This window comes from Gnatocerus cornutus, unplaced genomic scaffold (assembly GCF_029298725.1).
Source record: "Gnatocerus cornutus isolate USDA-ARS CGAHR unplaced genomic scaffold, icGnaCorn1.1 ctg00000023.1, whole genome shotgun sequence".
NCBI classification, from domain to species: domain Eukaryota; kingdom Metazoa; phylum Arthropoda; class Insecta; order Coleoptera; family Tenebrionidae; genus Gnatocerus; species Gnatocerus cornutus.
In genome coordinates this window covers 1,559,535-1,777,042 of record NW_028275375.1, presented here as the reverse complement: position 1 = coordinate 1,777,042, position 217,508 = coordinate 1,559,535, and the positions used below count along the sequence as shown (strand labels likewise).

Here is a 217,508-nt window from a genome sequence, read left to right as displayed (position 1 = left end):
AATTTGTGATGTTAGTTGAACGACCTTTTGACACCAAAATATGTGAATTAGACGAGTTTGTTTATTCTCATAGTTTCAAACAAACATTTCGTGGCGTTTATTAGTATTACCAACGCAATTTCGTAATGGTAATTACAATTATTTACTTAAAAATGTCGAGATAATTTCGACATTATTACGTGCAATCAATTTGTTAATTGCTACATTATTGTCGACTATTTTTAGCCACAAAAGAGCCTCGTTTTTGCCATTTTATCGAATTGCAAGTATGCGAATAGTTTACATTCTTCTCTCATTCATGTACGTCGGACAAGGAGCGACAACCAGGTAAGTCCAGTGGTGGGGGCCACATTCACCTGACTTAGCTCAGCCACTTCTGTGGGAACAAGTTTAGTTTGTGTTGTGAATCTTGTGAAGTTTATGTGGATTTTACCGGTTTTACTGTGTGGAGCTAGCAATCGATAGGATTTTCAGAAAACGAGGCCTTATTACTTGTGATTCTCTTATCAGCAGAGGTGCGTTGGGTGTTCATGATTGTTACTATTTTATACAGGTGTTTTAGGATTTGTACCCTTTTTTTATTGTTTTTTTTCGTGTGAAAATATCGTTTTTGAGTGACCGCCACGTGCGCTTTTTGCCCGAAATAACAGTGCTAATTGGTGGTACCATGAGAAAGTACTTTCAAGTTCCTTCTAATTGTAGTTATTAAGATTTTCTTTCCGTGGAAACTCGTCATATTTCACATTACACCCATTATAATAATATAATTAGTTTCTATTCAATTCTTAATAGCTCCTCTTAAAATGGACCTCTACCATTGTTTCGTTAATTCCGATAGCTATAATTGCGCACCCACACCGTGAAGTTAGCTTCCAAACGTTACATAACGTGCAGATTTTTTGGATCTCAGGAAGACGAAACTAATAATGTTTACCTCGCACGACTTGGTTCGCGGGTTGAAGAACTTCAAGAACTTGAAATTTGGGCACTTTTGATAACATTTTCGCTTTCTAGTTATTGTTTTGCATGCCTGCTCACAAATTGTACCGCTATTCATTTTTAATGCCTTGATAACTATTGGAGAGGTCCGGGATTAGCGGCGACTGAGCCAACAAAAAGTTATTGAAAGTATAAACACTAACAATGTGAGAGATAAGGAACGAGGGGGCCGTCAAGGTTGCTGATAAGATGATTTGCGCCGCGGCGAATTTATGTTGGTGCCGGCATGTCTGAGGCGTTTAATTTACAATTTTACAACGAAATTTTAGCTTGGATTAGCAGATTGTTACATATTTCGAATTTGAGGTTTCTCAACGGAATTCTGTCGATTTCTCGCTTATTTATGGAGCAATCGTGAACTATTGGTGCTCATTTTACGCAGAATTTCACGCGGATTCCAAAAACGTGCGAATTTTTAATGTTCGTCAACAAATAACCGAATTATAAGCCATTAAAGTTTTGGATTTTTTAGAGCCCAATATTTCCGAAACTACGACATATCGAAAGATGAGGATTTTACCATCGTTTTCATTGCTCTTTTTTGTTAAGAATCCGCTCTCAAAAATCCAAAATTTGCTAGTCGATTTTTGGGGACAAAAATTTTGCTACTCAATAAAAAAAAATTCGTTTTTTTATCGTATCTCGTAAACTATTTGACCCAACAATCTCAAATGTGCCCAGTTAATAGATCTCGAACTGCTTTTTCGATCGATCTATGACTCAAATCAATTTTGATCGTTATCTAGTTTGTTAAGAAAATTTGCTCATTTTAAGCAAAATTTTACGAGGAATCTAAAACTGTCTTCATTGTTTCTCTACGTCAACAAATAGTTGAATTAGAGACGTTTGATCATTTTCAAAATTGTAAAGCTTTAAAAATAACAGTTTTCTAAGTCTAATTTAATCGATATCTCGCTTATTTACGGAGTAATTTTAATTTATTGGCGCTCATTTTACGCAGAATTTTATGCACAATTCAAAACTGGGCGAGTTTTTCCCGTACGTTAATAATTAAGCGAATAAGAAGCGATTAAAGTTGCGGATAGCGAATTTTTAGTTTCCAACTATTTTTACCTTAATTTCACTAAATTATATAATTTAAAAAATGGAGAGAACATTTTAAGAATGTATTTTTGCTGGGACATCCTTGAAATAGTCAATATCTAATATGAAACTAGAAACGTATCAATGATTATTATCAGAGAAAGTTCAATCATTCATTGCTTTTAATTTAGCATTTTTCCAATGAATCTAACGTCCTTAATCTCATGAAATTGTTTTAACTACGAACAATAGAACGATAAAGCGATCAATCTCGATCAATTTCTATTTCCACGTCCCTCCTCATCCGTTATGCCAAACAATGCGACCTCCATACATGACGTCCGCGAAAAATTATTATCCAGATCATGGACACTGCCATTATCTTATGGTACCCAAATCATCATCATGGTCGGCGAAGAATGTGGTCAGTCGTGACTATTGTACCAATGGTTGCTTTTCAGTTGAATAATTGTCCTTCGGTTTGGTAAAGAGATAGTTAGAAAGGACAAGTGGTCAACGCTAACATTCTCTGGTTACCTTTCTTCGTTGTACATATGTTGAGGATGTTATGATGAAGCTGGGGGTTTTTACATCCGCAAGTTGGTATGCATACTGATCCACCTGTATTGACCGTGAAGCCAATGAACTGTGTGATTGCTGGGGTACCATCTGACAATCACACGTTGAGCACCGTTTTATGGAGTTGGACTTAGGTATATCCGGATAATTATTACAGGTATGCTATGAATAACTATTGAGGTTGTTGTTCGTGGAAATCAGGTGTGAAGGAGCAGATGGTGCAACAGGAAGAAGACAAAGAGTTGGAAGGGAACAGAAGCGGATTAAGAGCCGTTGAGGGCTTCTAAAGAATGGACTCTGATGTCTTCCTCGGCTCTTTTGATTTATCTTACATTATCTTCAAAGTCTCTTGTGGTTATTTTCTCCAGTTTTTCAAGATTTTTATTTTACTTTTAGATTTTTCGTATTTTGTTATCCTCGGAATTTTCTAGTTTTTTTGCGACTGCATGATTTTTCTTCGCATTCTTTAGATTCTGGTTTTCGAGATTATTTGAATTCTTTTTAGATTTACTTTAAATTCTGCCTATTTCTCCTTAGATTCGCCAGATTTCCTTTAATTTATTTGATTTTTTTTATAGTCTAGACACATTTTGAAAAATCTCTAAATTTGTTACTTCTGTCGAAAAACTTTGACATTTGGCGTAATTAGTAAGTAAATTCAGACCATTAACCTCTTTTAATTTCATTTCTATAGAGTTAAAACTCTCAGAGTTATTTTTTTTTACAAAAATTTTGAAAATCTTTGTGATGTCCGACTAACAAAAGTCTCTAAATTTTGTTACTTCTGTCGTAGAACTTTGACATTTGGCTTAATTAATAAGTAAATTCAGACAACTAACCTCCTAAAATTTTATTTCTATAGAGTTAAAAATCCTAGAGTTATCTTTTTTTTTTCTTTTGGAAATTCTTGTATTGTCCGACCAACCAAAATCTCTAAAATGTGTTTCTTCTATAGCAGAATTTTGACATTTGGGATAATGAAAAAGTAAATTTAGACCATAAACCTCTTCAAATTTCATTTTTATAGTCGAAATTCTCAGAATTTTTTTTTTTTCAAAGAAAATGAAAATGTTTGTGGGGTCCGACTAACAAAAATCTCTAAAATTTGTTACTTTTGTCGTAGAATTGTGACATTTGGCGTAATTAGTGAGTAAATTCAAACCATTAACCTCTTTAAATTTCATTTCTATAGAGTTAAAACTCTCAGAGTTATTTTTTTTTACAAAAATTTTGAAAATCTTTGTGATGTCCGACTAACAAAAGTCTCTAAATTTTGTTACTTCTGTCGTAGAACTTTGACATTTGGCTTAATTAATAAGTAAATTCAGACAACTAACCTCCTAAAATTTTATTTCTATAGAGTTAAAAATCCTAGAGTTATCTTTTTTTTTTCTTTTGGAAATTCTTGTATTGTCCGACCAACCAAAATCTCTAAAATGTGTTTCTTCTATAGCAGAATTTTGACATTTGGGATAATGAAAAAGTAAATTTAGACCATAAACCTCTTCAAATTTCATTTTTATAGTCGAAATTCTCAGAATTTTTTTTTTTCAAAGAAAATGAAAATGTTTGTGGGGTCCGACTAACAAAAATCTCTAAAATTTGTTACTTTTGTCGTAGAATTGTGACATTTGGCGTAATTAGTGAGTAAATTCAAACCATTAACCTCTTTAAATTTCATTTCTATAGAGTTAAAACTCTCAGAGTTATTTTTTTTTACAAAAATTTTGAAAATCTTTGTGATGTCCGACTAACAAAAGTCTCTAAATTTTGTTACTTCTGTCGTAGAACTTTGACATTTGGCTTAATTAATAAGTAAATTCAGACAACTAACCTCCTAAAATTTTATTTCTATAGAGTTAAAAATCCTAGAGTTATCTTTTTTTTTTCTTTTGGAAATTCTTGTATTGTCCGACCAACCAAAATCTCTAAAATGTGTTTCTTCTATAGCAGAATTTTGACATTTGGGATAATGAAAAAGTAAATTTAGACCATAAACCTCTTCAAATTTCATTTTTATAGTCGAAATTCTCAGAATTTTTTTTTTTCAAAGAAAATGAAAATGTTTGTGGGGTCCGACTAACAAAAATCTCTAAAATTTGTTACTTTTGTCGTAGAATTGTGACATTTGGCGTAATTAGTGAGTAAATTCAAACCATTAACCTCTTTAAATTTCATTTCTATAGAGTTAAAACTCTCAGAGTTATTTTTTTTTACAAAAATTTTGAAAATCTTTGTGATGTCCGACTAACAAAAGTCTCTAAATTTTGTTACTTCTGTCGTAGAACTTTGACATTTGGCTTAATTAATAAGTAAATTCAGACAACTAACCTCCTAAAATTTTATTTCTATAGAGTTAAAAATCCTAGAGTTATCTTTTTTTTTTCTTTTGGAAATTCTTGTATTGTCCGACCAACCAAAATCTCTAAAATGTGTTTCTTCTATAGCAGAATTTTGACATTTGGGATAATGAAAAAGTAAATTTAGACCATAAACCTCTTCAAATTTCATTTTTATAGTCGAAATTCTCAGAATTTTTTTTTTTTCAAAGAAAATGAAAATGTTTGTGGGGTCCGACTAACAAAAATCTCTAAAATTTGTTACTTTTGTCGTAGAATTGTGACATTTGGCGTAATTAGTGAGTAAATTCAAACCATTAACCTCTTTAAATTTCATTTCTATAGAGTTAAAACTCTCAGAGTTATTTTTTTTTACAAAAATTTTGAAAATCTTTGTGATGTCCGACTAACAAAAGTCTCTAAATTTTGTTACTTCTGTCGTAGAACTTTGACATTTGGCTTAATTAATAAGTAAATTCAGACAACTAACCTCCTAAAATTTTATTTCTATAGAGTTAAAAATCCTAGAGTTATCTTTTTTTTTTCTTTTGGAAATTCTTGTATTGTCCGACCAACCAAAATCTCTAAAATGTGTTTCTTCTATAGCAGAATTTTGACATTTGGGATAATGAAAAAGTAAATTTAGACCATAAACCTCTTCAAATTTCATTTTTATAGTCGAAATTCTCAGAATTTTTTTTTTTCAAAGAAAATGAAAATGTTTGTGGGGTCCGACTAACAAAAATCTCTAAAATTTGTTACTTTTGTCGTAGAATTGTGACATTTGGCGTAATTAGTGAGTAAATTCAAACCATTAACCTCTTTAAATTTCATTTCTATAGAGTTAAAACTCTCAGAGTTATTTTTTTTTACAAAAATTTTGAAAATCTTTGTGATGTCCGACTAACAAAAGTCTCTAAATTTTGTTACTTCTGTCGTAGAACTTTGACATTTGGCTTAATTAATAAGTAAATTCAGACAACTAACCTCCTAAAATTTTATTTCTATAGAGTTAAAAATCCTAGAGTTATCTTTTTTTTTTCTTTTGGAAATTCTTGTATTGTCCGACCAACCAAAATCTCTAAAATGTGTTTCTTCTATAGCAGAATTTTGACATTTGGGATAATGAAAAAGTAAATTTAGACCATAAACCTCTTCAAATTTCATTTTTATAGTCGAAATTCTCAGAATTTTTTTTTTTCAAAGAAAATGAAAATGTTTGTGGGGTCCGACTAACAAAAATCTCTAAAATTTGTTACTTTTGTCGTAGAATTGTGACATTTGGCGTAATTAGTGAGTAAATTCAAACCATTAACCTCTTTAAATTTCATTTCTATAGAGTTAAAACTCTCAGAGTTATTTTTTTTTACAAAAATTTTGAAAATCTTTGTGATGTCCGACTAACAAAAGTCTCTAAATTTTGTTACTTCTGTCGTAGAACTTTGACATTTGGCTTAATTAATAAGTAAATTCAGACAACTAACCTCCTAAAATTTTATTTCTATAGAGTTAAAAATCCTAGAGTTATCTTTTTTTTTTTCTTTTGGAAATTCTTGTATTGTCCGACCATCCAAAATCTCTAAAATGTGTTTCTTCTATAGCAGAATTTTGACATTTGGGATAATGAAAAAGTAAATTTAGACCATAAACCTCTTCAAATTTCATTTTTATAGTCGAAATTCTCAGAATTTTTTTTTTTTTTCAAAGAAAATGAAAATGTTTGTGGGGTCCGACTAACAAAAATCTCTAAAATTTGTTACTTTTGTCGTAGAATTGTGACATTTGGCGTAATTAGTGAGTAAATTCAAACCATTAACCTCTTTAAATTTCATTTCTATAGAGTTAAAACTCTCAGAGTTATTTTTTTTTACAAAAATTTTGAAAATCTTTGTGATGTCCGACTAACAAAAGTCTCTAAATTTTGTTACTTCTGTCGTAGAACTTTGACATTTGGCGTAATTAATAAATAAATTCAGACAACTAACCTCCTAAAATTTTATTTATATAAAGTTAAAATTCCAGAAGTTATTTTTTTTTACAAAAATGTTGAAAAGTCGTTTTGTTCGCCTAACCAAAATCTCTAAAATTTGTTTCTTCTATAGTACAATTTTGACATTTGGTATAATGAAAAAGTAAATTTAGACCATAAACCTCTTCAAATTTCATTTCTATAGAGTTAAAACTCTCAGAGTTATTTTTTCCAAAAAAAATGAAAATGTTTGTGGGGTCCGACTAACAAAAATCTCTAAAATTTGTTTCTTTTATAGTACAATTTTGACATTTGGGATAATGAAAAAGTAAATTTAGACCATAAACTTCTTCAAATTTGATTTTTATAGAGTCAAAATTCTCAGAATTATCTTTTTTACAAAAATATTTAAATTTTTGTTATGTCCGGCCAACAAAAATTTCTAAAATTTGTTACTTCGGTCGTAGAACTTTGAGTTTTGACATAATTAATAAGTAAATTTAGACCATGAACTTCCTAAAATTTCATTTCTATAGAGTTAAAATTCTCGGAGTTTTTTTTTTAATTTTGAAAATTTTTGTAGTGTTCGACTAACAAAAATCTCTAAAATTTGTTACTTCTGTCGTAGAACTTTGACATTTGGCGTAAATAATAAGTAAATTTAGACAATTAACCTCCTAAAATTTTATTTATATAGAGTTAAAATTCCAGGAGTAATTTTTTTTTTACAAAAATGTTGAAAAGTCGTTTTGTTCGGCTAACAAAAATCTCTAAAATTTGTTTCTTCTATAGTACAATTTTGATATTTGGGATAATGAATAAGAAGTAAATTCAGACCATAAACCTCTTTAAATTTTATTTCTATAGAGTCAAAACTCAGAATTATCTTTTTACAAAAAAAATTTAAAATTTTTGTGGTGTCCGACTAACAAAAATCTCTAAAATTTGTTACTTCTGTCGTACAACTTTGAGTTTTGGCACAATTAATAAGTAAATTTAGACCATTAAACTCCTAAAATTTCATTTCTATAGAGTTGAAATTTCTAGAGTTATCTTGTTTTTTCAAAAATTTTAAAAATTTGATAACAGCTCCTTGGATGTTCTAGATTTTACCTTGAGTTTCTCTGGATTGTTATAAATTCTCCCATTTTTTTGTTAAAATTACCATCTATTCATTGCACATTTTGCATATAATCGCCTCTAAAAACAAACAAATTTTCTTGCACACATGCAAGCAACACTTCATTCCAAAGAAACGGTCATCAATATTCATGAAAATGTAAAAGTACAAAAATCGCCACTCTCAGTAAACAAGTTAAACGCTCGGAACAAGATAGCAAAATTTGAAATGAGGAAACGAAGAACTATGTGTAAAAAATCGTGTATCTTGAAAGACAATTTGATCAAGCGGTCTTCAGTTATGCAAAAACCAGTGATTTATTAACAACTTCCGTGTTTCTCTGTTGAATTTCTTCATTTTTTCAGCACGTTCACCACTGTATTAATTATTCTCGGTGTAAATAAAGCGCAAAAAATCGATAATGGTTAGATGGCAATCAATTTCATCGGCGTAGGTGCGGTTATCTCTCAATTCCAATTTATTTACTTCTTCACTTCTCGGAGCCAACAATAGTAAAAACAGTAACGCTTGCCTGCTCTCATACTTGAAAACAAGAGTGAACACCAATTAAACCGTTGATTAGATCAAATTTCCTATAAATCGCTCGACAAACTCACCATGCGTTGGCAACACGTTGGCAAAGCCACCACCTGTCTTCCGGTGGTGGAAAAACCGTTGGAAGGGTGGCAGCGGCTGAATTTAGCTGTGCAAGGCGAATAAAATTATTCATATTTGGGTCAAGCATTTGTCCTTTCGCTGACTTAAAAGGTATTGCCGAGTTGGATGACTCATCCAGATCGGCAATAGCAGGCCATTGTCTTCTGGTTTCGCGAGCTGAGACCACATCTATTACTTCTGCTGGAGTTCCAAGGAAAAAGACGAATTGGCCGATCAAGCGTTGGTCTTTCTAGCGGATGTGACGTTCTTTTGTTTGCTTTATGGGAAGATGACCATAGAGGAAGTGGCCGTATCTGCCACTTTCCCATTATTTCGTAAAACAATGAAGACAGGTTTAGTAAGTCGTGAGATCGCACTGGAGAACAGGAAGTCAAGGTTACTTTTTTCAAAGCAAATTAAGCGTTTAAACATTTTTTTTTGCTAATAAATGATTACTAAACCGTTACGATGAGCAGCTTCAGGTGTTAACTACAGTGGTCCAGCGGTGATAACATATTTTCCTAGTTTTGTAGTAAAAGAACTGTTTTTATGGAGACGATTTAAACTTTCTACGCCGCGACAACAAAGTGGTGATTTTCTTTTAAAGAGCTAAATTATTGTCATTGACAATGATGGCTTTTGGTGGAACATAACTTTTACATTTAGCAATGCACGTTTCATTTCGGAAAATAGTTCGAGAGCGGTGGTATTTACCTTTTACTTTTTGTAATTTAGAATAGACAAAAAAGGAAACTTGGAGTTATCAAAGTTAATGAATTTGTGCAATTATCCCAGAAAATGATTAGCAAAGGTCAGAGTCGTAACAGTTAGCCACCTCCTCGTTGGATTTTTAGATCCGGATCTAATTAGAGAATTCTCTTGAAGATTGGATATCTAAAAAATCTCGATTTAGGAGAGACGCATTCCAAGTGCGATTTTTCTATTTGTGTCAAGTATTTGAGGTGCGAATCTGTATTATAAAAATCTAGAAACTCTGAAGATACTGTTGGGTCCTGCGGTCGATTTCTCGCTTATTTTTAATTATATTATTTGGGCTCATTTTGTGCAGAATTTCTCGTAGATTCTAAATCTGGGCTCGAAATTCACATCCGACAACAAAAAACTGAGTTATGGTTGATCAAAGTGTCATTTTTCAATGTCTCAGAAACTACGACAGATTTTTAAAAATGCTTTGCGCCATCGTTTTTCTCGCGATTTTTTACCTTTCTCGCGAAAATTCATGACTAAAACTATGCCAAACTTCTGATACCGATATCTCGCTTATTTTTGGAGTTAACTTGAGTTATTATACATCGGTGTACGCAGAATTTTCCGCAGATTCCAAATATGGGATTGAAATCAGATTCGACTACAAATAACCGAGTTATGGCCGATCAAAGTTTCGGAAAGTTGATTTTCATTTTTCGTAATTTTTAAATTTAAATATCTCGGAAACTATTTGAGATATTGAGATGCGGTTTGCGCCATTGTTTTTCTCGGCTCATTTTACGTTAGAAAATGTTCTCAAAAGCCCAAAATTCAATAGTCGATTTTTCGCGAAAAAAAATTTTGACTCAAACGATGGAAATTTTTATTTTTTTTTATTTTTGGCCATAGCTTGTAAACTATTTGTCCGATCGATCTCAAATTTGGCCACTAGATAGATTATGAGCTCACCTTTTCAAAACAGTTTTTGGCCAATGCCTCGTTTATTTATTAAGCAGATTCAACAAATTTTGGTCTCATTTTACGCAGAATGTCGCGCTGAATCCAAAAACAGGAGAATTTTTGAATTTTCGTCAACAAATAACTGAGTTATGGCCGTTTGAATTCTTGAGTTGTCGCCAGAGGACCAAATTTTTGAAGGTTCAAAACAATTCGTGCTCGATATCTCAAAAACTATTTCAGATATTGAGATGCGGTTTGCGCCATCGTTTTTCTCGCATTTTTTTACATAAGAAATAGTTCTTTGATTTTTCTACAGTCGAAATTTGCAGATTTTCGCAAAAATTCATGACTAAAATTATAGCAACGTTCTGAAATCGATATCTCGGTTATTTTTTGGAAAAAATACGTTATTATACGCCGAATTTTGCGCAGATTCCCAATCTAGGATTGAAATTCAGATCCAACAAATAGCGATCAAAGTTTCGGCTAGTGAGGCTTCGCTTTTGAAAATTTTGATTTGACTTTATAATCTAAATTTATAATAAAAATGCAATTACCGATACAAATTACGACGTTCAAGAAGCTGCCTATTTATGGATATTTAAGAAAATATATCATGAGATAAAGAATGCGATTAGAATTTTTTATCGGCGAGATACCATTGTACTTGATCTTGAATTTTCTCCAAAAATACTAGTAATTTTAATTCCTCTAATTCCCAAGCATTTCTTTTCCAGAAAATGCTCATTTCTTAAGCCACGCTGTCTTCGCACCCTCCAACGATGCATCTCAACGGCGACTCCATGGACTCTTCAGTGGAAAATAGTAAGTTTTACTTTCTTAACCATTAAAAGTCAACAACCTCTCCCACTATAAGACAATTAACCCAATTACTCACTTTATTACCCATAGATAGAAGAAATTCAATCAAGTGAAAAACCAATTAATTAGATAGCAACGTACTAGAAATTTATGCGCAGATTCCACGTAGGTATCCGCATCATTTTTGGCGAATCCATGCAAATTTATTCGCATCTACCTGTAAATTTTTTATAGAAGATGCTTCACCAAGGTTAGCATGTTGCATGAAAATCCTGTTTACGTGGGTCGCAGCTCGTTTTGTTTGGACGCTAATTGAGTTATGACATAACTGCATTTGGAAAGTTAGAAAAAAAACCGAAATTCGTTGACATTTCTTAGGAGAATGGGCTTTTTTTTATTGGAGTTATCGATTTGTGGGCACTTTTTTGCGACGCAGGTGTACATAATAGATTTCGACGTGCATTGTTGCTAATTCAAACAGTTGTCGAGTAAAGGTCACATTAAGAAATGTTTGCTCATTAATTTTCTAGACAAATACGGGTTTGACGAAGGTGATGTAAGAAATGCGAGTTTGAAGAATAAAAAGCGTCGACAATAGATGTTTACTGTAGAAGCGTCTAAAGAAATAAGTAATTTTTTGTTCATTGCCAGAATTTTTTTTATAATTTGTCCCTTTTGCTCTATAATTTTGTAATTTGGCATAGTTGGTAACGAAGCCTAAAGTGGTAACGTTCCCAAATTTCATTGCTGTGGCTTTAAAACTAGTGGAGTTAGAGCATTTAACATATTTTTTTGGAAGTTTTTGGTTCAGCATCAAAATAAAAATGTTAAAATTTTGACTCTTCTGGGCTAGAATGTTGCGATTTAGCACAGTTAATTAACAAATGTTGATTTGTAGTTTCCTCAAGTTTCGTTGGTTTGGCGTTAAAATTACCTGAATTAAAACCCTTTGTATAAAAAATGGGATTTTTGGTTTATCAAAATCAAGTCGCTTTTGCTCTAAAATTTTGAAATTTGGCACAAATAGTAAGCAAGTCTTAGTTAGTAACCTCCCCAAATTTGATTACTGTAGCGTTAAAATTACCAAAGTTACAAGCCTTAAGAAACATTTTTAGAAAATTTCGGCTTATTTTCAGAATAAAAATTACAAAATTTCTCTTGTTTGACCTAAAATTTTGTAATTTAACAGTTAATAATGAGCTCCAAATAATTATTTTCCTAAATTTTGATTGCAGTGGCGTTAAAATTACCAGATTTATAACCTTTAATACAAATTTTACGTAGTTTTTGACTCATCTAAAGAAAAAAATAATAATAAAATCTGTCGCTTTTGCTCTATAATTTTAAAATTTGGCACAATTAGTAAGCAAGTTTAGGTTATTAATCTTCCCAATTTTGATTACGGCAGCATTAAAATTCCCAAAGTTACAAGCCTTCATAAAAATCTTTCGGAAATTTCGGCTTATCTGCAGAATAAAAAATTCCAAAATTTATCTCGTTTGACCGAAAATTTTGCAATTTATCTCAGTTAATATGGAGCCCCAAATAATTAATTTTCCGAATGTTGATTCCTGTGGCGCTAAAATTACCAGAATTACAACCCTTGATAAAAAATTCACAGTTTTTGGCTCATTTAACGAATACAAATTCTAAAATCTGTTCTTTTTGCTCCATAATTTTGAGATTTGGCCCTACTAGTAAACAAGTCAGTCCAAGTTAGTAACCTGCTCAAATTTGATTAATGTAGCTCAAAAATTAACAGAGTTACAAGCCTTAAGAAAAATTTTTGGAAAATTTTGGCTGATCTTTCGAATAAAAATTTCAAAATAACAGCTACAAATAACTAATCTTCCCAATTTTGATTGCTGTGGGGTTAAAATTACCAGAATTACAACCCTTAATAAAAAAATTTGGGAAATTTTGGTTTATCTTCAGAATAAGAAATTCTCATTTGACCTAAAATTTTCTAAATTGAACACCGAGAATAAGAAGTTCCAAATAAGTAATCTTCCCAATTTTGATTGCAATTTCGTTAAAATTTCCAGAATTACAATCAAATTACAAGAAAAAATTTACAGTTTTTGGCTAATCTAAAGATGAAATTTTTTTAAAATCTGTCCCTTCAGCTCTATAATTTTGAAATTTGGCCCAACTAGTAAGCAAATCTAAGTTAGTAACCTGCCCAAATTTGATTAATGTAGCCTTAAAATTACTAGAGATACAAACCTTAAGAAAAATTTTTGGAAAATTTCGGCTGATCTTTAGAATAAAAATTCCAAAATTTGTCCTGTTTGACCGAAAATTTTGCAATTTAACTCAGGTTATAAGGAGCTCCAAATGACAAATCTTCCCAATTTTGATTGCTGTGGGGTTACAACTCTTAAGAAAAAAATTTGGGAAATTTGGGCTTATCTTTAGAATAAAAATTCCAAAATTTATTTCGTTTGATCTAAAATTTTGCAATTTAACCCAGTTAGTAAAGAGCCCCAAATAATTAACCCCTCAAATTTTGATTGCAGTGGCGTTAAAATTACCAGAATTACAACCCTTGATAAAAAATTTACGCAGTTTTTGGCTCATCTAAAGAATAACAATTTCTAAAATCTGTTCCTTCTGCATTATAATTTTGCAATTTGGCTCAACCAGGAAGCAAGTCTAAATTAGTAATCTGCCCAAATTTTATTAATGTAGCCTTAAAATTACCAGAGTTACAAGCCTTTAGAATAATTTTTGGAAAATTTCGGCTGATCTTTTGAATAAAAATTATAAAATTTGTCCTGTTTGTCCGAAAATTTTGCAATTTGACTCAGTTAAAGAGGAACTTAAAGTAACTTATTTTCCCAATTTTGATAACTGTGGGGTTAAAATTACCAGAATTACAACCCTTGATAAAAAATTTACGCAGTTTTTGGCTCATCTAACGAATAAAAATTTCTAAAATCTGTTCCTTCTGCACTATAATTTTGCAATTTGGCTCAACCAGGAAGCAAGTCTAAATTAGTAATCTGCCTAAATTTTATTAATATAGCCTTAAAATTACCAGAGTAAAGAGCCTTAAGAATAATTTTTGGAAAATTTCGGCTGATCTTTAGAATAAAAATTATAAAATTTGTCCTGTTTGACCAAAAATTTTGCAATTTAACTCAGGTAATAAGGAGCTCCAAATGACAAATCTTCCCAATTTTGATTGCTGTGGGGTTAAAATTACAAGAATTACAACCCTTAAGAAAAAAAATTGGGAAATTTGGGCTTATCTTCAGAATAAAAATTCCAAAACTTATCTCGTTTGATCTAAAATTTTGCAATTTAATCCAGTTAGTAAAGAGCCCCAAAAAATTAACCCCTCAAATTTTAATTACAGTGGCGTTAAAATTACCAGAATTACAACCCTTGATAAAAAATTTACGCAGTTTTTGGCTCATCTAAAGAATAAAAATTTCTAAAATTTGTCCCTTCTGCACTATAATTTTGCAATTTGGCTCAAGCAGGAAGCAAGTCTAAATTAGTAATGTGCCCAAATTTTATTAATGTAGCCTTAAAATTACCAGAGTTACAAGCCTTAAGAATAATTTTTGGAAAATTTCGGCTGATCTTTAGAATAAAAATTATAAAATTTGTTCTGTTTGTCCGAAAATTTTGCAATTTGACTCAGTTAATGAGGAACTTAAAGTAACTAATTTTTCCAATTTTGATAACTGTGGGGTTAAAGTTACCAGAATTACAACCCTCAATAAAAATTTTTGAGAAATTTTGGCTCTTCTACAACACCTATAGGTATAAAAAATCTAAAATTAGTTGCTTCTGGTTTATAATCTTGAAATTTGGCACAATTAGTAATCAGGTATAAATTACTAACCTCCCCAGAATTCATTTCTGTGGCGTTAAAATTACCAGAGTTATAACCCCTAACTAATTTTTTCAGAACAAAAAATTTAAATATTTATTCTGGCAGATGGCAGTATAATAACTAATAACATAACATGATCTTGCTAAAACACACTTTCTTGTCGTCTAATCTCTCCGACACAGCTCTAAATTGACCTTTCATGTTATCAAACCTCAAATCTAATTCCACACTTTACTTAACCCAATTTCGCCACAATCCTCGGATTTTTTCGACTGTGAAGCCAAAACGAAAGAAATTGTGAAAGGGCTTTCGCGATATACCCACCACTTTACGATTTCAATCGGTGAAATTTCGACGGATTTTGTCCTTTTATGGCTGAAATGGTCATGACCCAGTACTCAACTCGACCTTTTTAAAGTTGTCAGCATTGTTTGGCTAGAGTGAAAATGATTTAATTATTGAATTGTGGTTTATTGATACCATGTTGTTCTAAGAATAATAAAATTAATAGAATAACTATTTTTATGCTAATTTTACTACGACTAGCTGCAGCGTCATTCGTCATTCTACATAAAATTTGCGGCCTTCGCTGATTGAAATGTGTTGGTAGCCCTGGCACTAATGTCACAGATAACAGACGTACGAATCATGCGTGGCCTACTGGGCGCCGTTTTATCGATATTATCTGAGATAGTGTCGACAGATTTTGTACTTAATCAGTGGTAAAAAGAAAGATAAAGAAAACGGATAAGCAAATCTACATAATCCGACCTTGGCTCAAGTTCGTGCTGAGTACTGAGGCCCCTCATGGAGTAAACGATTACTGACAGATTTATTAATACATTTATCTATTGACAGAGATATGAGAATCTAAATCTGGCGGATTCACGTCGAGTGCGCGTTTCTTACAGAGCTTAAAAGTCGCAGATCAAAATTTATAATCTTTTCATTTTTTTTTTAATTGCTTTTCAAGTTTTTCTAATTTCTTCTGGATTCTCTTTAGATTCGATTTAACTATTCTTAGATCCTTAATTCTTGTTGCTTTTTAGACGTTTTCTTAGATTGTCTATATTTGCAAATTTTTCTCAAATTTTCTTTCGCGAGAATGAAGGCCGCAGCTAATCTAATCCAATTATTTTCTCCAAGCCTGCAAAAACGGAATAATGTAAAGCAGCGACTTTCAATTCCATCTAAGCACTTTTATTCCTGCACACCTACAATTTATCGATCCTATCAACCTTTTTACTTTCATCGATTTAATTTTCACATTGGCATCGCCACTTATTTCTCCCTGCGATATTAAAATTAATTACTCTCGCTCTTGCGGATGTCCTTCATTAGCACACCACACTGTATTTTCTTGAACCAGATCGGGTCAATCGACTTTTCCAGCGGCCTTGCACTGCACACTAGACTACATTTTTGATCGATGCAAGCGTTGAACAATTGGTTTTTTCAGTTACCGGATTCACGGCTGATAGCTCGGCCTTCCGCAGACCCAAAACGTGAACGCTGCATTGCAGGCTCCGCCAACACCGGAGGCTCTGATAAAGTTTATTTTTTATGTGATGGCGTGAAATTTAACAGAAATGCAATTTTTTTCCCAAACTAAGAAAAAAATTGTTCTCGCAACTTTCTATTTAGTCCTGTAAATTGGACAATTTTTGGGTAAAAACGTTGAAATTTTCGGGATTTACTAGTTGCGATCTCTGCATTAGACACACTAAATTTCAAATTTCTAGGTGCACAGGCAAAAATTAATAAAAACAATTTTTCAGAATCGGGAAGAGAAAAACATTTTTTTACAAAACTTTCTATTTAGTCCTGTAAATTGGACATTTTTCGGACAAGAAAGTCGAAATTTGGAGAATTTACTGCTTTAGGTCTTTGCATTAGCCACACCAAATTTCAAATTTCTAGCTGCATAGGGAGAAAATTAAAAAATAAAAAATTCTAGCATTAAGGAGAAAAGAAGAATTTTTCTCAAGAGTTTCGATTTAGTTCTGACATTTTTCGGGTGAAAAAGATGATATTTTCAGGATTTACTTGTTTCGATGTTAGCATTAATAACACGAAATTTCAAATTTTAGCTGCACAGGGAGAGAAATAAAAAAAAATTATTCCAGCATCAGGGAGAGAATGCCAATTTTTCCAAAAACTTTTTATTTAGTCCGGTAAATTCGACGTTTTTTGAGTAGCTAAACTTTCAAGATTTACTTGTGATCGTTGCATTAAACACACTAAATTTCAAATATCAAGCTGCACGAAAAAAAAAATAAAAAAATTAACAATTTCAGCATTATGGAGAAAATAGTAATTTTTCTCAAAACTTTCGATTTAATTCTGTAAAAAAGACAAAATTTTCAGGATTTACCAGTTTCGATGTTTGCATTAATCACACTAAATTTCAAATTTCTAGCTGCAAATTGAAAAAAATATATCCTAGCTTCAAGGAGAAAATACAATTTTTTTCAAAATTTTTTATTTAGGCCGGTAAATTCGACGTTTTTTGGGTAAAAAAGTCTAAATTTTCAAGATTTACTAGTTGTAATCTCTGCATTGAGCACACTAAATTTCAAATTTCTAGCTGCACAGTGAGAAAAATAAAAAAAATATTTCAGCATCAGGGAGAGAATCGCAATGTTTTCCAAAACTTTTTATTTAGTTCTGTAATTTGGACATTTTTTGGATAAAAAAGTCGAAATTTTCAGGATTGACTAGTTGTAATCTCTGCATTAAACACACCAAATTTCAAATTTCTAGCTGCACATATAAAGAAATAAAAAAAATATATTTTAGCATCAAGGAGAAAATACCAATTTCTCCAAAAACTTTTTATTTAGTCCGGTAAATTCGATATTTTTTGGGTAAAAAAGTCTAAATTTTCAAGATTTACTAGTTGTAATCTCTGCATTGAACACACTAAATTTCAAATTTCTAGCTGCACAGTGAGAAAAATAAAAAAAATATTTCAGCATCAGGGAGAAAATAGCAATTTTTTCCAAAACTTTTTATTTAGTTCTGTAATTTGGACATTTTTTGGATAAAAAAGTCGAAATTTTCAAGATTTACTAGTTGTGATCTCTGCATTAGACACACTAAATTTCAAATATCTAGCTACAAAGGAAAAAAATTAAAAATATAAAAAGTTTCAGCATTTGGGAGAAAATAGCAATTTTTCTCAAATCTTTCGATTTAGTCCTATAAATTGGACATTTTTTGGGTAAAAAAGGCGAAATTTTCAGGATTTACTATTTTCGATGTTTACATTAAACACACTAAATTTCAAATTTGTAGCTGCACAGGGAAAGAAATAAAAAAAATATATTCCAGCAACAGGGAGAAAATACCAATTTTTCCCATAACTTTTAATTTAGCCCTGTAATTTGGACATTTTTTGGGTAAAAACGTTGAAATTTTCGGGATTTACTAGTTGCGATCTCTGCATTAGACACACTAAATTTCAAATTTCTAGCTGCACAGGCAAAAAATTAAGAAAAACAATTTTTCAGAATCGGGGAGAGAATATCATTTTTTTCCAAAACTTTCTATTTAATCCTGTAAATTGGACATTTTTCGGACAAAAAAGTCGAAATTTGGAGAATTTACTGCTTTAGATCTTTGCATTAGCTACACCAAATTTCAAATTTCAAATTTCTAGCTGCACAGGGAGAAAAATAAAAAAAATATTTCAGCATCAGGGAGAAAATAGCAATTTTTTCCAAAACTTTTTATTTAGTTCTGTAATTTGGAAATTTTTTGGATAAAAAAGTCGAAATTTTCAAGATTTACTAGTTGTGATCTCTGCATTAGACACACTAAATTTCAAATATCGCTACAAAGGAAAAAAATTAAAAATATAAAAAGTTTCAGCATTTGGGAGAAAATAGCAATTTTTCTCAAAACTTTCGATTTAGTCCTATAAATTGGACATTTTTTGGGTAAAAAAGGCGAAATTTTCAGGATTTACTATTTTCGATGTTTACATTAAACACACTAAATTTCAAATTTGTAGCTGCACAGGGAAAGAAATAAAAAAAATATATTCCAGCAATAGGGAGAAAATACCAATTTTTCCCAAAACTTTTAATTTAGTCCTGTAATTTGGACATTTTTTGGGTAAAATTTTCAGGATTGACTAGTTGTGACATTAGACACACTAAATTTCAAATTTCTAGCTGCACAGGCAGGGAAAAAATAAAAAGAAATATTCCAGTATTTTGGGAGAGAATAGGAATTTTTCTCAAAACTGTCCATTTAGTCCTGTAAATTAGACATTTTTTGGGTAAAGAGGTCTAAATTTTCGGGATTTACTAATTGTGATCTCTCCATTAGACACACTAAATTTCAAATTTCTAGCTGCACAGGGAGAAAGTTAAAAAAGAAAAAATTCCAGCTTTAGAGAGAAAATAGCAATTTTTCTCAAAACTTTCGATTTAGTCCTGTAAATTGGACATTTTTTTGGTAAAAAAGACGAAATTTTCAGGATTTACTCGTTTTGATGTTTGCATTAATCACACTAAATTTCAAATTTCTAGCTGCACAGATAAAGAAATAAAAAATTATTTTAGCATCAGGGAATAAATACCAATTTTTCCAAAAACTTTTTATTTAGTCCGGTAAATTCGACGTTTTGTGAGTAAAAAAAGTCTTAATTTTTAAGATTTACTAGTTGTGATCTCTGCATTAGACACACTAAATTTCAAATATCTGGGTGCACAGGGACAAAAAGTAAAAAAAAATATTCCAGCTTCAGGGAGAGAATAGCAATTTTTTCCTAAACTTTCTATTTAGTCCTGTAATTTGGACATTTTTTAGGTAAAAAAGTCGAAATTTTCAGGATATACTGGTTGTAATCTCTGTATTAGACACACTAAATTTCAAATTTCTAGTTGGACAGGGAGAAAATAAAAAAAATATTCCAGTATTAGGAAGAGAATAGGAATTTTTCTCAAAACTATCCATTTAGTCTTGTAAATTAGACATTTTTTGGGTGAAAAAGTTAAAATGTTCAGGATTAACTAGTTTCGATCTCTCCATTAGACACACTAAATTTCAAATATCTAGCTGCTCAGGGAAAAAAATTAAAAATTTCAGCATTAGGGAGAAAATAGCAATTTTTCTCAAAACTTTCGATTTAGTCCTGTAAATTGGGCATTTTTTGGGTAAAAAAAGACGAAATTTTTAGGATTTACTAGTTTCAATGCTTGCATTAATTACCCCAAATTTCAAATTTCTAGATGCACAGATAAAGAAATAAAAAAAAATCCAGCATCAGGGAGAAAATACCAATTTTTCCAAAAAATTTTTATTTAGTCCGGTAAATCCAACGTTTTTTAAGAAAAAAGTCTAAATTTTTAGGAATTACTAGTTGCAATCTTTGCATTTGACACATCAAATTACAAAATTGTAGCTTTACAGGGAAGAATTTGAAAAAAAAAATTATTAAGGAGAAAATCGCAATTTTTCTCAAAACTGTCAATTTAGTCCGGTAAATTGGACATTTTTCGAGGAAAAAAGTCGAATTTTTCAGGATTTACTAGTTGCGATCTCTCCATTAGACACACTAAATTTCAAATATCTAGCTGCTCAGGGAAAAAAATTAAAAATTTCAGCATTAGGGAGAAAATAGCAATTTTTCTCAAAACTTTCGATTTAGTCCTGCAAATTGGGCATTTTTTGGGTAAAAAAAGACGAAATTTTTAGGATTTACTAGTTTCAATGCTTGCATTAATTACCCCAAATTTCAAATTTCTAGCTGCACAGATAAAGAAATAAAAAAAAATACAGCTTCAGGGAGAAAATACCAATTTTTCCAAAAATTTTTATTTAGTCCGGTAAATCCAACGTTTTTTAAGTAAAAAAGTCTTAATTTTTAGGAATTACTAGTTGCAATCTTTGCATTTGATACATCAAATTACAAAATTGTAGCTTTACAGGGAAGAATTTGAAAAAAAAAATTATTAAGGAGAAAATTGCAATTTTTCTCAAAACTGTCTATTTAGTCCGGTAAATTGGACATTTTTCGAGGAAAAAAGTCGAAATTTTCAGGATTTACTAGTTGCGATCTCTCCATTAGACACACTAAATTTCAAATATCTAGCTGCTCAGGGAAAAAAATTAAAAATTTCAGCATTAGGGAGAAAATAGCAATTTTTCTCAAAACTTTCGATTTAGTCCTGTAAATTGGGCATTTTTTGGGTAAAAAAAGACGAAATTTTTAGGATTTACTAGTTTCAATGCTTGCATTAATTACCCCAAATTTCAAATTTCTAGCTGCACATATAAAGAAATAAAAAAAATTACAGCATCAGGGAGAAAATACCAATTTTTCCAAAAAATTTTTATTTAGTCCGGTAAATCCAACGTTTTTTAAGTAAAAAAAGTCTTAATTTTTAGGAATTACTAGTTGCAATCTTTGCATTTGATACATCAAATTACAAAATTGTAGCTTTACAGGGAAGAATTTGAAAAAAAGAATTATTAAGGAGAAAATTGCAATTTTTCTCAAAACTGTCTATTTAGTCCGGTAAATTGGACATTTTTCGAGGAAAAAAGTCGAAATTTTCAGGATTTACTAGTTGCGATCTCTCCATTAGACACACTAAATTTCAAATATCTAGCTGCTCAGGGAAAAAAATTAAAAATTTCAGCATTAGGGAGAAAATAGCAATTTTTCTCAAAACTTTCGATTTAGTCCTGTAAATTGGGCATTTTTTGGGTAAAAAAAGACGAAATTTTTAGGATTTACTAGTTTCAATGCTTGCATTAATTACCCCAAATTTCAAATTTCTAGCTGCATAGATAAAGAAATAAAAAAAATACAGCTTCAGGGAGAAAATACCAATTTTTCCAAAAATTTTTATTTAGTCCGGTAAATCCAACGTTTTTTAAGAAAAAAGTCTAAATTTTTAGGAATTACTAGTTGCAATCTTTGCATTTGACACATCAAATTACAAAATTGTAGCTTTACAGGGAAGAATTTGAAAAAAAAAATTTATTAAGGAGAAAATCGCAATTTTTCTCGAAACTGTCAATTTAGTCCGGTAAATTGAACACTTTTCGAGAAAAAAAGTCGAAATTTTCAGGATTTACTAGTTGCGATCTCTCCATTAGACACACTAAATTTCAAATATCTAGCTGCTCAGGGAAAAAAATTAAAAATTTCAGCATTAGGGAGAAAATAGCAATTTTTCTCAAAACTTTCGATTTAGTCCTGTAAATTGGGCATTTTTTGGGTAAAAAAAGACGAAATTTTTAGGATTTACTAGTTTCAATGCTTGCATTAATTACCCCAAATTTCAAATTTCTAGCTGCACAGATAAAGAAATAAAAAAAATACAGCTTCAGGGAGAAAATACCAATTTTTCCAAAAATTTTTATTTAGTCCGGTAAATCCAACGTTTTTTAAGTAAAAAAGTCTAAATTTTTAGGAATTACTAGTTGCAATCTTTGCTTTTGACACATCAAATGACAAAATTGTAGCTTTACAGGGAAGAATTTGAAAAAAAAAATTTATTAAGGAGAAAATCGCAATTTTTCTCAAAACTGTCAATTTAGTCCGGTAAATTGAACACTTTTCGAGAAAAAAAGTCGAAATTTTCAGGATTTACTAGTTGCGATCTCTCCATTAGACACACTAAATTTCAAATATCTAGCTGCTCAGGGAAAAAAATTAAAAATTTCAGCATTAGGGAGAAAATAGCAATTTTTCTCAAAACTTTCGATTTAGTCCTGTAAATTGGGCATTTTTTGGGTAAAAAAAGACGAAATTTTTAGGATTTACTAGTTTCAATGCTTGCATTAATTACCCCAAATTTCAAATTTCTAGCTGCACAGATAAAGAAATAAAAAAAAATACAGCTTCAGGGAGAAAACACCAATTTTTCCAAAAAATTTTTATTTAGTCCGGTAAATCCAACGTTTTTTAAGAAAAAAGTCTAAATTTTTAGGAATTACTAGTTGCAATCTTTGCATTTGACACATCAAATTACAAAATTGTAGCTTTACAGGGAAGAATTTGAAAAAAAAAATTTATTAAGGAGAAAATCGCAATTTTTCTCAAAACTGTCAATTTAGTCCGGTAAATTGAACACTTTTCGAGAAAAAAAGTCGAAATTTTCAGGATTTACTAGTTGCGATCTCTCCATTAGACACACTAAATTTCAAATATCTAGCTGCTAAGGGAAAAAAATTAAAAATTTCAGCATTAGGGAGAAAATAGCAATTTTTCTCAAAACTTTCGATTTAGTCCTGTAAATTGGGCATTTTTTGGGTAAAAAAAGACGAAATTTTTAGGATTTACTAGTTTCAATGCTTGCATTAATTACCCCAAATTTCAAATTTCTAGCTGCACAGATAAAGAAATAAAAAAAAATACAGCTTCAGGGAGAAAACACCAATTTTTCCAAAAAATTTTTATTTAGTCCGGTAAATCCAACGTTTTTTAAGAAAAAAGTCTAAATTTTTAGGAATTACTAGTTGCAATCTTTGCATTTGACACATCAAATTACAAAATTGTAGCTTTACAGGGAAGAATTTGAAAAAAAAAATTTATTAAGGAGAAAATCGCAATTTTTCTCAAAACTGTCAATTTAGTCCGGTAAATTGAACACTTTTCGAGAAAAAAAGTCGAAATTTTCAGGATTTACTAGTTGCGATCTCTCCATTAGACACACTAAATTTCAAATATCTAGCTGCTCAGGGAAAAAAATTAAAAATTTCAGCATTAGGGAGAAAATAGCAATTTTTCTCAAAACTTTCGATTTAGTCCTGCAAATTGGGCATTTTTTGGGTAAAAAAAGACGAAATTTTTAGGATTTACTAGTTTCAATGCTTGCATTAATTACCCCAAATTTCAAATTTCTAGCTGCACAGATAAAGAAATAAAAAAAAATACAGCTTCAGGGAGAAAATACCAATTTTTCCAAAAAATTTTATTTAGTCCGGTAAATCCAACGTTTTTTAAGTAAAAAAGTCTTAATTTTTAGGAATTACTAGTTGCAATCTTTGCATTTGATACATCAAATTACAAAATTGTAGCTTTACAGGGAAGAATTTGAAAAAAAAAATTATTAAGGAGAAAATTGCAATTTTTCTCAAAACTGTCTATTTAGTCCGGTAAATTGGACATTTTTCGAGGAAAAAAGTCGAAATTTTCAGGATTTACTAGTTGCGATCTCTCCATTAGACACACTAAATTTCAAATATCTAGCTGCTCAGGGAAAAAAATTAAAAATTTCAGCATTAGGGAGAAAATAGCAATTTTTCTCAAAACTTTCGATTTAGTCCTGTAAATTGGGCATTTTTTGGGTAAAAAAAGACGAAATTTTTAGGATTTACTAGTTTCAATGCTTGCATTAATTACCCCAAATTTCAAATTTCTAGCTGCACAGATAAAGAAATAAAAAAAAATACAGCTTCAGGGAGAAAACACCAATTTTTCCAAAAAATTTTTATTTAGTCCGGTAAATCCAACGTTTTTTAAGAAAAAAGTCTAAATTTTTAGGAATTACTAGTTGCAATCTTTGCATTTGACACATCAAATTACAAAATTGTAGCTTTACAGGGAAGAATTTGAAAAAAAAAATTTATTAAGGAGAAAATCGCAATTTTTCTCAAAACTGTCAATTTAGTCCGGTAAATTGAACACTTTTCGAGAAAAAAAGTCGAAATTTTCAGGATTTACTAGTTGCGATCTCTCCATTAGACACACTAAATTTCAAATATCTAGCTGCTAAGGGAAAAAAATTAAAAATTTCAGCATTAGGGAGAAAATAGCAATTTTTCTCAAAACTTTCGATTTAGTCCTGTAAATTGGGCATTTTTTGGGTAAAAAAAGACGAAATTTTTAGGATTTACTAGTTTCAATGCTTGCATTAATTACCCCAAATTTCAAATTTCTAGCTGCACAGATAAAGAAATAAAAAAAATCAGCTTCAGGGAGAAAACACCAATTTTTCCAAAAAATTTTTATTTAGTCCGGTAAATCCAACGTTTTTTAAGAAAAAAGTCTAAATTTTTAGGAATTACTAGTTGCAATCTTTGCATTTGACACATCAAATTACAAAATTGTAGCTTTACAGGGAAGAATTTGAAAAAAAAAATTTATTAAGGAGAAAATCGCAATTTTTCTCAAAACTGTCAATTTAGTCCGGTAAATTGAACACTTTTCGAGAAAAAAAGTCGAAATTTTCAGGATTTACTAGTTGCGATCTCTCCATTAGACACACTAAATTTCAAATATCTAGCTGCTCAGGGAAAAAAATTAAAAATTTCAGCATTAGGGAGAAAATAGCAATTTTTCTCAAAACTTTCGATTTAGTCCTGTAAATTGGGCATTTTTTGGGTAAAAAAAGACGAAATTTTTAGGATTTACTAGTTTCAATGCTTGCATTAATTACCCCAAATTTCAAATTTCTAGCTGCACAGATAAAGAAATAAAAAAAATACAGCTTCAGGGAGAAAATACCAATTTTTCCAAAAATTTTTATTTAGTCCGGTAAATCCAACGTTTTTTAAGTAAAAAAGTCTAAATTTTTAGGAATTACTAGTTGCAATCTTTGCTTTTGACACATCAAATGACAAAATTGTAGCTTTACAGGGAAGAATTTGAAAAAAAAAATTATTAAGGAGAAAATCGCAATTTTTCTCAAAACTGTCTATTTAGTCCGGTAAATTGAACATTTTTCGAGAAAAAAAGTTGAAATTTTCAGGATTTACTAGTTGCGATCTCTGCACTTGACACACTAAATTACAAAATTGTAGCTGCACGGGGAAAAAATCTAAAAAAAAATATCTCTAGGATTAGGACGATGGCAATTTTTCCACAAAACTTTATATTTAGACTAGTAAATTGACTAGTTTTGGGGTTCCAACTGTATCTTTCAAATTATGAATTACATCGACGTGAAGGACGCTCCAAATCCAAAAAGAAAAGCGCTCGCTCATCAGAAAACCCAACTATATGCTCTTATTGATTTTCATCTCATTAAACCGGCGCCGAAACCGGCAGAGCTTCGGATCAATTCGTCGTGTTTACATGTGCGGACGCCGTTCCCAACGTCGTGTTTAATTGTTGTAGAATTGAACGTGAAAGGTGCAGAAACCGGTAAAACGTTTAATTAATTACACCAATTGTGCAAATCTGCAAGTACAAATCTCTCGGTGCAACAATTAATTAATAAAAAACCCGCGCGGTCGAGCGGTGCAACAAAATGAACACAAAAACCGGACAATGACTGATGGAGACTGGAGCATCGACGATTTGTCCAAATCTGAGGACATTTCCGGGCACCGGAGCATCCCGGATATCGTGGAAAGTCCCAATTTTAACGATGCTTACACTGCCTGGCGTAAGTGCAGAGTTTCTCTTCAAACGGCAATAAATGCCTCGATATGCAGATTAACATCTAACTGTTAACCGGCAATATCAAATCTTAACTGTCACGATTTTTTCTCTTATTACAGTACTAGTTTACATAAAATAGCATTTGCAGTCGCACGGTTTCCAGCTGAACTGGTATTTCCGTTGATTTCTCGCGAATTCAAGCCGCAGAAAAACTTCTATTGTGTGTTTATCGAAATCGGGGCATCACACAATTAAGATTTCATTCGAAATTTTGACGTTTGTAGGTTATGTTGTGGACAAACGACCAATCACACGCTCGCATTGGCGTCGGATTTTTTTGCGCGCGACTGTAATGTCGCACTTTTAATTACATAATGAAATTTTTATAGAGTGATGTCATTAGCATGATTGTCATTCACGCCCCGCTTCTACATTATATTAGCTGCTATTTACGGCCGTATGATTGCCCTAATAGGATAAACATTAAACAATAAAGAGAACTGCCTGGAAGTGATGATGAGCGTAAACTTTGTAACTAAATATTTTGCTTGCAGCTGTTAACTTGCTGTTTACTGCACTAACAACACGTTTGTTATGACTGAAAAAGATAAAATTGTTATTGGGAGGCTTTGAAGTTCGAAGTGGGTTGGTAGCACTGAAAAGTTGTAGACAACGTGTATTTACAACATGAAATTGTAAAGTTGTAATTACATACGAGGAAATACGCCGCATGTCATTCTATGCACTGTAATTTACTTTCAGTTTTCTATTGAGTTTAATTAGACGTTTGCCAGGTCTGCAAACTTGACGTGGTATTGATCTTTCTTTGAATAATTGAAAAAGGGGGCCCCCAGTGTGGCATGTCGGGACTCGGCCCTGTAAAGGGGTGAATACAGCGACGAGTGTCAGAAAGGATTAAGGTCGTTTGAGGCCCTAAAAGATGGTTGATTTTCCTTCAACAAATTTTTATAAAAATTTGTGAAATTCTAGTTTTATCCTAATAATAAAAATTTGTAAATTCGTATCTTTTGTCGTGGAATTGTGACATTTGGCGTAATTAAGAAGCACATCAAGACAATTAATGTCCCAAAGTTTTTTGAGATAACAATTTCTAAAATTTGTACCTTTTGTGGTAGAATTTTGACATTTGGCACAATTAACGACCACATTAAGACAATTAACTTCTGAAAGTTTTATTTCGATAGATTTGAAATTACCCAAGTTACGAATTTTTACAAAAACTTTAAAATTGAAGTTTCGTATTAGAGATAAAAAATTTCTAAAATTTGTGTCTTTTGTCGTAAAATTTCGAAATTTGGCGTAATTAACAAGCACAGTAAGACAATTTATATCCGAAAGTGTCATTTATAGAATTGAAATTACCAGAGTTACAAATTTTTACAAAAATTTTGAAAATTTAAGTTTTGTGTCAAATATAAAAATTTACTTAAATTTGTTTCTTTTGTCGAAGAATTTTGACATTTGGTATAATTAACGAGCACAGTAAGGCAAGGAATGTCCTAAAGTTGCATTTCCATAGAGTTGAAATTACTGAAGTTGCAAATTTTTATAAAAATTTTGAAAATTTTCGTTTCGTCTTAAAAATAAAAATTTCTAAAATTTTTATCTTTTATAGTAGAATTTTGGCATTTGGCTAGTCAGTAAGCAATTCAAGACCGTTGACCATCTCAAATTTCATTTCTATCGAGTTAAGATTACCAGAGTTACGAATTTTTCCAAAAATTTTGGAAATTTAAGTTTTTTCTCGAGGATAAAAATTTCTAAAATTGGTGTCTTTTGTCGTCGAGTTTTGACATTTGGCCCAAGTAACAAACACATTAAGAAAATTAAAGCCTTAAAGTTTCATTTCCAGAGTTACAAACTTTTACAAAGACGACAATTTTTTTTTAATGATAAAAATTTCTAAAATTTGTACCTTTTGTGGTAGAATTTCGACATTTGGCGTAGTTAATGAGCACATTAAGACAAATGTCCGAAAGTTTCATTTCGATAGAGTTGAAATGACCAGAGTTTCGAATTTTTACAAAAATTTTGAAAATTTTAGTTTCGTCTTAAAAAATAAAAATTTGTAAGTATTTCATTTTTTGTCGTAAAATTTTGACATTTGGCATATTTAACAAGCACATCTAGGCAATTCATGCCCTGAGGCTTCATTTATATAGAGTTAAAATTACCAGGGTTACGATTTTTTATAAAAAAATTGAAAATTCAAGTTGCGTCTTCAAGATAAAAATTTCTAAAATGTATATCTTTTGTCGTAAAATTTTGACATTTGGCATATTGAAGGAGCACATTAAGGCAATTAATGTCCGAGAGTTTCATTTCTATAGAGGTAAAATTACCAAAGTTACAAATTTTTACAAAAATTTTGAAAATTCTAGTTTTGTCTTCAAGATAAAAATTTGTATCTTTTGTCGTGAAATTTTGACATTTGTCATAATTAACGAGCACATCAAAACAATAAATATCCTAAAAATTCATTTCTGTAGAGTTAAAATTACTAGAGTTACAAAGTTTTACAAAAATTTGGAAAATTCTAGTTTCGTCTTCAAGATGAAAATTTCTAAAATGTGTATCTTTTGTCGTAAAATTTTGACATTTGGCATAATTAACAAGCACATTAAAACAATGAATATCCTAGAATTTCATTTCAGTAGAGTTAAAATTATTAGTCACAAATTTTTACAAAAATTTTTAAAATTCTAGTTTCGTCTTCAAGATAAAAATTTCTAAAATTTGGATCTTTTCTCGTAGAATTTTGACATTTGGCATATTAAACGCACATTAGGGCAGTTAATGTCCGAAAATTTCATTTCGATAGAGGTAAAATTACCCAAGTTACAAATTTTTACAAAAATTTTGAAAATTCTAGTTTCGTCTTCAAGATAAAAATTTCTAAAATGTGTATCTTTTGTCGTAAAATTTTGACATTTGGCATAATTAGCTAGCACATCTAGGCAATTAATATCCTGAAATTTCATTTATAGAGTTAAAATTATTAGAGTTACGAATTTTTATAAAAAAATTGAATATTCAAGTTTAGTCTTCAAGATAAAAATTTCTAATATTTGTATCTTTTGTCGTAAAATTTTGATATTTGGCATAATTAACAAGCACTTCAAAACAATAAATATCCTAAAAATTCATTTCTGTAGAGTTAAAATTACTAGAGTTACAAAGTTTTACAAAAATTTGGAAAATTCTAGTTTCGTCTTAAAGATAAAAATTTCTAAATTTTGTATCTTTAGTCGTAAAATTTTAAAATTTGGCATAATTAACAAGCCCATCTAGGCAATTAATGTCCTGCAATTTCATTTCTAAAGAGTTAAATTTATCAGAATTACGAATTTTTATAAAAAATTTGAATATTCAAGTTTCGTATTCAAGATAAAAATTTCTAATATTTGTATCGTTTGTCATAGAGCTTTGACATTTCACATAATTAACAAGCACATTAAGACAATGAATGTAGGAAAGTTTCATTTCTATAGAGTTAAAATTACCAGAGTTACAAATTTTTACAAAAATTTTGAAAATTCTAGTTTCGTCTTCAAGATGAAAATTTCTAAAATTTGTATCTTTTGTCGTAAAATTTTGACATTTGGCATAATTAACAAGCACATTAAAACAATGAATATCCTAGAATTTCATTTCAGTAGAGTAAAAATTACCAGAGTTACAAAGTTTTACAAAAATTTTAAAAATTGTAGTTTCGTCTTCAAGATGAAAATTTCTAATATTTGTAGCGTTTGTTGTAAAATTTTGACATTTGATAATTAACAAGCACATTAAAACAATGAAAATCCCAGAATTTCATTTCAGTAGAGTTAAAATTACCAGAGTTACAAAGTTTTACAAAAATTTTAAAAATTCTAGTTTCGTCTTCAAGATAAAAATTTCTAATATTTGTATCGTTTGTCATAGAGCTTTGACATTTCGCATAATTAACGAGCACATTAGGACAATTATTGTCCGGAAGTTTCATTTCTATAGAGGTAAAATTACCAGAGTTACAAATTTTTACAAAAATTTTGAAAATTCTAGTTTCGTCTTCAAGATAAAAATTTGTATCTTTTGTCGTAAAATTTTGACATTTGGCATAATTAGCTAGCACATCTAGGCAATTAATGTCCAGAAATTTCATTTCTATAGAGTTAAAATTATTAGAGTTACGAATTTTTATAAAAAAATTGAATATTCAAGTTTCGTCTTCAAGATAAAAATTTCTAATATTTGTATCTTTTGTCCTAAAATTTTGATATTTGGCATAATAAACGAGCACATTAAGACAATGAATGTCCGAAAGTTTCATTTCTATAGAGTTCAAATTATCAGAGTTACAAATTTTAACAAAAATTTTGATTGTTTGATTGTCATAAAGTGTAAAGCATCCTTTCGGAATTTCATTATTATTGTCACTTTTGACAGTATTCATAAACATTTGCAGGTAAAATTGACAGTAAAGCATGGACTACACTCAATTTTTCAAAATGTCAATAAAATGATGTTCAAAATTTACACCACTTTTTTAAAATCCACTTATTACTGTCAAAAGTTCACTTTGACAAGTATTTTTTTATTCAAGGTCACCATCTTAATAGATTTGGTAATTTGAAGTTGACAAGGTTGGCATCATTGTCCCCCAAAATATGACATTTGTCAATTTTGTCGCTTTGTCGTAGAATTTTGACATTTAGCATAGTCAATAAGCAAGAGCATTGGCTACCGCAAACTTCAGTTCTAGAGTTAAAATTACCAGAGTTGCGAATTTTTCCAAAAATTTTGAAAATTTAAGTTTTATTTTAATGATAAAAACTTATAAAATTTGTTGCTTTTGTCGTAGAATTTTGACATTTGGCATAATTAATGAGTACATTAAGACAATTAACGTCCTAATGTGTCATTTATAGAGTCAAAATTACGGCAGGTACAAATTTTTACAAAAATTTTGAAAATTTAAGTTTTATTTTAAGTTTTTATTTAAGTTTCATTTCTATAGAGTTGAAATTACCAAAGTTACAAATTTTTCCAAAAATTTTGAAAATTTAAGTTTTGTATCAAGGAAAAAAATTTCCAAAATTTCTGTCTTTTGTCGTGGAATTTTGACATTTGGCATAATTAACAAGCACATCCAGACCATTTCATTTTTATAGAGTTGAAATTACCAGTTACAATTTTTTTTTCGTCTTAATAACAAATTTCCCTTGAACTTTGGTTTTATAAATTCATTTTTATGCTGTTAGTTTTTTATTATTTATTTTATTGTTGATTTTCTGGGCATTTGGTTATTTTTCGCGGGCTCAGTCTGAACTGTATGCAGCCAACTATACACCCCGCGAGCGCATTGCGAAAACCATTTCCCCAGTAAACAATTTTTATTGTATTCATATTCGAACCAAATATCTGGTTCACGACCTTTATAATATCAAGCGTTTTGATGATTACTTCGTATCAGTCAAAATGCCTGTTTTCAAGCAGTTAACACGCTCCCACCTCATTTCTCATTTTCCCCAATGAGCCTCTATAAATCGGCCCTAGAAAACGTGCACCTTGTCAAAGTGTACAGTAAGTCCCTTTACCCCCACCGCACCAATCTAACCCCCTCGTTTCTTTCCAGATGAAATGCTGGAGGCAGAAAGCCGTGGGGTCGCTGGCCGCCTCGCGGACCTCGAACGCAAAGTCCTCGAGCAATCCGACGAACTCATGTGTCTGAAAGCCACCCTCGCCGAAGCCCTCCGCCGAGTCAGCCAACTTGAAGGTACAAAACTCAACCACCAGGTGGTGTCCTCCCCTATTCGCAACGGAATCAAAGACAACGTCCGTTTGCGGTCGCCACAGTACACCAAAGCTTCTTTGGACGTGAACCGGAGGAGTTACGGTGGCTCGAATTTACCACAAAGAAGAGCCGTCCATTATCAGTCAACGGGAAGTCTTCACAGCGACAGTCATAGTTCGAGTAGCGTGTCTCCGGTGCCGTCGCCGTCGCCGAGAGCGACGCCCTTGCCGAAGAAGAGCACGCCGAGTCCGGTGGCTAATGGGGGTGGTGGCAGTAGTTTACACAAGAGGTGGAGTTCCACGGGGGATTTCCACCAAAATGCGAGTTCTCCGAGTGGGATGCACTCTAAGTGAGTTGGGGGTGAGGGGTTGGTTTTTTTTATGTTTGTTTTGGTTTGTTTTTTAGGTTTTCGGCAAAGTCTTTTTTAAATTTGTATAACACAAGGAATAGTTTTCCTGCAGCAAATTATAAGCATGGGTACGTTTTTTTTTATTTTTTTTTTTTTGTTTTTTAACAGTTGCATGATGGGCAGTGGGTGGTTGAATGATCCATTGAGTTTATTTAAATGAGTGGAGTGCGAGGATGAGGTGTTTTATTATAATGTGGGAGGATTTTCAATGGTTTGCTAACAGGTCTCGCGTAACAAAAGCAAATATTATATCATCGTTCTTTTTCTGGTATTATCGCGTGAAACTGTTGCGTAAATCGTAATGAGTTTTATTTCAAAACAACAAAAAAAACGGCAAAGAAAATTAAAGACGATCAGAAGAATACAATAAAAATGTTTGTCATTTTAATTACAGATAGTCTAGGGACTAAACAATTAAAAGATTGAACACAAAAAGAGAATCAAAAGGTTCATAGAAACTTGCGAAACTCTAAATAAAATTTTCGGAAAATTCAGAGATCAAATAAAATCCAAGACGAATCTAGAAAGAAGTTTAAGGAAAAATCTAAAGGATCTGGGGAGAATTTAAGGAATCTAGGGCAAATTTAGAGATTCTAGACTCTTTTATTTAAAAATTTATTATTACAACGAAACAAACATTTTCAGGGGCAATTTTAGATTTTTTATAAAAATTCGTAACTTTGGAAATTTCAACTCTACAAAAACGAAATTTGAGGCAGTTAAAGGTCTTGATTTACTTATTAATTGATCCAAATTACACAATTCTACGACCACAGAGACGATTTTTGGAAATTTTTATTTTTTGGACAACCCTTGAATTTTCAAAATTTTTATAAAAATTTGTAACTTTGCTAATTTCAACTCTACAGAAGTGAAATTTTCCACCATTAATTGTCTTGATGTGCCTGTCAATTAATTCAAATGTCAAAATTCTACGACAAAAGATACAAATTTTAGAAATTTTTATCTTTAAGGCGAAACTAGAATTTTCAGTTTTTATAAAAATTTGTAACTTCACTAATTTATACTCTATAAAAATGAAACTTTTGGACATTAATTGTCGTGATTTGTTTATTAATTATGTCAAATGTCAAAATTTTACGACAAAAGAGACAAATTTTAGAAATGTTTATCTTTAAGACAAAACTGAAATTTTCAAAATTTTTGTAAAAATTTGTAACTTTGGTAATTTTAATTCGATCGAATTGAAACTTTCGGACATCAATTGTCTTAATGTGCTCCTTAATTATGCCAAATGTTACAAAGTTTCAAAGATTCGAAATTTTTATCCTTGAGACAAAACTTGAATTTTCAAAATTTTTGGGAGAATTCGTAACTCTGGTAATTTTAACTCTATAGAAATGAAATTAGAGGTGGCTAATACTCTTGAATTGTTTATTGACTATGCCAAATGTCCAAATTTTACGACAAAAGACACAAATTTTAGAAATTTTTATCTTGAAGACGAAACTTAAATTTTTAAAATATTTGGAAAATTTGTAACTCTGGTAGTTTTAACTCTATAGAAATGGCATTTGGGATGGTCAATGGTCTTAAATTGCTTATTGAGTATGCCAAGTGTCAAAATTCTTCGACAACAGATACCAATTTCAGAAATTTTTGTCTTTAAGACGAAACTGGAATTTTCAAAATTTTTATAAAAATTCGTAATTCAAGTATTTTTAACTCTATAAAAATGAAATTTTATTACATTAATTATCTTGTTGTGCTCGTTAATTATGCCAAGTGCCAAATTTTAGAAATTTTTATCTTGAAGGCGAAACTAGAATTTTCAAAGTTTTTATAAAAATTTGTAACTTTACTAATTTATACTCTATAGAAATGAAACTTTTGGACATTAATTGTCGTGATTTGTTTGTTAATTATGTCAAATGTCAAAATTTTACGACAAAAGAGACAAATTTTAGAAATGTTTATCTTTAAGACAAAATTGAAATTTTCAAAATTTTTGTAAAAATTTGTAACTTTGGTAATTTTAATTCGATCGAATTGAAACTTTCGGACATCAATTGTCTTAATGTGCTCCTTAATTATGCCAAATGTTACAAAGTTTCAAAGATTCGAAATTTTTATCCTTGAGACAAAACTTGAATTTTCAAAATTTTTGGGAGAATTCGTAACTCTGGTAATTTTAACTCTATAGAAATGAAATTAGAGGTGGCTAATACTCTTGAATTGTTTATTGACTATGCCAAATGTCCAAATTTTACGACAAAAGACACAAATTTTAGAAATTTTTATCTTGAAGACGAAACTTAAATTTTTAAAATATTTGGAAAATTTGTAACTCTGGTAGTTTTAACTCGATAGAAATGGCATTTGGGATGGTCAATGGTCTTAAATTGCTTATTGACTATGCCAAGTGTCAAAATTCTACGACAACAGATACCAATTTCAGAAATTTTTGACTTTAAGACGAAACTGGAATTTTCAAAATTTTTGTAAAAATTCGTAATTCAAGTATTTTTAACTCTATAAAAATGAAATTTTATTACATTAATTATCTTGTGCTCGTTAATTATGCCAAGTGCCAAATTTTAGAAATTTTTATCTTGAAGGCGAAACTAGAATTTTCAAAGTTTTTATAAAAATTTGTAACTTTACTAATTTATACTCTATAGAAATGAAACTTTTGGACATTAATTGTCGTGATTTGTTTGTTAATTATGTCAAATGTCAAAATTTTACGACAAAAGAGACAAATTTTAGAAATGTTTATCTTTAAGACAAAATTGAAATTTTCAAAATTTTTGTAAAAATTTGTAACTTTGGTAATTTTAATTCGATCGAATTGAAACTTTCGGACATCAATTGTCTTAATGTGCTCCTTAATTATGCCAAATGTTACAAAGTTTCAAAGATTCGAAATTTTTATCCTTGAGACAAAACTTGAATTTTCAAAATTTTTGGGAGAATTCGTAACTCTGGTAATTTTAACTCTATAGAAATGAAATTAGAGGTAGCTAATACTCTTGAATTGTTTATTGACTATGCCAAATGTCAAAATTTTACGACAAAAGACACAAATTTTAGAAATTTTTATCTTGAAGACGAAACTTAAATTTTTAAAATTTTTGGAAAATTTGTAACTCTGGTAGTTTTAACTCTATAGAAATGGCATTTGGGATGGTTAATGGTCTTAAATTGCTTATTGACTATGCCAAATGTCAAAATTCTACGACAACAGATATCAATTTCAGAAATTTTTGACTTTAAGACGAAACTGGAATTTTCAAAATTTTTGTAAAAATTCGTAATTCAAGTATTTTTAACTCTATAAAAATGAAATTTTATTACATTAATTATCTTGTTGTGCTCGTTAATTATGCCAAGTGCCAAATTTTAGAAATTTTTATCTTGAAGGCGAAACTAGAATTTTCAAAGTTTTTATAAAAATTTGTAACTTTACTAATTTATACTCTATAAAAATGAAACTTTTGGACATTAACTGTCGTGATTTGTTTATTAATTATGTCAAATGTCAAAATTTTACGACAAAAGAGACAAATTTTAGAAATGTTTATCTTTAAGACAAAACTGAAATTTTCAAAATTTTTGTAAAAATTTGTAACCTTGGTAATTTTAATTCGATCGAATTGAAATTTTCGGACATCAATTGTCTTAATGCGCTCCTTAATTATGCCAAATGTTACAAAGTTTCAAAGATTCGAAATTTTTATCCTTGAGACACAACTTGAATTTTCAAAATTTTTGGGAGAATTCGTAACTCTGGTAATTTTAACTCTATAGAAATGAAATTAGAGGTGGCTAATACTCTTGAATTGTTTATTGACTATGCCAAATGTCAAAATTTTACGACAAAAGACACAAATTTTAGAAATTTTTATCTTGAAGACTTAACTTAAATTTTTAAAATTTTTGGAAAATTTGTAACTCTGGTAGTTTTAACTCTATAGAAATGGCATTTGGGATGGTTAATGGTCTTAAATTGCTTATTGACTATGCCAAATGTCAAAATTCTACGACAACAGATACCAATTTCAGAAATTTTTGACTTTAAGACGAAACTGGAATTTTCAAAAATTTTGTAAAAATTCGTAATTCAAGTATTTTTAACTCTATAAAAATGAAATTTTATTACATGAATTATCTTGTTGTGCTCGTTAATTATGCCAAGTGCCAAATTTTAGAAATTTTTATCTTGAAGACGAAACTAGAATTTTCAAAGTTTTTATAAAAATTTGTAACTTTACTAATTTATACTCTATAGAAATGAAACTTTTGGACATTAATTGCCGTGATTTGTTTATTAATTATGTCAAATGTCAAAATTTTACGACAAAAGAGACAAATTTTAGAAATGTTTATCTTTAAGACAAAACTGAAATTTCCAAAATTTTTGTAAAAATTTGTAACCTTGGTAATTTTAATTCGATCGAATTGAAACTTTCGGACATCAATTGTCTTAATGTGCTCCTTAATTATGCCAAATGTTACAAAGTTTCAAAGATTCGAAATTTTTATCCTTGAGACACAACTTGAATTTTCAAAATTTTTGGGAGAATTCGTAACTCTGGTAATTTAAACTCTATAGAAATGAAATTAGAGGTGGCTAATACTCTTGAATTGTTTATTGACTATGCCAAATATCAAAATTTTACGACAAAAGACACAAATTTTAGAAATTTTTATCTTGAAGACGAAACTTAAATTTTTAAAATATTTGGAAAATTTGTAACTCTGGTAGTTTTAACGCTATAGAAATGGCATTTGGGATGGTCAATGATCTTAAATTGCTTATTGACTATGCCAAATGTCAAAATTCTACGACAACAGATACCAATTTCAGAAATTTTTGTCTTTAAGACGAAACTGGAATTTTCAAAATTTTTATAAAAATTCGTAATTCAAGTATTTTTAACTCTATAAAAATGAAATTTTAGGACATTAATTATCTTGTTGTGCTCGTTAATTATGCCAAGTGCCAAATTTTAGAAATTTTTATCTTGAAGGCGAAACTATAATTTTCAAAGTTTTTAAAAAAATTTGTAACTTTACTAATTTATACTCTATAGAAATGAAACTTTTGGACATTAATTGTCGTGATTTGTTTGTTAATTATGTCAAATGTCAAAATTTTACGACAAAAGAGACAAATTTTAGAAATGTTTATCTTTAAGACAAAACAGAAATTTTCAAAATTTTTGTAAAAATTTGTAACCTTGGTAATTTTAATTCGATCGAATTGAAATTTTCGGACATCAATTGTCTTAATGTGCTCCTTAATTATGCCAAATGTTACAAAGTTTCAAAGATTCGAAATTTTTATCCTTGAGACACAACTTGAATTTTCAAAATTTTTGGGAGAATTCGTAACTCTGGTAATTTTAACTCTATAGAAATGAAATTAGAGGTGGCTAATACTCTTGAATTGTTTATTGACTATGCCAAATGTCAAAATTTTACGACAAAAGACACAAATTTTAGAAATTTTTATCTTGAAGACGAAACTTAAATTTTTAAAATATTTGGAAAATTTGTAACTCTGGTAGTTTTAACGCTATAGAAATGGCATTTGGGATGGTCAATGGTCTTAAATTGCTTATTGACTATGCCAAGTGTCAAAATTCTACGACAACAGATACCAATTTCAGAAATTTTTGTCTTTAAGACGAAACTGGAATTTTCAAAATTTTTGTAAAAATTCGTAATTCAAGTATTTTTAACTCTATAAAAATGAAATTTTATTACATTAATTATCTTGTTGTGCTCGTTAATTATGCCAAGTGCCAAATTTTAGAAATTTTTATCTTGAAGGCGAAACTAGAATTTTCAGTTTTTATAAAAATTTGTAACTTTACTAATTTATTCTCTATAGAAATGAAACTTTTGGACATTAATTGTCGTGATTTGTTTGTTAATTATGTCAAATGTCAAAATTTTACGACAAAAGAGAAAATTTTTAGAAATGTTTATCTTTAAGACAAAACTGAAATTTCCAAAATTTTTGTAAAAATTTGTAACCTTGGTAATTTTAATTCGATCGAATTGAAACTTTCGGACATCAATTGTCTTAATGTGCTCCTTAATTATGCCAAATGTTACAAAGTTTCAAAGATTCGAAATTTTTATCCTTGAGACACAACTTGAATTTTCAAAATTTTTGGGAGAATTCGTAACTCTGGTAATTTTAACTCTATAGAAATGAAATTAGAGGTGGCTAATACTCTTGAATTGTTTATTGACTATGCCAAATGTCAAAATTTTACGACAAAAGACACAAATTTTAGAAATTTTTATCTCGAAGACGAAACTTAAATTTTTAAAATATTTGGAAAATTTGTAACTCTGGTAGTTTTAACGCTATAGAAATGGCATTTGGGATGGTCAATGGTCTTAAATTGCTTATTGACTATGCCAAGTGTCAAAATTCTACGACAACAGATACCAATTTCAGAAATTTTTGTCTTTAAGACGAAACTGGAATTTTCAAAATTTTTGTAAAAATTCGTAATTCAAGTATTTTTAACTCTATAAAAATGAAATTTTATTACATTAATTATCTTGTTGTGCTCGTTAATTATGCCAAGTGCCAAATTTTAGAAATTTTTATCTTGAAGGCGAAACTAGAATTTTCAGTTTTTATAAAAATTTGTAACTTTACTAATTTATACTCTATAGAAATGAAACTTTTGGACATTAATTGTCGTGACTTGTTTGTTAATTATGTCAAATGTCAAAATTTTACGACAAAAGAGACAAATTTTAGAAATGTTTATCTTTAAGACAAAATTGAAATTTTCAAAATTTTTGTAAAAATTTGTAACTTTGGTAATTTTAATTCGATCGAATTGAAACTTTCGGACATCAATTGTCTTAATGTGCTCCTTAATTATGCCAAATGTTACAAAGTTTCAAAGATTCGAAATTTTTATCCTTGAGACAAAACTTGAATTTTCAAAATTTTTGGGAGAATTCGTAACTCTGGTAATTTTAACTCTATAGAAATGAAATTAGAGGTGGCTAATACTCTTGAATTGTTTATTGACTATACCAAATTTCAAAATTTTACGACAACAGATACCAATTTCAGAAATTTTCGTCTTTAAGACGAAACTGGAATTTTCAAAATTTTTGTAAAAATTCGTAATTCAAGTATTTTTATTTCTATAGAAATGAAATTTTAGGACATTAATTATCTTGTTGTGCTGCTTAATTATGCCAAATGCCAAATTTTAGAAATTTTTGTCTGTAAGACGAAACTAGAATTTTCAGTTTTTATAAAAATTTGTAACTTTACTAATTTATACTCTATAAAAATGAAACTTTTGGACATTAATTGTCGTGATTTGTTTGTTAATTATGTCAAATGTCAAAATTTTTCGACAAAAGAGACAAATTTTAGAAATGTTTATCTTTAAGACAAAACTGAAATTTTCAAAATTTTTGTAAAAATTTGTAACTTTGGTAATTTTAATTCGATCGAATTGAAACTTTCGGACATCAATTGTCTTAATGTGCTCCTTAATTACGCCAAATGTTACAAAGTATCAAAGATGCAATTTTTTTTCCTTGAGACACAACTTGATTTTTCAAAATTCGTAACTCTGGTAATTTTAACTCTATAGAAATGATATTAGAGGTGGCTAATACTCTTGAATTGCTTATTGACTATGCCAAATGTCAAAAGTCTACGACAAAAAATGCAAATTTTAGAAATTTTTGTCTTTAAGACGCAACTTAAATTTTTAAACTTTTTGTAAAAATTTGTAAATTCAGTAATTGTCATTCTATAAAAATTAAATTTGAAGTGGTTAATGATTTAATGATCTTGAAGTGTCATCAACAATCTCAAATGTTAAAAGTCTGCGATATTTTACAAATTTAAGACGAAGCTGGAATTTTCACAATTTTTATAAAAATTGGTAAACTAGGTAATTTTATCTCTATAGAATTGAAACTTAGGACAGTAATTGCCTAAATGTGTTTGTTAATTTTCCTAAATTTCAAAATTCAGTGATAAAAGACACAAATTTTAGAAATTTTTATCTTTAAGACTTCAATTTTCAAAAGTAAAAAATCGTAACTCTGGAACTTTTAACTCTATAGAAATAAAACTTTAGGACACAAATTGTCTTAGTGTGTTCGTTAATTATCCCAAAAGTCAAAATTCTACGACAAAAGATACAATTTTTAGAAATTTTTATGTTTACGACGTAACTTAAATTTTTAAAATTTTGGTAAAAACTTGTAACTCTGGTAATTTCAACTCTATCTAAATGAAATTTTAAGGGGTTAGTGCCCTTGGTTTGCTTATTAACTATGTCAAATGACCAAAAAGAATCAAATTTTTAAGCGGCCTAATATGCGCCCAGGGCCACAACCGACCTGAATCCGCCTCTGTTTATTCTAACAAGTCATGCCATACCAGTTTTTAATAACAATTATCCACATCATCACATCAATGTCCACCACACATGGCAATTTCACTCGACCTTTCCGTCGTCAAAAAAGCGATCCGAATTTAGCCGTTTTTGCGATAATTCCTTATCTCAAAACCCGAGCCGCAATCAGTCTATAATAAACCAACCGACCGTTTGTTTATTTATGAATTCGCTGCTAAAAATAACATTGTAAAACTTATTGACACATTGCAACTCAGTGGTGGTGGTAATTCTCACTCCTCGCAATCCAATTAGAAAAATTGCTGTCGAATTGCTGCTTCATCATAGCGTTTTGCGGTATAATGCGGTAATACATGGTCGCCCATTCGTATCGACGACATTTCGTCAGTGAACGTGTGACGGTGGCGGCGACATGTCAGGGTACTTTTTCCACCAACTCCCAGTGGTTTCATCCCTTAAATTCTCGTTTTTTTCCAGAACTAAAGAAGCCACTTTCAACGAGGAAGAGAAGACGGTCAAGATTTTCCTCCGCGGCCGCCCCTTGATCCTCTACGCCCCCACTGAACTGGGGGATGGCTATGACCTCACCAAAGTCACAACAGCACCACCTCAGAAACTCAAGTTGGATTGGGTGTACGGCTACCGGGGGCGAGATTGCCGCTCCAACTTATTTTATCTCCCAACTGGAGAAATGGTGTACTTCGTGGCGGCCGTCGTCGTGTTGTACAACGTGGAGGAGCAGAGTCAAAGACATTATTTGGGGCACACGGACGATGTGAAGAGTTTGGCCGTGCATCCGAACAAGATGCTGGTGGCCACGGGGCAGTGCGCTGGACATGAGCGAAGGGTAATTCTTGAGCAATTGATTTCACAATTATCGGGAGTATTGATGTTTTATTACGCCACGGAAACAACAATTTTGTGGTTTTATCTAAGGAAATTCGTTGTTTCGAAACGGCGAACTTCTCAATTATTTACGCTTAGTCGCAAGGTCAGCGTGAAGACTTCACTTCACTTGTTTAATTCATTAGTGTGCAGGTGCATACTGAAATGGTGAAGTCCACATTCCTGGAGGATTCGAAGTTTCGAGTTATGTTGGCAGCCCTGCTCGTTTTTTACGTTTTTTGATTTTTTTTTCGAATTTCGAGATATTCTGACATTTTGAAATTTTGTGCCACTTCACCCGAGCGCGGATTGCGGAATTTTCCCAACAAGGACGCTCAGTAGGCCTCCATTGCTTTCAGAAATTTTTATCTTAAAGACGAAACTTGAAATTACAAAATTTTTGGAAAAATTCATAACTCTGGTAATTTTAACTCTATAAATGAAATTTTAGGACATTAATTGTCTTGATGTGCTTGTTAATTACGTCAAATGTCAAAATTCTACGACAAAAGAAACAAATTTTAGAAATTTTTATCTTGAAGACGAAACTTGGGTATTCAAAATTTTTGGAAAAATTCGTAATTCTGGTAATTTCAACTCTATAGAAATGAAATTTGAGGTGGCTAATGCTCTTGAATTGCTTGTTGACTATGCTAAATGTCAAAATTCTACGACAAAAGCGACAAAATTGACAAATGTCATATTCTGGGGGACAATGATGCCAACCTTGTCAACTTCAAGTTACCAAATCTATTAAGATTGTAACCTTGAAAAAAAAAAATCTCTCAAAGTAAACTTTTGACAGTAATAAGTGGATTTTAAAAAAGTGGTGAAAGAGCGAGCGTTTTACAGTCGCGACCAAAACATTTTGGACATCATTTTATTGACATTTTGAAAATTTGAGTGTAGTTCATGCTTTACTGTCAATTTTACGTGCAAATGTTTATGAATACTGTCAAAAGCGACAGTAATAATGAAATTCCTAAAATGAAATTACACTTTATGACAATCAAACAATCAAAATTTTTGTTAAAATTTGTAACTCTAATAATTTTAACTCTATAGAACTGAAACTTTCGGACATTCATTGTTTTAATGTGCTCGTTTATTATGGCAAATGTCAAAATTTTACGACAAAAGATACAAATATTAGACATTTTTATCTTGAAGACGAAACTTTAATATTCAAATTTTTATAAAAATTCGTAATTCTGGTAAATTTAACTGTTTAGAAATAAAATTTCAGGACATTAATTGCCTAGATGCGTTTGTTAATTATCCAAATGTGAAAATTTTACGACCAAAGATATAAAAATTAGAAATTTTTATCTTTAAGAGAAAACTAGGATTTTCCAAATTTTTGTAAAACTTTGTAACTCTAGTAATTTTAACTCTACAGAAATGAATTTTTAGGATATTTATTGTTTTGATGTGCTTGTTAATTATGACAAATGTCAAAATTTCACGACAAAAGATACAAATTTTTATCTTGAAGACAAAACTAGAATTTTCAAAATTTTTGTAAAATATTGTAACTCTGGTAATTTTACCTCTATCGAACTAAAATTTTCGGACATTAATCTCCTTAATGTGCTCGTTAATTATGCCAAATATCAAAATTTTACGACAAAAGATACAAATATTAAAAATTTTTATCTTGAAGACAAAACTTGAATATTCAATTTTTTTATAAAAATTCGTAACTCTAATAATTTTAACTCTATAGAAATGAAATTTCAGGACATTAATTGCCTAGATGTGCTAGTTAATTTTGCCAAATGTCAAAATTTTACGACAAAAGATACAAATTTTAGAAATTTTTATCTTGAAGACGAAACTAGAATTTTTAAAATTTTTGTAAAAATTTGTAACTCTGGTAATTTTACCTCTATAGGAATGAAACTTTCGGACAATAATTGTCTTAATGTGCTCGTTAATTTTGCGAAATGTCAAAGCTTTATGACAAACGCTACAAATATTAGAAATTTTTATCTTGAAGACGAAACTAGAATTTTTAAAATTTTTGTAAAAATTTGTAACTGGTAATTTTAACTCTACAGAAATGAAATTCTAGGATATTCATTGCTTTAATGTGCTTGTTAATTATGCCAAATGTCAAAATTTTACGACAAAAGATACAAATTTTAGAAATTTTCATCTTGAGGACGAAACTAGAATTTTTAAAATTTTTGTAAAAATTTGTAACTGGTAATTTTACCTCTACAGAAATAAAATTCTAGGATATTCATTGTTTTAATGTGCTTGTTAATTATGCCAAATGTCAAAATTTTACGACAAAAGATACAAATTTTAGAAATTTTCATCTTGAAGACGAAATTAGAATTTTTAAAATTTTTGTAAAAATTTGTAACTCTGGTAATTTTAACTCTATAGAAATGAAACTTTCCTACATTCATTGTCTTAATGTGCTCGTTTATTATGCCAAATGTCAAAGCTCTATGACAAACGATACAAATATTAGAAATTTTTATCTTGAAGACGAAACTTGAATATTCAATTTTTTTATAAAAATTCGTAATTCTGATAAATTTAACTCTTTAGAAATGAAATTGCAGGACGTTAATTGCCTAGATGTGCTTGTTAATTGTGCCAAATGTTAAAATTTTACGACTAAAGATACAAAATTTAGAAATTTTTATCTTTAAGACGAAACTAGAATTTTCCAAATGTTTGTAAAACTTTGTAACTCTAAATTTTAACTCTACAGAAATGAATTTTTAGGATATTTATTGTTTTGATGTGCTTGTTAATTATGCCAAATATCAAAAATTTACGACAAAAGATACAAATATTAGAAATTTTTATCTTGAAGACTAAACTAGAATTTTTAAAATGTTTGTAAAAATTTGTAACTGGTAATTTTAACTCTACAGAAATGAAATTCTAGGATATTCATTGTTTTAATGTGCTTGTTAATTATGCCAAATGTCAAAATTTTACGACAAAAGATACACATTGTAGAAATTTTCATCTTGAAGACGAAACTAGAATTTTCAAAATTTTTGTAAAAATTTGTAACTCTGGTAATTTTAACTCTATAGAAATGAAACTTTCCTACAATAATTGTCTTAATGTGCTTGTTAATTATGCGAAATGTCAAAGCTCTATGACAAACGATACAAATATTAGAAATTTTTATCTTGAAGACGAAACTTGAATATTCAAATTTTTTATAAAAATTCGTAATTCTGATAAATTTAACTCTTTAGAAATGAAATTGCAGGACATTAATTGCCTAGATGTGCTTGTTAATTATGCCAAATGTTAAAATTTTACGACTAAACATACAAAATTTAGAAATTTTTATCTTTAAGACGAAACTAGAATTTTCCAAATGTTTGTAAAACTTTGTAACTCTAGTAATTTTAACTCTACAGAAATGAATTTTTAGAATATTTATTGTTTTGATGTGCTCGTTAATTATGCCAAATATCAAAATTTTACGACAAAAGATACAAATATTAGAAATTTTTATCTTGAAGACTAAACTTGAATATTCAATTTTTTTATAAAAATTCGTAACTCTAATAATTTTAACTCTATAGAAATGAAATTTCAGGATATTAATTGCCTAGATGTGCTAGCTAATTATGAAAAATGTCAAAATTTTACGACAAAAGATACAAATATTAGAAATTTTTATCTTGAAGACGAAACTAGAATTTTTAAAATTTTTGTAAAAATTTGTAACTCTAGTAATTTTACCTCTATCGAAATGAAATTTTCGGACATTAATTGCCCTAATGTGCTCGTTCAATATGCCAAATGTCAAAATTCTACGAGAAAAGATCCAAATTTTAGAAATTTTTATCTTGAAGACGAAACTAGAATTTTAAAAATTTGTAAAAATTTGTGACTAATAATTTTAACTCTACAGAATTGAAATTTTAGGACATTAATAAAAGCTCCCAGTGCTGCCCTGAAAAAACCGCCATTTCACTCTATTAAAGAGATACAAATTTTTGTCGCTACGCTTTTCCGCAAGCCGCAGCTCCGTGAAGTTAACTTTCGTGTTCTTCCAGGCCCACATCCGCGTCTGGAACTCCGTGTCGCTCCACACGCAAGCCGTCATCGGCTTGAACGAGTTCGACGTCTCCGTCTGCTGCCTCTCCTTCAGCAAAGCCGACGGCGGTTCTCTCCTCCTGGCGGTTGACGAGGCCCCCGACCACAACATTTCCGTTTGGGACTGGCAAAAGGGCGACAGCGGCTACAAAATCACCGAAACAAAGGTGTAGCTTCCTCGCCACCACAAAGCAACAATTAACTCTGAAATTTCAGTGTTCAGTTGACACCATTGTGGCTGCAGAGTTCCACCCGTTGGACCGGAACATCATCGTCACGTGTGGGAAGAGTCACATTGCGTTTTGGTCGTTGGATGCCGGGGGGATGTTGTACAAGAGGATGGGGATCTTCGAATCGCGCGATAAACCGAAGTATGTGCTTTCGGTGGCGTTCCTGCAGACGGGGGAGACGATCACTGGCGACTCCAACGGGAACTTGGAGGTGTGGGGGAGGGGCACCAACACCATTTGGAGGTTCATGAAGGGCGCCCACGAAGGAGGAGTGTTCTCAATTTGCGTCTTGAAAGACGGGAGCGTGGTGACTGGAGGCGGCAAAGACGGGAGGATCGTCCTCTTCGACTCCGCTCTCCAAAAACCAAGAGAACAAACTCAAGTAATTGAAATTTAAATAAAATGTTTTTTAGCTTATTTGGACGTCTTTTGTTAGATTGAAGGCCACTTCGGCGGCATCCGCGTCATCTCCGAAGGCTGCGGCTCCCAACTCATCGTCGGCACCACGAGGAACTGCATCCTCACCGGCACCGTCGAACTCGGTTTCCAACCGATCATCCTCGGCCACACCGACGAACTCTGCGGATTAGCCGCGCATCCCAGCGTCCAACAGTTCGCTACTTCTGGGTACGATAAGGTCCTCCAGGTGTGGGACGCCATGTCCCACAGCATCCTGTGGAGTAAAGACATCGGCGAACAGGCGCAGAGCTTGGCGTTCACCAAAGACGGCACGACTGTTCTGGTAGGCTGTACGACCGGGCGTTGGATGGTCTTCGATGTCCAAACTCGAGCGCTCTTGGAGAGTCATTCCGATGGGGCCGAAGCCATCCAGGTGATCCAGTGTTCGCCTGATGGGTCCATGGTGGCGTTGGGCTCCCGCGACAACAACGTTTATATCTACCAGTTGTCTGAAGACGGGCAGAAGTACAACCGCGTGGGGCGATGCATGGTAAGTCGATGGGACAAAGAGTTCTTAACTGTTGCGGTTTTGCAGGGACACTCGAGCTTCATCACCCATATTGACTGGTCTAGTGACAGCCAGACCCTGAGGACGAACTCCGGCGACTACGAACTCCTCTACTGTAAGCAGCGGAAGAACTAAAAATAGAACTCCCAATGTAATTTCAGGGAACGCCTCCACGTGCCGCCAGATCCCCCAGAGCGGAGTGATGCGCGACGTGGAGTGGGCCACCAACAACTGCACCATCAGCTTCAACACCATCGGCATCTGGCCGGAGAACGCCGACGGCACCGATGTCAATTTCTGTGATCGTAGCCATGACGCGAGACTCATGGTCACTGGTGATGACTTCGGGAAGGTGAAACTGTACAGTTACCCCACGTCGCAGCCTAAGGTTAGTACAGCACCAGGAGACCTGGAGGAGCGTCTTCTAATAAATTTTTCTAGTCACTCTGCCACATTTACGGAGGACACAGCAGCCACGTGATGGCCGTCAACTTCTTGCACGACGACACCAGGCTGGTGTCGGTGGGAGGGAAAGACACCGCGGTCCTCCAGTGGACAGTTTCTTAAAGTATTAAAGATGCCTTAGCACTTGTAACGGGGGCTCATTTAACAGTCAAGTTGGCCGTATGTCTTGTATTAACGTAAATTAGCACACTTCAAAAATTGTCTATTAAATGTCAGTGTGGGTTAATCATAGACGTGCGATTATCATTACGTTTCCTTCTGTCACAAAGCAACGCCAACTTGATGACTGAGTTGAACACCCGATTTTATTGTGTAAAACTGAAGAGGCCTTATGTAACAATTCATTCCAAGCTTGAAGGTGCAAAACCAAATATGTTAAATTAAAGACTCACTAGTAGTAATGGTTGTACCGATTTTTTAAATTCGATAAGTGCCACAACTGTTTTAAGTGTTGCAAATTGTTCTTAAAATTATTATTTATAGTATACAGTTATACGTGTGATAAAAAAACTATAAAAGTAAATCTGTCTTTTTATTTCTGTACCGTTGAAATTACTGTCAGAATTTTCAGTTGGGCTAAACCCGGACCTGCAGAAATTAAAAGTATTCTTTTTAGAAAAAAAACAGTACGGCCCTGTCGATCGCGTTGCAAATGTTGCAATGTCAGTGTTGCGTGAGTTGAGTTTTGGGGTACAAAAGACGATCGTCCAAGTTCTGCCAATGTAAATTTGTTTCTTACTATTTTTAAACAGCAGTTTCATCTGAAGCAAATTTAACTTCACTCGGAATTAATTACGTAATCTTGATAAACGGCAATTTTTATGTCAAAATTCACAAATTTTAGGGGACAATGATGCCAACCTTGTCATCTTCAAATTACCAAATCTATTAAGATTGTAACCTTGGATAAAAAAATACCTGTCAAAGTCGACTTTTGACAGTAATACTCCTTGTTAAGAACCTATACCTCCATATACACTCAATTTTGTCAATTTGAAATTGACGAAATTCGCGCTTTTGTCACATTGTTTCAATCTAAAAAGTGTCGCAATTTGTCTATCGCGAGCCGCAGAATCAAATAATTGAAAAATTTTCCCAAACAGTCCATAAATTAACTCTAATTTATGTATTTTGTTTCAGTGTCTCAAAAACTTGTTTTTTGCTTTGAGAACTGGGACCTGGAGTGTGCCGCTCTGTAGAGGAGTTCGTCGTTCGCAGCAGTTGGTGTTCTTCTTCAAAACCGCGGCGAGAAACTATTGAAAATTGTTAAAATTTAATTTAATTTTTGTACCTGGTTAATTAATAAAGTCGATAATAGATGGCGCTAATTGTTACCTCTTCCGAACACTTGACTCCTCCAAAACTATAAAAGAGTGCTTGGAAAAACGAGGAAGGGAGGAGGGGACATGAAAGTGTCTATTATATTATTGGCGTTTTACAGTTTTCTTTTTGAGCTTTTGCTACCCTTTGATAGATGGCGCCACAATCGAAACTAGAATTTTCAAAATTTTGGTAAAAATTTGCAACTCTATCGAAATGAAACTTTCGGACAGTAATTGTCTTAATGTACTCGTTAATTAGGCCAGATGTCAAAATTCTACGACAAAAGATACAAATTTTAGAAATTTTGGTTTTTAAGACGAAATTTATATTTTCAAAATGTGCAAATTGACGTGCAAATTTTTACGAATACTGTCAAAAGTGACAGTAATAATGAAATTCCTAAAAAATCTTTTACATTTTATGACAATCAAACTTTGAAGTCCCAAATGATTTGGCCGCGGCTGTAGATATTCACATAACAAAGTGCCAAATTTCCCACGAGAGGAAAGTTACCTACACAATTTTTTCCACGACCCTCTATCCAAAACAAAGACAGAGTTTAAATAACTTTAAAGCAGTGGCGGTTGTTGTTGCGGTTTGTACCAACAAGCAATTTTTTGCTCGCGATTGTATTTCGCGCTCTGTTGAGACTGACGTGGGTAGAAAGTAGCGCTCGCGCCTCAGTGTACATGTGAACGTTCCGCGTTTAAAATTAGCCGAAATTCTTATAATGCTTTATATCGCGGCACTGAAACACTGAAAATTAAACAGCTGTGCGTGTTCAACAGAATTTTAATAACTCTGAAGTGCTGTGACTAGTCTAAATGATGCCTTCATTATCCTCCCCGACACAATGTAAGTTATATTTATCCCATTCCTAGTCCCTGCAATTATTCGGAATATTAATTATGACAGGAGAAGTAGGACAAAACAGAATCCATGTTGACCAATTTAAAAATAAATGGAATAAGAACATGTAAACATTTGTTTGAGAATTTCGGATGAGCAACTTGCTGCGTTCAATATGTCGTAGATTTTTCCTTTATTACTCGCGAATTGACATGTTTGCGCGCACCAATTTAATTAAATCGAAAGTAAACAAAGACGCCAAAAACTTGTTTTTGTCTCGACGCTTCCAATAAATCATTTTTGAACGCTTGATTGCAGTTCTTCGAATTAGCGCGTACGCAGCCAAAAAATATTTTCATTACAACTTCGCGGGAAACCTCTTTGTTTCAAACCCAATTTCCGTTTTAATTTTAGCCATGGACACGGTTTACCCCGAACCCATGTCGCGCCTCCACCGAAGAGTCGTGCCGAAGAAGAGAAGAGGTGGTTCCTCCAGGTACCGCACACAGCCAGTCACCTTCTCGGAGATACAGGTAAGGGTAGCACCCCCTCACCTCCCCTCACTGTCTTCGTTTCAGGAAGTCGATGAAGACAATATTGACGATGCGGCTCCCGATGGCGCGACTTCCAAGTCCGAACTGAATCTTCTTAATAAGAAGTTCGAGGAGTTTAAAAGATCCAGGGATGTTATTCTTAGTAAAAGTGATACGGATAATGTCGATATTAATAAGAACTCAGTACCTCTGTCAGTGTCTAGGTCTGTGGGGCGGCTGCCGTCGAGGCCGTCGTTTTGAGGGAGTGAAGGGGGCGTCGGGGTGGATGAGGAGTTCCTATTCGCGGGTTTCCGGGCTTTCACTAATTTCGCTGTTCTGGAATTGATTGCCATGACGTTGTCAACAATCGCCAGGCAAATAAAAAATTCATTTTGTTGTTCTAAACAAATTGTCAAAAGTCCCCAAAAAAGTTAAAAACACAAGAAATTGTCTCTTTTTACAACATCTTCAAAATAGAGTACTTTGGGCGCTTTTTTTATAACAGAATACATAGAAAAATTCTAATCTACCAGATTTTCTAACATGTATGAAATTAATCTTCTTCAGATTGAATTACTTTGTGTATATTTTCTTCAAGAACTTGATATAGTTTCTAAAGTTTCTAATCATGTCCAAAATGTTACATTTTAGTCTCCTTCACCCTCTTTAGAGGCAAGTTTGACACTTAACAATATTAAGATCTGCCGTCTATAGTGTAATAACATAGTGATTTATTTATCTAGAACGATAGTTCGAATTATTTGAGCAATTCTTTGTACACAAAATGACAGAAGTGTCTTTCACGTCTACACTATTTTTTGTTCTAAAATTTTGGAATTTAGTAGATGAACAAGTCTAAAGTAGTAAAACTTCCAAATGTCAGAGTTTTAGAATAAAATTTGACAAAGTTATGGAATTTAATTGAAAATCATGAAAATTTTTTGTTCGTCTTCGAAATAAAAATTTCTAAAAAGTTAATATTTTGCTCTAAAATTTTGGAATTTAGAGCAGTAAATTAGTAAGTCTAAAGTAGTAAAACTTCCAAATTTCACAGTTTTAAAATGAAATCTGACTAAGTTACGGAATTTAAGTGAAAATCTAGTTCGTCATCAAAATAAAAATTTCTAAAAACTCTATTTCTTGCTCTAAAATTTTGAAATTTGGAGCAGAAGATTAACAAGTTTATAGTAATAAAATATCCAAATTTCACAGTTTTTGAATGAAATCTGACAAAGTTACGGAATTTAAGTGAAAGTAATGAAAATTTTTAGTTCGTCTTCGAAATAAAAATTTCTAAAAACTCTATTTCTTGCTCTAAACTTTTTAAATGTAGAGCAGTTGATTAACAAGTTTAAAGTGATAAAACCTCCAAATTTCACAGTTTTAAAATAAAATCTGACAAAGTTACGGAATTTAAATGAGTCATGAAAATTTTTAGTTCGTCTTCGAAATAAAAATTTCTAAAAACTCTGTTTCTTGCTCTAAAATTTTGAAATTTGGAGCAGAAGATTAACAAGTTTATAGTAATAAAATATCCAAATTTCACAGTTTTTGAATAAAATCTGACAAAGTTACGGAATTTAAGTGAAAGTAATGAAAATTTTTAGTTCGTCTTCGAAATAAAAATTTCTAAAAACTCTATTTCTTGCTCTAAAATTTTGAAGTTTAGAGCAGTAGATTAACAAGTCTAAAGCGATAAAGCCTCCAAATTTCACAGTTTTAAAATGAAATCTGACAAACTTATGGAATTTAAATAAAAGCCATGGAAATTTTTAATTCGTCTTCAAAATAAAAATTTCTAAAAACTCTATTTCTTGCTCTAAACTTTTTAAATGTAGAGCAGTAGATTAACAAGTTTAAAGTGATAAAACTTCCAAATTGCACAGTTTTAAAATGAAATCTGACAAAGTTACGGAATTTAAATGAAAGTCATGAACATTTTTAGTTCGTCTTCGAAATAAAAATTTCTAAAAACTCTATTTCTTCCTCTAAAATTTTGAAGTTTAGAGCAGTAGATTAACAAGTCTAAAGTGATAAAACGTCCAAATTTCACAGTTGTAAAATGAAATCTGATAAAGTTACGGAATTTAAGTGGAAGTCATGAAAGTTTTTAGTTCGTCGTCGAAATAAAATTTTCTAAAAACTCTATTTCTTGCTCTAAAATTTTGAAATTTGGAGCAGAAGATTAACAAGTTTATAGTAATAAAATATCCAAATTTCACAGTTTTTGAATGAAATCTGACAAAGTTACGGAATTTAAGTGAAAGTAATGAAAATTTTTAGTTCGTCTTCGAAATAAAAATTTCTAAAAACTCTATTTCTTGCTCTAAAATTTTGAAGTTTAGAGCAGTAGATTAACAAGTCTAAAGCGATAAAGCCTCCAAATTTCACAGTTTTAAAATGAAATCTGACAAAGTTATGGAATTTAAATAAAAGCCATGGAAATTTTTAATTCGTCTTCAAAATAAAAATTTCTAAAAACTCTATTTCTTGCTCTAAACTTTTTAAATGTAGAGCAGTTGATTAACAAGTTTAAAGTGATAAAACCTCCAAATTGCACAGTTTTAAAATGAAATCTGACAAAGTTACGGAATTTAAATGAAAGTCATGAACATTTTTAGTTCGTCTTCGAAATAAAAATTTCTAAAAACTCTATTTCTTCCTCTAAAATTTTGAAGTTTAGAGCAGTAGATTAACAAGTCTAAAGTGATAAAACGTCCAAATTTCACAGTTGTAAAATGAAATCTGATAAAGTTACGGAATTTAAGTGGAAGTCATGAAAGTTTTTAGTTCGTCGTCGAAATAAAAATTTCTAAAAACTCTATTTCTTGCTCTAAAATTTTGAAATTTAGAGCAGTAGATTAACAAGTCTAAAGTGATAAAACCTCCAAATTTCACAGTTTTAAAATAAAATCTGACAAAGTTACGGAATTTAAGTAAAAGCCATGGAAATTTTTAGTTCGTCTTCAAAATAAAAATTTCTAAAAACTCTATTTCTTGCTCTAAACTTTTTAAATGTAGAGCAGTTGATTAACAAGTTTAAAGTGATAAAACCTCCAAATTGCACAGTTTTAAAATGAAATCTGACAAAGTTACGGAATTTAAATGAAAGTCATGAACATTTTTAGTTCGTCTTCGAAATAAAAATTTCTAAAAACTCTATTTCTTCCTCTAAAATTTTGAAGTTTAGAGCAGTAGATTAACAAGTCTAAAGTGATAAAACGTCCAAATTTCACAGTTGTAAAATGAAATCTGATAAAGTTACGGAATTTAAGTGGAAGTCATGAAAGTTTTTAGTTCGTCGTCGAAATAAAAATTTCTAAAAACTCTATTTCTTGCTCTAAAATTTTGAAATTTAGAGCAGTAGATTAACAAGTCTAAAGTGATAAAACCTCCAAATTTCACAGTTTTAAAATAAAATCTGACAAAGTTACGGAATTTAAGTAAAAGCCATGGAAATTTTTAGTTCGTCTTCAAAATAAAAATTTCTAAAAACTCTATTTCTTGCTCTAAACTTTTTAAATGTAGAGCAGTTGATTAACAAGTTTAAAGTGATAAAACCTCCAAATTTCACAGTTTTAAAATAAAATCTGACAAAGTTACGGAATTTAAATGAGTCATGAAAATTTTTAGTTCGTCTTCGAAATAAAAATTTCTAAAAACTCTGTTTCTTGCTCTAAAATTTTGAAATTTGGAGCAGAAGATTAACAAGTTTATAGTAATAAAATATCCAAATTTCACAGTTTTTGAATGAAATCTGACAAAGTTACGGAATTTAAGTGAAAGTAATGAAAATTTTTAGTTCGTCTTCGAAATAAAAATTTCTAAAAACTCTATTTCTTGCTCTAAAATTTTGAAGTTTAGAGCAGTAGATTAGCAAGTCTAAAGCGATAAAGCCTCCAAATTTCACAGTTTTAAAATGAAATCTGACAAACTTATGGAATTTAAATAAAAGCCATGGAAATTTTTAATTCGTCTTCAAAATAAAAATTTCTAAAAACTCTATTTCTTGCTCTAAACTTTTTAAATGTAGAGCAGTAGATTAACAAGTTTAAAGTGATAAAACCTCCAAATTGCACAGTTTTAAAATGAAATCTGACAAAGTTACGGAATTTAAATGAAAGTCATGAACATTTTTAGTTCGTCTTCGAAATAAAAATTTCTAAAAACTCTATTTCTTGCTCTAAAATTTTGAAGTTTAGAGCAGTAGATTAACAAGTCTAAAGTGATAAAACGTCCAAATTTCACAGTTGTAAAATGAAATCTGATAAAGTTACGGAATTTAAGTGGAAGTCATGAAAGTTTTTAGTTCGTCGTCGAAATAAAATTTTCTAAAAACTCTATTTCTTGCTCTAAAATTTTGAAATTTGGAGCAGAAGATTAACAAGTTTATAGTAATAAAATATCCAAATTTCACAGTTTTTGAATGAAATCTGACAAAGTTACGGAATTTAAGTGAAAGTAATGAAAATTTTTAGTTCGTCTTCGAAATAAAAATTTCTAAAAACTCTATTTCTTGCTCTAAAATTTTGAAGTTTAGAGCAGTAGATTAACAAGTCTAAAGCGATAAAGCCTCCAAATTTCACAGTTTTAAAATGAAATCTGACAAAGTTACGGAATTTAAATAAAAGCCATGGAAATTTTTAATTCGTCTTCAAAATAAAAATTTCTAAAAACTCTATTTCTTGCTCTAAACTTTTTAAATGTAGAGCAGTTGATTAACAGGTTTAAAGTGATAAAACTTCCAAATTGCACAGTTTTAAAATGAAATCTGACAAAGTTACGGAATTTAAATAAAAGCCATGGAAATTTTTAATTCGTCTTCAAAATAAAAATTTCTAAAAACTCTATTTCTTGCTCTAAACTTTTTAAATGTAGAGCAGTTGATTAACAAGTTTAAAGTGATAAAACCTCCAAATTGCACAGTTTTAAAATGAAATCTGACAAAGTTACGGAATTTAAATGAGTCATGAAAATTTTTAGTTCGTCTTCGAAATGAAAATTTCTAAAAACTCTGTTTCTTGTTCTAAAATTTTGAAATTTAGAGCAGTAGATTAACAAGTCTAAAGTGATAAAACCTCCAAATTTCACAGTTTTAAAATAAAATCTGACAAAGTTACGGAATTTAAATGAGTCATGAAAATTTTTAGTTCGTCTTCGAAATAAAAATTTCTAAAAACTCTATTTCTTGCTATAAAATTTTGAAATTTAGAGCAGTAGATTAACAAGTCTAAAGTGATAAAACTTCCAAATTGCACAATTTTAAAATGAAATCTGACAAAGTTACGGAATTTAAATGAAAGTCATGAAAATTTTTACGAAATTTCTAAAAACTCTATTTCTTGCTCTAAAATTTGGAAATTTAGGGCAGTAGATTAACAAGTCTAAAGTAATAAAACCACCAAATTTCACAGTTTTACAATAAAATTTGACAAAAGTACGGAATTTAATTGAGTGATGACAATTTTTAGTTCGTCCTCAAAATGAAAATTTCTAAAAATTTCTAAATTTTCACGTGTACGAAAACGTTGACCGATGATAAAATTCTAAAGGTATAACAGGGTATTTTAAAGACCTTAGAATTCACAGACCCATGAGAATTTAACATTTTATTCCGCAACGCAAAAGAATGATTTGAAAAGTGTGACTTCTAGGAGTCAAACGCGCCGCAGATTTCCACAAAGTAAAACCATTTTTGCTTTTAAGAACTCTAAAGGATTTTACAGTTACAAAATGGTCAAAAATGTTGTGCATTACCAATTTTAAATATTGGTAATGACCAACTTTATTATTGCTGATTGTTGCTGAAGACAGACATAAAGACTAAAATAAAGGGTAGAAAACTGTTAAAATTGTATCTTCATTTATTTCAAATAAACTAGTGAAAAGTAATTGTTTTAATGGTGGTAAAAGTTATAGTTTTAACTTTGCGTGAAAAAGTTAAGTTTTATTTTTCAACAGTATGTGGAAATTGTCGAGGCTCATCTTACCTGAATCTTAGATAAATGAGTCTAAATTGGCCGATTTTAACAAAGATATACATAAAATACATCCTGTTCTTTTGTGGACTCAAAAACTAGAAAAAGTTCTTCAAGAAAATAAGTACCATGAAAAAGAATTAGCAGAAGACTAATTTCATAAGTTGCTAGAAAAATCCGTGGGTTAAGTTAAAAAAGGCACTAAGTTCTGTTTCGACTGTGGTTTTCTTTGACATTTACCACCGCGTAACTTTTTTAGCAGCACACCTATAAATGGGGACTTTTGCCATTTTGTTTGAAACAATAAACGTCCACACAAAAAATCAGCCTGATGGGAATTTGAAATTTGTCTGTTTTGCCTGGACTATTTGGCAAGGACGCAAAGACATGAGTCAGATTTCTAAAAGCTCTAACCATTTATTAAATTGATTGTGGCAATGTGTTTGTAAATTGGAGTTAAAAATAGGCGCAATAAACATTTTCTCCGTTTGTTTTGCTTATTAGAAAAGTGCTTCTTCGCGTTGTTCCGGGACCACAAAACCTATAATTTGTCCAGGCGAGCTTCGATGTCCTAGATGGAAAACGCAGTTAGTAGATACTAGTTAAGTGTATATTTTATTAAGTCTTTGTATGAAACTAGGAGGTAGATTTGTATACAACAATGTAGTAATAATAATAACAGTATGGAATAGTTTAATTTCATACTTCCTATATTTAACATGGAACGTCTTTGTGTAAATAACATTTTATATTTATATATATTTGCGTTATAAATTATCACTTATTGTTATTAATTTCCGCCTTATCCTAAACATATCACGCATTCTGTCTTATTCAAGTAATAATAAATACAAAACATTTATAGCTAAAATAGGTAGTATTTTGGTAGCGACACGCCCTCAAAACTCAGAGCGCCCTCTTTTGGTAAACCTAGGTACTAAATGCAGTTATTATTATCTGGAAGGCCCTGCTTCACTGGGCTGACTAGAAGAAATGGTCTCTGGCGGATGCAGCGTGACGATCGACTGCCTCCTCGCCGGAGTGACCGGCTGCGAATGCAAAATGGCGTACAGCGGCCCTTCCCGCTCCTTCGAGGGGCTCACAAGAATCGCCGGCTGCTCGTCCTCCATCTGCATGCTCGTCTCCGCAGCCGACGGGATCGTCGTCAGGAACCTCACCGTCAACCTCCCGGGACTCCCCGGGAGATCGGCCTCGTCCTGAATGGCGCTCTGCCTGGTCAACCGGGGCTTCGCGCGGATCCTGTTCGGCTCGCTGGAGGCGCTCGAGCGCGAAATCCTCCACGTGCTCGTGCTGGCCGTCGTGGCGGAGCCGGAGGAGTCGTTCCGCGAGCTCGACAAGTTCGAGTCCTGGGAGGTCTTGCGGGTGACCAGCCAAGAGGACGCGCGGCGTTTGGGGTCTAAGAGGCGCAGAGGGATGCCGCAGTGGTGGTTGTGGCGCCACGAGTCCGAACGCGAGGAGCTGAAATTCTCCGAAGACGACACCGAGGAGGCTCGCTTGTGCTGCTTCTGTTGGATCTCGGCGATCTGGTAGGTGTACTGGTCGGAACGGGGCCTATGGCGGGGTTGTCGCCGCACGCAGAGCAGCCACCTCGCTTTGCTGAGGAGCCACTCGCGAGTGCCTTTCTTCCGGTCGGTGCGCTGCGGCGGCGCGCTTCTTTCTCCCAGAAGCTTAACATTGCACGTGCAGGTCGGGACGTGGTGGTTTTGGTTCTCGCGCGACGACCGGTCGGCTAAACTGTTAGTATTCGCCGGTGTCTGTCGGTTGCTAAAGTTCGAACTGTGTCTGCAGCGGCCAATTCCCCGCGTCACGCGACTCTCTTCGATGGCCTTGCAGATCATCACGCAGTCCTTCTTGAACTGCTTCGTCAAGATCGCGTATAAAAACGGGTTGCAGCACGAATTCAGAGGTAGAACGAACACAGTGAACACTTTGGCTTGCTCCAGCGAAATTAACTGAAGACCGAAAGCTGCGGTTAAGGAGAAGAACGCGATCGGCGACCAACACAAAAAGTCCGTGAAAACCAACAAAGCCATTCTCTTCGCGATGCGGGAGTCGTTGGAATTCCACGCTTGCGACCCGCGGATCGCGCAGTACATCTTCAAGTAGCAGCCCATGAGGATGAGGAACGCCACGCCGTTGATGAACATCAAGAAGACCACGTAGGTTAAACTCGCGGCATCTTTGGTTTCGAAAGGAAGGCAAACGGCGAACTTGCGGTAGTCCGACACGCTGAAGAGAGGAAGGAGACCCATGACGATGGCGAAGCTCCAGCCGCAGATCATGATGTAGCCGGCGTGCTTCAAAGACAGGCGCTTGTTCAAGTGCATGGCGTGGGTGATGGCGTAGTTGCGCTCCAGAGTGATCACCGCGAGGGTGTAGACGGACAGTTCGGAGCTCAACACGCCTAAGAAGCCGGAGAGTTGGCAACCGGCGGACATCTGCCAGGGGATGGCGTACATGCGGAACTCGCCGAGGGTGGAGGCGTCCACCACGGCCAAGAAACCTGGAGGTTGAACATGGAATTTTTTATTAAGATTTTACAAACAAACTTTGAAAGGTTGTAACTCTAATAATTTTAATGGTACAGTAACCAAATTTTGGGAGGGTACTGATTTAGCCTTGGTTACTAATCGTGCCAAATTTCAAAATTATAGGACACAAGCGACGGTTTAAAAATTTTTTTTTTTTGAATGAGCCTAAAAGTGCCAATATTTTTTTTATAAATTAATTATTAATTAATTTGTTGTAACTCGGGTAATTTTAATGCCACAGTAACCAAATTTGGGGAGGCTATTAACTTGGACCTGGTAACCAACTGTGCCAAATTCGAAAACAATAGAGAAACAGCGACCAATTTAACAAAATTTTATTTTTTAGGTAAAACAAAAACAGCAAAATTTTTTATTAAGGGTTGTAACTCGGGTAACTTTAATGCCACAGCTACCAAATCTTAAGAGGTTATTAACTTGGACTTGGTTACTATCTGTGCCAAATTTCAAAACAATAGAGCAACAGCGACAAATTTAACAAAATTTTATTTTTTGGGTGAAACAAAAACAGCAATTTTTTTTATTAAGGGTTGTAACTCGGGTAATTTTAACGCCACAATTACCAAATATTGGGAGGTTATAACCTTGGACTTAGTTACTAACTGCGACAAATGTCAAAACAATAGAGAAACACCAACCGATTTTACAAAAAGTTATTTTTGGGCGAAACAAAAAAATGCAAAATTTTTTATTAAAGGTTGTAACTCGGGTAATTTTAATGCCACAGTTACCAAATTTTGAGAGGTTATTAACTTGGACTTGGTTACTAACTGTGCCAAATTTCAAAACAATAGAGCAAAATCTCATTTTTTGGGTGAAACAAAAACAGCAAAAATTTTTTATAAGGGTTGTAACTCGAGTAATTTGAATGCCACAGTAACCAAATTTGGTGAGGTTATTAACTGTAATTTAGTTATTAACTGTGCCAAATTTCAAAACAATAGAGCAATAGTGACCAATTTTACAAAAATCAATTTTTTGGGAGAAACAAAAATTGCGAATTTTTTTACTAAGGGTTGCAACCCGTGTAATTTTAACGCCACAGGGAGGTTATTAACTTAGACTTGGTTATCAACTGTGCCAAATTTCAAAACAATAGAGCAACAGCGACCGTTTTTACAAAAACATATTTTGGATGAACAGAAAACTATCACAAATTTTGTTTATTAAGGGTTGTAACTCTGGGAATTTTAATGCCATTGTAACAAAATTTGAGGACATTATTACCTATAACTTGATTATTAACTGTGGTAAATTTCAAAACAATAGAACAAGAGCGACCGATTTTACAAAAATTTATTTTTTGAGTAAAACAAAAACTGCAATTTTTTTTTATTAAGGGTTGTAATTCAGATAATTTTAATGCCACAGTAACCAAATTTGGGGAGGTTATTAACTTGGACTTGGTTACTAACTGTGCTAAATTTCAAAACAATAGAAAAACAGTGACCGATTTCAGAAAAAAATTTTTTTTGGCTGAAACAAAAACAGCAAAGTTTTTTATTAAGGGTTGTAACTCGCGTAATTTAAATGCCATAGTAACCAAATTTAGGGAGGTTATAAACTTTGACTTAGATATTAATTGTGCCAAATTTCAAAACAATAGAACAACAGCGACCGATTTTACAAAAATTTATTTTTTGAGTAAAACAAAAACTGCGAATTTTTTTATTAAGGGTTGTAATTCGGGTAATTTTAATGCCACAGTAACCAAATTTGGGGAGGTTATTAACTTGGACTTGGTTACTAACTGTGCCGAATTTCAAAACAATAGAGCAACAGGGACCGATTTTACAAAATTTATTTTTTGGGTGAAACAAAAACTGCATTTTTTTTATTAAGGGTTGTAATTTGGGTAATTTTAATGCTACAGTAACCAAATTTGTAGAGGTTATTAACTCCAACTTGGTTATTAACTGTGCCAAGTGTTAAAACAATTGAGCAACAGTGACCAATTTGTCATTGTCTCATCAATTGGATCAATAATTTCCTTAGTAGGAGTTTTATTTAAAAAAAAAATATTATAGATAAACGGAAAAATGCGAAAAATTGGTGTTAATGTACCTAAATAGATGCCCATGAAGAAGTCGGCGGCGGCCAGGTTGCACACCAAGAACCTGGGCACGTCCATTTTCCCCCGGGAAAAGATCAACACGAAGACGACGGTGCCGTTCCCCAACATGGCGCATAAAAAGACGATCCAGACGCCGCACCGCAACGTCCACCAGTCAAACAAGTCCTGACAGGGTAAGAAGGGTCCTGGTAACGGTAAACACTGGATCTTCCCGGGATTCCCGTCACCTGCCGCCACCCTGAGGGCCTCTTCCTCCGCGTACTCTTCCATGTACGAAGGAAAGTTCCCGGGGTAGGTAAAATCCGAGCGTATGTTCTCCCAAATTGTCTCGAATTTCTTCCCGAATTTATGACTCATATTTTCTGGAACATGGGAATATAGCACACTGTAATCCTAATAAATCCAGAAATGCTTACGCTGCGATGGCCAGTAGTCGCTCAGACTCGAGTTCCACATGTTCATGTCGATATCTTCAATATCAGGAAACACAATGAAATCTTTGGCTTTCGGCGGAGGATTCGACGGGATCAGCGGTAAAAACGCGCAACAATGATAAGCGTACGCTAAAACCAGCGTCTGGATCCTCGGGAACTCCTCAGGCGGAGGGAATTCACGTAAGTTGGGATTATTGAAAGTTTTTAAGTGTAACAGCCGCTCCAGACCAGCTGACGGCAGATGGGGGAATACATTTTGCCCCAAATTCCTGTAAATTAAAAACTGGAGATGCTCTCCCCGACGCGACGCCCGATAAACTTACAAATCTTCGATCTTGGAAATCGGGAGAAAAGCGTCCGGATGGATGAAGGAAATCTGATTATCCTCGAGGTTTCTGCAACGACACGTATTAAGAGAATGTTAAATGAATTATTGGGCGCGTTACAAAACTTGGAGCCTGGACAGATTGTGGAAGGCGTCCTGAGGGATGTACTGGATTTCGTTGTGTGCCAGGAGCAAGTCGTGCATCTGGTACATGCCGCGGAACGGGCGGTTTTCCAAGGAGCGGATGTGGTTGCTCGCCAGGTCTCTGCAGGAGAAAATTTTTTAATAAAATGCCGAAGTGAGAGAAATCAAAAATTTTCGGAAAAATCTGCGAAAATTCTACCACAAACGAGACAAATTTAAGAAATTTTCATTGTTAGAACGAAGCAAGATTTTTAAAAATTTTATAAAAATTTATATCTTTGGTAGTTTTAACTCCATGGAAATGAAATTTTGGGAAGTTAATTGTCTACATTTATTTATTTATTGTGCAAAATTACACAGCTCTACGACAAAAGAAACAAATGTTAAAAGCATTTATTTTTAGAGCCATGCTAAAATTTTCAAAATTTGTGAAAAAATTTGTTAATCTTGTAATTTTACCTCTATGGATATCAAATTTGAGAAGGTTAAAGGTCTGTATTTGCTTATTAATTATTTTATATGTCAAAATTCTACCACAAAAGAGACAAATTTAAGAAATTTTCATTGTTAGATCGAAGTAAGAATTTTCAAAAAAAATTTAAAAAATTATATCTGACAGTTTTAACGCTACAGACATGAAATTATTGGAGACTTATGGCCTAAATTTGTTTATTAATTGTGTCAAATTACACAGTTCTTCGTCAAAAGAGACAAATGTTAAAAACGTTAATTATTAGAGCCAAGCTAAAATTAAAAAAAAATTGTAATTCTTGTAATTTTACCTCTATGGATATGAAAATTGAGAAAGTTAAAGGTCTGCATTTGCTTATTAATTATTCCAAATGTCAAAATTCTACTGTAAAAGAGACAAATTTAACAAAAATATATTTTTAGAACGAAGAGTAAGAATTTTCAAAATTTCCTAAAAATTTATATCTCTGGTAGTTTTAACTCTATAGAAACGAAACTTTAGGGCATTAATTGCCTTAATGTGCTCGTTCATTATGCCAAATGTCAATAATTTAAAGTGTCAAAATTCTACCACAAAAGAGACAAGTTTCACAAATTTTTATTTTTAATAGGTACGAAGCCAGAATTTTCAAAATTTTCTAAAAATGTATATCTCTGGTAGTTTTAACTTTATAAAAATGAAACTTTGGGACATTAATTGTCTTAAGACGCTCGTTTAATATGCCAAATGTCAAAAAATCTACGACAAAAGACACAAATTTTAGAGATTATTATATTATTATTTTGGAGACAAAACATAAATTTTCAAAATTTTTGTAAAAATTCGTAACTCTTGTAATTTTAGCTATATAGATATAAAATTTAAGAAGGTTAAAGGTCTGCATTTGCTTATTAATTATTCCAAATGTCAAAATTCTATCATAAAAAAAAACAAATTTAAAAAAATATATATTTTTAGAACGAAGCCAAGAATTTTCAAATTTTTTTAAAAATTTATATCTCTAGTAGTTTTAACTGTATAGAAATGAAACTTTAAGACAATAATTCCCTAAATGTGCTGGTTTAATATGCCAAATGTCCAAAATCTATGACACAAGACACAAATTTTAGAAATTTTTATCCTTGAGATAAAACTTGAATTTTCGAAATTTTTTTAAAAATTCGTAACTCTTGTAATTTTACCTCTATGGATATAAAATTTGAGAAAGTTAAAGGTCTGCATTTACCTATTAATTATTCTAAGTGTCAAAATTCTACCACAAAAGAGACAAGTTTCACAAATTTTTATTTTTAATAGGTACGAAGCCAGAATTTTCAAAATTTTCTAAAAATGTATATCTCTGGTAGTTTTAACTTTATAAAAATGAAACTTTGGGACATTAATTGTCTTAAGACGCTCGTTTAATATGCCAAATGTCAAAAAATCTACCACAAAAGACACAAATTTTAGAGATTATTATATTATTATTTTGGAGACAAAACATAAATTTTCAAAATTTTTGTAAAAATTCGTAACTCTTGTAATTTTAGCTATATAGATATAAAATTTAAGAAGGATAAAGGTCTGCATTTGGTTATTAATTATTCCAAATGTCAAAATTCTGCCATAAAAAAACAAATTTAAAAAAATATATATTTTTAGAATGAAGCCAGAATTTTCAAATTTTTAAAAAAATTTATATCTCTAGTAGTTTTAACTGTATAGAAATGAAACTTTAAGACAATAATTCTCTAAATGTGCTGGTTTATTATGCCAAATGTCCAAAATCTATGACACAAGACACCAATTTTAGAAATTTTTATCCTTGAGATAAAACTTGAATTTTCAAAATTTTGGTAAAAATTTGTAACTCTTGTAATTGTACCTCTATGACTGTTAAATTTGAGAAAGTTAAAAGTCTGTATTTGCTTATTAATTATTTGAAATGTCAAAATTCTACCACAAAAGAGTCAAATTTCAGAAATTTTTATTTTTAGTACAAAGCCAGAATTTTCAAAATTTTCTAAAAATGTATATCTCTGGTAGTGTTAACTCTATGGAAATAAAAGTGAGTTAATGGTCTACATTTGCTTATTAATTGCACAATTCTGCGACAAAAAAAAAATGTTAGAAGCGTTCATATTATTAGTGGCAAGCAAAAATTTTCAAAATTTTCAAAAAAATTGTACCTCTTGTCATTTTACTTCAATGGAAATTAAATTTGAGGCGATTTATTGGTCTTGATTTGCTTATTAATTGTAACCACATTTACACACCACAAATGTTTGGAACTTTGATTATTAGGACGAACCAAAAATTTAAATTTTTGAAAAAAATATATCTTTGGTGATTTTAACGCCATCAACATGAAATTTTAAAGACCAGTAGATTGCTTATTAATTTTTTAAAATTTTAAGTCTCCAATTTCAAGTCAAAAGAATGAGTGAAATCTTAAAATAAAATTAAAAATGATTGAAGCCTACTCACAACACTCTCATTTCCCTGCAGTTGTTGAGGTCGGGAATCGTCTTCATCTTGTTCGATTTGAGGTCCCTGCCAACAAACGATCATTAATAAATGGTCTGAAACGAGGCTGATAAACTGACAAGCTTTTAAGTCTGGGACAAGTCGTACACAAAGACGAAGGAACGGAGGAAATCCCTGCCCTATCCAACCTCAGGATTTCTAAGGCCGTTGTGCCGTTCAAGTTGGGGAACGTCGACAACTCCCGGGCTTCGGACAGAATCCTGCCAACAAAGGACGAAATAAATCAAATCGCTGCGTACAGCAAAGAAACATCTTCAAGTGAAAATAGTAAAAGCGTCGCCCGCCAATTACCACTTGCGATATGATATGATTTTACGACACTCTAATGCCTGAAGACTTTACAACTTCCTTAAAGTAGCAAAGTCCATAAAATCCGGAGGACACTTTTTGAAATTGAATTTCGAGTCGTAAAAGCAGACAAGCTTGTGGATTTTAATCCGAAGCGAAATGTATGCACATGAGGTAACATATAATACTTGCAGCTTTCGGAGTCGCGGCAGGAAAGAGAAAGCGTGGGCGTCCACTCCCGTCAGAGGATTTCCTTTTAGCTCCAGGAGAGCTAGAGCTGGCGTCTTCTGAAGTAATCCCCCATGGATATACTTGATACGATTACCAGATATCGATCTGCAACAATTACAAGTTCAACTAGAGGCGGCCCTTTGAATTCGGCGGATCTCGCACTCCCGTGGCCCTTGCAGCGAGTTAATTAATCTGATTGCTTTTCACTCGATTCCAATCAGATTCAACGCCACACGGCGACGAGATTAGAAAAAGAAACTTACAATTCTTGCAGTTTGGCGAGCTTCGTGACTGCTGTAGGTATCTGGGTTAGGAAATTGTCGTCGAGCTCCCTGGAAGCAAATTTTCTAATTAAGTTAACCTGCACGTGCCATATGGACAACTTCACCGTAATTAAAATGGCAACGTGGAAATATAAATCCTTATTACAAGTACAATAAAAAGGTGGTGTCTGTAAACGAGTTACACTTCCCTTTGAGTGGCCTTTATTAAATGGGATGATAAAGCGTTCTTGTGCCGGTGGGAAGCTTTATAACGAGATTACGCCGCTATTGATTTGCCTACACGCTGATACTTACAAGACTTTCAAAGATGTCAAGTTGGCAAAAGCCTCTTCTGCCACCTCACTGATCTGGTTGCGTTTCATCAGCCTGGAAAACGACTCAATTTTAATTACAACTCAAGTCAACAGATTTATCGCCGGAAAGTAAATATAGTAGATTTGAAAAAATCTCTTGCGATGGCCATTTTTTTAAATCCGATATTTATTTTCGCTATTCCGTTCCTTTGAACTCCAATTATAAATACGGAATTTATAGTGGCGGCTTCTATAAATTATGCTCTTTGCTAATTTATATTTAGCCAATCTGTCGGCTTGGTGTTAATAAAAACATTCCTCAATTTTATCTGTATTACGAATTGCGTTCCGAACGGAGGATAACAGATTTATAGGCAATACGGAGCTCGTCGGCAATTGTAATTTAGAAGGAAATTAAATTCGAGATTGGTTAAAATAAAAAAGCGAGTGTCGTGTTCGCTGCGAATTATACAGAGCGCTGACAAAGTTCCGCCCAAAATTACATTTTTCTTTCAGGACTGTGCCCTCATTGGACGATTTAATCACGTTCTACCAACATAATTTAGTTCTGGTCAAATATACCTAAACAGAAACCACAATGCTGTCAATTTCAAAAATTTTGTAAAAATCTCTTGTAATTTTACCTCTATGGATATTAAATTTGAGAAGGTTAAATGACTGCATTTGCTTATTAATTATTCCAAATGTCAAAATTCTATCACAAATTTAAGAAATTTTCATTGTTAGAACGAAGCAAGAATTTTCAATATTTTCTAAAAATCTATATTTTTGGTAGTTTTAACTTTATAGAAATGAAACTTTAGGACATTAATTGTCTGAAGGTGCTCGTTTATTATGCCAAATTTCAAAATTCTACGACAAAAGACACAAATTTTAGAAATGTTTATCCTTGAGACAAAACCTAAATTTTTAAAATTTTTATAAAAATTTGTAACTCTTGTAATTTTACCTCTATGGATATCAAACTTGAGAAGGTTATAAGTCAGAATTTGTTTATTAATTATACTAAATATCAAAATTCTCAAACAAGACAAATTTAAAAAAAATATATTTTTAGAACGAAGCCAAAATTTTCTAAATTTTCTAAAAATGTATATCTCTGGTAGTTTTAACTTTATAGAAATAAAACTTTTGGACATTAATTGTCTTTATGTGCTCGTTTATTATGCCAAATGTCAAAAATCTACGACTAAAGACACAAATTTTAGAAATTTTTATCCTTGAGACAAAACTTCAATTTTCAAAATTTTTGTAAAAATTTGTAACTCTTGTAATTTTACCTCTATGAATGTCAAATTTGAGAAAGTTAAAGGTCTGAACTTGCTTATTAATTATTCCAAATGGCAAAATTCTACCATAAAAAAGACAAATTTAAAAAAATATATATGTATTTTTAGAACGAAGCCAGAATTTTCAAATTTTTTTAAAAATTTATATCTCTAGTAGTTTTAACTGTATAGAAAAATTACATTTTTCTTTCAGGACTGTGCCCTCATTGGACGATTTAATCACGTTCTACCAACATAATTGGTCAAATATACCTAAATATAAACCACAATACTGTCAATTTCAAAAATTGGTTGGTGTAAATCCGGCTGCATAAAATCAACCTGCACAGAAAAAACAAATTTTTGTCAAGAAATGGCTATATTACTAAGGTTTGTTTGTTCAGTTTTAAATTTCCCGGGAGAAAGCACGCTCGTGATTGGTCAACCCCCGCGCGTTTAGTTTGCAGTCGGTTTAGGTTGCAAATATTTGCTCAAGGTCACAAATCTCATCGTGTAATTCGTTCCTGTTGCAATGGTGGTGTGTAAATTGGGTTTTGGGGTACAAAAGACGATCGTGAAAGTTTTGTCATTGTAATGTGTCAAAATTCGATTTCTTTTTGAGCAACAGTCGCACCTGAGGGAAATTTCACCCCATTTGGAGCTTTTTTTAAGGGGTGCCTAATTAATTTTCAAGTCAAAGTCGGCAAATGTCAAATTATCGGGGAACAATAGTGCCAACCTTTTACCTCTAAGGATATTAAACTTGAGAAGGCTAAAGGTCTGCATTTACTTGTTAATTATCCTAAAAGTCAAAATTCTACCACAAAAGAGATAAATTTGAAAATTTTTCATTGCTAGGACGAAGCTAGAATTTTCAAAATTTTGTAAAAATTTATATCTCAGGTAGTTTTAACTCTATGGAAATGAAATTTTGGGAAGTTAATAGTCTACATTTGCTTATTAATTGTGTCAAATTACACAGTTATACGACAAAAGAGACTAATGTTAGAGCCGTTCATTATTAGAACAAACTAAAATTTTCAAAATTTTTGAAAAAAAATTGTAACTTGTAATTTTACCTCTAGAAATTTCAAACTAAGAAGGTTAAAGGTCTGCATTTGCTTATTAATTATTATTTGTCAAAATTCTTCCACAAAAGAGAAATTTAAAAAAAAATTCATTGTTAGGACAAAGCTAGAATTTTCAAAATTTTGTAAAAAATTATATCTCAGGTAGTTTTTACTCTATGGAAATAAAATTTTGGGATGTTAATGGTCCACATTCGCTTATTAATTGTGCCAAATTACACAGTTTTACGACAAAAGAGACAAATGTTAGAACCGTTCATTATTAGAGCAAACTAAAATTTTCAAAATTTTTGAAAAAAAATGTAACTCTTGTAATTTTAGCTCGATGGATTTCAAACTAAGAAGGTTAAAGGTCTGCATTTGCTTATTAATTATTCTAAATGTCAAAAGTCTACCACAAAAGAGACAAATTTAAAAAAATATAATTTTAGGACGAAGTCAGAATTTTCAAAATTTTCTAAAAATTTATATCTCAGGTACTTTTAACTCTATAGAAATAAAACTTTAGGACATTAATTGTCTTAATGTGTTCGTTTATTTTGCCAAATGTTAAATTTCTACGAAAAAAGACACGTTTTAGAAATTTTTATCCTTGAAACAACTTGAATTTTCAAAATGTTTGGAAAAATGTGTATCTCTTGTAATTTTACCTCTATGGATATCAAAATTGAGAGTATTAAAGGTCTTGAATTGCTTATTAATTATTCTAAATGACAAAATTTTACCATAAAAGAGAAAAATTTTAAAAAATATATTTTTAAGACGAAGACAGAATTTTCAAAATTTTCTAAAAATGTATATCTCTGGTACTTTTAACTCTAAAGAAATGAAACTTTAGGACATCAATTGTCTTAATGTGCTTGTTTACTGTGCCAAATGTTAAAATTCTACGACAAAAGACACCCGTTTTAGAAATTGTTGTCCTTGAGACAACATGAATTTTCAAAATGTTTGGAAAAATGTGTACTCTTGTAATTTTACCTCTAGGATATCAAAAAGATATGAGAATGTTAAAAGTCTTGAATTGCTTATTAATTATTTCAAATGTCAAAATTTTACCACAAAAGAGACAAATTTAAGAAATTGTCATTGTTAGAACGAAGCGAGAATTTTCAAATTTTTTTTAGAAATTTATATTTTTGGAAGTTTTAACTCTATGAAAATGAAATTTTGGGAAGTTAATGGTCCACATTTGCTTATTAATTGTGTAAAATTACACAGTACTACGACACAAAAGACAAATATTAAAACCGTTTATTATTAGTGCCAAACTAAAATTTTCAAAATTTTTGAAAAAAAAAATGTAACTCTTGTAATTTTACCTGTATAGATATCAAATTTAAAAAGAATAAAACTCAGGATTTGCATATTAATTATTTCAAATGTCAAAATTCTACCAAAAAAGAGACAAAATTAAGAAACTTTAAATTGCACTAATTAATTTTCATGTCAGAGTTGGCAAATGTCAAATTATGGGGGACAATAGTGCCAACTTTGTCATCTCAAAATTTCAAAAGTTTGTCAAGATTCCAACATTAAATAGGAAATAACTGTCAAAGTAAACATTTGTAATCTAAGCCGACTGGATGTGGATGTCATTAGCGCTGCCTACTTGATTTTACAGAATTACGTGAATCTAATCGGTTTAGATTGTAGTTTCGGTCATTTTGGAACCGTCAAATAATAAATGACCTTTATATTCCCAAGAAAAGTCAACTTTGAAGTTGTTGAATATTCGCAAACGTCAAAAGTTTTTGGACATCAAATTTTTGTCAGTCTTTGTAGTTCAACCTTTATTGTCATTGTGAGTGACGTTTTGCGACCAAGGGTGGGTTTAGACTTCGTGACAACAGACGACAAAATTGGCATCATTGCCGCCTAAGAAATTGACATTTGCCCATTTTGACATAAAAGGTACCGAGTATTGAGGCCAGTAAGCCGATTTACACAGCACAAGCACAAATTTTCGTGCGCGACTGTATCGCGATCACCGCTGCGTAATTAAAAGTATATTTGGTTGCATAACTCTCCGAATAAAATTTGATTTTCACTGAAAATAATCGTCCAATTTTCATCGTTAAACCTCACGACCTCTTATCCTAATGTTGAAGTTTACAGCTCAATAAAAAATAAAGCGCGAATAACTGTGAAAGTCATAATACTTAAAGCTCTCTCCGCAATTCAGCCAAGTTCGATTTTGAATTCGGATGGAAATAAACCGAGCAAATAGAGGAAATACTCACAAAACAACGAGTTTATCCAGAGGCGGGAAGGCGGCGTTCGGGAGAGTGTTGATCAAATTATTTCCAATATTCCTGCAAAACAAAGCGTTTAAAACGTGTATCGATAAAACAGTTTTTCGCTAAAATGTAATTTTCGAATGCCAATTATCTCCAATTGTGTCAAATAATCGTTTTAATGGTAATCCGAACGTTTATTTATACTACAAAACAGTTAATGACGTGTTAATGAGAGTGTTTATTAGTTTTATTAGCGCATAAATAAGTGTAAAGTGTCGTAAAGTATATTGTAAATAGCGTTACAGGTGAGTGGTATTAGTGGTCGTCGATTCAGCTCTTTATGCTCCAGCAGCCACCGAATCAATTTCTTCTTCTTGACAACAAAAAATTCGCGTGGCTTCTGGAGCACCGGCGTGTCCTTTAGAGTGTTGGTCCTGGTACTCACAGGACCTCAAGGTGTGGGAGAGCGGTCAGTGCCTCCGAAGGAACACCGCGCAGACGGTTGCCGTCCAGACGCAAGCTGCGCAGTGAAGGAACCTGCTGGAAAGTGCTTCCATCCAGTTTCCAGATTTCGTTATTGCCCAGATGCCTAACCCAACAATATCCAACTACATCATCAATGATTTTCACAGGAAAACAAGCGGAATTTCCAATTTCCGAGCAATTTATCCATCAGTCATTTTCAGTGATATGTCATGGGTGATCAGGAACGAAATGAATGATGATAAATTGAAGATACAGCGCATTAAAAGCCGCACCAAGAAAACGGGACCGGCTTGTAATTGGCTGTAACTGTTTATTATGAAAATTATGCGGCAGTTTTATCACTTTGTACAGGCAATGATAGCAGGAGACTATTGTTCCTAATGTCGTATATTGCGAATTCCGACGCAGAGTTAAATAACGTTACAACGTAGGAGAGATGTTCGAGCGGTTTGTATTTCAGGCGCTTAATGAGGATGAGGTGATACGAGAGAGCGGACGCTTTTCACTCCTGAATGAAATATCTTCAATATATACAGTAATTAATTATTAAAATGACCAGGGAAAATGTTAGAGAGAATTTGCTTCGAAAAATATGAACTTTATAGGGCTCAAAACACGAAAATTTCGTTGAAATTGCGTAAAAAAAATTTTCACATAAGGTGCCCTCGGTTCGATCCGCACGGTTCTATCATGAAAAACCCCCGAAAACTGATTTTTAAGAAACGCAATTTGTGCGCCGGAACTTCCTTAAACTCCCCATAAACAAAATACCCGCGTGTGTCCCATAACAATTAAATCCGACGCTTCTTGCCGCCTTGATAGCGCCATTACTCCAAAACAATGCCGCCTCTGTACGGAAATTGAATAAATTTGATTTTGACGAGTCACGTCTGACTAAAGTTTCAATATCTCGAAGGTGATAAAGAAAGGGAGAATTTTCCAAAGAAACTTTTCTAATAACTTCCCTTTCATTGATACGGCATTGTAGTGTCGCGAGATCAATATCTCGAGTTTTTCTGCAAGTTTTGACCACATAACAAATGAGAGTATTCAGTTTTCCATCGAATTTATCTGCATCCTGGTGTTATCACCTCCATGCAAATTAAACGACTTGGTAGTATCCAGTTAATCTCAATTATCAGACATTAAACACAAATTGGAGATACATAAATGTTGCAGCGAACATAAAATCGCGCTCGTTTATAACTGAAAAAACTTGCTGATGATCGAATCATGGGTTAATTTTAATCAAGCATAAATTGAAGGCTGTTTTTTTATTGCTGTTCACTTACATGATTTAAATCGAAACTATCTTAATTATGTTTTTATTTAATGTTATCTTGATCTTCGTAAAGTATGTGGAAATGGTTGTGTGGTTAATAAGCCGAGAAAGGTATTTCATTACGGAGAAGCCGAGTTGACCATGTTTGGTAGTTGGGCGTTCTGTGAAATGAAATTCGTTTTTGAAAGAGCGAGAAAATTGGTAACAAGTTGAAATGTGGGTCTGTTAGTTGTTTCAGGGTAAAAATGAAAATCTAATTGTTAGAGAGTAAAAATTTAACAAAATTTAATTGTTGAAAATGAGAGATTTTGAGTTTTTCTCTCAAGTTAAAATTTCCAAAAATTGCTTCTTTTGTTTTAGGAGGTTAAAATTTGGTGAAATTAATAACCATAGTTCTAGTAATAAACTCCCGAAATTTCATTGCCATACAATTAAAACTGTCGGAATTACAAATTTTTATTTACGAAAATTAGAGATTTTTTTAGTTTCCATCAAGTTAAAATTTCTAAAAATTGTTTCCTTTGTTTTAGAATGTTCTAGTTTAGTGAAGTTGATAATCATAGTTCAAATAATTAACTCCCCAAATTTCATTGCCATACAACTAAAATTGTCGGAATTACAAATTTTTATTTGTCAAAATTTGAAACTTATAGTTTCTCTATAAGTTAAAAATTTCTAAAAATTGTTTCTTTTGTTTTAGATAGTTCTAACTTTGTGGAGTTGATAATCATAGTTCAAATTATAAACTCCCCAAATTTTATTGCGGTAGAGTTAAAATTGTCGGAATTACAAATTTTTGTTTATGACAATTAGAAATGTTTAGAAAACCTCTATCAAGTCAAAATTTCTAAAAATTGCTTTTTTTTGTTTTAGAACGTTCTAATTTGGTGGAATTGATAAACATAGTTCAAATAATAAACTTCCCAAATTTTATTGCCATACAATTGAAATTGTTGGAATTACAAATTTTTATTTACGAAAATTAGAGATTTTTAGTTTCTCTATCAAGTTAAAATTTCTAAAAATTGCTTCTTTTGTTTTAAAACGGTCTAATTTGATGGAGTTAATAATCACAATTGTAGTAATAAACTCCACAAATTTTATTGCTGTAAAGTTAAAATTGCCGGAATTACAAATTTTTATTTGTGAAAATTTGAAACTTTTAGTTTCTTTATAAGTAAAAAATTTCTAAAAATTGCTTTTTTTGTTTTAGAACGTTCTAATTTGGTGAAATTGATAAACATAGTTCAAATAATAAACTCCCCAAATTTTAATTGCCATACAATTAAAATTGTTGGAATTACAAATTTTTATTTACGAAAATTAGAGACTTTCAATTTCTCTATCAAGTCAAAATTTCTAAAAATTGCTTCTTTTGTTTTAGAATGTTAAAATTTGGTGTAGTTAATAAATATAGTTCTCGTAATAAACTCCCGAAATTTCATTGCCATACAATTAAAACTGTCGGAATTACTGATTTTTATTTACGAAAATGAGAGATTTTTAGTTTCTCTCTCAAGTCAAAATTTATAAAAATTCCTTCTTTTGTTTTAGAACGTTCACATTTGGTGGAGTTGATAATCATAGTTCTAATAATAAACTCCCCAAATTTTATTGCGGTAGAGTTAAAATTGTCGGAATTACAAATTTTTGTTTATGAAAATTAGAAATCTTTAGTTTCTTTTTCAAGTCAAAATTTTTACAAATTGCTTTTTTTGTTTTAGAACGTTCTAATTTGAAGGAATTAATAAACATAGTTTGTATAATAAACTCCCCAATTTTTATTGCCATACAATTAAAATTGTCGGAATTACAAATTTTTATTTGTCAAAATTTGAACCTTTTAGTTTCTCTATAAGTTAAAAATTTCTAAAAATTGTTTCTTTTGTTTTAGATAGTTCTAACTTTGTGGAGTTGATAATCATAGTTCAAATTATAAACTCCCTAAATTTTATTGCGGTAGAGTTAAAATTGTCGGAATTACAAATTTTTGTTTATGAAAATTAGAAATCTTTAGTTTCTTTTTCAAGTCAAAATTTTTACAAATTGCTTTTTTTGTTTTAGAACGTTCTAATTTGGTGGAATTGATAAAAATAGTTCAAATAATGAAGTCCCAAAATTTCACTGCCATGCAATTAAAATTATCGGAATTACAAATTTTTATTTACGAAAATTAGAGACTTTTAGTTTCTCTCTCAAGTCAAAATTTCTAAAAATTGCTTCTTTTGTTTTAGATCGTTCTAATATGGTGGAGTTGATAATCATAGTTTTAGTAAAAAACTCCCCAAATTTTATTGTTGTAAAGTTAAAATTGCCGGAATTACAAATTTTTATTTGCGAAAATGAGAGATTTTTAGTTTCTCTATCAAGTCAAAATTTTTAAAAATTGCATCTTTTGTTTTAGATCTTTCTTATTTGGTGGGGTTGATAATCATAGCTTTAGTAAAAAACTCCCCAAATTTTATTGTTGTAAAGTTAAAATTGCCGGAATTACAAATTTTTATTTGTCAAAATTTGAAACTTTTAGTTTCTCTATAAGTAAAAAATTTCTAAAAATTGCTTTTTTTGTTTTAGAACGTTCTAATTTGGTGGAATTGATAAACATAGTTCAAATAATAAAGTTCCTAAATTTTATTGCCATACAATTAAAATTGTTGGAATTACAAATTTTTATTTACGAAAATTAGAGATTTTTAGTTTCTCCATCAAGTTAAAATTTCTAAAAATTGCTTCTTTTGTTTTAAAATGGTCTCATTTGGTGGAGTTAATAATCATAGTTCTAGTAATAAACTCCCCAAATTTTATTGTCGTATAGCTGAAATTGCCGGAACTACAAATTTTTATTTAAGAAAATTTGAAATTTTTAGTTTCTCTATCAAGTCAAAATTTTCTAAAAATTGTTTCTTTTGTTTTAGATCTTTCCAATTTAGTGTAGTTGATAATCATAGTTCTAATAATAAACTCCCGAAATTTCACTGCCATGCAATTAAAATTGTCGGAATTACAAATTTTTATTTACAAAAATTAGAGACTTTTAGTTTCTCTATCAAGTCAAAATTTCTAAAAATTGCATCTTTTGTTTTAGATCGTTCTAATTTGGTGGAGTTAATAATCATAGTTTTAGTAAAAAACTCCCCAAATTTTATTGCTGTAAAGTTAAAATTGCCGGAATTACAAATTTCTATTTGTGAAAATTTGAAACTTTTAGTTTCTCTATAAGTAAAAAATGTCTAAAAATTGCTTTTTTGTTTTAGAACGTTCTAATTTGGTGGAATTGATAAACATAGTTCAAATAATAAACTTCCTAAATTTTATTGCCATACAATTAAAATTGTTGGAATTACAAATTTTTATTTGTGAAAATTAGAGATTTTTAGTTTCTCTATCAAGTTAAAATTTCTAAAAATTGCTTCTTTTGTTTTAAAACGGTCTCATTTTTTGGAGTTGATAATCATAGTTCTAGTAATAAACTCCCCAAATTTTATTGTCGTATAGCTGAAATTGCCGGAACTACAAATTTTTATTTAAGAAAATTTGAAATTTTTAGTTTCTCTATCAAGTCAAAATTTTCTAAAAATTGTTTCTTTTGTTTTAGATCTTTCCAATTTAGTGTAGTTGATAATCATAGTTCTAATAATAAACTCCCGAAATTTCACTGCAATGCAATTAAAATTGTCGGAATTACAAATTTTTATTTACGAAAATTAGAGACTTTTAGTTTCTCTATCAAGTCAAAATTTCTAAAAATTGTATCTTTTGTTTTAAATCTCTCTAATTTGGTGGGGTTGATAATCATAGTTTTAGTAAAAAACTCCCCAAATTTTATTGTTGTAAAGTTAAAATTGCCGGAATTACAAATTTTTATTTGCGAAAATGAGAGATTTTTAGTTTCTCTATGAAGTCAAAATTTTTAAAAATTGCATCTTTTGTTTTAGATCGTTCTAATTTGGTGGAGTTGATTATAATAGTTTTAGTGAAAAACTCCCCAAATTTTAATGTTGTAAAGTTAAAATTGCCGGAATTACAAATTTTTATTTGAGAAAATTTGGAACTTTTAGTTTCTCTATAAGTTAAAAATTTCTAAAAATTGCTTTTTTTGTTTTAGAACGTTCTAATTTGGTGGAATTGATTAACATAGTTCAAATAATAAACTCCCCAAATCTTATTGCCATACAATTAAAAATGTTGGAATTACAAATTTTTATTTGTGAAAATTTGAAACTTTTAGTTTCTCTGTTAGTAAACAATTTCTAAAAATTGCTTCTTTTGTTTTAAAACGGTCTCATTTGGTGGAGTTGATAATCATAGTTCTGGTAATAAACTCCCCAAATTTTATTATCGTATAGCTGAAATTGCCGGAACTACAAATTTTTATTTAAGAAAATTTGAAATTTTTAGTTTCTCTATCAAGTCAAAATTTTCTAAAAATTGCTTCTTTTGTTTTAAATCGTTCTAACTTAGTGAAGTTGTTAACTATAGTTCTAATAATAGATTTTATTGCCGTAGAGTTTAAATTGTGGGACTTACAAATTTTTATTTTTAGAAATAATTTTAATCTACAAAGTCAAAATTTGTAAAAAAAACTCTTCCCTCATTTAAGATCAGTTTTCGAACGTAAGTACTCCACTGCTTCGCCAGGAATTAATTTTGCCTAAATTCCAAGTAGCGATATCAATCTTTGATAAATGTCGCCATCAAGTCGGAAAAGCGATCAGAAAACGGTCTTTTTTTCCATAAAACTTAATCTGACTATGTTTTCAACTTCGAAATATTAAATCTGCGTATTCAGTAAGTTTTCGTACGAGTGTGAGGTAAATCCGTAATAAATCAGGATCGGGCCGATGGGCCAAAGGAATACGAAAGACAAACGGTACTAAAACCAACAAACACTTCCTACAGGAAAGAATATTTTATCTGTCCTCGGAAGAGGGGTGTCTGCTTATTGATTCAGATTAGGAATTACATTATTTATTCTTATTGTGTGGCTGACTCAACGGATTTCACCACAAATCGATTATAGAGGAAGTAAACATTTCACCTTTCATTTGACTTTTGACCCACTAAAAGTCAATTGACACCCTCTTTAAATCATTTTTATAACGATCCAACATTTAATTTCTTATCTGAACAACTTAGTTTAGCTTTGACATGGAAGATAAACTGTTTCCAATTTAGTTAAGAGCTTTTATACAGTCGCAGCTGCGGAAACATGCACTTGGTTTTAAACAAAAAAGTATAATTCTGCAGAATTATTACGAAATTTCCAGAAACGTCAAATTTATCAGGTTTTAGAGGCGAAATTAGCATAGAAAAAGCGATGCATATTCATACAGTAAATCGGCTCCGAGTGACAGAAAGAATTAATGTTATACTGTTATAGTGTGTACTAATAGCGGATTAGTTCTGAATTAGACCCACAGTTTGCTTTAAAATTAGCATTAATGGAGTTGTTTAAGTAAACGATCGTTCCGGCCCTGTAAGGGTTTTGGAATAACGCGTTTTACTTAAAACTCCTCAAATTCGTTCTTTGCGTACTTTTCTTGATTAACAATTCCACTTTGCTAGAGTCGATTTAAATTACAGGATGATTAACTTTGAAAATAACACCTCAATCTCATTACTTTCGTTTTTCAGAAGAATTAAAGAAATGAGACTCGGCGAGATGATGAAGCGTCTAGACGGGAGCTTAAAAACACCCTGTACAGGGTGCGACAACTCGCCGCTAAACCACTTTTAATTATGAGGCTATACAGAGTGTAATTTTGTAAGTTTGGCAGTTTTTACGTTAAATTAATGAAAATTTGGGGATTTTTTTGGGGACGTCAGAATTTTGAAATTTTTATTTTTAGGACAAATTTGAGTTCAAACTTTTTTATTCAATTCTGTAAGTTTGACAGTTTTGCGCTAAATTAATGAAATTTTGGAAATTTATTATTATAGAAGAAGTATTTATTGAGTGTACTAAATTACATAAGTTTAGGTAGAACAAGACGTAAGTATTTTGGAATTTTTTATTTTGAGGGCAAATTTGAGTTCAAACTTTTTTTAAGTTTGACAATTTTGACGTTAAATCAATGCAGTTTTACTGATTTATTACTTTGGAAGCGCTTATTGAGTTAATTAATTTTAGAAGTTTAGAACAAAAGTTAGGAATTTTGGAAATTTTTATTTTTCGAACTAATTTAAGATCAAATTTTGTTATTAAATTCTGTAAGTTAACAGTTTTGACGTTAAATTAATGAAATTTTGGGAATTTATTATTATAGCAGCATTTATTTGAGTGTACTAAATTACGTAAGTTTAGGTAGAACAAGACGTAAGTATTTTGGAAATTTTTATTTTAAGGGCAAATTTGAGTTCAAACTTTTTTTAAGTTTGACAATTTTGACGTTAAATCAATGCAGTTTTACTGATTTATTACTTTGAAAGCGCTTATTGAGTATAATTAATTTTAGAAGTTTAGAACAAAAGTTAGAAATTTTGTAAATTTTTATTTTTAGAACATATTTGAGTTCAAACTTTTTTATTAAATTCTGTTAGTTCCACAGTTTTGACGTTAAATCAATGAAATTTTGGGGGTTTATTAATTTGGAAGTGCATATTGAGTGTACTAAATTACAGAAGTTTAGATCAAAAAACACAAATTTTGAAAAAAATTATTTTTAGAACATATTTGAGTTCAATTTTTATTTAACTTCTATAAGTATGACAGTTTTGACGTTAAATTAATAAAATTTTGAGGATTTATTACTTTGGGAGCGCTTATTAAGTGTACCAAATTATAGAGGTTTAGAACAAAAGGTAGGAATTTGTGAAATTTTTATTTTTAGGACAAATTAGAGTTCAAACTTTTTTATTAAATTCTGTAAGTTAACAGTTTTGACGTTAAATTAATGAAATTTTGGGAATTTATTACTTTAGAAGCGTTTATTGAGTTTACTAAATTATAGAAGTTTAGAACACGACGTAAGAATTTTGGAAATTTTGATTTTTAGATCAAATTTGAGTTTAAACTTTATTACTAAATTCTGTAAGTTTGGAAGTTTTGACGTTAAATCAATTAAAATTTGGGGGTTTATTAATTTGGATGCGTTTCTTGAGTGCACTAAATTACAGAAATTTAGATCAAAAGATAAAGATTTTGAAAAATTTTATTTTTAGAATAAATTTGAGTTCAATTTTTTTTTAAATTCTCTAAGTATGACAGTTTTGAAGTTAAATTAATAAAATTTTGGGGATTTATTACTTTGGGAGCGCTTATTAAGTGTACCAAATTATAGAGGTTTAGAACAAAAGGTAGGAATTTGAGAAATTTTTATTTTTAGGACAAATTAGAGTTCAAACTTTTTTATTAAATTCTGTAAGTTAACAGTTTTGACGTTAAATTAATGAAATTTTGGGAATTTATTACTTTAGAAGCGTTTATTGAGTTTACTAAATTATAGAAGTTTAGAACACGACGTAAGAATTTTGGAAATTTTGATTTTAAGATCAAATTTGAGTTTAAACTTTATTACTAAATTCTGTAAGTTTGGAAGTTTTGACGTTAAATCAATTAAAATTTGGGGGTTTATTAATTTGGATGCGTTTCTTGAGTGTACTAAATTACAGAAGTTTAGATCAAAAGATAAAGATTTTGAAAAATTTTATTTTTAGAATAAATTTGAGTTCAATTTTTTTTTTTAATTCTCTAAGTATGACAGTTTTGACGTTAAATTAATAAAATTTTGGGGATTTATTACTTTGGGAGCGCTTATTAAGTGTACTAAATTATAGAGGTTTAGAACAAAAAATAGGAATTTGAGAAATTTTTATTTTTAGGACAAATTAGAGTTCAAACTTTTTTATTAAATTCTGTAAGTTAACAGTTTTGACGTTAAATTAATGAAATTTTGGGAATTTATTACTTTAGAAGCGTTTATTGAGTTTACTAAATTATAGAAGTTTAGAACACGACGTAAGAATTTTGGAAATTTTGATTTTTAGATCAAATTTGAGTTTAAACTTTATTACTAAATTCTGTAAGTTTGGAAGTTTTGACGTTAAATCAATTAAAATTTGGGGGTTTATTAATTTGGATGCGTTTCTTGAGTGTACTAAATTACAGAAGTTTAGATCAAAAGATAAAGATTTTGAAAAATTTTATTTTTAGAATAAATTTGAGTTCAATTTTTTTTTTTAAATTCTCTAAGTATGACAGTTTTGACGTTAAATTAATAAAATTTTGGGGATTTATTACTTTGGGAGCGCTTATTAAGTGTACTAAATTATAGAGGTTTAGAACAAAAGATAGGAATTTGAGAAATTTTTATTTTTAGGACAAATTAGAGTTCAAACTTTTTTATTAAATTCTGTAAGTTAACAGTTTTGACGTTAAATTAATGAAATTTTGGGAATTTATTACTTTAGAAGCGTTTATTGAGTTTACTAAATTATAGAAGTTTAGAACACGACGTAAAAATTTTGGAAATTTGATTTTAAGATGAAATTTGAGTTTAAACTTTATTACTAAATTCTGTAAGTTTGGAAGTTTTGACGTTAAATCAATTAAAATTTGGGGGTTTATTAATTTGGATGCGTTTCTTGAGTGTACTAAATTACAGAAGTTTAGATCAAAAGATAAAGATTTTGAAAAATTTTATTTTTAGAATAAATTTGAGTTCAATTTTTTTTTTTAATTCTCTAAGTATGACAGTTTTGACGTTAAATTAATAAAATTTTGGGGATTTATTACTTTGGGAGCGCTTATTAAGTGTACCAAATTATAGAGGTTTAGAACAAAAGGTAGGAATTTGAGAAATTTTTATTTTTAGAATAAATTTGAGTTCAATTTTTTTTTTAAATTCTCTAAGTATGACAGTTTTGACGTTAAATTAATGAAATTTTGGGAATTTATTACTTTAGAAGCGTTTATTGAGTTTACTAAATTATAGAAGTTTAGAACACGACGTAAGAATTTTGGAAATTTTGATTTTAAGATCAAATTTGAGTTTAAACTTTATTACTAAATTCTGTAAGTTTGGAAGTTTTGACGTTAAATCAATTAAAATTTGGGGGTTTATTAATTTGGATGCGTTTCTTGAGTGTACTAAATTACAGAAGTTTAGATCAAAAGATAAAGATTTTGAAAAATTTTATTTTTAGAATAAATTTGAGTTCAATTTTTTTTTTTAAATTCTCTAAGTATGACAGTTTTGACGTTAAATTAATAAAATTTTGGGGATTTATTACTTTGGGAGCGCTTATTAAGTGTACTAAATTATAGAGGTTTAGAACAAAAGATAGGAATTTGAGAAATTTTTATTTTTAGGACAAATTAGAGTTCAAACTTTTTTATTAAATTCTGTAAGTTAACAGTTTTGACGTTAAATTAATGAAATTTTGGGAATTTATTACTTTATAAGCGTTTATTGAGTTTACTAAATTATAGAAGTTTAGAACACGACGTAAAAATTTTGGAAATTATGATTTTAAGATCAAATTTGAGTTTAAACTTTATTACTAAATTCTGTAAGTTTGGAAGTTTTGACGTTAAATCAATTAAAATTTGGGGGTTTATTAATTTGGATGCGTTTCTTGAGTGTACTAAATTACAGAAGTTTAGATCAAAAGATAAAGATTTTGAAAAATTTTATTTTTAGAATAAATTTGAGTTCAATTTTTTTTTTTAATTCTCTAAGTATGACAGTTTTGACGTTAAATTAATAAAATTTTGGGGATTTATTACTTTGGGAGCGCTTATTAAGTGTACTAAATTATAGAGGTTTAGAACAAAAGATAGGAATTTGAGAAATTTTTATTTTTAGGACAAATTAGAGTTCAAACTTTTTTATTAAATTCTGTAAGTTAACAGTTTTGACGTTAAATTAATGAAATTTTGGGAATTTATTACTTTAGAAGCGTTTATTGAGTTTACTAAATTATAGAAGTTTAGAACACGACGTAAAAATTTTGGAAATTTTGATTTTAAGATGAAATTTGAGTTTAAACTTTATTACTAAATTCTGTAAGTTTGGAAGTTTTGACGTTAAATCAATTAAAATTTGGGGGTTTATTAATTTGGATGCGTTTCTTGAGTGTACTAAATTACAGAAGTTTAGATCAAAAGATAAAGATTTTGAAAAATTTTATTTTTAGAATAAATTTGAGTTCAATTTTTTTTTTTAATTCTCTAAGTATGACAGTTTTGACGTTAAATTAATAAAATTTTGGGGATTTATTACTTTGGGAGCGCTTATTAAGTGTACCAAATTATAGAGGTTTAGAACAAAAGGTAGGAATTTGAGAAATTTTTATTTTTAGAATAAATTTGAGTTCAATTTTTTTTTTAAATTCTCTAAGTATGACAGTTTTGACGTTAAATTAATGAAATTTTGGGAATTTATTACTTTAGAAGCGTTTATTGAGTTTACTAAATTATAGAAGTTTAGAACACGACGTAAGAATTTTGGAAATTTTGATTTTAAGATCAAATTTGAGTTTAAACTTTATTACTAAATTCTGTAAGTTTGGAAGTTTTGACGTTAAATCAATTAAAATTTGGGGGTTTATTAATTTGGATGCGTTTCTTGAGTGCACTAAATTACAGAAATTTAGATCAAAAGATAAAGATTTTGAAAAATTTTTTTTTGGAATAAATTTGAGTTCAATTTTTTTTTAAATTCTCTAAGTATGACAGTTTTGACGTTAAATTAATGAAATTTTGAGGATTTATTACTATAGAAGCGCTTATTGAGTGTACTAAATTACAGAAGTTTAGAACAAAACGTAAGAATTTTAAAAAATTTTATCTTTGAGGCAAATTTGAGTTTAAACTTTATTACTAAATTCTGTAAGTTTGACAGTTTTGACGTTGAATCTATGAAATTTTGGGATACAGTATATTACTTTGAAAGCGTTTATGGAGTGTCCTAAACTTCAGAAGTTTAGAACAAAAGTTGAGAATTTTTGAAATATTTTTAGGAAAAATTGGAGTTCAATTTGTTAAATTCTGTAAGTTTGACTGTGTTTGACGTCAAATTAATCAAATTTTGGGGATTTATCACTTTGGAAGCGTTTATTGAGTATACTAAATTTCAGAACTTTTAACCAAAGTGTAAGAATTTTGGAAATTTTTATTTGTAAGACAAATTTGAGTTCTAATTTTGTTTTCTTAATTCTGTAAGTTTGACAGTTTTAACGTTAAATCAATGAAATTTAGCTGATTTATTACTTTGGAAGCGTTTATTGAGTGTACTAAATTTCAAAAGTTTTGAACAAGACGTAAGAATTTTGGATTTTTTTTTATTGGGGGAGAAATCAAATTCAAAATTTTCGACAAAAAACTGTAAGATTGATAGTTTTAACAGTAGCGCAATGAAATTTGAGAGATTTATTACTTTCGCGGTGTTAATTCAGTGCACTACATGACACAGGTTAAAAGTTAAAAAATATCCCTAAATAGAACTTCGAAAAGTCAAAAAAATAAATAAATTAGAGCCTCAAAGAAAAAATATGAACTGAATTGATAGATTTTTGGGGGATTCGCCGGCGCGTCCGAAAAAATCCGACAAATATGTATTTTTACGACCCCCAGGGGTGTTTATGGGTTAGGTGACCTGTCAACTACGTCATAAAATGTTTTCTCAGCTAAAAAGATCCGTTGATATTCCCGCTTCTACTAACCGACATTCCCAGCTTTACGTCGGCGCCACTTTTTATACGTTCCGGCTGTTGTTCCAACTCATCTCTATTCACCCTTTGTTTATCCTCTTTATGTATTTTCACAAATTCAATATTTCGACAAGATACGAATTCGTGTACCGGACTTAAAAAGAAGACGAATAAAAATAGAAATTCCCACTTACAAAGTTTGGAGCTTGCTGAGGGGGCGCAGGGCTTCCACGGGGATCTCCACCAAGCCGCAGCCCTGCAGAAGCCTGGAAAGGAAAAATATGACTTATTTACTAATTTATTTATTTATTTATTTATTTAACAAGATAAAAGTTAGTGCTTTTGATGCCTCTCGTTGGTATTAGCAAAGATTTTGCCGTAACTCTTGATTACGTTGTAGATCACGTCCACAACGCGGAAATCGTAATAAACTGTAAATAAAGCAGCAAAATTCGAAATCATAAATTCATAGAGAGGTCGTGCAAGGACAATGCACGTCGTCATGTTCACGGCATGCCCGCCCGACATGTATTACAAGTTGAACACGTTGAGGACGCGCCACCAATAAATATCATCCTCCTGTAATATGTTGACAATAAAACCGCTCGGGAATAAACACTAAATCATGCCCAATGTGCCACAGAGTAAAAAGCGCGCACAACACTCATAAATATTAATCTGGAGTGGCGGAATCGGCTGCTTTCCACACAAGAAATCCATGTCAGATCCGAAAAACAAAATCTAACGAAGGAGATTGTTTTTTATTTCATTGGCCAAACGAGCACCGGGATTCTATGGAAGAATGTTAACATCGTGGTTGGCGTTGGACACTAAACTAGAGGCAGTTCTATCAGTTGGGTGTAAATCAGACTTACAATTCTACAGGGTGAATAAAATACAATTTACACTTTTTTTAACTTCAAGTTAAACCGCTGGCAAAGAATTAAAAAAGTTTAACTCGAAATAGGCAGACAAAAGATCGTTCTTAGATTTTGCAAAAGTCGAGTTTTTCGCGAAAATTCATGACTAAAACTATGCCAAACTTCTGATAACGATATCTCTCTTATTTTTTGAAGTAAACTTGAGCTATTTACATCAGTGTACGCAAAATTTTCCGCAGATTCCAAATCTGGGATTTAAATTCAGATCCGACAACAAATAACTGAGTTATGGCCGATCAAAGTTTCGGATAGTTGATTTTCATTTTTTCTCATTTTTCCCAATTTTCAAAGTTAAATATCTCGGAAACTATTAGAGATATTGAGATGCGGTTTGCGCCATCGTTTTTCTCGGCTCATTTTACGTTAGAAAATGTGCTTAAAAGCCTAAAATTCGATAGTCGATTTTTCGCGAAAAAAAATTGCGACTCAAACAATGAAAATTTTTCATTTTTTTTATTTTTGACCATAACTCGCAAACTATTTGTCCTATAGATCTCAAATTTGGCCAGTAGATAGATTTTAAGCTCTTCTTTCGACTGATATATAATTCAATGCTATTAAACGTCATTTTCATTTTGAAAACATTGGTTGAAAATCACCCTAAAATGACGTTTTCAAAACAGTTTTTGGCCAATGCCTCATTTATTTATTACGCAAACTCAACAAATTTGGGTCTCATTTTACGCAAAATTTCACGCTGAATCCAAAGCCGCAAGAATTTTTGAGTTTCGTCAACGAATAACTGAGATATGGCCGTTTGATTTTTAGGGTTGTCGCCAGAGGGCCAAATTTTTAAAGGTTCAAAACAATTCGTGCTCGATATCTCGGAAACTATTTCAGATATTGAGATGCGGTTTGCGCCATCGTTTTTCTCGCGATTTTTTACATGAGAAATAGTTTTTAAATTTTTCAAAAGTCAAAAGTTGCAGTTTTTCGCGAAAATTCATGACTTCATGGCAAAGTTCTGATCAAAGTTTAGTGAAAACACGTAACCCTAAAATTTAACACTAAAATATGTGAAAAATCAAGACTATCCACGCCAATATTTTGTTTTTCAGAACGCACTGGATAGTTTTTTATAGAAACCGAGAATTTAATGCGATCAAAGCGACGTATGTTTTGTCTTCGATTTTATACTAAACATTCGACTTGTTGCTTCTTATCGGAAGTTGTAAAATTGTCGCGTAATACGTCTCAATAAAGAAGTTGTCTCCTTTTCTAAAAGCTTTTTCGAAATAACACGGCGGGGGCGCGATGATGGAAGCTCTTATTGTCCCAATCCTATTAAATTAAAATGAAAATATTTGAATATTCTAGAGTTAAAGATATTTGAGAGCTCCTTCTCTATTTAGTCAGATTCCCAAATTTTCTCGATTTCCTCCACGATTTAGCCAACACCCGGTATGTATTGGAAACCCTCCCAATTTGCATGTTTTTCCCCACTTTTCGGCCGCCAATTCATTATCTCCCCCTTTAACTCGCATTCACTTGCAAATGAAACCAGACCCGGAATCAAGGAGTATGAAGGACGGCAATTAAATAAATCCACCAACAAGCTCCATCACCATTAACAGTTTCGAAATTGGCGAGTTTTAAATGCGCAACTCTGACTTTCGTTACACAGGTCAGTTCAAGATCAATAATCCGAAAAAAGCGGCGCTTAAATCCGGGAAATAAACTCCGGTCACCTGTGGGAAAACGAAGGTGATAAAAATGTAGTCCGGGAATCAACAGGTGGGATTTAGGGACTTTGGGGGAATCAAGATTGATCAGGTAATTATTGCTCGGACTTTCTTCAGGTTAGTTTTTGCAAATACGGGAATGGAGATTTGGATAATCCGATAGCAAAGTTGTTAGATGACACAAGTCAGTGCTACTATTTAATACTGACAAATTTCACTGTTTTATTTAATTTAAATATTTTAAATATTTAATTTTTTGAGTGGCACAAAAACGAAAAATTTTAAAATGAGGAAATTTTGTTCAAAAATTTTGGAATTTAGCACAGAGGATTCTTTAAAAGTAGTAAAGCAGCCAAATCTCATTGATTTATCTTTAAAATTGGCAAAGTTACTGAATTTTATACGAAAAAGTGCAATTTTTTGAATGGCCCAACAACTAAAAATTCTAAAATTAACACATTTTGTTCAAAAATTTTGGAATTTAGCAGAGTTCAAAAACTCTTTAATAATAGTAAAACTGCCAAATTTCACTGATTTATCTCTAAAAAACGAAAAATTCTAAAATGAGTAAATTTTCTATAAAAATTTTGGAATTTAGCACAGTTCAAGAACTCTTTAAACGTAGTAAAACTGTCAAATTTTACTGATTTATCTTTGAAATTACCAAAGTTACTGAATTTTATATGAAAAAGTGCAATTTTTTCTAGTCGGCCAAAAACGAAAAATTCTAAAATGAGCAAAATTTGTTAAAAAATTTTGGAATTCAGCACAGTTGAAGAGCTCTTTAAAAATAGTAAAACTGCCAAATTTTACTGATTTATCTTTAAAGTTACGAAAGCTACTAAATTTTATGTAAAAAAGTGCAATTTTTTGAGTCGGCTAAAAACGAAAAATTCTAAAATAAGTAAATTTTGTTCAAAAATTTTGGAATTTAGCGCAGATTAAGAACTTTCAAAAAGTAGTAAAACAGCCAAATTTGACTAATTTATCTTTAAAATTACCAAAGTTACTGAATTTTATATGAAAAAGTGCAATTTTTTCTAGTCGGCCAAAAACGAAAAATTCTAAAATGAGCAAATTTTGTTCAAAAATTTTGGAATTCAGCACAGTTTAAGGGCTCTTTAAAAGTAGTAAAACTGCCAAATTTTACTGATTTATCTTTAAAATTACGAAAGTTACTAAATTTTATATAAAAAAGTTAAATTTTTTGAGTCGGCCAAAAACGAAAAACTCTAAAATAAGTAAATTTTGTTCAAAAATTTTGGAATTTAGCACAGATAAAGAACTTTCAAAAAGTAGTAAAACAGCCAAATTTGACTAATTTATCTTTAAAATTACAAAAGTTACCCAATTTTATATAAAAAAGTGCAATTTTTTGAGTCGGCTAAAAACGAAAAATTCTAAAATAAGTAAATTTTGTTCAAAAATTTTGAAATTTAGCGCAGATTAAGAACTTTCAAAAAGTAGTAAAACAGCCAAATTTGACTAATTTATCTTTAAAATTACCAAAGTTACTGAATTTTATATGAAAAAGTGCAATTTTTTCTAGTCGGCCAAAAACGAAAAATTCTAAAATGAGCAAATTTTGTTCAAAAATTTTGGAATTCAGCACAGTTTAAGGGCTCTTTAAAAGTAGTAAAACTGCCAAATTTTACTGATTTATCTTTAAAATTACGAAAGTTACTAAATTTTATATAAAAAAGTGCAATTTTTTGAGTCGGCCAAAAACGAAAAACTCTAAAATAAGTAAATTTTGTTCAAAAATTTTGGAATTTAGCACAGATAAAGAACTTTCAAAAAGTAGTAAAACAGCCAAATTTGACTAATTTATCTTTAAAATTACAAAAGTTACCCAATTTTATATAAAAAAGTGCAATTTTTTTTTGTAAAAACGAAAAATTCTAAAATGAGTAAATTCTGTTCAAAAATTTTGAAATTTAGCACAGTTTAAGAACTTTAAAAAAATAGTAAAACTGCCAAATTTTACAAGTTTATCTTTAAAATTACCAAAGTTACTCAATTTTATATAAAAAAGTGCAATTTTTTTTTGTAAAAACGAAAAATTCTAAAATGAGAAAATTCTGTTCAAAAATTTTGAAATTTAGCACAGTTTAAGAACTTTAAAAAAATAGTAAAACTGCCAAATTTTACAAGTTTATCTTTAAAATTACCAAAGTTACTGAATTTTATTTGAAAAAGTGCAATTTTTGAGTCGGCCAAAAACGAAAAATTCTAAAATGAGTAAATATTGATCACAAATTTTGAAATTTAGCACAATTGAAGACCTTTTAAAAAAAGTAGCAAAACTGTCTAATTTTACTGATTTAACTTTAAAATTACCAAAGTTATTAAATTTTATATGAAAAATTGCAATTTTTTGAGTGGCCCAAAAACGAAAAATTCTAATATTAGTAAATTTTGTTCAAAAAATTTGGAATTTAGCACAGTTTATGAATTCTTAAAAGGAAAATCGCCAAATTGTACTGCTTTATCTTTAAAATTAGTAAAGATACTGAATTTTATATGAAAAAGTGCAATTTTTTGAGTGGCCAAAAACAAAAATTTCTAAAATGAGTAAATTTCATTCAAAAATTTTGGAATTTGATACACTTAAAAGGCTTCTAAAAATTAAGAATACTAATAAATTTCACTGTCTTATTATTAAAATTACCCAAATTACTGGGTGTTATAGTAAAATGTGCAATTTTGTCTCCTCTTCTGTTCGGATTACAGAAGTTTTTGGGATTATAAAAGGCCCGGATTAGCCATACATTAGCATATTTCTTTATCTTATAAACAGAGAATTGCAGAAATCGCCATGATCGGACAATGGCATTCGCCCCTGAAATTTAATTTTTACTAACTGCCCCCGGAAAGCCCCGTCCATTTTCCAGCAGCCACGAATGGATATCAAATCGCCATGAGCATAAAACGAAATGGGAAATGGGTACACGGCTGCAACGGCAGTAATCAGAATCTACTGCTATGGCCCTTCCACAAAAAGACTTGGTAAAACACGTGTCGGATGCACATAACGCCAAAGTTCCACCACGCCCTCAGATTCCCGCGGACAAACAGTTCTTGTGCAGATTGTGCATAAATCAAAGGTTCATACAGAAGCCACTTTGCGCGGCTTATCACAATAAATAAGGAGTTCATTGGATCATATAAACGAAATGGCTTCCAGCCAAGCGCATCTAGATGGTCTAGCTCACGTTGAAGGGGTTAAAAACGAACCCTTATCGTGTAGCGCACACGTAAATGGGACAGAGGACGTCCCAGATTTACGCCGGGACTTTGCCCTGGAAATCATGCATACTTACAGTCTTTTAAGCTGGAGGTTCTTCGAGAATGATTTGGGGTGGACGAAGTCCAGCTTGTTCTCCGAGAGGGTCCTGCAACAAACACCTTTAATTACCCACGTGTGATGTACACTGTTTTTTCCACGACCGAATCATCAAAATGAAGTGTGGTAATGGAACTTATTACACAACTAAAGTGAAATTACCTGTGGATTTAGGGAAACTCCTGGAGTGAACTTTGCGCTTTAATCACATAACAGCCGGTGCCGTAAAATGGGGGAATTATGAGGACGTTGTTACGCTTTATTAGTCGTCAATAACTTAATATCGCACCCCAAGACATTTCACTTAAAAATTCACAGGAATTTTTCCAACGGTGAAACTATAAAAGTCGACGCTTTTTCGTTATTTATGCGGCATTTGCGACGCTAATTAGCGGCGACCTTACACGCAAAGAGCACACGCGGCGGTTAAACTTCATGGAGTCGATCAGAGACGTGAGTTCAAAAACCTGGGGAAAAGAATTTTTTCCGATCCTTTGGATTTGTTCTTTAAATTTTGACATTCTAGTTTTTCTAACTTTTGACTTCAGAATAAAAATAATAATAAAAATGTGAGATTGTAGAGAATCTAAAGCGAAATCTAAAGAAAACAAAGAAAATCTAAATAGCAATTTATGTTATAAGTACATAATTTAGGTCCTTGTGTTTATATTATAAATAAGGCGAGTCTAAAAAACCTAATTATCTACGAGTTACATACAAGGCTTTATATACGATTGTAGTAAAAACGAATTTCTCTCAAAATTAGACAAAAAATAATTGTAAGCCAGTACGATGTTTGCCGTTCAATATCTGAAAGTAAACAGGACCTTAAAATTTCTTGTTTTTAATCAACGCGTTGTTTCGTTAATAGACCATTAAAAAATTGGACTTTTTCATCTAAAATTCAGTAATTTTGGTAATTTTAAACATAAATAAGTAGAATTTGGCAGTTTTATTACTTTTTAAGACTTTTTAAACTGTGCTAAATTCCAAACTTTTTGATCAATATTTACTCATTCTAGAATTTTTTGTTTTTGGACCACTTAAAAAATTGCACTTTTTTATATAAAATTTAGTATCTTTAGTAAATTAAAAAATAAATCAGTAAAATTTGGCAGTTTTACTACTTTTTAAGAGTTCTTGAACTGTGCTAAATTTAAAAATTTTTAAACTAAACTTACTCATTTTAGAATTTTTTGTTTATGAGTCCCTCAAAAAATTGCACTTTTTATACAAAATTTAGTAACTTTGATAATTTTTAAAATAAATCAGTAAAATTTGGCGGATTTTCTTCTTTTTAAGACTTCTTAAACTGTGCTAAATTCCAAACTTTTTGATCAATATTTACTCATTCTAGAATTTTTTGTTTTTGGACCACTTAAAAAATTGCACTTTTTTATATAAAATTTAGTATCTTTAGTAATTTAAAAAATAAATCAGTAAAATTTGGCAGTTTTACTACTTTTTAAGAGTTCTTGAACTGTGCTAAATTTAAAAATTTTTGAACTAAACTTACTCATTTTAGAATTTTTTGTTTATGAGTCCCTCAAAAAATTGCACTTTTTATACAAAATTTAGTAACTTTGGTAATTTTTAAAATAAATCAGTAAAATTTGGCGGATTTTCTTCTTTTTAAGACTTCTTAAACTGTGCTAAATTCCAAACTTTTTGATCAATATTTACTCATTCTAGAATTTTTTGTTTTTGGACCACTTAAAAAATTGCACTTTTTTATATAAAATTTAGTATCTTTAGTAATTTAAAAAATAAATCAGTAAAATTTGGCAGTTTTACTACTTTTTAAGAGTTCTTGAACTGTGCTAAATTTAAAAATTTTTAAACCAAACTTACTCATTTTAGAATTTTTTGTTTATGAGTCCCTCAAAAAATTGCACTTTTTATACAAAATTTAGTAACTTTGGTAATTTTTAAAATAAATCAGTAAAATTTGGCGGATTTTCTTCTTTTCAAGACTTCTTAAACTGTGCTAAATTCCAAACTTTTTGATCAATATTTACTCATTCTAGAATTTTTTGTTTTTGGACCACTTAAAAAATTGCACTTTTTTATATAAAATTTAGTATCTTTAGTAATTTAAAAAATAAATCAGTAAAATTTGGCAGTTTTACTACTTTTTAAGAGTTCTTGAACTGTCCTTAATTTAAAAATTTTTGAACTAAACTTACTCATTTTAGAATTTTTTGTTTATGAGTCCCTCAAAAAATTGCACTTTTTATACAAAATTTAGTAACTTTGGTAATTTTTAAAATAAATCAGTAAAATTTGGCGGATTTTCTTCTTTTTAAGACTTCTTAAACTGTGCTAAATTCCAAACTTTTTGATCAATATTTACTCATTCTAGAATTTTTTGTTTTTGGACCACTTAAAAAATTGCACTTTTTTATATAAAATTTAGTATCTTTAGTAATTTAAAAAATAAATCAGTAAAATTTGGCAGTTTTACTACTTTTTAAGAGTTCTTGAACTGTCCTTAATTTAAAAATTTTTGAACTAAACTTACTCATTTTAGAATTTTTTGTTTATGAGTCCCTCAAAAAATTGCACTTTTTATACAAAATTTAGTAACTTTGGTAATTTTTAAAATAAATCAGTAAAATTTGGCGGATTTTCTTCTTTTTAAGACTTCTTAAACTGTGCTAAATTCCAAACTTTTTGATCAATATTTACTCATTCTAGAATTTTTTGTTTTTGGACCACTTAAAAAATTGCACTTTTTTATATAAAATTTAGTATCTTTAGTAATTTAAAAAATAAATCAGTAAAATTTGGCAGTTTTACTACTTTTTAAGAGTTCTTGAACTGTGCTAAATTTAAAAATTTTTAAACTAAACTTACTCATTTTAGAACTTTTTGTTTATGAGTCCCTCAAAAAATTGCACTTTTTATACAAAATTTAGTAACTTTGGTAATTTTTAAAATAAATCAGTAAAATTTGGCGGATTTTCTTCTTTTCAAGACTTCTTAAACTGTGCTAAATTCCAAACTTTTTGATCAATATTTACTCATTCTAGAATTTTTTGTTTTTGGACCACTTAAAAAATTGCACTTTTTTATATAAAATTTAGTATCTTTAGTAATTTAAAAAATAAATCAGTAAAATTTGGCAGTTCTACTACTTTTTAAGAGTTCTTGAACTGTGCTAAATTTAAAAATTTTTAAACCAAACTTACTCATTTTAGAATTTTTTGTTTATGAGTCCCTCAAAAAATTGCACTTTTTATACAAAATTTAGTAACTTTGGTAATTTTTAAAATAAATCAGTAAAATTTGGCGGATTTTCTTCTTTTTAAGACTTCTTAAACTGTGCTAAATTCCAAACTTTTTGATCAATATTTACTCATTCTAGAATTTTTTGTTTTTGGACCACTTAAAAAATTGCACTTTTTTATATAAAATTTAGTATCTTTAGTAATTTAAAAAATAAATCAGTAAAATTTGGCAGTTTTACTACTTTTTAAGAGTTCTTGAACTGTGCTAAATTTAAAAATTTTTGAACTAAACTTACTCATTTTAGAATTTTTTGTTTATGGGTCCCGCAAAAAATTGCACTTTTTTATACAAAATTCAGTAACTTTGGTAATTTTTGGTAAATCAGTAAAGTTTTTCCTACTTTTTAAGAGTTTTTTATGGCTGTTATATACGATTGTAGAAAGACGATTTTCTCTCAAAACTGGACAAAAAAAATTGGTAAACTAGTGCGACGTTCGCCGTTCATTTATCTGGAAGTAAACATGGCTCTCAAATTTCATGTTTTTAATCAACGCGTTGATTTTCGATTAAAAATTGTTTACTTCTCTCGAGACAATTAGATTTTCCGAGTCAAAACAACGCCGCTTTTTCCTTATTTCTGTCAAGTTAATTAAGTCTGACACGAAGTCTTATAGTGAAATTTGAATAAATGCAGCAAATGAGTGTTTTTTAGCTCCCAACACAATGGCTCTCCATCAATCATCTTTTTCGCTGAAATAGTAATTACTTAAGTTCGAAGGAGCGAGTTTGTCTAGAATAAAAGAAAAACTGATGATTCCGTAAACGAGGTTTGATTTTTTGCTGGAAAAACTTGGAGATTATTTCATTAATTATTTGGGATAAAGACAAACTCACGCCAGTTATTAAATTCGAGAGCAAAGTTCGGGATGAGATAATATTTCCGCTTTGGCAAACGATTCTAACAGGAAAGCAACAAAGAAATAAATGTACTGGTAACATACAAGTTCCCGAAACTATTTATTTTAATGGTTATTCGTCCTGACAAACTGCCATCGACAACAATATTATATCGCCGGTGCTCCACTCCCGGCGCCTCCACCAAAAATTTCGCCATTTTACAGACGAAACTATAATAAAACAACTTTACAAAGTTCTGCAACCAGTCAGATTTAGATTAGCTGGAGCGTGACTAGCTAAATCAATGCTCGACGACCTTCTTACGGATTTTATTCGCCAAGTTTCTAATTGATTCTTCCGCTGGATGAGACGTCGCACGAAAAGGGAGGATTTTTTATTACGCAAATCGTCTTAATTTCAAAAAGGGTGAGTTATGTCCTTTGGCGGCCACATCTCCCCGCTTCTTTATTTACCGTCGACGAGACTCTGCATACAAACCACTCGATAAAGTACACTTTACAATACTGCATCCGCAAATAAAATTCGCTCGGAGGATGTTGGTACACTCAAGAAAGTTATCAACGGACTTTCCACATGTTTGTGCGGTCTCAACAACGTGATGGAGTATTATTGCTTCGTTCTGATTGAAGTAAATTCGGTTTGCAGGGGGTACGGGGGTGGACTGCGAACGAAAATATCGCATCGGGGTAGTTATACTAGAATTTCAAAATTTATGAGGAAAACTAGACATCTTTATATCTGTCATAGTTTCGGAGATATTTTCTATAAAATTCGGTAACTTTGGTAATTTTAAAGGTAAATCCGTAAAATTTAGCTGTATGACTGCTTTTTAAGAGTTGTTGAATTGTGCCGAATTCCACAATTTTTGAAGCAAATTTACTTAATCTAGAATTTTTCGTTTTTGGTCGACTTCAAAAATTTCACTTTTTCATATACAGTATGTCCCCGGATTGAGTCACAAGAGGGAAAAAAAGTTTATTTTTCATTTTACAAAAAAATGACAAAGGAATAACATTTTTTGCTTATTTCAAAACAGATAAATCTGCAATTAAAATTTCAAAATTATTAGTTTGTACTCTTAAAATTAATTTTTTCATTATTTTTATTTACTAAATTTTGTAATCGTATTCAAATAATAGCAGGCTTGATTCACAAAATCAAATAGTGCGTTAAAGATTAAAGAAAAATTTTCCTAATAATGTGTAAATATTTAAAAATTGGAAAAAAATGTAATTGCATCCTTAAAAATAATTGAGAAAATTCGAAACAGTCGAAAAAATTGCGAGTTAGAATTGAACTATGTGCTAAAACAGGTAATGGGTCAATCAAATAGTAGAAATTGGTTTGAGTTAAGGAACAAATTTCATTCCTTTGACATTTTTTGCTAAATTAAAACTAAAAAGTTCTTCGTTATTTTTTGTTTTTTTCGATTTCCAGAACACAGCTTGATAATAAAGTTTTAATTAAAGATTTATTTATTTTAAATTAAGCAAAAAATATTATTCCTTTGTCATTTTTCTGTAAAATAAAAAATAACGTTTTTTTTCCTCTTGTGAACTCAATCCGGGGACATACTGTATAATTCAGTAACTTTCTTAATTTTAAAGGTAAATCAGTAAAATCTGGTAGTTTGACTAATTTTTAAGAGTCATAAAACTGTGCTAAATTCTAAAATTTTTGGACAAAATTTACTCATTTTATAATTTTTCGTTTTAAGCCGACTCAAAAAATTGCACTTTTTCATATAAAATTCAGTAACTTTGGTAATATTGAAGAAAAACCAGTAAAATTTGGTAGTTTTATTGCTTTTTAAAAGTTCTTAAATTGTGCTAAATTACAAAATTTTTGAACACAATTTATTCATTTTAGAATTTTTCGGTTTTGGTCGACTCAAAAAATTGCACTTTTTCATATAAAATTCAGTAACTTTCTTAATTTTAAAGGTAAATCAGTAAAATTTGGTGGTTTGACTACTTTTTAAAAGTCATAATACTGTGCTAAATTTCAAAATTTTTTAACAAAATTTACTCATTTTATAATTTTTCGTTTTAAGCCGACTCAAAAAATTGCACTTTTTTATATAAAATTCAGTAACTTTGGGAATTGTGAAGATAAATCAGTAAAATGTGGGGGTTTTATTGCTTTTTAAAAGTTCTTAAACTGTGCTAAATTACAAAATTTTTGGACACAATTTATTCATTTTAGAATTTTTCGTTTTTGGTCGACTCAAAAAATTGCACTTTTTCATATAAAATTCAGGAACTTTAGTAATTTTAAAAGCAAATCAGTAAAATTTAGCTGTATGACTGCTTTTTAAGAGTTGTTGAATTGTGTTGAATTCCACAATTTTTGAAGCAAATTTACTTATTCTAGAATTTTTCGTTTTTGGTCGACTTCAAAAATTCCACTTTTTCATATATAATTCAGTAACTTTCTTAATTTTAAAGGTAAATCAGTAAAATTTGGTGGTTTGACTACTTTTTAAAAGTCATAAAACTGTGCTAAATTTCAAAATTTTTGGACAAAATTTACTCATTTTAGAATTTTTCGTTTTTGGCCGACTCAGAAATTGCATTTTTTCATATAAAATTCTGGAACTTTAGTAATTTTACAGGTAAATCAGTAAAATTTAGCTGTATGATTACTTTTTAAGAGTTGTTGAACTGTGCTCAATTCCAAAATTTTTGGACAAAATTTACTCATTTTAGAATTTTTCGTTTTTGGCCGACTCAGAAATTGCATTTTTTTCTTATAAAATTCTGGAACTTTAGTAATTTTAAAGATAAATCAGTAAAATTTTGCTGTATGACTACTTTTAAGAGTCGTTGAACTGTGCTAAATTCCAAAATTTTTGGACAAAATTTACTCATTTTAGAATTTTTCGTTTTTGGCCGACTCAAAAATTGCACTTTTTCATATAAAATTCTGTAACTTTGGTAATTTTAAAGAAAATTCAGTAAAATTTGGCAGTTTTATTGTTTTTTAAGAGTTCTTGAACTGTCCTAAATTCCAAAATTTTTAGATAAAATTTACTCATTTTAGAATTTTTCGTTTTTGGTCAACTCAAAAAATTGCACTTTTTCATATTAAATTCTGTAAAATTTGGCAGTTTTACTACATTTTAAGAGTTCTTAAACTGCAAAATTCCAAAAATTTTAAAGAAAATTTACTCATTTTAGAATTTTTCGTTTTTGGCCGACTAAATGAGCTAAAAATTTTTTCGAATTTGAGTTAGGAACTCATTTTTATGTAAAAAAGCACGAGAAAATTGATGGTTAAAAAATTTTCCGCTCTGTTTCTGAACTCATTGCAACTGCATGTGAGCGAGTTTTGCTGTAAGGTTTCGGCACGAGTGCTGTACATAATTTTACCGCTATATTCTTTTATAAAAACCCTGTAAAGCTCAGATCACAAATACATTTTCGCACTTGCAGTAGTTTTCCATTAATCACGTAATAAAAACTATCATCACTTCGTTTAATTTTCACTTTCTGGGTCAACGAACGTGTTTGCCGTCGACAATAAAATGAACTCCCATCGTCAGAGCAATAGAAAAGTGATGGACTAATCCGCAATTAATTTTTACAACGTCACGGAATATAAAAAACAGCCATTTCGCATCTGTTCTGATATAAATACTCGAGTTATTTACAGCCGCCTGGTGAATATTGTTAACTTTAAAAACGTATCGTAAATTGAGTTTTTGTTCTAGTTTTACCATTTTGAGCGCAGAAATCTCAAACTTTTGCCCCAAAAAGATCTGATAGACAGGCTACCCATCTTCCTGGCACAAAACCGCTGTAAACTAGTCCTAGTTATGCAAATCGCGGCCATTTAGATTCGTCCAACAAATGTCTCGCCTTATCAGGAGTGCATTCTTGCAACGTATCGAAAGCCCATAAATCAGAAAGAAGAATGTAAGTCAAAATTGGCGTGCAACAGGACTAAAACCGATGGCGGTCATTAATCGGAACTGTTTATCTCGGAACTGCAATAAGTGAATTGGTCTAGACAGCGGATGCGTTTTTTGCAGGAAGAGAGAAAAATCCGAAAGTGAAGTTAATTAAATCCAAGGTAGCAGAATGAAGTTATGTAAGGTGTGTGAGATTAGGAACAGCCGTAAGTTTTGCATAAAGGAAGGCTTTGTGCAGTTTTATCTACCTAGTGTACAAATCGGCTCATTTGCATCTTCTGGTCTCGCACGACATTATGACAAAAATCCGAGAAGAGAATAATTAGAAATATTTTCGGAGTTGAGAGCTTTCGCTTTTAATTAAAAACAGAGCAGTGGCTTTTTTCGGCCGGATTCAATGACTGGTTTTTTACGATTGTGTTTTTACGGATATTCGCGGGCCATTTAACGATTTCTTATCGGGACTAATGAAGTTGTACGAGAAGTATTCTGTTTTTACACCGTTTTGCTATTTTTGGACAAAACTACTGGAAAAAGTTGGCGAAATATTGGTCTTCCGTTGACCGTTTTAATTCAAAAAAAATAAATAAATAAAAATTTGTAACTCTGGTAATTTTCACGCTGTGAGTTTCAAATTTGGGGACTTTACTTGTTTAAACATGTTTATAATCTCTTTCAAATTTTAAAGTTGTAGATCAGAGGATACAGTTATTAAAATTTTTTATTTTCTAAAGGAACCAAAAATTCCCATTTTTTTGAATAAAAATCTGTAATTCTAGTAATGTTCGCGCTGTAACAATGAAATTCGGGGATTTCACTAGTTTTTGAACACGATTATAATTTCCACCAAATTAGAAAATTGTAGATCAAAAAAGACAGTTTTAGAATTTTTTTTTTGCAAACGCACTAAAAATTACAATTTTCTTTAAATAAAAATTTGTAATTCTGGTAATTTTTACCCTGCGGCAATAAAATTTGGAGAATTTACTAGTTTGGATACGTTTATCACCTCCTCAAAATTAGAAAGTTGTAGACCAAAGGAGACAAGTTTTAGAAATTTTTATTTTGCAAACGCACTAAAAATTCCCATTTTCTATAAATGAAAATTTGTAATTCTAGTAATTTTCACGCTGTGACAATGACATTTGGGGATTTTACTAGCTTAAACACGTTTATCGCTTCCCCCAAAATAGAAAGTTGTAGACCAAAGGAGACAGATTTTAGAAATTTTTGTTTTCTGGAGGAACCAAAAATTTCCATTTTTTTTAAGTAAAAATTTGTAATTCTGGTAATTTTAACGCTGTGGCAATGAAATTTGGGAAATTTACTAGTTTGGATACGTTTATCACCTCCTCAAAATTAGAAAGTTGTAGACCAAAGGAGACAAGTTTTAGAAATTTTTATTTTGCAAACGCACTAAAAATTCCAATTTTCTTTAAATAAAAATATGTAATTCTGGTAATTTTCACGCTGTGAGAATGAAATTTAGGGATTTTACTAGTTTTAACACGTTTACTATCTCCATTAAAATAAAAAGTCGTAGACCAAAGGAAACAGTTTTTAGGAATTTTTATTTTCTAAAAGAACCAAAAATTCCCAATTTTTTAAGTAAAAATTTGTAATTCTGGCAATTTTTACGCTGTGACAATGACATTTGGGGATTTTACTAGCTTAAACACGTTTATCGCTTCCCCCAAAATAGAAAGTTGTAGACCAAAGGAGACAGATTTTAGAAATTTTTGTTTTCTGGAGGAACCAAAAATTTCCATTTTTTTTAGTAAAAATTTGTAATTCTGGTAATTTTAACGCTGTGGCAATGAAATTTGGGAAATTTACTAGTTTGGATACGTTTATCACCTCCTCAAAATTAGAAAGTTGTAGACCAAAGGAGACAAGTTTTAGAAATTTTTATTTTGCAAACGCACTAAAAATTCCCATTTTCTTTAAATAAAAATTTGTAATTCTGGTAATTTTCACGCTGTGACTATGAAATTTGGGGATTTTGCTAGTTTGAACACGTTTATCGCCTCCCCCAAAATGAAAAGTTGTAGACCAAAGGAGACAGATTTTAGAAATTTTTGTTTTCAAAAAGAACCAAAAATTCCCATTTTTTCAAGTAAAAATTTGTAATTCTCGTAATTTTTACCCTGCGGCAATGAAATTTGGAGAATTTACTAGTTTATTTACGTTTATCATCTCCTCTAAATTAGAAAGTTGTAGAGCAAAGCAGACAAGTTTTAGAAATTTTTATTTTGCAAACGCACTAAAAATTCCAATTTTCTTTAAATAAAAATTTGTAATTCTGGTAATTTTCACGCTGTGAGAATGAAATTTGGGGATTTTACTAGTTTGAACACGTTTATCAGCTCCCCCAAAATAGAAAGTTGTAGACCAAAGAAGACAGTTTTTAGAAATTTTTATTTAGCAAGCGCATAAAAATTTCCAATTTTCTTTAAATAAAAATTTGTAATTCTGGTAATTTTTACGCTGTGACAATAAAATTTGAGGATTTTACTAGTTTAGACACGTTTATCGTCTCCCCCAAAATAAAAAGTTGTTGACCAAAGGAGACAGATTTTAGAAATTTTTGTTTTCTAGAAGAACCAAAAATTCCCATTTTTTTCAAGTAAAAATTTGTAATTCTGGTAATTTTAACCCTGCGGCAATAAAATTTAGAGAATTTACTAGTTTGGATACGTTTATCGCCTCCCCTAAAATAGAAAGTTGTAGACCAAAGGAGACAAATTTTAGAAATTTTTGTTTTCTGAAGGCACAAAAATTCCCATTTTTTTAAAGTAAAAATTTGTAATTCTGGTAATTTTAACGCTGTGGCAATAAATTTTGGAGAATTTGCTAGTTTAGATACGTTTATCATCTCCTCAAAATTAGAACGTTGTAGACCAAAGAAGACAGTTTTTAGAAATTTTTATTTTGCAAACGCATAAAAATTTCCAATTTTCTTTAAATAAAAATTTGTAATTCTGGTAATTTTTACGCTGTGACAATAAAATTTGGGGATTTTACTAGTTTGGACACGTTTATCGCCTCCCCCAAAATAAAAAGTTGTTGACCAAAGGAGACAGATTTTAGAAATTTTTGTTTTCTAAAAGAACCAAAAATTCCCATTTTTTTCAAGTAAAAATTTGTAATTTTGGTAATTTTTACCCTGCGGCAATGAAATTTGGAGAATTTACTAGTTTAGATACGTTTATCACCTCCTCGAAATTAAAAAGTTGTAGACCAAAGGAGACAAGTTTTAGAAATTTTTATTTTGCAAACGCACTAAAAATTCCCATTTTCTTTAAATAAAATTTGTAATTCTGGTAATTTTCACACTGTGAGAATGAAATTTGGGGATTTTACTAGTTTGAACACGTTTATTGCCTCCCCCAAAATAGAAAGTTGTAGACCAAAGGAGACAGACTTTACAAATTTTTATTTTTTAAAGGAAACAAAAATTCCCATTTTTTTTAATAAAAATTTGTAATTCTGGCAATGTTTACGCTGTGACTAAGAAATTTGAAGATTTCACTAGTTTGAAGACGATTATCGCCTCCGCCAAATTAGAAAATTGTAGACCAAAGAAGACAGTTTTTAGAGATTTTTATTTTAGAAATGAACTGAAAATTCCCATTTTTTTAAATAAAAATTTGTAATTCTGGTAATTTTCACGCTGTACCAATGAAATTTAGAGATTTTACTAGTATAATCAAGTTAATCACCTCCCTCAAATTAGAGAGTTGTAGATCAAACGAGACAGTTTTTAGAAAATTTTATTTGCCGGACGAACCAAAAAAACTAACTGTAAAAACGAGATATAGGACATGTTAAATAAAATAAATAAATAAATAAATAAATGAAATAATTTTCGTATTAAAATGCCTCCTGCTAGCAGCGTTATTTTCCTCCCCCAACAACAGAATCCTTGGGAATCTGTGTATCCTTCAAGGACGGGCAATAAAAATGTTTGCCGCTTCCGGGGGTGGATTCAAAACGATCGAACGATAAAGAGTGCTTGTTAGTAATGTGTCTGAGATATGACCATAACGGGGTAGTCTGTAGGGGTGAGTGCCCCCGAAATGGCACAAACACTAAGATAGCAAAAACTTACAGTTCCTCCAAGTGTGTGTAGTGCGACAGCGACGTTTCGTTGAGGGACGTAATATTGTTGCTCGTCAAGTCCCTGAAAAAAAAATTCAAAGTGAAAATATTGAATTAAATGCACCTCGTGTTTGCATCGCCGATAAAAATGCAAAACTCGCGTAGTGAACATGCAATATGAATTCCAAGGCAAATCCGCAATTCCAATCACGTGTTGCAGTTTCGGTTAATTGTCCTATGAGGAATCCAGTGAGATAATGCCGGGATTTATTGGAGTATTTACATAATAAATTGAGACGTTTGCTAATTCAGAGACGGCCTCTGGCTTACTCGAAGTTAATCCGTGGAAATTTTACTGCAATCGTCATATTCGAGGAAATTTGGTCCACTTGTGAGATCATTTTTCGGCGGAGAAATTGACGACGGTGCAGATTATTATTCAATGTCCTCAATGGACACTTTCTCTTCGCGGACAAAACTAATGGCCTAGTTGGGCTTTAAATCACATTACTCGGTTTCATTCATTGTTGACGGTTAATTCAATAACTGATAATTAATTACGTCTCTTTTGTGTTGTTTTACTGTGTGATTTTATTCTTTTATTTACAGCCCGCGGACGTCCACGTCCATCGCAATTAGGTTGCTCGCAAGAATCTAGAGAAGGAAGCGGTTATAAATTCCAAAGATTAGTCCCTCCCGTCCCTGCATTGTTGGTTTTGCGCTACACGCACGCACCATTTCCCTTTTATTTACATAAATGGAGAAAGATTTAATAAAGCTTCTGAATAAATTTCGAGGAGTTTCCTGCGTCTAATCATAAGTTATGAATTTTATTGTCGACGCTGTATGTTAGAATTAGTACAGCGTCTGCACAGAGGCGGATTAAAGTCGCATTCTAAAAAAGGAGACGAATTTCAAAACTCTTTTCTAGGCTGCAAAATAAAATTTTCTAAAATCGGTCAACTCTGCTTTATTACTTTGAAATTTAGCACAAATAGTAACTACTAAGGCTAAGTTAGTAACCTCCACAAATTTCATTGTTGTGGCCCTAAAATTTTGAAATTTGGCAAACTTAGTAAACAAGTCTAAGTTAATAATCTCCCCAAATTTGATTATCGTAGCGTTAAAATTACCAGAGTTACAAATTTTAAGAATAATTTTTGGAAAATTTCGACTTATCTTCATAATATTTATTTTTTTTAAATTTCTCTTGTTTGACCTAAAATTTTGCAATTTAACTCAGTAAATAAGGAGCGCCAAGTAACTAATTTCCCAAATTTTGATTGGAGTGGCGTTAAAATTACCAGAATTACAACCCTTAATAAAAAATTTACGTAGTTTTGGGCTCACCTAAAGAATAAAAATTTCTAAAATCAGTCGCTTTTCCTTTATAATTTTGAAATTTAGCATAACTATAAAGGAAGTCTAAGGGGTTGATTTCAAGTGTGACTTGCGTTATTGCAAATCCCATTTGCAACATAGCAACGCCAATCACATTGCTCATACCTTGGCAACGGTTGCAAATTTGCTTTAAAATTACCAAAGTTACAAGCCTTAATAAAAAAATTTGAAAAATTTTGGCTTATCTTTAGAATAAAAAAATCCAAAATTTATCTCGTTAGAATTTTACGATTTAACTCAATTAACAAGGAGCTCCAAATCAGTAAACTTCCTAATCTTGATTACAATGGCGTTAAAATTACCAGAATTCTAACACATAATAAAAAAATTACGTAGTTTTTGGCTTATCTAAGGATTAAAAATTTCTAAAATCACTCGCTTTTGATCTAAAATTTTGAAATTTGGGACAATTAGTAAGCAAGTTTAGATTAATAATCTACCCAAATTTGATTGCTGTAGTGTTAAAATTATTAGAGATACAACCCTTAAGGGCCTTAATAAAAAAATTTGGAAAATTTTAGCTTCTCTTCAGAATAAAAAATTCCAAAATTTATCTTGTTTGACCTAAAATTTTGCAATTTAACACAGTTAGTAAGGAGTCCCAAATAAGTAATCGCTTCAATTTTGATTGCAATGGCGTTAAAATTACTAGAATTACAACCCTTAATAAAAAAATTATGCAGTTTTTAACTCATATAAAATATAAAAATTTCTAAAATCAGTCGCTTTTTTTCTAAAATTTTGAAATTTGGGACAATTAGTAAGCAAGTGTAGATTAATAATCTCCCTAAATTTGATTACTGTAGTGTTAAGATTATTAGAGTTACAACCCTTAAGAGCCTTATTAAAAAAATTGGAAAATTTTAGCTTATCTTTAGAATAAAAAATTCCAAAATTTATCTCGTTTGTGCTAAAATTTTGCAATTTAACACAGTTACTAAAGAGTCCCAAATAAGTAATCTCCCCAATTTTGATTGCAATGGCGTTAAAATAACCCGAATTTTATTAAAAAATGTGTGAAGTTGGGGATTTGGGGCTCCTTCCCTTGTCCTTAAAACCCGCCTCTGGATAAAGATCAAAACTACTTTTCAGATGTACAATTACCGGATTTCTTTTGCTGAGGCCGAAGTTCTTGAGACCCGGATAACAAATAAAGATAAAATCAACTCGTTCGGTCCAACAGCGGTGTTAAATTTCGAAATCTTTGCGTAACAAGCATCGTCACACAAAATTGGCATTTTCGGCCTCCTCGTGTCGCTTTTTGATGTTAACGACACACCATTAACCAATTTTGTTTCCAATGAGATTTATCGTCTCCGCGGAGAACAACGAATGATATAAAACAAATCATTTCGAATAGTATCATTATCTTTTTTCTAGTCGATTTGACAAACGACTTTATTCTCTTTTGGTAAGAAACCGCAAATGTAAATTGTACGTTTAATCGAGCAAGTTGTACACCCTGTATATTAGGGGAAATTCATCACGCGGTGCCACTTCCCCGTCAATACCCTTATCCAGGTTGTGGATTAACGCAAGGGTGCATTAATAAGGCTATTATAGTGCCAGATGGAGCGCGTAATAATCGTCGATGGCCGCACGCATAATTCGCCGCGAATAAGATGGTCCCAGGGTTAACGAACTATCCGCTGTTTGCTTCCTTACACGATTCGTCCTTGGCCAGGACACAAAGCGTTCCTGGACCCGAAAGGGATGATAAATGACTCCCCGATATCCGCCCCGCGTTCCCTACAAACGCGCTGATGTTGCTCCTGCTGGTATACACAGTGTCATCTTATGGAAATGCGTTAATTGCGGACTTTCCAGCTGGAATTCACTGCTCACATTTTTAAACAACATTGAACGTTATTTGTTGACGGAGTGAGCGTGAAATTCTGCGTAAAAAGAGGAAGTTTGCCTTGCAACTAAACTAGATATTGACCGAAACGTCTTTTTGAGCTGATCTTCAAGGAACTTTTTCGGGGCAAAAACGACGTTTGATGGCTTTAATTTATATACCAATCGAAAGAGCAGCTCATCAACTATCGCCTGGTCAAATTTCGGATCGATTGGCCAAATAAATTACGAGGGACGATCAAAAAAACAAAAAAAAAATTAATTTTTTTTATTGTTTAGATCGAATTTTTTTTTTTTTTCGAAAACGTGAAAATTTGACTGTCCATAGCTCAGTTATTTGTTAACGTATCAAAATTTCAAACAGATTTTTGAATTCAGCGAGAAATTCTGCGTAAAATGGGCCACAATAATGTAAGTGTGCTTAACAAGTAACTAGATATTGACCGAAATCGGTTTTCTAGAGGTTTTTTTTTTTGGGTAATTTTTAAGGAAGTTTTATTTTAATTTAAAAAAATTATCTCGTTAAACCTAAAATTTAACAAATTAACTCAGTTAACAAGGGACTCCAAATAAATAAACTCCCCAATTTTGATTGACGTTAAAATTACTAGAATTACAACCCTTCATAAAAAATTTACGTAGTTTTTGGCAGCTCATCTAAAGAATAAAAATTTCTAAAATCTGCTACTTCTGTTCTATAATTTTGAAATTTGGCAAAACTAGTGAGCAAGTCTAAGATAGTAATTTCCCCAAATTTGATTATTGTGGCTTTAAAATTACCAAAGTTACAAGCCTTAGTAAAAATTTTTGGAAAATTTCGACTTATCTTCAGAATAAAAATTACAAAATTTTTCTTGTTTGACCTAAAATTCTGCAATTTAACTCAGTTAATAAGGAGCTTCGAATAACTAATCTCTCCAATTTTGATTGCAGTGGGTTTCAAATTACCAGAATTACAACTCTTAATAAAAAAAATGAAAATTTCGGCTTCTCTTCAGAATAAAAGTTGAAATTTATCTCGTTTGACCCAAAATTTTGTAATTTAACTCAGTTAAATAAGAAGCGTTAAATAATTAATTTCCCTAATTTTGGTTGGAGTGGCGTTAACATTACCAGAATTACAACCCTTAATAAAAAAAAGTACGAAATTTTTGACTCAACTAAAGAATAAAAATTTCTAAAATTAGTTGCTTCTGCGCTATAATTTTGAAATTCAGCACATCTAGTAAGCAAGTCTATGTTAAGAATTTCCCCAAATTTGGTTACAGTAACGTTAAATTACCAGGTTTTCAAGCCTGAAGTAATTTTTTTGGAAAATTTCGACTTATTTTCAGAATATTTTTTTTTTAATTTAACTCGTTTGACTTACAGTTTTGCAATTTAACTCAGTAAATAATGAGCCCTAAGCAACTAATTTCCCAAATTTTGATTGCAGTGGCGTTCAGATTTCCAGAATTACGACCCTGAATACAAAATGTACGTAGTTTTTGGCTCATCTAAAGAATAAAAATTTCTAAAATCTGTCGCTTCTATTCTATGATTTTGAAACTTGGCACAACTATTAAGCAAGTCTAACATAGTAATTTCCCTAAATTTGATTATTGTGGCTTTAAAATTACTAAAGTTACAAGCCTTAATACAAATTTTTGGAAAATTTCGACCTAACTTGAGAATAAAAATTACAAAATTTGTCTTGTTTGACCTAAAATTTTGCAATTTAACACAGTTAATAAGGAGTCCCAAATAATTAATTTCCCCAAGTTTGATTGCAGTGGCGTTCAGATTTCCAGAATTACGACCCTAAGTAAAAAATTTACGTAGTTTTTGGCTCATCTAAAGAATAAAAATTTCTAAAATCTGTCGCTTTTATTTTATGATTTTGAAACTTAGCACAACTATTAAGCAAGTCTAACATAGTAATTTCCCTAAATTTGATTATTGTGGCTTTAAAATTACTAAAGTTACAAGCCTTAATACAAATTTTTGGAAAATTTCGACCTAACTTGAGAATAAAAATTACAAAATTTGTCCTGTTTGACCTAAAATTTTGCAATTTAACACAGTTAATAAGGAGTCCCAAATAATTAATTTCCCCAATTTTGATTGCAGTGGCGTTCAGATTTCCAGAATTACGACCCTAAGTAAAAAATTTACGTAGTTTTTGGCTCATCTAAAGAATAAAAATTTCTAAAATCTGTCGCTTTTATTTTATGATTTTGAAACTTAGCACAACTATTAAGCAAGTCTAACATAGTAATTTCCCCAAATTTGATTATTGTGGCTTTAAAATTACTAAAGTTACAAGCCTTAATACAAATTTTTGGAAAATTTCGACCTAACTTGAGAATAAAAATTACAAAATTTGTCTTGTTTGACCTAAAATTTTGCAATTTAACACAGTTAATAAGGAGTCCCAAATAATTAATTTCCCCAATTTTGATTGCAGTGGCGTTCAGATTTCCAGAATTACGACCCTAAGTAAAAAATTTACGTAGTTTTTGGCTCATCTAAAGAATAAAAATTTCTAAAATCTGTCGCTTTTATTTTATGATTTTGAAACTTAGCACAACTATTAAGCAAGTCTAACATAGTAATTTCCCTAAATTTGATTATTGTGGCTTTAAAATTACTAAAGTTACAAGCCTTAATACAAATTTTTGGAAAATTTCGACCTAACTTGAGAATAAAAATTACAAAATTTGTCCTGTTTGACCTAAAATTTTGCAATTTAACACAGTTAATAAGGAGTCCCAAATAATTAATTTCCCCAATTTTGATTGCAGTGGCGTTCAGATTTCCAGAATTACGACCCTAAGTAAAAAATTTACGTAGTTTTTGGCTCATCTAAAGAATAAAAATTTCTAAAATCTGTCGCTTTTATTTTATGATTTTGAAACTTAGCACAACTATTAAGCAAGTCTAACATAGTAATTTCCCTAAATTTGATTATTGTGGCTTTAAAATTACTAAAGTTACAAGCCTTAATACAAATTTTTGGAAAATTTCGACCTAACTTGAGAATAAAAATTACAAAATTTGTCCTGTTTGACCTAAAATTTTGCAATTTAACACAGTTAATAAGGAGTCCCAAATAATTAATTTCCCAAATTTTGATTGCAGTGGCGTTCAGATTTCCAGAATTACGACCCTGAATACAAAATGTACGTAGTTTTTGGCTCATCTAAAGAATAAAAATTTCTAAAATCTGTCGCTTCTATTCTATGATTTTGAAACTTGGCACAACTATTAAGCAAGTCTAACATAGTAATTTCCCCAAATTTGATTATTGTGACTTTAAAATTACTAAAGTTACAAGCCTTAATAAAAATTTTTGGAAAATTTCGACCTAACTTGAGAATAAAAATTACAAAATTTGTCCTGTTTGACCTAAAATTTTGCAATTTAACACAGTTAATAAGGAGTCCCAAATAATTAATTTCCCAAATTTTGATTGCAGTGGCGTTCAGATTTCCAGAATTACGACCCTGAATACAAAATGTACGTAGTTTTTGGCTCATCTAAAAAATAAAAATTTCTAAAATCTGTCGCTTCTATTCTATGATTTTGAAACTTGGCACAACTATTAAGCAAGTCTAACATAGTAATTTCCCCAAATTTGATTATTGTGGCTTTAAAATTACTAAAGTTACAAGCCTTAATACAAATTTTTGGAAAATTTCGACCTAACTTGAGAATAAAAATTACAAAATTTGTCCTGTTTGACCTAAAATTTTGCAATTTAACACAGTTAATAAGGAGCCCCAAATAATTAATTTCCCAAATTTTAATTGCAGTGGCGTTAAAATTACAACACTTAATCAAAAATGTATGCAATTTGTACTCATCTAAAAAATTATAAAATCCGTCGCGTCTGCCCAAAAATTTTGAAATTTGGCATCTGGATAAAAATTTGAAAATTTGATTGTCCATAGCTAAGTTATTTATTTGTTGACCTATCAAAATTTTAAGCACATATTTGAATTCAGCGAGAAATTCTGCGTAAAATTAAAGGTTTTCTGGAGGATTTTTTGGGGTAATTTTTAAGGAACTTTTTCAATGTGAAAACGACGTTTAATGCCTTTGAGTTAAACACCAATCGAAAGAGCAGCTCATCAGCTATCGTCTGATAATAAATAGTTTACAGGAGGCGGTCAGAAAAACAAAATTTTGGCCCTCTGGCAAATCAGGTAAATAAAAGCGTTCCACGAAGGCTGTGACTTCTTCATAACTTTACATTACCACCGCCAATAACTCTCGTTTTGACTGGCTGATTGTACCAACAATACAACATGATAAAGAGATCTCCAACCGAAAGATTTACAAAGTGCATTTACGACCAAGCCCGCTCGTAAAGTTTTCCCATGTTCTGGTCGGCGTCCCTGCCTAAAAAATTTATTGAGTAACCCATCATTGCAAATTACCAAAGTTACGCCTCCCAAAGCTTTAAACAAAAGCAGATTATCGAAAATGTAGGCGGGATCGCATTGACCATCTGCACCAATAAAACCACGACAGATTTATGACGAATCTCAGTTTTCCGGATTCGCAGTTGCGCATTTTTAACTATAATGACAGCTGAGTAATCCGTGCTCATGAAAGCATGTTGCATAAACTCTGCAAGGATAATAATCTGGTCGTATAAAATGCGAAAGCGTCGCAAAAGATTTTTTGTTCCGTAATAAATGGGCAAAGCGACCTGGTTAAAAATTGGCCTCTAGATGATTTAAAATTTTATGGGCGACAATAAAAGAAGTGTCTCACGGGGAGAGTCTGAAAATAATCCGAAAGACGGATTTCGTGCACTCCGCCAAAATCCGGTGTTGATAATTTCTAATTTCGAGGGAATTAAATTTAGGGTGCCCTTGGTTCGATACGCACGCCTACCGGTTCAATGGGTGTAATTTGATTGGCGGAAAAGCAGTCACATGTCACTTAAATATTTGTATATATAGCTTCTTTAATTTGTCAAGCTCACGAATCCACCCAAAGCGTTTGTCAATAGAATCTCATTTTACTATTGTCGCGGCAACCTTGCAACAACAAGTTTTTTGGGTCCGCCAATGTTGTTTGATTTGTTTTGGCCTTTGTTAGCATAAAAGGATATTCTAAAATGCTTGGAGCTTTCCGCCTTCGCCGGCTAAGTGTGCAATTTCACCGGGAAACTGCATTACCCACTCGTTCTTTTTTTACAAGTAACGAGATTTCCTTGATGAGAAAATATGAGATACGAGGCTTATCTGGGCTGTCCGAACTTTCAACTAATAAATTCCGAGATTTTTAATTACAAATCGTGGACATGATGACCTCTGCTCCCATAAACCAAGTCACCGCAGATTGAAACATTTGAGGAATTCCCCGGCCGACGCGACGGCTCAATTTGGCATGCCTGCGATATGGTTCCTTGTAAAAAACGGTCGAAAATGTTCACGTACTGCGCCAGATGTCGTTTATTAAATTGCTGTCACATTCCGGTGACAAACAAATTCGAAACAAAAAATCTCCGGTTGATTTTTTTCGGGTTTCAGGAAGTTATTAGACCGGAAGGGTTTTCAAACATCCTGTATAAATGATGTGTGGAGAGAATTAATGAGGGCGCTTTTATAGTGATCTTTGCAAATTGGAGCGTTTAGATTACGCCCACGCAATCGATTTGAGTTACCACGACTTTGGGACGTTACTGGGTCAGAAAGCTTCATGAAAAATAATGTGCGATCCTTCCTGAGCTTTCCTCAACTTTAAACATTACAGTTTCCACCGTTTGCTACCTTTGAACCTCTCAAATAAAACACCGAGGAAATGCTGTTTACGGGACTTCAAAGCACCCAATTTAACGCAACAAATATTTCTGTCGGGCAAATATTTTCATGGGATAGTCGACAAACCGCTGCACTTTAATTAATTAATACGACAATAAGTCATCGATATAAAATCACTTTTTAAATAATTCAATATTTATTATCCACCCCATGGCAGAGAAACCGCTCGCTCACTTTAATTAATTAATAATAATTAATTTATTAAGCATTTGATCGAAGTTTTGAATTGTTTTTTAAAAATTTGTAAAATCGGTTATTTTTATCCTGCGATTTTGATATTTGGCATAGTTAGCAATAAGATCAAAGTAATTAACTTTCCCAAATTTGATTACAGTGGCGTTATAAATACCGGAGTTACAAGCCACAAATAAAATTTTCCTAGTTTTTAGTTAATCCGGAAAAATAAAAATTTGTAAAATCGGTCACTTTTGTGCTACAATTCTGTAATTTGACACAATTAATAACTGAGTCTAAAGAAATAATTTCACCAAATTTCGTTGCTTTGCCATTAAAATTGTTAGGATTAAAAGTTGCAATAACTATTTTTAGAAATTTTCTGTAGGTACGTACAAAAATTAAAATTTCTAAAATTGGTCTCTTTTGGTCAATAATTTTTATATTTGGCACAGTCAGTAATAAGATCACAGTTACTAATTTCCCCAAATTTGATTATTGTGAAGTTAAATTTACCTGAGTTGCACCCCATAGCTGAGAAACCGCTTGCTCACTTTAATTAATTTATAATTTAATAAGCCTTCGATCGAAAAGTTTAGAATTTTTTTTTAAATTTCTAAAATCGGTTGTTTTTGTCTTGCAATTTTGACTTTTGGTACACTTAGTAATAAGATCAAAGTTATTAATTTCCCCAAATTTGATTACAGTGGCGTTAAAATTACCGGAGTTACAACCCTTAAGCAAAAATTTTCTCTCTATTCAAAAAGTAAAAATTTCTAAAATCGGTCGTTTTTGTGCTACAGTTTTGTAATTTGGCACATTTAGTAACTAAGTCTAAATAAATAACTTCCCCAAATTTAATTGCTTTGGCGTTAAAATTATCAGAATTACAAATGTGAATAACAATTTTCAAAAATTTTCTGAATATGCAAAAATAAAAATTTTTAAATTCGGTCTTTTCTGCCCTAAAATTTTGACATTTGGCATAGTTAGTAGTAAGATTACAGTTATTAATTTTCCTAAATTTGATTACAGTGGCGTTAAAATTACCGGAGTTACAACCCAAAATCAAGATTTTTCTAGTTTTCAGTTAACCCAAAAAATTTGTAAAATCTGTCGCTTTTGTGCTACAGTTTTGAAATTTGGCACAATTAGTAATTGGATCTAAATAAATAACTTTCCCAAATTTCGTTGCTTTTCCGTTAGAATTGTTAGGATTACAAGTGGCAATAACAATTTTTCTAAATTTTCTGTACGTACAAAATTAAAAATTTCTAAAATTGGTCTCCTTTGCTCTATAATTTTGATATTAGTAATAAGTTCAAAGTTATTAATTTTTCCCAAATTAGATTACAGTGCCGTTAAAATTACCGGAGTTACAACCCTTAATCAAAATTTTTCTAGTTTTCTGTCCATCCAAAAAATAAAAATTTCTAAAATCGGTCGCTTTTGTGCTACAGTTTTGTAATTTGGCACATTTAGTATCTAAGTCTGAATGAATAACTTCCCCAAATTTTGTTGCTTTAGCTTAAAAATTATCAGAATTACAAGTCTGAATAACAGTTTTCCAAATTTTCTCTACATTCAAAAATTAAAATTTTTCTAATCGGTCTCTTTGGCTATATAAATTTGATATTTGGCACAATTAATAAGTAGGTCCAGATTATCAACCTCCCGAAATTTGATTATTGTGGGGTTAAAATTACCTGAGTTGCACCCCATAGCTTAGAAACCGCTTGCTCACTTTAATTAATTTATAATTTAATAAGCCTTCGATCGAAAAGTTTAGAATTTTTTTTTTAAATTTCTAAAATCGGTTGTTTTTGTCTTGCAATTTTAACTTTTGGCACAGTTAGTAATAAGATCAAAGTTATTAATTTCGCCAAACTAGATTACAGTGGCGTTAAAATTACCGGAGTTACAACCCTTAAGCAAAAATTTTCTCTCTATTCAAAAAGTAAAAATTTCTAAAATCGGTCGCTTTTGTGCTACAGTTTTGTAATTTGGCACATTTAGTAACTAAATCTAAATGAATAACTTCCCCAAATTTAATTGCTTTGGTGTTAAAATTATCAGAATTACAAATGTGAATAACAATTTTCAAAAATTTTCTGAATATGCAAAAATAAAAATTTTTAAATTCGGTCTTTTCTGCCCTAAAATTTTGACATTTGGCATAGTTAGTAGTAAGATTACAGTTATTAATTTTCCTAAATTTGATTACAGTGGCGTTAAAATTACCGGAGTTACAACCCAAAATCAAGATTTTTCTAGTTTTCAGTTAACCCAAAAAATTTGTAAAATCTGTCGCTTTTGTGCTACAGTTTTGAAATTTGGCACAATTAGTAATTGGATCTAAATAAATAACTTTCCCAAATTTCGTTGCTTTTCCGTTAGAATTGTTAGGATTACAAGTGGCAATAACAATTTTTCTAAATTTTCTGTACGTACAAAATTAAAAATTTCTAAAATTGGTCTCCTTTGCTCTATAATTTTGATATTAGTAATAAGTTCAAAGTTATTAATTTTTCCCAAATTAGATTACAGTGCCGTTAAAATTACCGGAGTTACAACCCTTAATCAAAATTTTTCTAGTTTTCTGTCCATCCAAAAAATAAAAATTTCTAAAATCGGTCGCTTTTGTGCTACAGTTTTGTAATTTGGCACATTTAGTATCTAAGTCTGAATGAATAACTTCCCCAAATTTTGTTGCTTTAGCTTAAAAATTATCAGAATTACAAGTCTGAATAACAGTTTTCCAAATTTTCTCTACATTCAAAAATTAAAATTTTTCTAATCGGTCTCTTTGGCTATATAAATTTGATATTTGGCACAATTAATAAGTAGGTCCAGATTATCAACCTCCCGAAATTTGATTATTGTGGGGTTAAAATTACCTGAGTTGCACCCCATAGCTTAGAAACCGCTTGCTCACTTTAATTAATTTATAATTTAATAAGCCTTCGATCGAAAAGTTTAGAATTTTTTTTTTAAATTTCTAAAATCGGTTGTTTTTGTCTTGCAATTTTAACTTTTGGCACAGTTAGTAATAAGATCAAAGTTATTAATTTCGCCAAACTAGATTACAGTGGCGTTAAAATTACCGGAGTTACAACCCTTAAGCAAAAATTTTCTCTCTATTCAAAAAGTAAAAATTTCTAAAATCGGTCGCTTTTGTGCTACAGTTTTGTAATTTGGCACATTTAGTAACTAAATCTAAATGAATAACTTCCCCAAATTTAATTGCTTTGGTGTTAAAATTATCAGAATTACAAATGTGAATAACAATTTTCAAAAATTTGCTGAACATGCAAAAATAAAATTTTTTAAATTCGGTCTTTTCTGCCCTAAAATTTTGACATTTGGCATAGTTAGTAGTAAGATTACAGTTATTAATTTTCCTAAATTTGACAGTGGCGTTAAAATTACCGGAGTTACAACCCAAAATCAAGATTTTTCTAGTTTTCAGTTAACCCAAAAAATTTGTAAAATCTGTCGCTTTTGTGCCACAGTTTTGAAATTTGGCACAATTAGTAATTGAATCTAAATAAATAACTTTCCCAAATTTTGTTGTTTTTCCGTTAGAATTGTTAGGATTACAAGTGGCAATAACAATTTTTCTAAATTTTCTGTACGTATAAAATTTAAAATTTCTAAAATTGGTCGCCTTTGCTCTATAATTTTGATATTAGTAATAAGTTCAAAGTTATTAATTTTTGCCAAATTTGATTACAGTGCCGTTAAAATTACCGGAGTTACAACCCTTAATCAAAATTTTTCTAGTTTTCTGTCCATCCAAAAAATAAAAATTTCTAAAATCGGTCGCTTTTGTGCTACAGTTTTGTAATTTGGCACATTTAGTATCTAAGTCTGAATGAATAACTTCCCCAAATTTTGTTGCTTTAGCTTAAAAATTATCAGAATTACAAGTCTGAATAACAGTTTTCCAAATTTTCTCTACATTCAAAAATTAAAATTTTTCTAATCGGTCTCTTTGGCTATATAAATTTGATATTTGGCACAATTAATAAGTAGGTCCAGATTATCAACCTCCCGAAATTTGATTATTGTGGGGTTAAAATTACCTGAGTTGCACCCCATAGCTTAGAAACCGCTTGCTCACTTTAATTAATTTATAATTTAATAAGCCTTCGATCGAAAAGTTTAGAATTTTTTTTTTAAATTTCTAAAATCGGTTGTTTTTGTCTTGCAATTTTAACTTTTGGCACAGTTAGTAATAAGATCAAAGTTATTAATTTCGCCAAACTAGATTACAGTGGCGTTAAAATTACCGGAGTTACAACCCTTAAGCAAAAATTTTCTAGTTTTCTGTCCATCCAAAAAATAAAAATTTCTAAAATCGGTCGCTTTTGTGCTACAATTTTGTAATTTGCCACATTTAGTATCTAAGTCTGAATGAATAACTTCCCCAAATTTTGTTGCTTTGGCGTTAAAATTATCAGAATAACAGTTTTCCAAATTTTCTCTACATCCAAAAATTAAAATTTTTATAATCGGTCTCTTTGGCTGTATAAATTTGATATTTGGCACAATTAATAAGCTCCAAATTATCAACCTCCCAAAATTTGATTATTGTGGGGTTAAAATTACCTGAGTTGCACCCCATAGCTGAGAAACCGCTTGCTCACTTTAATTAATTAATAATTTAATAAGCGTCCGATCGAAGATAATTTTTTAGTTCAATGTTTATTTGACGGGATTTCATTAGCCGGCGTTACAAAATATGCTAATTTTACAATCGGATATAAATTGAGCTGTCACAACATTTAAAATGTTGGATGCATCTGTTCGGGACAGGCCGCCATCCAAATAATAAAAATAATAAATTTCACTAAACGTTTCCTCGACGCCGTTGTAAACACAACATGATCCCATGGAATCTCCCGATCAGATAATCTAATTGAACGCCACAATTAAATCATGAAAAATAACGCCATTGCATGAGAGGTGGTCATTTTTCAACCCTCTAAAGCAGACCGAGGCTAATTAATTTCAGGACTCAACTTTTGCGACAATTTTTTCGAGATTTCTGTTTCACCCATGTCACAAAACTAATTCGCAGGAAATAGCCGTCCGAGTTTCCACCAGAATTGTCTTCTACACTAATTGTGAAAGGTTCAGAAGTTTTCTTAGCGTCGCCGATAAAGTCGAATGTTTATCGTGTTGTGTCCGGAAGCCTCTCAGACTTGATGTAGGTTTGGATCCGTTGAGATAACGCAATGTCTTTAATATAACATAAACGTCTTCTGGCATTGTTTGTAAACAATACCAACTTTTCGGTGAATTTCAGGCCTGAAATGAATCTGTGACGCAGATTGAAAGGACAAGAGTTGGCTGCGAGGAAAAAAGTCAGGTCGGAACTAACACCATCGCAGGAGTTTGACGGGCGAAAACTTAAGGAATGGGAGATTTCGATAAGAAACGACTTACGTTCAGAATGCTAGCACACACGATATATCAGTTTTTTAAGAACAATATTCTGACTCAAAGGGCTGTAACTTTGGTAATGCAATCAGCAATCAAATTTAGGGAGGTTACAAACTGTACAAAATTTCAAAATTATTGAGCAAAAGCGACTGATTTTAGAAATTTTTCTTTTTTGGATGAGCTGAAATGAGCAGAAAAATGTTAATTAAGGGTTGTAACTCCGGTAATTTTAATGCCACGGTAATCAAATTTGGGGAAATTAATAATTTTGATCGTATTACTAACTGTGCCAAATGTCAAAATATTACGGCCGAAGCGACCGATTTCAGAAATGTTTATTTTTGGATGTACAATTTCAAATTTTTTTAATGAGGCTTGTAACCTTTGTAAAATTTAGTACCAAATTTAGTAACTAATTAAATCAAAAACTTTAAAAAAATATTAAAGCCTTGAAGCTCTCTTTCAAGCCTGCCAACGTATCAATTCGAATTTTTAGTTCAGGGCTTTGGAATTTATTATTACCACTGGTAAAAAATGTAGTTTCTTGTTTTCTGTCGACACGTTCTCCATGTTTCCATGAAAATAAGTATCTTGAAATGTTGGTAAGCGACACACTGAGCATCGATAATTCCCTTTTATAACCGTTAATCTATTCTTGTCAGTTGAAGCAGGAACTCCCAAGAGAGATTATTTCTTATATCGGACTAGGATTTTTTTCCTGAACTGATAAAACGATATATCTTCTTAAGTACGGCATCGGCTTTTCCGCGGAAAAACAATACTTTGCTCGACTTTTTCTCCACATATCGATCGTCGTCTTGTATCGCTTATTACAAGTGCGTGAAAAGTATTTTTTTTCTCTTCTTTACACTTTAATTTCCGTGATCAAGTGCCCCGATTTCCTTTAAAATGAAAAGATCTTTTCACATCCCAGGTCTCCGGAGATTGCTCTAATGGGTTTTACTCCCGGATCAAATAAATTTAAACACTTGAGAAAAACTACTCTATTATTAGCTTCATTCATTGATCAAACAAAAACTCTGATCTGTTCATTTTCACTTGGAGTTTGTTCGAGTTTAATGGCCCCAAAATAAAATCACCCCTAAATCTGCCGGTGGAAAAATTCCGAGATTAAAATCTCATTTCGGTATCATGTTGTGGTGTCATTCGAGTGTGTACTAATCGATTAACCCGCCAGTTAGTGTTAAAATTGCATTTTCGATCTCAAGGAGGTAAGTTCCTCCAAGTTTCTCTGTCTTGCTCGTACAAAAATCTGTTAGAAATGTAGTGAAATTTATAGAGGGGAGAAGTATGCACTATACTGTTATCCTTAGGATTTCACTCTAATAAAACGAGCAGGATCGGCATTCGTATTAGGAAATGTACACGTTAAAAGTGATTTACTGCTAAATTGTGCGTGAAATGCCAGATCGGATCACGCAGCGGCTGTATTAAAGGCGTCACTTTAGTCACACGCTTAATTAAAATTCACGATAACATCACGATAGCGAAAAAACGGTTTAGAGGAAACTGAACCCACTGCGGGTTTATTTTCAAAAATGCGTATCATTTCTAGATAGAGATTTAGAGAAAATTCTGAGAAAATATTAAGAAAATGCAGAGATTCTAATAAGGAGAATTTGCCCAGAAATAAAGTAAAATTTTCCAAATTTTTATTTTCACGTTGAAGTAAGATTACTTTGCCCCTCATTTGTTTGTAGGAAAAAAACAGTAATAAAATCACGAAAACCTAATTGAACAAGAGTGCCGAATTTGTTTATAAAAATTGCTCAAAATTGTCAATGCATGCCTGAATTCTCTGGGCCATTGAAGTTTGTGTTCGCACAATTATCGCTGGGTTTTGGCGAATTGTTTCAGCCACAGCACTTACACGTTCACTTATTTTTTCCACTGAATTCACTGGGTTCGCGTACACCAACTCTTTCTATGGATTTAAGTCTGGCGAACGAGGGGGCCACAACACTGGTTTATTTCTACCTATCCACTTGTTTTCAAAGTGCACATTTAGCCATTGGGACGCGAGCATTGTACAGACGCTCTTTGCCCCGACCTTCTCCCTAGGGAAGCACCATATTCGTGCATTCCATGTTGGTATAAACCATTTTGTACCACCTTAAGAACGATCTGATCACTTTAACACTGTGAAAGTTCACGGCAAACTGAGCGTTTTTAATTAAATTACAGCTGAGCAGTCGTTTTTGTGACAAAAAGTTGTGAAAAGGTTAAAGTCAAAAAACCTCGTTGCGGTAACCAAAGCAAAATAGTTTTAGAATGATCATAATTCATAATAAAGTGTTTTACGAGCGGACTGATAACGCAGAGGTTTTTTTTTATGCTTTTTTGTTCTTTAATTTTATAACAATTCAATGGTAGGTGAGCGACTCGTCAAAATTTATGGGGGGAAAAAGTAAGTTTAATTTATTAAGAAAAGTTGTTGCAAATGGTGAGTTTTCTTACCAGTTTAATTTTACGCACTCATTTACAAAACACTCTGTATTAAAATTTGTTATTTCGGTAATATGTGCAATATAATAATGAAACTCAGAGGCGTTGCTATTCTTGACTTTTTTATTAACCTTGCCAAAGACTAAAATCATAGTACAAGAGGAATGAATTTTAGAAATTTTTATTTTCAGGGTAAAGTAAAAATTTCCCACACTTTGTATAAAAATTTGTAATTCCGGTAAAGCTTGTTTTGGCTTGTTTATTAACCCTACTAAAGGCCTAATTTATAGCACAATAAAGACAAATTTCAGAGATTTTCGTTTTCAAGAAGAAGTAAAAATTTTCGGCACTTTATATTAAAATTTGTAATTTCGGTAATTTTGGCACTATTGCAATGAAATTTGCAGAGGTTGTAATTTTTGACCTTCTTATTCACTCTACCAAAGGACAAAATTATAGCACAAAAGGGACGAATTTTAGAAATTTTTATTTTCAGGGTAAAGTAAAAATTTCCCACACTTTGTATAAAAATTTGTAATTCCGGTAAAGCTTGTTTTGACTTGTTTATTAACCCTACTAAAGGTTTAATTTATAGCACAATAAAGACAAATTTCAGAGATTTTCGTTTTCAAAAAGAAGTAAACATTTTCGACACTTTATATTAAAATTTGTAATTTCGGTAATTTTGGCACTATCGCAATGAAATTTGCAGAGGTTGTAATTTTTGACCTTCTTATTCACTCTACCAAAGGACAAAATTATAGCACAAAAGGGACGAATTTTAGAAATTTTTATTTTCAGGGTGAAGTAAACATTTCCGACACTTCATGTTAAAATTTGTAATTCCGGTAATTTTGGCACTATAATAATGAAACTTAGAGGCGTTGTTATTTTTGACTTTTTTATTAACCTTGCCAAAGACCAAAATCATGGTACAAAAGGGACAAATTTTAGAAATTTTTATTTGCAGGGTAAAGTATAAATTTCCCACATATTGTATTAAAAATTTGTAATTCCGCTAATTTTGGCACTATAATAACGAAATTTGAAAAAGTAGCTTGTTTTGAGTTGTTTATTAACCCCACTAAAGGCCTAATTTATAGCATAATAAAGACAAATTTTAGAGATTTTCGTTTTTAAGGAGAAGTAAAAATTGTCGACACTTTATAATAAAATTTGTAATTTCGGTAATTTTGGCACTATCGCAATTAAATTTGCAGAGGTTGTTATTTTTGTCCTTCTTATTCATTCTACCGAAGGACAAAATTATACCACAAAAGGGACAAATTTTAAAAAATTTTATTTTCAGGGTGAAGTAAAAATTTCCCACATATTGTATTAAAAATTTGTAATTCCGCTAATTTTGGCACTATAATAACGAAACTTGAAAAAGTAGCTTGTTTTGACTTGTTTATTAACCCCACTAAAGGCCTAATTTATAGCATAATAAAGACAAATTTTAGAGATTTTCGTTTTTAAGGAGAAGTAAAAATTGTCGACACTTTATAATAAAATTTGTAATTTCGGTAATTTTGGCACTATCGCAATTAAATTTGCAGAGGTTGTTATTTTTGCCCTTCTTATTCATTCTACCGAAGGACAAAATTATACCACAAAAGGGACAAATTTTAGAAATTTTTAATTTCAGGGTGAAGTAAAAATTTCCGACACTTCATGTTAAAATTTGTAATTTCGGTAATTTTGGCACTATAATAATAAAACTTAGAGGCGTTGCTATTTTTGACTTTTTTAATAACCTTGCCAAAGACCAAAATCATAGTACAAAAGGGACAAATTTTAGAAATTTTTGTTTTCAGGATAAAGTAAAAATTTCCCCGACACTTCATGTTAAAATTTGTAATTTCGGTAATTTTGGCACTATAATAATGAAACTTAAAGGCGTTGCTATTTTTGACTTTTTTAATAACCTTGCCAAAGACCAAAATCATAGTACCAAAGGGACAAATTTTAGAAATTTTTATTTTCAGGGTGAAGTAAAAATTTCCGGCACTTCATGTTAAAATTTGTAATTTCGGTAATTTTGGCACTATAATAATGAAACTTAGAGGCGTTGTTATTTTTGACTTTTTTATTAACTTTGCCAAAGACCAAAATCATAGTACAAAAGGGACAAATTTTAGAAATTTTTATTTTCAGGGTGAAGTAAAAATTTCCGACACTTCATGTTAAAATTTGTAATTTCGGTAATTTTGGCACTATAGTAACGAAATTTAAAAAGGTAGCTTGTTTCGACTTGTTTATTAACCCCACTAAAGGCCTAAGTTATAGCACAATAAAGACAAATTTTAGAGATTTTCGTTTTTAAGGAGAAGTAAAAATCGTCGACACTTTATATTAAAATTTGTAATTTCGGTAATTTTGGCACTATCGCAATTAAATTTGCAGAGGTTGTTATTTTTGCTCTTCTTATTCATTCTACCGAAGGACAAAATTATACCACAAAAGGGACAAATTTTAGAAATTTTTATTTTCAGGGTGAAGTAAAAATTTCCGACACTTCATGTTAAAATTAGTAATTTCGGTAATTTTGGCACTATCACAATGAAATTTGCAGAGGTTGTTATTTTTGCCCTTCTTATTCATTCTATCAAAGGACAAAATTATACCACAAAAGGGACAAATTTTAGAAATTTTTATTTTCAGGGTAAAGTAAAAATTTCCGACATTTCATGTTAAAATTTGTAATTTCGGTAATTTTGGCACTATAATAATGAAACTTAGAGGAGTTGCTATTTTTAATTTTTTTATTAACCTTGCCAAAGACCAACATCATAGTACAAAAGGGACAAATTTTAGAAATTTTTATTTTCAGGGTAAAGTAAAAATTTCCCACACATTGTATAAAAATTTGTAATTCCGGTAATTTTGGCACTATAATAACGAAATTTGAAAAGGTAGCTTGTTTTGACTTGTTTATTAACCCTACTAAAGGCCTAATGTATAACATAATAAAAACAAATTTCAGAGATTTTTGTTTTCAAGAAGAAGTAAGAATCTTCGACACTATATTAAAATTTGTAATTTCGGTAATTTTGGCACTATCGCAATGAAATTTGCAGAGGTTGTTATTTTTGCCCTTCTTATTCATTCTACCTAAGAACAAAATTATAGCACAAAAGAGACAAATTTTAGAAATTTTTTTTCAGAGTGAAGTAAAAATTTCCGACACTTCATGTTAAAATTTGTAATTTCGGTAATTTTGGCACTATCGCAATGAAATTTGCAGAGGTTGTTATTTTTGCTCTTCGTATTCACTCTACCAAAGGACAAAATTATAGCAGAGAGGGACGAATTTTAGAAATTTTTATTTTCAGGGTGAAGTAAAAATTTCCGACACTTCATGTTAAAATTTGTAATTTCGGTAATTTTGGCACTATCGCAATAAAATTTAGAGAAATTGTTATCTTTGACTTTCTTATTAACCCTGTCAAAGGCCAAATTTATAGCACAAGAGAAAAAGAATTTTCAGGGTTTTTCAGGACTTTTTAGACTCCTTTAAGATTCTCTGATGTTTCTAATGTCCAGGATAAACTTGGATATTTTCCATGCTCTTTGGATTTAATAAAATTTTGTTGTAAAAATTTCAAATTAAACACCCACAAAATCATAGTTTTTCACTAGTTAGACCGAAAATTAGATTTTAGAATTAGGTCCATTCGCACAGTTTAAGTCGCGAAATTTCACCTTTCTATCTTGAACGATGCCACAATTAGAAAATTTTATCAAAAAAAATATAATTTTTTGAATGGTCCAAAAACGAAAAATTCTAAAATGAGTAAATTTTGCCCAAAAATTTTGGAATTTAGGACAGTTCAAGAACTCTTAAAAAGTAGTAATCCTACCAAACTCGCGATGCTTTTGAATTTAATAAAATTTTCTTTTAAAAATTCAAGTTTGAAAACCCACAAAATCCTAGTTTTAATGGTTAGACAGAAAATTAACTTTTAGAATCAACATTCTCGAAGGTTATGCAAGTGCCCTGGTGCTCGCGATGTCACCACGTGTGAAATCCATCTGTATTTTCGCCCGTGGGTCGTTACTCTGTAAACAAACCGTCTCCGTCGTTTCGCCACCTCCGATGGCCACTTCCGAAGACTCTTCTTGTGCGTCACCTCTTTTTGAAGTATTTTTAAGCGACGCGCAAAGTACGCACACATTCCACGACTTGGTTGTCGTGTCACTGAACGAACCCATTTCAGATTATGTAGATTTCCAGTGTGCGTGGGCTGATTTATAATTACTCGGTCGTCCGGCGGTTTTATTCACGCACACGTAAACCTTTATTGACCTTAGTCGTTAAGTTTTATTGTTTTTGAAAAAGAGCTTTAATCGGTCGAGGAGTGCGATTTATCACTTGCTGCTCAGGTTGGACATGCCGCCGAACCTATTAAAGGTAATTTTAAACCGTTGCTTTAAGATCCGCGGACCAATTAACCTGCGACGGAGTGAATCGTTCGAATTTTATCCAGAATTCTATCATCGAAAATTCAAGGATAATTAGACTTCCTTGCTGTGAGATTTCGACGGGCGTGCTGTACATAAAAAAATTAGCTAGAATCGGATGCGGAAGCGACAAGTGTTGTATCGAGTCGGGATGAGGGCGAAGGGTGGGATCTGCGATAAGCCACTTTGTCGGGAATCGTGACCTATGCTTGTAAGGGTCGGGATTAGAACTAGCCTTCCTCAATGAGCAAACAGGTTCATTCCCCTCGAGCCGAAAATTTTATTCGCAATTTCGTCAAGGCTGATGCGGGAAAGAATCGAACTCGGTGAATGACCAGCATCTTCGCCTATGACGTTTTTCTTGTCCTTGACACGAATGAGGGCCGAAATCTCTTTGAGTTTCGCTGCATCACCAGCCATCGGTGGATTTCAAAGTGAAAAACGCTGCAATTTTCCCATTATGTGCTAATAGAATCAATTACTTTTGAATAAGTGAAATAACATAAATACGCGTCTGAGAAGAATTGCGGCTGTCAACGTAACTGGAATATTTCAGTCGGCAATGCTACATATATCAGCCAGCAGCTTTCATTTGCAAAGTAGTCTGACAAATCCGACGAGACCGAGACAATCGCCATTTGAATCAATATAATCAAAGATGCTCACTTTTGATCAGGTCAACGTTTCTAAATAAAATATTTGTTTCGTGTTGTTTAAAAGTTCTCAGATTCGAGAAGTTCGCCTATAATACTCAAACTAAAAGTTGAAATGAACTAATAAAGTAAAGAGATGACAGGCAATAATCATATCTTTGGAATGGCAGTTCACGTTACAGCCCAATAAAATTTGATTAACGCCGTTATCGAACGCTTTTCTCGACATATTTTAAATAAAGTTGAGAGTGGTCGGCGGGGTGTACTATATTTAACTTAAAGTACGCCAGTTAGCATAAATATGAAATAAAGGAAGCGCCCTGCCAAATGAAAAGTCGAACCGAATTACGGTAATGTTTGTGTAGTCCGACCACAAAGCTGGCAGCTCCCGGATAGATTAGCCAAAAATTCGGTTTGCAGATGTCGTCTATTTTTATCTGTTTCATTTTATTCCAAAAATTTTAAATTCATTCTCTTTCGTTAAAAAATATTGTAATTTGGCACATTTTTTTTATACTTCTAAAATGAAATATTCTAAAATGACATGAGTTTCGTTTTGTAACATTTTGTAATTTACTAGAATTACAGAGCTTGTAAAAAGGAGTAAATTTCACCTTTTTGTCTTTAACATTGCCAAAATTAGAGAATTTTTTCAAAAAAAAGTGCAATTTTTGAAATAGGCCTAAAACGAAATATTCTAAAATGCGTAAATTTCATTCAAAAATTTTGGAGTTTAGCACAGTTCAACAACTCTTAAAAAGTAGTAGTACTGCCAAATTTTGCTCATTTATCTTTAAAATTACCAAACTTATTAAATTTTATATGATAAAGTGCAATTTTTTGAGTCTGCCAAAATCAAAAAATTCTAAAATGATTAAATTTTGTTCAAAAATTTTGCAATTTAGCACAGTTCAACAACTCTTAAAAAGTAGTAATCCAACCAAATTTTACTGATTTACCTTTAAAATTACAAAAGTTACAAAATTTTATATGATAAAGTGCAATTTTTTGAGTCTGCCAAAATCGAAAAATTCTAAAATGAGTAATTTTGCAGTCTATCACAATTCAACAACTCTTAAAAAGTAGTAATCCAACCAAATTTTACTGATTTATCTTTAAAATTACCAAAATCACTAAATTTTATATAAAAATGCGCAATTTTTTAAATGGCCCAAAAATCAAAATTTCTAAAAAGGGTAAATATTGTTGAAAATTTTTGCAATTTAGCACATTTCAAGAACACTTAAAAAGTAGTAATGCTGCCAAATGTTACTGATTTATCGTTAAAATTACCAAAGTTACTAAATTTTATATGAGAATGTGCAATTTTTTAAGTGACCCAAAAATAAAAATTTCTAAAAGGGGTAAATATTGTTCAAAAATTTTGTAATTTAGCATAGTTCGAGAACGCTTAAAAAGTAGTAAATTTACCAAATTTTACTGATTTATCTTAAAAAATTACCAAAGTAACTAAAGTTTATATAAAAATGAGCAATTTTTTAAGTGGTCTAAAAACAAAAATTTCTAAAAGGGGTAAATATTGTTGAAAAATTTTGCAATTTAGCATAGTGCGAGAACTCTTAAAAAGCAGTAATTTTACCAAATTTTACTGATTTATCTTTACAATTACCAAACAACTAAAGTTTATATAAAAATAAGCAATTTTTTAAGTGGTCCAAAAACGAAAATTTCTCAAAAGGGTAAATATTGTTGAAAAATTTTGGAATTTAGCACATTTCAAGAACACTTAAAAAAGAAGTAATGCTGCCAAATTTTACTGATTTATCTTTAAAATTACCAAAGTAACTAAATTTTATAAAAAAAATGAGCAATTTTTTAAGTGGTCCAAAAACAAAAATTTCTAAAAGGGGTAAATAATGTTCAAAAATTTTGCAATTTAGCACAGTTCAAAAACATTCAGAAAGTAGTAATTCTACCAAATTTTACTGATTTATCTAAAAAATTATACTAAAGCTGCTGAATTTTGTATGAAAAAGTGAAATTTTTAGAGTGTCCCTAAAACGAAAAATTATAAAATGAGTAAATTTTCTTCAAAAATTTTGGAATTTAGCACAGTTCAAGAACTCTTAAGGTGCGATTCCACTTGTTTGGTCTAGCCCAGACCAGGCCAGACATCCAAGATTTTGAGAGACGTTTTTATAATTCTTCAGTCCCTTTTTGCGTAGTCAGAGGTGTAATTGCATCTTAATGTTTTATCTTATATTTTAAACACAGAAAGGAGCTGAAGAATTATAAAAACGTCTCTCAAATCTTGGATGTCTGGTCTGGTTTGGTGTAGAACAAGCAAGTGGAATCGCGGCTTTAAAGGTTACTGAATTTTATATGAAAAAATGCAATTTTATGAATGATCCAAAAACGAAACCTTCTAAAATGAGTAAATTTTGTTCAAATATTTTGTAATTTAGCACAGTTAAAGAGCTAGTTAAAAGTCAATGTTACTGAAAAATTTCACCATTTTATCTATAAAATTACCAAAATTACAGAATTTTATACAACAGAAAGTTACAGTTTTTTTATCGTCCTAAAATGACTGAAATTTATTACAGTTGAAAAGCCTGTAAAAACTAGTAATGTCGACATTTTTTCTTCTAATCTTTAACGTTTCAAAAATTATAAAATTTGATAAAAAAAAAGATAAAATAAAAAAAAGAAGCTCCCTGCCGAAGGAAAGTCAAACCAAACGAAAGGAATTAAATTTTGACTTTAATTTATTGCCCCGTCTAATGACAGCAAATTAGTTAAATGTGGGTGAAGGGGCCTTCCAGGCCTCTGGCGACTAATTCCAAATAACTCATTCCAATGACGCAGAGCCAAAATCCGGGTCGGACTTTTGCGTAACCTCTTCCACAATCTGATTACAATGACGTGTGTGGAAGTACAGTTTGTTCTATTATCTTAGCGGTTATCTATAATTACTCGACTTAACAAATGTCCCATTAACCGAATCTGTCTTGTATTAATTCACGATGATGATGAATGCAAATGTTGGATTGCATCTGAAGCGATAAAAAGTCGAACGTTTTGTAACAAAGCGAACAAGAGCGAGAGGTCGGCTTTTATTAAATTATTTTCAACAAAGTGTAAAGTTAGAGCCGGGGAAATTGACGATAAATGTGTTGAAAGAAAATTGAAGGCAATAAGCAGTGAAGTAATAAAAGTTTCAGGTCAGTAAAACAGGGTGGTAAAAAGTTAACAAACACTCGTTTTATCGACTATTAGACGGTTGAAACGGTGATGTATTTTTGGCGTGGCGCAAAATTAGCGGTTTTTACAAAATCATTTTATTTCGAACTTGTACACTCTTAAGGTTCTTTTCAATTTCTCTTTAAATACTCACAAATTTCTTCAATGCTCTATGGAAGATTTTTCAGGATTTTCAGGAGTTTTCTAGGTTATTATGTTATGATATTTGTTAGCCCATTGTAAACCTGAGCTTGTTTATTATGTCTTCGACTTTAGTGTCTTGCAAATTCGCCGTTTATTGATTCTGTATTTAATGAAAACACTGAAGAAAAACAGTAAACAGTGTTGTTGATGGTGCGCATCCAAATTTATGTTTAATTCCAAATAACAATAGTAAAACCCCAGCGAAGTTAAAACTGCTAGCTGGAAGTTTTAAATTTCATGCTAAATCCTGTATCTAACTAACTCACATTAACGCTTTAGAGATCTTAAAGAAAATTGCTTACAATTATTTGCTTAAGCCGTGCTGAGCAACATCAAATTTCCAACTTTGTAATTAGAGCAGCCAGCAGCCAAAATACCCCTCGTTGAAAATAATAGAGGTAATGGCAGTTATAAAAATAAAATTACAATGTGAATATGAACACGAACATTTCGTTTTTACTGCTCGTGTTTACGAGCCAATCTAATTGAAATACTAAAATAAGAGCAATTTCAGGTGTTTAACGTGGAAAACTAGATTTAGTTGAAACGACACAAGTGGCAAATAAAAGAAACAGAGGAGGCGGTGGAACAGTTTAATTAAATGCAAGAAGAAACAGTTAATGTGATTCTACACGACACGCGGAGGTGGACGCTTTGCTCCTGATTGCGCGATCTTGTCGGCTAATTTTGTTCATCTCATTTATCTCACTACACAAACATCCAAAGAAAGCAAGAAAAATCGCGCTAATATCTGTTAAAAATCTCTGTTTCGTGGGGATGTGTCACCGCCGCCACGATCTTGTATGCGTGGCACAGACACTTCCCAAATCGATGCTAGAATGCGTAACTAACAGTTTATTTCTGGATTAAGGGGCTGATATGCAAATTGGCTAAAAATACAGTAAAGCCGCGCTTCGAACGTGTTAAAGCGAGGTCCATGAAAAGCGCGAGATCCGCCGAAAACCGAGGGCCACGTCATTTTTCGCCATTTTGGTGCCAGGTTATGGGGTAGCATGTGAAACCAGTGCCACCCAAAATGTGTCTAAAAATACAGTATCGCGCGACAGTATTAAGTGCATGGAAACGGAAATGTTGAGCTGTGTGAATTACGACTACATAATTACCTGCAGGAAAACATTAATTCGGTTTATAACGCAGGTGGTCCCGAGATTAAAAACTTTGGCAAGGTTCATTTATTATGTGAGGATTTCAGCGGGATGGAATGGAAAAGATGAGCTTTTAGCGGTTGCGCTTGCACGGATTTATCATCTGAGAAATGAAGGAAACGCGAGTGGAAGTTCTCAGATAGCGAGGATAATTGTGTAAAATTTTGGCTAAATTCCGATGCGTTATGTAATCGCCAAGGTATGGAGTAAAAAGTGTCGTAAATAAATCCCTGGCCTAAGCGAAAACGTCCTGTGAATAAATGTAGCCGCTGGCACTGTCTTTATTGGAGCCGCTTTTCATCACGAATTTTCCTACAGTTATTGTAGTCTTCCTTATAGGGCAACAAAACCATTTATCTTGACGGCGGTATTTACCGGTTCGAATGAAAGTAAATCATTACCAACTGTTATTCATATTCGTTGAGAGAGTCATCTCTGAAAATCCCAGTTTCGAAATATAGAGCTAAGGAATGAGTTTCGTAATGAACTGCATGTCAGTCAACATTACCGAACGATTTGAGGCGAAAAATCGTACATTAATGACCGTTTTCTCGGCACGAATCGAATGTTTGAACAAAATTTACTCACTTTGGAGTCACACAAAAAATTGCATTTTTTTATATAAAATTTAGTAACTTTAATAATTTTAAAGATAAATTAATAAAATTTGACAGAATTACTCATTTTTTAGAGTTCTTGAAATGTGCAAAATTTCAAAATTTTTGAACAAAATTTACTCATTTTAGAATTTTTCGTTTTTGAGCTACTCAAAAAATTGCACTTTCACAAACAAAATTTAGTAACTACGGAAATTTTACAGATAAGTTAGTAAAATTTGACAGAATTACTACTTTTTAAGACTTCTTGAACTGTGCGAAATTTCAAAATTTTTGAACAAAATTTACTCATTTTAGACTTTTTTGTTTTTGAGTTACTTAAAAAATTGCACTTTTTCATACAAAATTCAGTAACTTTGGAAATTTTACAGATAAATTAGTGAAATTTGGCAATATTACTACTTTTTAAGAGTTCTTGAACTGCTCTAAATTCCAAAATTTTTGAACAAAATTTACTCATTTTAAAATGTTTCGTTTTTACTATGTATTATAAAAATTACACTCTTTCATATAAAATTCCGTAACTTTAGTAATTTCAAAGATAAATCTGTAAGATTTGGCAGAATTACTATTTCTTAAGACTCCTTGAACCGGGGGAAATTTCAAAAATTTTGAGCAAAATTTACTCATTTTAGAATTTTTCGTTTTTGAGCTACTCAAAAAATTGCACTTTCACAAACAAAATTCAGTAACTTTTACAATTTTACATTTTTTACAGATATTTTTTACAGAAATTTTACAGATAAATTAGAGAAATTTAGCAGTATTACTAACTTTTTAAGAGTTCTTGAACTGTGCTAATGTCTAAAATTGTTGAACAAAATTTACTCGAAATACAAAACACGAGGTTTATAAGCGTATTACGTACTATACTTTTGCTACGACCTGCATGTCAGCCAACATTGCTGAACAATTTGAGGCTAAAAAATCGTGCATTAATGACCGTTTTCTCGGCACGAATCAAATGTTTGAACAAAATTTACTCATTTTAGAATTTTTTGCTTTGGAGCCACACAAAAAATTGCACTTTTTTATATAAAATTCAGTAACTTTGGTAATTTTAAAGATAAATTAGTAAAATTTGTCAGAATTACTCATTTTTAAGAGTTCTTAAAATGTGCGAAATTTAAAAATCTTTGAACAAAGTTTACGCATTTTAGAATTTTTTGTTTTGAAGCCACTCAAAAAATTGCACTTTTTCATATAAAATTCAGTAACTTTGCTAATTTTAAAGATAAATCTGTAAAATTTGGCATTATTATTACTTTTTAAGAGATCTTAAACTATGCTTAATTCCAAAAATTTTTGAACAAAATTTACTCATTTTAGAATTTTCTGTTTTTGAGCTAACTCAAAAAATTGCACTTTTGCATACAAAATTCAGGAACTTTGGAAATTTTACAGATGAATTAGTGAAATTTGGCAATATTACTACTTTTTAAGAGTTCTTGAACTGCGCTAAATTCCAGAATTTTTGAAAAAAAATTTACTCATTTTAAAATGTTTCGTTTTTGAATTATTTAAAAAATTACACTTTTTCATATAAAATTCCATAACTTTAGTAATTTCAAAGATAAATCTGTAAAATTTGGCAAAATTACTATTTCTTAAAATTTTTTAAACCTAGAGAAATTTCAAAAATTTTGAGCAAAATTTACACATTTTAGAATTTTCCATTTTTGAGTTACTCAAAAAATTGCACTTTTACAAACAAAATTCAGTAACTTTGGAAATTTTACTGATAAGTTAGTAAAATTTGGCAGAATTACTACTTTTTAAAAGAGTTCTTGAACTCTGCTAATGTCTAAAATTGTTGAACAAAATTTACTCGAAATAAAAAAAACAGAGGTTTATAAGCGTGTTACGTACTATACTTTTGCTACGACCCTGTCAATTGCATGTCAGCCAACATTACCGAACGATTTGAGGCGAAAAATCGTGCATTAATGACCGTTTCCTCGTCACGAATCGCGCGATAAGACAATTATAGGCGTTGTGTAACAACAGTGGACATAAATCTGCCAATACAACTCCAGATAACGAACTGCTAGAAATAGAATTCAAATTCCTCGTCGTTTCCTCGGCGTAATCCATATTCATCAATCCACCCCGTAACCAATTTACCGTTTGACTTATCGTCGATCGCTCACTTTGCCGATTCTTTTACCACTCCGTGTTAATTCGTTGTTAACGGCGTGCCTTATGGCGCTCATAATCGCCCATTATTCCGTTTTAATTGGCAATAGCTGTTCGCCTGATATTCAATTTAATCTCATAAGTGGTCGTTAGTTATGTAAATCGGACGAAACGTATTTACTTTGATATTTAACCTACCATGGGTCCGTGGGTGTACTAAATTTGCATGGTAATATAACGACAGTGCCCAGGTGTTTTAGTGGATTTAACTTGGTTTAAGTTGTTAGTGGAACGTTTTTATGGGGATATCTATATGGTATTTTAGCTTTTGATATCCATATTTGGGAATAAAATCCTATCAGTCGAATTAATCGCTCGTTTTAGGCGTCTGATATTGTTTCCAACCATAATAAATTCAATTTATAGCCTACATAAACATGCTATAACCGAGTTTGTTATATCGCGCAATATAGCTCTATCCTAGAAGATTCAGCGGTTGCTTCTTATCCTTGAATCATAAAAAAGAAAGTAACATATCTTTTATTAATTGTTTGTCTGTCAATAAAAAAGGACTTTCGGCGACATTCTATTTTGTAAGATAGAAAAGTTCAATTCACAAAATATGACCTTCCGAGCGGCGAAACTTGAAGTCATATTTTAAAAATATCGCAAACTACCACTTCCAAATGTCATAAAGTAGAACTGGAAACTTTTCATGATTTGCATTTTGATTTAAATAAACAGGTTTTAACATACGAGTCGCTCATTTGTCGGAAACTTTGACTAGTAACAATATTCATTGCGATATTTTCTGAGGAGATAAAAAAGAACCGAAATTCCCACCGACCACATGACTTTATTACCGGTTTCTAATAAATTGATAAAAGGCGAATTATCTTTACTACAATCGTATTAATTAAAATTTGAACTTTGCATATGTTTGCTTTTACAACTAATAAAACGGAGTAGAGCCATTATATTACTTAGAAATGTCTCGATATCTTCAGGTTTACGAGTCTTAATGGCGATTTAAAACGTTACATGTGTATCCAGTGAGATAATCAGAGTTTTATTGGGAAAAATGTCCGGGAGCTCATTGATTTTAATCCCAAATTTTTCCTGTTTGTGCAGCTTTAATTGCTCACGAGTTGGATTATTACTTTGTACAGGTAAAACTGGTTATAACGAATCATCACGTGACTTAGCTCGTTATAAGCAACGGTTCAAAGGATGTATACAAAATTTCTTTTATAATAATAACATTAGTTTAACATTTTTTTTTGTTTCGAAGATAAGGTAAGTAGACGAGGCAGTTTAAAAAAATATATATTTTACAGACGAACGTAACATTCCAATTTTTGACATAAAAATTTGGAATTCTGGTAATTTTCGCGCTATGACAATAAAATTTATGTAGATTACTAGTTAGAACGTGTTTGTTAAATCTACCAAATTACAAAATTGTAGTGTAGAAAGGGCAGTTTTTTCAAATTTTTATTTTGCAGACGAATGTAACATTTTAATTTTTGACATAAAAATTTGCCATTCTGGTAATTTTCGCGCTATGGCAATAAAATTTTACTTAGTTTACTGGTTTAAACGTGATTGTTAAATCTACCAAATTACAAAATTGTAGTGTAGAAGGGGCAGTTTTTTCAAATTTTTATCTTGCAGACGAATGAAACATTATAATTTTTGACATAAAAATTTGCCATTCTGGTAATTTTCGCGCTATGGCAATAAAATTTAGGTAGTTTACTAGTTTGAACGTGTTTATTAAATCTACCAAATTACAAAATTGTAGTGTAAAAGGGGCAGTTTTTTCAAATTTCTATTTTGCAGACGAATGCGACATTTTAATTTTTAACATAAAAATTTGCCATTCTGGTTATTTTCGCGCTATGGCAATAAAATTTAGGTAGTTTACTAGCTTGAACGTGTTTGTTAAATCTACCAAATTACAAAATTATAGTGTAGAAGGGGCAGTTTTTTCAAATTTTTATCTTGCAGACGAATGAAACATTATAATTTTTGACATAAAAATTTGCCATTCTGGTAATTTTCGCGCTATGGCAATAAAATTTAGGTAGTTTACTAGTTTTAACGTGTTTGTTAAATCTACCAAATTACAAAATTGTAGTGTAAAAGGGGCAGTTTTTTCAAATATCTATTTTGCAGACGAATGAAACATTTTAATTTTTGACATAAAAATTCGTCATTCTGGTAATTTTAGTGCTACAGTTGTGAAATTTGGGGAAATTAATACTATTGAGTCATTTATTAAGTCTACTAAATTGAAAAATTCTAGAGCAAGAAACACAGTTTTTAGAATTTTGGATTTAAAACCAAGTATAAATTTTACTAAAATTACGAATTTTGGTAATTTTAGTGTTACAGTTATGAAATTTGGGGAAAGAACTATTTTTGAGTTGTGCATTTAGTCTGATAAATTTCAAAATTATAGAACAAAGGACAACAATTTTAGAAATTTTTATTTTGAAAACGAAGCAAAAATTTCCGGCATCCTTCATTAAAATAAAAATTTGTAATTCTAGTAATTTTAGTGCTACAGCTATAAAATTTGGGAAAGTTACTATTATTAAACCTTTTATTAAATCGACCAAATTACAAAATTCCAGGGCAAGAAACACAGATTTTAGAAATTTTCATTTTGAAAATAAGCATAAATTTTCGATATCTTTTACTTAAATTCATAATTCTGGTAATTTTAGTGCTACAGTTATGAAATTTGGGAAAATTACTCCTTTTAACTTGTATATTAAGTTTACCAAATTTCAAAATTATAGAGCAAAAGACACCAATTTTATAAAATTTCATGTTTAAGACGAAAAAAAAATTTGGGCATCCTTCATTAAAATTCGTAATTCTGGTAATTTTAATGCTACAGTTATGAAATTTGAGGAAATTACTATTTTTGAGTCGTGTATTAACTGTACAAAACATTACATGTGTATCCAGTGCGACAATCACAGTTTTTTTGTTAAAAACCCCGAAAGCTCATTGATTCAAATCCGAAATTTTCCCCGACTTTTCCTGTTTGTGCAGCTTTAATTGCCCATAAGTCGTACGACTACTCTGCACTAACAGTTTTTCGTCTGAAAAACCGTCGCATACATCTGCATACAGATGACGTCGTCTTCGGAATGGAAGTTGAGGACCGCCGTCGCTGTTAAGTTCCATGTTTTTACAGCTTCTAGCTTCACTGTCAATTTATGCAGGAGGAAATTTCGTCGCCGGTTTTTGTTTGACGTCCGACCGATATAAAATCGAGCTTTTTCCGGATCGAACATTTCTTTTTTGCCCCGTAAAAGATTCTAGAAATTCATTAAACACCGATTATATCACCCGTCGCTTTTCCATTAAGTTACTTTGCAGGAGATTGCACACCAGCGAGTAGTTGCTCTTTCGGGATTCTTTGTGTGGACTTTTTTTACTCAGTCAGCAAGTCTGAGGCGTGAATTATTTTATGCCGCGCTTATTAATTACGAGCTTCACTTGCTGCGTGACGGATTTGCGAGCTTAAAGCTCGCAATTAAAGGGGACGATCGACTGCACGCATTTACTTAAAAATTGATTCAGTTTCGACCAATTAGTGTGACTAAATTCGCGGCATTCTTGTTGGCAATTAGCGATTTTTGCTCGCGAGATAACTTCTCAACTAGGTCGCCAGGAAATATTCATATTTCAGCTAATGCATGCAACTGTTCCTGATATCGTCCTGCAACGAATTTACTCTCGAGGACAATCGTAGAAAATTGTGTTGAGAATATTAACTCTGGGAAATTATTATTTATTTTCTGTTCAAATCCGAAGGGATGTTTCTAATTACCCCGGAAATTGAGGGTTAATTAAGCGCGGATTCTCCGGACTGTCATGTGGGGGATTTAAACTTTTTGTGGCTCTGTGATTGGAGTTGAGTTATTGGCTATTAAAAATAGAAATCGCTCGATGAATATGTATGGAGGCTTTGTTAAAACGGCAATTTTCAGTGTGATTTTAATTCCTGTTTTGAAATTTAAATGTTTGTGTGTATAAAGCATAATGACATAAAAATAATAATGCGTTGTTTATTGGCTAGTATTTTATTTTTAGTATGAATATTTCATAAATACAGCTTCATTTTCATAATTGCCATCATTTTTCACGATAATTTATCTTTTTAGTTGCAGCAGCTAGTAAACACAAACAGGAATTTCTGGCTTCTTTTAATTCTGTGTAAATAACGACAATTTTAATAAAATTTAGCTCTAATTTGTTGCATTCAGTTCGAAATTTGTAGCAAACTTTAGTTTTAGAACAAACTAAAACTTCAACATTTTCAAAAAAATCTATAAATTCGTCATTTTTAACGCTGAAGTAATGAAGCTTGGCGAACTCGTTGCTCTAGAGGCGTTTATTAATCGTACAAAATTACATCATTGTAGAGTACGAATTACAAAATTTGGAGTCCAAAAAAATCGAAATTCAAATCAAAATAATATAAAACACCCTGTAGATTCGTCAATTTTAACGCTGCGCTTATCAAATTTGGTAGAATTGTTACTTTACAAGCGTTTATTAAGTGTATTAAATTACGGTACTGTAGGACAAGAACTAAAAATTTCACTATTTTTCATTTTTCGGACGAACCAAAAATCCAAAAATTTTTAAAATTTTTATAAATTCGTCATTTTTAACGCTGAAGTAATGAAGCTTGGCGGACTCGTTGCTCTAGAGGCGTTTATTAACCGTACAAAATTACAGCATTGTAAAGTACAAATTACAAAGTTTGGAGTCTAAAAAAATCAAAATTCAAAATAATATAAAACATCCTGTAGATTCGTCAATTTTAACGCTGCGTTTATCAAATTTGGTAGAATTGTTACTTTACAAGCGTTTATTAAGTGTATTAAATTACGGTACTGTAGGACAAGAACTAAAAATTTCACTATTTTTCATTTTTCGGACGAACCAAAAATCCAAAAAATTTTAAAAATTCTATAAATTCGTCATTTTTAACGCTAAAGTAATGAAGCTTGGCGGACTCGTTGCTCTAGAGGCGTTTATTAACCGTACAAAATTACAGGACTGTAGAGTACGAATTACAAAATTTGGAGTCTAAAAAAATCGAAATTCAAATCAAAATAATATAAAACACCCTGTAGATTCGTCAATTTTAACGCTGCTCTTATCAAATTTGGTAGAATTGTTACTTTACAAGCGTTTATTAAGTGTCTTAAATTACGGTACTGTAGGACAAGAACTAAAAATTTCACTATTTTTTATTTTTCGGACGAACCAAAAATCCAAAATTTTTTAAAAATTCTATAAATTTGTCATTTTTAACGCTGAAGTAATGAAGCTTGGCGGACTCGTTGCTCTAGAGGCGTTTATTAACCGTACAAAATTACAGCATTGTAGAGTACGAATTGCAAAATTTAGAGTTTAAAAAAATCGAAATTTAAAATAATATAAAACACCCTGTAGACTCGTCAATTTTAACGCTGCGTTTATCAAATTTGGTAGAATTGTTACTTTACAAACGTTTATTAAGTGTATTTAATTACGGTACTGTAGGACAAGAAGTAAAAATTTCACTATTTTTCATTTTTCGGACGAACCAAAAATCCAAAAATTTTTTAAAATTCTATAAATTCGACATTTTTAACAATAAATTAATAAAATTTGTTGGAAAAGTTACCTTAGAAAAGTTTGTTGAGTGTACTAAATTACAGCACTTAAGATAAAAAATTACCAAATTTGGAATTCAAAAAAATTACTTAACATTTAATATTTTCTAAAACATCTTATAAATTTAACAATTTTGACGCAAAGATCATGAAATTTTGTGAAATTGCTTCTTTAGAGATGTGTTAAATTACAGAATTTTACAACAAGTAAAAACTTAAAAAAAATATATTTATAGGACAAACAAAAAATTTAAAATTAAAAAAAAAATTGGGTAGTTTTGACATTACTTTTCTCATTTTTTAAATTTTTTTTAAGTCTTTAGTTTCACCTTAAATCCTTCTTCTATTTGTCATGTTTTTCAGTTTCATTTTAATTACACATTGCTTCCGATTATCTTTTGATTGTCTACAGATTCTTTCTACGTTTTCCTTAAATTGTCAAATTTGTAAAATGTAATTAAATTTCTAAAAGTGGTTCGTTGGAAAGCTTACTTACAATTGTTCTTAAATTAGTTGTTAATAAAAAAATAAGAAAGAGCGAGTCAAAAGTTTATATTCTCGGCCTTTACTATAATTTGAAAAACTAGTTTAAGATTCTCTAAGCGACACGGCTGACGACACTATAAAATTTGGAGTAGACTCAATATCCATATCAAGCAAGAAAACTCGCCCATTTTCATCGCAATCTTGTATCAAACCCTTGGCAGTTATCGGCCTACCTGTTTTATACAACCTTCTTACGCCGGATCAACTTGAATGAAACTGCTCTGTCATCCGTAACCGACTTCTTTTCCACTTTCCACCTAAAAATAGCAGTTATTTTCAGTTATTTTCCTCTGATTGCGTAGTAATCGGTTATCTGGTTGTTTGTCGCGTTTCCATCCCAAAAAGAAGATAATAATAGAGTAGCAATACGGCACGCCATCCAATTGCACAATGCACTGAAATGCTCGCAAAGCCGCAATCATACAGCGAAGGCATTATAACTTCTACATGCATTTTCGCCAAAATCCACTGCACAATCTCAATTCACCTCTTTGTTTTGCTGACTCGCTAAAACCGGGTCAAACACTCCTCGTTCTGGAATCATCTCGATTAATTCGATAATTCTCGACTGTGTATCATCGTCTGGTGTATTTTGACCAGGCCATAACGATGCTCAACTCGAACAAATATTGAGGTTTTAGGTTTCTAATTTAGAAGTTTGGATGCGAGCGAGAGATGGGGATTGTTTTCAAACGAAATTAATGGCGGAGAGTTGTGATAACAACCAGAAACGAACCCCGAATTTAAAACCTTCGCAATTCTGGGTCGCACGACGCGGCGCCTCCACCATTTCCAAAATGACTAAATAGTTATTTACATTTGAACAACTGTAAGTGCAATTTTGCCGCCCGAGCCGGCGTTTAAATTGTTAAATTTATAGATTTTTTCGAAAAATTTTTATTTTTTGTTCTACAAATAAAAGATGTTAAAATTTTTACTTCTTGTTGCAAAATTCTGTAATTTAACACACTAATAAAACGCTTTTGGAGGAACAATTTCACCAAATTTGATAATTTCAGTGCCAAAATTGTCGATTTTACGGAATGTTTTCGAAAATTTTGAATTTTAAGAGATTTTTTTTAAGTCCAATTTTCGTAATTCTCGATCTACAATGCTGCAATTTAGTAAATTCAACAAATTTCTTTAGAGTACCTAACTAGTTCACTAAACTTATTATTTTGGGGTTAAAAGTGTTAAATTTAGCAATTCTTTTTGAAAAATTTGGTGTTTTTTATGTTCAGTCTACAAATAAAAAATGCTAAAATTTATTCTCGTTGTGGTAAAATTCTGTAATTTAACACACTAAAAAACTTCAGAAGGAGCAACTGCACCAAATTTTATAATCTTAGTGTCAAAATTGTCGAATTTATGGTTTGTTTTAGAAAATTTTGAATTTTAAGAATTTTTTTTAAATCCAATTTTCGTAATTCTTGATCTACAATAATGTAATTTGATACATCTAACTCTCTAGAGTAATTAGACCCTTAAATTTCATTATTTTGGCGTTTAAAGTGTTAAAGTTATATTTTTTTTTTTTTTAAAATTAAGAATTTTCTTGTTAGTTTTACATATAAAAGATTATAAAATTCTTACTTCTTGTGATAAAATTCTGTAATTTAACACACTAAATAAACGTCTCTAAAGAAGCAATTTTACAAACATAATAATGTTCAAATTGTCGAAATTACGAGGTGTTTGATTTACAATGCTGTAATTTAGTACACTCAACAAACTTGTCTAAGGTAACTAGGTCTAGGCCTACTAAATTTCATAGTTTTGGCGTTACAAGTGTTAAATTTATAGACTTTTTTTGAAAAATTTGAATTTTTTTATTCATTCTACAAATTAAAGATGCTGAAATTTTTACTCCTTGTTGTAAAATTCTGTTATTTAACACAGTATATAAACGCTTCTGAAGGAGCAATTTCTGCAAATTTGATAATCTTAGCGCCAAAATTAACATGTTTAAAAAAATCGAATTTTCAGAGATTTTTTGGACTCCAACTTTGGTAATTTGTAATGTACAATGTTGTAATTTAGTACACTTAACAAACTTTCCTAAGGTAACTGGCCCATCAAATTTCATTATTGTAGCGCTGAAAATGTCAAAATTATTGAATTTAAAAAAAAATTGATTTTTTGTTCGTCCAAAAATGAAAAATTGTCGCACGACGCGGCGCCTCCACCATTTCCAAGATGACTAAAATAGTTATTTACATGCGAACAAGTGTAAGTGTGATTTCACCGCCCGAGCCGAAGGCTCGGGCGGCATGCGCTAAAGAACCGTAAAATCCAATTCAAGAGGCCTTAAAATTCTTCCATTCAATCTCTTGGAAACAACTTGATAACAAAACTATTACAATAACACTTTCCTTCAACGATCGGGTTTTATAGAAAACCGGAAGTGTGGGGTAAAATAATAATAATAAAGCAATCTCTCATACGTGAGGGCGTTTCTATAATATCCAGTTAAATGTAACATTTATGCGGGGATTAGATCTACATGCATATAATTGTCAACCACTAAATTATACCCACATGGATTAAATCTCGCAGCAAGAGAATTTTCGTCTTTCTCCGGGAACATAAATACTTAATCCCAGCTGTATTACACGTGTTTGGGATATATAGGCTGTCGACGCGTTTGCAACCTTTAAGCTGGAGGATTCATCACGAGACGGAACCAATTATTTTCATTTGCAAAGAGGAACAATCTAATTTGTCTAATGGGGTCTCTGGGGTACTTTAAAGATTTTTTTCGATCTAAAAAGAATCTAAAAAACAACTCTAGACCGGCTAGACAAAGTCTAAGGCACTGAGAAAGAATCAGAAAAATAAAGAAACCCCAAAAAAAAACAAGAAAGAATTTAGGAAGAATCTAAAGAAATTTTTGGAAAACTTTGATTATAAGAAAAATTAAAAAAATGAGAGTTTAAGAAAATTACACAGAGAATCTGGAGTAAACACGGAAAATTTGCCAAGTCGATAATATCTAATAACCCACGTATGCTATACAAGAGTTTATTCAAAAAGTCATTGACATGTAAAGCAACGAAGGTTGCTGCTGTCAAACAGTTGCAGGTCACTTTTCTCGAAAAAACTATGAAGTAAAACGTCACATTACTGCCATATTGAATAAAAGATGTCAAAAAATGTCAAATCGAAAGAATAGAATGTCGTTGATAATAAATTAACGTATTTCTTGGCGCTTGCATTAAAAATTCCCGTCAGCCTACCAACACCGTTGCCATTAAATTCAGCACTCGGCATTTTTTGTTACTAGTTTATCGGAATGAGCAACATTTCGAAACGTTATAACGAGAATTACAGAAGAATTAAATTGGCTTTTCTTGAATCGAAGTCGGTTACCCTAAAAGGCAACTTCGTTAATTAGGTAATACTTCAGTTTAAGTCATTATTACATGATGTAACATAACCAGATCGATTGGATTTTATTTGTTACGACTTCTTTGGATGCGTCGCGACGGAATACATTTTATCGTCCTACGTCTCCTCATAAGGCACTTATTCGGTGACGCTCTTTTAGATAGCGCCATTAAACCGGGTCCCGAAGCCTTGTGTTTTTTTTTATATGGTAAGGAAGGGAGTAGACGGGATCCATCGTAGATCTTTTTTTAATGTTGCGAATGGCCTACGAGTAGTTGTGTTGCGCCGCTTCTTCTTCGTTATTTACTTTCGGGTTTTTTGTTTCGTTTCTGGTTTTCGCTGTTGCGTTATTGGGACAGTTATGTCGAGGAAATGTCGTGATATGTTATTAATGTCGGTTATGCTTCTATTTGTTTGGAAACTTTATTTATGGATTTAACAAGCCAAGATTCGATTCTAATTCTTGATGGATGATGGGCGAAATTTTGTTAGTTTTTAAGTTATCACAACGAAACTTGGGAAGGTTACTACTTCTAAAGCGTTTATTGGTTGTGACAAATTGCAAAATTTTAGAACAAAAAATAGAAATTTTAGAAAATTTAATTTTAGGACGAATCCAAAATTTTTAACTTTTTTTATTAAAATTCGTATTATTGTTAGTTTTTAAATTATAACACTGAAATTCAGGAAGGTTACTACTTCTCAAGTGTTCATTAACTGTGCCAAAGTGCAAAATTTTAGAACAAAAAATAGAGATTTTAGAAAATTTAATTTTAGGACGAACCAAAGTTTTTTAACTTTTTTATATTAAAATTCGAATTTTCGTTTTTAAGGTAATGATAATGAAATTTGGGGAAGTTACTACTTCTAAAGTGTTCATTAACTTTGCCAAAATGCAACATTTTAGAACAAGAAATATAGATTTTAGAAAATTTAAGTTTAGGACGAACTAAAAATTTTTTTTAATAAAATTCGTATATTTGTTAGTTTTTAAGTTGCGACAATGAAATTTGGGAAGGTTACTATTTCTTAAGCATTTATTAATTGTGCCAAATTTCAAAAGTTTAGAACAAGAAACAGAAATTTTAGAAAATTTTATTATAATAGGACGAACCAAAAATTTTCAACTTTTTTTATAAAAAGTCGAATCTTTGTTTATTTTGAAGTTAAAACAACGAAATTTGAGGGAGTTACTTTTTATAAAGCGTTTATTAGTTGTGCCAAATTGCAAAATTTTAGAACAAGAAATAGAAATTTTATAAAATTCAACTTTAGAACAAATTAAATATTTTCAACTTTTTTTATTAAAATTCGTATATTAGTTGGTTTTTAAGTTATGACACTGAAATTCAGGATGGTTACTACTTCTAAAGTGTTCCTTAACTGTGCTAAAGTGCAAAATTTTAGAACAAAAGATAGAGATTTTAGAATATTTAATTCTAAAACGAACCAAAAATTTTCAACTTTTTTAATAAAATTCGTATATTTGTTAGTTTTTAAGTTACGACAATGAAATTTGAGAAAATTACTACTTCTAAAGTGTTCATTAACTGTGCCAAAATGTAACATTTTAGAACAAGAAATAAAGATTTTAGAAAATTTAATTTTAGAGCAAACCAAAAATTTTCAACTTTTTTATATTAAAAATCGAATCCTCGTTGATTTTAAAGTAATAATAATGAAATTTGGGGAAATTACTATCTCTAAAGCGTTTATCAGTTGTGCCAATTTGCAAAATTTTAAAACAAAAAATAAAGATTTTAGAAAATTTAATTTGAGGACAAACCAAAAATTTTCAACTTTTTTTATTAAAATTCGTATTTTAGTTAGTTTTCAAATTATGACACTGAAATTCAGGACGTTTACTACTTTTTAAGTGTTCATTAACTGTGCTAAAGTGCAAAATTTTAGAACAAAAAATAGAGATTTTAGAAATTTAATTTTAAGACGAACCAAAAATTCTCAACTTTCTTTAATAAAATTCGTATATTTGTTAGTTTTTAAGTTACGACAATGAAATTTGAGAAAATTACTGATTCTAAAGTGTTCATTAACTGTGCCAAAATCCAACATTTTAGAACAAGAAATAAAGAATTTAAAAATTTAATTTTAGGGCAAACCAAAAATTTTCAACTTTTTTATATTAAAAATCGAATCCTCGTTGATTTTAAAGTAATAATAATGAAATTTGGGGAAATTACTATCTCTAAAGCGTTTATTAGTTGTGCCAATTTGCAAAATTTTAAAACAAAAAATAAAGATTTTAGAAAATTTAATTTGAGGACAAACCAAAAATTTTCAACTTTTTTTATTAAAATTCGTATATTAGTTAGTTTTCAAATTATGACACTGAAATTCAGGACGTTTACTACTTTTTAAGTGTTCATTAACTGTGCTAAAGTGCAAAATTTTAGAACAAAAAATTGAGATTTTAGAAAATTTTATTTGAGGACAAACCAAAAATTTTCAACTTTTTTTATTAAAATTCGTATATTAGTTAGTTTTCAAATTATGACAGTGAAATTCAGGACGTTTACTAATTTTTAAGTGTTCATTAACTGTGCTAAAGTGCAAAATTTTAGAACAAAAAATAGAGATTTTAGAAAATTTAATTTTAAGACGAACCAAAAATTCTCAACTTTTTTTAATAAAATTCGTATATTTGTTAGTTTTTAAGTTACGACAATGAAATTTGAGAAAATTACTACTTTTAAAGTGTTCATTAACTGTGCCAAAACGCAACATTTTAGAACAAGAAATAAAGAATTTAAAAACTTAATTTTAGAGCAAACCAAAAATTTTCAACTTTTTTATATTAAAAATCGAATCCTCGTTGATTTTAAAGTAATAATAATGAAATTTGGAGAAATTACTATCTCTAAAGCGTTTATCAGTTGTGCCAATTTGCAAAATTTTAAAACAAAAAATAAAGATTTTGAAAATTTAATTTGAGGACAAACCAAAAATTTTCAACTTTTTTTATTAAAATTCGTAGATTAGTTAGTTTTCAAATTATGACACTGAAATTCAGGACGTTTACTACTTTTTAAGTGTTCATTAACTGTGCTAAAGTGCAAAATTTTAGAACAAAAAATAGAGATTTTAGAAAATTTAATTTTAAGACGAACCAAAAATTCTCAACTTTTTTTAATAAAATTCGTATATTTGTTAGTTTTTAAGTTACAACAATAAAATTTGAGAAAATTAATACTTCTAAAGTGTTCATTAACTGTGCCAAAATGCAACATTTTAGAACAAGAAATAAAGATTTTAGAAAATTTAATTTTAGAGCAAACCAAAAATTTTCAACTTTTTTATATTAAAAATCGAATCCTCGTTAATTTTAAAGTAATAATAATAAAATTTAGGGAAATTACTATCTCTAAAGCGTTTATTAGTTGTGCCAAATTGCAAAATTCTAGAACAAGAAATAGAGATTTTAGAAAATTTCATTTTAGAACAAACCAAAAATTTTCGACTTTTTTAATTAAAATTCGTATCTTTGTTAGTTTTTAAGTTGTGGCAACAAAATTTGGAGAGGTTACTACTTATAAAGTCTTTATTAACTGCGCTAAGGGGCAAAATTTCAGAAGAAGAAATAGAAATTTTAGAAATTTTTATTTCATGACGAACCAAAAATTTTCAACATTTTTTATAAAAATTCTTATCTTTGTTGTAGTAGAATGGAACTTTAATGGACACGATATAAGAGAACAAAGCAGCATTATCTACGAAATTGCCGGATTATAATAACAACATTATTAGCGTCGCGTGCCCACATTTTAATTCCATTCGAGATGCAATCTCCCGTGAATTTTTCTGCGGTTTTGTTGTTCATTATCGCAATTTCATTCCTTTCATTTCCCCCGATTTTATCTCGAGAATTTCATAAAAGCATTGTGCTTTTAACTGTCACGAAACCAAAGAAAAATTACAAAGAAAAAAAAACGAAGAAAATGGTCATAAGTAACCGCCTGTACCACCTGTCCGTCAATGGGTGGGTCCATCATTACCATGCAAAATCCACCCATAATTTAACGGGGAATTTTGGTGGGAGGTGTTTGCTAATTTAAAATTTCAGGTTAAGTGAGGTTTCACTGTAATTAACAATTAAGTTGATTAAATTTATGACTTTGAAAAATTTCACTCTGGAAAAAATTACTAGTCTTGGTCGCATGACAAAGTAAATTTTTATGGAAATGCGAATATAAGATTCAACGGGATTTATTTTTATTTTGCATTTTTGAAGTGTGTGAAAAATGAGGTCGACGTCACGTTGAATTAAAAGTGGAGTTTGTCATTTTGAAACCATTTGTTACATTTTAACACTCTAATTTTTCCGGGATGTTTTTCTTGTAGAAAAATTTGTAAAAATAAAAATAGTTAGGCCTGTCTAATGCGATTTCAGCGTGGATTTCTGCCAAGACGTCGCCGCAGAATTACTCGTAAATATCGGAGAATCAAATAAATTTGTCATGCGGTTATTACGCACGCCGCTTCGAAGCTACAGGGTGTCTAATAAAAATTTCCTCACAATTTTAAGTTTCCAAGAAAAAATGAGAAATTTCAATTTTTAAAATTACTAAATTACAAAATTTTTGTTTTGAGTGTAGATCAGAAATTTTGAGTTTAGCCTTTTCGCCTCCAGCTTCGCTAATTTTGGTTCTAAAGCTATAAAAATTCTGGAGGTTGTTCTTCTTGAGCAATCAATTTTGAAGAGAATTTTAAATGTTAATAATGAACACCCGGTATAAAAACTCACCGAGCTCCTGGCGACAATGAAAAAGGAACTTACCTGAAACAAAAAAAATCATAAAAATATATGTTTAAAATCACGCGATTATAGAAGCAATTTGTCAAAAAATTCCCCTAAATATTTTGATTTATTTTCGCCGACGCAAACCAAATGTTAGCCATCACTCACTGGCACGTGTTTAATTTCTGTGGTATCGAAAATACGCTCTACTTCTGACTGAAAACTAAGAATGTAACTGGTAATTTATCTAACCCACAAAAATCTCCCCAATCCCGTTAAACAGCAAATGAAATTAATGTACCCTCGGGCGGCTCGTGTACCTCGCAAATTTATTAGGGTTGATGAATACCAAAAATTGCTTTAATTATTTTCCACCCTTGCGATAATTTTCGATAATGAAACGTGTTTTTCTTTGTGCGGATTTTTTGTCGTTATTTATAGGGAGTTGTGATGTATGGTGGAGCAAGTGCAATTTTCATTCATTGCGGTATTAATTATATGTACTTTGTGTTGATTATGTGGCGTGTTGCATGGAAGAGGTTTAATTAGCACCCAGAATGTTCGGTCAAAACGTGTAGTTACTTATTATAGGAATTTACATGCTTGCCGCTGATGTACGATGCCTCCAAAGAAGCAAAGTTTTATTTCCAATTCATACAGGCGTGTGCGGATCGAACCTAGGGTACCCAAATATGTTTTTGCTTAATTTCAACAAAATTTTGGTGGCTTATCTAGAGACAATAATTTTATAAATTTTTATTTTCAAGATAAGTAAAAAATCTTCAACATTTTTCTATAAAATTCTTGCTTCTGTCAATTTTCGTTCTAGAGCTGTGAAATTTGGGGAGGTTACTAATTTTAAACTATCTATTAACTGCACAAAATTGCAAAATTATAGAGCAAAAGACCAAAATTTTAGAAATTTTTAATATCCAGATAAGTCAAAAATCTTCAACATTTTCCAATAAAACTCCTCATTCTGTCAATGTTCGTTCTAGAGTAGTCAAATTAGAGAAAGTTACTACTTTTTAAAAACTGTACTAAATTGCAAAATTATAGAGCGAAAGACACAAATTTTAATTATTCAAATGGGGGAAAATATTCAAAATTTTCCAATAAAATTCCTAATTTTGTCAATGTTCATTCTAGAGCAATAAAATTTGAGGAGGTTACTACTTTTTAACTATTTATTCATTGTACCAAATTGCAAAATTATAGAGCGGAAAACGCAAACTTTAGAAATTTTTATTTTCCAGATTCGCCAAAAATTTTCCACATTTTCCAATAAAATTCCTAATTTTGTCAATTTTTGTTCTAGAGCAATGAAATTTGAGGAGGTTACTACTTTTTAACTATTTATTAATTGTACTAAATTGCAAAATTATAGAGCAAAAGACACAAACTTTAGAAATTTTTATTTTTCAGATGCGCCAAAATTTTTCAACATTTTCCAATAAAATTCCTAATTCTGTCAATTTTCGTCCTAGAGCGATGCAATTTGGGGAGGTATCTACTTTTAAACTATTTATTAATTGTACTAAATTGCAAAATTATAGAGCGAAAAACGCAAATTTTAGAAATTTTTATTTTCCAGATTCGCCAAAAATCTTCCACATTTTCCAATAAAATTCCTAATTTTGTCAATGTTTACTCTAGAGCAATAAAATTTGAGGAGGTTACTACTTTTTAACTATTTATTAATTGTACTAAATTGCAAAATTATAGAGCAAAAGATACAAATTTTAGAAATTTTTATTTTCCAGATGTGACAAAAATCTTCCACATTTTCCAATAAAATTCCTAATTCTGTCAATTTTTGTTCTAGAGCAATGAAATTTGAGAAGGTTACTACTTTTTAACTATTTATTAATTGTACCAAATTGAAAAATTATAAAGCAAAAGACACAAATTTAAAAAATTTTATTTTCCAGATGTGACAAAAATCTTCAACATTTTTCTATAAAATTCCTAATTCTGTCAATTTTCGTCCTCGAGCGATGCAATTTGGGGAGGTATCTACTTTTAAACTATTTATAATCTGTACCAAATTACAAAGTTAAAGGGCAGAAGACACAAATTTTAGAAATTTTTATTTTACATATGCGACAAAAATCTTCAACATTTTTCTATAAAATTCCAGTTTTTATCAATTTTTAATTTAAAAAAAAAATTAAAAGATTTGTCGACAAGTGTTATTATTGAAGTAATTTCCCTAAATTTCCAAATTTTTCGCTATAGCGGCGCCTCATAAAAACTTTGTTATAAATAGCCGAAAATTGTAAAGAATCAATGACTGCTGCTTTGCATAAATGTCGGTATAATTTACAGCTTCCATTGCACCCGCGAAATTCTTTGTACGATTTTCGTCGGCGAGGCCGAATCTGTTTAATAATTGCTATAAATAAAGCTCAAATCGACTTTTAATAGCATTCCAGGAGCCTTTGTTGAGGACGAAACCATAGAAGTTTAATTACCTTGAAATTTCGGCCTGTTTTTGCAACTATCCCGCAATAAATCCAACACGTCACTTCTTCCTTTCCTTGCATTTAACTGAAAGCGAGCGGTAATTTGAAGAATTTCAGTCTTCTAATCTCCCGAGGAATAAAAGTGGTAACCTGGAAAGATTACGGCGACTTTTGAAACCGCTATTACCTTTTCGCACGCAATAATTTTTCTCGCACGTCAAATTTATCGTTTTCCACGTTTCCAGGTGCAACACATGTTAATGATGAGATACCGATCTGAACTGACTGAAATTATTAATTTAAATTCCATTTTCCGAACCTGCAAACTTTGCAGTTGATAAAATTGCAGCACGTCCTCGTCGACCTCATTTCAGTTTAAACTCGAGCTAATCTGAAAATAGTGGGTAGTTTCAACAAAAATAATGAATCTTCATGAAAGCATTTTTCAGTTTTCAAAGAGAGTCCTCGTGTCATGTTGAAACCTCCGTTTAATGTTCGGCTCGTCTTTTTACAAATGTAACCATTTTATTGGCAGAGGAAGTTGTACGTTAACGTCGAAACGTTTATTTGTTGAGTGTATGCGGCGAAACAGTGTCAAATCAGTGACATTTGTTGGCGATGAGGCATAAATTTACCCCGTTTGCCCAGTCATCTTCGCACTCGCACACCTCATCATTAAAATCATTACGAAGGATACACTGACATTTACAAACATCATAAATCACCGCCAAAGTCCGTTGGCGTTATTTATTGGTATTTAATGAGATGTATTAGTGGCGACGATGGGAATTTATAAGGTATTATACACGGTTTGAACGTGATAATTAAAGCTCTGCAGCGTAATGTTTGATACAAAGTAGGCGCAAAGGCGGAACGATGTTCAAATTTTCAAAAAACGGGGCAAGTTGATCCGATCACGGGGTAAGTTGGTTCTGCATGGGGTAAGTTTTTCCGTGCACGGGGCAAGTTGGTACTGCGCAAAAAATGGTTATTTTAATCCAAATCGTCTAAAAAAAATTCAGAAATGGAAAGAAATGAGAGAACTTGCATTTGTTTTAGATTACTTTTTGTAGATTTTCTGAACTCTCTTTAGATTCTTCTACCTGAACTTTTTTTCTTTCATTTTCATTAAATTTTCCTATATTGGCTCTTTTATTGTATGATACGAAGGGTTAACCTCCGTGGAAAATCGGTGTATCAATTTTAAGTAATCACTAGGAAATTAGGGAAAGTTAGACGAAATCAAAAGCAAATCAGGGAGAGTTGGACGAAATCAAAAGAAAATCAGGGGAAGTTTGACAAAATCAAAAGGAAGTCAGGAGAAGTAGACGAAATAAAAAGGAAATCTGGGGAAGTTGGACGAAATCACAATGAAATCGGGGGAAATTAGACGAAATCACAATGAAATCAGGGGGAGTTGGACGAAATCAATCAGGAAAAGTTAGACGAAATAAAAAAAATCAGGAGAAGTTAGACGAAATCACAATGAAATCGGGGGAAATTAGACGAAATCACAACAAAATCAGGGGGAGTTGAACAAAATCAAAAGAAATTCAGGAGAAGTTAGACGAAATTAAAAGGAAATCAGGGGAAGTTGGACGAAATCACAATGAAATCAGGGGGAGTTGGACGAAATCAAAAGAAAATCAGGAGAAGTTAGACGAAATCACAATGAAATCAGGGAAAATTAGACGAAATCACATTGAAATCAAGGGAAGTTGGAGGAAATCAAAAGAAAATCAGAAGAAGTTAGACGAAATAAAAAGGAAATTAGGGGAAGTTGGACGAAATCACAATGAAATCGGAGGAAATTAGACGAAATCACACTGAAATCAAGGGAAGTTGGACGAAATCAAAAGAAAATCAGGAGAAGTTAGACGAAATGAAAAAAAATCAAGTAAAATTAGACGAAATCACAATGAAATCGGGGGAAATTAAACGAAATCACAATGAAATCAGGGGGAATTGAACGAAATCGAAAGAAAATCAGGAGAAGTTAGACGAAATAAAAAAAAAATCAGGAAAAGTTAGACAAAATCACAATGAAATTGAGGGAAATTAGACGAAATCACAATGAAATCAGAGGGAGTTGAACGAAATAAAAAAAAATCAGGGTAAGTTAGACGAAATCACAATGAAATCGAGGGAAATTAGACGAAATCACAATGAAATCAGGGGGAGTTGGACGGAATCAAAAGAAAATCAGGAGAAGTTAGACGAAATCACAATGAAATCGGCGGAAATTAAACGAAATCACACTGAAATCAAGGAAAGTTGGACGAAATCAAAAGAAAATCAGGAGAAGTTAGACGAAATAAAAAAAAATCAAGGGAAGTTAGACGAAATCACAATGAAATCGGGAAAAATTAGACGAAATCACACTGAAATCAAGGGAAGTTGGACGAAATCAAAAGAAAATCAGGAGAAGTTAGACGAAATAAAAAAAATCAAGAGAAGTTAGACAAAATCATAATGAAATCGGGGGAAATTAGACGAAATCACAATGAAATCAAGGGAAGTTGGAGGAAATCAAAAGAAAATCAGAAAAAGTTAGACGAAATAAAAAGGAAATCAGGGGAAGTTGGACAAAATCACAATGAAATCGGGGGAAATTAGACGAAATCACAATGAAATCAGGGGGAGTTGGACAAAATCAAAAAAAAATCAGGAGAAGTTAGACGAAATCCAAAGGAAATCACGGGAAGTTGGACGAAATGAAAAGGAAAACAGGGGAAGTTACACGAAATCCAAAAAAAAATCAAGGAAAGTTAGACAAAATAAAAAAAAAATCAGGGAAAGTTAGACGAACTCACAAGTAAAATCAGCGAGGAAATCAGGACAAGTCAGGTGTATGTCATTTTTTAGAAGTAACCCTTGGTATGATATGACGTGACATGTAAAACAACACCAAACAAACTAACAATGTCGTCATAATTCCGAGTTCCTCTCCGTAATCTATCCGCCGGTGCTTAGAAATTGCAACGATGTGGTACGCTTGTCCCAGCACAGTTAAAAGACTTTCTTATAATTAGAGTAAGTGCTCCGAAAAATTAACCAGTTCCAGTGCCAATTCCGCGCCGGAAAGTGGAGCATGAAGAGCGTTGAGGAACGTTCAACTTGATTAGGACAGGCAACTTATTCCTTGCAGCAAACTTGAGATTAATTCCTCGCCATCTTATCGTGTGCTAGACGCAAAGTGGCGAGCTTGATTAATGCGCTTTGTTGTCTTGGATGCTTCTTAGAACAAATTGACCTCGATACTATCGACTACCAAAAACTATAACCGCTTTAAGAGTGGAAAGTTTTAAAACTTGGGTGGTGAAAATTACAACTCTCTGAGTTTTAATGGAAGTATGAAACGTAAAACGTTCTTAAAATAGGACACGAAACCTCATGAATTTTATTATTCGTAATATCATCTTTTTATTACCTGAAAGCATCACAATGAAATTTTGTAGTGGAAGATGAGGCGAGGGAACCGCATACTTTCGTGAAATTTTCTTGAACCGGAGGCTAATTGTGCTGCAAATTGCATTGTGTGATTTGATGCTAATGCTGTCGTACATCATGCAACGTGCTGCTAAACTGTTCCGTTAATTTTGGTGGACGTATGTAAATGCAAATAGGCGTCAGATATGCAAATCTCGCTTTTCAGAGTGCACTCCTATATCACTCCTTTATTAATTCAGTCACTAGACGACATTCTGGCCTATTTCCCTCAGGCTATTTATAATGTAACAACTTGAGACGTGGGTGGTTCGTCTTCACATTGTCACATCTTCGCAAAATCACCTAATAAACCATGGAATCATAAACAGTAGCGACAACTTCTTGGTTGAAAGTTACATTTTATCAAATTTTTGACAATTTTTATGTCCACCAAAATTATTTTTTTAAACTTGTCACTCTCTTTGTTTGTCTTTAGAGTTTTTCTGCTTGATTTCTTCAAATTATTGTCTTTGGATTCACTTTGCATTTCATAGATTTTTTCTAGATTTATCTTCGATTCCATTTTTTTAATACAATAAATTCTTAATTTAAATAAATTCTTAAATTTTTCAATAAAATACGTAATTTTGTCAATTTTCGTTCTAGAGCAATAAAAATTGAGGAGGCTACTACTTTTTAACTAATTTATTAATTGTACTAAATTGCAAAATTATAGAGCAAAAGACACAAATTTTAGAAATTTTTATTTTGCAGATGTGACAAAAATCTTCCACATTTTCCAATAAAATTCCTAATTCTGTCAATTTTTGTTCTAGAGCAATAAAATTTGAGGAGATTGCTACTTTTTAACTATTTATAAATTGTACTAAATTGCAAAATTATAGAGCAAAAGACACAAATTTTAGAAATTTTGATTTTCCTGATTCGCCAAAAATCTTCCACATTTTCCAATAAAATTCCTAATTCTGTCAATTTTTGTTCTAGAGCAATGAAATTTGAGGAAGTTGCTACTTTTTAACTATTAACTGTACCAAATTGCAAAATTATATAGCGGAAAACGCAAATTTTAGAAATTTTTATTTTCCAGATTCGCCAAAAATTTTTCACATTTTTCAATAAAATACCTAATTTTGTCAATTTTCGTTCTAGAGCAATGAAATTTGAGGAGATTACTACTTTTTAACTATTTATTAATTGTACTAAATTGCAAAATTATAGAGCAAAAGACACAAATTTTAGAAATTTTTATTTTCCAGATGTGACAAAAATCTTCCACATTTTCTAATAAAATTCCTAATTCTGTCAATTTTTGTTCTAGAGCAATTAAATTTGAGGAGGTTGCTACTTTTTAACTATTTAATAACTGTACCAAATTGCACAATTATACAGGGTCCGGCAACACTTGTGCCCACCCCCAAAATCGTCTTTAATTTTAAAAACAAAATTTTGAAAATTTGCATACGCTCATAGTTGACAAAGCTCTAGAAGCCGACCCAAAAATTTATTTTTTATCACTTATAGTTTTGGCGTCGCCACGCCTTAAAATGTATTTTTTAGCTAATTGTGAAGGTTTGTGAAATCAACCCCTAATTTAATTTTTTTTAATATAAGTGTGTTAAAAATATCTCAGTTGATATTTTAGATTTAATGTGAATTGTATTCAAAATGTGAGGAAAAAATACTGTTTTATCAAGTTAGTTTCCAATTTCATTACGTCAAAATTGGGAACTACGTTTACACCGGTCTGTCAACATCTTGTGTCATAAATGACATCTATCCTTTGGTTCGTTTTAGATGGTAACAAAAGTCTTACTTGGTGAAACTGTCGCTTTGTCGATGTTAATTAACGATTTCTGGTGTCCATAAAGTGCAACATGCCCGAGTTAATCAAAATTCATCTTCATATGAGTGAATGAAGTGACTTGTGAAATTTTGGTGTAAACGTAGTTTGTCACTGCACCGTCAAAATGTTGAAAACTAACTTGATAAAACAGCGGTTTTTTCGCAAATTTTAAACACAATTTGCATTAGATTTAAAATAAAAACTCAAATATTTGTATTACAGTTATGGTGAAAAAAAATTAAATTCGCTAATATTACCGCATAAACTCAAAAATTGCTAAAAATTATAGTTTTTGGGCGTCGCGACGTCAAACAAACTGTGATATCAAAACAAATTTTTGTGTCAGCTTCTAGAGCTTTGTCAACTATAAGCCTATGTAAATTTTCAAAATTTTATCTTTAAAATTAAAGACGATTTTAGGGGTGGACACAAGTGTTGCCGGACCCTGTATAGCGGAAACCGCAAATTTTAGAAATTTTTATTTTCCAGATGTGACAAAAATCTAATAAAATTCCTAATTCTGTCAATTTTTGTTCTAGAGCAATGAAATTTGAGGAGGTTACTACTTTTTAACTATTTAATAACTGTACTAAATTGCAAAATTATAGAGCAAAAAACACAAATATCAAAAATTTTTACTTTCCAGATGCGCCAAAAGTTTTCAACATTTTCCAATAAAATTCCTAATTCTGTCAATTTTTTTTCTAGAGCAATGAAATTTGAGGAGGTTACTACTTTTTAACTATTTATTAATTGTACCAAATTACAGAATTATAGAGCGAAAAACGCAAATTTTAGAAATTTTTATTTTCCAGATGCGCCAAAAATCTTCCACATTTTCCAATAAAATTCCTAATTCTGTCAATTTTTTTTCTAGAGCAATGAAATTTAAGGAGGTTACTACTTTTTAACTATTTATAAATTGTACTGAATTGCAAAATTATAGAGCAAAAGACACAAATTTTATAAATTTTTATTTTCCTGATTCGCCAAAAATCTACCACATTTTCCAATAAAATTCCTAATTTTGTCAATTTTCGTCCTAGAGCTATGAATTTTGAAGAGGTTACTACTTTTAAACTGCTTATAAACTGTACCAAATTACAAAATTATATAGCCGAAGACACAAATTTTAGAAATTTTTGATTTTCTAGATGCGCCAAAAATCTACAAAACAATTTTTTTAAAACTTGTCGTTTTTTGACATGTGGCACAATTAAAACCAAGTCAAGGGTACCAACCTCCCCTAAACCTAATTGTTCCACCGACAAAAATACTAAAATTAAAGGTTTTAACACAAAAAAAAAGAAAATTCCCCAAATTCCGATTTTTTTTATGCCCGAACTTGGCGCACCGCAACAAAAGACAAAGATTGATAGGAATCAATGCCGGGGGCGGCGCGGGGAAGTGTGTCAGCTTATGACGAAGTGGTCGACTGTGATCTCCATTCAGATGAGGCGTTGGAGTGTACGTTCGCCAACAGAATGAAAACATCGAAGATAACAAACAAAGAGCAAAGTAAAAGTTGTGAAGAGGGATTAGCGTCATTTATCAAAAGGGGTGACACGTTTTTTGTCTTTTATTTGCACAGGTTAAGTGGCGGAAAAAGTGGCTGTCGATCTTTAAAGACGATTTAATTGAAAAAATAAGCAGGCGGTTTTGTTAGAAAAATTCCGCATTTGCATGCTGGGAAAGACATGCCTATGGATAAAATCGGACAAAATGCAACAAGAGTGTTGTAATTTACACGCTATAACTGTCAGATGTGTTTTTTTCGGTACGAAATTTATGACGTTCCTTTGAGTTATATTTTATGTTAAGGTAAAATCGACCATAAAAAAGCAATCAAATGGGAATATTAGAAGGCTGATCAACAAACCATCAACATACCTAAAGTGCGAATTGATTCTTGATCTGATCATGTTTCGAAGGAAAAGTGCGATCGAATTAAAATGACGCTACAAGGAGAAAAATCAAAAAATTAAAAAAGGACTGAAGGCTAATTCTTCGCATTTTTTTTAATAATTACTGATTTTTCTTAAATTCTCTTCAAATTGTCGTCCAATTCTTCAGATTCTTCACTCTCCTGCAAATTCTGTTCTAAATTACTCGCGGATGGTCGATATTTTATCTTTATTTGCATTTGATAAAACTTAAAACCTTCACAACTTCTCAAAATATTAAAATTTTTAATTCTATTCATTTTAGGCCTAGAGCAATGAAATTTAGGGAAATTACTACTTTTAAACCATTTATTAACTGTACTAAATTTCAACATTTTAGAGCAAAAGGCACAAATTTTAGAAATTTTTATTTTTCAGATGAGCCAAAAATCTTCAACAATTTCCAATAAAATTCCTAATTCTGTCAATTTTCGTTCTAGAGCAAAGAAATTTGAAGAGATTACTACTTTTTAACTATTTAATAACTGTTCCAAATTGCAAAATTATAGAGCGGAAAACGCAAATTTTAGATATTTTTATTTTCCAGATGCGCCAAAAATCTTCAACATTATCCAATAAAATTCCTAATTTTGTCAATTTTCGTTCTAGAGCAATGAAATTTGGGAAGGTTACTACTTTTTAACTATTTAAAAATTGTACTTAATTGCAAAATTATAGAGCAAAAGACACAAATTTTAGAAATTTATATTCTTCAAATGAGCCAAAAATCTTCAACATTTTCCAATAAAATTCCTAATTCGGTTAATTCTCGATCTAGCGCAATGAAATTTGAAAAGATAACTACTTTTTAATTCTTTAATAACTGTACCAAATTGCAAAATTATCGAGCGAAAGACACAAATTTTAGAAATTTTTATTTTTCTGGTGCGCCAAAAATCTTCAAAATTTTCCAATTAAATTCCTCATTCTGTCAATTTTCGTTCTAAAGCAATGAAATTTGGGAAGGTTACTACTTTTTAACTATTTAAAAATTGTACTAAATTGCAAAATTATAGAGCAAAAAACACAAATTTTAGAAATTTATATTCTTCAAATGAGCCAAAAATCTTCAACATTTTCCAATAAAATTCCTAATTTGGTTAATTTTCGATCTAGCGCAATGAAATTTGAGAAGATAACTACTTTTTAATTATTTATTACCTGTACCAAATTGCAAAATTATCGAGCGAAAGACACAAATTTTAGAAATTTTTATTTTTCTGGTGCGCCAAAAATCTTCAAAATTTTCCAATTAAATTCCTCATTCTGTCAATTTTCGTTCTAAAGCAATGAAATTTGGGAAGGTTACTACTTTTTAACTATTTAAAAATTGTACTAAATTGCAAAATTATAGAGCAAAAAACACAAATTTTAGAAATTTATATTCTTCAAATGAGCCAAAAATCTTCAACATTTTCAAATAAAATTCCTAATTTGGTTAATTTTCGATCTAGCGCAATGAAATTTGAGAAGATAACTACTTTTTAATTATTTACTACCTGTACCAAATTGCAAAATTATCGAGCAAAAGACACAAATTTTAGAAATTTTGATTTTTCTGGTGCGCCAAAAATCTTTAACAATTTCTTATAAAATTCCTAATTCTGTCAATTTTTGTCCTAGGATAATGAAATTCGGGAAAGTTACTACTTTTAAACTATTTATTAGTTGTGCCAAATTGCAAAATTATAGAGCAAAAGACACACATTTCAAAAATTTTTATTTTCCAGATGCGCCAAAAATTTTCAACATTTTCCAATAAAATTCCTAATTCTGTCAATTTTCGTTCTAGAGCAATGAAATTTGAAGAGATTACTACTTTTTAACTATTTAATAACTGTTCCAAATTGCAAAATTATAGAGCGGAAAACGCAAATTTTAGATATTTTTATTTTCCAGATACGCCAAAAATCTTCAACATTATCCAATAAAATTCCTAATTTTGTCAATTTTCGTTCTAGAGCAATGAAATTTGGGAAGGTTACTACTTTTTAACTATTTAAAAATTGTACTTAATTGCAAAATTATAGAGCAAAAGACACAAATTTTAGAAATTTATATTCTTCAAATGAGCCAAAAATCTTCAACATTTTCCAATAAAATTCCTAATTCGGTTAATTCTCGATCTAGCGCAATGAAATTTGAAAAGATAACTACTTTTTAATTATTTAATAACTGTACCAAATTGCAAAATTATCGAGCGAAAGACACAAATTTTAGAAATTTTTATTTTTCTGGAGCGCCAAAAATCTTCAACAATTTCTTATAAAATTCCGAATTCTGTCAATTTTTGTCCTAGGGCAATGAAATTCGGGGAAGTTACTACTTTTAAACTATTTATTAATTGTACCAAATTGCAAAATTATAGAGCAGAAGACGCAATTTTTAGAAATTTTTATTTTTCAGGTGCGCCAAAAATCTTCAAAATTTTCCAATTAAATTCCTCATTCTGTCAATTTTCGTTCTAAAGCAATGAAATTTGGGAAGGTTACTACTTTTTAACTATTTAAAAATTGTACTAAATTGCAAAATTATAGAGCAAAAAACACAAATTTTAGAAATTTATATTCTTCAAATGAGCCAAAAATCTTCAACATTTTCCAATAAAATTCCTAATTTGGTTAATTTTCGATCTAGCGCAATGAAATTTGAGAAGATAACTACTTTTTAATTATTTATTAACTGTACCAAATTGCAAAATTATCGAGCGAAAGACACAAATTTTAGAAATTTTTATTTTTCTGGTGCGCCAAAAATCTTCAACAATTTCTTATAAATTTCCTAATTCTGTCAATTTTTGTCCTAGAGCAATGAAATTTGGGAAAGTTACTACTTTTAAACTATTTATTAGTTGTACCAAATTGCACAATTAGAGAGCAGAAGACACAAATTTTAGAAATTTTTATTTTTCAGATGCGCCAAAAATCTACAACATTTTCCAATAAAACTCCTCATTCTGTCTATTTTCGTTCTAGAGCAGTGAAATTTGGGAAGGTTACTACTTTTAAACTATTTATTAATTGTACCAAATTACAAAATTATAGAGCAAAAGACGCAAATTTTAGAAATTTTTATTTTTCAGATGCGTCAAAAATCCTAGAAAATATGAAACAAATTCAAATAAGCTCTATAAAATCCTGAAGTATCATTGAATTATCCTACAAGACCATATTAAATCTCATTGTCTCCTAAAATATCCTAAAAATTATTAAATCCTGTCTTCCAGACTCCAAAAAGTGTCCGAAATCCAAACCTGGAGATTGGAAACTAAAAAATCCGTTTAAATCCCAATCAAAATCCAGTCTAATCCCGGAGACTCTTGGAACGATTTTTTCAAAAACATGCATTCAAAAATGCTTTCCCATTTCTCCGGTAGAAACCGCAACCTGTCAAACTGACAGTCAGCCAGCGCTGCCAACAGCCGCCGCATTCCGCAGCCTCCGGACATCCATAAGTCCCTTTTTAATTTTAATTGCCCTTCACTCTCCAAAATATGCAAGCCTCTTTCACAACGGCGTCTGCACACAAAAAGAGGTACTTAGCAGTTAATAATCGTCTGAAGAACCGGCCAGACGTAATAACAATAATTACAAAATTGGGTTATTACAAACTCTCCTGTTTTAATCGCGTTTGGTAAACTCCAAAGTCATGCAACCTTACATCACGCGCTCCAGATTTATTAATTTAACCCGCGGAAAATCGGAAAAAACCTCCTAAATCGTGGCACTAAGCCACGCGATGTGCGGAATATAAGAAAAGAAGAGATCATGCGGATTTACGCCGGCAAACTCAGAAGGTGAACGACATAAAGAGGCATTTTTCAATGATCGGATTCTGAGTTTTTTTGGGTCAACATGCTCTATGGATATTGTTGTTTACGGATTTGAGCAATCGTCGCATAAAGTCGACATTACGTGATTTTAGTGGGGTTTTATGGTAGTTTTGAAAGTTGGGGTTGCGACAAGACTCAATGCTGCCAACAGTTTTTTTCCTTTTTCGCGACAATAAAATTCCGTGATTCCTAATTTCCGTTTTAATTGTCTCGAGGGAAATTTATAAACCACATTTATGTGTCTAACGAGTAACGATCTGTAGACACTCCACCTACAGCAGAGCAAACAAGCCACTTTGAAGTGACGGCGAGTTAGATTCATCTTTCGATGTGAACATCTCCATTTCTCTACACAAATCCAATAACGAAATTGAAGACCTTGGCACAGATCGATTCGAATATTGAAGACTAAATCCACCTGGCAATGAACCTTCGTGAACTTAGTTTTTCTTCATAAAGAGTAAAACTTGTTATATCTATTTTTTATTGAATCATAAATTATTTATAAGCGCGATTTTTTTACACACGTGGGCGGATTGTATCTCAGATTATCTAGATCAGAACGTTTAATTTGCGATGTTAATATTTAAATCAATTTATGGTGAACATTGGATTATTTATTAATCTTCGGATTTACATTGCAAATTTTTCGGTATGTTAATTTTATCCCTTGTTCCGCCAATTTCGATGTCTCGAATCTCGCCGAAATTGGAATTTGAAATCGTGGAAAGAAAATCTTTTGGTGTCTAATTCAGACTCGGCCGATATCTCGCTTATCTATAGAGCAATCGTAAAGTATTGGTGCTCATTTTACGCAGAACTTCACGTTGAATCCAAAAAAGTAAAACTCGTTGAGATCGGTCTACAAATAACTGAGTTATGAGCGATCAAAATTTCGGATATTGAATTTTAAGTGGGAAAATTTTCAAAACTCAATATTTCCGAAACTACGAAAGATTTTGAGAAACAGTTTTCGTCGTCGTTTTTCTCGGGTCATTTTACTTTAGAATCCGTTCTTAAAAGTCGAAAATTCGATGGTCGATTTTTTGGGCAAAAAAATTTTGCGACTCAATCGATGAAAAATTTTCAAATTTTCGTTTTTTGATTGTAAAATATTTGCCCTATCAATCTGAGATTTGGCCAGTTGATAGGTGTCGAGCTGTTCTTTCAATCGATGTATAACTCAAATGCTCTAAACGTCGTTTTCACCCCGAAACAGCTTCTTGAAAATGACCCTAAAATCACCCTCTGAAAATGTAATTTAGTCGATATCAAGTTTATTTGTTAAAGAAATTTGAGCTATATGGGCTCATTTTACGCTGAATTTTGCGCTGAATACAAAACTACCATAATTTTTCACGTCCGATAACAAATAACTAAATTAGAGGCGTTTAAAATTTCTGGTTGTCATGAGAGAGTCCAAAATTAAAAATTAAAATTCGAAAACGATTTTTCTCGATATCTCCGGAATTAAGGCGAATATAAAATACCCATTTCGAAATCGCGATTTTTTAGCTTAAGAATCAGACTTAGATAGTTCAAATTCGAAATTTTCATTTTTAAATGTAGCTGCCTTTCGGTCTCTAAATCAAACTCGATCGCTATCTCGCTTATCTATGAAGTAATTTGAAGTATTTATGCTCATTTTACGCAGAATTTCATGTAGAATCTAGAATCGTAAGAGTTGTGAGCGATCAAAGTTGCCGATACTTATTGAATTTTGAGTTGCGTTTGAGTCGAGGGCCACAAAAATGCGAAGTCCACTTAATCCTCTCTGGACGATTTTTCGCCACGTTAATTTGATCCCTAGTTTCAATCAAAGCTCGGATTTACGTCGTTCTTCGGAATTCAAATCGTTTATAGATAATGATATCTATTAATACGAACACACCTGACCATTGTTATTAGTGTCGTACTTGGAGCGTTGATTTACTGCACACCGAGAGCTTATCGGTGCTACTCAGTAATTATCGTTATTTATACTGCTGATATTAATTTATCATTCGGTTGCACTGTTATTAACGTAAACACCCACTTTCTTATAAATGCGATATTAATTATATTTCTATTTGCTTTAAGTACCTAGAGTTTCTGGGGGATTTTAACTAAAAAAAAATTGCAGCTGGCAGCCGTGGATCACTTATGGATCTCCGCTGGCCTAAATAGAATCAAAATAGACGAAATATTAATATAATCGACAGATGTTTAGTTCTGCGGCCCGAAACAATTGCTAGCGATAATTAAAAAGTAAAAGAAACCAGTCGATGACGTAATCTTTTTAATTTGGTCTACTTTTAATTATCAAAAGATCTACAGTTTTGGTAGTTCGTGACTGTTAAATTATTTTTTTTTTGTTGGTAATAATTAGTTTCACCTAGATCAAGTGGTGTTATTGTTTTCTGCATTTCGAAGCTCCGAAGAGAAAGTGTAAATTGCGCAACTTCTAATACCTGAATTTTAGCAATATTTTAATTTCGTGATTTACATCCGCTCTAATGCGACCATAAAAATCGAATCGCTCGTTATTTTAAGCTAAACAATTTTAATTAAAAACGTAAGAAACTGCTTTGACCCGATTTAAAAACGTCATTAATCTTCGAGTTTATGTGTTGATAAGAACCATCTTTTTTACACTTAATTTGTTCTAGAAAAGTCTTCAGACTCGCTTATGTTGATGGTAATTTCCGGATAGACATCGTGCAGATATGTCAGCGTGAAGTTAAAAATTAATGGCACTTCGTGCTTAACAGTGGCAACTTACTAAATAACATGCGAGTCTCTAGAAAATCAAATTTTCCTTCGGTCCGGCTAAATTTAAGTGAATGTTTTATTGGGGTTATAAAACCTACCTGTTTAACAAGTCCTCCACACATAAAAAAACTTTTTTGTTGGCAAAGATTCGCGATTTATTCGCCGGTAAAGCCCAATTTGAGACCTGAAAACGTCTCCAATAAAAACTTTTACCAAATAAATAAATCACGCGAATTACCGGCGAGGGTGTCCGAGGGGCCAACGAACTTTTGTGTGGGATTTCAATCAATTCTAATCAAAGATTAACTCTTTTTTAACCCGCTCGTAAACTCCACCGCAAGTGCATTTTTTGGCACAGCTCATTACAGCTGCGGTGGGAGTTTTGGCATGTCAATTACTTAAACCGAAATCTTTCGTCGGGATTTTTTCGGGGCCGTTTAATCCATCATGTTGATGTGGCCATTGTGGAGTCAGACTGACCGTTTGTTATTTTAATGACTATCGTTTTACCGTATCGTTCTTCGTGTATGCATAATCCGACTCTATGACGACTCCGCTTGTATGTTTATATTTCCCGATAGAGAATATTGAGAGATTTTATCTGTTGAGATATACTTGGATTCTCGGAATTTATTACCTTGGTGCACCGGTTCGCTTTTCCGTGGAGTTGTTGAGTCTAAAATGTTGGCACGATGCACTGGTCAACGGATTTTTGACTAGTTTTCTCATCACTACAAATTTGGGTTTAAAATGGGCTAAAAAGTACGTACAGGGTGGTCCACGATGCGCTTTTTTGACCCACGATATCTTGCTTATTTAATGAGAGATCTTAAAGTATTAGTGCTCATTTTACGCAGAATTTCACGCGGAATCCAGAAACGTAAGATTCGTTGAGATCGGCCCACAAATAAGCGAGTTATAAGCGATCAAAGTTTCGGATTTTGAATTTTTAGTTGAACATTTTTCGAAGATGAATACCTCCGAAACTACGAAAAATTTTGAGAAACGGTTTTCACCATCGTTTTTCTCGGCTCATTTTACTTTGGAATCCACCCTCAAAAGTCGAAAATTCGATGGTCGATTTTTTGGGCAAAAAAATTTTGCGACTCAATTAATAAAAAATTTTCAATTTGTCGTTTTTTGCTCGCCCCTCGTAAACTATTTACCCGATCGATCTGAGATTTGGATAGTTGACAGACCTCGAGTTGCTCTTTCGATCGATAAATAATTTAATAATGTTAAAGGCAGCTTTCGCCCCAAAACAGCTCCTTGAAAATGACCCTAAAAGCACCTTCTGAAAATCTACTTCGTTCGATATCTCGTTTATTTGTAGCTACATGGGCTCATTTTACGCAGAATTTCGCGCTGAATCCAAAACTACCCTTATTTTTCACGTCCGTCAACAAATAACTAAATTAGAGGCGTTTGAAATTTCGGGTTGTCGTTAGAGGGCCAAAATTTTGGAGGTTCGAATACGATTTTTCTCGATATCTCCGGAATTAAAGGCGACTATAAAAAAACCCTTTTCGGAATCGTTTTTCTCGAAATTTTTCCTTGAAAATCGATCTTATAATCGTTCGAATTCAAAATTTCAAAATTTTCATTTTTTCAATGAAGAAGTTAGGTGCCCTTCAGTCTCTAATTCAAACTCGGTCGATATCTCGCTTATCTATAAAGCAATCTTAAAACATTGGTGCTTATTTTACTCAGAATTTCACGTGGAATCCAAAAACGTAAGATTCGTTAGGATCAGCCCACAAATAACTGAGTTATGAGCGATCAAAGTTTCGGATTTTGCTGCCTTTCAGTCTCTAATTCAGACTCGGTCGCTGTATCACTTATTTATGAAGCAATCTTAACGTATTGGTGCTCATTTTACTCAGAATTTCACGTAGAATCCAAAAACGTAAAATTCGTTGAGATCAGCCCACAAATAACTGAGTTATGAGCAATCAAAGTTTCGAATATTGAATTTTGGGTCGAAAAATTTTCGAAGCTGAATATCTCCGAAACTACGAAAGATTTTGGGAAACAGTTTTCACCATCGTTTTTCTCGGCTCATTTCGAATTCGATGCTCATTTTTTTGGGCAAAAAAATTTTGCGACTGAATCGATCAAAAATTTTCAGTTTTTCGTTTTTTGATCGCCCCTCGTAAACTATTTGTCCGATCGATCTGAGATTTGAACAGTTTATAGACCTCGAGCTGCTCTTTCGATCGATATATAATTCGGTAATATTAAAGGCAGGTTTCGCCCCCAAAACAGCTTCTTGAAAATGACCCTAAAAGCACCTTCTGAAAATCTACTTCGGTCGATATCTCGTTTATTTGTTGCGGAAATTTGAGCTACATGAGCTCATTTTACGCAGAATTTCGCGCTGAATCCAAAACTACCCTCATTTTTCACGTCCGTCGACAAATAACTAAGTTAGAAGCGTTTGAAATTTCGAGTTGTCTCCAGAGGGCCAAAAATTTGAAGGTTGAAAACGATTTTTCTCGATATCTCCGGAATTAAGATGAATATAAAAAAAAACAATTTTCTAAATCGTATTTCTCGCGATTTTTTAGCTTAGAAATCAATTTTCGATAGTTCAAATTCGAAATTTTAATTTTTTTCAGTATGAAAACTGCTTTTCGGTCTCTAATTCAGACGATATCTCGCTTATGGAGCAATCTTAAAGTATTTGTGCTCATTTTACGCAGAATTTCACGTAGAATCCAAAAATGTAAGAGTTGTTAAGATGAGTTCAGAAATAACTGAATTTTTCAAAGTAGAATCGAAAGAAATTTTCTAACTCGAATCTAAAAAATCGAAAGATGCTGAAAACCTAAGAAAAAACAAAAAGAATCTGAAATGCTTGGAAGAATCTGTTCCTCTGCATTTCCAAGATTTGTTAACAATATTAAATTTTCCGACGTGTTTAACTGCCATCACATGTTCGTGTAAAACTGCCAGCGACATTTGATACCTAAAGAATCCAAAGTCTTTATAACTTGGCTACAAAGTCGCCGTAACCGATCCTAAAATAAAGCTAAGAAAATGTGACCACTTTTTCAGTGATATTCGTCCACGCAGCTGTTCCTGTCCTCTCATGCCCACAAAACCAGAAGTGCAATGAATCGAATAAATCATAATTAAACATCTCTCATTATATTAATTAACCTGACTGATATGGCATGAAAATAACTGTCAACACAAACCCCAGATAATTGTAAATTATAAAGTCATTTAGCAAACGATGCTGTCATCAGTGTCAAGCAACTCTCCTAATCAAAGCTTACATATTAATTATCAAAACTGTTAAACAAGTTTGTAAAAATGAGCCAAATCTTGTAATGAATTTAAATCTGTGCTAAATCAAACAATTAAAATGCTAATTTAACAGTTCGAACTGAGCTTCCAGGACGAATTCAATTTACAAACGTGTGTTGGTGGGATTTACAATTTTAAACAATTAATTAAAAATTTAACAAGTTTAATTCCCTTCATAAATATTCAGGCGATACATTAATACAAATTAAAATTTTACCCTCGGCCAGTGCGGTTTGAAAGAACTTATTCATTCCAGCGGAATTTCCAGAAAGGACAATAGATCTTGATTATAATGCGACATTGTTCTAATTTACGCGAACACCTCTTCTGTGGTGAGATGTGAGAGAAGGCCAGCGGCCTTCGACGGTCTCCATCTAGGTCATCGTGAAATTGGTGGGCCGCCGACTTTTTACACACACCGGCCACTATTACCCAAATATTTACAATAATTCGACCATTATACCCATGTTGGTCACCGACGTTCGATTTGGCCACTGCAAAATTAGGTCTCTTTGACTCCATAAGGAAATCTGCCGAATTTGGCGCAAGACAATGAAAAATTCGGTTTATTATTCAACGTTTTGCTTAATTAACTGGCACATCTGCGAGGATTAAAATTAATTGACAGTTAACATTAAGTGTTTGTTTCGCAATTAACGGCTCTAAGCCGGAGATCAGGAGCGCTCGTCAAAGTTGACTTATTGTCACTTTAACAGGCCATTTCACCAGGAGATTATTTCCATAATAACGTGAGAGGATCGCGGCTGATTTATGTTTCCACCAAGAAAATAACTATTTGCACTACAAGCGCCGAAAGGACGGATAGCGAGCGCTCATCGGAGCGGTTGCGCTGTGAGGTTTCGGCGGAAGTGATGTACAATCAAACTCAAACAAAATTATGAAGAAAAAAGAAATTTTGGATTTAACACGTATTTTCTTCAAAGCCGCCTTTGTTTTCCGTGGCAGTATAAAAAACCGATTGCGACCGCAACTACAAAAGCGCGCGAGTATAACTGGTTGCTTCCTTGAAAAAAAGAAAATTTTGAAATTGAAGCCCCCAGGAATGTTCGTTGATAACCTTCAACTTAATAAAACTAAAGTGTCCCACATAATTCCCGATAACCAGCGTTTCCTTACAATTAGTTCAATAATGCAGATAAACTATCGCAACCTGTCGCCCCATAATATGAGTTTATTTTATTTCAAAATGTTTTATTAGCGGCGTTAAATACTTGCTTAAGTGACCGTATAATTCGCGTTTTATTGCTTAGGCCGAGGTAAAAAACGTACTAAAATGGTGGTCATAAAACAACACTGTTGTACATAATAATTGAAAAACAAATACATTATCTGTCTCTGAGAAAATTTAACACTTTATAAAATATTTAGTGCCTTGTTGAACTTTCTGATGGGTCGTGAAAACTCTGAATAATTCATCTCTATTTGTTAAGTTGGAATTGGAATGTTTTGTTTGCCACTACTCTGGTAAGAAATGGGTCTACTTAAGACGCTCCCCTAGTTTAACAACTTTGTTAGGAGCAAAACAACATCGACCCGAATTAAGTCGGAGAAACAACAAATGCATGTGGATTTCGGCGGGTTGTGAAAATGCACGATTTGTTTTTTTTCCATTTTTTATACCGACATGTTAATTAAGTCAGAACTCCTAGAGCTAGCGAAGCAAAAAGTGAGGTCGAGACAAGAACGCTCAGATAAGTTAAACTTAATACGCAAGAAGTTTACTGGATCTTAATTACACCTAATAGCAAAGTTTCCCTCTCATTAAACAAATCTTGTTCGATATATCAAGAGTTGGGGTATTGCTAATAAAACCCTGTTAAATAGTTGTTGAAATTAGTTATTGTTCGCACTTCCAACCCCTGAAAAATCAAAATTTTTGCAATTACTCGTTTAATTCGGCTAATTTTGGCTCTAAAGCGCTCAAAATAGTGGATTAAAAAAAAATATTTTTGGAGCGCATCAGAAGTTTGAAAGCTTTGAATTTTCTTTAATTTTGATCCTAAAGCAATCAAATTTGCAGAAATTGTTTTTCTTAAATAACTCATAGTTTGTGCCAAATTTTAAAATCATAGAGTAAAAAATACCAGTCTTGGAAATTTTTACTTTTGGAGGAAGTCAGAAGTCTAAAAATTTTAGATTTTCTTTAATTTTGATTCTAAAGCAATCAAATTTCTAGAGATTGTTTGTTTTAAATGACTTATAATCTGTGCCAAATTTCAAAATTATAGAGCAGAAAAAACCAATTTTGGAAATTTTTATTTTTGGAACAAGTTCGAAATTCGAAATTTCTCTAATTTTGATTCTACAGCAATCAAATTTGCAGAGCTTGTTCTTCTTGAATTACTTATAGTCTGTGCCAAAGTACAAAATTATAGAGCAAAAAACACCAATTCTCACCAATTTTGAAAATTTTGATTTTTATAAGGAGTCAGAAGTCTGAAAATTCTGAGTTTTTTTCAATTTTCATCTTAAAGCTATCAAATTTGCTGAGACTGTTCTTCTTAAGTGACTTAAAGTCTGTGCCAAATTACAAAATTATATAGCAAAAAACACCAATTTTGTAAATTTTCATTTTTAGAGGGAGTCAAAAACCCGAAAATTCTTAATTTTCTTCAATTTTGATCCTAAAGCTATCAAATTTGAAGAGGTTATTTATCTTATTGAATGAATTACAGTCTGTGCCAAATTGCAAAATTATAGAGCAAAAAAACAATTTTGGAAATTTTTATTTCTGGAACGAATCAGAAGTCTACAAAATTCGAAATTTCTCTAATTTTGATTCTACAGCAATCAAATTTGCAGAGCTTGTTCTTCTTGAATTACTTATAATCTGTGCCAAAATACAAAATTATAGAGCAAAAAACACCAATTTTAAAAATTTTCATTTTTAGAGGGAGTCAAAAACCCGAAAATCCTTAATTTTCTTCAATTTTGATCCTAAAGCTATCAAATTTGAAGAGATTATTCCTATTGAATGACCTACAGTCTGTGCGAAATTACCAAATTATAGAGCAGAAAAGACCAATTTTGTAAATTTTCATTTCAATTTTGGAATTTATTTATTTTCTTTTTGGGAGAAAAAATTCTAAATATTTTGAATTTTCTCCTCTAATTCCAGTAATTTTTCTCCAAGTACTCTGGAGATTGTTCTCCTTAAAACTAAATAACAAAATTATAGCGTAGAAAAAACAAAATTTAAAAATTTTGAAAAATTTAGTTTTTAGGGCGTTTCATAAAATCCATTTTCCAGTTTCGCACTTTTTCGTCTAATTCTCCAAGTTTTGCCCCGGCAGCAACGAAATTTATAGAGGTTGTTCCTCTTAAATGACCTATTATTTGGGCCAAATTACAAAATTATAGACCAAAGAAGAAAAAATTTAAAAAATTTTAATTAAAGACGAACCATGAAACCCGAAAATTTTGCATTTTCTCGTCTAACTCTGCTAATTTTGGTCCCACAGTAACAATATTTGTGAAGCTTGTTCTTCTTAAGACCCTTATTAAATGTGCCAAAGTACAAAATTATCCAACAATAATCACAAATTTTGTATGTGCAAACCCCCCAAAAAATATACCTAATATTAGGTAAATGAGTGTCTGAATTAAACTAAGATTGCAGAAAACTCACCGAGTTCCTTGCAACAATCAAAGGTGAACTTACCTGAAACAAAAAAAAAAACATTTTTTTAGCTCTTCATAGACCACCCTGTATCAAGTCCGGACTAAGGGGGGGGCTAAGGGTGCTGTAGCACCGGGCCCCACTTTCCCAGGGGCCCCTTGCCAAGTTAAAATTTGCTATAAAAATTGAAAAAATACAAATCAAGTACGTAAGGCTTTCTTTGCATAATTTTATCAATGGGCCCCCTTTTACGATTTAGCCCCGGGCCTCAAATTTTCTTAATCCGGGCTTGCCCTGTATAATAGTTATTTATTAAGTTAAATTATGAATGTTTAGAAGCCCATCAAAATGGTGGGTCATAAGTTGGTAACACTGGAAAGTACTGACAAGTCGACTAATTCTTACTGATTTGGTAAACCAGAAATGGTGGTACCAACATAAACAAAAAATCGAAAATCAGATATGCTTAAAAAACAAATTTGGTTTATTGAGAAATGCGTTTTGAACACTTTGCTTCGATGTCAGTGCTTTGAATTCCATCTTTTCACCGAAATTCTACCAATAATCGCCTACCTTGAGCACCCCCAAAGTTGCCACCAAAGTGCTCCCAACCCCCGAATTTAGTCTCATTTTACACAATGAACACCAAAGAACACTTTGGCAACACAATTTCACAATTTTCACCAAGTTTTCACTGAGTTTTCACCGGTTTTAAAACACGCAAATCCGCCATTTTCGAAAACTCACGCCAACTACTTGATCCAAAAACATTCAACTCGCGAGCGCTCAAAGTGGCGTGGAATTTGTAGTGGTGGTTAGAGAGACGCACTCGGGTGACAACGGCCGGCGTTGTAAGTACCGTCACTTTAGTATGCAGTTAATTAAAAACGTGCCGAAAATTCGAAATTAAATTAGATAAAGTATGTCTAGTTTACCTATTGACACTGAGCTGTTTCTAGGGCTATTTCAGTTTTGTTTTACCGGTTTTAAACCACATTTATTTATTCATTGTGAGTTGCGCTTTTACATTGTTTTTCAACATAAACTAAGTAAATTAATAAAACCATATGTATTTCATTTCGTATTTCGTACATTAAGCGTCCGTGTTTTCCAAAATCCAGGGCAGGACGCTAGTAATCCGCGTAAATCCCGCCGGTGCAGCATCCGGGCAGTACGAACTAATAAAAGCAGTCGTACCAATAAGAACACCATCGGTAACAAGTGGTGCCCCTGTATCTCCATGACACATATTGTTTCCTCCGGTAACGCATAACATTTCCGGAGTGATATTACCATAAACGATTAAACATTCAAGATTTGAAATGACTATGACTTGAATAGAATTCAGAACGTCACTGACATGATCCGTTCCATTATCATACGTCAAGTACCAGTTACTGGCGGTGGATAAAGCTCCTTCAAAAGTGTTAGAAACATCATCGAGACTTGGTAAAGGAATTGGTCGGATTGCAGGAGTCAAACGGACGGTTTTTGGGAGTCTTATGAGTGCCACATTGTAGTGGAAGCCGCTACGTCTTGGGTGGATTAAAATGTCGCTGCTGGTCATGTTGACTTGGGTGGATTCGGGGTTGGATCTGTTGTGGGCGCCCAGAATGATATCCACTGAGTCGACTCTAAATTGAAAGTTCAAAACTACTTAAGAATTGAAAAATTTAAAAGTTACCCTTCGAGGAAAGTGGCGGCTGTGATGACATAGTTTTGGGAAATGAGTGCCCCACTGAAATAAAACGTTGTATACAATAACACTTGATATGGGAGGGAGTGGGGAGTCACTTCGTGTCCCCCGGCCAATCGGGGGGCAGGTTTGGCTTCTCTAGAATCATTCGAAATAGATGACTAAAACAGAAAACCTCATTTCTAGTCGCTTTAGAAACTAGAAGTCATGTCGTAGATTGAAGAACAACATTTCAAAATTGCAAGGTGATTATTGAATTGTTCGAAACTTACCTTTGGGGCGGCCAAAGCCAGAGTTATTAGTGCCAGCACTATAAGAAGTTTCATTTTGAGAATGTCGATGTAGCATAGAACTTGAAGATTTTATATCTTTAGGCACACGTTTTTGATACGTTATCTTTTCTTGGAGATGACACTATTTCATAATAAAGAACAATCTTTCGTAATTTTGGGATGATAAGTATATTGATCATCGCGTGAGATAAGTTGATTTTTTATCACGAGTGGATTGGTGCTTCTGAGCCGAAGGCGAATTGCAATTTGCGATTTGTACTAATTTTGCTGAAAATTTTAAAATTATTTACAGATAAATTTAGACAGAATTTAGAAAAAAGTCTATGAAATATCTGACGAAAACTTGACTCAATAACAACAATAATAAGATTTAGAGTGAATTAAAATCATCTAATTCTGCCAATTTTGCCTTAAATTTAAAAAAATAGTTTCAGAGTTAACAAAAAATTCTGAAATTTTACATTTTCTCCTCTAATTCTGCCGTTTTGCCCCTAAAGCAGTCATATTTTGGGACGTTGTTCTTCTCGCACTTAATAAGTGTGCTAAATTACAATATTATAGAGCAAAAAAACTAAATTTAACCAATTTTATTTTAAGGGCGAATCAGCAATTCTAAAAATTTCAATTTAGCTGTTTAAACAATTAAATTTTGGGAGATTATTCTCCTCGAGGCATTTATTAAGTGTGCCAAATTACAAAATTATAGAGCAGAAAAAAAAAAAGAAAAACTTTTGCAAATTTCTATTATCGGAGCAAATCAGAAATTCTGTGAATTTTCCATTTTCTGTTCTAATACTTCTAATTTTGCACTTAAAACAATGATATTTATGGAGATTATTCTTCTTAAAACACTTAATAATTGTGCCAAATTACAATTTTATTGAGTAGAAAAAACAAAATTTAGAAATTTTTATTTTCGGGGCGAATCAGAGATACTAAAAATTTTACATTTTCTCCTCTAATTTTGCCAATTTTGTTCCTAAAGCAATCAAATTTGTAAAGTTTGTTTTTTTAAAAGCACTAATTAACTGTGCCAATGTACAAAATTAAGATGCAAAAAATATAATTTTTGGAAATATTCTTTCTCGGAGCGAATCGGAAATTCTATTGATTTTGCATTTTCCCTTCTGATTCTTCTAATTTTGCCCCCGAATCTATAAAATTTGTGGAAACTATTCTTTTTAAGGCACTTATTAAGTGTGCTAAATGTCAATTTTATTCACCTAAAAAAAAACAAAATTTAGAAATTTTTATTTTCATTGCAAATCAGAAATTCTAAAAATTTTCAATTTTTTTCTCTAATTCCATTTATTTTGCTCTTTACACAATCAAATTTGGAGAAATTATTCTCCTAGAGGCATTTATTAAGTGTGCCAAAATACAAAATTATGGAGCAAAAAAGAGAATTTTTGTAAATTTTTATTATCGGAGCGAATCAGAAATTCTGTGAATTTTCCATTTTCTTCTCTAATTCTTCTAATTTTGGACCCAAAACAATGATATTCATAAAGATTATTCTTCTTAAGACGCTAATTTATTGTGCCAAATTACAATTTTATTGAGTAGAAAAAACAAAATTTAGATATTTTCGGGTCGAATCAGAGATACTAAAAATTTTACATTTTCTCCTCTAATTCTGCCAATTTTGTTCCTAAAGCAATCAATTTTGTGAGTTTATTCTTCTAAAGACATTTATTAAGTGAACCAAATTTTAAATTTATAGTGCAAAAAAAAACAAATATTGGAAATTTTAAATTTTCTTCTCTAATTCCATTATTTTTGCTCTTTAAGAAATCAAAATCGTAGAAATTGTTTTCTTAAGACACTAATTAACTGTACCAATGTACAAAATCATTGGGAATATTCATTATCGAAGTGAATCAGAAATTCCATTAAATTTAAATTTTTACTCTTCTGCCTTCAAAGCAATAAAACTTTTTGTTGGGCCCGGAGCCTCAACCGACTTTAAACCGCCACTGAGAAAAAAATCTTTAAGACTCCTTAAAGCACTAAAGACACAACTCCAATAGCAAAATTTCCATCTCATTACCCAAATCTTGCCCAATATATCAAGCATTAGAATATTGCTAATAAAGGAACAACCCGTTTGTCGAAATTCCTTTTTCCCAACCCTCCCATTAGATAGTCCGCACTTTCCATCCCAACAAAAGCAAAATCAAAATGTAAACAAAGACAGCGCAAAGAATAATGCAAAAAGCGGTCTGGCTCGATCTGTAATAGACCGTAGTAGGTTTCTATTTACTGCAAGAGAATTCTTAAGTTGCGAGAGATTATTGACCACAATAGGGAGTCTTGGGGATTGTAAACATTTCAATAGCGGTAATAGCAGTCGTCCCTATTCGCTCTAGTGGTTTCTTCCGATTTTTGCAATTTTATTTATATCATTCAATCTCGGCGGAGCTTTTACCAGTTTACCCTCCTTACAATATCAATTTTACATTGAACGCGTCTGAATGTTTTGTCAACGCCTAATTTCATCCCGCTATTCGCCCAAAGCACGTATTACATCCGACGATAAGATTCTTCCACAGTATCATCACCAGCAGCTTCATAAAGAACGCATTTTTGGCCTCTTGAACCAAAAATTTTTCTTAAAAAAAATTTTGTTGGTGGCGCCATCTATTAGAAGGTTCGAGAAATGCAAGTGGCGTTGTCAAAAAACTGTCAAAATTTAGTTACTTTAATTTTTTCAAGTTTTCTGAATACAATTCGGTTATCCTGTGATTCCCCTTCAAGTGAAGCCCATTTTCTCGTAATTTCAGCAACCACAGCAGTTTTCCGCGGCTAATTGAAAGCTCTGGACGCATCTCAACCAACTGTTGCATAAAATGCCTTTTTAAGTTTTTCCGCGGCACTGCCATTATGAATGCAAACATCGTTTTCGATAAACAGCTGTCAGGATGATAAATTAATCGGCGAAATTCTGTTATTTGTATTGATTAAACGTCCAAGCATGGACAGTTCGGGGTAATTAATGGTATTTCTGGTTCCATCTTTCTATACTTGGCTGAATTTTTATAGACGCTTTAATGGTCTTGGTAATTTGCAGAGAGATGTTTTTCGCCCACGCGACTGGGTCAATTATCTTGCTGTACACAGGGAAATTAAAATATTACGTTTTAAACATAAATTAAAATTAATGCCGGGAGCGTGATGAAGCGTTTAACTATCCGTGTAACGATTCGTTCGGACGGAAAAACATTGCGGACGTGAATTATAGCGTTACAACAAATAAACTATTAAACTCTGTACACAAATTAAAAATTATGGACTGACGGCCGGATTTATTGGATGGTTTAGTTGTCTGCTTTCATTTGGAATTAAATTTTAGGAGCCGATTTTACGCGCAAATATCAAAAACTAAGGAACGGTTTACACTATAATTTCATTTAATTAGTGCCTTAAGAAGAATAATCTCCATCAATATGATTGTTTTGAGTGCAAAATTAGAAGAATCAGAGAACAAAATGAAAAATAAAAATTTCCAAAAATTGTCTTTCTGGTCCATAATTGTGTGCTTTAGTACAGTTAATAAATACTTCGTAAATTTGATTGCTTAAGAAGCAAAATTACTGGAATTGGAGAAGAAAATTGAAAACTTTCAGATATTTTGATTCGCTTAGACATTTTGAGAAAAAATAGTTTAAAAATTTCAATTTTTGACTCTAAATCCGGTTTTCAGAAAAATTTGAAAAATATTGGAAAAAAGTCTGACACTGTTGGCTCTAAAATGGCACTAAAAAATTCAAAATTGAATCATTAATGTGAAAAATATAAGACACGAAGTGGAGCTATACGTTTTTAGAGAAATACATACATTTTGAAAAATTGTATCTCAAAATCTGGGGCTTAAAAAAATTTGAAAAAAATCTCAGAAAGGTCCTCCACTATTAGCTTTCAAACGGCACTAATTACGTTAAAATTAAATTGTTAATATTAAAAGTATAGGAAACAAAATGGAGCTCCGCTTTTTAGATGCATTTCCAGAAAAAAATCTAAAATTCGAAAGCCGGTGTTCTAAAAATTCTTAAAAAAATCGTAGTAAGACGTTTAATTTTTAGCTTATAAATAGCAGTATTTCCTCAAAAATTAAACTAAAAATCGGATTAGCAGAATCAATAATAAAAGAATGCTTTTTAAACAACTAATTTTGAAAACAACTTCAAGAATGAATTTGTGGCTTCACCCCATCAATTCGAAACTAAATGCGGTTTTACCTCTCCATCCCCAGGGAGCCACCCCTTTCTACCATCGCGTAATCACTACGTTTACGATTACCACTCTCCAGAGACCAAGCAGACCTTTTGTCTGTTAAACAATTTGCACGGCTGTCAATAAACAATCCTACTAACACGTAAACAATATTTTTTCCTACTTTCTCTCTTGTCCAAACTACTTAGTGTCCCGATAATTGAAACAATCCAACCGAATTTACGGATCCTCTAATATTTCTGTTTTGAAAAGTCCCAGAAACTTCAATCGAGAACGAGAAAGTAAAACTGTTATTACTTTCACTAAATTTAGTGGTTCAACGGTTGCGTCTGAACAATATCCGAATATGGCGAAAACAACTCGCTAATTTGTATAAAGGAAAAATCGATCCCGTTGGGAAAATACAAAGATCAAAAATCCCTCGAATTTCCATGATTTCCCGGTTCCAGCATCTGGAGTCCTCTTGATATGCGGGCGAATTGAATAATCGGGCTTCGTTCAGCAGTTGTGGCACATCTTGCACTTGGTGTGCGGGTCAGTTTTGACATTAAACGACCCTTATTAAAACCTTCGATAGATTGACACGGCATGAATTATGCATTTACAACGATTCAAGGCCCTACCTTCTAGCGTTTGATTGTACCCTAGGCATTGCTAAATAACTACACGTAAACAAAACCACGGACAGGTCGCAGAACCGCAAAATTTTAACAAGGAGAGTGGAAAAAACACGCTAATTTCAATGGGCGCGAGTTGTGCTATGACGTTTCGGCGAGAGTGCTGTTCATGTTACAAATTTTGAAAAAACGGGTTGTTTCTGAAGTGGAAAGACCTCCTGATTACGGATCTAAAGGCCATTTTGCTTCAACAGATCCGGCTTCATAGATATGCGAAGGAGTTTAGGAGTTCTATGCAAAAAACTTTCAAATAGTTTTGCTTGCAACTCTGGTACTTTTACAGCAACCAAATTTCGGAAGATTAGTAACTTTGAGTTACTTATCGGCTGGGTGAAATTACAAAATTGTAATTCAAAAAAAATACAAATTTTGTTTTTTTTTATTCTGATGAACCAAAATTTCCCATATTAAAATATTAAAGCGCGTAACTCTTGTAATTTTAACGCCACAACAACCAAATTTGAAGAGGTTAGCAACTTTGAGTTGCTTCCTGGCTATGTGAAATTGCAAAATTGTAATTCAAACAATACAAATATTAGAATTTTTTTACTTTGAGAAAATCAAAAACTTCTCAAAAAAAATATTAAAGCGTGTAACTCTTGTAACTTTAACGCCACTGCAACCATATTTGGAGAGGTTAGCAACTTTGAATTGCTTCTTGGCTGTGTGAAATTGCAAAATTGTAATTCAAACAATACAAATTTTAGAATTTTTTTACTTTGAAAAAAATCAAAAAATTCCCAAAAAAAAATATTAAAGCGTGTTACTCTTGTAATTTGAACGCCACAGCAACCAAATTTGGGGACGTTAGCGACTTGGAGTTGCTTATTGACTGTGTAAAATTACAAAAGTGTAATTAAAAAAATACAAATTTTAGAATTTTTTATTCTGAGGATAAGCTAAAAATTCCCAAAAAATTAATGACGCGTCTAACTCTTGTAATTTTAGCGCCACCGCAACCATATTTGGAGAAGTTATTAACTTGGAGTCGCTTCTTCGATGTGGAAATTGCAAAATTGTAATTCAAAAAGTACAAATTTTGGAATTTTTTATTCTGAGGAAGATCCAAAATTTCCCAACAAAAAAATTTTATAGCACGTAACTCTTGTAATTTTAACGGCACAACAACCAAATTTGGAGAGGTTAGCAATTTTGAGTTGCTTATTGAGTGTGTAAAATTAAAAAATTGTAATTCAAACAATACAAATTTTGAAATTTTTATTCTGAGGATGATCCAAAAATTTCAAAACAAAATTATTAAAGCGTGTAACTCGTGTAATTTTAACGCCAAAACACCCAAATTTGGAGAGGTTAGTAACTTGAAGTTGCTTATTTGATGTATGAAATTGCAAAATTGTAATTCCAAAAGTACAAATTTTGGAATTTTTATTCTGAGAAAGAACCAAAATTTTCCAAAAAAAAAAATAAAAACGTGTAATTCTTTGTAATTTTAACGCCACATCTATGAAATTTGGGGACGTTATTAATTGAGGCCTGGTCATTAACTGTGGAAAATTACAAAATTATAGAGCATGCAACACAAATTTTGGCATTTTTATTCTAAAGATGATCCAAAAATTTCAAAACAAAATTATTAAAGCGTGTAACTCTTGTAATTTTAACGCCAAAACACCCAAATTTGGAGAGGTTAGTAACTTGAAGTTGCTTATTTGATGTATGAAATTGCAAAATTGTAATTCAAAAAGTACAAATTTTGGAATTTTTATTCTGAGAAAAAACCAAAATTTTCCAAAAAAAAAAATAAAAACGTGTAACTCTTTGTAATTTTAACGCCACATCTATGAAATTTGGGGACGTTATTAATTGAGGCCTGGTCATTAACTGTGGAAAATTGCAAAATTATAGAGCATACAACACAAATTTTGGCATTTTTATTCTAAAGATGATCCAAAAATTACAAAACAAAATTATTAAAGCGTGTAACTCTTGTAATTTTAACGCCAAAACACCCAAATTTGGAGAGGTTAGTAACTTGAAGTTGCTTATTTGATGTATGAAATTGCAAAATTGTAATTCAAAAAGTACAAATTTTGGAATTTTTATTCTGAGAAAAAACCAAAATTTTCCAAAAAAAAAAAATAAAAACGTGTAACTCTTTGTAATTTTAACGCCACATCTATGAAATTTGGGGACGTTATTAATTGAGGCCTGGTCATTAACTGTGGAAAATTGCAAAATTATAGAGCATACAACACAAATATTGGCATTTTTATTCTAAAGATGATCCAAAAATTACAAAACATAATTATTACAGCGTGTAACTCTTGTAATTTTAACGCCACAACACCCAAATTTGGAGAGGTTAGTAACTTGAAGTTGCTTATTTGATGTATGAAATTGCAAAATTGTAATTCCAAAAGTACAAATTTTGGAATTTTTATTCTGTGAAAGAACCAAAATTTTCCAAAAAAAAAAATAAAAACGTGTAACTCTTGTAATTTTAACGCCACATCTATGAAATTTGGGGACGTTATTAATTGAGGCCTGGTCATTAACTGTGGAAAATTGCAAAATTATAGAGCATACAACACAAATATTGGCATTTTTATTCTAAAGATGATCCAAAAATTACAAAACATAATTATTACAGCGTGTAACTCTTGTAATTTTAACGCCAAAACACCCAAATTTGGAGAGGTTAGTAACTTGCAGTTGCTTATTTGATGTATGAAATTGCAAAATTGTAATTCCAAAAGTACAAATTTTGGAATTTTTATTCTGTGAAAGAACCAAAATTTTCCAAAAAAAAAAATAAAAACGTGTAACTCTTGTAATTTTAACGCCACATCTATGAAATTTGGGGACGTTATTAATTGAGGCCTGGTCATTAACTGTGGAAAATTGCAAAATTATAGAGCATACAACACAAATATTGGCATTTTTATTCTAAAGATGATCCAAAAATTTCAAAACAAAATTATTAAAGCGTGTAACTCTTGTAATTTTAACGCCAAAACACCCAAATTTGGAGAGGTTAGTAACTTGAAGTTGCTTATTTGATGTATGAAATTGCAAAATTGTAATTCCAAAAGTACAAATTTTGGAATTTTTATTCTGAGAAAGAACCAAAATTTTCCAAAAAAAAAATAAAAACGTGTAACTCTTGTAATTTTAACGCCACATCTATGAAATTTGGGGACGTTATTAATTGAGGCCTGGTCATTAACTGTGGAAAATTACAAAATTATAGAGCATGCAACACAAATTTTGGCATTTTTATTCTAAAGATGATCCAAAAATTTCAAAACAAAATTATTAAAGCGTGTAACTCTTGTAATTTTAACGCCAAAGCACCCAAATTTGGAAAGGTTAGTAACTTGAAGTTGCTTATTTGATGTATGAAATTGCAAAATTGTAATTCCAAAAGTACAAATTTTGGAATTTTTATTCTGTGAAAGAACCAAAATTTTCCAAAAAAAAAAATAAAAACGTGTAACTCTTGTAATTTTAACGCCACATCTATGAAATTTGGGGACGTTATTAATTGAGGCCTGGTCATTAACTGTGGAAAATTGCAAAATTATAGAGCATACAACACAAATATTGGCATTTTTATTCTAAAGATGATCCAAAAATTTCAAAACAAAATTATTAAAGCGTGTAACTCTTGTAATTTTAACGCCAAAGCACCCAAATTTGGAAAGGTTAGTAACTTGAAGTTGCTTATTTGATGTATGAAATTGCAAAATTGTAATTCCGAAAGTACAAATTTTGGAATTTTTATTCTGAGAAAGAACCAAAATTTTCCAAAAAAAAATAAAAACGTGTAACTCTTGTAATTTTAACGCCACATCTATGAAATTTGGGGACGTTATTAATTGAGGCCTGGTCATTAACTGTGGAAAATTGCAAAATTATAGAGCATACACCACAAATTTTGGCATTTTTATTCTAAAGATGATCCAAAAATTACAAAACAAAATTATTAAAGCGTGTAACTCTTGTAATTTTAACGCCAAAACACCCAAATTTGGAGAGGTTAGTAACTTGAAGTTGCTTATTTGATGTATGAAATTGCAAAATTGTAATTCCAAAAGTACAAATTTTGGAATTTTTATTCTGAGAAAGAACCAAAATTTTCCAAAAAAAAAAATAAAAACGTGTAACTCTTTGTAATTTTAACGCCACATCTATGAAATTTGGGGACGTTATTAATTGAGGCCTGGTCATTAACTGTGGAAAATTGCAAAATTATAGAGCATACACCACAAATTTTGGCATTTTTATTCTAAAGATGATCCAAAAATTACAAAACAAAATTATTAAAGCGTGTAACTCTTGTAATTTTAACGCCAAAACACCCAAATTTGGAGAGGTTAGTAACTTGAAGTTGCTTATTTGATGTATGAAATTGCAAAATTGTAATTCCAAAAGTACAAATTTTGGAATTTTTATTCTGAGAAAGAACCAAAATTTTCCAAAAAAAAATAAAAACGTGTAACTCTTGTAATTTTAACGCCACATCTATGAAATTTGGGGACGTTATTAATTGAGGCCTGGTCATTAACTGTGGAAAATTACAAAATTATAGAGCATGCAACACAAATTTTGGCATTTTTATTCTAAAGATGATGCAAAAATTTCAAAACAAAATTATTAAAGCGTGTAACTCTTGTAATTTTAACGCCAAAGCACCCAAATTTGGAAAGGTTAGTAACTTGAAGTTGCTTATTTGATGTATGAAATTGCAAAATTGTAATTCCAAAAGTACAAATTTTGGAATTTTTATTCTGTGAAAGAACCAAAATTTTCCAAAAAAAAAAATAAAAACGTGTAACTCTTGTAATTTTAACGCCACATCTATGAAATTTGGGGACGTTATTAATTGAGGCCTGGTCATTAACTGTGGAAAATTGCAAAATTATAGAGCATACAACACAAATATTGGCATTTTTATTCTAAAGATGATCCAAAAATTACAAAACATAATTATTACAGCGTGTAACTCTTGTAATTTTAACGCCACAACACCCAAATTTGGAGAGGTTAGTAACTTGAAGTTGCTTATTTGATGTATGAAATTGCAAAATTGTAATTCCAAAAGTACAAATTTTGGAATTTTTATTCTGAGAAAGAACCAAAATTTTCCAAAAAAAAATAAAAACGTGTAACTCTTGTAATTTTAACGCCACATCTATGAAATTTGGGGACGTTATTAATTGAGGCCTGGTCATTAACTGTGGAAAATTGCAAAATTATAGAGCATACAACACAAATATTGGCATTTTTATTCTAAAGATGATCCAAAAATTTCAAAACAAAATTATTAAAGCGTGTAACTCTTGTAATTTTAACGCCAAAACACCCAAATTTGGAGAGGTTAGTAACTTGAAGTTGCTTATTTGATGTATGAAATTGCAAAATTGTAATTCCAAAAGTACAAATTTTGGAATTTTTATTCTGAAGATGAACCAAAATTCCCCATAAAAAATATGAAAGCGTGTAACTCTTGTAATTTTAACGCCACATCTATGAAATTTGGGGACGTGATTAACTGAGGCCTGGTCATTGACTGTGCAAAATTGCAAACTTATAGAGCATACAACACAAGTTTAGTAATTTTTTATTTTCAACTACAGCAATATAAAAAACGATCTGATACTCCATATCCTCCACTGCACTCCCAATGCCTCCCCCCAGCTTTATGGAAAGTTCTGTCGCAGAAATCACATGCACTGCAATAAAATGAGATTGTCTGTTTTATAGCAGGACGGTTTATTTACTGCATTACATTTATTATACCCCCCAAGTACTAATACGCTGCTTTGAGAGGCCAATCTTGGAGCCATGGGAAAACACGCCAACAATACCTTCGATTTGATGCAATGACAATAATCATAATCATAATCACCGTTGCACAACTAATCTGTCTCCGAATGAAAATAGAAAACTTGCCGTCGTGGGCGTTTGTTTACAAAGGTTGCGACGATAATTAAAAAGTGACCAATTTCACAACAAATTCAATTCTAATGTCTGCGAAGATGAATGGCGTCGCTACATCTTCGTGTTGACACTTGTTTAATTCGCAATTTAAAATCCCACGTAAATCGCAAGACTAATTAATTTTGATGAATAAATATTGGAGTAACGGGCGCTGCCAGAGGCGGATTAACAGCGCGTGGGAAAATATTGGGCCCTTTACGCTTTGGAAGACAAAGTAAAATGGCTGGAAGTCCGTTAATAGTTGACGGACGCGGAATTTTTGCCCGGATTCCGAATCTGCGTGAAATTCTGCATAAAATAAATATCCTGTGGTTTAAGTTTGTAAAAAAATAAGCGAGATATTGACCGAAAAAGAGTTGTTTATTCTGCAAACAAGCTAAATATTTCATTTTTTTTAAATAAAAATTTGTAATTGTGGTTGTTTTCACGCTGTGACAATGAAATTTGAGGATTTTGCTAGTTTGAACATGTTTATAACCTCCGCCAAATTAGAAAGTTATAGACCAAAAGAAACAGTTTTTAGAAATTTTTATTTTCTAAAAGAACCAAAAATTCCCATTTTCTTCAAAAAAAATTTGCAATTCTGGTAATTTTTACCCTGCGGCAATGAAATTTGGAGAATTTACTAGTTTGGATACGTTTATCACCTCCTCGAAATTAGAAAGTTGTAGACCAAAGGAGACAATTTTTAAAAAAATTTATTTTCTAAAACAACCAAAAATTCCCATTTTCTTCAAGTAAAAATTTGTAATTCTGGTAATTTTTACCCTGCGGCAATGAAATTTGGAGAATTGACTAGTTTGGATACGTTTATCACCTCCTCGAAATTAGAAAGTTGTAGACCAAAGGAAACAATTTTTTAAAAATTTTTATTTTGCAAACAAGCTAAAAATTACCATTTTTTAAATAAAAATTTGTAATTCTAGTAATTTTTACGCTGTGACAATGAAATTTGGGGATTTTACTAGTTTGAACTTGTTTATCACCTGCACCAAATTAGAAAATTGTAGACCAAACGAGACAGTTTTTAGAAATTTTTATTTTGCAAACGAACTAAAAATTCCCATTTTTTTTAAATAAAAAATTGTAATTCTGGTAATTTTCACGCTACGGCAATAAAATTTGGGGATTTTACTAGTTTGAACAAGTTTATTATCTCCGCCAAATTTGAAAGATGTAGACCAAAGGTGACAGTTTTTAGAAATTTTTATTTTGCAAACGAGCTAAAAATTCTTATTTTTATTAATAAAAATTTGTAATTCTCGTAGTTTTCACGCTGTGGCAATGAAATTTTGGGAATATACTAGTCTAAACACGTTGATCACCTCCACCAAATTAGAAAATTGTAGACCAAACGAAACAGTATTAAAATAATTTATTTTCGAAACGAACAAACTTTTTGCTCTCTGACGCCAAGCCGAAATATTAATCCGCCATAACATGGTTATTTGTGGATCTACAATAAAAATTAGCCCAGTTTGGGATTCTGCGTGAAATTTTGCGTTAAATGAGCCCAATAACACAAATTTCCTACACAAATAAACTAGATATTCACTAAAATAAGTCTTCAGGAGCTCTTTTTGAGGTGATTTTCAAAGAACTTTTTTCAGACCCAAAAAAAAACAAATTTTCCAAGAACTTTTGAGGCCTGACCTGGCAAAACGGCCTCCAGGTTCGGAGTCAGGAGGCAACGCCCGAAATAATTACCGCTCGGATTAATTGATTTACTAAAACAGCAATTACGCGCACGGGAATTTTTGACTTGTCACAATTTCTGTGTTAAACGTTCATTCATTCACCGAACCTGTAATTAGTTGAGTTGGCTTGACATTAATTAAAAAGATCAATACGAAGCGTGTTATTATTGTTAACATTCAACGCAGATAAATTATTTGGAATTTTAGTTTCTTCCTTATTTACATATCTGCTTTGATCAAGATTTATTCATAGAATCTGAAAATGCGAGGAGATTAACAGCAGGAAATTGCATCTTCGCTGGACAAAATAGAGATTTTTGAAGAAGCGTGACATTAACAACTCGAGGATCGTTTTAATTAACTGTCAATTAAATGGATATCTTAATTAAGTCATATTTTGGAAGGCAGTTTTTTAAATTACGCGCCGACTGTGGCACAAAAAACCGTCTTACGCACAAGTGGTTTCATCATAGTAGCATTAAAGGCTTATTAAAACTGGTATGTCACATCGGTGCATTATTATTAACCTCATTACTCGTGCGATTCTGCGTTAAGAGAAACTTAACGATAATTTTATTGATGATATCCAATCATTCTCGCTTTAATGTTGAATTAAATATCAAATAAAGTTGCTGCGTAATTGCCCTATTAGAGGTGTCAAGTTCATACCGATCTAAACTCCATTTTCCCTGACGGCGCCAAATTTGAAATACTGCAGGAAAAAATAAGTATACATTTCGTAGGGATTGTTTTTATAAATTTCCGTGGAAATTGCGGTCGCAGCGGCGGGAAATTTTCACAATTAAAACGAGCTAAGCGTTTTAGAGCTCATTTTCTAGCTCCGAGGTGTTGGGTGAAACAGGTGGTGCACCTGAAATGGGGGAATTACCGTTTGTTGTGTGGAAATTATTTTTATTTCGTTCTTTTTTTCGGAAATTAAATTTCGGCGGCGCGGTCTAATTGTTTATTTACTCAACTTTGTCTTTCACGAACGGTATTTTCATGTTTATTTTTTCACCATGTCATTGTGGTTGGTTTCTTCACTGTGTATAAACTTCGAAGCGGTTAAATGTTTTTCTAAACAAACAAGCGGTTTTTCGTAAAACGAAACACCTGAAAATTGAAGAATCTTGAGGAAATTTGGAGCATCGAAAGAAAATTTTATTATTACGTCTTAATATGAGAAAAGTTCGAAACAAATATAAAAATTTTCATTTTGCAAACGAACTAAAAATTTCCACTTTTTTAAATAAAAAATTGTAATTCAGGTAATTTTCACGCTACGGCAATAAAATTTGGGGATTTTTCTAGTTTGAATACGTTTATTACCTCCGCCAAATTAGACAATTGTATACCAAAGAAGTCAGTTTTTAGAAATTTTTATTTTGCAAGCGAGCTAAAAATTTCCACTTTTTTAAATAAAACATCGTAATTCTGGTAATTTTTATGCTGTGGCAATGAAATTTAGGGATTTCACTAGTTTAAACACATTTATTACCTCCCCCAAATTAGAAAATTGTAGACCAAAGAAGTCAGTTTTTAGAAATTTTTATTTTGCAAGCGAGCTAAAAATTCCCATTTTTTTTAAATTAAAATTTGTAATTCTGGTAATTTTCACGCTGAGGCAATGAAATTTGGGGATTTTACTAGTTTGAACTTGTTTATCACCTCCGCCAAATTAGAAAAGTGTGGACTAAACGAGACAGTTTTCAGAAATTTTTATTTTGCAAACGAACTTAAAATTCCCATTTTTTTTAAATAAAAAATTGTATTTCTGGTAATTTTCACGCTACGGCAATAAAATTTGGAGATTTTTCTAGTTTGAATACGTTTATTACCTCCGCCAAATTATAAAATTGTATACCAAAAAAGTCAGTTTTTAGAAATTTTTATTTTGCAAGCGCGCTACAAATTTCCACTTTTTTAAATAAAAAATCGTAATTCTGGTAATTTTTATGCTGTGGCAATGACACTTAGGGATTTCACTAGTTTAAACACATTTATTACCTCCTCCAAATTAGAAAATTGTAGACCAAAGGAGACAGTTTTTAGAAATTTTTATTTTGCAAGCGAGCTAAAAAAATTTCCACTTTTATAAATAAAAAATCGTAATTCTGGTACTTTTCACGCTGTGGCAATGAAATTTGGGGATTTTATTAGTTTAAACACATTTAGCACCTCCGCCAAATTAGAAAATTGTAGAGCAAAAAGGCCAGTTTTTAAAAAAATTTATTTTGCAAACGAACTAAAAATTTTCATCTTTTACAATTTTTTTCCTGAAAACTACAGTAGATTTTTTCCCAAAAAAATGGTACCTAGTTCTCCGATAATTACCAGCAGGAAAGTCCGATGTTTTGTAAGCCTGATCCATTTATGGCCGCAGCGAAGATCTCACCAATTAATGTCAATCCGTCGATTTATTTAATTCTAATAAACCGGTGCCGCTAATTACAAATTCATCGGATTTATTCTCCCTGAAACGATAAATTTTTGCGTTGATTTTAAACGACGCTGCGGTTTCACATAATTACAAGTCTGAATTTCAATTTGAAAAAATCGTGATAAATTCGCCATAAATCCATCAAAAATTAATAAATAAATCAGAGATTTGAGTTCTATTCGCGGACATAAATTAGCGGCGGTCCCTTCTGAAGCGAGGAATAATAAATAATTTTCGATTTAATGCGTGGTCAAGTTTTAGAAAGATAAATCTTCGTTTTGGTTGAGTTTTTTTCAAATATGGCCACGACCTTGTGGAAGTGGATCAATGAACTAAAATAGAATTTTATACCTAGCGAATGGTTTAATTCGCATTTCGGAGAAATTCGGCATTTTCAACTTAACTGAGTTTTCCTGCGTGGAAAAATAACAGTAAAGTGTGATATTAACCTCAAAAATTCTAATAAAAGTAGTGTCGGCAATAAAAAAAATTATGTCAGTATTGTTTGAAAAAGAGATGATTATTGGGCGTCTGTTTGTTTAATCTAAATGAGTACAAACAAAAATACGGAAGTTCTCCAACTCAAATCGAGTTTAATAATGTCAATAAAATTGGTGCGAATTTTTGATGTCGGCGCAAAAATAAATGTTTTGAAGAGGCGCGTTTAACGACCGGCACTGATCAAATTCAACTCCAAAAGTAAACAATCCAAGTGTCTCAAATAACCCATCAAAAACCCCCCGAACGTCACCCATGTCGCAACAAATATTGCAGCATGCTTCAGTTTTATATAACCGCTTTTACTTTCAAACCTCCACGAAGACGTCCCCCAGGTACTCACAGTTTGGTAATCGAAAACGGCAAATGCGGCACCTCGGTGAACCCCGCGGTCCTGCAGACAAACTCCTGCAGATCCGGCGAGCACTGGCAGTGCGTTTCGAGGATGGCGCACGGCGACGTTGCAGGATCCGTCGGCGGCACGACGGCCCCCAGGGCGGCGGAAGCGGCGGCGATCACCAGCACGAGACTCGGAGGCATGGTGCGGTGGCGCGCGATTTGACGGCGGCGCAAAGGCACCGGGCTCGCTCACACGACACTGCTTTCTCCGCACGGCTCGCAGGACTACTGAACTGACGACGATGGAGCGGTTCAACCGGTTTACCAGCCTCTACCACGCGCCGCGCATTCACGCCGTCTCCAGGTGCTGAGAGCCGAGGTCTCTTCCTCCGGAAAAAGACGTCCAGGTGGACGAAGGGATGGTGATAAGGGACATGGGGTGCGTGGGCGGCGGCTTCAAAGTGGGGCACCACGTCGATTAAAGTAAAAATATTAATTGGTTTTGTTATCATTTTTTATGCGGCCTTTCACCGAGGTACGGAAAAATCGGGTGTGACATTTGTGGAACACTAAATGGTATCTTATTGACATGAAGTAAAATGCTGGAGTTAATTCAATTGGGAGATAAGATCTCATGTTGAAAACTAACTTATTAGAGCTCAAACAGAAGTTTTGTGTTTCGACAATCCGATCGTGATTAGAAACTTTGGCTGATTACTTCTTTTGATATCAAGAATAGGGTCAATGACCAGAGGCGCATTTTACGTACGCCGCACTATAAAAAACTGCGAAATTTTAGTCATCAAAATATTCTTCAACGATTTGGAGTATCCAAAAGAAAATCTCAATGAAATGAAAGATCTAGAAAAATCCTAGAAACTAAAGAGTATCGTAAAATCAACTCAAATCCCGACGAATCTTAAATAATCCTATAAAAGATCAAAGAATCTGAAGGAATCCTGAAAAATCAAAGAATTTTTTATTGAATCTTCCAGAACTCAAAGAGCGTCGGAAAAATTTAATCTAATCATAGAAATTATAAATTATGTTGAAAGTTATCTGATAATCCCAAAAAAATCTAAAAATCCTGGAAAATCATACAGAATTCGACTCTGAATGGAATGAAATCCTGGAAATCCTTAGAATCTAGAAAATTTTTAAAAATTTAAGTTAAATAAATCGAAGGCATAAGATACAAAAAATGCAGAAAAATAAAGAAGTGGTAAAAACTAAAAATGCGTAAAGCTAAAAGAGTGTCGATTCTCTGAAGTTTTTGGGTTCTTGTTCGCTTTTGGTACCACTGAAGAGTCGAGATTTTTTCATTCTTTTACATTCTCCAGGTTTTCACATGGCTCGACATTTTCCTAATTTTCTACTTTGTATTTTCTTCAGATTTTTGAGGACTTTTTCAATGCTCTTTAGAGAATTTCTCGAGATTTTTTAGGATACATTGTTAATCAGAATTTAAAATTTTAATATTTCTTTAGAAGTCTCTGAATAAATCTGAAGATTTAATCCAAATCTCTAAAGGTTTTCAGAATCCTGTTAGATTTTTTAGGGTTCTTTGAAATCTCTTATTATTTTTTTAGGATTTTCTAAGATTAGCTGGGATTAGACTAGATTTTACAACGCTTTTTGAAAAAGGGGAATTTAAACGGATTTAGTAGGATTAAAAGAGATTATAGAAACTCAATAAAACACTCTGAGATTGAATATAATCTTCCAGGATTAGTTTCTAGAGATTTTCTGGGATATGTCAGGATTTTCCAAAATTTTTAAAGCCTTTGAGATTATCTAAGATGTTGTACAGATCTTAAAGATTAGACTGTATTTTTACGATGTTTTTTAAATCCTGAAAGAGTCGGTAAAATTTAGTCAAAACTAATCCGATTTTGTACGATTTTCTAGGATTCTTCAGAATTTTTTACATCCCTTTAGTATTCACTGATATAAATTCTGAAAGATTTAATCAAATTTTTTTAGACTTCAAGATTCTACGGGATTTTTAAGGATACTTTAAAATCTCCTGTTAATTATTTTAGAATTATCAAAGATTTTACAACGCTTTTTGGCTTATCAAAACGGAGTTAAACGGATTTATAGTAGGATTAAATGAGATTTTAGAAACTTAATAAAACACTCTGAGATTTAATAGGATTCAATATAATTTTCGAATTAGATTATAGAGATTTTCTGGGATATTTCAGGACCTCAAAGATTAGTGCGGATTTTTACGATGATTTTTGAATCTTGAAAGAATCAGTAAAATTTGATGAAAACTAATCCAGTTCTAAAAGATCGTCCAGAATTTTTTACATTCCTTTAGTATTCTCTAATATTTCTAGCAGAATTCTGGAAGATTTAATTAAATTCTCCTAAACTTTTCTGGATCCTGCGGGACTATTTTGGGTTCTGTGAAATTTCCTGTTAATTTGTTAAAGATTACTTACGATATTACAACGCTTTTTGGCTTATAAAAAAAATAAAATAAACGGATTTAGTGGAATTAAAGGAGATTTTAGAACTTTAAGAAAGTCAATAAAACGCTGAGATTTAATAGGATTCAATGTAATCTTCCAGGATTACGTTTTAGGGAGTCTCTGGAATATTTCAGCATCTTGAAATGTGTGCAATGTGTATGAAATGTTCAATAAAAAATTAATCAAAACTTGAATTTAGATTTGAGAGAAAATTGATGGTTAATTTGCAGAGAATTTAGGGAAAATCTAGAGAAAAATTCAAGAATTTAGGGAATCAAAAGAAAGCTTAAGAAACTAGAGAAAACGTGGAAAGAATTTTAGAAGTAAATAATAAAGTTTAAAAAAATGTAAAAAATCCAAAGATATTGTAAAGAAAATGCAGACTCAACAGAATGTTGGCAAAATTAGGAAACAAAAGCAGAAAAACAAGTAAGAATCAACAGAAAAATAAAATTTAAAAAAACCTAAAATCGAATACAACTTTCTAGAGCCAAATATCAATTTTTTGAGACTTTGCTTTCAATTTTTTTCTCGCTTTCTTTTTACAGCCATCGAGTTTTCCTTCTTGGAAATCGAAAGAGCCCATCAAAATCTACCTACATAAAAATTTTCATTACGATTTTTCCACCATTCTCAAAAATACAAAACATTTGATAAATCGATCAACTTTGGTCTTTAATATCTTGGAAAATAATAGTCGTAAAAGAAATATAAAAACATCTCTGAACTCGTTGGACAATTTTCTATAAAATGGTATCGTTTAATCAAAAAAAAGTGTATTTTTTACAGCGATCCAGGGCTAAATATCAAATATCAATCCTCTGAATAAATAAATATTTCAAGCGCTCGTTGAGCTATTAATATTCCGACATTTATCGTCTTATCTTATTGTGCTTCACCATCTTCAGAACATTTTTCTTCGCAAATCACTTTCAGCCGATTAACCGTGGAAGTTCTATCTTCTACCCACGCGATTTTCCATGTCGCAATCGACACAACATAAATTTTCCAACAAATATTTCTCTTGTCACTTTCATTTTCAAATAAAGTGTTCAATCTGCAGTTATAATAATAAACAGACATTAAAAACTAGATAATATAGCCAACAGATCGCGCGCTGAAATGAAACGTGATAGTCTGCCAAATCCATAAACCCACAGATTTATGGCAGAATTGCTGATCGCGTGTTACCGCGGCGTCGGAGGGCACTGGACGTCGCGACGTCGCTCCTAAATGACTTCATAATGAGTATAGAAAACAGACGGATTGAAGATGTTGAAGGTTGTTTTACGTGGGATAGAAACGAGCAGACGCCGCAAACCACTTTCACTAAAAATATTCATTAAACTGTGATGACTAGCTGGCGCAGAAAAAGAAGGTTTTTGATTGAATGCCATCGGAGCACGTAGACTTTGGTAGTTTTAAACGTAATTTAATCGGCTTTTCCGGATCTCCACAAAAGCGATGAAAAGCAGACATTTCTGTCCACTCTGAAGTAAAAATAGTTTTCCATTCCATGAAACAGATTCGTCTCGAAGTTTTTATGATTTATAGTTTCCCGATGGCGAGCATTAAAATAGAAGCGACTTTTTGTTGAGGCGGCCTTGATTTAGTTCGTCATGTTGGTAGCGCGTTGACATTGCCGGACTATCAATAATGTCATCGGTGTGTCATCATTTAACCTCAAACTGTCGAAAAACGCTCGCGGAATTTCTAATCATTCTGTTTTTTATTGATTCTTTATTATCATTTTTTTTCTCTAGAAAAACTTCCTAAGATCAAACAACTTTATTAAAAGAAATTGTACAAAATAAATAATTTTCCACTAAAAACTAAATCAAACAAATAGGTCAATTCGTGGCCGAATTAGCCCCGAGGGTCTTCATCAACTTGTAGCACTCCTGCAACTTCTTCCTGTCGCCTATCCTCTCCATCGTCTTCGCCGCCTCCACCAACATCCCCGCGCGTTCTCCAGGCGACGACATCAACTGCCCCGGAAGATGCTTGCACGCCATGTAAAGTGCCGTCGCATGTTGTCGCTCGCCGCCCACATCTTGCTGGCTCTTGTCGCCTTTCCCGCAAATCATTGAAGATCTGGCGTGACGTTGGCGCAAGCTGCGATCTAAGAGTTGTTGAGTGCGGCCGGGGGCGGCGCCCGCCATAAGGCGGGCGGTGGCTTCGTACAGGAAAACTCTCGGTAAAGCGGTCTAAACAAAAAAAATAAATTAATAATAGTGGCGAAGGTGGAGTTGGAACTTACGGGGATGTGTTGGGCGAGGGTTCTTAACGAGGAGAGATCCTTCTGGAATGTCGTTAAGAAGTGGTTGGAGACGGGGATGGGGGTGGAGGGGTCCTCGGCGGTGTCTTCCCAGAGGGAGGTGCGGGTTTCCAGGATCCAGTCGCAAACCAGCAGTTGCGCCAACTGGAAACAAAAAAACGTTGCAATGTAATCATACTCGGCGAGCGAAGCGAGCTGTGGTTCCAAAACAACTCGATTTTTTTATATTTCAGATCCTTTGAATATTTTTCTTGGATTTTTAATTGACTTATTTCTTCTTGCTGAGCTTCCAAAAGCCTCTTTTACAGTTTTTGGCGAGCGAAGCGAGCTATATCACTACAATATTTGTACTATTTTGATATCCTAGATCTTTTAGCTGCTATTATTTGATTTTTTCGAGCACGTTCTAAGACTTCTTTCTCTTCTTGAGCTTGCAAAAGCTTATTTGACAGTCACTGGCGAGCGAAGTGAGCTATATTCACTACAAGTTGTAGTTTAACAACTAGACACTGTAAACTAAGACTAGAAACTAGAAACAAAATAAAACATTGCAATACAATCATACTCAAATTCTTTTCGGCGAGCGAAGCGAGATGTGCTTCCAAAACAACTCGATTATTTTATATTTGAGATCCTTTAGAATATTTTTCTTAGACCTTTAATTGACTTATTTCTTCTTGCTGAGCTTCCAAAAGCCTCTTTGACAGTTTTTGGCGAGCGAAGCGAGCTATATCACTACAAAATTTGTAATTTTTTGATATCCTAGATCTTTTAGCTGCTATTATTTAATTTTTTTGAGCTTTCTAAAAATTATTTCTTCTTCTTGAGCTTGCAAAAGCTTATTTGAAGCTTTCCGGCGAGCGAAACGAGCTATATTCCCACTATAAGTTGTAGTTTAACAACTAGACACTGTAAAATCTATCAAAATCTAAACAAAATCCTTGAACTGTTGCGCCGACTGAAAACAAAATAAAACGTAATACTCAAATTCTCTTCGGCGAGCGAAGCGAGCTGTGCTTCCAAAAGAACTTGAATCTTTTTATATTTCAGATTCTTTGAATATTTTTCTTGAACTTTTAATTGACTTATTTCTTCTTGCTGAGCTTCCAAAAGCCCATTTGACAGTCTTTGGCAAGCGAAGCGAGCTATATCACTACAAAATTTGTAGTCTTTTGATATCCTAGATCTTTTAGCTGCTATTATTTGATTTTTTCAGGCTCGTTCTAAGAATTCTTTCTTCTCCTTGAGCTTGCAAAAGCTTATTTAAAAGTCTTGGGCGAGCAAAGCGAGCTTTATTTCAACTATAAGTTGTAGTTTAACAACTAGACACTGTAAAATCTATCAAAATCTAAACACAACGTCCTTCAACTGTTGCGCCAACTGAAAACAAAATAAAACGTTGCAATACAATCACTCAGATTCTCTTCGGCGAGCGAAGCGAGCTGTGCTTCCAAAACAACTCGATTTTTTTTATATTTCAGATCCTTTGAATATTTTTCTTGGACTATTATTTGACTTATTTCTGCTTGCTGAGCTTCCAAAAGCCCCTTTTACAGTCTTTGGCGAGCGAAGCGAGCTATATCACACTAAAATTTGTAGTCTTTTGATATCCTAGATCTTTTAGCTGCTATTATTTGATTTTTTCGGACTCGTTCTAAGAATTCTTTCTTCTCCTTGAGCTTGCAAAAGCTTATTTAAAAGTCTTAGGCGAGCGAAGCGAGCTATATTTCAACTATAAGTTGTACTTTAACAACTCGACCCTGTAAAATCTATCAAAATCTAAACACAAAGTCCTTGAACTGTTGCGCCAACTAGAAACAAAATAAAACATTGCAATACAATCATACTCAGATTCTCTTCGGCGAGCGAAGCGAGCTGTGCTTCCAAAAACAACTCGATTTTTTATACTTCAGATCTTTTAGAACATTTTTCTTGGACTTTTAATTGACTAATTTCTTCTTGCTGAGCTTCCAAAAGCTCCTTCGACAGCTTTTGGCGAGCGAAGCGGGCTATATCACTACAAAATTTGTAATCTTTTGATATCCTAGATCTTTTAGCTGCTATTATTTGATTTTTTTGTGCTCATTCCAAGAATTATTTTTTCTTCTTGAGCTTGCAAAAGCTTATTTGAAGCTCTCCGGCGAGCGAAGCGAGCTATATTCCCACTATAAGTTGTAGTTTAACAACTCGACACTGTAAAATCTATCAAAATCTAAACACAAAGTCATTGGTGGCTCAAATGAGAAAAGTTTCCAAAATGGCGACTCTAAGATGGCAAACACAACAAAATCGCCGCAAAATTACGCTTTGAGTTGCACTGAAGAAACACTGCACTGCTAGAACAACATGCAATGCAACTACAATGCACCCCAACCCGCAACATCCCCTTCAAACTCTTTATACCCAATTAAAATTAAACTCACCAAAATCAAATTATCCTGCGGCTTGCAACTAGAATACGTCAAACTATCCGTCAACAACTGACTGGCATAATCGCATTGCTTCAACAGTTTCTTCTGCGACACGCCCCCAACTGTTAGATAATTCTTCCGCGCCATATAAGCCGCAAGAAGGGCCTTCGGGAGCGGATCTTCCAAAGAAATCAACGGTTCTGGAATAACCTCCACTTTGTTGTACAAATCTTCAAGTTTATCTTCACCCAACAACCAATGCGAGGCGACATCGACGACGGAAGTCCACCAATAAGCGACCTCATCGTAATTATCTGCGGTTTTGATTGGTTGAAAAAAAAAACAAAGTGACACGTGGTACTCACTGTTTATCTGTTTCTGATTGAAGACAGTGTGCACGTCAGTTGTCACGTTGTCAAACAATAAGTTGACGTAAGTTGACACGTCGGTAATGTCGGTCTTTTTGTCTTCATACACGTCGTTTTTATTCCCTGGGGTTGTTAGAGTTTGGAGAGCAGTTTCAAGGAGATGTTCTCGGTACGACTAAAATATTGTGAGCGTGTTACGCACACTATTTTATCTAACGAATGGTACAAACCTTCATGGCAAACGACAAAGGATCGGAAACGTTCCCAATACAACTAAACGGTAAATTCGTGGACTTTGCGTCATACAAAAACTTCTGGGAAGCGAAGAATTTGAATCCGTGAGGTGTCAACAACCACTGGAGTCTTGGTGGTATCGGATCGCAAGAGTTAGTCGATGCTAATTTCGCCAAACCCAGATAATATCTTTGTAGTCCTTGTAAAATATTCCAACACGATGCTTTAATTCTCAGAGTTAGAGCCACGTAAATGTCGATCAACTGAACAGATTTCATTTTCGCTTTAGCTGCTTCGGACAGATTTAAGGCACTCAGCGCCGTTGTTAAACCAAGAAGATGGCAGGTTTCTTCGGGTCCATCGACCAGTTGCAGCTGGTGGAGGTCGTGGAACACCAAAGACAATTCTCGGCAGGAGGTGAGGGCTTCGTATCTCACTTCGCTGCAACAGAAATTTATTTAAATTGTTGTTTAGTTGTCATATTAGATTACCTATCGACGAAGAATCCTCCGACGTGTCTAGACAACCACCTCCCAATCCACAAGCGATGCATGATCTGCCGGAAAACCTGCCAACACAGCGACAGCACCAACTCGAACCTGCTGGTCGCCAAAGCGATGCCAAAAGTCTGCAAACACCTCCGGAGCTCCTGCTTTGCTTCGATTTTATCCCCACTTTTGATATACGCATCGGCTTGTCTTCTATGCCTCCAAAACTTCTGCGCTTCCTTCGAACTACTCGATATCACGGGGTCGCCATAAACGAACATCTTCACCAAGCAAAATCCGAGAATCAGCAAGTTCATGCACCACAACATCAACGAGGAGCCGATGGATGCGCCTTGGCCCCATTGCACTGAAAATTAACACTTTAACTTTGAAATTTTTGGTTCGGATTAGCGAGGTCTTACATTGCAGAATCGTTCTTCTATACCCCGCCCCATTGTCGTCTTGTCCTGAAGACACTTGATTGATCAAAACACCGAAAGGATTGAACGCGATGACGGCGAACATAAACATGCAAATAGTGAGACGAGTGTGGTCCAGAAGTCCTTTGGTGATTCCCACGGACTCTTCGTCGCTGTCGTCTTTGATCTGGGTGCTGTACTCCGGGCTGGAGGGTAAAGAATGGTCGGGGGAGAAAGACACGTCTGAGTGTGGGGGTGTGTCTTGTGGGGCGTACTCGATGTTGTTGCCTGTTGTAAGAAGGTCTTTGAGTGTGTTCTGGCGGGCCGCCATCTTCAACGCCATGTTTTCTTGCTTCAGGCGTGTGTTGGAGTTTTGCAGAAATTTTATGTACTCGATGGTTTTCTTTAAGATGCCGGATTTGTTCAGCTGGAAAGGAAACGGAAGGTGCAAAGAGGAAGGAAATCGAGTTAACATTTTTGAGATAAGTATTTTTCAAAATTTCAAGAACTTTATTCTTTTGTGCACCACAGGCGACACATAGAACTTAGTGCCCAGGATGGATTTTATGTATATCTTTGTTGAAATCGTACAATTTAGACTCATTTACCTAAGATTCAGGTAAATTTATTACTTTAGATTTGTTAATTGACTGCTCTAAATTTCAAAATTTTAGAGCAAGAAATAAAGTTTTTAAAAATTTTTATTTCGAAGACGAACTAAAAATTTTAATGACATTCGCTTAAATTCCGTAACTTTGTTAAATTTTATCCTAAAACTGTGAAATTTGGAGGTTTTACTACTTTAGACTTGCCTATTTACTGCTCTAAATTCCAAAATTTTAAAGTGAAAAATAGTTTTTAAAAAATTTTATTTTGAAAACGAACAAAAAATTTTCATGACTTTCACTTAAATTCCGTAACTTTGTCAGATTTCATTTTAAAACTGTGAAATTTTGAGGTTTTACTTCTTTAAACTTGCTAATTTACTGCTATACTTTTCAAAATTTTAGAGCAAGAAATAGAGTTTTTAGAAATTTTTATTTTGAAGACAAACTAAAAATTTTCATGACTTTCGCTTAAATTCCGTAACTTTGTCAGATTTCATCCTAAAACTGTGAACTTTGGAGGTTTTATTACTTTAGACTTGCTAATGTACTGCTTTAAATTTCAAAATTTTAGAGCAAGAAATAGAGTTTTTAAAAAATTTTATTTCGAAGACGAACTAAAAATTTTCATGACTTTCGCTTAAATTCCGTAATTTTGTCAGATTTCATCCTAAAACTGTGAACTTTGGAGGTTTTATTACTTTAGACTTGCTAATAATGTACTGCTTGAATTTCAAAATTTTAGAGCAAGAAATACAATTTTTAGAAATTTTTATTTTGAAGACAAACTAAAAATTTTAATGACATTCGCTTGAATTCCGTAACTTTGTTAAATTTTATCCTAAAACTGTGAAATTTGGAGGTTTTACTACTTTAGACTTGCCTATTTACTGCTCTAAATTCCAAAATTTTAAAGTGAAAAATAGTTTTTAAAAAATTTTATTTTGAAAACGAACAAAAAATTTTCATGACTTTCACTTAAATTCCGTAACTTTGTCAGATTTCATTTTAAAACTGTGAAATTTAGAGGTTTTACTTCTTTAAACTTGCTAATTTACTGCTATACATTTCAAAATTTTAGAGCAAGAAATAGAGTTTTTAGAAATTTTTATTATGAAGATAAACGAAAAAATTTTCATGACTTTCGCTTAAATTCCGTAACTTTGTCAGATTTCATCCTAAAACTGTGAACTTTGGAGGTTTTATTACTTTAGACTTGCTAATGTACTGCTTTAAATTTCAAAATTTTAGAGCAAGAAATAGAGTTTTTAAAAAATTTTATTTCGAAGACGAACTAAAAATTTTCATGACTTTCGCTTAAATTCCGTAATTTTGTCAGATTTCATCCTAAAACTGTGAACTTTGGAGGTTTTATTACTTTAGACTTGCTAATAATGTACTGCTTGAATTTCAAAATTTTAGAGCAAGAAATACAATTTTTAGAAATTTTTATTTTGAAGACAAACTAAAAATTTTAATGACATTCGCTTGAATTCCGTAACTTTGTTAAATTTTGTCCTAAAACTGTGAAATTTGGAGGTTTTACTACTTTAGACTTGCCTATTTACTGCTCTAAATTCCAAAATTTTAAAGTGAGAAATAGTTTTTAAAAAATTTTAGGTTGAAAACGAACAAAAAATTTTCATGACTTTCACTTAAATTCCGTAACTTTGTCAGATTTCATTTTAAAACTGTGAAATTTTGAGGTTTTACTTCTTTAAACTTGCTAATTTACTGCAGTACTTTTCAAAATTTTAGAGCAAGAAATAGAGTTTTTAGAAATTTTTATTTTGAAGACGAACTAAAAATTTTCATGACTTTCACTTAAATTCCGTAAATTTGTCAAATTTCATTTTAAAACTGTGAAATTTGGAAGTTTTACTACTTTTAACTTGCTAATGTACTGCTCGAATTTTAAAATTTTAGAGCAAGAAATACAATTTTTACAAATTTTTATTTTGAAGACAAACTAAAAATTTTCATGTCTTTCGCTTAAATTCCGTAACTTTGTCAGATTTCATCCTAAAACTATGAACTTTGGAGGTTTTATTACTTTAGACTTGCTAATGTACTGCTTTAAATTTCAAAATTTTAAAGCAAGTAATAGATTTTTTAGAAATTTTTATTTCAAAGACGAACTAAAAATTTTCATGGCTTTTACTTAAATTCCGTAACTGTATCAGATTTCATTTTAAAACTGTGAAATTTGAAGGTTTTGCTAGTTAAGACTTGCTAATTTACTGCTCTAAATTTCAAAATTTTAGAGCAAGAAATAGAGTTTTTAGAAATTTTTATTTCGAAGACGAACTAAAAATTTCCATGACTTTGGCTTAAATACCGTAACTTTGTCAAATTTCATCCTAAAATTGTGAAATTTGGAGGCTTTATTACTTTAGACTTACTAATGTACTGCTCTAAATTTCAAAATTTTAGAGCAAGAAATAGAATTTTTAGAAATTTTTATTTCAAAGACGAACTAAAAATTTTCATAACTTTGGGTTAAATTCCGTAACTTTGTCAGATTTCATTTTAAAATTATGAAATTTGGAGGCTTTATTACTTTAGACTTGCTAATGTACTGCTCATAATTCCAATATTTTAGAGCAAGAAATAGAGTTTTTGGAAATTTTTATTTCGAAGACGAACTAAAAATTTCCATGACTTTGGCTTAAATACCGTAACTTTGTCAAATTTCATCCTAAAATTGTGAAATTTGGAGGCTTTATTACTTTAGACTTGCTAATGTACTACTCTAAATTTCAAAATTTTAGAGCAAGAAATAGAGTTTTTAGAAATTTTTATTTCGAAAACGAACTAAAAATTTTCTTGACTTTGGCTTAAATTCTGTAACTTTGTTAGATTTCTTTTTAAAACTGTGAAATTCGGAGATTTGACTACTTTAGACTTGCTAATTTACTGCAAATAATCAGCCTTATGCAAATTATTCCGAGGTTCATGTTTATTTTGCCTGGGCTATCAGTTTGAGTTAATTTTCAAGACTACCAACTGTGTATATTTGGTTGCCTATATCCACAAAGATCTTTGATCCAAGATTGCGCCATACCTCCCCCACATTTCTTACAATTTTTCCTCGACTTGACAACAAATAAAACATTTCCACGTAATCTTAGATATCAAAGTGCACATACCTTAGCGTCTGTCCCCACAATCATATTCTTCAACTCCACAATCTTATCATTGATGCTAGTCCTGTACTTCCTCTCAATAGCATTATGAGCACTCCTCTTCACCTCCTTCACCTTCACCTCTTTGCCTGTCCCCTGAGGAATCCTATTAATAGCCACCTTATTCTCAGCATCCAAAACCAATGGAATTCCAGTGGTGAGAATCTGAGCCCCACTATTAACAAGAGTGTGTAAAGAAGGCTGTGCTGAATTACTAGTAACAGCAGTGGTGTACATCACTGTAGGTTGGCTACTCTGATTAGACTTAACAATCTTCAAGTTCAACAACTGCTGCATTTTATCTGAAGGAATCTGATTCAAATTCTGTAGAATCACCGGTTGATTCTTCTGTATGTTCTCACTCTTAGGGGTACTTGACTGTAAAATAATGTGCTGGTTGTTCTGCTGAAGAGGCAAACTTGAATAAACCAGAGGCTGTGATTGGGAGATGATGACAGCAGTGGGGTTCTGGACATGTTGCACCTCTGGAGTTGTCTTCACCGTGTACGGCTGGGTCGGATACTGGGGTGCTTGATACCCAAGAGTGAAGCCCCCAGGACTCTCCTGTTTTGCAGGAGACAACGTCTGGGGGTCCAACAACGTTGTCTCATTGATGTTGCTCAAATCAAAACTGACATCGTCCATGGGGAGGTCCAAGTGAGAGAGCAGAGCGTCGTCAGGGAAAAGCTCATTTTTCAAAAGCTCGCTCTCGCAGTTTGTCAGGATATCTGCAAAGTTCGTGGAGGTTGGGAAAAGGGCAAATTGTCTTCACTCACCTTCTAGGCCTGGCAATTCGTTTAAGTTAAAGTCGCCGCTAAATGGCGGAATATTTTCGTCCATTTTCGCGATTTATTTAAACTTCGTCACTGGAAAAGTATCATAACACGACATAAACATCAGCATAGGCAAACCAGCGAATCAAGTGTCATTTTGAAATCGGGTGATGTGTGACGTCAGAAACGACGATTGGGGTGACATCTACGTGCATCTCTTAAAACCTTTAAAAGGAATCTGTAATTACAGAAACTTGTAATGTAAAAAAGATTTTTTAATTTAAATGAATGTTGAATATAATCAATTTATATGCATTTTATTCATTTTTTAAATTCGATTAAAAGTACAAGATAAAGTCTTTATTTGTTGTTAAATTTTGCCTAAAAGCGTTAGAATTTTAAGTCGCTCTGCTGATCAGCCAATCACAGAGCCGCATTTTAAATTTCGCGCCTAGAAAAAAAATCCGCAGGAAAAATAAGGCTGAGTTCGCTTCGATTTTCGTTCGATTGAATTCTCGTAAGAGTCTGGAAAGTCTAAAGAGTTTATAGAGTCTAAAAGATCTAAGATCTAAAGGGTTTAATGGGTCTAATGGGTATAAGGGGTCTAAAGAGTCTAAAAACTCTAAAAAATTTAAAAAATCTAAAAGCCCTAAAAGGGTCTAAAGAGTTTGGAAAAAAAGAAAAGGAAAAATTCTTTGATTTTTGTTCGATTGAATCCTCATAAGAGTCTGAAGGGTCTAAAGAGTCTATTTTATAGAGTCTAAAGGATCTAGTGAATCTTAAAGATCTAAAGGGACTAATGAATCTAATGGGTTTAAAGGGTCTAAAAGATCTAAAGAGCCTAATCTGTCTAATAGATCAAAAAAGGTTTAAAAGGTCTAAAAAATCTAAAAGATCTAAAATTTGATTGAGTCCTCGTAAGAGTCTGAAGGGTCTAAAGAGTCTATAGGGTCTAAAGGGTCTAGAAGATCTTAAAGATCTAAAGGGCCTAATGTGTCATTAAAAGATCTAAACAAATCTAAAAAATCTAAAAAACCTAAAAAGAATAATAGGTCTAAAAAGTTTAAAGGTTAAAAAAAAAACAAAAAATTCTTTGATTTTCATTCGATTGAATCCTTGTAAGAGTCTGAAGGGTTTAAAGAGTCTATAGCGTCTAAAGAGTCTAAAAGGTCCTAAAGGTCTAAAGGATCTAAAAGATCTAAAAGGCCTAATGGGTCCAATAGGTCTAAAGAGTCTAAAAAGTCTAAAGAATTTAAAAGGTCTAAAAGACCTAAAAGGAATAATAAGTCTAAAGAGTTTAAAAAACAAAAAAAACAATAATGAATGAATGAATATAGGTCAAAAACTACTAAAAACGAATCCTAAAAACTGAAATACTTAAAAGCCCTGAAACAGAAGAAGAAATAAAAAATAAAATAAAAAAAACAATTCAAATAAACTATTTTTTATTCAACTTTTTTGTGGGTGTAAGATCAGTTACAGGCAGAGTCTTCTAACTCTTCATTTTCTTCGGAGTCACTTGTGGAAAATGTAATTGCAAACAACGGATCATTCCTCCAATCGTGCACGGGAATTTCTCTCTGCAATTAATTTTTACTGAAATTACAGTCAAAACCAACAAATTTTAGTCGTCATATTTTGGCAAAAAGTAACATGTCAAAACTAATTTTTTGCTCGCAACTGTAAGAAACATACATAACAAGCATTTAAAAAAATCGAGCAGCCTAAAATTAGTGACATTTAAAAATTTGAGGTACAAAAACATAGTATGCCGTGTTCAAAATGTCATTAGAAGTGTCAAGTTTTTTCAGTGTTTCCAAATTACGAAAAACCGTTTTTTTTGGCTTACATTTTGGTGCTCGGATGGCGACGTTTCTTCGCATCTTTTTAACATCTCAGAAGGAATTCCGATGACGTTAACATAACATGGTGAATTAAGTTTAACATCGTCCTTGGATAACATTTTTGCAGCCTCTTTATTATCATCGTCAGAAGACGCGGTCTCACTACTGTCGTCCATGCTAGAAGTTAGAACTCTTGAAGATCTTCGGCACGGTCGAATCTCTTCACTATTGGAACTATTGGTAGAAATCGTAAGAACGCGTTTCTTCCCTCGCTTTTTCATGTTTTTTTTTGCTTTCTTTTTGTGACAATAATAAATTAGCATTTTTCTAATGATTTTTGTTTGTTCCCATAAAGTGTTGACTTGATTTTGAATTTGTTCTAAGAAATCCTGCGAATTTGCTTTGGTGAATTCTTTTCGCAATTTACGGTCGACTTCAGACGATTCTTTCACGATTGAGTTGAGATAAGTGAATTCACGGAGAATCTTTAGTAATGAACGTTTCGATGATTTCATCTTCAGTCTAAAAATTTGACGTTTTTTGATGGTACTAATGAGTGGTACTCACGTGACAAAATTTAAAAGCGATCAAACCAACAATTCAGTGGATGGAAAGTTTTTCTCTACTAAAAGAAGTTGAATGGTAAAATAGAAACTGATAAAAGCACGTGCGTAATGTTGGTTGCCTATATTCCACCCAAAGCAGCATTCCTTCGATTATAAAACTAATAAATTAAAAGACAAATATTTTGCTTGTCATTTACTTGCACCGCCACGCCCACATTAGAGTCAAAAAGAAAGTCATTTAACACATTCTTGCACCACCAAAAGAATGTTAATTTCAACGTAATTCGCATGTCTTTTTCCGCGTCTTAAGCAGCTTTGAGCCCTCAACACTGCAAGAATTGTTCCCAGTGCCGCGCCTGCTTTTTTCTCCTCCATTTTTTATGAGAGCGTCCATTGTATGCAGACGCATTTCCTGCTAATCCTGCAGCGCGTTGTGGCTGGTTGTCGTCCATCGGGGCTCTTCGGCACGCATTTGCCGAGTCTGGTGGATGGTGTCTGGTGCGTGAGTAAACAAGCGACGCAACGAAGTATTATGCGTGGAGGCCAATGCTCTGCCGAATGCAACGCGGTCGCGACTGTTGAAGGACAAGGGTCTAAATTCAATGACCTAACTTTAGAGGACCTTTAGAGGACATGCAATGCGTATGCAAGCCGCGACGGTGTCGGAGAGACGAGGGGATTATGCCAGTGGCGTGCCCAGAGGGACAAGAAGAAAAAAACTTTTTTTTCTTAAGTTGGTAGTCCGGCAACACGTCGTCTTAACGTCTTAACGTCACACTGGCAGGGCTGCCAATATCTTTGGATTTTTTTTAATCTGGAGAATCAGTAGAAAAAACCTGACATTGCGAAATTCCCTGCATTTTTAAGGTGGCGAATTCAAACGATGACCATGACCTACCTTACTGCGAGACACATTAAAATCAGCAATTTCAGTTTTTTTTCAATTTGTAATTTTGGAGATTTTCAGATTTCTAAATAAACATTTGCATTTAGGGTCAATTTAAACTCAATGACCATAAATTAAATTAAAAAATTGTAGGAGCAATAAAAATTCTAGTATTTTTCTAAATAAAAATTTGTAACTCAAGTAATTTTCACGCTATGATAATGAAATTTAGGGATTTTAGTACTTTGAGCACTTTTATCGCTTCCACCAAATTAGAAAATTTTCGACCAAAAAAGACAGCTTTTAGAAATTTTATATTTTTATATTTTGCAAAAGAACTAAAGACTTTCATTTTTTTAAATAAAAATTTGTAATTTTGGTAATTTTTACGCTGTGGCAATGAAATTTGGGAATTTTACCAAGTTTAACACGTCTATCATCTCCACTAAATTAGAAAATTGTAGACCAAAGGTGACAGTTTTTAGAAATTTTCATTTTGCAGAAGAACTAAAAATTCTCATTTTCTTTAAATAAAAATTTGTAATTCTGGTAATTTTCATGCTATGACAATGAAATTTTGGGATTTTCTTAGTTTGAACACGTTTATCACCTCCGCTAAATTAGAAAATTGTAGATCAAAAGAGACAGTTTTTAGAAACTTTTATTTTGCAAACGAACTAAAATTTTCAATTTTTTTAAATAAAAATTTGTAATTCTGGTAATTTTTACGCTGTGACAATGAAATTTTGGAATTGTACTAGTTTAAACCCGTTTATCACCTCCGCTAATTTAGAAAATTGTAGACCATAGGCGACAGTTTTTAGAAATTTTTATTTTGCTAATGAATTAAAAATCTCCATTTTTTTCACAGAAAAATTTGTAATTCTGGTAATTTTCATGCTATGACAATGAAATTTTGGAATTTTCCTAGTTTGAACACATTTATAACCTCAGCTTAATTAGAAAATTGTAGACCAAAAGTGACAGTTTTCAGAAATTTTTATTTTGCAAACGAACTAAAATTTCCAATTTTTTTAAATAAAAATTTGTAATTCCGGTCATTTTTACCCTGTGACAATGAAATTTGGGGAGTTTACTATTTTGAACACGTTTCTCACCTCCGCTAAATTGGAAACTTGTAGACCTAAAGTGATAGTTTTTAGAAATTTTTATTTTGAAGAACTAAAAATTCTCATTTTCTTTAAATAAAAATTTGTAATTCTGGTAATTTTCATGCTATGACAATGAAATTTTGGGATTTTCTTAGTTTGAACACGTTTATTACCTCCGCTAAATTAGAAAATTGTAGACCTAAGGTGACAATTTTTAGAAATTTTTATTTTGCAGACAAACTAAAAATTCTCATTTTCTTTAAATAAAAATTTGTAATTCTGGTAATTTTCATGCTATGACAATGAAATTTTGGGATTTTCTTAGTTTGAACACGTTTATCACCTCCGCTAAATTAGAAAATTGTAGACCATAAGAGACAGTTTTTAGAAATTTTTATTTTGCAAACGAACTAAAATTTTCAATTTTTTTAAATAAAAATTTGTAATTCTGGTAATTTTCATGCTGTGACAATGAAATTTGGGGATTTTACTATTTTGAACACGTTTCTCACCTCCGTTAAATTAGAAAATTGTAGACCAAAGGTGACAGTTTTTAGAAATTTTTATTTTACAGAAGAACTAAAAATTCCCAGTTTTTTTTAATAAAAATTTGTAATTCTGGTAATTTTCATGCTATGACAATGAAATTTTGGGATTTTCCTAGTTTGAACACGTTTATAACCTCAGCTTAATTAGAAAATTGTAGACCAAAAGTGACAGTTTTTAGAAATTTTTATTTTGCAAACGAACTAAAATTTTCAATTTTTTTAAATAAAAATTTGTAATTCCGGTAATTTTTACCCTGTGACAATGAAATTTGGGCAGTTTACTATTTTGAACACGTTTCTCACCTCCGCTAAATTAGAAAATTGTAGACCAAAGGTGACAGTTTTTAGAAATTTTTATTTTGCAGAAGAACTAAAAATTCTCATTTTCTTTAAATAAAAATTTGTAATTCTGGTAATTTTCATGCTATGACAATGAAATTTTGGGATTTTCTTAGTTTGAACACGTTTATCACCTCCGCTAAATTAGAAAATTGTAGACCAAAAGAGACAGTTTTTAGAAATTTTTATTTTGCAAACGAACTAAAATTTTCAATTTTTTTAAATAAAAATTTGTAATTCTGGTAATTTTTACGCTGTGACAATGAAATTTTGGAATTTTACTAGTTTAAACCTGTTTATCACTTCCACTAAATTAGAAAATTGTAGACCATAGGCGACAGTTTTTAGAAATTTTTATTTTGCTAATGAACTAAAAATCTCCATTTTTTCAAAGAAAAATTTGTAATTCTGGTAATTTTCATGCTATGACAATGAAATTTTGGGATTTTCCTAGTTTGAACACATTTATAACCTCAGCTTAATTAGAAAATTGTAGACCAAAAGTGACAATTTTTAGAAATTTTTATTTTGCAAATGAACTAAAAATTTCAATTTAAAAAAAAATCTAATTCTAGTAATTTTCATGCTGTGACAATGAAATTTTGGAATGTTACTAATTTAAACCCGTTTATCACCTTCGCCAAATTAGAAAACTGTAGATCAAAAGAGACAGTTGAAAAATTTTTATTTTGCAAACGAACTACAAATTCCCAATTTTTTTAATAAAAATTTGTAATATTGGTAATTTTTACGCTACAGCAACAAAATTTGGAGATTTTCCTACTTTGAACGTCGACTGCGTTTGTAAATCTATTTGCAGATCGCACGAGCCGCCACTGGCAAGCCAGATGCCGGTACATCGAATCTAGAAATTATCTAGGAATAAAAAAAGCTCACAGCGACGAGACCTTGAGAGCTAGTTTTTACAGTTCGAAACCTCGTATTCTTGAATTCTAGGGCAAGCAAAGACTTATTGGAGAAAATCAGATCTAAATGGACAACTGTCCTCATGAAAAACGCCAATTTATAACCCATTTAACGCTATACGGGCAGATAATGGGGCTCATGAGCAGTTTACTGAATGACGCATCCGTTTTTTAGTCCATATGTTGCACACGATTGAGCAAATCTAATGCAATTTGATATCCAATTATATTTCGATGGGACGCCGACGCCACTTTCGATGATTAGATTACAATGCGCCCTTATAAAGTCTAAAAACGCGATTATTAGAGTTTTATTTGGGAAAACGTCTCATATTTGTACTGTTCTAGTTTGTTTCATTTTACTTCAATTTGTTTTACTTTTTTACTTTCTTCAATTCTGTGTGGACTATTCGCCACATTCCACCCATGTCTGTTTTGGTGGCGTCCACCCATGCATGACCACACTAGGCTAGGCCAAGCCAGCGTCTCTTGCATAGTCCCTTAGCCCCTTCTCCCTTTGCATCCTCTTTATTCATAACCCTCGATGATCTTCCGGTTCCAACCCGCAAGAACCGTCATGAAAGTCAAATGAAGTGTCGCGCCGCGGCCTCTTTGACACCCTACGTGCCATCACCGTCACCACCAGAATGGTTAACAGGAAAAAAATTGAGTAATATTTACAATCTCCGGACGATGGCAGTCAGCCAATCAGCCCCCCGACGAATTAAAATAATTTGCTTTATCTCAGACGGTCGCCCCGCGCCCCTCACCCGCAGGAAAGACCTTTTTCTGCGTCTGGGGGAGTTTCGTCTCCGTGGGTTGGTAATTGAGAGAGGTGCGCCCCATGATTCGCTAAATTGTTTGTCTAAACTGTTTTAGAAATCGGTCACGTGCGCTGGTGAAAGTCGAAAGCATTGCCAACATTCGGCCGAAATTCGAGGCCAACAACAATTAATTACTAAGTAAATTTTAGCTCGGAAAAAAGGTTAACGTAAGTTGGGTTTAGTGAGGCCAATAACCTTGTCCTGACTATCTAATCCATGTGCATAGCGATCTTGGCAGCGTGTATCTTCCAGTTTAAACAACCCGAAAAACGGGGATAAATATTTAAAAACGAACCGGCGTTATACAAACTATAAATCCACCGATTTAACGGCGAATAGAAGGAAAACAATTAAATCCGATACGTTTATGACGCTAATCCACCACGCGGAAGTTTTACTATAATTTCGTGCGGTGCACCCATTGGGCTAAAAATAGTCCATTCAGATTCAGCCAAATGAGTCCAATGAACTTTTCGCAAAGTTATTTCTACGCACGTATAAACAACTTTCCATTCTTTCTATTTCCGATCAATTTCGTCAAACAGGAGGCTGGGGAATTTTAAGTGGGTTGGTAGCCTTGCTGAGATGGTTTCAAACTGTCGACAATGACATTACGTGGCATTTGGTATTTTTAGCAATAAAAGTGATTAGAGAGTTGAGAAAGTTAACCTGACAAATACCGAAAAAATTACTAAAAATGGTCAAAATCTCACTGCTTTAAAGGAATTTTAGTGAAGAAGGAGAAAAATAAAGAATGAACCTAAAAACAATAGAACTTCATTGTTGAATTTTAAAAAATTAGGCGAATGAATAAGAAAAAAGTGATAAACATAGAAACACGAAAGAAGTAAAAGAAGAAAACGAAAACACCAATATTTTATTTCATATTGTAACAAACAGCTGAACGAGAAATAAAGGAATTCTAGAGAAAATACATTAGAAAAATAGGGGAAAATGTATACAAAGAAGAAACAGTAGAAAATTTAAACAGAAAAATAAATCGAAATTAGAGAAAAATCGGGAAGAATGACAAGCAAAATTCGTAATTTTGGAAATTTTAACGCTACAAATATGAAATTTGGAGAAGTTACTACTTTAAAGTCGTGTATTAATTCTACCAAGTTGCAAAATTGTGGAGCCAAAGACTCAAATTTTAGCAATTTTTAGTTTTAAAACAGAGCAAAAATTTGTGATGTTCTTCACTAAAATTTGTAATTTTGATAATTTTAGTGCTGCAACTATGAAATTTGGTAAAGTGATCATCTTTGAGTCATATATTAACTCTACCAATTAGAAAAAATGTGGAGCAAAAGGCACAAAATTTAGAAATTTTTATTTTAAAGACGATTTCAGATGTTCTTCATTAAAATTTGTAATTTTGGTAGTTTTAGTGCTACAACTATGAAAATTGGTAGAAGGACTATTTTTGAGTCAAATATTAAGTGTACAAGATTGCAAAAATGTGGAAATAAAGACGCAAATTTTAGAAATTTTTATTTTTAAGACGAAGTAAAAATTTCTGATGTTTTTTACTAAAATTCATAAGTTTGGTAGTCTTAGTGCTACATTTATGAAATTTGGTGAAGTGACTATTTTTGAGTCATTTATTGACTCTACCAAATTGCAAAAGTGTGAAGCTAAAGACACTTACTTTAGAAATTTTTACTTTTGAGACAAAGCAAAAATTTTTGATGTTCTTGACTAAAATTCGTAATTTTGGTAGTTTTAGTGCTACAACTATGAAATTTGGTAGAGTGACTATTTTTGAGCCATATATTGACTTTACCAAATTGCAAAAGTGTGGAGCTAAAGACACTTACTTTAGAAATTTTTATTTTTAAGACAAAGCAAAAATTTTTGATGTTCTTGACTAAAATTCGTAATTTTGGTAGTTTTAGTGCTACAACTATGAAATTTGGTAGAGTGGCTATTAATAAGTCATATATTGACTCTACCAATTTGCAAAAATGTGGAGCAAAATACACAAAAATTAAAATTTTTTATTTTTAAGGCGAAGCAAAAATTTCTGATGTTCTTCATTAAAATTTGTAATTTTGGTAGTTTTAGTGTTACAACTATGAAATTTGGTAGAGTGACTATTTTTGAGCCATATATTGACTTTACCAAATTGCAAAAGTGTGGAGCTAAAGACACTTACTTTAGAAATTTTTATTTTTAAGACAAAGCAATTTTTGATGTTCTTGACTAAAATTCGTAATTTTGGTAGTTTTAGTGCTACAACTATGAAATTTGGTAGAGTGATTATTAATAAGTCATATATTGACTCTACCAATTTGCAAAAATGTGGAGCAAAATACACAAAAATTAAAATTTTTTATTTTTAAGGCGAAGCAAAAATTTCTGATGTTCTTCATTAAAATTTGTAATTTTGGTAGTTTTAGTGTTACAACTATGAAATTTGGTGGAGTGACTGTTTTTGAGCCATATATTGACTTTACCAAATTGCAAAAGTGTGGAGCTAAAGACACTTACTTTAGAAATTTTTATTTTTAAGACAAAGCAAAAATTTTTGATGTTTTTGACTAAAATTCGTAATTTTTGGTAGTTTTATTGCTACAACTATAAAATTTGGTAGAGTGGCTATTAATAAGTCATATATTGACTGTACCAATTTGCAAAAATGTGGAGCAAAATACACAAAAATTAAAAAATTTTATTTTTAAGGCGAAGCAAAAATTTCTGATGTTCTTCGTTAAAATTTGTAATTTTGGTAGTTTTAGTGCTACAACTATGAAATTTGGTAGAGTGACTATTTTTGAGCCATATATTGACTTTACCAAATTGCAAAAGTGTGGAGCTAAAGACACTTACTTTAGAAATTTTTATTTTTAAGACAAAGCAAAAATTTTTGATGTTCTTGACTAAAATTCGTAATTTTTGGTAGTTTTATTGCTACAACTATAAAATTTGGTAGAGTGGCTATTAATAAGTCATATATTGACTGTACCAATTTTCAAAAATGTGGAGCAAAATACACAAAAATTAAAATTTTTTATTTTTAAGGCGAAGCAAAAATTTCTGATGTTCTTCGTTAAAATTTGTAATTTTGGTAGTTTTAGAGATACAACTATAAAATTTGGTAGGGTGACTATTTTTGAGTCAAATAATAAGTCTACAGAATTGCAAAAGTGTGGAAATAAAGACACAAATTTTAGAAATTTTTATTTTTAAGACGAAGCAAATATTTCTGATGTTTTTACTAAAATTCATAATTTTTGTAGTTTTAGTGCTACATCTATGAAATTTGGTAAAGTGACTATTTTTGAGTCATATATTGACTCTACCAAGTTGTAAAAGTGTGGAGCTGAAGACACTTATTTTAGAAATTTTTATTTTTAAGACAAAGCAAACGTTTTTGATGTTCTGGACTAAAATTCGTAATTTTGGTAGTTTTAGTGGTACAATTATGAAATTTGGTAGTGTGGCTATTGATGAGTCATATATTGACTCTACCAAATTGCAAAAGTATAGAGCTGAAGACTCAAAATTTAGAAATTTTTATTTTTATTACCCCCGGCGCATCCACCATTTTGGCGACATTTTTAAAAAATTAACCTTGATGAGTTCATCAATTTTTTTATATTTGTTTGTATTATTATATCATATTCAGTTAATAATACGTAATTTTGTATTTATCTTTTTACACTTAGCGCCAACTATTGTACAATTTTACACAAATTTTAGAAATCGTAATTTTAGTCGTTTATTAAATCGTCACCTTTGATTTGTTTAAACTGAGGCAAATTAAAGAAATTCGTACATTTATTTTATTTGTCAAAATAATGACTTGTTAAAATTAGTTGCTGCTAAATTAAAACGTCGCCAATCAACCAAAATTTCCTTGGAGAAAACATGAGAACTTCAATAATGCACCATGAAGTGGCTTCCTCTTTTTTAATCTGTCAGTCATTTCGATGATTTATGGCCTGAATTATTCACACCATGCACAAGCAATTACTCTCCTCTTGTCCTCTCCCAAGAAACAAAACTCTTCTTCATATTATGAAAATTTCAGAACTGCAGCGTCCGAACAATTGTGAGCAATTATTAAAACCCAATTTAAATTCAAATCGCACCATAACAATCTATTTGGGTTATTAAACCTTCAAAGCGTGGAGTAATCAAAAGTACAGCGTTTTATTTTTAGACGAGTCATTCTCTGTAACGGCACCATCGAAATTTTGGCTTCAAGCTGTGATCGTGTGGCGAAATATCGACATTACATCTTGCACCTGTACCAATAAGTTCAATCTTTCACTCGGAGAATTACAATCACTTTTTATCTACATCGTTTTACTGTTATTTATTATTCATATTGCAACTCTGAATTGTGTTTTATTGAAGGATGAGATTCCTATCGCTCGATAAGCTTAATAATTTTTATAATTTGCTGAGCACACGTCCATCTGCTCGTCTGTCGTAAATTAAACGATTCTAACATCATCATTAATTAATTGAAAATTTCGTAAAATAGTCGTGTATAATTGGCCGTTGCAAAAGGTGAATTAAATTGTTGTTTTTTAGGAATTCGTTGAATTGATGCCATTTTCAATTCGCCCTGGTCAGTCGGCAATTCCCATCGTCCCAAAACCCTTTTTTATGGCCCTATGAGAGCGCAATTTATTTCAGATCCCGTTACAGCGGAGTGCAATTTGTAGATAGCCCCCATCAAACCACAACCCTTGCCTCTTTTACGACCCAAAAAAGCAAGAAAAGTTGAAAGAAATTTGCCCGCTGCAATAAAAAAATTGCATGGTTTATGGCGTCATTCTACCCTTTCGCACCCTTTTGCTTTATTGTAGTTTTTTTGTGGATTTATTGCGAGTCGACCTTGAAGGAAAGGGTGCAGTTTCGAAGAAGGGTAAACGAACAGTAAATTATCTGATGGGACTGTGTTATTATCGGTAGCGGAATGACTGAGAAAACTTGCTTTTTAATTATTGCTTTTCATTGTTCTTTGATTGAGTCATTATTTGAAACGGTTGGAAAAGTAACAGGGTGAGGTTCTTATTAAAATTGGGTTGTCAGCGGAACGGCCCTTGGCGTAAAAATGTAATTTCATGGCGTAACTGAGGTGGTGAATATTATAATAATAAAAAATTCTTCAATTAGTTAAAAATCTCAATAATAAAAATTTCTAAATTTTGTGTCTTTTGCTCCACGCATTAGCAATTTGGTAGAGTCAATATATGACTCAAAAATAGTCACTTTACTAAATTTCATAGTTGTAGCACTAAAATTACCAAAATTACGAATTTTAGTGAAAAACATCACAAATTTTTGCTTCTCTCTTAAAAATAAAAATTTCTAAATCTTTAGTTTTTTGCGCCACAGTTTTGCAATTTTGTAAAGTCAATATATGACTCAAAAATAGTCACTCTACTAAATTTCATAGTTGTAGCACAAAGATTACCAAAATTACGAATTTTAGTGAAAATCGTCTAAAATGTTTGCTTCGTCTTAAAACTAAAAAATTCTAAAATTAGTGTCTTTAGCTCTACATTTTTGCAATTTAATAGAGTTAATACATAACTCAAAAATAGCCACTCTACTAAATTTCATAGTTGTAGCACAAAGATTACCAAAATTACAAATTTTTGTGAAAATCGTCTAAAATGTTTGCTTCGTCTTAAAACTAAATAATTCTAAAATAAGTGTCTTTAGTTCTACACTTTTGCAATTTGATAGAGTCAATATATGACTCAAAAATAGCCACTCTACCAAATTTCATAGTTGTAGCACTAAAACTACCAAAATTACGAATTTTAGTCAGAAACATCAGAAATTATTGCTCCGTCTTAAAAATAAAAATGTCTAAATTTTGTGTCTTTTGCTCTACATTTTTGCAATTTTGTAGAATCAATATATGAGTCAAAGATAGTTATTCCTCCAATTTTCATAGTTGTAGCACTAAATTTACCAAAATTGCGAATTTTTGTAAAGGATATCAAAAATGTTTGTTTTGTCTTAAAAATCAAAATTTCGAAAATTGGTGTCTTTTTGCTCAACACATTTTCTGAAGTTATTTGTGCTCATTATACGCAGAATTTCACGCGAAATCCAAAACTGTGCGAATTGTCAATGTACGTCCACAAATAAAAGAATTAGAAGCGATTCAATTTTCGAACGGTGAATTTTTAGTACCTTTGTGTATAAAGCTTGAAATCTCTCTTATTTTTGCAGCAATCCTATACTGTTGCTACTCATTTTACGCAGAATTTTTCGCTGAATCCAAAAGTGGGTGAATTTTTCTCGTACGTCACTAACCAACCGAAATAGAAGCGATTAAAGTTTCGGAATGTTTTCAAAAATTTCAATGACTTTGATATCACGTTAGTAAATAACGTCGCTATCTGTCACTTTTGGAACTACATAAATGACTACTCAACCTCAAACTGTCAACCAACAGACAGAACTACCAACCCAATCAATACAAAAATGAAATTAAATTTAACCCTCCCAGACACACTAAAACATGCAAAAACATCGAATTCCGCGCCGAATCAACAATTTATTGACCCTGATCCAAACAAATAACTTTTATTTGATTTAACCTACTTTCTATCAGCCGTCAATAACCGAGTCTATAATAATCCACGAATTTTAATCATTTATCCTAAACTCTTCGATTTTGACAGTGGGACTATTGACCGTAGACGTCACGGGCACTGCTCCAATTTTTCATGGTTTTCCTTTAAAAAAGCGTAGAGTGAATGGTTGCAAAAGTGTGGAACAATACAAAAACCACTTCGTCATTGCCAGGAAGTAAATGCACGTGAAAGATTTCCTGAGAAAAGCGTTTATGGTTGGCTTGCGAACGAAAGTTAAAAAGTGTTGAATTTAACTAACGGTTTTGGCAGATGGCTTGCTAAAACCCGTGGAAGCGATTCTATGAATATTTCAATGGGATGGACTAATTGTTGGTTTAACTGTCTCTGGACAAATATTTGGTGAAGTCTAATGAGGCGGACGTATTGAGAAGAGTGTTGGTAGCACTGGCAGTTCGAAAATGACTAGCTAAATTTAGTTTAAATTTTATTTTTTGTTGATGAATTTGAGAGTTTGTTGGTAGCACTGCCTAATGCCCAGTTCTAAAATGTCATTTTTGACAGATATGAAACGTCACAGATTTGATAATCCGGCCTACTAGACTGATCAATCTAGATAAGTTATTGAAGATTACGACACAAATGAAACAAGAAATTGTTGAAATGTCAAACAAGTGAAAACAGCGTAAAGTGAAGATAGTAAAATAAAGATAACAAAAATATTGAATTAAAACTGTCAAGGAAGAAAGAACAATTGGAAGAAACAAAATTTTTTCATCTTTTTTTTATTTATCTTTCCATTTTCTTTTATTTTTCTTTTTTTCCTAAGCTCCATTATAAGTTTCATCGTTTGTGATTATAGACAATGTCACTTTTGACGTATGACAGTTCAGAAACGCCAAAGATTAGACATAAAAATAATCAGAGCCTACTAGATTGATCAATCTACATAAGTTATTGAAGATTTCGACACCAATAAACGAAGAAACTGTTGAAATGTCAAACAAGTAAACAAAGCAAAAAGTGAAGATAGGGAAAACAAAATATTTTAACTTTAGAGGCGAAGAAACGCGAATTGCAGACTTCCAATAAAGAATTACTTTTTCTTTTTATTAACATTTCCATTTGTCTTCATTCTTCTTCATTTTATTTTCATTTTCTTCTTTTTTCTTCAACGTTCCTTGCAAGTTTGACAGTTTGAGGTTATAGACATACAATATACATACGTCACATGGGAAAGTTGGATTACCAACATTAAAAAAATCAGTCTACTAGACTGAGGACAATGTAAAAAAATAAAAAAATGTTCAACTGTCAAATAAGCTAAATAGAAAGTAAACAGAAGAAAAATAAAAATATCGAAGAAGAAAAGCAAAATGGAGACTTCTATTAAATTTTTTTTATCTTTTTCTTCAATCTTCTTTTGTGACATGACAGCTATTAAGCGTCGCAGGCGAAAATTGGGCTACCAACATAAAAAATACAGAGCCAACTAGACTACTTGCTTTAGATAAGTTTTAGAAGTCTTTTGGTAAATTGAACAGACCCGGACTGATTAATTTTTTGATTATTTTAGAATTTCGGTTCAAATATTTAACAAAACCGAGATCAAAAAGTATGTTGGTAGGCACTGTCTGATACATAAATCTAAAATGTCATTTTTGACAGATATGAAACGTCACAGATTTGACATGAACATAATCAGGCCTACTAGACTGATGAATCTAGATAAGTTATTGAAGATTACGACACCAATAAAACAAGAAACTATTGAAATGTCAAACAAGTGATAAAAGCGAAAAGTGAAGATGGGAATAACAATATATTTGAACTTTAGAGGCGAAGAAACGCGAATTGCAGACTTCTAGTAAAAAATTACTTCTTTTTTATAACATTTCCAATTTTATTCATTCTTTTTCATCTTTTTTTCATTTCCTTCTTTTATCTTCAACGTTCCTTGCAAGTCTGACAGTTTGAGGTTATAGGCATACAATATAAGTCACATAGGAAAGTCGGATTACCAACATTTAAAAAATTAGAGCCTACTAGACTAATGACAATGTAAAAAATATTGAAGACTATGACACTAATGAAAGAAAAAATGTTCAACTGTCAATTAAGCTAAACAGAAAGTAAACAAAAGAAAACTACCAACATTAAAAAATCAGAGCCAACTAAACTCCCTGTTTTACATAAGTTTTAGAACTTTTTTGGTAAATTGAACAGACCCGGACTAATTTATTTTTCGATCATTTTGGAATTTCAATATTTGATCCAACCGAGATCAAGAAGTGTGGTGGTAACACTGGCTGAAATGTCAAACGTGCGAGAGGTCGCTAGGATTAGTTTCTCTGCTTTTTTGGTAAAATGCGTGCATCTTGCGGTCCCACGCACAGACCCGGATTAATTTTTTTTCGGATTACTAGTATACTAATTCCGGTTCGTCGCGCCGCCCGGTTTACACCCCTCAAAAAAGGATGTTTACAGTATTTTGCAAACAAAGGCGAGTGTATTGAACTACAGATGTTAAAAATAACGCAACAGACACAAAAATAAGAAGCCGCCATGATGTCGGTCGTCTTTTTTTGACCTTTACCTCTTTTTGTTTGTGATTTAGCGATTCGTTGATAATTCTGCATTTCCGTCGTTCGCGGGGTTAAACGTTTTCCTGTTTGTCTCGGCCGATAAAACAAAACTATGTTTTATACAAATAAAAGTAAAAGTGTCAGGTGGAGCGGACGTCTACCTGAGCCCACAAAGACGAGGGCGAAGGGCGGGAACCGCCCTTACGTGTTTTTTGCTACGCTATTCATAAATTACCCCATCAACGTCATAAGTGGAGATATTTTATCGTAAATCATAAATTCATGTAAAATCCCCTTTTTATGGTATTCTAGGGCTGCTTTCTCAAGGAACTAACAAAACAGATTCCACCGATTTCGAGGTCGGCCGTATCGTCTGGCAGTTTTTTGTGCTGCTGGATGCTGGATTTCAGCGTTCTTTTAGATTTACCCCGTTCTTGCCCTTGGCCAACCAGACGGAGCGAGGGTAGGCGGATGGAAGGGGGTGCACCAGAACCAAAGAACCGCCACGCATAATATTACGAAATTTATCTTGGGAACGAGGCGGAACATAAAACGGCTCAGTCGTTTCATAAATTTTCATTTGGGAAGAAAAGACGACGATTTCATTAGAACCACGCCAAGCGGGTTGGGTTGGCAACACTACCTGTCACTGGGCGTTCATTAATTCGCTCTTTATCTTTGACTTTGCAACAAAAAAAATATTTTCTTTGTCCAAAAATTGCACTGGAGGATCAAATTGAAAAATAAATTTCGTTGTTTTTTTTATTTTATTTTTTTATTCTTCTTCATTTTTTTTATCGTCTTATGTCCATTTTCTTCTTTTATTTATAACTTTCTAGCGTTTTAGAGATGTGATAACAATGTAGAAAAATATTGAAGATTACGGCAGTAATAAATGAA

The 217,508-nt window shown here is 31.7% G+C and overlaps 6 protein-coding genes and 1 long non-coding RNA gene across 12 annotated transcripts; 3 read left to right on the top strand and 4 right to left on the bottom strand.

The window, feature by feature from the left end:
* The first annotated feature begins 347 nt into the window (after positions 1-347).
* LOC148166295 (echinoderm microtubule-associated protein-like 2) lies at positions 348-48,140 on the top strand. Of its 5 annotated transcripts, XM_088048943.1 has the most exons (11): positions 348-515; positions 11,113-11,200; positions 32,033-32,540; positions 32,597-32,668; positions 41,465-41,834; positions 45,916-46,122; positions 46,172-46,567; positions 46,622-47,134; positions 47,180-47,267; positions 47,314-47,540; positions 47,594-48,140. In XM_088048943.1, the coding sequence occupies exons 2-11, from the start codon at positions 11,158-11,160 to the stop codon at positions 47,717-47,719; spliced, it is 2,550 nt and encodes an 849-aa protein (XP_087905069.1). In that variant the 5' UTR covers positions 348-515; positions 11,113-11,157; the 3' UTR covers positions 47,720-48,140. The 5 variants fall into 5 exon arrangements, with proteins under 5 accessions (XP_087905069.1, XP_087905066.1, XP_087905068.1 ...); XM_088048940.1 differs by lacking the exons at positions 348-515; positions 11,113-11,200 and adding an exon at positions 26,063-26,398; XM_088048941.1 differs by lacking the exons at positions 348-515; positions 11,113-11,200 and adding an exon at positions 31,855-31,980.
* A 148-nt stretch (positions 48,141-48,288) lies between these two features.
* On the top strand, positions 48,289-48,936 carry LOC148166294 (uncharacterized). The gene is made up of 2 exons (XR_015771050.1): positions 48,289-48,339; positions 48,758-48,936. It is a non-coding gene; the product is annotated as an uncharacterized LOC148166294 (long non-coding RNA).
* Positions 48,937-49,547: 611 nt separating this feature from the next.
* LOC148166293 (uncharacterized) lies at positions 49,548-57,077 on the top strand. The gene is made up of 3 exons (XM_088048599.1): positions 49,548-49,795; positions 50,204-50,322; positions 50,368-57,077. The coding sequence occupies exons 1-3, from the start codon at positions 49,765-49,767 to the stop codon at positions 50,581-50,583; spliced, it is 366 nt and encodes a 121-aa protein (XP_087904725.1). The 5' UTR covers positions 49,548-49,764; the 3' UTR covers positions 50,584-57,077.
* LOC148166291 (uncharacterized) lies at positions 57,034-187,454 on the bottom strand. 2 transcript variants are annotated; one of them, XM_088048596.1, is made up of 16 exons: positions 187,173-187,454; positions 102,121-102,192; positions 89,925-89,996; positions 84,173-84,244; positions 71,004-71,147; positions 70,562-70,633; positions 65,943-66,014; positions 65,628-65,696; positions 65,326-65,469; positions 64,905-65,045; positions 64,786-64,851; positions 61,825-61,968; positions 61,702-61,773; positions 61,361-61,647; positions 60,935-61,306; positions 57,034-58,824 (listed from the first exon to the last, which is right to left on the bottom strand). In XM_088048596.1, exons 1-16 carry the CDS (start codon positions 187,367-187,369, stop codon positions 57,254-57,256), a joined length of 3,567 nt encoding a protein of 1,188 aa, XP_087904722.1. In that variant the 5' UTR covers positions 187,370-187,454; the 3' UTR covers positions 57,034-57,253. The 2 variants fall into 2 exon arrangements, with proteins under 2 accessions (XP_087904722.1, XP_087904723.1); XM_088048597.1 differs by lacking the exon at positions 71,004-71,147 and having other exon boundaries at positions 57,035-58,824.
* On the bottom strand, positions 170,386-171,425 carry LOC148166292 (brachyurin-like). The gene is made up of 3 exons (XM_088048992.1): positions 171,300-171,425; positions 171,016-171,188; positions 170,386-170,965 (listed from the first exon to the last, which is right to left on the bottom strand). Exons 1-3 carry the CDS (start codon positions 171,351-171,353, stop codon positions 170,425-170,427), a joined length of 768 nt encoding a protein of 255 aa, XP_087905118.1. The 5' UTR covers positions 171,354-171,425; the 3' UTR covers positions 170,386-170,424.
* Positions 187,455-191,421: 3,967 nt separating the features above from the next.
* LOC148166290 (sterol regulatory element-binding protein 1-like) lies at positions 191,422-200,582 on the bottom strand. Its single transcript, XM_088048948.1, has 9 exons — positions 200,413-200,582; positions 199,601-200,364; positions 195,850-196,273; positions 195,431-195,794; positions 194,936-195,380; positions 194,703-194,880; positions 194,350-194,651; positions 191,909-192,070; positions 191,422-191,855 (listed from the first exon to the last, which is right to left on the bottom strand). Exons 1-9 carry the CDS (start codon positions 200,474-200,476, stop codon positions 191,499-191,501), a joined length of 3,060 nt encoding a protein of 1,019 aa, XP_087905074.1. The 5' UTR covers positions 200,477-200,582; the 3' UTR covers positions 191,422-191,498.
* Positions 200,583-201,581: 999 nt separating this feature from the next.
* LOC148166289 (uncharacterized) lies at positions 201,582-203,515 on the bottom strand. The gene is made up of 3 exons (XM_088048521.1): positions 202,259-203,515; positions 201,890-201,989; positions 201,582-201,679 (listed from the first exon to the last, which is right to left on the bottom strand). The coding sequence occupies exons 1-3, from the start codon at positions 202,766-202,768 to the stop codon at positions 201,582-201,584; spliced, it is 708 nt and encodes a 235-aa protein (XP_087904647.1). The 5' UTR covers positions 202,769-203,515.
* Between the last annotated feature and the right edge of the window lie 13,993 nt (positions 203,516-217,508).

Bases quoted from the DNA above. Each gene is read 5' to 3' on its own strand.
- LOC148166295 (XM_088048939.1), top strand. From the start codon at position 26,281: ATGACTGATGGAGACTGGAGCATCGACGATTTGTCCAAATCTGAGGAC. The intron at 41,835-45,915 runs GTAATTCTTGAG...GTGTTCTTCCAG, and splicing joins GCGCTGGACATGAGCGAAGG to GCCCACATCCGCGTCTGGAA. The intron at 47,268-47,313 runs GTAAGCAGCGGA...ATGTAATTTCAG, and splicing joins CGACTACGAACTCCTCTACT to GGAACGCCTCCACGTGCCGC.
- LOC148166293 (XM_088048599.1), top strand. From the start codon at position 49,765: ATGATGCCTTCATTATCCTCCCCGACACAAT. The intron at 49,796-50,203 runs GTAAGTTATATT...TTTTAATTTTAG, and splicing joins ATTATCCTCCCCGACACAAT to CCATGGACACGGTTTACCCC. The intron at 50,323-50,367 runs GTAAGGGTAGCA...TCTTCGTTTCAG, and splicing joins TCACCTTCTCGGAGATACAG to GAAGTCGATGAAGACAATAT.
- LOC148166292 (XM_088048992.1), bottom strand. From the start codon at position 171,353: ATGAAACTTCTTATAGTGCTGGCACTAATAACTCTGGCTTTGGCCGCC. The intron at 171,189-171,299 runs GTAAGTTTCGAA...TTTCTGTTTTAG, and splicing joins TGGCTTTGGCCGCCCCAAAG to TCATCTATTTCGAATGATTC. The intron at 170,966-171,015 runs GTAACTTTTAAA...CTTTCAATTTAG, and splicing joins GCCGCCACTTTCCTCGAAGG to AGTCGACTCAGTGGATATCA.
- LOC148166291 (XM_088048596.1), bottom strand. From the start codon at position 187,369: ATGCCTCCGAGTCTCGTGCTGGTGATCGCCGCCGCTTCCGCCGCCCTG. The intron at 89,997-102,120 runs GTAAGTTTTTGC...TGTTTGTTGCAG, and splicing joins TACACACACTTGGAGGAACT to GACCCTCTCGGAGAACAAGC. The intron at 64,852-64,904 runs GTCAGTTTATCA...GTTTGTTGGCAG, and splicing joins TGTCCCAGACTTAAAAGCTT to GGACCTCAAATCGAACAAGA.
- LOC148166290 (XM_088048948.1), bottom strand. From the start codon at position 200,476: ATGGACGAAAATATTCCGCCATTTAGCGGCGACTTTAACTTAAACGAA. The intron at 196,274-199,600 runs GTATGTGCACTT...TTTCCTTTCCAG, and splicing joins TTGTGGGGACAGACGCTAAG to CTGAACAAATCCGGCATCTT. The intron at 195,381-195,430 runs GTAATCTAATAT...TTTCTGTTGCAG, and splicing joins GGAGGATTCTTCGTCGATAG to CGAAGTGAGATACGAAGCCC.
- LOC148166289 (XM_088048521.1), bottom strand. From the start codon at position 202,768: ATGAAATCATCGAAACGTTCATTACTAAAGATTCTCCGTGAATTCACT. The intron at 201,990-202,258 runs GTAAGCCAAAAA...AATTAATTGCAG, and splicing joins CGCCATCCGAGCACCAAAAT to AGAGAAATTCCCGTGCACGA. The intron at 201,680-201,889 runs GTAACTGATCTT...TATTCCTTTTAG, and splicing joins AGAGTTAGAAGACTCTGCCT to GTCTTTTAGACCTTTTAAAT.